We start from the raw sequence: 268,941 nt of genomic DNA, 5'->3' as shown, positions 1-268,941 counted from the left end.
TTGCCATATCAGCTCCATTAGGAGTAGCAATTGTCTTTCTGTTGAAAGTAGCAAGATTAAAGTTCACATAAAACTAGTAATCCACTTCCCGTACTCTTAATTTTAAATGTTGGGCTCCTAGAAATTTTCTTTTCAGAGTTCAATAACAAAACATGTATACTTTCTTGATCCCTTAATCCTTTTCAGTTTACCCTTGCAAACATCAATATATTCTTCTGCAAAACCCTCGTAATAAGCATATCATATCTTGCGACTATCAACTCACAATTACAGGAACTAAATTCCTATCCTGACTGCACTAATCTTCTGACAGGAATTGAATTCACTGCAAATTTTGGTACATATCGCGCAGTCTCTATCACCATTTCCGTGCTATTTCTTCTCTAAAAAAAAAAAAAAAAAAAAAAAAAAAAAAAAAAAAGAGAAAAAGCCCGGCTACTATGTGTTTTCGGCATCACATCACCTAGTCCTACCATCAACATCGTCCCATTAGAGTTTCTACTGATCGGTCTTCGTGAGTCTCAGATGCTAAACAACTACGAAGTATTTAGTACTGATATCCAACAAGTATCCCGAATCCAAAAACCACTTCTGTGGTTGTCCAAATGCATTTCTTAAATAATGGCTCACAAACTGAGTAAAACTGCAAGCCCTTATATTGTATCCCTTGTTGACCGCTCAAAATACATCATCAAACTTCTAACAAAATAGGTCTAATTAGAATTTACTAAGTTAAGAATTCCTCTGTGAGGTAGTGATGTACTTCCCTAATTGTTTTTTCCGGTGGGATTTGTAGTTCGTCATTTTCTTCTTTAGTACCAAAACATCCACTCTTCAAAATTTTAGCCAATTAAATTGGTTAACATCCACACCCTTCGTGCTCACACGCTCTGCGTATGGAAACTGGGCTCGTGAGATAACAAATGGTGTGGATGTTAACCAATTTAATTACCATTATGGTGTGGATACCATTATGCTAATGAACACACCATTTTTAAGTCAGCGAAAATGGAAGAGATCACTGAAAATTGCTGAATATATCATAATAATTTATACAGAGTACACTACAACATGCCGTTTCCTTCTGCTCTTACACAAATAGAGCACCTCAATCATCAATTTTCTTTCTTTCTCAAAGATAGTAGCTTCATCTTGGTAGCATGAAATGCATTTGTGAAAATTTGTTGTATGAATCCATGCCTAGGTTTCTCTATAGAAGTAATCAACCATTCATAGTCAGACAATGCTGATTCAGATAATGGCTCCAAGAATTCGCATTTATGTAAGATGTCAGGCGGTGGAATTCCAGATATCAGGTTTGTGGTCAGCTTTGGGGCACCCTTGGGAAGGACTTCCGAAGGTACATTTTCTAAAGCAGATGGCAATGCACCAGGAAAAACCCCTTGCTTAAATGGAAGCTCTCGAGCAGGTTGTAGGCAGAAGTCTAGCCACTGATGAATTAGTGGAGATGGCCCTCTGATTCGCCCGCCAAGTTTTTCCATTGGTGGGCATTTAGTTGTAGCTGGCACAGCCTATATCGTTGATTTGTACAAAAAAGTATTATCAGAAGAATACACACAGGCAACTTATTCCGTGTCAGAGTTGCAACATAATCACACTATGGTCAAAATCTTAGCACTGACTCATTGGAATAAAAGATGACTTATAATAGAAATGAAGTCAAAAGAGCAGTATGAGGATACATAAATCTGCTTCATGCTCAAGCTAATTTATAAGTAATAGTATCACTATCCCCAAGTAATCTTCTTGTTAACCATTTGGGAGGTCTGAAAAGTATTCTTATTAAGCATTAAGTAAAGTTACACAATTAGCAAGCTTAAGAATAAATGCCATAAATCTAATAGGGAGCTTAGTTCACGATAGGCAAACCATCACATTTCATATAGATATTAAAAGTTAGGATACTGTTCTAACATAATTTTTGCAGAAACATACCCACAGATCTGCCCATAAACTGGCTCCTGATGTTGGAGCAATAACTGCAACATTAGACATTCGCTTGGCAGCAGGAAGGATGTCACTACTCCATCCTACAGCTACCCAAGCATCACCCACACTGAATGCCTTCAGATAGTTTCCACTGTCAAATAACAAGACCTACATAAAAAAATGATGCAGCATGGAAAATGTCAGTGATACTATCAAACAAGAAACACCATTCTTCAGTAACACAGCAAAAGGAAAAACGAAGCTACTCCCTTCTCCTGGAAATAATAATATTCATGCATACCACACGATGGCCAGCAAAATAGCTGTCATATTTCCTGACGTTGTGATTGTTTGTAATTGGTTTTTACCATTATTCCCTTACCAAGATTCAGCAATTGGAAGAGTACGAGAAATTGAGAATGGTCTGACTGTTAACAACAAAGGGTCTTCCGTTTATGATGGGTCAGGGGAATGTGACTATTAGTTCCAGGTGAGGGAATATGTTCCAAGATGCTTAAAAGCAGCAGATCACAAGCCAATTATAGGAGAAATCAATACAACTTCGTTTGAAAGAAGGATAGGTGAAACACAATCTTAAGGGTTGGAGTTTATAAAAAAAAGGCCTCAAGATACCTTTAACATACTGTACCAATATCCTAATGCCTATAATCAGTATTCCACCTAGGATAAAGTTGGTGTAAATCCAGAAATGTAAGCAGCATTGTACCCTTGTTTTAAAATTGTAAGGATGTCCTTTCAGTATTCCCCATGAATGCAAAGATGCTGATTTTGTTACACCCTTGACTTTAAAGCCAAACTAAAAGGCCAAATACTTCACAGCAAATAAGAAGTAAAGGACAAATTAACAATAATATAAAACTTGGTCCATATTTCATCTGCAACCTTACCCGTTGAATAGTTACCAGTAAAGGATCTTGAATGGGTTTAGATTGAAAATCTGCAACCTTACCCGTGAAATTGCAAAGAGTATTTATCTATTGACAGCAGCTCCTAATTCCCCCAAAAATTCCAATTTCATCCAACATGATCTCTTAATAGTAAACTGCCCTAGTCTAAAGAAAACAATGTTTAAAATTTTAAACAAGGGTGAATTACTAAACAAATTGGACAATATTTTATTTAATATTTCTTTAGTACAGAACTCATGATGCCCAAGAATGCCATCTTTATCTAATTATCCATTTGTATCTTTTTCCACACGTAATACATAGACTATATATTGGCTCTCCAGTAACAAGAATAGGTACATCATTCATTCAGCATTACCCACCGATCCAAGCATTCACTTTCTTTTAATACCTGTTTTGCAAGTAGAGCAAGATTCTGCTGTACAGCACTTGTCCCACCAGGAATCTCTTTCCTGATGTCACTAGTATTGTAAGATGCTCCCATATACTTCAACACAGCTCCTATAACCTCTCTAGGTGAATCCACCATAGATATCTTTCCGGCAAGCTCGGGACGCCATAAATCTTTCCAATCCTGCAACAGTACTCATTGTAAAATAGCTATAGCACTGAAAGCTGAGAGTACTAGCAAAAAAAAGGGGAGGTGGGCAAAGAGGAGAATTGAGAACTTTCAGTTTGAAATGCTCCAAGTGACAAATAGCAAGTATCGACGGACAGTAGTGAGAACATATGCATGAGAGAGTGGCAGAGCATGCTTATGACATGTTTTGCATGCTTATTTTCTTGTACTTAGAGAATGTTAAAGTTCAAGGTGGAACCTGAATTATTATGCTACAAGCATGCCATTTTAATGCTGATAGTCAATATTGTCCCGCTATCATATATAATTAGTGTTCCTGGAATTTTAGTAATAAAAAAGCGTGTTACGACTCATTAGTAGGTAAATTGTTTCCTAATCAATGTCTTGGCTTAAAATCAACACAGCTTACAGACTTCAACTACTACAGAAATCCATGATAGAAAGATGCAGATGTAGTATTATCCACGCTTTTTTAGGAATTTTGGGGATTCCCGGACTTGATGTCGAAAAGTCTTGATATACTATAGGATACATCTAGGGGGTAATAAAACGATGTTTGGATCCATACATGACCATTAAGATACATCTCGGTATCTTATAATGTTGTTTAGAAACATATATTACCATAATATGTTGTCATAAATGTGTGTGGTAGGCTTGAGTTTTTGAAATCGGTACAATTTGTGAACGGGTAAATTTATCGTTTAAAGACATATTGGAAGGTTGTACGCATCCAAATGGACTCCTAGTGGGGCATTAGAAACCATGGTACACTTCTCGGCAATTTTTATTTTTGAGAGAAAAAATTCAAAATTTCCAAAATTGAAGGCTATTATCCACGCTTTTTGAGAAATTTTAGAAATTTCGAGACCTGTATCGAAAAGTGTTAAGATACTAAGGGATACATCTCGTGGGTCTTTTAATGTTGTTTGGATCCACATATGACCATTAAATAATGTCAGAAAAGTCTTGTGTAGGCTTGAGTTTATGAAATCGGTTTAAGTTGTGAACGGGTAAATTGACCGTTTAAAAATTTATTGGATGGTAGTATCCACCCAAATGGACTCTTTGAGGGTATTGATAACCGAGGTAAGTATCTCGTCAAATTTTATTTTCGGGTCAAAAAAGTCAAAAATTGAAGGCTATTATCCAAGCTTTTTGAGTAATTTCGGAGGTTTCGGACCTGTTGTGGAAAAGTCATGATATGTTATGGGATACATCTCGATATCATATAATGCTATATGGAACCATATATGACCATAATATGTTGTCATAAATGTGTGTGGTAGGCTTGAGTTTTTTAAATCGGAGCAATTTGTGAACGGGTAAATTTACCGTTTAAAGGCTTGGAAGGTTGTACCCAACCAAATGGACTCCCAGAGGGTATTAAGAACCATGGTAAACTTCTTGGCAATTTTTACTTTCGGGCGAAAAAAGTCAAAATTTCAAAAATTGAAAGCTTTATCTATGCTTTTTGAGGAATTTTGGGGATTTCCGAACCTGATGTCGAAAAGTATTGAGAAACTAAGGGATACATCTCGGGGGTCTTATAATGTTGTTCGGATCCATATATGACCATTAAATAATGTCATAAAAGTCTTGTGTAGGCTTGATTTTATAAAATCGGTTTAAGTTGTAAAAGGGTAAATTGACCGTTTAAATGCTTATTGGACGGTAGTATCCACCTGAAATGGACTCTTTGATAGTATTAATAACCGTGGTAAGCATCTCGTCAAATTTTATTTTCGGGTCAAAAAAGTCAAAATTTTCAAAAATTGAAGGCTATTATCCACGCTTTTTGAGTAATTTCGGGGGTTTCGAGATCTGTTGTGGAAAAGTCATGATATGTTATGGGATACATATCGGTATCATATAATGTTGTTTAGAACCATATATGACCATAATATATTGTCATAAATGCGTGTGGTAGGCTTGAAATTTTGAAATCGGTGCAGTTTGTGAATGGGTAAATTTATCGTTTAAAGGCATATTGGATGGTTGTACCCATCCAAATGGACTCCTAAAGGGTATTAGGAACCATGGTAAATGTCTCGGCAATTTTTATTTTCGGGCGAAAAAATTCAAAATTTCCAAAATTGAAGGCTATTATCCACGCTTTTTGAGGAATTTTGAAAATTTCGGGACCTGTATCAAAAAGTGTTGAGATACTAAGGGATACATCTTGGGGGTCTTTTGATGTTGTTTGGATCCATATATGACCATTAAATAATGTCATCAAAGTCTTGTTTAGACTTGACTTTATGAAATTAGTTTAAGTTGTAAACGGGTAAATTGACCGTTTAAATGCTTATATGATGGTAGCATCCACCCAAATGGATTCTTTGAGGGTATTAATAACCGTGGTAAGCTTCTCGTGAAATTTTATTTTCGGGTCAAAAAAGTCAAAAAATTTCAAAAATTGAAAGCTATTATTCACGCTTTTTGAGTAATTTTGGGAGTTTCGGGACCTGGTGTGGAAAAGCCATGATATGTTATGGGATACATCTCGATAACATATAATGCTGTTTGGAGGCATATATGACCATAATATATTGTCATAAATGTGTGTGGTAGGCTTGAGTTTTTGAAATCAGTGCAATTTGTGAACGGGTAAATTTACCGTTTAAAGGCATATTGGAAGAATGTACCCATCCAAATGGACTCCTAGAGGGTATTATGAACCATGGTAAACTTCTCGGCAATTTTTATTTTCGGGCGAAAAAAGTCAAAATTTTCAATAATCGAAGGCTATTATCTATACTTTTTTAAGGAATTTTGGGGATTTACGCGCCTGATGTCAAAAAGTCTTGAGATACTAAGAGATACATATTGGAGGTCTTATAATGTTGTTTGGATCCATATATGACCATTAAATAATGTCATCAAAGTCTTGTTTAGACTTGACTTTATGAAATTAGTTTAAGTTGTAAACGGGTAAATTGACCGTTTAAATGCTTATATGATGGTAGCATCCACCCAAATGGATTCTTTGAGGGTATTAATAACCGTGGTAAGCATCTCATGAAATTTTATTTTCGGGTCAAAAAAGTCAAAAATTTCAAAAATTAAAGGCTATTATTCACGCTTTTTGAGTAATTTTGGGAGTTTCGCGACCTGGTGTGGAAAAGCCATGATATGTTATGGGATACATCTCGATAACATATAATGCTGTTTGGAACCATATAAGACCATAATATGTTGTCATAAATGTGTGTGGTAGGCTTGAGTTTTTGAAATCGGTGCAATTTGTAAACGGTATCGTTTAAAGACATATTGGAAGGTTTTACCCATCCAAATGGACTCCTAGAGCGTATTAGGAACCATAGTAAACTTTTCGATAATTTTTATTTTCGGGCGAAAAAGTCAAAATTTCAAAAATTGAAGGCTATTATCTATGCTTTTTGAGAAATTTTGGGGATTTCCGGACCTGATGTCGAAAAGTATTGAGATACTAAGGGATACATCTCGAGGGTCTTTTAATGTTGTTAGGATCCATATATGACCATTAAATAATGTCATAAAAGTGTTGTGTAGGATTGAGTTTATGAAATCAGTTTAAGTTGTGAACGGGTAAATTGACTGTTTAAATGCTTATTGGATGGTAGTATCCACCCAAATGGACTCTTTAAGGGTATCAATAACCGTGGTAAGCATCTCGTCAAATTTTATTTTCGGGTCAAAAAAGTCAAAATTTTCAAAAATTGAAGGCTATCATCCACGCTTTTTGAGAAATTTTGGGGGTTTCGGGTCGTGCGGTGGAAAAGTCAGGATATGTTATGGGATATATCTCGGTATCATATAATGCTGTTTGGAACCATATAAGACCATAATATGGTGTCATAAATGTGTGTGGTAGGTTTGAGTTTTTGAAATCGGTGCAATTTTTGAACGGGTAAATTTATCGTTTTAAGGCATATTGGATGGTTGTACCCATCCAAATGGATTCTTAGAGGGTATTAGGAACCATGGTAAACTTCTCGGCAACTTTTATTTTAGGCGAAAAAAGTCAAACTTTCCAAAATTAAAGGCTATTATCCACGCTTTTTGAGGAATTTTGGAAATTTCGGGACCTTTATCGAAAAGTGTTGAGATATACAAGGGGATACATCTTCGGGGTCTTATAATGTTGTTTGGATCCATATATGACCATCAAACAATGTCATAAAAGTCTTGTTTAGGCTTGAGTTTATGAAATCGGTTTAAGTTGTGAACGGGTAAATTGACTGTTTAAATGCTTATTGGATGGTAGTATCCACCCAAATAGACTCTTAGAGGGTATTAATAACCGTGGTAAGCATTTCGTCGAATTTATTTTCGGGTAAAAAAAAGTCAAAAATTTCAAAAATTGAAGGCTATTATCCACGCTTTTTTAGTAATTTTGGGGGTTTCGGGACCCGTTGTGGAAAAGTAATGATATGTTATGGGATACATCTCGATATCATATAATGCTGTGTGGAACCATATATGACCATAATATGTTGTCATAAATGTGTATGGTAGGCTTGAGTCTTTGAATTCGGTGCAATTTGTGAATGGGTAAATTTACCGTTTAAAGGCATATTGAAAGGTTGTACCCATCCAAATGGATTCCTAGAGGGTAATAGGAACCATGGTAAACTTCTCGACAATTTTTATTTTCGGGCAAAAAAGTCAAAATTTCCAAAATTGAAGGCTATTATCCACGCTTTTTGAGGAATTTTGGAAATTTCGGGACCTGTATCGAAAAGTGTTGAGATACTAAGGGATACATATTGGGGGTCTTATAATGTTATTTGGATCCATATATAACCATCAAATAATGTCATAAAAGTCTTGTGTAGGCTTGAGTTTATGAAATCGGTTTATGTTGTGAACGGGTAAATTGACCGTTTAAATACTTATTGGATGGTAGTAACCACCCAAATGGACTCTTTGAGGGAATTAATAACCGTGGTAAGCATGTCGTCAAATTTTATTTTCGGGTCAAAAAAGTCAAAAATTGAAGGCTATTATCCACGCTTTTTGAGTAATGACTTGGTGTGAAAAAGTCATGATATGTTATGGGATACATCTCGGTATCATATAATGCTATTTGGAACCATGTATTACCATAATATGTTGTCATAAATGTGTGTGGTAGGCTTGACTTTTTGAAATCGGTGCAATTTGTGAAAGGGTAAATTTACCTTTTAAAGGCATATTGAAAGGTTGTACCCATCCAAATGGACTCCTAGAGGGTATTAGGAACCATGGTAAATTTCTTGGCAATTTTTATTTTCGGGCGAAAAAAGTCAAAATTTCCAAAATTGAAGGCTATTATCTATGATTTTTGAGGAATTTTGGGGATTTTCGGACCTGATGTCGAAAAGTCTTGAGATACTAAGGGATACATCTCGGGGGTCTTATAATGTCGCTTGGATCCATATATGACCATTAATTGTTGTCATAAAAGTCTTGTATAGGCTTAAGTTTATGAAGTTGGTGCAAGTTGTGAACGGCTAACTTGACCGGTTAAATGTTTATTGGATGGTAGTACCCATTCAAATGGACTCTTGGAGGGTATTAGGAACCATGGTAAGCATCTCGTCAAATTTATTTTCGAGTCAAATAAGTCAAAAATGTCATAAATTGAACGCTATTATCCACACTTTTTAAGTAATTTAAGGGGTTTCAAGACCCGGTGTCAAAAAGTCATGATACATTATGGGATATATCTCGGTATCATATAATGCTGTTTGGAACCATATATGACCATTATATGTTGTCATAAATGTCTGTGGTAGGCTTGAGTTTACGAAATCAGTGCAATTTGTGAACGGACAAATTTACCGTTTAAAGGCATAATGGATGGTTGCATGCATTAAATGAACTGTTACAGAGTATTAGGTTGTATGGTATACATCTCGGCAATTTTTATTTTAGGGCGAAAAAAAAGTCAAAATTTTCAAAATTGAAGGCTATTATGATTTACCAGTATTTCTTTAAGTAAACATCACCCATCACCCTGTACACCCCACCCACCTCCTTTTCTTTTACAGGGGTGCACAGTATATTTGTTTTCAATTGTCATGATGAAAAACTGAGCAGTTAAATCTTTAAAAACCAACCTCTATTGGAGCAAGTCCAAGCTTGTCAAATTTGCTCTTCTTGTATGCTATTACCATGCTTCCCCATCTATATGGTACTGCCCATATTCTACCTTCAGGATCGATTTTCCCTTTGTTATTCCTACGCAATAAAACCTACAACTATGTAAGTGAATGTAAGCAATGACAACATGAGCAGGCCATATACTCTTATGCCTGCACAAAAATTCATCCCCTGATAAATATTAGTGATGAAATAAATAGCGGGACTTTTCAAAGCAATAATAAGCATGCAATCAGTCATCCTACTGACCAGTACAGAAGGAAGATGCAACTCATGCAATTATCTGGGCAAGATTTTTTCAACAAGATTTCTTGATTAAATAGAATTACCAATCTCAGAAAATATTAAATACATTTCCCCTCGTGAAGAGGGCTTCCTAATGTCTCCCTTTCCCTTACCTTAAAAAATAAATCACAAGTATTAATAAAAACAAAAAATCCAATCCTGTGCAACAAACATCCTGCTAATAAAATAGGAGGAGAAATTTCAGAGGAAAAATTCTTCAGATCAGCCTCAACTCACCTAAGAATCTAACATGTAAACTATCTATATTTATTTTAATTCCTTTTCTGTCCTGCAGCCCATACGGTGGCAAGATGCTATAGTCGGGGTAGTTTAGATTTTAGAATTAGTTTGAACTCTTTCCCCCAAGCATTACTGCTTTGGTGGAAGTTAATTTGCAATTAAATCCTTGCTAATTTTCCTCTCAACAACAAAGGTATCAGTCTACACATTAGTTGGATAGAAGTGATTTATCTCTCTTTACAAATATACCCTAATTTCTTAAAAAGTACTGGTATGATCATGTATAAAATAAACAGTCAAGCAGCACGATGATCTAAAAAATTAACAGTTACCAACAATTAAACAGCAATTCAGAAGAGAATATTTGGAGAAGTGTGTTAATCTCTCTATATATTTGATCTATAATTTCCTCTTTATTCGACTAATATAATACTTGTAAGAGGAACACAATAAGCCTGAAAGAAAAGCGCAAATGTTATGTCATGCTAGTTAAGAAGCCAAAAGTATCTGAAAACTGCCTAACTCAAAGTTTTAAACAATCATCAACTAGAAGAAATGTATGAAAGCAACTTGGATTCTATTTCAAGGTTTCTGGAAAAACAACATAACTAAAGAATTCCTGGTTAAAGCATGCCTCTACCTTCCACTTTGCTGAGAGACCATTAAACCAATCATGTTCCTCTGCCATTTGCATTGGTTCAATTATAGAATTGTTGATCAACAGATCAAGCCAGGAGTCACCTATAGTAATGAGATCAGCTGTGATAGCAGGTTTTGGAGAAGCATCTACTTTGCTTATGGACCTTGAAAGTTCAGAATAAACATCTTCAAGTGTACCACGGAATTGCACACTTAGCTTTAGTCTCTTTCCTTGAGACTGAATGAAATCCTACACATTTAAAATGCATGGTAACCCGTAAGCGATCTATTGTTCCAAATGGTACACAGCAGTTACCCACTGGGTGCGTGGGTTGGGGGAGAGGGGGGTGGGGGTACCAGTGCAGCCAGATTACTAAACAAACCAACAGACCTTGATCCAGGCAGGTGGTACAGAACCTTGTAGAGCAACAACTCTCAAAGGCACAGTCAAAGCATATGTTTTGGATTTCCATTTTTCAAATTCTTCACGCTGCTGATCACTGTCCACATTTTGCACACCTCTTTCTGAAACATTATCTGGATGAAAATATACAAATCCATGTCACCTATTCACACTTTTGAAATAGCCATCTAAAAACCTACAACATCTATGCAGCTGTAGTTTCCTTAAATTCATTATAAAATCTACAGCATATATCTATTTGGTACATCCTTTTTTATCTGGCTCAAAAGTAAGTAGTGCAAGATAAGACATGGAAACTATTATACTTTAAAATAATATGTAAACATGTCAAGGGGCTCAATGCTCAAGGCAGTTTCTATAAGACAACATATAATGAACACATGCATAAAGGATTATTTCTAAATAGAAATTTAACATATGCTAGTAGAGTAAGTGCAAGTTTGCAACATCAGCAATTAGAAGTTTGAGGTGTATATAATTATAATTGCATATATTACTTATTCTATTCTCTCAATGGAAAAACAAAATAAGAAAATCATCCAATTGATCTTCTATATGTTTAGGCGGCCACTAGTTACATTAATAACTATGCAAATCAAAATTCAAAGGATAACACCAAGAATTAAAAAACACCTTCAGCAATGATTTCCTCTTGAACTGGTGGGCATGTAGCAGGATCAACAGCAGCAAGGGCATTAGATGCCTTACTAGAAAATGAAAAGGTAAAGATGCCAAGAGTGACGAATATCAACGACGAGGTAGAAGCCTTAACAAATGCTCGAGGCAATTCGAACCACAGGCATTCTTTGGAAGAGGTAGAAACTGACAAACTCACATCCAATTGCCGATTTGATGAAGCATTTATCCTAGAAAAGCTAAGGCTCTTGTGAGGAAACACAAGAGTAGACCGACGGCAAGCGAATGCAGGATATAGGCAATTCAGTGGTGGCTTTACTAAGTTCATTGTTGAACCCACAGGTAATAGCTTTTCAATGCAGCCATTATTTGAGAATAAAGCCATCAAAAACTTCAATTCTCATACAGGATTTGCAATGCACACTTTAATCCAATATTCCAAATACAAGATTTCACAATAACCTCTGCAATAATATAAAACATTAATCAATTAAAGACCCAGAAAAAATACAAGTTCAAGTTCACTTCTTTTTTTTTTTTTTTTTTTTTTTCTATGAACCCAGAAATCACTATTTCGTTTAATCTTCCAACTCAATTCAATGCAATTTACAACTATCTCTTTTATTTTCGGTAACAATATACAATTCATTCTCATGATTTCACAGTTTTATGAACTACTAATTTGAAGCATAAAAATTAAAGAAGTGGAATTTAATCTAAATTCATAATTATTCCATCTTTATGGCTATAAAATTAAATACCCAAGAAAAGAAAATGAGGAAAAATCAACGTATTACCTTCAACTCTACTAAAATAAAAGAGTTAACAATGGAGCTTCCACTAGTAGTTTGTTGCTGAAATCCTTCAACTTGGGTTAAATTTTGAAGGGCAAGAGAAATTATTTCAATTGATCGAACGATTTGTTAAGATATTGGAGATGATACTGATAATACAGCACAACCCACTCACTGAATCAGTGAATCACTGATACTGAGCAAATGGTGCAAAAAGCTTCCTCGGTGGTCACATAATAAATTGATAATTGTTTTACCTTCAAAAAAAAAAAAAAAAAAAAAATACTCCCTCAGTTACATATTAGTCGCAACAATGGGTATTATTTTGTGAGAAATAAAATATTCCTAGGGAGTAAAAAAAATAGATTGATAAATAACAAGGAAGCCCCATTTTATTATAGAGATAGATAAATTATTACAAAAATCGAGTACAGAGTACTCCATAATATTTTCGTAAATAAATCAATAACTTATCATTTCCATAACATTTGACATTTTTAGCTAACTAGTATGTCATTTTCGTAGAACTTCACTTAATTTTTTTTTCTTTGTATATCTATGTGATTAAATTGAAATGTAATGCTCATGATATATGAGTGATTATGTTATTGAAACTACAAATTTGCAAATAGTCCTATATTTATTTTTAAGATGTCCACAAAAAAATTCTACAACTTATTAGGGTAGTTCTAAACAATTTTTGACATTATATAAGGGTCAAATATGGTTTCAAACGGCATTACACGACCCTAAGATGTATCCACTAGGGCCTCGAGACTTTTCGCCACCGAGCCCCGTAACCTACGAAATTCCTCAAAAAGCATGGATAATAGCCTTCAATTTTGGAATTTTTTTAACCTTTTTTCACCCGGAAATAAAAATTGCCGAGATGTTTACCATATTCCCTAACACCCTCCGGGAGTCCAATTGGGTGGGTGGAACCATTCGTTATGCCTTAAAACGGTCAATTAACTCGTTCGCAACTTGCACCAATTTCGTGAGCTCGAGTCTATCACGGACATTTATGACAATATATAATGGTCATATATGGTTCCAAACGACGTTATATGACCCTAAGATGTAACCCCTAGAGCCTTAAGACTTTTCGCTACTGGGTCGCGTAACATCCGAAATTCCTCAAAAAGTGTGGATAATAGCCTTTAATTTTGGAATTTTTTTACTTTTTTTTGCTCGAAAATATAAATTATCGAGATGTTTACCATGGTCTCTAACATCCTCCGGGAGTCCAATTGGGTGGGTGGAACAATCCAATATGCCTCAAAACAGTCAATTTACCTGTTCGCAACTTGCACCAATTTTGTGAGATCAAGCCTACCAAGGACATTTATGACAACATATAATGGTCATATATGGTTCCAAACAGCATTATATGACCCAAAGATGTATCCCCTAGGGCCTCAAGACTTTTCGCCACCGGGCCTCGTAACATCCGAAATTCCTCAAAAAGCGTGGATAATAGTCTTCAATTTTGGAAAATTTTTGACCTTTTTTCTCCCAAAAATAAAAATTGCCGAGATGTTAACCATGGTCCCTAACACTCTCCGGGAGTCCAATTGGGTGGGTGGAACCATCCAATATACCTTAAAACGGTCAATTTACCCGTTCGCAACTTGCACCAATTTCGTGAGCTCAAGCCTATCACGGACATATATGACAACATATAATAGTCATATATTGTTCCAAATGGCATTATATGACCCTAAGATGTATCCCTTAGGGCCTCAAGACTTTTCGCCACCGGGTCTCGTAACCTTCGAAATCTCTCAAAAAGCGTGGATAATAGCTTTCAATTTTGGATTTTTTTGACCTTTTTTGGCCCAGAAATAAAAACTGCCGAGATGTCAAACATAGTCCCTAACACCCTCCGGGAGTCCAATTGGGTGGGTGGAACCATCCAATATGCCTTAAAACGGTAAATTTCCCCGCTCGCAACTTGTACCAATATCGTGAGATCAAGCCTACCACAGACATTTATGACAACATATAATGGTCATATATGGTTCCAAACGGCATTATATGACCCTAAGATGTATCCCCTAAGGACTCGAGACTTTTCGCAACCGGGCCCCGTAACCTCCTAAATTACTCAAAAAGCGTGGATAATAGCTTTCAACTTTGAATTTTTTTGATCTTTTTTCGCCCAAAATAAAAATTACCGAGATGATACTATGGTCCCTAACACCCTCCGGGAGTCTAACTGGGTGGGTGGAACCATCTAATTTGCTTTGAAACGGTCAATTTACCCGTTCACAACTTGCACCAATTTCGTGAGCTCAAGCCTACCACGGACATTTATGACATTATATAATGGTCAAATATATGGTTCCAAACGATATTATATGACCCTATGATGAATCCCCTAGGGCCTCAAGACTTTTCGCCACTTGACCCCGTAACCTCAAAAAAATTTCAAAAAACATGGATAAAATAGCTTTCAAATTTGGAATTTTTTGATCTTTTTTCTCCCGAAAATAAAAATTGCCGAGATGTTTACCGTGGTACCGAACACTCTCCAGGAGTCCAATTGGGTGGGTGGACATCTTAAAAATAAATATAAGACTATTTTAGGGTAGTTCTACAACAAATGAGCCCTTATTTTTACTTAATACGTAATTTTTTAGAAGTTATGAAGTTACTTTAGATAATTTTTGTTGAGCTAATATCTAATCATGGACTCATTGTTAATTTTGAAATATCATAGTCTTTGTATGACATACGGAGTACTTTGTAATTCATACGAACCCAAGCCCGAAGAATATAGTACTCCATGTCAACTTGTGAAACACAAGAAAAGGGACAATGACTTAGAGATTAGCAAGTATAAAATCATTGCAATTTTGTAAGATTAGATACATCTAAGTTTTAGGCAAATCTTTCAAATGTTGGCCCATAATTTATAATAATATACCATTGATGTATACTATACATCATTCCATTTACTTGTTTATTGGTACATAGACTACGTGCTACAGCTACACAATGTTTTGACAACACCAAAACTTAAAACCCATGATTTTGTACAGTTTCTCTACTGAATATTGTGATCCCTTCTAGTGAATATTGTATGAAAAACAATAAGCTGTAAAGCTTATTTTATAGCAAAAATTAAGTAGTAACTGGAAACTATTGCTGCAAAAGGTTTGCCCATGATACGTTGCCTTCTGAAACTTCAACCAACCTTTGTACATAAGGGGAAGGAAACCATCCTGTCTTACCATTGCATTCGCCTTTGGACCAGCCACCAGGAATCACCTGAATAGAGGCAAACAAAGCACCACACCAAAATCAAGTTGATAACCATTACAGTAATATGCATGACTGCATGCACTGATGCACGAAGTGACTGAAATTAAACCTCCAGCAATTGAAGAACATACCTGCTGAACCACAACAATATCACCAGCTAGTAGACTCAACTCCCATTCAGCTTGAGCATCGAATGGGTGTAACACCTGTGAAATAGATAAGATTAAACAAGGAAGACGTCAAAGAAAAAAAGAAGCTTAGGGAAGACACGGCCTAAAATGGACATATATGGTTTTTGACAGCAGAATATATAAACTAGTAAGTTGAACTTTGAACCTTCTGACATTTTCTTTACTGAAACCCAATTAAAAATTCCAAGTAAAGACTAAATTTGGTGGAGATGTCAAATTTAAATAAAAAGTGAGGATAGTTGTGAAATTCTCAGCTGAATTTTTAAAATTTCACTCCAAATGAAAAGTAGCTTAGGAAACTATACTGTATTGTTCTGCAGAGGATGCGTGAGAACCACTGATAATAGTTGTAGAGAATATCAAGTGTTAACGCTTGAGTTTCTCTTTCTTCTGCATAACTACATCTATATTGCGGAGAAACATTCTTGGGGGTTGTTGGGAAAAGTTATATCGACAAGTTTAGCAATTTTACTGTGTTAACGCTGTCAGTTTCTCTTTCTTCTGCGTAGATCCATATTGCGGAGTAACATGGGGATGTTGGGAAGAGCCATACTGACAAGTTTAGCAATCTTACTTTTGCAACATAGCATGCACCATCTTCTTGTTCTATGTAATGCTCCTTTCTTGAATTTTAATGGCTATGTCCGGCCTCTGTGTAGCATCTTCTGGCAGTGATGACTCACACAATTGTTCCAGTTGAATCATCTAAAATACCAGAATAATTTACAACAAAGATCAAGACACATCTTTAACTAGCATGTAGCATCATGCATCAAATTCACACGATAAACAGAGGTAAAAGCAAATTCAGAATATGTATGCAAGTTAACAACCATCAGTGTCACAATGAAAAAAAAATTCCAGGATCATTTTACCCTCAACAGTACAAAGCAAATGAATGCAAAAGAAAGAGATAAATTACATACCTCAGGAATTTTCCAACATAGCAAGAACATCGTGATGGTAAGATCTTTCAGCATTCAGCTGCAAGTTACTACACCCAAATACATTACCACAATCATTTATGAAGAAATTTAGAAATTCAGAAATTTCTGACAGGCTAAACATACAAGTCTTACTAGACTACAGGAGTCCTTTTATGCTTTCTGATGGAAGTCAATCAGAATCTTTAGCTGATGATAGGTGCAGGATCATAATTAGGGGGTCAAATCTGTCACAAATTAACACTTGACCTAAGCCTTAATTCTTAAAATATAACCTAATATACACTCATAGCCTCAGAAGCATTCTGATGACATGTTATATCTATCAGTAAAATGCAGAGGCATCCTCCCAGCAGCTACAGAAATACAAAAATCCAAGTCTGCATGTGCAAGTGTGGCTTCTTTCAATGCAACTTTGCCCATAGCAAGAAACAACTCCATATATGAAGTAAATACAACCTTCTGTGGAAACAAAGATCAGGAAAAGCAAAATGCACAAGAGATTCATATGGAGTAAACAAGAAAATTATAGATATCCCCCACTAAAATTACGAGGGATCATGATGAAATATGGAACTAATATTATCATGCCTATAAAAAGTAAAGAGGCACAAAACAGGTCTGTTACAGCAGTGATTCTCGTATGCAAAATTAAAATTACAACTTGTATCTAAAAGAAAGAGAGGTCTTACCTGCAGCAGATTCAGTGTTATCATCATTTTTCACGGATTTCTCCTTATCTGAATACTCAGGTTTCTGCTCATCCTTCTTTAGACTGCAAACCAAGTCTGTCTAACAGCAATAAAATAGTGGTACCTTATACATTTCCCCTAACCATCACATCTCTTTTAGCTTTGTTCAAAGATGAATTTCAAGAGAGAATGATGAGGCCTTATGTTCAAAGTTTTACTCAATTCCCCCATACCAAAGTACTTGAGCTTATAAAATATCAGTAAAGTAGAATACTTGCATATTCTAAAACAACATTATGATTCTAATTTGTAATGCAGAGAAACTGGGAGGAACAGCAAAAGCATTGAGTAGACTGGTACAGAGCATGACTGAAACATAATCAGTTATTACTCAAAAGAATTGTCCAAATGCCTAAATTTATAGACCGTATGTTCTTGATCATGATTGTCGTGTTGAACATCGCATCAACAGGCTACAACATACAAGCAATCATGAAATTTTAAATTGCTACTGAAAATGAAACAAGGGAGCATGGAAAAAGGTAAGATTATCATAACTCAATAAGTAAAAAGGCCCAGCTCAAGGCCATAAGAGAACCCATTCAGCGAGCAAAATCTTAACTGCAACTCGTTCCGCTGGAATACATTCAAACACTACAAAATTAACAAGCTTAAGAAAACTAGAGAAGAAAACAATACAGAGTAACAACCAATTCTAAGGTCTATTTCCATTCAAAACTGAATTATTTTATTCTTGATCAGCATCTTTATCCTTCTTTTTCTTCTTTTCCTTCTTCTCCTTCTTTTTCTCACTTCGACTTCCATCCTCTGTATCAGCAGCAGCATCACCATTTTCCACGTCCTTGCTCTTCTTCTTCTTTTTCTTCTTCTCGGATTTCTCCTCATCAGTTGACTCTGCCTTTTCTTCTTTATCCTTCTTTTTCTTTTCCTTCTTAGACTTGGACTTCTCTACATCAGGAGTAACAGGTTCATCTGCCTCCTTCTTCTTCTTTTTCTTCTCTTTGACTTCCACAACTTCCTCTTCCTGAACTTTAATCTTCTTGACATCACCAGCGGGACTAGCATCAACCTCCTCCAATTTCCTCTTTGACTTCTTCTCCTTCTTCTCTTCTACTACCACATCTTCTGCTTTCGCTGGTTCAGCTGCAGCAGCAATGCTAGCAATCACGGAATCTCCACCAGTAGGAAGCACCACATTCCTCGCCCACTCAGCAGGAGTCTGCTCATTTGGCTTACCATGCTTGTCCAGCTTACCCTCTGCAATCAGCTTCTTTTTCATCGAAGCCCTCGGCCCAAGCCCCCATTTCCTGGGATAGGTATCCCTATCCATAATCACCCTCTTAATCTTGGCAACAATCCCATGATCACAAGTAGCCATGACAGCAGTAGTCATCTCTGCAATCCCCAAAGCAATAGCTTCTCCCTTAGTAGTCATCAAAACAACCTCCTCCCCAACCTCAACATCATTCTCAAACCTAAGCAACCCCGGAATCATCAACTTGGCACCATAACAAATTGCATTGACAGCCGAATCCTTGACAACAAGCCTCTTGTAGCTAGTCAAAACAACCTCCAACGGCATAATGACCCGCCTCAAATAACTCTCATCCCTGTAATTATCATACATCCATTGCGCATCCATGACATCGTGCATCGTAACCATATTATTCTTCTCCCCCAAAATACCGGACCGCACCCTCCTAAGCTCCTGCATATGTCCTCCCACACCCAACAACAACCCCAAATGAACACAGAGTGTCCTGACATAAGTACCAGCCTCACAACTAATCCAGAAAACAACCAAATGCCTATCGGCATCGTACTCAAGAAGCTTACTTTCATAAATAGTCCTAATCCTAAGCTGCCTTTTAACAGCAGAAATCAAAGGAGGGCGCTGAAATACGGCGCCCGTTAAGGTTTCCAAAGCTCTAGCAACTTTAGCAACATCAGGAACAGCAGAATGTAATCTAGCAACACAAACATACTCTTTTCCAGCACCCTGTTGAGATTTAACTAAACGGGTTGCTCTTTCAATACAAACAATCAAATTCCCAGTAACCTTAGGATCTAAAGTACCAGAATGACCAGTTTTTTCTACCCTTAAAATACGCTTAATCCAAGCAACAACTTCATGAGAAGAAGGATTAGCAGGCTTATCGAGATTAAGTATACCATACCTTATGTATTCGGCAAGAGGTCGCTTCAATGGAGAATACCCAGATGAAAGAGGGGTGTAATGCCCAGTTCTAACATTCAATCTGTCGTAATTTTTCAGGAGAATTGGCCACTGAGAAGTGTCGATTGATGGGGTGAAACTTTGGGGTTTGATTAAGAAATCAGTGTCGTTTTGGGGTTCTGAGTCTGTCGTTTTGGGGGTGTCAATGGCGCTCTTGCTCTTCTTCTTCTTCTTGTCTGAGCGAGAGATTTCGACGTCCGCCATTGATGAGGTTTAGAGGAAAGAGAAGGGTTTCGACTTTGGAGGAGAGCGTAGGGTTTTGCTAGGGTTTGGAATGAAGATGACGGAAATGAACATCGACTTACTTTTATTTTATGTCATTTTTAAGCGGGCCGACCCAAACCCGTAAAATTTGCCCGTCAAAAAACAACTAAAATTAGGTGATACTTCGGCCCTGTTCTTTTGAGTTTCTGGGCAGAGCAGAGCAGATTGAAGCAGAGCGAACGGGGCCTTCCTCCGTTTTTTTAGTTGACACCGTTTGACTATTATAGTATTTTTAAACTACACTCTGAGTAACTTTTGGGATTTATAGCTACGATAATAAATAGTCAAATGAGATATTCAATGAATTGTCAATTAGAGATATTAATCGTTAAAAAAGTGTGTTGCCAAGCGTGATAATAGAATGGTGTCAACTAAATAGAAATGGAGGTAGTATACTTGTCCTAGACTTGCCTAAAATTAAATGACTTTGGGTCGAGTCCGACTCGACTCGTGGCCCAAGTTTTATGTCAATGCACACCTAAAATTGGTTCGGGTTAATAGGGCGAGCTCATGTGTTATCAGGTTTGGTTTTATCCCTAATATAACTCTTAAAATATCAATAATATTAATAGTGTGAATTTCCGTGCATTCCTAATCTCTAGTGCTTTCGAAGACAATTATACCCTTGCTCTAATCCCTACCTCCAAGTCTCGTACAAGTATGGAGTGCAAAGGTTTGATCTTCAACTTCAATCCAAGTCTCGTGAAAGCTTTATTCAAAGCTAAGTATTGCAATATCAATTGATTAGGGAGATGGGAGAAGCAATTGCACCAAATCCCAGTTCCAAAGTAATTGTTGTTTATAAAAGACCCTATTTTCCCCCTCCAAGTTAAGAAATTTGATTACCTGAGCTTTGATAAAAACCTAGAAAATCAATTGATTTTAAGGGTTCACTACTTTTATTTTTAGAATTTTAATAGTAATTGGGAAGGTGATTTGTATATATATGAATTTAATGTTTATCATCAAATATACGATCAAAGTATCAGCGTAAATTGCAAATGTTTCTACTTGGAAATTTGCGAAGCTATCAAAAATCACTGCTCATGTTAAGCTTGAAGAAGTGGAGTTTGAGTCATGCCAATTATGTAAAAGTTATGTTATTTTATCTAATTCTATGATTTACAAATCTTTATTACAGAGTATAATGGAATTATGGTAAATGCCTTATGGTTGTGCTACACAATGTTTAGGTAACACCAAATCTTAAAATCCATGAATTTGTACAATTTCTCTAGTGAATATTGTGATCCCTTCTATAAAAGATAGTGAATATAATATTGTATGAAAAACAATAAGCTATACAAGTTATTTTACAGCAAAAATTAAGTGGTAACTAGAAACTATTGCTGCTAAAGGTTTGCCCAGGATACATTGCCTTCTGAAACTTCATCCAACCTTTGAACGTAAGGCGAAGGAAACCATCCTGTCTTACCATTGCATTCGCCTTTGGACCAGCCACCAGGAATCACCTGAATAAAGGCAAACAAAGCACCACACAAAAATCAAGTTGTTAATCATTACAGTAATATGCATGATTGCATGTGCAAAGTGACTGATATTTAACCACTAGCAATTGAAGAACATACCTGCAGCACCACAACAATATCACCAACTAGTAGACTCAACTCCCCTTCAGCTTGAGCATCAAATGGGTGTACAACCTGTGTAATAGATAAGATCAGACGAAGAAGACATCAAAGAAAAAAACAAGCTTAGGGAAGACGCAGCCTAAAATGAACATATATAGTTTTTGACAGCAGAATATATAATCTGGTAAGTTAAACATTGAACTTTCTCACATTGTTTTTACTGAAACCCAATTAAGAATTCCAAATGGAGACTAAATTTGTTGAAGATGTCAAATTTTAACAAATAGTGAGGATAATTGTGAATTCTTAGCTGAATTCCTTAAATTTGACCCCTAATGAAAAGTTACTTAGGAAGCTGCACTGCATTGTTCTGCAGAGGATATGTTAAAACCATTGATAATAGTTGCAGAGAATTTTTTGTGTCCACGCTGTCAATTTCTCTTTCTTCTGCATAGATCCATATTGCGGAGTAACATTTGTTAGGGGGGTGGGGATGTTGGGAAGAGCCATACTGACAAGTTTAGCAATCTTACTTTTGCAACATAGCATGCACCATCTTCTTGTTCTATGTAATGCTCCTTGCTTCCAATTGAATGGCTCTGTGAAGCATCTTCTGGCAGTGATGACTCGCACAATTGTTCTAGTTGAATCATCTAAAATACAAGAATCGTTTACAACAAAGATCAAGACACGTCTTTTACTAGCATGTGGCTTCATGCTTTCAGAATCACACAATAAAAGGGGATAAAAGCAGATGCAGAAGAAATATGCAAGGTAACAAGCAATCAGTGTCACAATAAACAAGAGAAATTTCCAAAAACATTTTACACTCAACAGTACTTAGAAACTGAATGCAAAAGAAAAGAGATATATTACATACCTCAGGAAGAACCTTTTCCAACATAGCAAGAACATTACGATGGTAGGATCTTTCAGCATTCAGCTGCAATATACAACACCCAAATACATTCCCACAATCATTTATGAAAAAATTTAGAAAGATGCAAAATCAGGAAAGAAACAGTAAATTCAATAAATGAATCTCCCTCATGACTGGTGGGCTAATAACCATTTCAATTCACCCAAAGAAACTAGAGAATCTTCTGAATCCCAAAAAAAAAAAGAAGAAAAGAAACTTTTAGAGTGCCTTGAAAGTTAAATCTAGGCCTGGGAATCCAATTTCTGAGTGCCTCTAACTTCTTTAGTGGAAAGTTTCCACTGGAAACATCCCATGATGTACAAGAAAGAATAAGCAAAAAGGGTGAAGAGTTATTCTGTTCCATTTTACATTCTTGATAAATTTCTGAAGGCTGAACATACAAGTCTTACTAGACTATAAGAGTCCTTTAATGCTGTCTGATGGATGTAATTAAAATCTTTAGCTGATGATAGGTGCATGACCATAATCAATTGACCAAGTCTTAATTCCAAATATTTAACCTTGTATACAGTTATACACTAATAGCCTCAAAATCATTCTGATCATGTTATATTTATCAGTAGAATGCAGAGGCATTAGTTATGCTCCCAGCAGCTGCTGAAATGCAAAATCCAAGCACATCTGCACGTGCTAATGTGGCTTCTTTCTGAGACAATCTCTTAAAACATGATCCAGAATCATTCAAATTTCAATGTTATTTAACTTTCTCATAGATGTAATTTATCTCTATCTACTTCCAATAAATAATTCGGCATTTAACTGTTATTCTTAATCTCCATGCTCAAACCCAATGTGTAAAACATTTAAGGATGGAGGGAATATCTTGGAAATGTTTTTTAAATATTGAGGAATGAAGAGAGTGCCATGTAAGCCTGTAAGGTCTGTGTAATTAATTTGAATACTTGTGCATAAAACTATACTCAATTATTATAAACAATGTTTAAAGTTGACAAAGATACAGGAGTTCAGAGTTCCAATATGCAGCTATAAACAGTTGATGGGGAATAGAAAGACTATACCATAACAACAAGCTGATGGAAAGTCATCTTTTGCTGATGTTCCTCGACTGACAGCATTGCAGATGTTGCTTCCTTTCCAAGTGCCATCAATCTAGATTTAAGATAATCCAACTTTTCCTCTGCATTCTCAAGTTTGATGAAGTTTTCCTCAGATTTTGCTCCCTCGGTAGGCTTTGACCTCAGTCTTAGTACATCAGCTGCCTACTGAGAAGCCATATAAGATTCAGAATGTACGTTGACTACTGGCAATAATATCATTAAAGAAAAGGTAGCAGCTACTTAATCAACTTTCAATCAACTAATGATGGTTTATTAACTAAGATAAAAATTACAACCTGAGCTTCCACTTCCTGCCATAACTTGTCATATTGACGTACAAGAAGCCGAGCATCCTCAAGCTCAGCACTTCTTACCAGTGCTTGCAATGAATTACAGACCTAGATAATAAAAAAGAAACAGAACCTTCAAATTTCAAATCCAGAAAAGATCAATCAGAAAAATATCTCCATTGCACTTCATTACATTAGAAAACCAACTCAAATATGTGAACTTTTTACCCTGCACTCTAGATAAACATATAGGGACAGAAGGAAGGGTTACATAACATGTTTTGTACAATGGAAATCTACGCAGCTATGCCTATATACCTTTTCATTAAATATTCCTAGCATGGTTTCCTTCTCTTCTACCATTGAACTGTGAGAGGTACCAACACGCGCTGCACCTTCTGCCAAAGGGGATGTGCTACAATGGCTTTCTGATCCATATCTGCAACAGTCTTGAGCAAATTTTCTCTCTGCATTAGAAATAATACCGTCTTAAACCTTGCACATAGACACAATAACAATCGTGGAGCTATAAGTAAGCCCACCTATTTCAATTTGCTTTGAAGTAACTGATGTAATCCCTTCTATGCCATGCACTAAGCTCTTCTCAAAATGCTAACCACAAAACAAAATCATGAGCAACATCATAAAAAATGTTAAATTACTTTTGCTGATGAAAATAGAAATGAACATGTAGGAAAATTTTCCAGCACAGATTCCAAAGGGTTCGTAATTAGAAGGCAGATCATTTCACCATTCACCACGAGGGCAAGAGGCCAATATAATGTACCTTGGCTGCTCGCGTAGATGCGTATAGCTTGTGCAGTTGGTCACGGCATGCAATCTCTGCTTCTTCTACTACAAAAGCTTCGGTACCAGAGTGCCCGAACTGTCTAAAAAGAGCCTGTAGATGATGCCATTAATCCTCAATCTTTGTCAAATGATTGTTCATGTATGTATATACTCCAACAATAATTGAGTTCACAGTATAAGTCATATTATAATAGTTTTCAGCTTAAAATTAATCTTATAATTTTATTTGTGTATATACATCCATAAGATTATCATTTTATTAGTTCTTCATACAATAAAATAAATTCATGGTCTAAATTCGTTAAATGTGTTCTATTACTTGACTAGGAATGCGTACTAACTCCATTGCAAACCAATTTGCCTGCCACAAAAATAGCATCACCTTTTCAACTTGTGTCATCAAAGAGACATGAAAACACCTTATTACCAGCTTTTTTGGTATCCTCTTTGCAATTCCTTTTCCCTTCTAAAAACCACACATTTTAACAGATAAATCCTATTAATTTTAAGAAACATATCAATTGTACGATGGTTCCTTCCAACTGTAATACTACCTTAAATTCGAAAACTAAAGTGTGTCACCAACTTTAGTTGGTAAAAACCGGGGTCGAATCCCGTCTACATAACATGTCCTTTCTTATTTGTTTAAAAGAAAATTAGTAGGCATATTATTGTAAATCAGAATTTGCTAAAGAACATGCTCATTCAAACAAATTCCGAGCAACCACGAGTATCCCATCTTGCCACGAGGTGGCTACTGTGTTACATAACATGTCCTTATTAGCTAGTTATACACCAAATTAAGTGCAAAAGCTAAAAGCTTGACACCCATATATAGTAAGCCGTATCACACTATTTAAATACATCATCCAATAAGATTCTTCTATCCAGATCATAAGTAGTTATTGATCATGATTGCAAATACATAAACAATAATATAAAGTAAAAACAGTTAAATAGCAAATAATTTGTTGAAATAAAGATCAAATCTTTGAGAAAAATTACCTGTTGTTGCTTAGATACTTGATCTTTGAGCTTGTTAGCTTGCCTTTTAATGGCTTCCATCCAATCTCTCCCTAAAAAAAACACCCTTTTGATTTATACTCTTTCAATTTCAAGTATAAATCATTGAAGGTGGAAATAAATTTATAGCATAAGACTTATTTCCTTAAAAATTAGAAAAAGGTTTGAACTTGAATAAGACATTTGTTTATAAAATTGGGATTGCGGTTGAAAAAAGTGAGGAATTATTATTGGGAGTGGAGTGGTATTGGAATTTATTATTGAGAATATTATTGGTCAGAAAAAATTAAAATAAAGGTGATGAATAAAAGAAAAAGAAAATAAAAGGAATTAAATTCTCGAATGTTGGAGCTATTATTGGATCAGGTGTCCAACTAGTGTAGACTGTAAAGGAGCTTATTCTTCTGAGAAGTTGAGAAGCATCTCAGGCAACCTCTATGCAACAAGACTCACAATAGGTCGGGGTGCTTCCTAGTTCCTAATCCTAACTTCCTATAAATAACCTTCATTTTTTTGGACAAATTTGTCCTTTTGAATCCGGTTAGAAACCGGGCTGTCGAGTCGGGGTGTTGGTTAAAACAATTCATTAATTAAAATTCTCCAGTCTTTATATAATTGATTAATTGTCACATATAGCAAACGACATTATATAACCCTGAACTGTATCCTCTACTATTCCAAAAGTTTTTGACAACAGGTCACAAAACCTTGCAAATTGGTCCGAAAGTATTTTATGGCCTTTGACAATTTATGATTTTTTCGAACTTGAAGATGAAGCAGGTTGGTGTTTCCCATAGACCCCATGAGACCTTGGGAGTCCATTTTGAGTAGTTAGGATCGTCTCCTAGCCTTGAATTGTCAATATAATTGTTTAAGTACACGATACCCTTAATTACCTCATGTGACCGACTATTGGTCATATATTGTTCCAAATAATATCATGTTACCCAGAGATTGTATCACCTACAATCACGAAATTTTTCAATGCTAGATCTTGAAACCTTCGAAATTGCTCTAAAAGCGTGAATTAACGTTTAATTTTAGATACTCCGTGATTTTTAGCAATTATCAACTTTATTAGGAATAGCAAAGGAAAAATGACAAGGTGCTTCCTATGGGCTATGAACCCCATGACACCCCATAAGTCTATTTAAATGGTTGAAACTAAATCTTTTTGCCCTTAAAATATCGATTTAGATGTTTACGCACCCTTAATTGACTTAATACCACCATGAGCCTTTATGTGACCGATCAATTATCACACATGGTTTCAAACAACATTAATGACCCCGAGATCCTATCATCTCAAAAGTTTTCGACTTCAGTCGTCAAAATCTTCGAAATTCATCTAAAACCAAGAATTATCAAGAGCATGATTAGACATTAACCTAATTAACTAAAATTCTCCTTGGATCCTCTTAATGGTCAACACACAAATGTTGACCATTTCTCTCCACTTTCTCAGTCACATAATCACAATACAATTATCATGAACTAAGTAGCCGTTGAGTTAACCTCCTTTTCTCACTCCCACCACTTCCCACTCCTCCCACATTTTCCTCACACACAAGTTTTCTCTCTATCTCTCTCCTCATTTCAAGTTTCTCTCTCTAAAAATGGCTGATTTCTCCTTTCTATCAGACACAGATGAATCTGCAGCTGAACAAATTTTAGCAGAAGCAATGGATCACTGTGTTCTTCAACAAGTTGCCGCCATTAATTGTTCTTCTTTCTCTCACTCTGTTCTTCCTTCTAACCTTGAATCTCGTTTTCAAAGACTCAAAACCTTCCCTTCTTCTTCTGCTCCTTCTTCCAATCCCTCGAAATCTGTGCCAAAACCCCAACTCGGTCCTAACTCAGCCAACGAATTGAAGAACTCAGTGACCGAATTGAAGGATGAAAAACCCTTTTCTGATGATTCTGTAAAAACCCCAGAAAAGGAAAAGAAATCTCATAGAAAATCTGGTTCTGGGTATTTATCTTCTTCTGGGCCATCGAATTCTTCATCTGGGTACTTGAATTCTCCCAATTACAGGGGAAAACAGAGTGTTAAAAAGGGTAAAGATGGAAACTTTTCATCTGGGTCATCAAATTCCCGGTTGAAAACTTCAACAAAATCTGTGAAAATGGGTTGTTTTTGGTGTTCTCCAAAACAGGTTTCTTCTCCGAAACGGGTTTCGAGGAAGAAGAGTGATGGTGGTGGTAGTACCAGAAATGGGGCATTTGAGTTGGGAGATGATTGGGGAAAACATGATGAAATATTGAGTGATTTGAGGTCATTTTCGGTGAAAAAGCAGAAGAATTTGATGAAGATTGCAAAGAAAGAAGAAGAGAAGATTAATAAAGAAGCAGAAAAGATAGTTAAATGGGCTAAACAAACTTCTGCAAGGTTGGATTTTTCCATCAATGATGATCTTAGTGATGATGACAGTGACTATAGTTTTGGGCATCATTGATGTGAGCTTCTCTGTTTGTTTTTATAGTCGGGTACGTGGCAGGCAAATGCACTAAATCAAATCAAGTTCCGCCAAAGTTAGTATAATAGACTAGTAGCAATACTTAGTAGTAGTAATACTATGTTTCTATATTTTGTTAATTGTTGCACAGAACAAATAGCTCTATGAATGGTGTATAAATATTACCTTTTAATGTGGAAATTGAGTAACAATATGCTTAATTTGTGTTTTTATATATATTTGGTGTGGTGAAGGGATTGTGCAATGAATACATGTTGCTAATTGCTTTTAGCTTTTAATCTAGGCATATATAAACAATTTGACAATTTTTTTTTTTGAATATCTTTCGACTAGAAATTAGATCATATAATGAGTGCTTGAAAAACTGTAATCCACAATACTAGTAATTTAACCTTGGTCATGCTTATCATGATGATAATCTAATGCTGAGTCTTCCTTTTTTGTCACTCGATTACTTCATGGAGCACTCTTCCCTGTTTTACTTCTCAATTTGCATAAACAAAATGAATGAAAAAGAATAATAATTTCCATTTGAAATGGGGGTAGAATAATTATTTTTGTACATGATTTTAAGAAATAGTGGCAGCTTCTAATTGAAGTGCAAGGAAACACTAACTCAGCCTTTCAAGTTTCAAACAATACAAAGCATGGAATAACATGATTTGATGATATGGGCATACTGTCATCAGAACTTAAGCACCTTAGTGCGATATTCACCAAGTGCCCAAATCGGGAAGATATTTCTGTATGCAGCATAAGTAATCATGCAATTCCTATTGAAAACACCCATGATCTCCTGTATGATATGAAAAAATACAAAATTGTCGAAATTAGGAACAATTCAAATGAAGTATGGGGAGGTCCTAGATATATATGCAGTCTTATACTTAAATAGTAAAAAATTAATGGAGAGGCTGTGCCCCAAAGAAGTAAGACAAATCCAAATGTTAAAGAAGATTCGGCTTGGACATGAATGACATGCAAAATATTACCTGCTGCGGAAAATCTCCATTTGGCATTTGAGAATTTATTAAAACTTTAGCTGCTCGATGCAATGGCACTGGATCTCTCTCAGCCTGCAACAAGTTGCAGCTTAAAGTGAAAAGGAAAATCCTTAGATCTTATCTTACAAGAAGACAACATAAATAAACGGTACATGAAAGTCCAGATGAAACAGCAGTGCAGCCTTGACCACTAAAAAATCGTTGCAGTTCATTAATATGATCACTCCTGATCTCAGTTTCATATATTCAAGAGAAATTAGTAGATTTAGTACTACTACGAGTTTGATGTATATTCTTTCATGAATTGAGCTCAAAGAAGTTTACAAGTTTTAACTTATTTTTGTATAAATTATAGTCAAATCCGTAGGAAACATGGAAGCCTGAAAAACAAAACCAGCAACCTCGTGCAAGTAAAATGAAGATGGTTGTAATGTAAAGGAAGACTATTTTCATGGGGCCTAGGTAGAACATGGGGGAGGGGGTTTACTTCAATAACTGCTTTGTGCAAAAATTAAATTAATAATAAGTAGGGAAAAAATAGTTCAAAAAAGCAAATTTCAGGTCAAAGTAAAGGAAGCCTATAGAAGCAGAAAAATCAGTCAGCGATATTCTTGGGGATGGAGTATTCATCTGTGAATATAAATGTTACTAAGGCAAAGTATACCTGCCCAGCACTAATTAGAGCCAGCATTGCCCATCCTGTATTCACTACATGAGCTTTGTCGCCCTCGATATTTGTATATACCTGGGAAAAATGAAAACAGGAAAAAGAGGTGAACACTGAGCATTGCTGCAATGTGAAGAAGAGAGCAGGAAAAATGCTACAATGTGGATTAAGCAAAGATACAACAATTTTTGTAACAGAAAATGATCAACATGCATTGTTCATCATCCATTTCAGATATTAGATTGAATCATAGCCTTTCAACCACATTTATAGAGAAAGAATCCAAAGCACTTTCATGTGGTATCACAACATGTAGACATATTTGAAAATTCTTAAATCTTATCAAATCTGTGCCATTATCTCTCTGAATTTAGCGAGAGAAATGCAGAACAGCAAATTTTTATGGAACATTTGACTAGATATTACAGATATCCTGTGTGTTGAATTTCTGGATGCCATTTGCCATTGAACTTATGTTCTCTACGCTACTTTGAGCCTAACCTTGTTCTGACATGACAAATAGCTCTCTCCCCAGCCACCTGAAGAAAGCTGTTTAGATAACAAATAATCACAGGCTTTACGAATGCTGGGGCAATTGTCATATTTCTTTCCAGCTGCGATCAATCCTAGGACCCCAAACCATGTTCCATATGTAAAGCAGACTGCCCAGGAGCCATACCTACAAAAACCTCCCAATGTAAATATTTTAGATTTATAGTGAAACAGCAGAAAGCATTTAGCAGTGGTATATTCAAGGTTCGATCATCCAGTATGATCTTAGCTAACAGAGGTTAGAGAGGCTAGATAGACAGCATCAGTAAGTAGTGATAAATAAGAGATTAAAGGAACATGAAACAAACCATGAACCGTCTGCTGCTTGTATCTTTTCGATAAACCTAACAGCTTTTTTGATGCAATTATCAATCTCTTCTCTTCTATGACCAGGATACAATCTTTTGAATGAAACTAGGGCTTGAATAGCAGCTGAAGTACACTCAACATAACTACAAATAAATCACAGTCAGACTCAAATCCTTATGATAGAAAATAAAATCACAAGCTCTTGAGTAAAAGAAAACCTCATCACTTACGGATAATCAATGACGATGTCACCAAAGGTTTCAGCTGGATTTAGTAACTGAAACAGAGAAAGTGCATAGCATATAAGATTATTGGACACGAATTCAATTCAGAACTTAAAACATGTAGCAATTTAACATAAAGTAAACGACACCTACAAACCCACAGCAATTCATACCACATCATTTCAAACCAAATATTATAAGTGTTACAGGCAAGCTGGCCTTTGGTTTTCAGGCATCAGCCATCTATCAAATAACAGAAGCAAAACCATATCTAGGAATTAGTATGCAGACATCCCTGGAGGACTGCATGGATCACAATGCTGAAGACAGAGTCCAGACAGCTGGTGGTAACCTAATAAAAGTGGATGTGGACTTCTATAAGCAATGAAAGAATTGACAAAAATGGACTAGCACATATCAACTTATGGATATTTCCTCCGGATATGTTTGGTGAATCACTGAATCCCAAATAAAAAATAATCTTAATGTAGCACATGTATTTCATCTCAGTGTTAGAAGACTTGGTTCAAGGATTGAGGTATGCAAGTTACAAGTATCAAGTCAAAGAGATATTCTCCAGAAAGTCATACAGAATGCTCAGTTCGAAAAGATAACTAGGATTCATCTGACCTTAATCAATCTAAGGGCTCTATCAAACCTCTTTCTGTTAGATCTGCTGGGTAGATGCAACCAAATTATTGTTGCAGACACGGCTAACCAATTACATCTACTCTGTGGATTTCTACATTTTCTTAGACCTGGCTACTTTTACATTCCTGATCATTTGAAGATTTAGATTTATATCTATTGTTGACTATGGTATCTACAATTTAGGGAAAGCTACAAAGGAAGAGAAGAGAACCAATTACAGAACAGGAAAGATGAAAAGAAGTGAAAGAAAGGGATAAAGAAGAATAGAAAGCTTTGACAAAGGCTTGCAGATGCTGTAGCAGAAAAAGACAGCTGAGACAGAGTTGGAGGTTGCAATAATCAGTACTATAATAAAAAAAATAAAAAAATAAAAAATAAAAAGATATGATTACATTACTATAATTACATAAATGTCCAATGTAAGCATTAAAAATGGAATCCAATATGGAGCTTGCGCCTATAATGAAGACACAAATATAAAACTAAGCTGAAATACTAAATGACTAAGCACCTAAAATGGGCACAAGCATTTAAAAAAGAAAGTAAATCACCAACTACTAGATCATTCAAAACTAAAGAAAAAGACATATTTCCTATCTAGATTCTAGCTTCTATTCGTCCTACTGTGAATCAACAGGAGTTAGAACACATGTCTTTTACCAAAAAGCTAATCACAAAAAACAAATCAATAGCACAAACATAAAGGAGACAATACCTCTAACCAAGGGTAGGATCGTGTAAGTTCATACGTTGCAAACCCACCATCCTCATTCTGTTATCAAGAAAATAGAATTTTATCATCATGACCAAAACCTGATATCCATAGATGAAACTCAGTATTGAATTAAAAAAAATAATAATAAAAAATAAAAAATCAAACAAAGAATTGACAATGATAGCAATGTTTTAGGATAAACTTTAAGACAACAAAAGGTATTCAGAAAAGAAGTAAAATACTAAGCCTGCCCAAGGGGGCATCATTCCTTGAAAGGGAATAGTGTTTGTTGGTTAAAGAGGCTCCAGAAAATCCATTTATAAACACTACCAGCCTACCAGGCTTCATTTGTGCCTATCTCAAGAGCTCTTACCTATACGTAACAACCAATGTTCATCATACATGTTGTAGATGGCCCAAAATGTTATCAAAGGGCTAACAACATTTATTCTCTCATCATCAAACTTAAATGCCAATGCAAAATTAATTTCAGCACTTAAGAGAGTTAGTTCTTTGAATGGATTCTTGGTTTCAGCTTGCTGGCAAAGAATTCTAGCATGATGTTATATTGGAAGTTCAGAAAAATAGAAATGGCGGAGAAGAGACCTTGAAGAAAGTTGATATTTGGTTGTAATTCTACGCGATTAAATAGAAATTGCAAACCAGCAGTTAAAGTTTCCGTGGATCATATGCAGAAAAAGACCCTCCCCCCCAGCAAGGCGACTACCTCAATATATACCTTTAATAACAACCACCTCTCATACTCTGACATCAACAGTATGCCAAAATCCAAAGGACTATGATGAGATAGGAGCTCAAGGGAGTATCTTCAAAATATGCTCTATAACCTAATATATTTTATATAATATACTTTTCTATAAATGTGAACACAGTACAATATAATATAGGAAAAAAACATAATTAGTGCACAGTTAATGTTTAAGAAGATAGCCAAGTGATATAACCAAAGTTTACTCAATCGAAAACCCACCAGAAGACCCAAGCACCATTCTCCAAGATGATTTTAACAAAATTTTAAAGAGGAAGGTAAAGCAACGAGCCTTTGCATTTAAGACTTTTGGAGCAGCAGGAGATTAATTACCTGTAATGAAAGAGTTACGTTTACAGCATCATAAAGACGCTTCACTTCTAATGGCTCACCAACTATATCTGAAGGATATTTTGATAATAAAAGAGCAGCCTAAAAGGTGGAAAGGTTAGACTCTGAAATACACATTCAAAATAAAATTAATTCTAGCTCAAATATTACTTTCAATCCTTCTGCTGTACAATCTGAAATTGGCCATCCGTGATCCGCAGTAGAGAAAGGCCAAGCCCCTTTAGAGATATGGCGATACCAATAACTAAGATCCCCAGGACAATCTTCCCTAACCTTTAATCGAGAAGAAATTATTAAATGAAGAGAAATACAAATATTGATCAAGGTTCATAGGAAATTATAAGGAAAAAAAAAAAAAAAAAGCATAGTGAAAGAGGTACCTGTGAGTCTTTTATAAAATTATGTGCTTTTTTAAGAGTTAAACCATATTCTTCTCCAAGATTTGTTGCTAAAATGGCTTGAACAATAAAAGCCGTATCCCATAGCTGGCTACCATTGTAACCCTGCATTATACAAACAGGAAGTCCTGTGAAAAGGCAGATTATGCGATAACTAAGGTTGACCTGAAAGATAAGTGATATGAAAAGAAAAATGCAAAAACAAATGAATGACCTGCATCTTCATGCCATCCTCTGCAACCCAAAGAAAATCAGGAATCCGAGGAAGATGTAGCTTGAAAGCCTCTGAATTTGGATCTTCTACCCAACAACAAAGCATATTTAACACCTGCAAGACATTGTAAATTATTTAGGAGGAAGATGTGTGGAAGGTGTGATTATTCAAATATGCGTTCTAGTTTCTGTAACAACATATATTCAAAGGAAAACAACCAAAAATGTGATATCCATTTGATTTGTTGCCTTAAGTGAGATAAATTTAAATAAAGACCGATAACAATCCTCTTCCACAAATATCAATTAACAAAGCATTTAAAAAATGAACAAAAGGAGTATGTGATAGGTAAAACTGAGTTTGATCAACACAGCAAATGAAATGCAAGATATGTGTGATGGATCACGTTAAGGGTCATGATGCAGCAATCGAAGCACAAGGACAGCAGCAGCAAGAAAGGAGCAAACTTGAAGAGACTTGAGCCAACACAAGCAACAAAGAGCAAGAGACAAAATCAATTAAGAAGAAGAGAAGGAAAGAAAGCAACCTTATTTCCATGATGTTGATTTATGTTTTTCTAATTTAGCTAAGTTTCACATGTCAAGCCTTAAGGTCATCTTTGACCATCTTAGTATAAGTAGTATGAGTAGTGTTAGTAGAAAGGCATCCAGAAAATTGTAAGGCAAACACAAGAGAGTTGCAACCTCAAGTTGCTTGGAGACTTGTAACCTCAAGTTACTACCATTATCGCTTGTTACCGTTCCTCTATTATCAATTAATCAAGAATTAAGCCTTCCTTCTATTAAATTATTACAATTAATTATCAATCTCCGGTGACCGGGTCAGTCCATAACAATATGTAATACCACATAATCATATGACATATGACATATCACCTATCATTTATATAATTATATCCAAGAAACACTAGGAGAAAAAAGTCTGAAGGATACTCTATAAACCCTAGCATTGGGAAATTCGGTCATTGTATTCAGGACATGAATGTATATAAAAATAAAAAATAAAAAAAGGCCAAGGAAATCCCATAAAATGCACCTCCCACTCATCTTAGTTGAAGAACCTCTTTATGACTGGACCATATGAAATGGTCAAATGGGCTTTCCTCCAAAGGTAGATGAACGAGGTCACAACAACTAAGGATGGAGGAATTACAGCCACGACCAAAGTAAATCACAGGTGACAACCTGGTCGTTAAAAATACGTCGGTTCTACTCTGGCCATACAGTCAATAAAGTAGCTATTATTGCATTTCTCCAAACCAATCTCTTTACCTTTTCCCCACCAAACCCCACAAAATGAGAATTTAATCTTTCTGGGAGATAAACAGGATCCCAACAGCTATTACATTAGTATTGTATAATAGTATTAGGCACTGTTCCATTTAATTTAAAGATTATAAACAAGACTTTAGGAATCTTGACCTACCTAGTCCTTGCCTAAGTATGAATCTCAGCAGCTGTTGTAGTTGTAACAACTTTTTCTCCAGACTTATGCTTGGCTCAAAAACATAGATCATACAGGCTGCTAACATACATAGATAACCACTCCAGGTTTGATTTGTAGACAATCAACATGTATAACATAGATCATACAGGATGCTATCTAGCCTATTTAGCTAAGCAACACAGGAAGAAAGGTATTTTCCGTAATTGTTGGTTCTGTTTTAAATGTTGCAGACTAGTAACTTTATATCAGTTTACTATTATCCTTCCAGGCTTATAAATAAAAACAGCTGAAAAGGATAGCGAAGTTCCCAGTCAAACCTTATTTACAGGCCCAATGCATATATAGCGAGTGTTCTCATCTTCATAGTGTACGTGCTCCATGACAGTGGAAAGTGCCTTTTCTCTCAACTTTTTTCCTGGCCATCGCATCAAAATAGGTTCCGCAACCTTGTGAAGGGATGCCCAAAGTATATCCTGTACTAAGGGGTGGGGATAGTACAGATCTTCCTGCAGATAAAATCAAAAGATTTTGAGTTAGGATGCTAACATATAACTACCCGAAGGAACAAAGTGCACATACAGTAGAAAGAGCCAATCCATGCATACAATTCTTCATTAACTCTAAGCAAGAAAAAAAAAAGTCTATTCATAAGCCCTCAATGAATGCAATTAGACAATGATTAACTGTGCTATTTCATTTCTTTCCCTTTTATTTTCTTATATTGTTTTCACTTTTCTTAGCAGAAATTCAAATAAATCTTTCCAAGCTCCCCCCCCCCCCACCCCAACTCCCCAAACATATAAGAAAGGAATGCATAACACTTGTTAAATTTTCTAAAGACGGAACATTAAAAAAAAAAAAAAAAAAAATTACATGCTACAATCAACATTGTCTATGACACGCCACTCTTTCAATTCCAAATATTTAATAGATTCTACCCTTACTTTACATTTTATTTGGTTGCATGTGTATTTCAATACAAAATTGTTACAACAAATCTCCGGCACATTTTTGAGGTAAATAATTCCACTGGCCTCGGCTAGGTCCTTTTATTCTCTAGTCCCGTTCAATAATTTGCACTAGCAAACTGTTTACACAATATAAGGCTTTATGTTCCATATGTTGTGCTCTGATAGCACATAAAATTTATCAACAATTCATTACCTTAGCACATTCATTACGGGCATGATCCCAATCTACTTCATGATATGGAATATTGAACAGCTCTCTTCGCAATGACAAAACTGTTGGTGTTATAGGACCCACAAATCTCTTTCCATATAAGTATGACATAGGCAAATAAACCATGCGACAGTGACACCACATTCTTCCTGCAGAATCAAGAGAAAATACCAATGATCAATATCTCAATGACTCAAAATAATATCACCATATATTGTTGACTCCATGTAAATATGTATGCTAATTGCTAAAACAAATTGATCCTAGAAGTAAGCAAACATAATCAACGGGAACTAAAAATACCTACTTACAAAAATGAAATCCAGATAATTTTAATTAAAAATACGAAAATTTCACTCATCCAGATTCCAGAGATTAATAAAAGAAAATTATGGAAGATTCACTCATATCTTAATAGACAGTAAGAACCTGGATGAAGGGGAAGAATATATGGTAGAAGCCATAACTCTGGAGGCATTGGGTTATTTCCAGCCCAATCGAAGACCCCAAGTACCTGTTATTAGTCAAGATCAATTAAGTTATAAAAAATGTAAAGAGTTGAAATTACAGTTCAAAAAAGAGAGAAGTTATAAAAACTGAACTGAAAGCCACATTTTCCCCCATGATGTGATTGCAGTAGCACTTCCATGTTCCAAAATCCATTTGCGTCCCCTCTCCATTGCACCATCACCATCATCAGCTCCTTCACCAAGCAACCTTAAGGTAACATACGTCAAAACAGTACCAAACATGGTACTGTGACCTTCAATGTGCAATCCCCACCCACCATCTTGGTTCTGCAGCCAATTTACCAACAAAACTAGGCATTAGACTACGAAAATTATGTACGTTGTACACTTATACAGACTAAGGCTCTGTTTTGTCTGAACTTATATCATATGAACTAAACTTATATCTGAATCAATTTTCAATGCAATAGAACTTATACAGTATGTGAGTATTGTCACTATAGTAAAACTTAGTTAGTCTGAACTTATCATAATTTATTTCAGCCTACCTTGTCTGAGAAAAGACAAAATAAGTTGAAATAAACAAAAGACTGTAATACCTTTATTTTATTAAGAAAAATGGTGGTTATACAACCCCCCCCCCCCCCCCCCCTCTTTGAAATATAATGGAAAAGGTAAATTTGGTGATATTCATACTGACACCCATATCAAAATAGACAACAAAAAACTTATAGCCACCCCTAGTCCCAGACTATGTTTTTTTTTTTTTTTTTTTTTTTTTTTTTTTTTTTTTTTTTTTTTTTTTTTTTCCTTTTTAAATTGACAACCAAGCCTTTTTTCAGTTAAGCTTACCATTCAATTAAAAAATGACTCAAAGTCCCACAAAGCAATAGTTGCAGTAGTTTCCTCACCTGATGGTTGTAGAGGTAACGACGTATTTCCTTTTGGTGCTCTTCTGATAAGACTGCATTTAGTGCTCCGGTAACTGACAAAGTAATTACCTGATACATTAAATCAAAATGAGCATTCAATTTGAGTCAGATTGCAGAAGTTCTGCACCATGTTAATTAGCATCCACCAAACCATACAACATGATACCACTAGCTCTAATAGACGTCACTCTAATTTAATCTCGATAAACAAAAAAGGAAAAACAGTGTTCTTACCAAACCAGGCATCAGAAACATAGGACCACCATAATCACCAGGCCAGTGCCCATCATGCACCTGAAGAGTGGAATAAGAGTTGAGGGCCCTTCTCAGAGTGGTGACGACAACTTCCTCTGTAATTTCATCTTCATCTTTAACTTTGACTTGAGGTAAGACGGTATTAATTGGATTTTCCTGGGTCAACTACAAATCATAACAGAAACAGAACGAGATGCAAATAAGATACACAGACCATTGAGCTATAATATATGGTTAGAGGAGAAAAAAGAATGTCATTCTCACTATTTCTTAGCACATCCAAAGTTGAATTGTTAATATTTACAACAGTACTAAATTGCACACAACAGTTAATTATGATTGGATTCATTTACTACTTGGAAAAAGAAGGAAAAGAAATAACAATTGGTTTTAAATTTTAAAGAAGCTCAAACTCAATCCCAGAATGTACTTTTCAGTTTTCACAACTTCTAACAAGGTTACATTACATCCAGAGCTTCGAATAAGGCACTGAACAACGGAGTCACTGACCATAAATGAAGCGAACGTATAAGATTTAAAATGTTGGTCTATGTGAAGGAACTTGTGCTGGAATTTACAAGTGCTCCAACTAAGGCTCATTCGACTAGCACTGAACGCGAAAGACTTGCACTCAAAGAGTTAAAAAAAAATATTAAAAAAAAAAAAAAAATAGAAAAAGAGGAAGCCACAAGTTGTAGAAAACTATGTTCATCTGGTTCAAAATGGCATACAAGTGAAAATTTGCACTTTAAGTCGCCAGACAGATGTATCAATATGTATATAAAAACACATAACAAGATTTTCCATTGCTTAGGATGGTTCTGTTCATCTGTTGTTTGATTTCAAGCAAGAAAGAAAACAGGCACCATAAAAGCAAAAGGGAAAGAAAGGGAGGGGGATGGTTTTAATTAGCTCCTGAACTTGTACAAGTACCTGCATTCGCATAAGTAAATCTGAACTGTGCTTTTGTTCAAAACGGTTCTTCCAGTAGTTTTCACGAGCATCCTCAACCTCTTTAATTTGTTCAGGAGTTCCAAGATTTGGGTCGAACTCCCAAACTTGCCTGCCAACATGATTGTTTGTAGTCCTTAGCCAAGGGCTACCCCCTTCTGCTATCTTCAACTTCCACATTTCTACTACAAAAGTAAATTCAATCAGCACATAAGACATGAATCAAGGGCATTTTTCATCAACAACAGCAACAAAGCCTTAGTCCCAAAATAATTTGGGGTCGGCTAATCAAGAGCATTTTTCATAATAATAAAAAATTCTTATACTTGATGAGCTAAACTAATGCAGCCACCTCTCAGATAAAACTCCAACAGTTAGTTGCAAATGCAAACACATTATCGGAGAAGCGAAACCATCAAGTTGAACACAATTCACCTCACTTCCCCCTAAAAGAAAATTCCTAGTTCAAATTTCCCCAAACCTAGAAATCACTTATATCAACAAGTTCCAATTTTTTCCAGGTTCTTACAATGTAGATAAAACCAACATCGAACTATAGAAAAACAACACAATAAATTTACAATTTCAGATGCAATTTGAGTGCATAATCACCCCCAAATTTCGAGATTCTCAGGTAAAAATCGAAACGATGTAATGTAGAAATCATACCCAAATTTAAATTTTGTGCAAACTTTAGTCAAGCTTAAAATTTGCTCCTACTTGATTTTAGCTTAATAACATGATAGTCAATGGGTAAGACAGGGAGATTACAGTATAACACTATGACCTGTATATAAGCTGGAAATGCCTGGAAATGAGTCAATGTTTGCAAAAATTTGACCATCAATTTCTCAAAAAATCAAATTATGAATTCAAATGCAGGCAAATTAAGCAAGACTCTTTCTACAAAAACAATCATAGCTAATTAATTCATATAAATAATGATTGATACAAAGTTTCCAGTTGGATTATCAAATTACCCATAAAAATTATAGCTTTAAACACTAAGAAATTACTGCAAACAACATTGATAAAATTCAATAAAAACCCAGAAAAATTGGATCGAAAATACTTGAAATTTCAGTGTTTGACATTGAATTAGTGTGTATAATATGAACATACCTCGGTGAAAACGTCAGGATCTCAGAAGGGTGTGTGTAGTCAATGAGTCGTGAAGTGATGAAGTGTCTGTGATTCTGAAATCAAGGTAATGTCAGTTAATATATGAATAATATGATGATGATAATTTAACAGAGTTTTTTTTTTTTTTGAGAATTTAAAATTAAAATTAGGATTAATTTTAAATCTCAAAATGGGTCTAATTAGGCAGAAGATTTTGTTGTGTTTTCACTGTTTTGTGGTCCAAATGGAGTCACTTTAACTTAGAAGGGCCCTTTCATTGATACCCTTAATTGTTATTAAGGGTCTGTTCTCATACGATTATTTTCAGTTCAGTTTAGCTCTAATAAGTTCAATTCACTTTAGTTCAACTCCTAATTTCCTTCTCTCATATAATGTTCACTTCAGTTCAGTTAAGTCCAGTTCGACTCTAATAAGTTCAGTTCAGTTCAGTCTAATTCAGCTCGGTTTAGTCAACGAGAACAGGCCCTAAGATACACTTTAAGAAGAAACGAGGTTTTCGTGGACTTTGATTTATCGGGGTGAACTGGTGAAGCAAGTCAAGCCTTGCATGTTGCATCAATAACTGTAGTCGAGATCAAGCCTCAACGACCCTTAATCAAGTATCCAAGTCAATTAGTAAATTACGTCAAAATCAAAGTGGAGATTCAAGTAATTTTTTTTCATTGAATATATAAGGATTCTAAATAAGATTACCAATTAAAACATAAACTATAAAGATTATAGATGTATAGAGTATTATATTGAAATGAGTTAAATCTTATTATTGATTAATTTAACAAATTATGTAACGACTAAAAAAAAAGGCAACATATTCAAAAGAAATTAGCTCAAAGCAGATAGGATCAAACGAAGTCGATATGTTGTATACTTATTGTCTATAGTTGCTTATAAATTCAACAATTCACATAAAACATAAGTTTAGTGAATATATTGTCAATTGACCATTGCTCCTTTGCTTCTTGACCTTCTTCCCTTGGCTATTATAAGGATACTAATCAGAAAATTCAGAATACATATTGTTAAGATGATTGAGTATAATCATCTATTATTATCCAACAAAATTTCTATCTTATTAAAATGCCATATTCAAACGTGCTCTTGTTATTAGCTGGAGGGTCAATGTGTCATTTTCTCTTATTCAATTCTTATAATATACGGAGTATATATTCATGATCTAAATTTGATACTGTTGACTCTTAATTGTATGTGATGCTCATCAACTAATTCTTGGAAAATTTGTCAGTATTTTTCCCAATAAAATGTTGCTTCATGAATCATGAATCATTTGACAAATGGAAGGTGCCACATTACAACAACGTGCTGCCACACTACTGCACTAGTACGAGTAATATTAATGACTTCTTTATACCTGTTTCAAAAAAAAAAAAAATGACTTCTTTATACCTTGACTCTCTACTACTCCGTACATCTACCACAATGGTACAAATGAACAACCTAGAGGAGGTGATCATGAGCTGGGACGAGCTAGGTTTGGGTCGATCTAAAAAAACAACCCACTTAGTCGGACCGGCCGGGCTAAGATTTGTGCTTAATAGACGCATTTTGGGTTTGGATTTTGCGGGCTTTTTCGGGTTGAATAAATTTTCAAAATAATATTTGCCAAGGCCCGTAAAAATTTAAATTTTTTGGGTCGAGCCAAGTCTGGCTTGACTTTGGGTTGGATTTCTGCCCAAAGCCCACAAAAAATTCTGGTCGGGCTCTGCCACAATCATGCTAATTAAAGGTAATACGTAGCTCGTAGAGCATGTTCTCTTCAGCTTATTTTCGTTCAGTTCAGTTCAGTTTCAACAAGTTCAGTTCAGTTCAGTTCTTATCTTAATTTCCTTCTCTCATAAAATGTTCAGTTCAGTTCAACTCCAATAAGTTCAGTTCAGTTAAGCTCATTTCAGCTCAGTTCAATTAATCAGAACAGACCCGTAGAATAAAAGGGAGAAATAGATAAGATTCAAATTAAGAAATACTAGTATTTAGAGTTGATGTTAATACAGATCAAATTAGGGATAGACAAAAGAGACGAAGCAATGGTGACATGAGGAAAAGAGAAAGTTAGAGTAATTATATTCCCTTATTTTATTAATTGGTTAAAAGTTTAATAGGCATCTAAGATATTTACTGTGCGAGTAGTGTCTAATAGCGAAAGTACCAATGATAAAAAAGTATAACTATTCTTAATTAATTTATTAGTTTTTGTGTTTGAATTTAGATTTCACATTGTTAGTGCAGATCACATTATCATCATCATAACTATTTTGTCAATGGATTGAAGAAGCGTAACTTTGTTTGAGAATGATAATAATATGAATATGTGACCAGTAGACGACATAAATTATTTAAGCCTTTAATATGTCACCACAATAACATGATAATATAGTTGTTTGACTTCAATGTAAAAAAATAAATAAATAAATAAAGAAAAAATTAATTTTAGTCATAAAATATATAATGGACCATCGATGAAGACTATTATACGTGTACTTTGTAGTTGGTTTATGTTTTTAAGGTGCTATTTAAAACCTGGAATAATTTACCGTGTACAATTTACCCTTTGCGGGTCTCTTTAACCCAAAAGATATATAAAGAGGCAAATTAAGTACTCTACAACATTTAAATTTAACTAGTAACTACTAACAAAGTTGAGAACGAATAGTGAGCTGAGACCTAAAAAGCCACCAACCAAGGTTGACGCTTTAGAAGTTATAGCTTATGGGTGCTTAATTAAGGAAAAATAGTGGAGTAGGAACCACGATTTTATACACTCCTCAAGCGTCACTAATCAATAATGATCTTATCCTCTAAAAATATCTCAACAAAACTGACGCAAATTGTTGTCTCTTTCTTTTTTATTCCTTTATTCTTCTTTGCAATGTCCTAATTGGATGACTAATCTTATATAAAATAAAGTGTATGATTATGAAGGTCTATGTTATTGCTTAATTGATATAGAAGTAGAGAGTTAGAGACTACCTCAACGGCTCAACGGCACTTCATGGGGTATCTTAATGGTCAAATTTTAAGCACCCGTTCTGTGCAATAACTGTTAGATTTCAGCTCATGTTTTTGGTTGTGCATCGATATAATGATAGGTGTTAATTTTAAAATGGTTGAGTTTTGGTAGTACATAGATATAATAGTGATATCTTATATTAGTTATATAGTTGTAATAGTGTATTTGATGTAGTGGTAAACCATTGGTTTTTTACGTGCTATGGCTCTATTAAAATTGATAGATAAACGTATGTAGTAACTCAATTAAGTTACTAAGTATGAACATAAATCTAGCTATTTATCAATCTCCTAATTAACAATGCTAACATTATCAAACATGCAAGTGATGATATTATGTGTTCATCTTTTTATAAAAATAAAAACAAAACTATAGCATTGTATTTGTCTTCCCTATAAACCTCTAGTTTGTCAAGCTAGGCATTGATCTTTAATATAATATCCAATTATTGACCTTTGATTAATCTATACGGACAAGTACAAAACCCTAGTCATACATCAAGGTTTGAAAAACATGACAATTAACTTCAATAATTCAAGTATTATAATAAATTGACCTAAATTTACACATCATCTTATCATTCATCATAATATTAATTAGTTAGTAATTAATCTTCACTAATAGAGTTATAAACCATCATCACTATATTATGATGTTTGTGCCAAAGAAACAAGAATATATAGATAAGCACACATTAATATCTTTTACATAATTATCCATACACTATACAAAATTTACATCATAAAATTAGAAAGATAATCTTATTCAACTCTTTCATTGGTGGTTGATCAAAACCACTCTAGTTGAGTAGGTAACTTTACTTTGGACATTACCTTATAAAAAAACCATAATCCCTACAAAAACAACTTTTGGCATCATTTGCATGAAGATAAATTAAAGTATCAAATATATCTTGACATTGTATCATATAATATATTGCTTACAACATAAAAATAAAAACTTAGCAAAATTAGTAGAGTTGTTGGAGTAGTTGTAGAAATTATATCAAATCATCTTTCATTTTTTAATAAAATCATTCAAACAACTATAACATAAAGTTCATATATATATGCTCCATTTAAACCTAACCAAATTACACTCCCTTGTTAATTCATTAAATTCTCTCATATAACTTTTTTTTGTTCATTTATTAAGAATTTTTTCTTAATGACAAAGGAAGTAAAAAGTGTAACAAAGGCAGAAAAACCATGGAGACCTATAACAACAAAATGTTGTTCAGTAGAGGACTCAGTGATCCTAGGGATAAATTTCGGTAGGAAGTCCGGAACATCGGAGCTTATGTCAAAGAACATTGCACCGTTGCCTTCGTTTCGAAGGCTGGCGTATTCAGGCCACCTGAGCAACCTGAGCAGCTGCTCGTCGCAGCGGATAAATGAGGACTTGGCACAGTCGTTTGGGCCGGACTTGGTAGATTTTCAGCTGAGTGAGTTGAAGGCTATAACTCAGAATTTTTGTAGGAGTTATTTACTTGGGGCAGGTGGGTTTGGAAAGGTGCATAAAGGGTATGTTGATGAGAATTTTAAGAGTGGGTTGAAAGCTCAAGCTGTTGCTGTTAAACATTTGGATATTGAAGGGTTACAAGGACATAGAGAATGGCTTGTAAGTTTTTATTTTGTTTATCATGTTTTCTTTGACATTAATTAATGTTTGATAGGTCAATCTTGTTGACTTTTTTTAAAATCACTGGGCTCATTTTTAAATTTTCACAAGATTGTTCTATTGAAAAACGTCATGTCATATTGTATGTTGTTAAGTAAAACGTATAACTGATATTTCCTTACTTTATTACTATGCATAGTGAGGTAAGATTTCCAAATAAAGGAGGAGGAGGAGATAAATTAATATAACGGACAAATGATTTTAGTAAAGTGGGTAATACGACGAATACTGATTTATCTATTGATAATTGCAATTAATTTACTATCATATACTTATACTATTATCACTTCACATGTATGTAGGAGCTAATGATGATTGTTTAACAAAACACCTTAATCATGAATTTTGACTCTTATGATTAAGGTCTCTTGTATATCAATTACAGTATATCAATTCATTTGGTACATTGTGTAATTTAAAATAATTAAAGGCACTACTCCATTGTGGCTAGTTACCTAAAAATCATTAGTGGTTGAGTTTGTTCATTAATAATTGAAGAATTATATTATTTGACTAAATTATATTCGTGGGACAGTCTGAGGTGATATTCTTGGGGCAGCTAAGGCACAAAAATCTGGTAAAGTTGATTGGTTATTGCTGTGAAGATGAAGAACGTCTCCTTGTCTATGAATTTATGCCAAAAGGCAGCCTAGAAAATCATCTCTTCAAGAGTAAGCCTATAAATTAGTATTTTTTTTTTTTTTGACAATTATAAATTAATATTGTTACGCTATTTTTCTACAAGACAGTCTTACACAAATGTATCAAAGTACACTAACACGTTGTTGTCCTTTATAATTAAAGTCATCCCGATCTTGCAATAAACTTTTATATATGCAAGTTTCACTTAGAGTCGCGGTTGTTGTACATTGGCAGGGCTTTCCTTATCAATGCCATGGGGTACAAGGCTAAAGATAGCAATAGGAGCAGCCAAAGGCCTTGCTTTCTTGCATGGAGCAGAGACACCAGTCATATACCGTGACTTTAAGACCTCCAATATTTTGCTTGATTCTGTACATCTCTTCTCATCCCTTAAACCCTTTTTTTTTCTGTTACAATATCTAATTTTTATAGCTAGATTTATAAATAATGATCAACTTAAAGAAAAAAAAAATGTGTAAAAACTCATAAATTTGTTCTGTTTTTGGGTTTAGGATTTCACTGCTAAATTGTCTGATTTTGGGCTGGCTAAGATGGGCCCTGAAGGATCCGATACCCATGTTACTACTCGGGTTATGGGTACTTATGGTTATGCTGCTCCGGAGTATGTTTCAACGGGTAACGTTACACTATTCATATACTAACTTTTTTTTAGCTTAAAAAAATCTGAAAATTGTATGTGCAAGTGTGCAACATAACAAATACTATGAATTTTTAAATGTTCTTGACTTTTTAATTTTCTATGTGTGTTACATACAGGACACTTAACAACTAAGAGCGATGTCTATAGTTTTGGGGTGGTCTTACTCGAACTACTTACAGGAAGGCGATCAATGGAAAAATCGAGGCCAAAAGGAGAGCAACACTTAGTTGATTGGACGATGCCATATTTATCTAGCAGCAGGAAGCTAAGGTACATAATAGACCCAAGGCTAGGAGGGCAATACTCGGTGAAGGGATCAAAGGACATGGCTCGATTGGCTCTACAATGTGTGAGTCTAAACCCGAAGGACAGGCCAAAGATGCCCATGGTTGTACAAACACTTGAAGGGTTGCAAAATCACAAGGATATGGCTATTGCTTGTGGATTATGGCCACCACCAAATACAAAAACAAGTCGAGTTAATGGAAATTCTGCCAAAGGCAGGGGTTATTGTAAACCCTCACCTGTTGCACCAATTAAGAAAACATGATTTGCTAGTTGGTAAAATAAAATTATATGAAGTATATTATTATTAGTGAAAAGGGGGTGTACCCAAGTTATGATATATTATGTTGCTATCATATATAGATAATTAGGTGTGATAATAATATGTTAGATTATGCTTAAATAGTTGTTAGTATAAGTTGTATAGGATATATGTGGTCCTACTTAGCAAAGTAAGCAAAACAACTTTTAATAGAAACTTTTTTTAATGTGAGCAAGATTCAATTAGAGCACTTTTTTTTCTTTTTTTTTTACAAAAAAAAAATGTATATATTAGTCTATATGAATGAACAAATAAAACACCCCTGGTAAATCCAGCTAACTTAGTGTAGTTGGTTAAGGATACAACTTGAATTGCCCATTGAGGTGATAGGTGAGTAACTTGGATGATACAAGTTGGACTCTAGTCTAAAATCATTTGAAACCTAGGAACAAAACTTTCAACTAATGAAATTTATAGAGCAGGTAGTTTGAATGATATTCCGTATCGATTATAGATATTGATACTAATTTTTCTTAACAACCTCTCTTTTCTTTGTACACGTATTATATCCTTGAGTACTTTTGCAAACAATATTGATCGGACTAACACAATTTTCTAGTTGATAATAATATATTGAATGTGTGTCCAAATTAGGGTACACCTACGTCACTAAATTGAAAAAATATCCTTAAAAGCTAGGCCATAAGTCCATGGCATAACAAACACACAAGTACATGACATAACACATACATAAGTACATAACCATTACCTCTATTCTTTGGGCTCATGTTGTCAAAATGGAAAACAATAGTCAGCAAAATGGAAAGTTATAGCTCGAAGTAGACACTTGTTTTAGTTGTTTATGAATGAACAAATTGTTTTGGTAAAGTTGGACGACAAAGAGCTTATTGTATTACATCACATTAATGTAATAAGAAATAACAATAGAGGGTTTGTTCACATTATATATATTGTTGTTTTGACTGTAACTACTACCCCAAATTCAAGTTATATATCCTTACATGTAATTCATGCATTTTAAATATAAGGAAGGCATCTAGCGTTATGGTGCACTTGAATCAACATTTATCAAAAGCCATAAGCAATGCTAAGAGCTAATTTTATGATTTGTCTCATGAACATCCATAAATAATAGAAGTATAAAGAACAAAGCTTTAGTTAAATCAAAATTTCGAATCCAACATACTATATATGTAATTGACACTGTTAGATACACATAGAATCCGAATTAAATTCTTCTCATCTTTATATAACCAAATGGCTTGTATCAGCCTATTAGGTAAGTCTGTTCAACTACGATAATTCTCCAAAAATCCAAACTAAGCGACCATATAAATAGAACGATTTCCTTTCATAAAAATACCATGTTATTGACACTGCAAGTTACATCACACAAGTTATAAAACTGAATACATGTGATGCTTTCAATAAATAATGCTAGCTAGTACAGAATTCAAGACTAGTAGTTCACTTAAGAAATAAGGCGCTATTCTTTTTCAATAAGAAGGCAGCTATTAATTTCCGAATTTTATTTGCATCTAGAATATATATTAATGAGTAAAAATACTGAAACATTTTGACCAAAACTTAGGAAAATGAATAACAAAATTAGCATTGCTTGTTAAAATGGAAAAGTTGGGCAAATCTCCACAACAAAAGCGTGAGAAAGGCACTATCTCACGTTGAAAGTCCAACACTCTCCCTAACAAAGAGGCACACTTGCCTTTGTGCGTGCTTACCGCCTAATTCATCATATACTTCTTTAATTCATTTTAGCCTAAGTTTTTATTCATTCATATGCCCAAAAAAACCCATTTATTTTTTCTAACTATGGCATCAAATATGAATAACAAGGGTAAAAAATCTCATGCTTCATCAAATTCTAATTTCAAACTTTGTATCACACTTTTTTTTGTTGTTATTTTTACTATTCCTGCCCTTTTTCTCCTCCAAAACAACCCTTCTTCCTTGTGCTTTCCACCTTTCTCCACCACTAATACAACCAACTCGTGGGCCGGGGACTTGCGAGCCGCCACCTTTGCTTGGAACCACCTTGCCTTGGCAGAGCATGGGCCTCGGCCACTTAAGATCGCGGTCTTTTCAAGGAAGTGGCCAGTGGGGGCTGCACCAGGAGGGATGGAACGTCATGCATTTACACTTCATAGTGCCTTGGCCAACCGAGGCCATAAGATCCATGTCTTTACATCCCCTTATGATAAAGGGATCATGCCTAGCCCAACCTCGTCATCCCCGGCCTACCCGATGATACATTGCCATGAGGGCGAGCCAGGGAAGTGGCGGTATAACAAGGCGTGGGAGCAGTTTACTGAGGAGAATGACAAGGAGGCCTTCGACGTAGTACACACAGAAAGCGTGGCACTCCCTCATTGGCTAGCGCGACAGCTAAACAACTTAGTGGTTACTTGGCATGGCATAGCCCTTGAAAGCTTACAATCAAGCATCTTCCAAGACTTGGCTAGGCAACCTGGTGAGCCTATGTCCCCTGGTTTTAACCAGAGTATTCAAGGTACTGTCCCTAAAGTACTTAATGAAATTAGATTTTTTCACAATTATAAACATCATGTTGCTATTAGTGATAGTTGTGGTGAGATGCTAAGAGATGTGTACCAAATACCATCTAGAAGGGTACATGTTATTGTCAATGGTGTTAATGAAGGTGACTTTAGGGAAGAAATTAAACTAGGCCGAGATTTTCGGTCCAAAATTGCTTTGCCTAAAAATGCTACCTTAGTCATTGGTGTGGCAGGGAGATTAGTGAAGGACAAAGGGCATCCCTTGGTTCATAGGGCATTCGCTAAGTTTGTGAAGAACCATCCAAATGTGTACCTTATCGTAGCAGGGTCAGGTCCATGGGAGAATCGATATAGGGAATTGGGACCTCAGGTACTAGTCTTGGGTTCCATGAAGCCATCTGAGCTAGGAGCTTTTTATAACGCCATTGATATTTTTTTGAACCCAACCTTGAGACCCCAAGGACTCGATCTCACACTTATGGAGGCGATGATGAGTGGAACCCCTGTGATGGCTTCAAGATTTCCGAGTATCAAGGGGACCATTGTGGTGGAAGAGGAGTTCGGGTTCTTGTTTGCTCCAAATGTGGAATCGTTGGTGGAGACATTGGAGGAAGTGGCTGCAGAAGGTCCGAAAAGGCTAGCTCAAAGAGGAAAGGCTTGCAAGGACTATGCACATACGATGTTCACTGCACACAAAATGGCCTTAGCATATGAAAGACTTTTTCTTTGTGTTAAAAATGAAACATTTTGCATATATCCTTGAAAGTATAAGAGTAATCATTTTCTTATTTCATTTTTGGCATAAGTTTTCTCCCAAGCCGAGTATACATAAATACATAATTCATTCAAGTACTTGTTTTACCAAAGTTACTTATTTTAGAAATTAAAGAGCAGAATTACTGTAATGCAGATCAGGCACTGCTAATGGCATTTCAGATCTATTGTACCAATATTTGATGCAGGTTAAAATTGGAAAAACAGAGGTTTTTTTTTCTCACATTTCTGCACAAATTTTCCATCAGATCTTTAGAGTATATATGACTGCCCAAAGTCCAAATTTGCAGGTGCTAACTCTTGTTCATAACACATCTCAGCAGACACAATACTAGTACAGTTATTCAAAAGTCGTAAACACAGATGAAAATTGAAGATATTAACATAAAAGTTTCATATTAGAGTAAGTAAGTAGACTTACAAATCGAACAAACAAAATTTTAGAGCCAAACTTGTTCAGAAGAGATCCAAGAACAGTCAACCATGCTGTACAATGATTACTTCAAAGATCAAAGTGATGGCTCTCCACATGTTAACCCCTTTCAGCATTACTCAATGTGTTTACATTTCCTTCTAGCAGACTTGCAGTCTTGCAAATTTGTCGTATATCAGGAACATGAATTTTAATGCTAATAAGTACAGATTAGAATCTCAATATGTATCATTTCCATCATATGGAGTAGGGGGGAAATAAATATATTTTTTCTGTACAAAAGTGAGCGGAGAGTTGCAGACAAACCCTCAACCTCCTCTTAATCTAGTTGAGAAGAAATTCTATCACGTTCAAACCGGTCATAGGCATGCCTAGTTCTCAAGAACAAGAGCACACACGAAAAGAGTCCAAAAACCGAGAGGCATCCCCACCAAAAGAAGGTCCAAAAATAGCAGTGTCTTCCCATACAAATCAAGGTATCAGTAACCATTGAGATCCCTTGTGACGAGTTTACAGCGTTGGAATCATACACTACAGCAGCTAGTAAACCATAAACCAGGGAACCGATTGGGATGTTGGTGATCAGGATATTGTGGTTGACCCCTACACTAGAAGGGCCGAATAGCTCAGATGTTATGGAAACGGCTGCAGCAAATATGAAGCCAGAGCTAAGTCCAATTAGTGATGTTCCTGCTTGGAGTGCCAGGGCACTTCCAGATCCTGTAAGCAAGAAGAAAGCAATGGGGGTCGGTGTAAGTGCGATTGCTAGCCAACCTGTTCTTGCGAAGTAGAACTTCCTGTTCAAAAACAAAAATAATGCAATAAGTTGTGCATCCCACTAAATCACAGTAGTACATGATAGATAGATAGATCATAGATGGGACTAATCAAAATTAATCAATTATATGCTTTAAGTTGGGACCAATTAATTGATACTTAAATTGCAGCCTGATAGATTAGATATGTCATTTAGAAAGATCAGTTACTCACGCACGAATGTAATCAGGAGTGGCTGATAGTAAGCGACCAAAGAAGGAGAAGGATGAATAGAGAGTTATAAGAGTTGTAGTGCTCGAACTCTGCCCAAGTGACTGAGCAATCTGTCCTAGATTATTACTGTAAACCAACCCAATTGTACCTCCACAAAAATAAGCAATATAGTAGAGCCAGAAATCCACCCTGCGAACAAGTACAGAAGCAGGATGCTCTTCCCCAAGAATTAGCAACCGATCCTTCCTGATCACTGGCCCACAGCAAACCTCACTCTTGACTGCAGTAGGCTCAATGAAGCTATAAGTAGATTCATCTCCTTTTTCTTTCCAGTCCCCAAGCAAAGACATAGTATCAGTAATATAGCTACCCCCTCGTATGGACATTTCCCTATGGAGCTCCAGATCATCATCTTCAACAAGAATGAAACCCGAGCCATCAATTTGGAAATGTGAATGAATCTCTTTGAACCACTCTCGAGCATATACAATACCGGGAATGCATAGGGGGAGGATAAGCAGGAAAATTGCCCCACCAAAGAGAATACGTGCATATGACATAACATTCGTAGATGAGGAAAGGAAGAGGAGGTAAAGGCCAGTCAAGACTGCTAAGATGTTAAGGAAAAAGAATATAAGAGAATCCCTTTGAATAGCTTCAGAAGGGAGAGGATCAAGTTCAGGTTGCCTTAGAATTGGGATTAAGGCAGCAAGGGAAGTTATGAGGGGAATGAGGGCATTCAGTAAGAGGTACAGGGAATGTGACGATGGATCAATTGAATTAGCTGCTAGGGTGTATAGTGCAGCACTTACACCATTGAAGCCGACTGTCAGGGAGAGTGCAAGTGATCGGTTTGCTGGGAAGTTTTTAATGCAGAGAACAAAACACACTGTGTTAAACCAGCAGATGCTACACCCAGCTAATAGGCATAGGAAAAATACCTGTCAAATAAAACCAACATTATTTATAAACATGATGTACAAACTTTCATGTTCCTAGCAAGTTGAAAGAAGTTTTGAGTCCTTAACGACAGTAAAAAGATAATGTATAATCTCACTACTAATTGCCAGAAAAGCTTTTTAAGGCAAATTATGGTCACAGGGTTGTAAAGATTCTTATTTAGTTGGTCTACCTGAACCTAACACAACCTCTGGCACTTGAAGTCTTGAAGGTAAAACAGCCTAAAGTTCTCGCTCATTCTTGTTATCATGTATTCACATTTCACATTATGCTATATATGGAGCTTATTGCAGCTAACAGATTTGGTGGCAACTTACAATCATAGAACTACTGTCTTTTGTCTATTCATTATCAGATTGATCATAAGAGCTTCTTGTATAAAATAGATGCAGTTTAATTATCAAAATATGTTATGATTTTTCTTAGAAGAGGTCGGTAAAATCCTCCTAGGACAATTTGGACCATTATGGGGCAGAAGAGAAGGGGAGAAAATTCTTCACAGAAGCATGTAGAATCCAATCCTTACTTCTTGTGGCTAGAAGGTGATGAGGGAGTCACTATCTTGCCCCCACTCAATTCTTTTTATCACTAGATATTTTCAGTTATTTCTCATCAATTATTCAGTTATTTAAGTTTCTTCTATTGCAGGCTATTGGATACCACCAGAAAAACTATGAACATAAAGGGAAAAAAAACACTACCACCATATTGCTTTTATTTTAGAAAAGTGAAAAGATGGGGGGATACTCCTTTCTAAAATTAGTAGAAAAAGGTAAAGGTGGCAAATGTCTAATGAGTTGTTTGGAACCGGGTTTGATTTATGTCAATACGGTTTAAGTCATATCCAAGTGATGAATTGGGGCGTTATTACCTTTTTTATCATTAATATTTGATTTCAGTCATCAAAATTGAGTTATCTTATTTAGGGTACGTCGATTCTGGGCCATGTCAATCTTATCGAGTCTTTAAGAAAAGTGCAATAGTAAAGTAAAACTTTGAGGCTATAAAAAAAGTGCTAAAGAGACTTTAATTTTAGCACATCAACTGATTGGGTAAATGATGAAGTATCCCTTAGCATCCAGAAATTCCTAGTGATAAATAAAGCATGGACCTTTTTGATAAATAAAGAATGGACCTTTTTACACAAGGTGGGGTTAAATTAGTGGTTGCTTGTGTACGATTGTAATAAATTATGTGGTACAAGCATACCACACGGGCAGCCAAGTAGCCAACCATCTGTGCTTATAGCCTTATAGGGGGAAAAAAAAACTTGTGATTTAATGAATGTCAACAATTTTTTCAATTTTGTGTACATATTTGTTACACATTTGACTAGTATAAAGGAATTCCATGTAAAAGAGATAGTAACCAGAAAGGACCTTAAGGCTTGTGAAACTCTATTAAGTCTTATTCTGATGTGTTAACATCATCATGTAGGTACAAAATCACAATATGTTAGTATGAAATTAGGCTAATTCAATTCGCTAACGTCACCAATCCGCTTTCTACCAAACACGACAAAATTTAACTTAGATGTATGTATGTATTCCTTTTGAAACCCAGAAGTGTAATTGAAGGTACCAATCTCTTAGTTAGAAGTATAGAACCAGTAAAGGAGAACTTTTTCTTTTTCTTTACAACCATTTTCTATTATTTTGGGTGATAAACAAAGCAAAGCCTTCACCAAACTTCAGCTTATTTGATTTAGATAAATTGGAAAAGAGTAATGAAATTATAAACAATTAAGTTCCCACCAAAAACTATTAGGTGATCTTAACCTCCACATTATTTTTAATTCCGAATTTCTAATTAACTATAAACTATTAACGACATCTTCAATTCAATTTTAATTTGTATATCCTTGTTATGATTTACCCCCGTGTCTTAGTGCATTAGCACGTACATACACTAGTTATTGATTAAATACTTAACCATTTACTCCTACCTTTGTAATCCTAAACCAAGCAATTCAATAATCTCAATTTTAACGGTTCTACTTAGCAAATATTGACCATTGGCCATTTGCAATATACGGGTAGCCTTACTAAATTTTATCAGTTTCCTCGTTTCCAAAAACAATTATTGATTACTGAATAAATAACTAACACCACCTATTTATTATTGATTGAATACTTAACAATTACTCCCACAGATCAGTAGGCCATTCTAAAAAACACCCAACAAAAACCATGTCGATTGATTAAATAAATAATACTCTGTATCATTTAAGCTATTTAAAAACATACAAAAGTGTTAACGATTCTAATAGAGAATTGATCCGTACACCATATGCGTCAGTGTGTACACGCAAAACTTTTCAATCAGGCATAACATCATTGACATTGACAGAAGTACTAACAAAAAAGAAATAAGAAAGAGAGAACGTACCACAAAATAAGGGGGAGAAAAAATGCCACGAAGAACAAGCCATTGAAGACCATAACCAAGAAAACCCATGAAAGCAGCAATAAACATAACAACCCACAAAGGCAAATACATCAAAGCTAACCCAGATGACCATCCAAACGCTTTTCCTAAATCCGACGCAACCGCCAAATAATTCAGCTGAACTTGTGAAATTCCGAGAATAACCTTCATTTCCGATGAATACGCTGAGAAATCAAAGTTTGTACCAGTGAATGCCTGCAACCATATTGTAGCTACTAGAATTGCCCACTTTCGAGATTGTCCTGCCATTGATATGTTCAGGAATAATTTCGCATAACAAAAAAGGCGCTGTTTTCGGGTTCGAAACCAGGATTGCTTGTTAGCCTTCAATGGTGGTGGGTTGTTCTTAATGGGGGAATACTTGTAGTATGATGATGTAGGGGAGTCTTTAATATTGCGAGGTCTCATTTTTTTTGGGTTATATATATAAAGGAAATAAATTTGGTAGTTTTTTTTTTTTTTTTGGGTATTTTTGGGATTTTGATTTTTTGGTGGGCTCAATTTGGTGTCACTTTCATTGGATCATCTTCTTCAATGAGATGAATTGATTGACATGTGATAGTGAGGAGAGAGAGAGAAAATAATAAAGGAAGGTACTAGTATTCTGGAAAATGGAATAGAAGGAAATGTACAATTGTACATACATGGTTGCACATTCAACTTTGAGCATAAAATAGCTCAAATTTGAAGTATGACATGTTAAGACCAATTTATACAATTATTTTGTGAGAATTTGAGGATATAATAAAATATGGTTGGTAGAGGAGTATAAAATACTAGTATGAAACAATGATGTGAATTGGTGAATGTAGAAATTTATTAGTTCTTATATAATGTTAGTTATTGAGTATTCTAGGTGAAATCTTATTAGATCCAATTTGATATGGTATTTACTAGTTTTGTACTTCGTATTTTTTATTATATTCACGTTAGATTTATAACTTAACTGTGTAAATGTCGTATCACGTTAGATTTATAACTTAACTGTGTAAATGTCGTATCACTTTTGATTTAAGACTTAGTTGTGTTGAATATAATGTTACATAAGTCTGATCATTTTATTATAAATGTCGTATCACTCTTGATTTAAAATTTAACTGTGTTGCTAATAATGTTTTATAAGTCTCATCATCAATACTCAATAACAACAAAAACTATGATTTTTTTTTTCTTTTGAAAATACAAAAACTATGAAGAACTCGGAATTTATTTTTAGCTTTTTTTTTTGACATATTTTTCATTGCAATGTTGTATACGTATTAATATACGTATTACAAATAATATAAAACATATTTAAAATAACGAATTTAAAAAGATTTAATATTACTGGGTACCGTTCAAGTGTTACACTTTCTTAATTTAATCATCCGTTTTTTGTAACGATATGCAATGTTTAGTTTACTTATTACTCCATCTGTATTTTTATAAGTGATTTGTTATTTCTGAGCACGCATGGTAATACAATACTTTGACCATTACAATTCTAATTAGTAATAAGTAAACTATAACAATTAAAAATTACGAAGTAATAAAGTATTTATCTAGGCGATTCTAACATGCACTATGTAAATCACTAACATTAGTTAAATGGATTAGGTAAATATATAGTGTAAAAAAGTCAAAACATTTCACTTTAAAAATACGTAATGAGTATTTACTTGTTTCAAGTCAGATTAGAAAAAATAAAAATTGGATATAGGGTCTATTCACATTTACTGAACTTAGCTGAACTGAACTGATTGAAACTAAATTGAACTGATTGGAGCTGAACTGAACTGAGCTGAAATGAATATTTTATGAGAGAAGGAAATTAGGAGCTAAACTGAACTGAACTGATTGGAGCTGAGCTAAACTGAACTGAATTGATTCGAGCTGAACTGAACTGAATTGATTCGAGCTGAACTGAAATTAAGCTGAAGTGAACAGGCCCATACTTAATTGTTCTAAATGCAGATTTTTATCGCTTAACATTCTTAATTTCTTAGTGAAAAAAATTGCGTAAATTACGTATTTGTAAATATAGTAATATACACATAAATACAAATCTAATAAGATCCAAATTTAGTTTAGCTAAAGGTCATACTCTAAGGTACGTAGGAGAACCTTTATGCTATGATGCTATGTTTATATCTTTCTTTTATGACACGAGGTATGAAGATGAGTAACTCCTCGAGTTTCACGAGATATACGAGCCAAGGAGCCGTGAGTATTAGTATTACAGTAGTACGAGATATAGCAATTAGCAAGAATCATTATTTTTGGCTTTAAGTAAGCTCTAATGTATGTAATGCAAATTATATACTTCGTATTTTGAATACGAAGTATTACCAAATAATAAATGTTGCTTTGCTGATGATTATATATTAGCTCAATCCCGGTACTAAGTTGATAGTTGAAATCTTACGATTAATTTTACACTCAATCTAAATATCAGTTGGACTCGTAATATCTAAATCAATTGGCTATGACAAACACGTAATAATAGTTTTCCTGCATTGATTTATTACAAACTGATCAAATCATAAAGTACTACTTGTATTTGTATATTACGAAGTATATGATAAGGACCGTCATCAACCATAGAAAAGATTATAATTATAAATTCATAGTCACATACGAAGTACTAATTTTTAATTAATCACTTTGTTAATTGTATTCTCAATTAGAGTTGGTGATGTCTTATTGGGGCCAATGGAATTAAGATGCAAACAAGTTGGCCCAGCCCATTGAAGTATAAATGCTTTAAAGACTTTTCTTGAAGTTAGTTGGTGACTTCCAAATTTGCTTTGTTAAAAAAAAACTGTTAGCACTTCACATGTTGGATGAGTAAGGATGATCTCAATTCATTTGATAAGATTAAAGGAAATTGGAAGCATTATTGTTAAACAATTACCTAGTAATCTAGTATTAGTAAAGTGTTAGTTATTCTTCAAAGAAAAAAAAATAGAGTAAAGTGTTAGTTAAATTCCTGATATACTGCATAGTGTAGCAATTAGCTTAGCAAGTGTAAACCCTTTCAATCCATGGAGGAAGGCAGGGAGGGTAACAAAAATCCTCTACAAGCCTTACTTGATATTTTCGAGTTAATTAGGTATCTTAACGTGTAGCCATGACAATAGGTAATCTTTTCTGAACTCCAATTAATAAAAAAAATTAGAAAAATGACAATTATAATGTTCATAGTAAGAAAAATTTACTAGTAATTCTGGTAGAGCACATGATCCACCATTATTATTATTATTGTTATTATTATTATTATTATTTTAAGTTACAACTCTTGTTCATTTGAATTTATACATCCAAAACGAACTATAAAGATGACTAGCAAGTAAAATTTCTTGAGTACAAGAAAAGATTGAAGCCCCATAATTTGCTTTTTTTCTAGTTTGCTTATTGGGATTTTTGAGGGTGAAAATTGTTTGAATTCAATAATCCCAAATTCAATAATTCATACAATTATGTATCTCTCCACATTTATGACTATTGAGTACTTCAAATTAATCTAGACTCTATGCTTACAATTCTCCTAGGTTTGAAAAAATTGCAAGCTAGAGCATAAGGTGATTTTATAAGGCGTTTCTTATGAAATTTAGATCATACACTCGAGAGCATGATATGCATTATGCTTACAAAAGACTAAACAATTTTAACTAAAAGAACCATGACATTATTTTGAACAAATTGTGTATTCAAGATCAAGATGTGCATCATACACTCGGATGTAAGATCAAATTTGCTCATCTCGAACACTCATTAATTTAGTAATTACTTGGCAATTATATACCCTTCAAAGTAAAAAGGTTCAATAACAGAGTTTACCATACTTGCTAGTTGCTACCTTTTATCTCCAGAAGAGCAAAATTAGCCCAGTCGCCCACCAACTCCTCTGAATTGAGTAACCCCATTTTTATAATTCGAAGAAAATCAGTCGATAAAATCAAAACTGATGTTGAAGACCCTTTCTTTGATTCCTCGTTTACCCTTGTCCTCCTCTCGAAGGTCCATTTCTCTTCATGTTCTTTTTGATTTGATTAATGTATACTCTTTTTGTGCTGTTATCGTTTCTGGGTTTTCATTGATTTTGATTTTTGATGTTAAATCGTAATGGGTTTTGCTAATTTTCTGTTTTTTTTTTCCATGACATTGAAAGTTTGGATTTTTTTTGTTAATTTTATGTTTATATAAGTTTTAATTTCTTCAATTGGGATATCTGGTGAAATTGGCCTGACTTTAAATTGATTGAATCAGTATTATGAAAAGAGGAAGTATGGAAAAGAAAAAGAATAAGAAAGTCATGAATTTAGTTAAACCATTACAAAAATGAGCTTGACAAGTGTTGCATACTGTTGAATTGCTGAAATTATTGATTCTTTCTTTTTCTTGTGTTTTTATCGATTTGATGGCTAATGCAATACATTCAATAGGATGATTAGGTTTATGCTTTTTTCAGAAAGTTCTACTGTTCTAGTGTAATGTGCTGCATTTGAAAGGATGATTAGATTGGCCCTTTTATAGTAGGTTCTAACCAATTTTCTTCCCTAATCAAATAACTTGAATTGATGAGTCTAAATTGTTGTTGAACTCAGATGTCTAATTCAATTGTTTCACTTATACGCCTCAAATTGATCGTTGATGTAGTAGTTTAGCAGTAGATGCAATGTAACTGCTGTCGTTGATATTCATTCAACACCCTATTATATATCTGAAATCATTTCATGTAATTGATTTTCATTCAGATTTCCTAATTTTGCCACAATGTCTGTGGAAGCGGTACCATTGTGTCCTAAATTTGTTCCTGTGGAGCAAAGTAAAATCACTTCGATCAGCAGCTCTGAAGGTATGTTTGTGCTTTACATTATCCTAGCAATCAAGTCTGCCAGTTCAAGATATGGGGCATAATTCATTAATCCTGTAAAGAGTACATGTAAATCAGTATTTCATAAGTGTAACAAGTTTTTGATGACATGTATTTTCTGAACTAAAAATATGTTAAGCACTTAACTGAAAACCTGACACGTGATATAGATTTGAATTTTGTGTAACCCAAATGGGCCCAATGGGAAGCCTAATTAGTTTCATCTCCTAGCCATGCTTTGTGATTAGCAGTTTAACTTCCCTCATCTTGATTGCATGTAAGAGAAAGTCTCTAATTCCTGAATGTTATCATCCTCAAAAGATAATCTATCGTTGTTTTCTTCCATGGGAATTTTTTTTTCCCAAAGTTAACAAGAAATGAATTATGTCATTTTATGATATTTTGATGAAATAATGGGCTATCTATTTTAGCCTTCCTATATAGGATAATAATTGTATAATGTTGTATACCATGCACTTTTTTTTTTTCCCTACCTTTTGACTCTGGATCCCTAACCGCTGATCATGTTGGTCACTACCATTGAACTTTTACGTAAACCATGTCAAGGCAAATTACTGTTACTATTGCCCCACCTTCTTATATACGGGAGGCCATTTTTTTGTGCATTTTTCAAGAAATTGCAATTATTATATCATCCTATTTTTAGTCTAAGTATTATGTGACTTACAGCTGACTGGCATGCCTTTTTTGTATTGCAGCATACAAATTCAGTATTGTATCATATAATATTTTGGCACAGGTATGTGATGTTCTTTAGTTAGTGACAAATACAGAGTTGAAGAAATTCCTTATATTTGTGTTTATCAATTTTGAGCTATGTTACTTGGACTCTTCATTTCACCATAAGTATTTGTATTGGATCTTCGATACTTTGACACGATAAATCAGATACCAGGACGTGCACTCCTGTTGGTCATGATTACCCAGTCTGAGTAACGTAGCTTCTGAGTGAAAGTTTTCTATTCTGCTTACTGCTTATGTTTGTAGCTGGTCATGAGTTAGAGGTTACATCAAGGATAACTTAAAATCACTGCATATGTTATGTTTTGCTATAGTAACCTTGCATTTTGTTATCGGAGAACCTCTCCAACATCAACCTTAACGAAATCCCATTGTCTGTAAGCAGGCTTTCCTCTAAAGGAGGTTGGGCAAAATGGATGTATGCAGCCTGCAATAACCGAAAGGTTGTTTTTACTAGAACTTCAAATTAGATTGTAATAATTGTTTACTGCTTTGTCTTGAATAAGGTGTAGATAATATAAGTTGATGGTGAACTTTTTTTTGAAAGAATGTTGATGGAGAACTTGTACTGCAGAAATCTGACTATAATTCAAGAAATACTTATCCATATTGAGCTACTGGTGCATCAATTAGAAATTGTGAACTTCTCACCCTCCTCCCATGGGATTATGAGGATAGGAATTATGAAAAATTTCAACTTACAATTTTCTTCTATTGCCCACACAAAATCTTAGGATCAATAAGTTATTATTCTTCTTGATACATTTACAGCTTCCTGTAAATTTTGTTTATATAATTCTTGTATATACTTCAACTACAACTAATTATATTATTTTTAAATGTCTGTTTGCCTACTACTTTCACTACATTCTTCCAAAATGTTTTACATTTGTTTGTGTCCCCCCTTCCTCCCTCTGAACTGGAAATTGAGAGTTGAAAGAACAGTCTCACTGCTGAGTCTCTTGTCCGGTTGGCCCTGCTGTGATTCTAGGTACTGGTAGTGGTAGTCAATTGTTTGTCAACCTATATGATTGGTTAAAATGTCATTAGCTGATGTCTATTTTAAATCTTACTAACTTGCTTACCCTCTTGTAAGAGAGGACAGTATGGTATTAGAATTTCTCTTCAAATTTCATGGTTTAATTTCATATCCATTTTGTAGGTATTTGTGAAGAGTTCCTATTTTCCACACTCCCCAAAACCTTGCCTCAGGTAATTTATTTTTTAAAACTATGGTTATTTATTTGGTGTTTGATCCTGCATCTGTTGTTAAATAATATGCATCCATGCTGTTATACATGGCCAATTTTGTCAATATATGTGAATTTTTTCTCAAGTATCTATTTGTTTTTGTGCATTAATTTTTGTTTCCTATGATTAATGGGTATAGTGAGCTGTGTGGCAGATAATATACATTAATACAGCATTAGAAAGTTGAAGGAGTTGTGCTATTATATCCCTTGATGTCACCATTAACCTTAGGTGTTGATTCATGATGCTCAACTGCATTATGTCAAACATGCTGGCTTTATTTAACGTGTATCTTATTGTTTTCTCATGAACTTTGTTTCAAGGAGGGTTTTTGTTTGTACTCTTTTATGTATATCTATAGTTTTTTTTTTTTTAATTTTTAAAGTTCTAGTTCTGAATGATTTGCTTAAGCATGTGACAATAAAATCTCCTTCTATGATCTACTTGAGAGTTATAAAATTAAGAATGTGGCAGTACTGAGTTTGAGTCTGATTGTTCTAGGGTTATCCATGGTAGATGGATCTAACATAAGGGCTGGATATAACTTTAGGGCTGCATGGTGTAAAGATAGAAAGAAGTCAGTTGACTAAAAGCTATGGTTTTATTGAGAAATAGATGATGATGGATGAGAATCAGGAGGAGTGATAACTTGCATAAATGCATAATAGTAACTGCTAATTTTAACTAAACTAATTTCTCACACTTCTATCCAAGTCCAAGCAGTAACTTTTAAGTTTTAACCGAAGGTTGGTCTTGTGTTTTTGCAGATGGAAGGCTCGTTCCAAAGCTGTTTTAACTGTTCTAGGAGATTTTGATGCCGACTTTCTCTGCTTACAGGTCCTTTAGCTTCTCTGTGACAACAGTGGTTCATGTTTTATCACTTATATCTAATGCTGTCAAAAGCTGCTATGTGTATCCCAACTTATTTTTTTCTTTCTCCAATTGTTAACATTGGTATTGTTCTGGCTAAATCAGGAGTTAGATGAGTATGATAGCTTTTATAGAGGCAATATGGAACGACTTGGATACTCAAGCATCTATATCCAAAGGAGTGGCCAAAAGCGTGACGGTTGTGGAATCTTTTATAAGCAGACCAGGTACATGGTGCTGTCTGAATCCTATATTTTTCCCTAGTCTTTGATAATCAAGCTATTATCGTATCTTATTTTCTGCTATGTACAAAATTTTAGTTTGTAAGTTGCATGTCCATTTGTCCAGTGTCAGCCATATGAAGCATTATTAATGCTACTAAGTAGTACCCAATGTTGTGGTAAATGTGTTAAAAAAAATTTTGAGAGCGCTAGTTAAAAACTTATAGGTGTGTACAAGTCACCTTGTTTTTATGAAAATCCAATGTTGGAATCACTTGAGCTTGTTGTTGCATGAACGAGTTTTTAAACAAGTACTTGGTACTTTTTTTTGTGAGGGGAAAATTACAGAATTAGTAGAAAACACTTCGTCCGATTTTATGTAGTTTGGTTGTTGGTAGATGTGATGTCACGACCGTATTTTTTGGCAAATGATGTCATGATATTATGAATATAAATCTTGAGATTGTTTCTTGTAGTTCATGACTTATATACTCTGCAGATACCTAGCTACTGGTGGGTTTTGGATAGAAAGGATGAATATGTTCTTACCCTAAATTTTGTGCAAAAAACTCTGCCTTTGTCATAGCCTATGTTTAAAGATCTTTCTTAGTGTTGCAGCTTTTCTATTATACCTACTTCACGTCTCTTTTTTTGGTAGCCCTGTATATTATTTCTTTATCTTAGCTTTTGGCGTGCTCCAGTGCAGAGTTGGTCTTACAAGAAAATATTGAATATAATGATCTAGTGAAATCTATTGACGGTGAAACAAATAGTAGAGTGACGGATAGTGCTGTGTCAGTTGCTGGAGGAAATGCAAATGCTGAAGAAACCCAAGGTTATTACGTAGTATTATTTTTCGTTTCCTCTCTAATTATGATATCCTCTCTTGATATTCTAATTACTTTCCAATTTTTGTAAATCCCATTCTTATCATTTCTTCTAAACTCCACTGTATCACCTTGATCCATAACCCCAATTTTCATCTGAGATCCCTCTTGCTGTTCTGGACCTAAATGGCTGTTAAAAGTGATTTATTGCCCAAATGTTCTTGCGGCTATATTACTCCGTATTTAATGTAAGATGTGGAATCTTCTACGGAGTATTAATTTCTCGGCTGTAATTTTCATTAGGTTCTCTGTTTCTAACATCCACCCACATCAAATGTGATCATTACTTGACTCATGATTTTTTTTAAACCTTCCATTTAAATGCGTGTTTTGTGAATTTTCAGGTTCAACTGAGAAAGGTGCTGAAAAAGACCGTGGAGACCCTAATGATCCTCGTGTCAGACTAAAACGCGATTGTGTTGGAATTATGGCTGCATTTAAACTAAAGAATCATTCTCAGCATCTTATTATTATTGCAAATACACATTTGTATTGGTATGTTGACTCATTCAGTCTCTGATTTTTTGATATACTTTGGCTCGTATGTATCTACTCTGACTAGCATTCTTACCTCCAAGAAAAAAAAAATTCCTCTGATATTATTGAATGGCTGTCATCTATTCCAGGGATCCAAAATGGGCTGATGTTAAGCTAGCTCAAGCTAAATATCTACTGTCTCGTTTAGATCAGTTCAAAACTCTAGCTTCAGAAAAATTTGGATGTATTCCTTCTGTTATTGTGACTGGCGACTTCAACTCTACCCCAGGAGATCAGGTAGGATTTGTCAACTTTTCTACTTTTTGCATTTTAAAATTTTTCAAAAAATTTTGTGTATTCCTTCTGCTATCAGTTTACCTAACAGTTAGGAGTTCTGCCACTGCTGCTTATTGGGTTAAAACCTGAATGTATATCCCCTTTTGTCTGCCAGGTGTACAATTACCTAATTTCCGGCAGCTCTTCCTCAGAGTCTACGGTTGAATGTCCTGATGAATTGCCCATTCCATTGAGCAGTGTCTACGCCTGCACAAGAGGAGAACCGGCATTCACCAACTGCACCCCTGGCTTTACAGGTACTTTGGATTACATTTTCTTTTCGCCTTCCGGTTGCATACAACCTGTGAGCTTCTTAGAACTTCCTGATGAAGACTCTCCCTCTGTGGCTGGTGGGCTCCCAAACTATCAGCATCCCAGCGATCACCTTCCCATTGGTGCAGAATTTCAAGTCCATACACAATAACACTACCTGTTCTTTGCTTCTAGATTCCTTTTCATTTTCTCATGATTAAATTGTGTTCAATTTTTTTTTCTTCTCCAAACCATAATGCTAGACTACAGTAATTGATTTTTTTGACAATATATATGAGGTTGCCGTGAGTACAACACAGACAAATTTTTGCACTATAAACATGGTTGTTAGTTCTAGACAAAGAAGAATTGATGAATTCTCTTTGGCCAGTTTAGTCCAATGCATCTAGTCATTGTTGGGATGGACTGAAATGTTAACCAGATTTTCAGTTTAGGCCTGCCCAAAGCATGTTTAATGTTAAGAAAACCGGCCCAAAATTTCTGCGCGAACTTAGGTTGTTATTCGGGCCAAGATAAGCCAGACCATTCTTGATTCTTGATGAGCTCGAGTGTGGATTGCTAAATACCCTCTTCCAAAAAAAAAAAAAAAAAGACAGAGAACAGGGATTAGTGGTTGACAAAATAAATGCAGCATGAATAAAATTGATGTACAGCTGGGTGGGAAATGAACAGAACAAGGGTCAAATCTAAGGCGGCGTAGATTTGTGCTGATATTCATGTTTTGCAGAGTGTCGGTACTAAGTACTAACGCGTTACTGTTGTAAACAATGTCACATACTATCATTACTTCATGCCATGTGCCTAAATCCACCCCCACCTTCTGCCCCTGTTTCTTCATTCATGTCCAATGGAACCTCTCATGTTGGTTTATCCAAAACTCGGTCGGTCTGATAGATCAACGGTTCAGAATACATGACGGAAAAACAGGAGTTTTGCTTTCAGAATAGGATTTTACTATAAAATTGAGAGATGGGGCAAAGTTATGGGGAATATTTTTAATTTGTTTGGTCATAATGAGTTCAAACACGTTATTTAGTATGGCAAGCCTAAATAAAGTTATGGGGAATATTTTTAATTTGTTTGGTCTCATTTCTTGTTTGAACTACACTATAAACATGGTAGTTAGTTCTAGACAAAGAAAAATTGATGAATTCTCTTTGGCCAATTTAATCTAATGCATCAAGTCGGTCTTGCATTTGGGTCGAACATTCATCCCCCAACCCGCAATACTTGATAAAACAGGCTTTTCTAGTCATTGTTGGGATGGACTGAAATGTCAACCAAATTTTCAGTTTTGGCCTGCCTAAAGCATATTTAATTTTCAAAAACGCGCCCAAAATTTCTGCGCGAACCCAGGTTGTTATTTAGGCCAAAAAAAGCATCTAAACAACTCTTGATTCTTGATCAGCTCTAGTGAATGTTAATAATTTGATACACTGTACACTACATAATCATACGAGTAATAATAATTGAAAAAAAAAAACAGAGAGCAAGGATTAGTGGTTGACAAAATAAATGCAGCATGAATAAAATTGATGTACAGCTGGGGTGGGAAATGAACAGAACAAGGGTCAAGTCTAAGGCGGCGTAGATTTGCGTTGATATTCATGTTTGCAGAGTGTCGGTACTAAGTACTAACGCGTTACTGTTGTAAACAATGTCACATACTATCATTACTTCATGCCATGTGCCTAAATCCACCCCCACCTTCTGCCCCTGTTTCTTCATTCATGTCCAATGGAACCTCTCATGTTGGTTTATCCAAAACTCGGTCGGTCTGATAGATCAACGGTTCAGAATACATGACGGAAAAACAGGAGTTTTGCTTTCAGAATAGGATTTTACTATAAAATTGAGAGATGGGGCAAAGTTATGGGGAATATTTTTAATTTGTTTGGTCATAATGAGTTCAAACACGTTATTTAGTATGGCAAGCCTAAATAAAGTTATGGGGAATATTTTTAATTTGTTTGGTCTCATTTCTTGTTTGAACTACACTATAAACATGGTAGTTAGTTCTAGACAAAGAAAAATTGATGAATTCTCTTTGGCCAATTTAATCTAATGCATCAAGTCGGTCTTGCATTTGGGTCGAACATTCATCCCCCAACCCGCAATACTTGATAAAACAGGCTTTTCTAGTCATTGTTGGGATGGACTGAAATGTCAACCAAATTTTCAGTTTTGGCCTGCCTAAAGCATATTTAATTTTCAAAAACGCGCCCAAAATTTCTGCGCGAACCCAGGTTGTTATTTAGGCCAAAAAAAGCATCTAAACAACTCTTGATTCTTGATCAGCTCTAGTGAATGTTAATAATTTGATACACTGTACACTACATAATCATACGAGTAATAATAATTGAAAAAAAAAAACAGAGAGCAAGGATTAGTGGTTGACAAAATAAATGCAGCATGAATAAAATTGATGTACAGCTGGGGTGGGAAATGAACAGAACAAGGGTCAAGTCTAAGGCGGCGTAGATTTGCGTTGATATTCATGTTTGCAGAGTGTCGGTACTAAGTACTAACGCGTTACTGTTGTAAACAATGTCACATACTATCATTACTTCATGCCATGTGCCTAAATCCACCCCCACCTTCTGCCCCTGTTTCTTCATTCATGTCCAATGGAACCTCTCATGTTGGTTTATCCAAAACTCGGTCGGTCTGATAGATCAACGGTTCAGAATACATGACGGAAAAACAGGAGTTTTGCTTTCAGAATAGGATTTTACTATAAAATTGAGAGATGGGGCAAAGTTATGGGGAATATTTTTAATTTGTTTGGTCATAATGAGTTCAAACACGTTATTTAGTATGGCAAGCCTAAATAAAGTTATGGGGAATATTTTTAATTTGTTTGGTCTCATTTCTTGTTTGAACTACACTATAAACATGGTAGTTAGTTCTAGACAAAGAAAAATTGATGAATTCTCTTTGGCCAATTTAATCTAATGCATCAAGTCGGTCTTGCATTTGGGTCGAACATTCATCCCCCAACCCGCAATACTTGATAAAACAGGCTTTTCTAGTCATTGTTGGGATGGACTGAAATGTCAACCAAATTTTCAGTTTTGGCCTGCCTAAAGCATATTTAATTTTCAAAAACGCGCCCAAAATTTCTGCGCGAACCCAGGTTGTTATTTAGGCCAAAAAAAGCATCTAAACAACTCTTGATTCTTGATCAGCTCTAGTGAATGTTAATAATTTGATACACTGTACACTACATAATCATACGAGTAATAATAATTGAAAAAAAAAAACAGAGAGCAAGGATTAGTGGTTGACAAAATAAATGCAGCATGAATAAAATTGATGTACAGCTGGGGTGGGAAATGAACAGAACAAGGGTCAAGTCTAAGGCGGCGTAGATTTGCGTTGATATTCATGTTTGCAGAGTGTCGGTACTAAGTACTAACGCGTTACTGTTGTAAACAATGTCACATACTATCATTACTTCATGCCATGTGCCTAAATCCACCCCCACCTTCTGCCCCTGTTTCTTCATTCATGTCCAATGGAACCTCTCATGTTGGTTTATCCAAAACTCGGTCGGTCTGATAGATCAACGGTTCAGAATACATGACGGAAAAACAGGAGTTTTGCTTTCAGAATAGGATTTTACTATAAAATTGAGAGATGGGGCAAAGTTATGGGGAATATTTTTAATTTGTTTGGTCATAATGAGTTCAAACACGTTATTTAGTATGGCAAGCCTAAATAAAGTTATGGGGAATATTTTTAATTTGTTTGGTCTCATTTCTTGTTTGAACTACACTATAAACATGGTAGTTAGTTCTAGACAAAGAAAAATTGATGAATTCTCTTTGGCCAATTTAATCTAATGCATCAAGTCGGTCTTGCATTTGGGTCGAACATTCATCCCCCAACCCGCAATACTTGATAAAACAGGCTTTTCTAGTCATTGTTGGGATGGACTGAAATGTCAACCAAATTTTCAGTTTTGGCCTGCCTAAAGCATATTTAATTTTCAAAAACGCGCCCAAAATTTCTGCGCGAACCCAGGTTGTTATTTAGGCCAAAAAAAGCATCTAAACAACTCTTGATTCTTGATCAGCTCTAGTGAATGTTAATAATTTGATACACTGTACACTACATAATCATACGAGTAATAATAATTGAAAAAAAAAAACAGAGAGCAAGGATTAGTGGTTGACAAAATAAATGCAGCATGAATAAAATTGATGTACAGCTGGGGTGGGAAATGAACAGAACAAGGGTCAAGTCTAAGGCGGCGTAGATTTGCGTTGATATTCATGTTTGCAGAGTGTCGGTACTAAGTACTAACGCGTTACTGTTGTAAACAATGTCACATACTATCATTACTTCATGCCATGTGCCTAAATCCACCCCCACCTTCTGCCCCTGTTTCTTCATTCATGTCCAATGGAACCTCTCATGTTGGTTTATCCAAAACTCGGTCGGTCTGATAGATCAACGGTTCAGAATACATGACGGAAAATCAGGAGTATTTGCTTTCGGAATAGGGTTCTTGTTCTATAATTGAGAGACGGGGGCAAAGTTATAGATAATATTTTTAATGAATTTGGTCATTATGAGTTCAAAGACGTTATCTATTATGACAAGCCTCTAATGACTAGAAATAATCAATCAACGGCTCCAACTTAGTTTAAAGAGCTTATTGAACTTGATATATCCATGGATATAATTTTGATTGAATGTAAGAAAACCACGCAAGTGATTTTCTTACATAGTTACATGTGACTGTGCTGGTTTGTCATATATGGCACGACACTAGTTTTTTTCAATACTTGCATTAATTTGACTTGTATATATATGTCAAATGTCAAAGTATAATTATCAACATCATTATATCCGTATTGATATAATAATTTATTTGATATTATAGTTTAGAAAATTAAATTATGAGCTAATCCATAATAGCTATGAGCTAGTGATTGAGGGCCTAATAAAGGTTGATAGCAAATTAGAAAATAGACGAAAGTGATCCAATACAATGTCCACCTATGTGGTTGTTTTCTTAGCTATCTTTGTCAAAATTGCCATGTACGTAGAGAAAAGAGATATGAACAACCAAAATTTAATAAAAGTGGATGTGATTTGTTTCTAGGAGTACCACATACACTTTTAATTGTTAGATTGGATGCTTTACTTAATGCTTTTAGCTTTCATCCGTGATTATTTAACCTTAGTTTAAGGTTTAATACTTTAATCCCTCTTTTGTATACGCGTGTTCACAGTTGAAAGTATCACGGCTGAATTTGATAATGAAACAAACTTTTAGCACATATAATTATAGTATTTTTTTTTTCATAGATAAATTAGATTTTTTTTTTTTAGCTTAAGATTTGTTACAAATCTAGTTTAACAATTAGGCACAGTAGAACTATTATGCATGGAATGCCTAATTTTTTCTTGACAAAGTTAAGAAATGCCTAACTTTTTAGATCAAACACTTTCCTAACAAAAAAGGACCACAATAAACCGTAAATACTTTGTCAAATTATTCACGATAAGTCACATTAAATGCTACTAGATTTAAGACATATGAAGCATGTGTACTTAAGTTTTAAGTACGCAATTAAAGTTCTTACGAGCCTAATGTCAGATTATAGACAGAGAAGGAACCTCAGGATTTTATACCTATTAATTTCAACATTAAGTAAAATATAATTTTAATTTGATCCATTAATTGTTACTCCGTAATAGTTTCAAACGGTAAAATTAAGTTTGACCAATAACATTCATGAGAGTTTGTTCATGTACGTAAAATCAAGTAAATATAACAAAGTTATAAAATTTATAGACATTTTAACCAACATTCATAAAAGTTGATTTCTTTTACATCTTAGTTTAAGTAATAGTTAGCCCTACAAAGAGATATAGCCAATACATCCTTCTTAAACATCCCAATGAAGTAAATGCAAACAAATGTCAACCAATACAGTATAAAACCAATTTGAAAACACTGTATATATAAGTAACATTTTATTTATTTGTAACACACTTCTAAGTCAGAGAAAAAGCTAATAAATATTTGACTTTTTCCCATAAAAAAACAGATTATGTAATTTTACATCTTTGATTCTTGTCTTCTCAGCTAAAAACCAATAGCTATTAGCTACTTTAACTTTATGCAAAGAAAAGAACTTCTCTATTTTCTTTTTTCTTTTTTTGTATTATTCTAGGCAACTTCCTTTTATAGTGAGCACTACAAGTTCCTTTAAGCTCCAATGGCTTCATTAAGCAAACCTCATTTCAGGTACTTTTTCTACCTTTATTTTAGACTAATTATTTTAGCTAATTTAGTAGTTTTCTTCTCAAATATTTATTTTTTAATATTAGTAAGCTTGAATTTCCTTTGAAATAGATTCTGCATAGATTTCATTTTGGTTTAAATTTTGATTGGAAATATTAACAAGTTTTGTGTTTTTGTTGTGAAAACAGGATGTGTTATTCACTATGGTTTCAGTTTCTAGTTTGTGTTCTAATGTTGTTGGGAGTGAATGGTTTTCAAGTTCCAATAACTTTTGTTCAAGATGCTGTTGCAAAAGGAGGTGGTAAGTCTTAAGTGAATTTTACTGTTTTTTGTTCTAGCTTTACTAAACTCGTTATGTCGTAGTTACTGACTTACTGTTACAGTAACATTGTCGATGTGGTGTTACTTTAAGATGATCGGCTAATGAATATTTACCATTGGCTCTTTTTTTATACAAATCTTCCCTCTCGATATTAAGAGAAATGTATGAGCCCGCGAGGGTGACATTGTAAGGTGGTGTTATTGTAATAAGAAAGATTTATTGAACATAAAGCTAGGTAGTAAAAAAAAAAAAGTGATTTTATGCAGTTTGCTTGGATGGGAGTCCACCAGCTTACCATTTTGACAAGGGATTTGGAGCTGGTGTTGATAACTGGTTGATTCATATGGAGGTGTGTAGCCTTTTTTAATTTATATGGTAATTATTTATTTACATTTGTAAAAAAGAAAAAAAAAACCATTCTATATACAATATCACTGTTTTAGCACGCATAGTGTACTAGAGGTCTAGATGCACGCATAGTGTACTAGAGTTCTAGATGCACGCAACCTTATTACTACAAGATCTTTTAATTACTACTAGTAAGACGTACTAGCATCGTGCTATATGGAGCACACCAAGATGATGATGAGACAGATTAAAAGGATAATTACTTATGCAAAATCATGATTTTGAAGGGTTAGATGTACGCAACCTTAATGTATGTCTCATACCATTAGCTGCAACAAGGCCACTAATTCATTTTAATTGTAACAAAGTGCTATAATGCATGACACAATGTATGTAATAAGATGTTTGGTGTAGTATATGTAATTTCTCTTGGTTTGGCTAGGGAGGAGCATGGTGCAACAATGCAACGACTTGCCTAGAGCGTACCAAAACTCGTCTAGGCTCGTCGAAGTTAATGACAAAACAATATACTTTCTCCGGGATACTAAGCAATCAGGCAAAGTACAGTCCTGGTACTAATGTTCACTTCCTTTTAACATTCATATAGATTGTAGTGTAATTTTCTTGATACCACTTCTATTATGGTTAATATTACTTCTAAGACGGGTTGTTTTTGATTGCTAGACTTCTATAATTGGAATCGAGTTAAGATTAGATACTGTGATGGATCATCTTACACCGGAGATGTTGAAGCTGTTGATCCAGTATGTAAATTCTGAAAATTCAACTATATCATTGTCCAAACTTACCTATGATGTATATTTCAGATTTTGTAACAAATTCATTTGTACTCTTTCGATGTTATAATGAGCAGAAGACTAAAGTTTACTACAGAGGAGCAAGACTTTTGAGGGCAATTTTGGATGAGTTATTAGCTATGGGAATGAAGAATGCTAAAAATGTATGATATTTCCAATGATTTTGACATTGTGCATTATAAGATTTATAACTACTAATACTCTAAGAAACCTTAAAAATTTGCTAATTGCAGGCAATTTTTGGTGGCTGCTCTGCTGGTGGACTGGGTGCTATACTGCAATGTGATAACTTCCGAGCTTTGCTACCTTCCGGTGCCAAAGTGAAATGTTTCTCTGATGCCGGTTTCTTCATTAACGCGTAGGATTCTTGAAATCTCCTTAACCATTTCACATCTGTTTTCTGAAATTCTTTTCTGAAAACTGACTACTGAAATTGGTCATTTTTTACAGCAAGGATATCTCTGGAGCATCACATATTCAAGAAGTATTTGCTGATGTTGTCACTACTCATGTAATATTCTCTCCATCCTAAAGTTTGTTAAACAGATTAATCTTGATTTTTTTTAAAAAAATTCTTAAACCTTTTGATAGAATCTTATTGTTTGTGTTTTTATGTTAGGGATCTGCGAAAAACTTGCCTACATCCTGCACCTCTAAATTTGATCCTAAACTCGTAAGCATAATTGATTTTTTCTTAAGCAAGGTATTAGCTTTAGTACTTCTGATAAAAGAACTTGAGTATCAACCATTTTGCGTGCAGTGCTTCTTCCCTGAGTATGCTGCAAGGGGGATCCAAACACCGCTGTTTTTACTAAATGCAGCTTATGATTCATGGCAGGTTTGCTCATATATACTTTGTAAATTTAAGTACTCGTCTGTATTCTAATTGTGAAAGATACACTTGGGAGACATAAAAATCAAAAATCGTAAATCGTAAATGTTGCACGAAATCTATATGATGTGATCATCTTAGAAAGTCACTTTGATATGTACTATAATTGTGAACTTTTTTGCTGAGCTGATATTTAAACAAGGACATGTGCTGTAAAGTAGAAATCAAAAGCATCATATACACCTTCTTAGAAAATGACTGATGAATTGATTTTATTGTGGAATTTTAAATCTGTATGAAAATAAATTCTCCAAACCATGTGTTCGAAGGATTCCTAATGTAGAAAGATAGGCGAAAGTAGCAACTACAAGTACAACGTCCATATGCATTGCCTTAGAAAAAACGTCGTAATAAATAAGTTTCATGAAGAGTAAATTTATGAGTACATATAAGAGCTAGTAAAGCTCAGTTCACACCAAAACAAGTTTGAACAAGGGACTTAAGACAATCATGATTTATAAGGTGAAAAAGGAAGCCTAAGTCATTGAATTCATGATGATTTTACTGCTGCAGATAAAGAATACGTTGGCACCAGGTGTTGCTGATCGTCATGGGACATGGCGCGACTGCAAGGCTGATATACTCAAGTGTTCAGACAGTCAGCTTCAAACAATGCATGGTAAGTAACTCAGATATATACATATATATACTCGATAAAAATTAAAACAAACTCGAATGTTAAAAACCAAGAGATGTAGAGAAAGATATAAGCAGATTAAACTGAATAATGATGGACTATTGATTATTTTATAGATGGACACAATTATAAGCTTGAACTTTGTACAATGTTTCAGGCTTTAGGCAAAACTTCCTAGCCGCGTTATCATCCCTCGGAAACTCACCCTCTAGGGGGTGGTATATCAACTCTTGTTACAGCCATTGCCAATCAGGAACCCAAGAGACATGGCTAAGGAATGATTCTCCCTTGTTAGATGGCACGGTATGATGAGACTCAAACTCCCCTGTTTCTATATAATCTCATAGTCTAAAACTAACTAATAGTCACCTATATTACCTTAGATAGTCAAAAAAAATTCAATAAAAAATTATGGTTTATTGGTTTATATGATCATTTTTCCGAAAGCTAGGTTCTTGTATAAGAAAAGATAAGAAGAAATAGACATAACACAACTATTATACATGGTATATTATGTTAGTAATTGATAATGTATCCTGATTTTACTAGAAGTTAGGATAATAAAACAACTAATTTTAGACAAAAGTATGTAATTCTCATTTAATAATACTTCACAAAATAGGTCATCATAATAATTTTCTCAACCTTATTTATGTTACATTCTTGCAGACTATTGCAAAAGCAGTAGGTGACTGGTTCTATGATCGGAAATCATTTCAGAAGATCGATTGCCCCTACCCTTGTGACAAAACTTGTCACAACCGTGTGTTCGAATAATATACATAGAACCATCTCTTCTATTGGATGCAAGATACACCTCCATGGATCAAAAAATTATACAAAACACAAAATACTTCGTATATCATCAAAATTATGTATGCATAAACATATCCTATATATGTATCGAGCCGGTCATATATAGTTTTTGGCAAGGAAGGCAACTAAGCTGTACAATAAGTGAAAGTGTCTTGTAATTGTATACGTAAGTTATCATTCATCATGTACCACTATACATTTGATCTATTTGGATTTATGATATGAAAAAATGGATTTAATTGAATTTTATGCTGAAGATCATATTGATTGGAGGCTTTGGAGCCTACTCAATTTAATTGTGGAAGGATTGGCATTACAACGGATTCAATTATAAATAAAAAAAATTTGTAGAGTTAAAAGAAACAAAGGTGGTACAAGTTATCTAGTCGAAATTGAATTCATCAAGCTAATTCCTAATTAAACTTTTAAGAGTGATTTGTGAATGCCACTTTTTTTTATAGAAATTTTGTGAAAGACACTTGTTAAAAAGGTATTTAGTAAATCAAATATATAATAATCTAAAGTCCCAATAATCATTATGTGACAAAAATAGCTTTATGGTGCTTTCATGAAGTTGTATTAGGCAATTCAACGGAAAGGATTGTATCAAAAGTCCTCTTTTTTTTATTTTTTCTTTTGAAGATGTTTAATGCTATATAAACAAGGCACATGGTACTTTGAAAGGAGATATGATGTAGATGTATCCCAAACTTGAGTATCCAATTAGTTCACTACTAGTATATCTTCAACATTAATGCTTGAATGTTCTTATGATTTGACATACACTTGCTAAGTAAGTAGTGATGGTGATAGTGATTGTAATGGTGTGGTGTGTAATTAGACATATTTGATCAATTTGAATATTAAGTAAAGCAAGTAGCAAGGGTAGTAATGACTAGTGATTAGTTTTTTGTCATTATTTTTTTATTTGAATATTGACATTATCGACCTTAATGTCATCTTTACAAAGTTGTAACGGTTATTATATTTGATGTAACTATTTCCTGCTATTTCTCCTATATTTATCTTACCAATGTATCTAGTCACAATTTGTATTTAGTTAATGTTTCTTGAGATATAGTGCTTCCCCATACACGATAAATATCCAATATGTACAGATCGATGGTCAAATTTAAACTCAATTTAAACTTAAATCTTCCTTTAAACTTGCCTATCTCAAATGACTATAGCTAGAGATAACTAATTTCGAATGAAGTTAGTGTTTCAATATGCTTCAATAATACTCCTGTTAAATTTAATTGTACTTTATAATTTACAAGTGATTTTGGCCATAAAATGCAGTGGTTGAAACTGCAACTTGAACTGACTTAATTTAGTTAGGATTTTTAGTTAAAATGTCACTACTAAGATATGATATGAAAAAGGGCCCCACCTAAGGATTGGCCCATAAAACATAGGTTGGTCATATAAAACTTGGTGAACCAACTGGCAGATATCATATTTTCTTTCCAATATGCCCATATATCACGCATTTATTGGTGCTTCGCTTCCATGCATGTTTTGTTAATTTTGTTGGGTGCTATAATGTCAAAAGGCATAATCACCATTTAACAAATTGAAAATTCATAATTATCGATCTAATACTATTTGATCCAAATTACAATGAAAATACAAAATAGAAAAACTCTCTAAAAACTCTCTAAAAACTCTCTAATGGCTGCCTCGCAACCTGCTCCAAACCCCCCTGAATTAGCTGATCAATTGGTCAGATCCAATAAGAAACCTAAAAGGAAAATTACTCATGAAATTTTTGGCAGAGATTCTGAGATTTCTGGTCAATCAATGGAGAGTGAGAATGGTCCTAATGGCCAAATTGAGTCTTCCCCTGCTGTTAATGTGAATGTGCGAAGCCAGATTAATGCTCCCATTGGCTTTGCAACGAATCAAAAATCCTTTAGGGACTTGCTTCGTGACACGCAATTGGCTAATCAGAATGGATCCCAATTTGAATTGGAGGATGAGGATGATGTGTCTGATGATGATGAACCTCCGGAGGGCGTGGCTGACAGTGAAAAATGCCCTATTATTCTCCTCACTAAAGAGGAGAAACGAGCAATGAGGAAACCATGGAGAAATACCCTGATTATCAGAATGTTTGATGGCAGTTTGGGATACATGGGCTTAATGAAGAGACTGAAAAAAAAAATGGCAGCTGAAAGGGGATTTGAATCTGACTGATATTGGTTGCAAGTATTTTATTGCTCGTTTCTCGAATGTGGATGATTATAATTATGTTTTAACCCAGGGTCCCTGGTTAATTGATGACAAGTATCTTACTATCAGGAAGTGGACTCCAAACTTCATCCCTGAAGAAGCTTCAATTAATGTTCTGACTGTTTGGGTGAGGATCCCGAACCTATCAGTGGAGTACTTCGACAAGGAGTTCTTAAAGAAAATTGGGACAAAAATTGGAAGAGTGGTTTGTGTTGATCGTTCAACTGCTTATGCAGAGAGGGGTCAGTTCACGAGATTAAGTGTAGAAATTGATCTGTCAAAGCCCCTGTTAGCAAAATTCTGGTTAAAGGGGAAGGTCTGGAGAATACAGTATGAGGGCATCAAAATGGTATGCTATAAATGTGGGAAAATGGGGCATTTTGAAGACCATTGTGCTTCAATGCAACAAAGTGATTTGATGATGGTAGATGGCATTAACAAACATTTGGATGGAGTGATGCTTGAAAAGCCAGCTTCTGTTGTTAGACCTGAAGAATTAGATGCTTTTGGGGATTGGATGCTGGTGAAAAAACCGGGCCGGAGGAAAGCTCCGAGGCCGGAAAAAGCTGTACAACCTGTAGGGAAGGGTAATGCTGGAAATTCGAAGGATCAAAGTCAACGGAGCAAAACTGTGGCAAGCGAATTTCAAGGAAAATTTGGTGGGGGATCTAGATATGAAGCGTTAAATCAGCAAGAGAATGAAGAGAATAATCTGAATGAGGATTCTGATGCTACAAAAGTGCAAGAAGTTGATATCACTAAGGATACTAATGAGCTTACTCCGCAAGTGCATGCTTATCCTAACAAAAGTCAAGATATGCATATGGCAACTGTTAATTTAGGAGATAATTCGCAGAATCCCCTAGATAATATTCAAGGAAATTTATCCTTTGATTGGGGTAAAAAGATTGCTCAGAATATTTCCCAAAATAAGGAAAATAATTTATTTAACAAAAATAAAAATAAAAAAGATGCTCCCAGAATCCAAAAACAACGAGAGACTGTGAACACCCCCCTTTTTCCAATTACCAACCTCGAAGCAAATACCAAAGCCACAAAACAGAGTTTTAATCTTGATAAAGAGAACCAACAGCCTACAATAAACGATCACACAACGCAGAAGAAACAAGAGGTAGTTCAAGGAGAAATAATAGTGGAGGACGAGGATGCAGAACCAAATGCAGCAGTTCTTACTGCCACCAATGCCGAATGTGATCAAGCTTGCAGTGCCACCAGAGAAGACTCTATGTGTTGGGCAACCGATGGAGATGCCTTACATGGGAATAGCAAACCCCCTGATCCATGTGATGGAGGTCAACATCGAGTCTTGGAGGGAGCCAATTCCGGAGCCAATGGAATTGGTAGTAACCTTGAAAGTTCCTATTGAATTGAACAGAATTCTCAATTTAATCCGAGCAGCTTATGTAAGTTCACTTCCTCAAATTCCTGTTTCTATGGATGATAGTATTCCGAACTTAGCTCCGAATTGTCCCCCCATTACTTGTATGGTATGGAACGTACAGGGGGCGGGAAGTAGAGAATTTATTTATGCTTTAAAAGAAGTTGTGAAAACAAATAATCCTAATGTTCTAGCTTTAGTTGAGACACATATGGGTGGTCAACAGGCTATTAAAATAGCAAATATCTTGGGTTACTCTGGTCATACTAGGGTCGATGCTGAGGGCTTTAGTGGTGGTATTTGGATTTATTGGAGACAAGAATTGGTGACTGTGGAGCCAATTGTTAAACATAGGCAGTATATTACTATGGATATTAAGAGAGTGGGAGAAACTCCCTGGTACTTTACAGCGGTTTATGCCAGTCCGGATCCCACTAAAAGAGCTGAACTTTGGCAACACCTTAAAGATTTTGCTGCTAGCAATAATAAACCATGGTTGTTAGTAGGGGATTTCAATGAAACTCGTTTTTCCTGGGAGAGGAGTTCGAGTAGTCATGAGACATCTAGACGTTCTGCTTTATTTAATGAATGGGTTCAAGAATTGGATTTGCTGGAGGTGGAATTTAGTGGCCCTTCTCATACATGGGCGAGAGGTAATACTGTACAAACTCGAACAAGTGCTAGGCTTGATCGTGCTCTTTGCAATGGTGAATGGAGTCTAAGGTTTGCAAATGCAGCATCTCGAAATCTCCCTGCTATTAGATCAGACCATTGTCCTGTTTTTGTTTCACCGAATGGTTTTGCTCCAATTTCGAGTGTAAATAAAACGTTTAAGTTCCAAGCAGCTTGGTTAACTCATGAGAAATTTAGAGAATTTATTGAAGAAAAATGGGATAAAGAAGCACCACTTGTTCCTCACCTTAAACGACTATCTGATGAGTTGCAAGATTGGAACAAAACGGTTTTTCACAATATTTTCAGAAAAAAGAGAGTGCTTCAAGCTCGAATTGCAGGGGTTCAGAAGAGTTTGTCCCAGCAAAAGTCTAGAGATTTGATTAAATTGGAGTCAAAATTGAGAAGGGAACTTGATGAAGTTCTGGAACAAGAAGAAATGTTATGGTATCAAAAGTCAAGAATTGATTGGATTCGGGAAGGTGATAAAAACACTACATTTTTTCACCTCAGTACTATTGCTCGACGTTGGAGGAACAAAGTTAATGCCATTAAAAAAAATCTGGATGATGAATGGATACATGAGACTGACCGTGTTCAAGGGGTTATTGTGGACTATTTTCAGAATTTGTTCAAGGCTGATGGTGAGCTTGAGGAAGGGGTGCTGCCTACTGATATTTTCCCCGAATTTACCACAAGAGATTGGACGAGTCTGTCTCGCCCCTTCACCAGGTGTGAGGTTGACAAAGCAATGGGGGAGATGGGAGCTCTAAAGGCTCCTGGGCCCGATGGATTCCAAGTTATTTTCTTTCAAAAGCATTGGGACTTGGTTGCAAAAAATGTGTATGATGTTGTGCTAAAGGCTTTGTCGGGTAAAGGACTTCCAGAAAATTTGAATGATACTTTTATAGTCCTTATACCCAAAGTGGATGCTCCGGAGTTAGCTTCTCAATTTCGACCTATAAGTCTATGCAATGTCGTCTACAAATTAATTACAAAGACTATTGTTAACCGTATTAAACCGATGATGCCTCACCTTACTTCTAGTACTCAGACCAGTTTTGTTCCAGGAAGACAAATTACAGATAATATTGTAATTGTTCAAGAAGTATTACAGACTATGAAAAATAAGCAAGGTGTTAATGGTATGATGGCTATTAAAATAGATTTTGAGAAGGCTTATGATAGACTTCGTTGGGAATTCATACATGATACTCTTCTCGAAATCAAGTTCCCTCATGTAATTATTGAAGTTATCATGGAGTGTATTACTACTTCATCTATGAAGGTTCTTTGGAATGGTGAGCCTACTCAAGCTTTCAAACCAGGAAGAGGAATTCGTCAGGGTGATCCCATTTCACCCTATTTATTTGTTTTGTGTATGGAGCGCCTAAACCAGGTTATTGAAGAATCTATCATCAATAATCACTGGAAACCTATCAGAGCTAGTAGGAATGGTCCTAAACTCTCGAATCTTTGCTTTGCGGATGACTTAATACTCTTTGCAGAAGCTTCGCTGGAGCAAGCTGAAATTATTCAAAGGTGTCTAGCAAGATTTTGTGCGGCTTCTGGCTCAAAGGTGAGTAATGCAAAATCAAGAATTTATTTCTCACCAAATATGGCAGCAGCATCAAAATATGATATTGCAAGTGCTTTGCAAATGGAGATTACAGATGATCTCGGAAACTATTTAGGCATGCCTACAATCACGAGTAGAGTTACTAGAGACACGTTTGCCTACTTATGTGAGAAAGTTGATAGACGTTTATCGGGTTGGAAATCTAAATATCTTTCACTTGCGGGGAGAATTACTTTAGCAAAGTCTTCTATCTCTACTATAAGTTCCTATGCTATGCAATCGGCAAAAATCCCAAGGAGTATTTGTGATGATATTGACAAAAAAGTGAGACGTTTCATATGGGGTGGTAATGAGGATCAACGTAAGATTCATCTAATTTCGTGGGAAACTCTACAATTGAATAAAAATCAAGGTGGTTTAGGAATGAGGTCATCGAGGGACTTGAATGCTGCTTTCCTTACAAAACTTGGTTGGAGAGTGCTAACGGAACCTCATTCTTTGTGGTCAAGTGTGTTAAGGGCTAAGTATTGCAAGGGTAGGTGTGATATTGATATGTTTGAAGCAAAGAGTAATATGTCGAATGTGTGGCGTGGTATAACGGATAATGTGAAGATTCTAGGACTAGGAGCTCGTGTGGCTGTTGGGCATGGGAATCGAACTTTGTTTTGGGATCATAAGTGGGCATGTGATAGTGATCTTAGAAGTCTTGCTATAGCTCCTATACCACAAGAAATAGAGGGGGCTACAGTAGAGGAACTTTGGGACAAAGATACAGGTTGGAGGTGGGAGGTATTTGGGGATTTATTACCTGGGCAAACCCTTCAAGAAATAGCTGCCCATCAGGTTCGAGAAGACCCTTCGATGGGTGATTTGCTTTACTGGGGAGGTAGTGCAAAAGGCAGGTTCACTATTAAATCTGCCTTGCAAATAATTAAAGGGGAGGAGTTAGTTCCAAGTGATGGAAGTTGGGAGCTTGTTTGGAATGTTCGAGTGCAACAAAGAATTAAAGTTTTGTTATGGCTCGTTTTGCATGATAGACTCATGACTAATGAGAATCGTTTTAAGAGAAGCTTAACTAATGATCCTAAGTGTAAAGCTTGCCCCGACCATGATGAGACTATGCTTCACATGTTGAGGGACTGCAAAGTGGCAAGAGAGATTTGGAAACAAGTTGGAGGTCCTGCTAATTCCCCTCAATTCCGAGCTGGCTCTTTGAAGCAATGGATTGTGCGGAATATCAAAGTTCAAGAAAGAAGTGACCTTTCACCAGAAATATGGCCGACCTACTTTGCTTTAGTCATATGGTGGACTTGGAGATGGAGGAACAATGTTGCCCATGATCGAGGTAATGAAAATCCCATTGATATAAAGGCTTTTTTGTTAGCCAAGTTTGAAGAGACGTGGAGAGCTGTTGGGGATTTTGATGGGTCTTCGAATGAAAGGTCGAGGCATAGGGTTGAAACGTATGTTCGATGGTTGGCTCCCCCTATTGGATGGTTGGTTCTTAACACAGACGGAGCAGCTAAAGGAGCCCCGGGTCAGGCTGGTGGAGGAGGTTTGATTCGAGATGCCACGGGTAAGCTAGCTTATGCCTTCTCTTTGAATTTGGGTATTTGTAATGCTTTTAAAGCTGAAGCTAGGGCCTTAGAGTATGGTTTGGAGCTGGCAGCAAGGCTTCATCCTGCGAACCTTCAAGTGCAACTAGATAGTCAAGCTTTGGTGTTAGCTTTACAAGGCAATCAGACGTACTTTGGGGAAGCAGTCCATATTATCTCGAAATGTAAGCAGATGCTAGATGATGATAAATGGCAAGTACAGGTTCATCACATTTACAGGGAAGCAAATAGAGCTGCAGATTGGTTAGCCAATCAAGGAGTCAATCAGAACAACCCCACGGAGTTGATTCAAGTCCCCCCTTTAGCTTTAGGGAGAATTTTACATGATGATGTAGTAGGTGTGGCTATGCCACGTTTTATTCCCCCGTAGTTTTAGTTTCTCGTTTTTCGTTTTTTTTTTTTGGGGGCTTTGCCCCTCGTGAGCACCAAAAAAAAAAAAAAAAAAAAAAAAAAAAAAAAAAAAAAAACTATTTGATCCACTTTGTTGTATTGTTGTTTATCTTGCTTATATTGTGGGATTATAAACAAACCCTATACCTTTTGATTTGACAAGAATAACTAATTATAGCTATAATTGTTGGTGGGAAACACCAAGAATCTCTTAATGATAAGTCAATTATTATCTTAATCTTTGTAAGGATTAAAAAAATCTATCCCGAAAAATGAGATATCTTATATGAATTTGAAAATTGAATTGGATAATAGATTTTCTCACCTCGTTAATATGTGTTGTCGTCTTGGCAAGATTTAGCTATTGATACAAGAAAGGGAATTAATCCATTACTTCTAATCCAATTGATAATTTTCTCTTAAACAAATCAACTATCGGTGTATCAAATAAGAAAAAAAAAATTTATTTCAAATGATGTATCTCATAACTTACACGTATGGATTGCTCCAACATTCTTTTTGTGTACTTATTGATTTCAAATCTACATAAATCTAAATTTGCTAATAGCTACTGATCTGATACGATCTTTGTCACTAAACTAAGTACTACTTAATTATTAGTTACTGTAACGGAGGTAGGAAGAGCAGCCTATACCACAACCATAGTAAAAGGAAAAGAATAAATAAAAAAAAAAAATCCATTAGTTAGGCACATGTGTGTAGAGATATGTCAAAAGCTTACCCGATCGGCCCAACCTAATCTGATTCGAAAAAAACCCAGTTCACATTTCGACTAGTATATACACAATAATTATAACTTTAAAATAAACCTAAATTGACCCGACCTCACTTAATTGTTTGACGGGGGCTAATATTCCCTTCCCATTGAAGAAGGAATAAATGTCTATAACATAGGGTTAAGCACTTTTGCACCAAAATTCAAACCCAAAGTATACTCATGTAATCGTCTTACGTTTCAACCTTACAAAGGAAAAATAAAGAAAAAGTGTTGCACTGATTCCATTTCTAATACAATGTCTCTTTCTTATTTTGGTACACCATCTTTCTCTTTCTCTCTCTTTCTCTTTCTCTTTCTCTCTCCTATTGGAATTGGCTTATTGCCTAAGCTTCCGCCGCTTCCAACTTCATTATATATACTTAACTTTTTTCATTCTTATTTACCCTTTTGGTAATCACAATTATTATTTTTGTAATTATTTTTCCTCTGTTTTTTTTATTTTTTTTCAATATTCAAGGTATATTTATCATTACTATATACTAATCATCTATATACTGTCATATCTTCTGTCTTTTACCATAAAGTTTCAATCTTTCCTTTGTTGTTATTAGTATATTTGTAGTTTTTTTGTGGGAAATTTCTGGGTTTTATAATGTTGGATTTTGGAAGATATTGGGTTTAGGTAAATTACAGAATTGGTAAAGAATATTGAGTTCATGTGAAAACAACCAAATTCTTTAAAATGGGTTTGTTTGTTCTGTTTTGGGGTTCAGTGATGAATGTTTTGATTTGCCATATTCTTAATTCCTTTCCTTTGTTGATGGGAATGGGCTAGGTACATTTTAGCCTATTTTACTGGTAGACTCGAGGCCGAATCAGCCCAACTATAGCGGGTTTGGGTAGAATTTCTGGTCAGAGATAGGCCCAGCCTAGCCGACCAGTTGGCCCTTCGACGAGCTTTTATTTTTAAGAAAGTTCGACTTGACCCATGATCACCTCTATTTTTTTATTGGTACTAGCTATTCAAGTTATATGTCATTATGTTAGTTACTGACAGTGTGGAAATCAAGGAATTTTCATACCACATTGATTTTGTCAGTGCTACTGTAGCAAGTTATATCCCTTTTTCTGGGAATAGTCTACTTTTTAAAAAATTTATTTTATTTTATAATTATATTAATCTGGCAATGTCTATTTTTTAATGTGCAGAATGACCTTCAGAACAATCCAACAATGGATGAAGCTTCTAATGTTCATGGGTGTCTTACTAAAAACAGAAAGTTTATATGTTGGAATTACAAAAGTCAGAAGTGCAGTGGCTAAAGGAGCTGGTGAGTAACTGAGTAGCATGGTACAAGTTGTGTTACATGTTACGTGCCACACCCTTTGTTCGGAATTAATTGTCATACTTTCCGAGTATAATTTGAGTATATTTATTGGAGGCAGTGTAATTTGTTAAATTTTGATTAGGTTTATATATCTGACCTCCTCAAATGCTGCACTAACAAGTTTAATATTAGGTGGCTATTATTATTTCTTCTTGTTATGGTTGTACAATCTAATTTATGTGTTAAATGTAATGTTATGCAGTTTGTTTAGATGGTAGTGCCCCTGCATACCACCTAGATAGAGGACATGGATCTGGGGTTAATAATTGGTTGGTTCATGTTGAGGTTAGTCCTACTATATATTAATGAGTTTTCCTGATAACATTTTTAGCAATTTCCATGAATTCAACTCTAGAAAACACATTTTAATGAGGTTATATTATGCTGTTCTAGGCTTAGTAAATAATATTGAGATAAAAAAAATGTGTGTTGTTAAAACAAGAACACCTTGTTTTAATAGGATGGATTTGTTTGCATGATTTATCAGCTTTGTATTTGCTTATTCAGGGAGGAGGTTGGTGTAACAATATCACAACATGCCTCGAACGAAAATACTCTCATTTGGGTTCATCCTGGAAAATGGAAAAGCAGCTTGCATTTTCTGGAATTTTGGGCAATAATCCAATGCTTAATCCAGGTTTCACCAATTCTCATGTAATGAATTATAGTCTTTAATTTTGTTCAAAGCTTGAACTTACTCTCAAAAATTGTTTATTTTTCAGATTTTTATAATTGGAACAGAGTTAAAATTAGATACTGTGATGGTGCCTCATTTACAGGAAACGTCGAAGCTGTCAATTCTGTAAGTTTATTACCTAACATATCATTGGTTAATGCTTTCATTTCTACATGAATTTGTTGATGAATTCCCTTTCTAATGTCTTTTGGTTGTAGATTACTAAGCTTCACTTTCGCGGAGCTAGAATTTGGCATGCTGTCATTGAGGATTTATTACTGAAGGGAATGAAAAATGCTAAAAATGTATGTCTCTAATCTCTATGTATGGTTAAGCTTAAGTGTTTTCCTTGCTACTTTTGCGTTACATACACGTATTTGTCATGACTGCTGAAAAAAGTTGCTGCATTAGGCTATTCTTTCTGGGTGTTCAGCTGGTGGATTGACTTCCATTTTACATTGTGATAGCTTTCGAGCTCATCTCCCTGTGAGTGCTAGGGTAAAGTGCCTCTCAGATGCTGGCTATTTTATCAATGTGTAAGCAAACACTGCCTTTACAGAAACTGTTTTTTCTTTTCATGTCCTGCCTTCTAGTTGTTTTCGCTGACACCCTCCATGTTTGATGTAACAGAAAAGATGTCTCTGGAGCATCACATATCGCTTCATATTTTGATCAGATAGTCAAATTACATGTACACTACTATTTTCTTACTTTATTAAAAATGCATCCTCTCAATGTTAATAGCTGTGCATTATTTCCGCCTTTTCTTCTGAGTTCTGACCTTCTACATATATGAGCAGGGTTCAGCAAGGACTTTGCCTGCATCTTGCACCAGGACTTTAAGACCTGATTTGGTAAGTTCAGGTTTTTGGTTACCTCTAGTCTTCAAGCCATGATTTCTTCGCTTCTTCAGTCTTTTTTGATGCATGGAATTGATGTTTCAGTGCTTCTTCCCACAATACATGGCAAAAAAGATCAAGACACCACTCTTTATACTAAATGCAGCATATGATAGATGGCAGGTTAGTTGATATATTTCTCTCTAATCTAGAACTCATAACTGCCTGGAAAAAAAAATCTTAACTGTTGTGATATGATCAATCTTATACCTGCCTGTTCTCTTTGAATATCGCAAACTTTTACATGCAGTATGATCATAGCCTCGTTTGGTAATAAGAAGTTAAGAAATAGAATCATCTCGTTTCACTTGTATGGTAGTAAAAATTCCGACCTTGACTGATTGAAGTGGTTCTATTGTGTTCAGATCAAGAACATTTTGGCACCCGTTGTAGCCGATCCTCAAGGCTTCTGGTCCGACTGCAAGATTGACATAAAGAATTGCTCAACCAATCAGCTTACTGTCATGCAAGGTTCACAGAACTCAACAATATTGCTCTTCCTTAAATTGAATCATATATTACACCTGTACAATCTTGTGACATTATTGCTTGTTACCTCAGATTTTAGGTCCGAGTTCTTAACTGCTCTGAGTAAACTGGGAAAGTCACCATCTAGAGGATTGTTCATAAATTCGTGCTACGCCCACTGCCAGACAGAATTGCAGGAAACATGGTTTAGTCACGACTCCCCTGCTTTGCACAAAACGGTATAAACTCAGTGGTTTATTTTTTCTTAATCCAAATGTTATTTGCTAACATAATGAAGAACTACAAAACAGGGAACTGAGTTAGTCTTATGTAAATTATGCTTTGCAGAGAATAGCAAAGGCAGTTGCAGACTGGTTTTACGACAGGAGACGGCTTCAGATGATTGACTGTCCATACCCTTGTGATCATAGTTGCCATGATCGGATTTTTGAGCCAGATGAACCACATCATCACCATCATCATCAACAACAACAACAAAAAGTATAGTTATTTCTACCCAGCTAAAACACATTCATATTATTTCTTAGGTGGTAAGAATTTGATCAATATATATAGGAATTTTATTTCTTCTATTGAAGGAAAAGTATAATATAGGTACAAAGAAAACAGATTTTTGAACACAATTCATTGTTTGCCAAGAAATTTTTGGCATGTTTTTTCTTTCTTTAATGAAAATATGTAATAATAATTCATTATACATTTATATACAATATATACACTCATTTTACAAAAGCTTAATAATACAAGAACAATCATTTCTGTATGAATTTTGATGGTCAAGAACAATCTTTATTATTTATATGCTCCCTTTATCTAATTTTTATAGTCCCTTACTCTTTGAATAATAAAGGATGCCATATTGCCATGATTTCACAACTTACAATTTGTAATAGATTACATTAGAAAGTATATAGTAGAAAAAATAATACCGAATACATTCATAAAGCTTTACAATATAACACGACAAACTTTTTTGCGCGTTCTAAACCAATACAGAGTATATGTGACCATTATCCTAGACAAAAGATCAGAGTATTTTACATGCATGCTAGATTAAGTTGGTACACTAATTAAGCTTTGATTTGAAGCTTGACATCACATACACATGCACAGGGCGAAGGTGAAAAACGATGGAGATATATGTTGCTCGAGAAACTACTTCTTGCTCTATGTTTATTTGGTTATGTAACCATTTTTTAGATAGAAGTTTTTATTAGGCTTTGTAAATGATATGGCTTACATGCAATGTACTAGTGATACCGTTTTTGCTGATAATATTACTTTCTTTATTTATTTATTTTGAAAACATTAATTCATTTTTTTTAGTTGTATGTCATCCAATAGTTATAACAATATAATCAGGCCATTTACACAAAAAAGTTGCACAACAACAAGATTACTTGCAATTTTCAACACCAATTAAGTTGTGAATTTAAATTCTTACCACTAGATCATGTCTTGCTCGATATACTACTTGAGTAATCGAGGAGTGAATTCATACACAATAGCAGCAAAAATAAACCGGTGTTTCTATTCTATTTCCATTGACAGACACTGATAGAACCAAAAACAGATTTCAAATATATAGTTGCAGTAGTAGTAGTTTTTGTTTGTTGGGATAGGAAAAATTAGCTAAACAAGGATGTAATGTTTGGCTCTGATCTCGCCATCAAAGGTAAAGCACTTGCCACCCACAAGAGTGACGAGCACCTCTTCAGGAGAAGTACGCTGGACTCTGAATAGAATGAACTGAAGATTGGTCTTCAGTGGTTGATTGCCCTCCTTGTAAGTACAGGAGTTGGCCAAGCACATAACATTATTGCCCAAATGAAGCATGTTAAGGAATTCAGCAATGCAATAAGCGGCAGGAAAATACTCAGAGTACACGACCTTCAACCAAGTTTTGGTGGTCAGATCATAGGCAGAAAGGCAATCAGGTTTTTTCTGCGTATGAGAATAAATAACATCGTCGAGCAAGGTGGTGGCCTGATACCAGGGCCAGAAATCATGTGCGAGACATTCCCAAGTAGCAGTAGCAGTAGCAGGATAAAAAGCAAAGAGTGCAGAAATACACTTGACACGCATAACAAGTCTACGATTCTTTTCATCAGGAAGTATAGGATCAGACACGTCTAGGTAGTCAACAGCACGCTGTTGAGGATAATGTCTTTCAGAGGATGGTAGGAAACGCAAGTCCTTCCACTCTCCAACTTGAGGATCAAACATATGTACAAGGAGACCTATACCTGAATGTGTAAAGATATATATTCTACCCTCAAGCACAGCACAATACGGAGCAAAGCGAGGATTCTGCACACAAGGAGCAGCTTGAAATCTAGTAGACTCTATAACCAAACCGCCTTTACGAGCAACAGCATTAGCATCAGTATCAGAGTCAACATCAGGGTCTGCATCAGCTGTTAGTATATTACCATCCTGTGGTATGATCAACTCGGCACAGGATGCGCCCAAGTGAATATGGTGATCACCAACAATAAACTCAGGAATAATCCCACTTTCTAAAGACTGGCCGCCAATAACATAGATCATGGATCCTGACAAAACAGTGTAAGCACCGGCTGCGCCTTGATTCAACAAAACGGCAACAGGGGTTTTTGTTATTCTCTCAGTTTCCAAATCCAATACATAAAATTCTGATTTCCTTTCTACCAACGCAAGATGGGCTAAAATAAGCTGTTGTTTATGCTCCTTAGAATCATTACAACAATTTTCTTCCATGATGAATAATTCGTGAGTTCCTTTTTTTTTTTTTTTTTTTTTTTTTTTAATGGTAATGAAACACCACAGTTTCAATCCACCAACAAACACCAAAATAAATAAGTAAAATTGATTAGATTTAAATATGAATGCGCATGTACAAATTGATAATTGATTAAATGTAACCTTAAATGTTGAGTGCGCTTCAATGGAGAACTGAGAGAGAGAGGGGAGCAAAAGGAGGAGGCACTAGGCAAGTAGGCAGGGCTTGTTCATCCGATTTTTTTTTGTTCTTTATTGACAGAGCAATTTAATGGGCTGGAGGCTTGGTGCCCCAACAATAGAAGTCCTACCTTGCCCTAGTTATAAATGGGTCAGATCCATCCAATAAATGAATTGGCAAAGGCCAACGTCCAATTATGAGTCTCGTGGCCTCGTGGGGTGGGCCATGCTTTTTAACGATTTAAATATAAAATAGGAAAAAATGTCATCTATATCTATAGTTCTATACTTTTTTTTGACAAGAAGAGAAAGGATATCATTAATGATTAATGAAAGATAGCCAAACGGCACTTACAAACAATTCCGAGGAAATCTAAAATTCCAATACAAATACAATTCACCTTAGAACAAGTTACATCGCAGATTTGATCAACGATCGCCTTTATAAAAATCTTCATCTGAAGCAATACAATCTGTGAGTTAGCACTAATTCGGCTTGAGATCCACATATGAATAGTTGTTTGGGAAAAACTATAACCAATAAACTAAGAAAGACACATGTCCCCATCCATTCTACTACGTATAACACTCCTCTAACCATAGTGCCACATGTCATCTTACACTATTAATTTTTTATTACACCATTTTTTTAAATTCTTTCATTAAACTTATACTTCGTCTCGTCATCTTCTTCTCTCCCCTTTAATTCAACCTTTTCCTATTCTCTCTTTAATTTTAGCACTTTCACCTTCTGTTTAAGCCTCTTTTTTCGATTAAAGTTCTAAAATTTTAATTTCTTTAATCATGTTTCCGATTACATATACCCTAAAATGACTTACTAATATTTCCTCACTTATCTCTCAATACAATTTTATATGAATAACCCGTGCATTGCACGGGCCAGAGGCTAGTTAATATTTAAAAACTATAACCAAGAAACCAAAAAAACTAAGAAACTAAAAAATAAAGACACATGCCCCCATCCATTCTATTACACTTCTCTAACCTTAGTGCCACATGTCATCTTACACTATTAATTTTTTATTGCACCATTTTTTTTAATTCTTTCATTAAACTTATACTTCATCTTTCATACACATTTCATCTCTCCCCCTTTAATTCAACTTTTTCCTATTCTCTTTTTAATTTTAGCCCTTCCACCTTCTATTTAAGCCTCTTTTTCGATTGAAGTTCCAAAATTTTAATATCTTTAATCATGTTTCCGATTACATATTATACCCTATAATGACTTATTGATATTTCCTCACTTATCTCACAATACAATTTTATATGAATAACTCGTGCACGAGCCAGAAGGCTAGTTAATAAATAATAATACAACCTTTAGACCTTTTTTTTTTTAATAACACAACCTTTTGATTATTTTGTAATAATATAACTTTTAGGGTTGTTGATTTAAAACAAACATAACGGGATGCAACCAGATTAACAAGTTAATACTGCCACGTGTCACTATATGATTGGCGTAAATAATTTTTTATACATTCTCTCTCCTTTCCCTAACACCACCACCGCTACACCCTCTCTCCATCCCTACCACCACTATACCACTTCGTACCATCATCACCACCAGAAACGGCCCATCCCCTTCCCGACCACTACTGCCAACCCCCACCACCATGTCGAAACTCCCACATAACCCACCAACCAGCCTCGATTCAACCCCCATAGCCCCATTCCACTTTTCCTTACCATCGCAGCTAACCAAGACCACCAAAAATTCCCACAAACCCCACCATTCCACCAATGAGTCGCTACCACCAGTAGCCACCTCACGAACCGTTGCCACCCACCACCAAAAACTCCCAAATGACACACCTCACGAACCCAGTAGCTGCTCCTACTCCCTGTCCTCGCACACGCATCAGATCATCAATTCCCCAATTGCGCACCAAATCACAGCCAAGACCACCAATTACCATCGGTCCGCCATCCAGTCGGCAATTCGCCACCAATTTTAAACATTTTCACCCTCCACAATTGATTTTGTTGAGATTTGTGATTGATGGTGATGGCGGGCATGATGTGTGAAGAAGTATTCAGGATCGTGAAGGAGATCGAGTAGGGCTGGGGATGGTGCCAGTGGTCGGAGGTTAGAATTGGGCGAGTAAGTAGGCTTGGGGGGGAGGAGGTGGGCTTGTCACAGGCGGCTAGTGGGGGAGGGGGGTTTTAATTTATTTTTTTTGGTAAGGAAAATTAGTTCAGAAAAACCTTTTGATGTAAACTTTTTGTTCAAAAAAATCTTTTAATTTTTTTTTTGGCTAAGAGAAACTTGTTTTAATTTTTTTTGCTCATGACAATCAAGTGAGACTCACCGACGTCAACTCGCGTTTTTCCGGCGCTAGCCACTCTTTTTCTCACATGTGCGTGTCACGTGCCTCCTATTTTTCTAATCACACCCCTCTTCCTAATTCCACTCTATTTTCCTTCCAATTAAATAACAAAGTACAACACTAACGACAAAGTAACAAATATTACACTAACTGGGTAACCCCTATAATACTAACCGAGTAACCTTATGATGGTTGGCTACACACATATAAAATTAGTACCATTTTCTCAAAAAAAAAAAAAAAAAAAAGTACCAAAGTCTATATTAAAAATGAAAATTTTAGTTTTTCTTAAAGGATGGTACATATACACTTACATGCCTCATATTATTATTTTTAAAAAACCTATATAGGACGTGTGACCTATCCTATGGTCTAAGCCCTATCTTTTGAACAAATCTAGTGTTTTCTAACCACTTTGGATTGCATGTAAATGTGATAAATAGATTTGGATATCCATACCACCTGCATGTATATAGACATGGTATTCTAAAAATTTTGCATCATATATCTAGCATTATCAGCAAATGAAGAAGATAAGACAATCCGTAATCTTGTAGATTAGGGATCAATGTCTCCTCTCAAAACTGCATCAGCAAAATTCTTATACAATTCTGACCTCAATTGTTTTTGATGTGTTCGAATGTAGTTAAATATATCAGCCTCAATCATAATGTAGACATTAGCCAAAATCTGCTCAAGTAACTCTCTTGACATCAATAATAATATTCTATCATACTCAATTTCTGCCTTTTGTTGTAAGAACTACAACCTTTATTATTTCTACCCTATAACCATCATTGTCCTCAAAAGTATAATTAGTTAACATCCTTTGACCTAGTTTTTTTTTAAAACTAAATTGTAATATAAAGTTGACTAATATATGTTGAATAGAAGTTTTTATTAGCTATAAAGATTATTACTCCCTCTGTCCTTTTATTAGAGTATCATCTCTCTTTACTATGTGAGTAATAAATGTTAGAAATTGGATTATTATAAAAAGAGTAAAAGACGGAGGGAGTATATAATTATAAATATTTTCTTAATTCATTAAAATTCGAAACTAGGCCTTTGGCTAAGGCCATTACCGCCGCTCTCCTCCTGGTCATAGTCGCTCGGGTCCAACAGAACGGAAAGCCCTACCACCGACCGTACCCAATTCCCATCGCCATTCTTTGATTCCGGCCACCAATTCTGATTCCGACCACTCATCTCTTTAATATTTCCCAGCCCACCCATCAAATTTTTTGGAGGATGGCTAAAAAGAAAAAGAGAGGTGGATAATCAGGTGCCTCAAAAAAAAATGGTGGACAATCAGGTTTGTCCACTCTTGATACAATATTTAATATTTATTTATTTATATAATTCTTTTTAAGTGTATCGATAAAGATATCAAATGTGAGTGAATAAGTTTAAAGGGTAGTTGAACGTTTTTCACAAGTTGATTGATTTTTCGAATATTATTGCAACAAACCTTTTTCTCTGTAATAAATTTAAATGGTGGTAATAATTTGGATTGTGGGTGAGTAATGAGTTGTCAATTCAATGTATGAATCCTTGTTTGGTTGCAAAAGATTAGGGGAAATCAAATACTGTCTAATTAAGTTATTTTATTGGCATTAGAGATGATAATTAAGGAATCAACACTTTTTGACAAGTTGGAATTCCAACTAAACATGATAATTTCTTAACTTTCTTATAGTTGTCTTTGTTTTCTACTCCCTTTTGATTTTATTTTACTTTCTATTATAACAACTTTGTACGTTTACAAACATATAATTTTGACCTTTAATATCCGAAATGTACATCTGTAAAAGTTAAAGAAGGGTTTATAAACTAACAAGTGAAAGGATTTGAGAATCTAACAAAATCTCACATGTCATGTTTTTTCTTTTGTTTCAGGTGCAAAAGAGTCTCATGTAGTAAATTAAATTAATAAGTTATAATTCTACTTTTATATAAGACAAGCACTAAATGAAATTATACACATCACATAAATAAAATCACACCTAAATTTATGGGCAGACTATTTTTGTAAAATAAATATTTAAAAGATGAATTATTTAATATGAGAAAAGTGATATAAAATTATTATTGATTTATCAATATTAATTATTATATGTATCAATAATGTCCAATATAATATACATGGTTTCATGTAATTTGTTAATTTTTAATTATAGATAAATTACAAATGTAATTTGTTAAATTATCTATAATTATTATCAATACAACTAGTCAGTCATTCTTTGAGAAAGGGTTTCACCGGCTTTCTCTATTTCTATTCTCAGTTGCTTTCAACTTTTGGACACTGACTCGCGTTTTCCACCCAGCTTCAATATTTGTTGGAGTGCCTTTAACTTACCAGCTCCAACAAACCAACATGAAACATATCAGCACTAAGAATTGACAAAGATCCATAGAATTGGTTTGTTGGCGCCATCCTAGAATGAAAGAAAGAGGAGCGTGAATGCCAAACTATTTTGGGAAAATGGAATTGGCGATCCATAACATTTTAAATGAGTAGTAATTTCATATAGTTATATGTATATATAATACATTTGGAGTCATGGAGAAATAAAATTACACTAAGCTCCATATTTAATTGAAGTACGTGTTGGTTCAAAATGCTTTCAGCTAAAGCACGAAGAAGCAAAAGCCTTCGAGATGGAAATACAAGGTATTGAAAAGCACTTCATAGATACGTTGACTCACCGGTGTGTCCAATTAATAGGACATTCACGCTGCGTTTGGATTTGTATATTATGAAAAAAAAAATTATAATTTCCAGTTAGTTTCACCTTGTTTTGTCTCTCACATTTAATTAAACAAATATGTGAATCAACGTCTTACATTGTAATATCCACTATTATTCTATGTCACCAAATCGGCTCACTACTCTAGTTTAAATACAATAAATTTGTGTTCAACGGTAAGTAAACTTATACTAGTACAACCTAAATTATCAACTTGTTTAAAAATACGCTTAGGGCATCTTCACATTTACTGAACATTTAATAGATTTGAACACGAAATACCTAATTCTATAATTAATTATCTTACCACCAAGATATGTGATTTTTGTATGCAATCTTTTGAATACAAAAATTAATATGTAGCAAATAATAATATGAATAACAAATTTAATTACAAGAAATTGAATCATAAAATTACTACGAACGAATGTTAATCATCAGTTTATGTAATAATTCGGGGCATCGCCCTAACCCAAAATCTAGTTGATAAATAAAAGTATCCCCAATTGAAAAAATAGGTTGACAAGAGTGAAAAGAGAAGTATTGCAAGTATAAAAATAGCGAAAGTTTAATCTATTTAGCTGTTAATGATGAAATTGTTAGCTATTGATTGAGCCCGAACAATAATTTACTTCCAAAATTCAACAAGTTTTTAATAAGTTAAAGTGAAATTTCACGCACCCCTTAATAATTAACAGAATGAATTTGAAAAATAAAAGCATAGTACTCAAGTAAACAATTTACTTATCTCAATTAAATTATTTCTCAATTAAATTCCTTGCTCATATGAGATTAGTAGATCATTAACAAAAATGAATAGACGATTACTTAATTGGTTGTTGACTGTGCATTATATTTGCTACTAAAATTGTGAATGTAGTAATTTGAAAGCAAGTTAATCGGTCAAGCTTTAATTATAAAAAAAATAAATAAAAAAAGTCCGAGAAATGACGTTAAACTTTAAATATATGCATATGATTTGGAACTTATTTCTTTTATACTCAAGTCATAATCTATGGCCGGCTAGATAATCACACATTTGATTTACAAATCAACTATAAGAATTCCCTTAAAATCTCACCCTAACTCTTCTTTTTTTATAATTTAGGCTCGATAATAAACAACTTTTCATCTTATTATCTTGAATTTATGCATGTTATTATAATCCTTAAACTATGCCAATGAATACCATCTACTGCTATATATCACATTTACATACAAATCAGATCAAGCTAGACATATTAACGTTTGAGCCATATGGCCTATTTTAAAACCCAAAATTGCTACCTTACTATTCTTTCTCTACCAATAATTTCCTTACAGTTGACGACGTCTAAAGCTGAAATTAACAATCATACAACTAATGTAGCTCGTCATCCAATGGACCCATTACCGGTCCTAGAGATAAACTAGGTTCGAGCTATACTCACCTCCTATGCGCCTAATAAGTCCTTTTCTCTTCACTCAGTGGTCCTAGAGGAGCCCCTTAAGTCTTACGTACTTAATTGGAGGCAAGGTGATCTTTTCAGTGGCGGATGCAAGCCATATTGGTGGGGTGACTGGGTCCCTTGACCCTACTTGAGCTTGAGAAAAAAGAATTCTTGCTTATAAATTAATTTTTTTACTGTAAAAATTACTTGTATTTATATCAAATGACTCCATTAAAATATATTAAATGTATTTTGACCCCGTTAAATATTTTTTCTGGATCTGCCTCTGGATCTTTTGCCCCCTAAAAAGGCCTTTGTTGTTGCACGTTTTGATGGTGGGACATTCCTCATACATGCTCGTTGTGGACCTGGTCAGGTTATTAAGACTAACCCAATATCTAGATATCCTGTTCCAACTTTAAAGGAGATGTTAGCTTCCTTGACTGCACCATCAGCTAGTGCTCGATTTAACAAGAGCATCATTGACTGTGGGGTTGACTTTAAGGACTTGGTTTGTGCACCCATGATGTTGATGGAGATATATGTTGCCTAAGAAAGTAAGAAACTACTACTATAGCTCTATGTTTATTTGGCTAGGTAACCATTTTTAGATTGAAGTTTTTTTATTAGGCTTTGTAAATGTATAACTCACCTACAAATATGCAATATACTAGTGATTTTTTTTTTTTAGTTGTAGGTCATCCAATAACTATATGACCTTATATATAATCCGGCCATTTAACCCAAAAAAAAAAAAGTTGCACAACAACAAGAATACATGCAATTTTCAACAAGTCTTTCACTCCCATTTACTCCCATTGTCTCCAACCTCATTAGTCATTACCTTACAAAAACTACTCCCATTTTACTCGTTGCCATTTTACTACTGTTCTCATCTTCTGTTGAATCTAAAGCTCTGGAATCGTTGATATCGGTATATGATGAAATTGTCGAAGCTAATGCGTGGCTAATGGCGGTAGTAAACTAGTAATGTTTGGCTTGTTGAAGTTTTTGTGTGTGTAGGGTTTACAAATTGTTGTGCAACTATCATTGTTACGGTTTGCACAAGCATTTGGTTGTTTTAGATTAATTTTATCTCTTATTCACAAACCAAAATAATTAATTAAATTACTGTTTTCTAACAATTTGTAAAATTAGCCCAAAACTTAACTCAGATGCCACAACATACTAATGACCAAAGAGTTATAGAGCACATAATGTCAAGTACGTTGGAATACCTATAGGCTTTAGAGAGCACATCCTGCCTAATAACATTGAAAAAATGAAAAATTAGCTAAACAAGGATGTAATGTTTGGCTCTGATCTCGCCGTCAAAGGTAAAGCACTTGCCATCAACAAGAGTAACGAGCACCTCTTCAGGAGAAGTACGTTGGACTCTGAATAGAATGAACTGAAGATTGGTCTTCAGTGGTTGATTGCCCTCCTTGTAAGTACAGGAGTTGGCCAAGCACATAACATTATTGCCCAAATGAAGCATGTTAAGGAATTCAGCAATGCAATAAGCGGCAGGAAAATACTCAGAGTACACAACCTTCAACCAAGTTTTGGTGGTCAGATCATAGGCAGAAAGGCAATCAGGTTTTCTCTGCGTGTGAAAATAAATAACATCGTCGAGCAAGGTGGTGGCCTGATACCAAGGCCAGAAATCATGTGCGAGACATTCCCAAGTAGCAGTAGCAGTAGCAGGATAAAAAGCAAAGAGGGCAGAAATACACCTGACACGCATAACAAGTCTACGATTCTTTTCATCAGGAAGTATAGGATCAGACACGTCTAGGTAGTCAACAGCACACTGTTGAGGGTAATGTCTTTCAGAGGATGGTAGGAAAGGCAAGTCCTTCCACTCTCCAACTTGAGGATCAAACATATATACAAGGGGACCTATACCTGCATCTGTAAAGGAATAAATTCTACCCTCGAGCACAGCACAATATGGAGCAAAGATAGGATTCTGCATACAAGGAGCAGCTTGAAATCTAGTAGACTCTAAAACCAAACCGCCTTTACGAGCAACAGCATTAGCATTAGCATCAGTATCAGGATGAACAGCAGGGTCTGGATCAGTTGTTTGTATATTACCATCCTGGGGTATGAGCAACTCGGCACAGGATGCGCCCAAGTGAATATGGTGATCACCAACAATAAGCTTAGGAATGATCATACTCTCTGAATTTTCGCCGCCAATAACATAGATCTTGGATCCTGATAAAACAGTGTAAGCACCGGCTAAGCCTTGATTCAACAAAACGGCAACAGGGGTTTTTGTTATCCTCTCAGTTTCCAAATCCAATACATAAAATTCTGATTTCCTTCCTAAAACCCCAAGATGGGCTAAAATAAGCTGTTGTTTCTGCTCCTTAGAATCACAACAATATTCTTCCATGATAAATAATTCGAGGGCTCCTGCTGTTATAGTAATGAAACAACACAGTTTGAATCAGAACTACAGTCACCAACAAACACTAAAATAAATAAATAAAATTGATTAGATGTAATGAAATACACAAGAACAAATTGATATGTGAGCCCAGGTCTAAATTCAAAGGGATATGTAATTCAATCATCAAATTTCTAGCAACATAATCGCTGGTTATGATATTTCATAATCTTAACATCTAATTCAGATTCCTACACTGAGTCACTGACAATTGAATTAAATCAAATTAGATGAAAGATGAACCCTAGATTATGAAATTGAATTGATGATTACTGAAAGAAACAACGATTTACCTCAGAAGCTGCTGAGAACCAATAATTTGTTATGGAGAACGTCAAAGCGATGAAGAGTGCGCTTCAATGGAAAACTGAGAGAAAGAGATGGAGGGGAGGAAGGTTAAGAATTGCAGAAAACTCCGTATAGTATCATCATATATATAAGAAAAACATTACATTCTGTATATATACCCCTCCTAATTTGAACCCTAAATTGACAATACTGAAAATTAAATCAATGATAGTTTGATTAAACCCTAGATTATGAAAGAATCTAACCATTGATTTTTTAATCTATGGTTGAGAGTGGTGATCCGTGTGTGTTTGTGTGTTGTACATTCATCTACAAAAATATTATTCCCTCAATTCTTTAGTATTTTTTTGCCCCATTTGATCGGGATCAGTGCCCAAGACACGTATTAAAACATCTACTAGACTACTAGTATATCTTTATTTTCATACACGTAAAAATTATAAAAACGTTAGATTAATGAAATGTATAAATAGATAAATTTTAAAAAGATCACTATTGAAGTAATGAGTCTATAACTTTGTACTAATACATATGAATAACGATGATACGAATATTTAACTATGAGATGGTTAGATGCCATGTGTTAATAATGTGTACATATGATCGATTGAACTAATCAATATTACCTTGTTAATCAATCATTAGTGTTTTCTTTCATTATACAAATCAAAGCACTTTGTAATATCTTCATAATTTCATGAAAATATATAATGATAAACGAGTCATAATTATCAGTCTTGTTAACTAGTCAAGTATCGAATTACCAAATTGCAAACTTCCATTTCACAAGAACTCATCAAATCATGATTATGATACTATGCGTAGTATAAAAATGATTAAATAAGAAGCATATAATAACCTAATTGTAAAACAATAATACATTAATACACTAACTCTTATAATCTACTTCGTAATAAACTAGTAAAATCAGTATGATTAAACTTGAAATAGAACATAATATGTATTTATAAAATCAATGAGAATTTGTTTATAATATGATGCCTAAATATGAAATGATTCGCGACTTTATATAAAACTTGTGAACACAAAAGGTTAGCAAGTACTATCAAATTTCAAACCAAAACCATTTAACTGCCCGAATCCAAACAACTCGATCAACAATTTATTTTTTGAAACCGAAAACCGACCCGAACCGTAATTTAGTAAACTTGAAATGGAACCGATATGAATAACGTTAAAGTGGTTAAACAATCGAAGAACCGAACCAGTTATAAACTGAACCGAAAAAGAACCGAACCAGTTAAAAACTGAACCGAAAAAGAACCGAACCAGTTATAAACTGAACCAAAAAAGAACCAAACTGTTTCTAACCCGAAACCGTTTCCAACCCGAAACTGTTTGAACCGGGATAAAAACGTTTACACCGCACCGTTAACAAACCGCAACCCGCCTGCACCGAACCGTTTACTACTCGGACTGTTTACAACCCGAACCGAATTAAAACCGCTTAAGAATAAACCGAAATCGAATCGAACCGATAACTATTTAAACCGAACCAAAACCAACCCGTGAGACAATTAAACCGATTCCAAAGCGACCCGATTAAATACCGAACCGATTTCAAACCGAACCGAAACCGAACTGTCAAACCGTTTTGACAATGCTACATAGTATTTATAGGAAATAGAAGGTTTTAAAAATTTTAGTGAATAATTGTTTTTTTAGAAGCTCGGGGTGCCCTATGTTTTAGTAGTTATATATACTAGCTAGATAGATTTTCTATCAGAAGTTTAATCCATTTAACTAATAGTATAATATTATTTCGTATATATTAGTACTATGAATCTTTTATTGCTATTATAAACTATAAAGCCAATATAGTTAGTTTCCATATTAAAAAAGCTGTAAATGAAAGAAATATGAAAAATGGATAGGAGGAAAGTATATATATTCATATAAGTTTAGATATTTAATTATGTAATAAACTATATTTCAATTAACCTTTGACAAAAATGATGATATAACTACATAAATAGAGAGAGTGTATTTTTTAAATTTTTTGATATGTAAATATGTAATTAAGCAAATCATATCAGCTTCTATGATATGTAATTGGGAAAGCAAATCATATCATCTTCTTTGATATGTAAATTGTTAAATATCTTGTAGATATATATTTTTTTTTCTTTGGTGAGAATATCTTGTAGATATTTTAGGAATGTATATCTATATTATTATTAAAACTCCAAGACAAGGAGTGTCATTTTGCCATTTGTTCTTTCTTTTTTGTTATTTTGCCACATCACTTTAAATTTTTGCCACGTTACTTTTGCTATTGTAGTTAAATATGCTTGATTTAATTTACACCTTAGAATAATGATCAATTGAAATATTGATTTCAACTTTAAAGAAAGAGAAGATGTTACTTGCAAACCAATAGACTAGCCATTATTAGTAATTAGTTTTGTCATAATTGAATAATTAAAATGTTTTTAAATTGTTTTGACCCATTTAATTTGTAAAATATGTAACCAATATGTATTCAATATATTTATCCCTATAAATTAACTATCCAAGGAAATGATACACTAAACATTCTAAACCTCTTGGAGAAACATTTTATTACTGGGTCAGTATTGTGTTAGGTGAGTATTTGTTTACTCTACCTTACATGGCATGCAATGCATATATTTTGCATACTTAACTCATATTTTTTACACATTTAATAAATCACCCTAAATTAATTATGGCCTGATGATGGTGCAATATGTAGGATATGCTATAAGTAGCATTTTGGTTTGATGATTGTGTAATATGCAGGATTTGCTATATATTAATACGAGATTCCATTGGTTGATTTTCTTTATATATAATTCACTCAAAAGTTAGTGCGTGTAATTTTTTTTATTATTCACTATTTATGCTCAAGGGTTGAATATTGATTTGATGATTCATTTGTGCATCCAATTTGAAAATGATATTACATCTTTTTTTTTTAAAAAAAAAAAAACGATATAATCATATAATGCATGTAATTATTTGTCATGTAATTAAATATGAAGAATAGAAACAAGCCCGGGGCATTGCCCGGGTCACTAACTATTTGTATTGTATATCTTAAAGTCAAAGGCTATAATTAGTTCCTTAGAATTAGGCTAGCCTAATTCTAAGGAACTAATTAGAGCCATTTGACTTTAAGATATACATTACAAGTAATCTGATTTCGGCTATAAATGTAAATATGTAATGCTGGTTGAATTGATTTTTGTACTCGCTAACATATTTGCAATTTATTTTTACTTTAGCAATGGCATCAAGTGGTAAAGCTCCATGCACCATTTTTTCCATAATCTTCATTTTTACTCACTTGGTCGTCATCGCAAATTGTAAGTTATACTTAAAATGCAACTATTTTTCTGTTTATGTAGTTTATTATACATTCACATCATTTCGGTGATCGATTTTGTAGTATACATATGTATTATGTGTAAAATTCACTATAATTTACATATGAGAATTATGTGAAAAATTACTATAATTTACATACGAGTATTATGTGAAAATTTTGCCTTTGAATAATTATTGTTTACGATAATAAATTTATGCAGGTGATGTTTATATTAGTGAAAAGTACGAGGGATTGAAGGCGACAACAGAACTAAATAAGAAAACATCGATTGAGGGCACAAAAGTTTCAAATGGTTGTTACAGGGCGTCTTGTGGCTTAGTTGGTTCTGGAAGATTATGTTATTGTTGTACTCCTTTTCAATGTTGGAAAGATGGTTGCAAAGGGTGCTGAAATTTGCAGTTATGAATGCTGCGATGTTACTTTATTAAATTTCTTACTATGTGTTCAAAGATAACAAAAATCTTATGTGAACAAAAAAAAAAAAAAAAAAAAAAAAAAAAAAAAAAAAATTACTAGTATTTGTAGTTCCAAAACTTCCAATAATGGCAAAAGTGGCAATCATGTTAAAATAAATGTCAATATTAAGTTCTGTATAATTCATTGTCATATTATTCTCAATTTTTTGTCATGAATTCCTATTTTATACAATTATCAAGAGTATATTTAATGCTTATATTTAACCCTAAGGGCTATATATAACATTACCCTAATGTCAAGGAAAATGTTATACATAGTCCTAAGGGTTATATATAAGCATTAAAAATACTCTAGAAAATTGTTAAAATTTCGAAAATCATGACAAAAAGACGCTGATTTGCGAGTGTTTTTTTTCATGAATTCCTATTTTATACAATTATCAAGAGTATATTTAATGCTTATATTTAACCCTAAGGGCTACCGGCTATATATATATATACATATATATATATATATATATATATATATATATATATATATATATATATATATATATATATATATATATATATATATATATATATATATATACATATACATACATATATATATATATATATTATATGTACACACATATACATATATATACATATACATAAAAAAATTAAAAAAATTATATATATATAATTAAAAAAATTAAAAAAAAGAGTTGAAATGGGAGACTTTCTTCTTGATAGTATGAATTCACTCATCTTAGGGCCTGTTCATATTTATTGAGCTGAACTGAAATGAACTAATTGGAGTCAAATTGAATTGAACTGAATTGATTGGAGCTGAAATGAATATTTTACGAGAGAGGGAAATTAAGAGCTGAATTGAACTGAATTGATTGAAGCTGAACTGAACTGAAATTAAGTAAATCTAAATAGGCCCTTAAAGTGACAATTATGTTAAAATGTCAATATTAAGGGCATGTTCATATTTACTGAAATGAGCTGAATTGAACTAACTCCGTATCAACTATCAAGTAATAAGATACCGATGTGAGCGATGTCTCAGCTCTACTAAGTAATAAGTATTGCTTCGTATGTGTGAGTCTGAGGAAATACTGGACCCTTCACTTGCTTTTAGAACCAGAGGGAAATCAGATCTTTATTTTTTGACTGATAATCGTTGGTGGCCGTTAACTACTAGAGAAAGCGATTAAAATTTTATTTACAAAAATAATTCCCTAACCTTATATAATATAATTACTTAAAATAAAAAGTTGACATATCTTTAACATAAATATATATATGGCTATAAAAAAATTTCTTAACAAAATTTTGCTCACTAACATCTTTTAATATCTAGCATGTCTTTTGTAATCCTTTATTTTGCTCTAAATTTGTCAACTATATTTTTAGATTTTTTTTTGTTTATAAAAACTAGTTATATAGATAGTTTAATAATTATTATTGAAGATTACCGTGCATGGCACGGAAACTAATAACCTGGTAAATTAATTATTTTTATAACCATTATTATAATGATAAGTACGTAATTTTACGTTATTTTGCTGACATTAGTTAGATATTTGAGGGTGACGTTTAGCTTTTTTTCACTTTTTTTTTGTTGGAAAAAACTTAAAGTACATTAATGAATCTTTTTACCCTATGAATTTATTGAATTTTATTATATGAAATAAATGATTAGGAAATTAAGGGTCTGTTCACATTTACTTAATTTCAGTTCAGTTCAGTTCAGCTCCAATCAGTTTAGTTCAGTTCAGTTAAGCTCCAATCAGTTCAGTTCAGCTCTTAATTTTCCTCTCTCATAAAATATTCATTTCAGTTTAGTTAAGTTCAGTTTAGTTAAGTTCAGCTAATTAGGTATTCTAACATGTAGCAATGATAATAGGTAATTTTTTCTTAACTCCGACTAATAAGAAAAACTAGGAAAATGACAATCATAATTTCATAGTAAGAAAAATTTATTAGTAATTCTAATAGAGCACATGACCCACCATTATCTTATTTTTTTTTTAAAAAAAAAAAAGTTACAACTCTTGTTTATTTGAATGCTTACATCCAAAACGGACTATAAAGAAGACTAGCAAGTAAAATTGCTTATGTACAAGAAAAGATTAAAGCCCCATAATTTGCTTTTTTTCTAGTTTGCTTATTGGGACTTTTGAGGGTGAAAATTGTTTGAATTCAATAAATCCCAAATTCAAAAATTCATACAATTATGTATCTCTCCACACTTATGACTATTAAGTACTTCAAATTAACCTAGACTCTATGCTTATAATTCTCCTAGGTTTGAAAATTTTGCAAGCTAGAGCATAAGGTGATTTTATAAGGCGTTTCTTATGAAATTTAGATCATACACTCGAGAGCATGATGTGCATTATGCTTTCAAAAGACTAAATAATTTTAACTAAAAGAACTATGACACTATTTTGAACAAATTGTGTATTCAAGATCAAGATGTGCATCATAAACTCGCATGTAGGATCAAAATTGCTCATCCGGAACACTCATTAATTTAATTGCTTGGCAATTATATACCCTTCAAAGTAAAAAGGTTCAATAACAGAGTTTACCATACTTGCTAGTTGCTACCTTTTATCTCCAGAAGAGCAAAATTAGCCCAGTCGCCCACCAACTCCTCTGAATTGAATAACCCCATTTTTATAATTCGAAGAAAATCAATCGATAAAATCAAAACTGATGTTGAAGACCCTTTCTTTGATTCCTCGTTTACACTTGTCCTCCTCTCGAAGGTCCATTTCTCTTTCTCTCTTTCTTTCAGATTATTGGCATTCTTCATGTTCTTTTGATTTGATTAATGTATACTCTTTTTCTGCTGTTATCGTTTCTGGGTTTTCATTGATTTTGATTTTTGATGTTAAATCTTAATGGGTTTTGCTAATTTTCTGTTTTTTTTTTTTTTTTTTTTTTTTCATGACATTGAAAGTTTGGATTTTTTTTTTTTGTTTTGTTAAATTTATGTTTATATAAGTTTTAGTTTCTTCAATTGGGATATCTGGTGAAATTGGCCTGACTTTAAATTGATTGAATCAGTATTATGAAAAGAGGAAGTATGGAAAAGAAAAAGAAATTGAAAGACATGAATTTAATAACCACTACAAAAATGAGCTTGACAAGTGTTACCTACTGTTGAATTGCTGAAATTATTGCTTGTGTTTTTATCGATTTGATGGCTAATGCAATACATTCAATAGGATGATTAGGTTTATGCTTTTTTCAGAAAGTTCTACTGTTCTAGTGTAATGTGCTGCATTTGAAACTTGAAAGGATGATTAGATTGGCCCTTTTATAGTAGGTTCTAACCAATTTTCTTCCCTAATCAAATAACTTGAATTGATGAGTCTAAATTGTTGTTGAACTCAGATGTCTAATTCAATTGTTTCACTTATACGCCTCAAATTGATCGTTGATGCAGTAGTTTAGCAGTAGATGTAATGTAACTGCTGTTGTTGATATTCGTTCAACACCCTATTATATATCTGAAATCATTCCATGTAATTGATTTTCATTCAGATTTCCTAATTTTGCCACAATGTCTGGGGAAGTGGTACCAATGTGTCCTAAATTTGTTCCTGTGGAGCAAAGTAAAATCACTTCGATCAGCAGTTCCGAAGGTATGTTTGTGCTTTATATTATCCTAGCAATCAAGTCTGCCAGTTCAAGATAGGGTCATAATTCATAAATTCTGTATAGAGTGTAAATCAGTATTCCATAAGTGTGACAAGTTTTTGATGACATGGATATTCTGAACTGATAATATGTTAAGCACTTACTGAAAATCTGACACGTAATATAAATTTGAATTTTGTGTGACCGAAATGGACCCAGTGGGGAGCCTGATTAGTTTCATCTCCTAGCCATGCTTTGTGATTAGCAGTTTAACTTCCCTCATCTTGATTGCTTGTTAGTGACAGTCTCCAATTCTTGAATGATATTATTGGTGTCATCCTCAGAAGATAGTTGTTTTCTTTCATGGGATTTTTTTTTCCTGAAGTAAGTTAACAGGAAATAAATTCTGGCATTTTATGATATTTTGATGAAATTATGGGCTATCTATTAGCCTTCCTATATGGGTTAATAATTTTACAGTATCGTATGCCATGCATTTTTTTTGGGTGCTTTCTGCCTTTTGACTTTAGATTCCTTACCGCTGATCATGTTGGTCACTATCACCGGAACATTATGTGAACATGTCAACATGTCAAGGCAAATTACTCTTACTATTGCTCCACCTTCTTACATACGGGAAACCCTTTTTTAATATTTTGTGTGAATTTATCAAGAAATTGCAATCATAATACCATCCTATTTTTTAGTCTAAGTATCTTATGTTAATTACGGCTGACTGGCATGCCTTTTTTGTATTGCAGCATACAAATTCAGTGTTGTATCATATAATATTTTGGCACAGGTACGTGACGTGCTTTAGTTATTGACAAATACCGAGTTGAAGAAATTCCTTATCTTTGTGTTTATTAATCCCGAGTTATGTTACTCAGACTCCTCATTTCACCTTAAGTACTTATATTGGATCTTTGACACTTTGACATGGTGAATCGGACACTGGGACGTACACTCCTATTGGTCATGAACTCATGATTACTCAGTCTGAGTAACATAGCTTCTGAGTGAAAGTTTGCCATTTTGCTTACTGCTTATGTAGTTATGTTTGTAGCTGGTCATGAGCTAGAAGTTATGTTTTGCCATAGTAACCTTGCATTTTATTAACGGAGAACCTCTCCAATGTCAACCTTAACGTAATCCCAATGTCTGTAAGCAGGCTTTCCTCTAAAGGAGGTTGGGCAAAATGGATGTATGCAGCCTGCGATAACCGAAAGGTTGTTTTTACTAGAACTTCAATCTAAATTGTAGTAATTGTTTACTGCTTTGTATTGAATAAGGCATAGATTTAAGTTGATGGAGAACTTGTACTACAGAAATCTGACTAAAATTCAATAAATACTTATCCAAAATGAGCTACTGGTGCATCAGTAAGAAACTGTGAACTTCTCACCCTACTACTTTCACTACATTCTTCAAAAATGTTTTACATTTGTTTGTGCCCCCCCCCCCCCCCCCCCCCCCCCTCTGAACTGGGAATTGAGAGTTGAAAGAACAGTCTCACTGCTGTGTCTCTTATCCCTGCAGTAATTCCTGGTACTGGTAGTCAGTTGTTTGTCAACCTATATGATTGGTTGGAATGTCATTAGGTGATGTCAATTTTAAAATTTCACTAACTTGCTTACCCTCTTATGGTTTTCATGGTGTGATTTTATATTTGATTCCGTTTTGTAGGTATTTGTGAAGAGTTCCTATTTTCCACACTCCCCAAAACCTTGCCTCAGGTAATTTAACCATCTGAATTATATTTATTTATGTGTTTGATCCTGCATCTGTTGGTAAATAATATGCATCCATGCTGTTGTACATGGCCAATTTTGTCAATATATGTGAATTTTTTTCTCAAGTATCTATTTGTATTTGTGCATTAATTTTGTTTCCTATGATTAATGGGGCATAATGAGCTGTGTGGCAGAGGAAATACATTAATACAGCATTAGAAAGTGGAAGGAGTTGTGCTATTATATCCCTTGATGTCACCATTAACCTTAGGTGCTGATTCATGAAGCTCAACTGTATTATGTCAAACATGCTGGTTTTATATAACATGTTTCTTATCGTTTTCTCATGAACTTCCTTTCAAGGAGGGTGTTTGTTTGTACTCTTTTATGTATATCTATAGTTTTTAATTTTTGAAGTTCTAATTCTGAATGATTTGCTTAGCATTTGACAATAACATCTCCTTCTATGATCTACATTGCGAGTTATAAAATTAAGAATGTGGCAGGACTGAATATGAGACTGTTTGTTATGGGGTTATCCATGGTAGATGGATCTAACATAAGGGCTGGATATAACTTTAGGGCTGCATGGTGTAAAGATAGAGAGAAGTCAAATGACTAAAAGCTATGGTTATATTGAGAAATAGATGATGATTGATGAGAATCAAAAGGAGAGATAACTAGCATGTTGCATTGTAGTAAGTGCTAATTTTAACAAAACTAATTTCTCACACTTCTATCCAAGTTTCAAGCAGTAAATTTTAACTGAAGGTTGGTCTTGTGTATTTGCAGATGGAAGGCTCGTTCAAAAGCTGTTTTAACTGTTCTAGGAGATTTTAATGCCGACTTTCTCTGCTTACAGGTCCTTTAGCTTCTCTGTGACAACAATAGTTCGTGTTTTATCTCTTATATAATGCTGTTAAAAGCTGGAATGTATTTTTTTTAAATTTTTTTTTTTTTTTCAATTGTTATTGTTCTGGCCATATTAGGAGTTAGATGAGTATGATAGCTTTTATAGAGGCAATATGGAACAACTTGGATACTCAAGCATCTATATTCAAAGGAGTGGCCAAAAGTGTGACGGTTGTGGAATCTTTTATAAGCTGACCAGGTACATGGTGCTGTCTGAATCCTATGTTTTTTTCATAATCTAGCCATTATCATATCTGATTTACTTGTTAATTTTTTGCGAAGCTCAATATTGATCTTTGTTATAGTGATGATTTTGCTAGTTGTGGATCACATTTACACAATATTTTTCCTTTTGTTGGACCTATTTTTCTACTGGCACAAACTATGGTGCGTATATTTGACAGCATAAATTGAGTATTCCAAATTCTATTCCTCTTTCCATATAATTATATTATATACTCTGCAGACACCTAATTATTGGTGGGTTTTGGATAGAAAAGATGAATATGTTCTTACCCTAAACTTTGTGCAAAAAACTCTGCCTTTGTCATAGTCTGTGTTTTAAGATCTTTCTTAGTGTTGCAGCTTTTTTGATGTACCTACTTCACATCTCATTTTTTGGTAGTCTATTTTGTGTATTATATATATATTTTTTTCTCTTAGCTTTTGGCGTGCTCCAGTGCAGAGTTGGTCTTACAAGAAAATATTGAATATAATGATCTAGTGAAAACTATTGACGGTGAAACAAATAGTAGAGTGATGGATAGTGCTGTGTCAGTTGCTGAGGGAAATGCAAGTGCTGAAGAAGACCAAGGTTATTATTATCTTTTGTTTCCTCTCTAATTATGATATCCTAATCACTTTCCAATTTTTGTATATCCCATACTTATCAATTTATCATTTCTTCTAAACTCCCCTGTATTCCTCTAATCTTTCTTGATCCATGCATAACCAACCCCACCATTCATCTGAGATCCCTCTTGCTGTCCTGGACCTAAATGGCTGTTAAAGTGATTTCTCGCCCTAATGTTCTTGCGGCTATCTTACTCTGTATTTAATGTAAGTGAATGAGGGAGAAATTAAGATGTGAAATTTTCTACGGAGTATCAGTTTCTTAGCTGTGATTTTCATTAGGTTCTCTCTTTCTTTCTTCTTTTTTGGCAGGGTTTCTCTCTTTCTAATATCCAATTATCCACCCACATCAAATATGTGATATTACTTCACTCATTGTGTTTTATTTATTTATTTATTTATTTATTTTCTAAATGCGTGTTTTGTGGATTTTTAGGTTCGACAGAGAAATGTGCTGAAAAAGACCGTGGAGACCCTAATGATCCTTGTGTCAGACTAAAACGCGACTGTGTTGGAATTATGGCTGCATTTAGACTAAAGAATCATTCTCAGCATCTTATTATTATCGCAAATACACATTTATATTGGTATGTTGACTCATTTTTCAGTCTCTGATTATTTGATTTACTGTCTCGTATGTATCTACTTTGACTAGCATACTTACCTCCAAGAGAAAGAAATTTCTCTGATATTTTTGAATGGCTGTATTTCAGGGATCCAAAATGGGCTGATGTTAAGCTAGCTCAAGCTAAATATCTACTGTCGCGTTTAGATGAATTCAAAACTCTAGTTTCAGAAAAACTTGAATGTATTCCTTCTGTTATTGTGACTGGCGACTTCAACTCTACCCCAGGAGATCAGGTAGAATTTGTCAACTTTTCTACTTTTTGCATTTTTAATTTTTTCAGAATATTTTGTATGTATTCCTTGTGCTATCAGTTTACCTAACAGTTAGGAGCTCTGCCACTGCTGCTTATTGGGTTAAAACCTGAATGTTTATTTGTCTGCCAGGTGTACAATTACCTAATTTCCGGCAGCTCTTCCTCGGAGTCTACGGTTGAATGTCCTGATGAATTGCCCATTCCATTGAGCAGTGTCTATGCCTGCACAAGAGGAGAACCGGCATTCACCAACTGCACCCCTGGCTTTACAGGTACTTTGGATTACATTTTCTTTTCGCCTTCCGGTTGCATACAACCTGTGAGCTTCTTAGAACTTCCTGATGAAGACTCTCCCTCTGTGGCTGGTGGGCTCCCAAACTATCAGCACCCCAGTGATCACCTTCCCATTGGTGCAGAATTTCAAGTCCATACACAATAACACTACCTGTTCTTTTTGCTTCTAGATTCCTTTTCATTATCTCATGATTAAATTGTGTTCACTTTTTTTTTTTTTTTTCTCCAAACCATAATGCTAGACTACAGTAATTGATTTTGACAATAAATACAAGGTTGCCTGAATTACAACACACACAAATTTTTGCACTCTTTATAATTGTCTCATTTCTTGTTTGAACTACACTATAAACATGGTAGTTAGTTCTAGACAAAGAAAAATTGATGAATTCTCTTTGGCCAATTTAATCTAATGCATCAAGTCGGTCTTGCATTTGGGTCGAACATTCATCCCCCAACCCGCAATACTTGATAAAACAGGCTTTTCTAGTCATTGTTGGGATGGACTGAAATGTCAACCAAATTTTCAGTTTTGGCCTGCCTAAAGCATATTTAATTTTCAAAAACGCGCCCAAAATTTCTGCGCGAACCCAGGTTGTTATTTAGGCCAAAAAAAGCATCTAAACAACTCTTGATTCTTGATCAGCTCTAGTGAATGTTAATAATTTGATACACTGTACACTACATAATCATACGAGTAATAATAATTGAAAAAAAAAAACAGAGAGCAAGGATTAGTGGTTGACAAAATAAATGCAGCATGAATAAAATTGATGTACAGCTGGGGTGGGAAATGAACAGAACAAGGGTCAAGTCTAAGGCGGCGTAGATTTGCGTTGATATTCATGTTTGCAGAGTGTCGGTACTAAGTACTAACGCGTTACTGTTGTAAACAATGTCACATACTATCATTACTTCATGCCATGTGCCTAAATCCACCCCCACCTTCTGCCCCTGTTTCTTCATTCATGTCCAATGGAACCTCTCATGTTGGTTTATCCAAAACTCGGTCGGTCTGATAGATCAACGGTTCAGAATACATGACGGAAAAACAGGAGTTTTGCTTTCAGAATAGGATTTTACTATAAAATTGAGAGATGGGGCAAAGTTATGGGGAATATTTTTAATTTGTTTGGTCATAATGAGTTCAAACACGTTATTTAGTATGGCAAGCCTCTAACGACTCTAGAAATGATCAATCAATGGATCCAACTCAGTTTGAAAAGTTCATTGAACCTAATACTCCCTCCATCCCTTAGGCCCTTTTTGGTTGAAGGGATTTGGCTGAAAAAGAAAAGAAAAAAAAAAGGTTTTAATATGTTTCCATGTTTGGTTTGATGAATGACATGAAAATTTAAAGGAAAGGAAGGGAAGTGAAAGGAAAGACTCTTTACAAATTTTCAGCTTTCCTTTCCTTCCAAATTTGAATGAAATCGACTTGAAAGAGAAAATAAAAGCATACTTCCTTTCTCTTCCCTTCATTACATTTTATTTACCAAACATTGGACATAAAATCTCCTTCTTTCCCTTCTCTTCCTTTTTTTTCCCCTCATTTCCTTTCTCTTCTTTTCCTTTACTGACAATGAACCAAACAAAGCCTTAATACAAAGCATCTTTCTAACATTTATTACTCACGTAATAAAGAAAAAAATGTTTTTAATTTAAGGATGGAGAGAGTATATCCAAGGATATAATTTTGATTGAATGTTAAAAAACCACGCAAGTATTTTCTTACATAGTTACATGTGATTGTGCTGGTTTGTCATATATGGTACAACACTAGTTTTATTTCAATACCTGCATTAATTTGACTTGTATATATGTCAAATGTCTATGCATAATTATTAACATCATTATATTATATCCGTATCGATATTATAATTTATTTGATATTATAGTTTAGAAAATTAAATTACGAGCTACTTGGTAATAGCTATGAGCTTGTGATTGAGTCCCTAATAAAGGTTGACAGCAAATTAGAAAATACACGAAAGTGATCCAATACAATGTCCACCTATGTGGTTGTTTTCTTAGCTATCTTTGTCAAAATTGCCATGTACGTAGAGAAAGAGAGATCAACAACCAAAATTGAATAAAAGTGGATGTGATTTGTTTTTAGGAGTACCACATACACTTTTAATTTTTAGATTGGATGCTTTACTTAAAGCTTTTAGTTTTCATCCGTGATTACTTAACCTTAGTTTAAGGTTTAATCCCTCTTTTATGTACGTGTGCTCATAGTTGGAATATCACGGGCAAAATTCATAATTAAATAAACTTTTAGCACATACATTTATCGTAATATTTTTAATTTCAATATTTCATAAATAAATTACTCCCTCCGTCCCCAAATGATAGTCCCTTATGGGCAAAAATCACGGGAATTAAGAAACTTAAATAAAAGTAGTAAAATTACATTGAAAATATAAATTTACATTGGGTATGTAAAATAGTAGAGAGAGAAAGTAATAAAAGTACATTGAAAAACAAAATTTACATGGGAAAGTTAAATTTGCACAAATATTGTTGTAATTGGAGGAAATTTTGATAAAAAATTGATATTAATGGTACTTAAAAAAAGCAAATGGGACTACCAATTTGGGACTAAAAATAGGCCATAAGGGACTATCATTTAGGGACGGATGAAGTAGATTTTTTAAGTTTGACTACAAATTTAGCTAACAATTAGGCACAGTAGAAATATTATACGTGGAATGCCTAATTTTTTCTTGACAAAGCTAAGAATGCCTAACTTTTTAGATCAACACATTCCCCAAAAAAAAAAAAAAAAAAAAAAAAAAAAAAAAAAAAAAAAAAAAATAGGGACCACACTAAACCATAAATACTTTGTCAAATTATTCACGATAAGTCACATTAAATGCTACTCGTACTAAATTTAAGACATATGAAGCATGTGTACTTAAGTTTTAAGTGGGCAATTAAAGTTCTTACGAGCCTAATTGAGTGAGGTGTAGAGTTAAATTAGAGACAGAGAGGGAGCCTCAGGATTTTATACATATTAATTTCACCATTGAGGAAAATACATAGTATAATCTATATCTATATCTATATCTATCTATACTTAGTATTTAAAAACACAAACCACAAATTTTTCATATGACACATGGCATCACAATTCACAAGTCACTCATCAACCCCATATGCCACATGTCACCTCCCTTAATTATGTATGTTTAAGTCTTTATGCATTCTACAATTTGCAAATTCAAGTAAGAAAATGAAGTGTTTCATTTCCACCATCATAAAATAATGTTCAATTAATTAGTACACATTACATAAACATATGAATTATTATAAAAATTGTCTTTTCATCTCCTAGACTATAATTTAAACTAATACTTCCTCCGTTTTCTTTTAGATGCAATACACACTTTTTCACGGTATTTAAGAAATGTTGGGTTCACATGATATAATACACTTTAAAATGGGATGAGTGGTTGTTAGGAGTGTAGTTTAGTGGGCCATGTGCTTTAGATAAGGGAAATAGTACGTATAATTTTTCCCTAAAGTAACTTTCCTTTTATAGTGTGTTGCAAGTATTGTGACATTTCCTTTTTAGGGAAGTGTTGCAAGTAAAAGAAAACGGAGGAAGTATGTCATTTCATATCCCACATTCTTCATGTATATATATATTTAACTCAATTCTTTCATGTTCTTTCACAGTTCTACCCTCACTTTTTTTTTTTTTTTTTTTTTTTTTCTTTTTAAGTTTTTGAAAAGAAACAATTACTTTGTATAAAAGCATACCTACATATGAATATAATTATCCCAGGTAATAACCCGTGCATTGAACGGGCCAAAAGGCTAGTTTTAAGGAAAATGCTATACATAGCCCTTAGGGCTACATCTAAGCATTAAATTTACACTTGAAAATCGTAAAAAGTTAAGAAATCATGAAAATATAAACACTAATTACACTGATTTACGCGTGTTTTTGTCATGCATTCCTAATTTTATTCAATTTCCAAGAGTATATTAAATGCTTATCTATAGCCTTTAGGGCTACATATAGTTTAATTTGATCCATTTATTGTTATTAGTTTCAAGCGGTAAAATTAAGTTTGACCAATAAGATTCAAGAGAGTTTGTTCATGTACATAAAATCAAGTGAATATAACAAAGTCATAAAATTTATAGACATTTTAACCAACATTCATAAATATTGATTTCTATATTTTGTACATCTTCAAATTGATAGGGTAACCACTAATCTTAGTTTAAGTAATAGTCAGCCCTACAAAGAGATATAGCCAATACATCCTTCTTAAACATCTCAATGAAGTAAATGCAAACAAATGTCAACCAATACAGTATAAAACCAATTTGATTTGAAAACACTGTATATATAAGTAACATTTTATTTCTTTGTAACACACTTCTAAGTCAGAGAAAAAGCTAATAAATATTTGACTTTTTCCCATAAAAAAACAGATTATGTAATTTTACATCTTTGATTCTTGTCTTCTCAGCTAAAAACCAATAGCTATTAGCTACTTTAACTTTATGCAAAGAAAAGAACTTCTCTATTTTCTTTTTTCTTTTTTTGTATTATTCTAGGCAACTTCCTTTTATAGTGAGCACTACAAGTTCCTTTAAGCTCCAATGGCTTCATTAAGCAAACCTCATTTCAGGTACTTTTTCTACCTTTATTTTAGACTAATTATTTTAGCTAATTTTGTAATTTTCTTCTCAAAAATTTATTTTTTAATATTAGTAAGCTTGAATTTCCTTTGAAATAGATTCTGCATAGATTTCCTTTTGGTTTACATTTTAATTGGAAATTTTAATGAGTTTTGTGTTTTTGTTGTGAAAACAGGATGTGTTATTCACTATGGTTTCAGTTTTTAGTTTGTGTTCTAATGTTGTTGGGAGTGAATGGTTTTCAAGTTCCAATAACTTTTGTTCAAGATGCTGTTGCAAAAGGAGGTGGTAAGTAATAAGTGAATTTACTGTCTTTTGTTCTAGCTTTATTAAACTCCTAAAGTCATAGTTACCGACTTACTGTTACAGTAACATCGTTGATGTGGTGTTACTTTAAGATGATCGGCTAATGAAGATTTACCATTGGATTTTTTTTCGAAATCTTTCCTCTCGAATTTATAGGAATGTGTGAGCCCCCGAGGGTGACATTGTAAGGTGGTGTTATCGTAATAGAAAGATTTTTTGAGCATAAAGCTAAATATTTAAGAAAGTTGTAATTTTATGCAGTTTGCTTGGATGGGAGTCCACCAGCTTACCATTTTGACAAGGGATTTGGATCTGGTGTTGATAACTGGTTGATTCATATGGAGGTGTGTACCCTTTTATTAATCTATATGGTAATTATTTATTTACATATATAAAAAAGAAAAAACAAAAACCATTTTTATATACAATATCACTGTTTTAGCATGCATAGTGTATTAGAGGTTTAGATGCACGCAACCTTATTACTACAAAACCTTTTAATTACTAGTAGCAAGATGTACTAGCATCTTGCTATATGGAGCACAACAAGATGATGATGAGACAGATTAAAAGGATAATTACTTATGCAAAATCATGATTTTGAAGGGTTAGATGTACGCAACCTTAATGTATGTCTTATACCATTAGCTGCAACAAGGCCACTAATTCATTTTAATTGTAACAAAGTGCTATAATACATGACACAATGTATGTAATAAGATGTTTGGTGTAGTATATGTAATTTCTCTTGGTTTGGCTAGGGAGGAGCATGGTGCAACAATGCAACGACTTGCCTAGAGCGTACCAAAACTCGTCTAGGCTCGTCGAAGTTAATGACAAAACAATATACTTTCTCCGGGATACTAAGCAATCAGGCAAAGTACAGTCCTGGTACTAATGTTCACTTCCTTTTAACATTCATATTGTTTGTAGTGTAATTTTCTTGATACCACTTCTATTATGGTTAATAATAATTCTAAGACGCGTTGTTTTGATTGCTAGACTTCTATAATTGGAATCGAGTTAAGATTAGATACTGTGATGGATCATCTTACACCGGAGATGTTGAAGCTGTTGATCCAGTATGTAAATTCTGAAAATTCAACTATATCATTGTTCAAGCTTATTTATGATGTATATTTCGAATTTTGTAACAAATTCATTTGTAATGTTAAAATGAGCAGAAGGCTAAAGTTTACTACAGAGGAGCAAGACTTTTGAGGGCAATTTTGGATGAGTTATTAGCTACGGGAATGAAGAATGCTAAAAATGTATGATTTTTCCAATGATTTTGACATTGTGCATTATAAGATTTATAACTACTAATACTCTAAGAAACTTTAAAAATTTGCTAATTGCAGGCAATTTTTGGTGGCTGCTCTGCTGGTGGACTGGGTGCTATACTGCAATGTGATAACTTCCGAGCTTTGCTACCTTCCGGTGCCAAAGTGAAATGTTTCTCTGATGCCGGTTTCTTCATTAACGCGTAGGATTCTTGAAATCTCCTTAACCATTTCACATCTGTTTTCTGAAATTCTTTTCTGAAAACTGACTACTGAAATTGGTCATTTTTTACAGCAAGGATATCTCTGGAGCATCACATATTCAAGAAGTATTTGCTGATGTTGTTACTACTCATGTAATATTCTCTCCATCCTAAAGTTTGTTAAACAGATTTATCTTGATTTTTTTAAAAAAAATTCTTAAACCTTTTGATAGAATCTTATTGTTTGTGTTTTTATGTTAGGGATCTGCGAAAAACTTGCCTACATCCTGCACCTCTAAATTTGATCCTAAACTCGTAAGCATAATTGATTTTTTCTTAAGCAAGGTATTAGCTTTAGTACTTCTGATAAAAGAACTTGAGTGTCAACCATTTTGCGTGCAGTGCTTCTTCCCTGAGTATGCTGCAAGGGGGATCCAAACACCGCTGTTTTTACTAAATGCAGCTTATGATTCATGGCAGGTTTGCTCATATATACTTTGTAAATTTAAGTACTCGTCTGTATTCTATTTGTGAAAGATACACTTGGGAGACATAAAAATCGTAAATGTTGCACGAAATCTATATGATGAGATCATCTTAGAAAGTCACTTTGATATGTACTATAATTGTGAACTTTTTTGCTGAGCTAATAATTAAACAAGGACGTGTGCTGTAAAGTAGAAATCAAAAACATCATATACACCTTCTTAGAAAATGACTGATGAATTGATTTTATTGTGGAATTCTAAATCTGTATGAAAATAAATTCTCCAAACCATGTGTTCGAAGGATTCCTAATGTAGAAAGATAGGCGAAAGTAGCAACTACAAGTACAACGTCCATATGCATTGCCTTAGAAAAAACGTCGTAATAAATAAGTTTCATGAAGAGTAAATTTATGAGTACATATAAGAGCTAGTAAAGCTCAGTTCACACCAAAACAAGTTTGAACAAGGGACTTAAGACAATCATGATTTATAAGGAGAAAAAGGAAGCCTAAGTCATTGAATTCATGATGATTTTACTGCTGCAGATAAAGAATACGTTGGCACCAGGTGTTGCTGATCGTCATGGGACATGGCGCGACTGCAAGGCTGATATACTCAAGTGTTCAGACAGTCAGCTTCAAACAATGCATGGTAAGTAACTCAGATATATACATATCGATAAAAATTAAAACAAACTCGAATGTTAAAAACCAAGAGATGTAGAGAAAGAAATAAGCAGATTAAACTGAATAATGATGGACTATTGATTATTTTATAGATGGGCACAATTATAAACTTGAACTTTGTACAATGTTTCAGGGTTTAGGCAAAACTTCCTAGCGGCGTTATCATCCCTCGGCAACTCGCCCTCTAGGGGGTGGTATATCAACTCTTGCTACAGCCATTGCCAATCAGGAACCCAAGAGACATGGCTAAGGAATGATTCTCCCTTGTTAGATGGCACGGTATGATCGATGAGACTCAGACTCCCCTGTTTCTAATAATCTCATAGTCTAAAACTAACTAATAGTCACTTATATTATTTTAGGATGGTCAAAAAAATTTCAATAAAAAACTATGGTTTATTGGTTTATATGATCACTTTTCTAAAAGCTAGGTTCTTGTATAAGAAAAGATAAGAAGAAATAGACATAACACACTATTATAAATGGTACATTATGTTAGTAATTGATAATGTATTCTGATTTTACTAGAAGTTAGGATAATAAAACGACTAATTTTAGACAAAAGTACGTAATTCTCATTTAATAATACTTCACAAAATAGGTCATCATAAAATTTTTCTCAACCTTATTTATGTTACATTCTTGCAGACTATTGCAAAAGCAGTAGGTGACTGGTTCTATGATCGGAAACCATTTCAGAAGATCGATTGCCCCTACCCTTGTGACAAAACTTGTCACAACCGTGTGTTCGAATAATATACATAGAATCATCTCTTCTATTGGATACAAGATACACCTCCATGGATCAAAAAATTATACAAAACACAATATACTTCGTATATCATCAAAATTAAGATAAACATATCCTATATATGTATCGAGCCGGTCATATATAGTTTTAGGCAAGGAAGGCAACTAAGCTGTACAATAAGTGAAAGTGTCTTGTAATTGTATACTTAAGTTATCATTCATCATGTACCACTATACATTTGATCTATTTGGATTTATATTATATGAAAAAATGGATTTAATTGAATTTTATGCTGAAGATCATATTGATTGGAGCCTACTCAATTTAATTGTGGAAGGATTGGCATTACAACGGATTCAATTATAAATAAAAAAAATTTGTACAGAGTTAAAGGTGGTACAAGTTATCTAGTCGAAATAGAATTGATCAAGCTAATTCCTAATTAAACTTTAAGAGTGATTTGTGAATGCCACTTTTTTTAGAAATTTTGTGAAAGACACTTGTTTAAAAGGTATATAGTAAATCAAATATATATAATAATCTAAAGTCCCAATAATCATTAGGTGACAAAAATAGCTTTATGGTGCTTTCATCAGGTTGTATTAGGCAATTCAATGGAAAGGATTGTATCAAAAGTCCTTTTTTTTTTCTTCTTTTGAAGATGTTTAATGCTATATAAACAAGGCACATGGTACTTTGAAAGGAGATATGATGTAGATGTATCCCAAACTTAGCTTGAGTATCCAATTAGTTCACTACTTGCATATCTTCAACATTAATGCTTGAATGTTCATATGATTTGACATACACTTGCTGAGTAAATAGTGATGGTGATAGTGATTGTAATGGTGTGGTGTGTAATTAGACATATTTGATCAATTTGAATATTAAGTAAAGCAAGTAGCAAGGGTAGTAATGACTAGTGATTAGTTTTTTGTCATTATTTTTTTATTTGAATATTGACATTATCAACCTTAATGTCATCTTTACAAAGTTGTAACGGTTATTATATTTGATGTAACTATTTCCTGCTATTTCTCCTATATTTATCTTACCAATGTATCTAGTCACAATTTGTATTTAGTTAATGTTTCTTGAGATATAGTGCTTCCCCATACACGATAAATATCCAATATGTACAGATCGATGGTCAAATTTAAATCTTCCTTTAAACTTAAATCTTCCTTTAAACTTGCCTATCTCAAATGACTATAGCTAGAGATAACTAATTTCGAATGAAGTTAGTGTTTCAATATGCTTCAATAGTACTCCTGTTAAATTTAATTGTACTTTATAATTTACAAGTGATTTTGGCCATAAAATGCAGTGGTTGAAACTGCAACTTGAACTGACTTAATTTAGTTAGGATTTTAGTTAAAATGTCACTAGTAAGATATGATATGAAAAAGGGCCCCACCTAAGGACTGGCCCATAAAACATAGGTTGGTCATATAAAACTTGGTGAACCAACTGGCAGATATCATATTTTCTTTCCAATATGCCCATATATCACGCATTTATTGGTGCTTCGCTTCCATGCATGTTTTGTTAATTTTGTTGGGTGCTATAATGTCAAAAGGCATAATCACCATTTAACAAATTGAAAATTCATAATTATCGATCTAATACTATTTGATCCACTTTGTTGTATTGTTGTTTATCTTGCTTATATTGTGGGATTATAAACAAACACTATACCTTTTGAGTTTGACCAGAATAACTAATTATAGCTATAATTGTTGGTGGAAAACACCAAGAATCTCTCAGTGATAAGTCAATTATTATCTTAATCTTTGTAAAGATTAAAAAAAATATATCCCGAAAAATGAGATATCTTATCTGAATTTGAAAATTGAATTGGATAATAGATTTTCTCACCTCGTTAATATGTGTTGTCGTCTTGGCAAGATTTAACCATTAAAAAAAAAGGGAATTAATCCATTACTTCTAATCCAATTGATAATTTTCTCTTATACAAATCAACTATCGGTGTATTAAATAAGAAAAATAAAATATTATTTCAAGTGATGTATCTCATAACTTACACGTATGGATTGCTCCAACATTCTTTTTGTGTACTCATTGATTTCGAATCTACATAAATCTAACTTTGCTAATAGCTACTGATCTGATACGATCTTTGTCACTAAACTAAGTACTACTTAATCTTGTCAAAAAAAAAAAAGTACTACTTAATTATTAGTTATAGAATATACGCTAATGTATAAAATAAGAGCAGCTTATAGTCTTATACCACAACCATAGTAAAAGGAAAAGAATAAAAAAAAAAAATCCATTAGTTAGGCACATGTGTAGAGATATGTCAAAAGCTTACCTGATCCACCCGACCTAATATGATTCGAAAAAAACCCAGTTCACATTTCGACTAGTATATACACAATAATTATAACTTTAAAATAAACCTAAATTGACCCGACCTCACTTAATTGTTTGACGGGGGCTAATATTCCCTTCCCATTGAAGAAGGAATAAATGTCTATAACATAGGGTTAAGCACTTTTGCACCAAAATTCAAACCCAAAGTATACTCATGTAATCGTCTTACGTTTCAACCTTACAAAGGAAAAATAAAGAAAAAGTGTTGCACTGATTCCATTTCTAATACAATGTCTCTTTCTTATTTTGGTACACCATCTTTCTCTTTCTCTCTCTTTCTCTTTCTCTCTCCTATTGGAATTGGCTTATTGCCTAAGCTTCCGCCGCTTCCAACTTCATTATATATACTTAACTTTTTTCATTCTTATTTACCCTTTTGGTAATCACAATTATTATTTTTGTAATTATTTTTCCTCTGTTTTTTTTATTTTTTTTCAATATTCAAGGTATATTTATCATTACTATATACTAATCATCTATATACTGTCATATCTTCTGTCTTTTACCATAAAGTTTCAATCTTTCCTTTGTTGTTATTAGTATATTTGTAGTTTTTTTGTGGGAAATTTCTGGGTTTTATAATGTTGGATTTTGGAAGATATTGGGTTTAGGTAAATTACAGAATTGGTAAAGAATATTGAGTTCATGTGAAAACAACCAAATTCTTTAAAATGGGTTTGTTGGTTCTGTTTTGTGGTTCAGTGATGAATGTTTTGATTTGTCTTCTTCTTAATTTCTTTACTTTGTCGATGGGTATGGGTTATGTACATTTTAGCCTATTTTAGTGGTAGACTCGAGGCCGAATCAACCCAACTATAGCGGGTTTGGGTAGATTTTCTGGTCGGAGATAGGCCCAGCCTAGCCGACCAGTTAGCCCTTTGACGAGCTTTTGTTTTTAAGAAAGTTCGACTTGACCCATGATCACCTCTATTTTTTTTATTGTTACTAGCTATTCAAGTTATATGTCATTATGTTAGTTACTGACAGTGTGGAAATCAAGGAATTTTCATACCACATTGATTTTGTCAGTGCTACTGTAGCAAGTTATATCCCTTTTTCTGGGAATAGCCTACTTTTTAAAAATTTATTTTATTTTATAATTATATTAATCTGGCAATGTCTATTTTTTAATGTGCAGAATGACCTTCAGAACAATCCAACAATGGATGAAGCTTCTAATGTTCATGGGTGTCTTACTAAAAACAGAAAGTTTATATGTTGGAATTACAAAAGTCAGAAGTGCAGTGGCTAAAGGAGCTGGTGAGTAACTGAGTAGCATGGTACAAGTTGTGTTACATGTTACGTGCCACACCCTATTGGAATGTTTTGATTTGTCTTCTTCATAATTTCTTTACTTTGTCGATGGGAATGGGTTATGTACATTTTAGGCTATTTTATTGGTAGACTCGTGGCCGAATCAGCCCAGCTATAGCGGGTTTGGGTACAAATTCTGGTTCGGAGATTGTCCCAACCTAGCTGACCACTTGGCCCCTTGACGAGCTTTTTTTTAAGAAAGTCCGACTTGACCCATGATCACCTCTGTCATTTTGTTACTATGTATTCAAGTTATATGTCATGATGTTAGTTACTGACAGTGTGGAAATTAAGGAATTTCAATGCCACATTGATTATGTGAAATATTGATTTTGTCAGTGCTACTGTTGCAAGTCATATCCCTTAGTATTCCCTTTTCTGGGAGAAGCCTTTTTTTTTTAAAAAAAAAAAAATTATTTTATTTTATAGTTATATTAATCTGGCAATGTCTATTTTTAATTGTGCAGAATGACCTTCAGAACAATCCAACAATGGATGAAGCTTTTAATATTCATGGGTGTATTTCTGAAAACAGAAAGCTTATATGTTGGAATTACAAAAGTCAGAAGTGCAGTGGCTAAAGGAGCTGGTGAGTAGCATGGTACAAGTTGTGTACTTGTGTTAGTACGTGTTACGTGTCACACCCTTTGTTCGGAATTAATTGTCATACTCTCTTAAGTATAATTTGATTACATTCATTGGAGGCAGACAAATTGTTAAATGCTGCATTAACAAGTTTAATATTAGGTGGCTATTATTATTCCTTGTTGTTATGGTTGTACAATCTAATTTATTTGTTAAATGTAATGTTATGCAGTTTGTTTAGATGGTAGTGCCCCTGCATACCACCTAGATAGAGGACATGGATCTGGGGTTAATAATTGGTTGGTTCATGTTGAGGTTAGTCCTACTATATATTAATGAGTTTTCCTGATAACATGTTTAGCATTTTCAATGAATTCAACTCTAGAAAACACATTTTAATGAGGTTATATTATGATTTTCTAGGCTTAGTAAATAATATTGAGATAAAATGTGTGTTGTTAAAACAAGAACACCTTGTTTTTATAGGATGGATTTGTTTGCATGATTTATCAGCTTTGTATTTGCTTATTCAGGGAGGAGGTTGGTGTAACAATATCACAACATGCCTCGAACGAAAGTACTCTCATTTGGGTTCATCCTGGAAAATGGAAAAGCAGCTTGCATTTTCTGGAATTTTGGGCAATAATCCAATGCTTAATCTAGGTTTCACCAATTCTCATGTAATGAATTATAGTCTATAATTTTGTTCAAAGCTTGAACTTACTCAAAAATTGTTTATTTTTCAGATTTTTATAATTGGAACAGAGTTAAAATTCGATACTGTGATGGTGCCTCATTTACAGGAGACGTCGAAGCTGTCAATTCTGTAAATTTATAACCTAACATATCTATGGTTAATGCTTTCATTTCTACATGAATTTGTTGATGAATTCCCTTTCTAATTTCTTTTGGTTGTAGATTACTAAGCTTCACTTTCGCGGAGCTAGAATCTGGCATGCTGTCATTGAGGATTTATTATTGAAGGGAATGAAAAATGCTAAAAATGTACGTCTTTATGTATGGTTAAGCTTAAGTGTTTTCCCTGCTTCATTTGCGTTACATACACCTGTTTGTCGTGACTGCTGAAAAAGGTTGCTGCATTAGGCTATTCTTTCTGGGTGTTCAGCTGGTGGATTGACTTCCATTTTACATTGTGATAGCTTTCGAGCTCATCTCCCTGTCAGTGCTAGGGTAAAGTGTCTCTCAGATGCTGGCTATTTTATCAATGTGTAAGCAATAACTGCCTTTACAAAAGCTGTTTTTCTCTTCATGTCCTGCATTCTGGTTGTTTTCGCTGACACCCTCCGTGTTTGATGTAACAGAAAAGATGTCTCTGGAGCATCACACATCGCTTCATATTTTGATCAAATAGTCAAATTACATGTACACTACTACTTTCTTACTTTATTAAGAATTTACCTTCTCAATGTTAGCTGTGCATTATTTCAGCCTTTTATTCTGAGTTCTGACTGTCTACATATATAAGCAGGGTTCAGCTAGGACTTTGCCTGCATCTTGCACCAGGACTTTAAGACCTGATTTGGTAAGTTCAGGTTTTTGGTTACCTCTAGTCTTCAAGCCATGATTGCTTCGCTTCTTCAGTCTTTTTTGATGCATGGAATTGATGTTTCAGTGCTTCTTCCCACAATACATGGCGAAAAAGATCAAGACTCCACTCTTTATACTAAATGCAGCATATGATAGATGGCAGGTTAGTTGATACTTGTATCTTTCTCTAATCTAGAACTCAAAACTGCCTAAAAAAAATGTCTTAACTGTTGTGAACTTGTGATATCAATCTTGTACTTGCCTGTCCTCTTTGATTATCGCAAACTTTAACCTTTTTACATGCCGTATGATCATAGCCTCATTTGGTAATTAGAAGTTAAGAAATAGAATCATCTGGTTTCACTTGTATAATAGTAAAAATTCCGACCTTGACTGATTGAAGTGGCTCTATTGTGTTCAGATAAAGAACATTTTGGCACCCGTTGTAGCTGATCCTCAAGGCTTCTGGTCTGACTGCAAGATTGACATAAAGAATTGCTCAACCAATCAGCTTACTGTCATGCAAGGTTCACATAATTCAACAATACTGAACTTCCTTTGATTGAATCATCTATTACCCCAGTACAATCTTGTGACATTATTACTTTTTTCATCAGATTTCAGGTCCGAGTTCTTAACTGCTCTGAGTAAACTGGGAAAGTCACCATCTAGAGGATTGTTCATAAATTCTTGTTACGCCCACTGCCAGACAGAATTGCAGGAAACATGGTTTAGTCATGACTCCCCTGCTTTGCACAAAACGGTATAAACTCAGTGGTTTATTCTTTTGTTAATCCAACTGTTATTTCCTACATAATGAAGAACTACAAAACAGGGAACTGAAATTAGTCTTATGTCAATTATGCTTTGCAGAGAATAGCAAAAGCAGTTGCAGACTGGTTTTACGACAGGAGACGGCTTCAGATGATAGACTGTCCATACCCTTGTGATCATAGTTGCCATGATCGGATTTTTGAGCCAGACGAACCACATCATCACCATCATCATCAACAACAACAACAAAAAGTATAGTTATTTCTACCCAGCTATAACACATTCATATTATTTCCTACTAGGTGGTAAGAATTGGATCAATATATAGGAAATTCATTTCTTCAATTGAAGGAAAAGTATAATATAGGCACAAAGAAAATATATTTTTAAACACAATTCATTGTTTGCCAAGAAATTTTGTGGCATTTTTTTTCTTTATTAATGAAAATATGTAATAATCATTCATTATACATTTTTATACTATTTATACACCCATTTTACAGAAGCTTAATAATACAAGAACAATCATTTCTGTGTGAATTTTGATGGTCAAGGACAATCTTTTTTTATTTATATATACTCCCTAACTCTTTGAATAATAAAGGATGCCATGATTTACAAATTACCATTTGTAATAGATTACTTTAGAAAGCATATAATAGAAAAAATAATACCGAATACATTTATATAAAGCCTTACAACATAACGCGACAAACTAACCAATATAAAGTACATGTGACCATTATCCTAGACGAAAGATCAGAGTATTTTACATCCATGGTAGATTATGTTGGTACACTATTTAAGCTTTGATTTGAAGCTTGACATCACATAAACATGCACAGGGTGAAGGTGAAAATTGATGGAGATATATGTTGCTCGAGAAACTACTACTTGTTCTATGTTTATATGGCTATGTAACCATTTTTTAGATGGAAGTTTCTATTTGGGTTTGTAAATGATACGGCTAGTGATACCGTTTTTGCTGATAATATAATTTCATTTTTTTAGTTGTATTATAACATTATAATCCGACCACTGAACAAAAAAAAGGTTGTAGAACAACAAGATTACATGCAATTATCAACAACAATTTTAAAACTGAGTGCACTATTATTAATTTTTGTCAAACTACTGCAGTTTAGACTTCTCAGTACACAAGGAAAGTCATGGTATCTTACTGGGATTACCTGACTTACATAATTCCGTCTTGTACTAGACAGTAATTTTAGACTACTTGAGTAATCGAGGAGTAAATACACAAAAGCAACACTGAATAAGCCGGTGTTTCAATTCTGTTTCCATTGACAGATGCTGATAGAACCAAAAACAGATATCAATATATAGTAGTAGTTGTTTGGTGGTATAGAAAAAACAGCTAAAGAAGGATGTAATGTTTGGCTATGATTTCGCCATCAAAGGTAAAGCACTTGCCACCAACGAGAGTAACGAGCACCTCTTCAGGAGAAGTACGCTGGACTCTGAATAGAATGAACTGAAGATTGGTCTTGAGTGGTTGATTGTCCTCTTTACAAGTACAGGAGTTAGCCAAGCACAAAACATTGTTGCCCAAATGAAGCATGTTAAGGAATTCAGCAATGCAATAGGGGGCAGGAAAATTCTCAGAGTACGCGACCTTCAACCAAGTTTTGCTGGACAGATCATAGGCAGAAAGGCAATCAGGTTTTTTCTGCATATGAAAATAAATAACATCGTCGAGCAAGGTGGTGGCCTGAGGCCAGGGGCAGAAATCATGTGCGAGACATTCCCAAGTAGCAGTAGCAGGATAAAAGGCAAAGAGTGCAGAAATACACTTGACATGCATAATAAGCCTATGATTCTTTTCATCAGGAATGATAGGATCAGACACGTCTAGGTAGTCAACAGCACGCTGAAGAAGGTAATGTCTAACAGAGGATGGTAGGAAAGGCAAGTCGTCCTTCCACTCTCCAACTCGAGGATCAAACACCTGTACAAGAAGCCCTACTCCTGATTCAGTAAAGGTATAAATTTTACCCTCAAGCACAGCACAACATGGAGCAAAGCGAGGATGCAGCAAAGGAGGAGCAGCTTGAAACCTAGTAGACTCTAAAAACAATCCGCCTTTACGAGCAACAGCATCAGCATCAGCATCAGCATCAGCATCAGCATCAATGTTAGTGTCTGGATCAGTTGTTTGTATATTACCATCCTGGGGTATGAACAACTCGGCACAGGATGCGCCCAAGTGAATATGGTGATCACCAACAATAAACTCAGGAATGATCCTACTCTCTAAAGACTGGCCACCAAGAACAAAGATCAAGGATCCTAACAAAACAGTGTAAGCACCGGCTGCACCTTGATTCAACAAAACAGCAACAGGGGTTTTTGTTACTCTCTGTTACCAAATCCAATACATAAAATTCTGATTTCCTTTCTACCACCACAAGATGGGCTAAAATAAGCTGTTGTTTCTGCTCCTTAGAATCATTACAACAATTTTCTTTCATGATGAATAATTCGAGCGCTCCTGCTGTTATAGTAATGAAACACCACAGTTTGAATCAGAATTCCAGTCACCAACAAACATCGTAATAAATAAATAAAATTGATTAGATATAATGAAATACACAAGAGCAAATTGATAATTGATTAAAAGTAACCTTAGCCCAGGTCTAAATTCATAGGGATATGTGATTCCATTATCAAAATTCTAGCAACATAATCGCTGGTTATGATCTTTCATAATCTTAATATCTAATTCAGATTCCTACGATTAAATTAAATTAGATGAAAGATAAACCCTAGATTGTGAAATTGATGTTGAGATATCATCTGAACCTTGCTTAATCTCAGTAATAGCCTGCTCTAAAGCAAAAAGAACAGTTCCAGAAGAAGCTCCATACCTCTCCTCAAGATTCTGCCAAATTTCCCTAGCTGAATTAAAATAGAGAACACTCCTAGAAGTACACCTAAAATCCACGAAATTATCATACATTCATACTATTACACCTTCTATTGTTTTTGAGATTTTAACAATTGAAAAATAAGAAATCAACAGAAAAACTACGCAAGAAACTCAGGAGACCTTAAATTGAAGCGCAAAGAATAGCAGCAACACGATGAACAAAAGAATCTGAGATTAAGAACAAAGAACTAACCAAAAAACTGGAGAAACCAGAAATCGAGCAACGAAGAACTTTGAGCGAACAATCGAACAACGAACAAACGCAAACGAAGCGCAACAATTAGAAACAAACGATCGAAAACTTGATCGGCTCTGATACCATGTTAAGATCTTCGACCTCGAGCTTAAGATCCAACAATGGCGGAAAAACAGAGAAGAATTAAGAACTTTCTAGAGAGAGAAAATGAGGAAGAATTAGGGTTTTTTTATTAGAGTAATGAAGAAAGAGGGTGTTTGTTTATGAGGGAGGATAAAAGGGGTGGGACAAAATTAAAAAATAGCCTAAATATATAGGGTCATGGGGATTATAAGGGAGTTAGGGATAGGGATTAAATCACCCACTTATATCCCATATAAGGGGGAAGGGATTAAAATGGGTTTTAAAAGACTAAATTACCCTTAATGAAATTGAAAAAGTAAAGAGAAGGGTAGAAGTTAGAAAGGGTATTTTTAAAAATTTATTATATATCCCTAATTTCTTTATCCTTGTCCCACCTATCAATCCTCTATCTTTATCCTCCATTCTTATCCCTCTTACTTCTAACCAAAAGCCACGTAAGAGATTACAGAAGAGTATTTATACAAGAATTAATTAGCTATAACAACTAAAGGAATCTAGTAATAAATGAAGTAACAGAAAGTTGAGCTGGCAAACTTCATAACTAACTCTCATAATCAAATATTGGTAGCTGCTAACGTGGAGCTCTGGATGGCTGAAAATGATATCCCGGCGCTATTTTTCTAATCACATGTGCGTGTCACGTGCCCCCTATTTTTCTAATCACACCCCTCTTCCTAATTCCACTCTATTTTCTTTCCAATTAAATAACAAATTACAACACTAACAAAGTAACAACTATAACACTAACTAGGTAACCCCTATAATACTAACCGAATAACCCTATGATGGTTGGCTATACACATATAAAATTAGTACCAAAGTCTATATTTAAAATGAAAATTAAAGTTTTTCTTGTAGGGTGGTACATATACACTTACATGCCTCATATTATAATATTTTAAATACCTACATAGGATGTGTGACCTATCATATGGTCTAAGCCCTATATTTTGAACAATTCTAGTGTTTTCTGATCACTTTGGGTTTCATGTAAATGTGATAAATAGATCTGGATATCTGATATGTCTATTTTATATAGTATTTTACCCCCGTCCCTTGGTCATAATTAGTAGTGTTTTTTGCTCTTTAGAGCCACTTTTATTACTAATATGTGTTTTCTAGTGTTTTCGTAGTTTTGGTTGAGTTTTGTAGGGAATTGCACCTTTGGAGCATTTTCCCGGGATTTTATGGAGCAACTACGAGCATTGGAGGAGCACGACCATCTTTCTTAGCCCAAGATCGGTTAGAGTAATCAAGCCGGTGAATAAGAGCTCGACTTGTGTGAATACGAGGCATTTGGACCGAATGACTTAAGCCCCAAAGAGGATATTTGGTTTGGGCCAAGTTACGAGCCCAAACGAGGAGTCCAAGCGGCCCAAGGGTGTCCGCCCGATGGCGCGCCCGATCGGGCAAAGAAGACTTATATCGCATTAGCCCTTCGCCCGATCAAAAAGGCGCGCCCGATCGGGCGGTGCCTCGCCCGATCGGGCGCGTGTTTCTGGAGGACGTTTTAAGCGTCGTTTAATTTGTTTTAACTTAGGATTTTCTAGCTTAGTATAAATACGCTTATGTTAAGCGAATTGAGGGGGCTATTCTTTTCTCCCTCCCCTTAACTTTTACTCTCTTTCTCTCTCCTCTTAAACTTTTAGTATTAGTTTCTCTCTCTACAACTCTTGTTCCCTTTAACTTTGGTAACGATTTCTTTTCCCTTAATCTCTGTTATTTATTTCTTTCACTATGACTTGTTTAATTGCTTTGTTTAGTTTAGTTTTAATTATGTGTGATTAGTTTTCTTTCTAGGGTTTGTGGAGATCCATAAATAATATGAAGGGGTAATTTATTATTGTTAATCGTCAATGCTTGATATTAATTTCCTATTGATTGATTTAATGCTATGCGGTTAGATTTGGCCAGATTTAATTCGTATGAGTTTAGCAATATTAATTCGAGATTCGAGAGATGAGAATTAATGTTTAGGCTTAGTTTCAATAGGCAGGTTAATTTATAAATGGTTAAGTCGAGATTCGAGAGATGAGATTTAATACCGATAGATTAATTATGTGATTGTAATACGTAGCGAAAGCCCTTTATGATCTGGTTAATTGATGCATTGATGATTGACTGTTATGATTATTGATATTGCATGATAATTTCTTATTGAATTGTTTTAATTCTTTACAATTATATTATGAATCGAGCAGATGTGATTTGATTGTAAATGTTTAGCAATATTGAATTGATGAATCGAGCAGATGTTAATTTGATATTAAAGGCTATTTTCAATAGGAACTTAGATCTAGTAAATTGCGAGAGCCTGTTAGATCTATGTTGATTAATAAATTGCGAGAGCCTGTTAATCATGTTATTTGTGCAATGTTGATTATTGATTGTTATACTTTATCCCGGAATATTAATTATTGGTGAACCTGTGACCCTAGGCCTTCTTATTATTGATTTTCTCCCTAAACTTAATCTCCGTAGTATAATTTCATATTAAACACAACAATTTGGTTACCTTAATAATTTAGATTATATTAATTAATTAGGAGTAGAAAGACCAGTTTCCCTGTGGATTCGACCCTACTTCCCTATCTACTTTAGTTAGAGGATTTAAGTAATACTTTTGATTAGGTGATACGGCTTTAGCCTGTCAATATCCATACCACCTACATGTATATAGACATGATATCCTAAAAATTTGCATCATTTATTTAGCACTATGACGAAGATAAGACAATCCGTAATCATGTAGATTAGGGATTGTTAAATAATTTTGAGAATTTAGACAAATTACAAGTTAATAATTAATTTACACTTTTTTTTTTTTTGTGGGAATAATAATTAATTTACTTAGGCAATAGTGTTGTCAAATAAATTAAATAAGATTATCAAAGCAAATAATTAGAGTAATCTATACGTATATATTAAAAAGCGTTCCTAATAAGGTTTATGTGCCACGTGGCACCCTCGCCATATCATCTTTTAACTATGAACATATTCTAATAAAAATGTCTATTATGAGATTCGAACTTAGAACCACAAAAATATGTATTAGATGTTTTACCATCTCATCCATACAGTAATCATGTTTTCAATAATCGACTCATAAATATATAAGTATATGGATTGGATGAAGATCTAAACATTTAATAACTGCAATTCTTTAAAAAAAATAAAAAATCGATCCTATTATTTGCTAATCATGATCATCGAGATAATACATACAAGCAAGAAAAATTAACTATCATTATAAATTTTAGTTATTTATTAATTATGTCTTTATTTTCATCATTTTATAAATTATATACAAAGGACATGTCTATATAATTTTTCACAAGAACATGTTTGTATAATTAGTCCATAGTTGTTTCATAAATAATTTATTCAAAGATTTAATGGGAAACTATTATAATTTATAAACAAATATTGAATAAATAAATAAATAAGAAAAAAATGAACCTATCTATTCATTACAAGTGTTAAAAAAAATAACCCAGAGCATTGCTCGGGTTACACACTAGTTAACCTTGGTAAAAAGGTTGAAAGAAGAACCTTGGTTTAAATGGAAAAAGCTCAATTAATAGGAAGCAAAAAGGGCTGGAATTCTGCCCGATCGGGCGCGAGAGGATCGTGAAAAGAGAATTAAAAGCTGATTTTACCATGCAGATATGGAAGTCAGAGACCGTGAAAATGTTGAGCTGTCACCCCATTACTAGCTTTGTAAGATTCGGTGACAGCTTCCTTTTATATAGTCACCTATTTTTTCAAACCTTTTTACACGTAATCCATTGTAATGATACTAGCTTTAGGTAGATTTAAGTGGGTCTTGTTTACCTATGTTGTTTATGGCGGTTTCTTTGAATTATGATAGTTTTCAATTAAAAAAAAAGTCTTATGTATAATCATAACATGTTGTGCTGCTTCTTGTTCATGAGAATATGTTATCTTTTTGTATTCTGATTCTAATTCTTTTAATGAGAACTATTGTTATTTTGATAAAACTCATGTTATTTTGATGTTAACTCTTTGTTACTTCAAATTATATATATGTTATTTTTAAATACATGTATGTTATTTCGTCCTTTTTCTCATTCATCTTTCTCCCGCACTCACTCTCTCTTCCTCTTAACTACTCCAACAAAATCATACACTTTCTCTCTCCTTTATTTCAATTTTTTGGGTTTTGAAGGAATAACCTCACTCTCACTCTCACTCTCTCTCTCTCTATTCCTCTCACTACTCCAACTCTAAATCAAACACACTTTCTCTCTCCTCTTTTCTTCTTCTAATCTTTTTAAGAGAGATCCTCGCTGAATTGAGGATATATGTTAAATTAAAAAGATTATTCAATAAAATATATGTTACAATAAAATATTTTCCAAAATTTCAAATAAGAACAAGAAAAACATACCGAAATATTTTCTTGAAATCAGATTTGATAAAATTCCACCATTCACCTATAACCTTCTTACTTTCTTCATCACTCAAACTGGAATCTTGATCTTTACTCCGTTTATCACGTAATAAAGTAAAATAAGCTTCCACAATTTGGACTGATTCAACCACAAAAAATGTAGAGTAGCTTGAGCTGACATCGCCAATAGTAAAAGTAGCCATATCAACCACACTTATAATATTAGTGCTATTTAACCCAAAAAATACCAATTTCTCCCAATTTTCCTTATGAAATGCAGTGCAATCCACTAAAGAAATTGGTAACTTCCCACCAATACCCAATTTAAACCCTGAGTATACATAATGAAGGGGCATCTCATGTATCAAATATTCCGACGAAATGATGATCTGCACATTAATATTTACTATGTTAAAAAAATTTATCAAAAGAAATAAGAATGAAAAAGTGAAAATGCGATGGAAAGTTTCAAATACACTTAAAATTTGGAATTCTAATTCCATATAAACTACCTGCTTTTCCATCAAATTGGAAAAGACAAATACGGATCAACTTCAACACTTTGACGCATCTCATTCTTTTGTTCTTCCACTTCTTCTTTGTTTTCTGATGCATCACTGATAACACTGATAAGAGTAAAAAAAGTTGGTAAAAAACTACTAAAACAATCATCAAATTATTATTTTTTGAATTAAATAAAGATGTAAAGTAAGGTGACCTGCGTGCATGCCTTCTGGACAAGATCTTGTGATAGTTTGACAGCCTCTTGACAACACTCGGATCCAAATACATCTCGTGTAAATGTAAAAAATTATTACATTAAATTGTTTATGAATTAACAAATTACGTAAAATATTTTTACGAATTAATAATTTACTTGAAATTATTTATGTATTAACCCTCTATTATTAAACTTTCATTTATCAGAATACTTTGACATAATATTTAGTAATATTACTTGTATGTTAGAAAATTTTACAAAAATTGATATCTTTTGGTCTGAATAATATTAATATTTTAAATGTGGTTGATAAAGTTATTTTAACCACTAAAGAGTTCTATATTTGTACATGTGTGAGGGTCATATGAGATTATTACCTTTAATGGATTTCAATGGCACCCTCATGCAAATGACATGTCGTGACTCCAATGAAAAGGGTGTTGTTTTCACCCTTTTATGGATAAAGAAATGAAGTATTTCTGAACTATGAACCATTATTTCTAGTGTTATGCAATTTTCATTAGTTTCATTTTAATAGCTTGATGATTTAAATAAGACTAATTCAACCATCTGACAACATCAATATCTTCTTATTAGCTTAGGCACATATTTGACATCCTTGTTGAATTTCACAGTATTGCTATTTTTCTCGATATATCATAATATAAAACGTCAAGTGTCGCTATCTCGTGATCTGGCTAAAAGTTTAGCTTTATATATTAGTTATATGATATGATGATTCGTTGTTCGCGGGGTTTTTTCATATTAATTTTGTTATTTGCTTTGATTTAATAGCAAATATATAGGCTTCAAATTTATCTAGTTTACTTTCTTATCCTATTTATTCCTTTCTACCCAAATCTACTTTATACCTACAATAATGGCAAAGTTCATTTCCCATTTCACACATAATTATCCTACAATTTTCCACTCAGGTGGTTCTTTTCAACTTCTCAGTAGAATTTTTTTTTTTTTTTTTGAAGCAAATTCAGTAGAACTTTTCAATTCAAGCCATTTAATTAGTTAAGTTTTAGTTCAATTTAGATCATTTAATTTCAGCTTAATTTTGTTCAGTTTTCTTTAGTTTTAGTTCAGTTTAGATCATTTTAGTTTAATATTGTTTAGTTTTATTATTATTATTATTATTATTATTATTATTTTTAATAAAATCAAATAGCTTATTATTACTATTATTAATTTTAAATAATATGTAATTTATAATGTGAAAGCAAGTTGGTCAAGCTTTATTCAAAAAAAAAAAGGTCCTAGAAATGACGTTAAACGTTAAATATATGCATGTATGATTTGGAACTTAGTTCTTTTATACTCAAGTGATAATCAATGGCCGCTAGATTATAATCACACATTTGATTTACCTATCAACTATGATAATTCCCTTAAAGCCTCACCCTAACTCTTCTTTTTTACTTCGTACGGAGTATAATTTAGGCACAATAATCAACAATTTTTCATCTTATTATGTTGAATCTATGCATTTTATAATCCTTAAACTATGCCCATGAATACCTTCTGCTACTATATATATACATACAAATCAAATCAACCGTCAACACTTTTTTCTCTTGCTATACATATTAACGTTTGAGCCATATGGCCTCTTTAAAAACACAAAATTGCTACCTTATGATTCTTTCTCTACTAATAATTTCTTTACTTTTAACCATTTCTAAAGCCGAAGTTAACAATCATACAACTAATGTAGCTCGTCATCCAATGGACCCATTAACGGTCCATGAGATAAACCGGGTACGAGTTATACTCTCCTCTTATGCGGCTAATAAGTCCTTTTCTCTTCACTCTGTGGTTCTAGAGGAGCCTCTTAAGTCTTACGTACTTAATTGGAAGCAAGGTGATCCTTTGTCCCCTAGAAAGGCCTCCGTTGTTGCACATTTTGATGATGGGCCATTCTTCATGCTTGTCGTGGACCTAAAGTTGGGTCGGGTTGATCAGGTTAAGACTAACCCAATGTCAGGGTATCCTGTTCCAACTTTAGAGATGTTAGCTGCCTTGACTGCACCATTTACTAGTGCTCGGTTTAACAAGAGCATCATTGCCCGCGGGGTTGACTTTAAGGACTTGGTTTGTGCACCTTTGTCTCCAGGTATGAATTCTTTTACATCTAATGTGCTTACGTATTTCCCTAAAATAAAAAGATTATGCTTACTTATTATTACTTTCGAAAAACTTTGTATACATAATATATTAGATTAATCTAACAACATACTACGGAGTCATCTTCTCATGCAAAAGATTTAACTAGACTTTTGACATTTACTATTTGTGTATATATACGTACTCTTACCATTTTTTATTCTATGACTGGAGTCATAGTCGTACAGTAGAGCAACACGAATCCAGGACCCAGTCATATTTCATCTATGTTATTATCTTCATAAGTTATTTTCGATCTCGAATTGCAATGTTGTTTGACTAAATTTACAATAACTTCATAGGTGATGACATTACCATATGTTAAAAAAAAGGCAACTTAAAATACGGAGTACTTTTGTTACTTTTTTTTTTTTTTTTTTTTTTTTTTTTTTTGACTTGTGACAAGAAATTATTAAACTGCAATATATATTTGATTTGAATGTTATTTTTAAATCACATGTTACACATAGAATAAGGTTCTCTTGTATTGTACACCGCATGTCAGTATCATTAGTAAGCAAAAAACAAAAACAAACAATTTTTCAAAATAAGAAAAATAAAATAACCCACATTGACTTTTTCTATCGCTTTCATTGATCCAGTTAAATTGACTTTGACTTATATTCAAAAAATAAATTGACTTTGACTTATACATACTCCATAGTTTGTTTCAAAAAAAATAAAAATATAACAAAATACATGCTCCATAGTAGGTTTTTTAATCAAAGCCAAACACTTGCACTATTACATCTACACCATTACTTCTAGTTGGCTAAATTTAAAAATAAAAAAGTGCGTAGAAGTTTTGAGAAAAGGCTATCCCTAACTTTAATGTATTTTTCGGTGTAGGGTGGTACGGAAAAAATGAGGATAATAAGAGGATAATAAAGATACAATGCTTCTCTACGGAAAACACGGTTAACTTTTACATGAGGCCAATTGAAGGATTAACCGTAGTTGTTAATTTGGACACTAACCAAGTGATTGAGATTATGGACCATGAAAAACACATTCCAATTCCCAAGGGTATTAACTCTGATTATCGTTTTTCAACACAAAGTAACTCAAATAAAATTAATAAACCCATCAACCCAATATCCATTGAGCAGCCCAAAGGCCCAAGCTTCACGGTCCAAAATGACCATTTGATCAAATGGGCAAATTGGGAATTTCACCTCAAACCCGACCCAAGAGCCGGGTTGGTCATTTCCCAAGCCAAGTTTCTAGATCCGGATAGTGGTGAGCTAAGAAGTGTGTTATACAAAGGAATGGTCTCGGAGCTATTTGTACCGTATATGGATCCAACCGAGTCATGGTATTTTAAGACGTATTTGGATGCGGGCGAATATGGGCTAGGTTTGACAGCAGTGTCACTTGACCCGTATAATGATTGCCCTAAAAATGCACATTATATGGATGGAGTGTTTGTTGCTGATGGGAATCCATATATCCAATCAAACATAATTTGTGTTTTTGAGAGTTATGGTGGTGATGTTGCATGGCGTCACACCGAGGGTAATTTTGTCGAAAATAAGGTAATATTATTGCAAGAATTAGACTATTTCGACCATTATTAATCGTAACTTTAGACATATTTTACTACTACGATTTAATAAAAATAAGAATATAATCGTGACACTTGTGTCGTTATAGTTAGAACGCATACAACACGTGTGTATTGCGACGATTTCCTGTATACAACTAATTGTATTGGATTGTAGGTACGTGAGGTGAGACCGAAAGTGAAGTTGGTGGCTAGAATGGTATCAACGATTGGTAATTACGATTACATCATAGATTGGATATTCCAGTCTGATGGGCTAATTAGGACCGAGGTTAGTTTTTTACTTCTTATGAATGTCTCATAAATTGTGTATTTGTCATCATATCTTACGAGTATAAGATAAGCATAAGAGGCCTTGACATTACAACTTTAATATTTAGGTGTAGCAAATTCAAACAAAATTCCAATATGACCAATTCAAAAACTCAATTATATAATAACACATAAGTTTTTTGACTATATCTATATAAAACAAGGTATGATGTGTGTATGCATTTTTGTTTATGTATGTATGACTATTTATTATATTGTTGATGGGTTACTTATTATACTTAATTAAATGAGATTTTGGTATGACATTTGTAAAGACAGACGCTTGTCATTTGTAACAGATTGGATTGAGTGGTATTGCAATTGTGAAAGGAACAAAATATAAGAACATGAAGGAGATGCCTAAAGAAGAAGACCTTTATGGCACATTAGTCACTGAAAATGCCATTGGAGTCATACATGATCACTACGTTGCATTTTATCTTGACTTGGATGTGGATGGTTCGGATAACTCATTTGTTAAGGTGGATCTCCGAAGACAAGAAACTTCACCTGAAAAATCACCTAGAAAAAGTTACATAAAAGTTACAAAAAATGTTGTTAAGACTGAGAAAGATGCGCAAATCAAACTTAGTTTATATGAGCCATCAGAGTTTCATTTTGTCAACCCAAATAAGAAGACACAAGTTGGAAATCCGGTTGGGTATAAATTAGTTCCGGGTGCTAATGCAGCAAGCTTGCTTGATTTGGAGGATCCGCCTCAAAAGAGAGCAGCATTCACCAATAACCAAATATGGGTCACCCCATATAACCAAAGCGAGTTGTGGGCTGGTGGGTTGTTTGTTTGGCAAAGCCATGGCGATGACACTCTTGCAACATGGTCTAATAGGTATGTAATCAATAACATCTACGAAGTATATAACATAACTTATATACTTCCTCCGTTAATGGTTATTTGCAACAAAGGGGTATTATTTATGAGATATAAAATATTCCTTTGTTGCAAATAACCATTAACGGAGGAAGTAGTTATATTCATTCGGTTCCTAATTACTTTGCAAATATTATTCAAGTTTTGCAGGGACAGACCTATAGAAAATAAGGATATCGTACTTTGGTACGTCTTAGGCTTCCATCACATACCATGTCAAGAGGATTTTCCTGTCATGCCAACAGTGACTTCAGGTTTTGATTTAAAACCTGTTAACTTTTTCAGCAAAAATCCAATACTAGCAACTCCACCAAATTTCGAGAATGATCTAACTGTTTGCCAAGCTACTTAGCAAATCAAGCTTAATAAAGAAAGATCAAATAAAGAGAGATCATTAATGTATAATATACTAATATGATTGTGGTTATTAAGGTTTTGAATTAAAGTTGTAATTTGTGACATTGTTTCGCCTATGGGTGATTGATTATAAATAAACAGTTTCTCGATATTATTGTTTTTTGTAATTAAAAGTTTTTTAATATGATTGTGGTTATTATTTTATTGAGGTTTTGACTAAAGTTGTGTTTTGTTACATTTACATTGTTTCCCCAATGGATGATCGAAGGTTTTTTTACCTGTAGGCACCCTCCTCAAAGAACTATTTTCATTGTGGAAGAATACAAATTCTCAAATGCTAAATTTTTTCAGTCTAAAATAGCATACACTAGAGAAAACAACCATAAACAAATTCTCTCATGCATGGTCATGATTCAACAGCCAAACAATACAGGATAAAAATCTCAAATCCTAAATTGTTTCACCCTAAAAGAGCATACACTACAATGCCTAAATCAAATATTATAGCAGCATGAGGAGAGAGCTGCACAGTGCTTACTTGTTCCTTCGAACAAATAGCTCGTGATCAAGTGAGATGTGAAATTGCTACTTCTTTTGTCATGTCCAAGGAATGATTTTTAACATTACAAGTGTTTAGAGAAGGCCAACAAACCATATTTGTGGAAGGAAGGAGAGCGTAGCATCTTCACTTTGGCAACCCTGTTTCTGGATTAAGAAGAGCCTGACTTTCATCTGATAGCACAATAGGGCCTTGTCCAGGTCTTGTACATATAAAGTAACTAACATCTCCAGCATACTTCTGGTTGGAGTTGGAATCCTTGATTTCGGGAGGCGATTGCAGGGACTTCACATGTTCCATATTTTTAATCCCAGCATCTTGAAGAATAGACTTATCACCAAGAACATAGCTACAGAACACACAAATGAGGTAATTAGTGAAATTGATAAGCTATACCCGCCGCCCACCCAATTCCCACAAGAATAAAATGGCGGTTGATTTACAACATAGTCAATCTAGTTTGTATATTACCTATTAAGATCAGCATCGGCACCAGGGGGGAAGTAATAAAGCATCCGTTGCAAAAGCAGAGAAGCAGTCTTTCTGTCACGTGCAATTAGGACAGCATTTGGTCCTGCATCAAAAGTATATGCCACCTGCCAAATTTCTAGAGATTAAAACATCGTAGATAAAGACAAACCGATATGAATTTTCTTATCAAAACAGCTATCAATGAAATTATTACACAACAGCATCACAAGAAAATAAGAAATATGCAAATCGATCAGATCACTTAGTTCTAAGGCAGACAAACTATCAACTGAGCAGTTTAGCCTTTACGGGCAATCCTACATAGATATTCTAGAAACATCTTGACGCAAAAAAAGCCAAAGCCAAGCTAAGGTAAAGAGATAAAGGCTACAGGCCCTAGCTCTCTACATCAATTCTTAGCATTCCTAAGTGGCAACCAACAAGTCAATGCAGTTAAAATTACACAAACTAAACACATTCATCGGACTGCGTTAAATAACAGAGCTTAAATCTACAATTATATTTCAAGCATATTTCATGTATTTATAACCCAATTCCTATTGAATTCCATAGTGAAGAAACTAAAGATAGCAAGGGTAAAATTTTTGCAAGGCTTCTTTAGTGGCTCAATGATCCCAAAGATCACACAAACTACAATAATAGATAACATTCATGTGAGACATTTAGTTTTCTGATCACATTTGTGTGTAACTTTTATAATATAGAGAGGAGTAATGTCAAAGCTAAGGGTTGGATGCAGATATACAGTCAAAACTGACAAAATGGCTATTTAAGTTACAACCTACGAAGTAAAACATAAGATTATCCAGTTTGACATTTGTGAAGGCACAAAGACAATTTTCCAATTTCTATCTATCCTTTCAGATCAGCAACATAATATTTTCCTAAACTTGGCAGAACTTAGCTGAACATTGCTTAGCCAATGATAATGTATCAGTTGGAGGACAGTCAGGTCCCTCCATATCAGCTTTCCCCAAAAAACATTTGAAGAAGTTTGTTATCAGTGAAAAACAAGCATACCAAGAATTCTGTTTTGATGCTTACAAAAAAAAAAAAAAAAAAACTGTTTTAATTCATTCCCTGTTGCCACAGTTTCCATTTTTCTTACTACCTCCGTTTCATGTTTTTTACAACTTTGAGCATTATTTGTGAGATATAAAATATTGCAAAGTTGCAAAAAACGTGAAACGTGAAACGAAGGTAGTAATTATTATGAAGCTATTTACCCTTTTGACTTTTGTACCAAATTTCCATCCACTAGACTAATAACACATCTTCCATTATACTTAAAGTGTTCGAATTTGTTCACAGAAAAATAAGGAATCAGTGAATTGCCAAGACTATATGATAACAGCATAAAGTTTAGGTTTTAAAATTCCTCCGCATAATCCATATCAAGTGATTAAGTCTTCTTGGTATTCCAAGACAGAGACAACGCATAGCACATATTTTGTAATCCTTATGGATAATAAATGTAGTTATCCTCCAACATATATCAACAATTTCAGTTTTTAAACATCACAAAAATAAAATTTGAAAACTTGCACAAGTATGCCCAATTTCTAGTGCATATCCAATTTATCAGGTAGGTATATAAGAATGCGGCTTGAAGACAAACCTGAGGTGTTGTTTCAGCACGATTCCACTTCTCCACAATGCTAATAATCCTGAATTCAAATAATTTTGTGACAACATGTTCAGATTGATAAATAGTAAGCTTTACATACTACTAATTGAAAGGCCAAGCAACAGAGAACTTACTTATGAGATGTGTCATTCATGTAAAATATAGGAGGAGTTGTGTCCAGGCAGGTAGCATGAAATTGGTTGCTATCAGCACAAGCAAGACGAGCAAAAGAGGGAAAATCTTTATTTTTGATGGCTTCCTCCATCTGAATCATGCGCTTTGGTACTATTTCCTACAATAATTGTAGTACAAAGGTGTCAAATGACACATGAATACATATGATAATCAACCATAAAAAGTAACTAATTAGTGGTAAACAACAATCATTTCTAACGGTAGTGAGGAAGGAGAAAGGGGTAAACACGAAAATGAGAGACTTGGAAAGTATATCTTGACACTAGTGATAACACCACCAAACAGGGTGGTACCCACCATTGGCAGGGAAATATAAGACACTAAGAAATTTTGGATAACCTTTCCCCTAACTAAGAAAAATAAGCAGTTTACAAGCAACAGAAGCCTCAGCACCAGTAACTAGAGGATGAAGGGAGCTGAAGCATTTTGGTAGCATGGCAGACATCTAGATACTTCTATAACATTATTCATTCTGATGATGCAATGTTGTTAATTGAAAGCTTTATAACTTACTGTTAAAAAAGTTCATTGACCACTGAATTCTTGGATTTCTGGAATTTTCATCATTATATTATGGTTTCTTCTTATTGCCAACATTCTACTGTGTGCACTAGGAGAAGTAAGGTGATAATATGGGTGTTACTAGCATTTATTATCATCCATGTCCGTTCAGGAGGCCACAAAAGAGACTAGCAGCGATGAGGAGCCCACATACAGGATGGGGTCCATACGACGCCTGAGTGCTATGAGAATGATAGCACCTCAAGAAGAACCAGAAATCCGATACCTTTCGGCAATGCGAGTGATGGAGCCTGAGAAGAAGGCAACATCGAAGAAACAAGCTCGCACCAGAAAAACATTTCCCCGATTGCATGACATTTATATAATATAATGAATGTTTACCGTTCCCACGCAAATATGGTGAGTTGGTGACTGAAATGAAGAAGTCAAGTACCTGTGCCCTGTGCTTCAGCAGCAAGCTTGTCTCAACACTCTCACGCATTCCAGACGTACTGCTGGTCTCTTTTTGCCGAGAGCTTACCTATATTGTATATGTTCAGGTTTATTCCATAAAATGTGAGAGCAATAAACTAAAATATTGGAAAAGAAGAATTTGCATATATCAATATCAAAAGTTTCAACCCCAGTCAGAGAAGACTACATACAAGCAGCAGATATTAACAGAGAATGTAGGCTGATTATAAAATAACAGAGAAAAGCTGATTATAAAATAACCAAAATAATGTCCACAGATTCAATTAGAGAGAAATGGATCCAGAACAGTAGCTCTAATTAGCACTTTTCAGGAACAAGCATGATTATAGTAATGAACACTCAAAAAATACATACCACAGCAATCAAAATGACAAGATCATCCCAGTGCTTCTCATCGGAGACTTGAACTGCAAAACTGTCGCTTCCATCGTCATTCTACATGTAAAATCCACACCAACACTATTAAATCAAATGAAAGTAAAAAAAAATTCTCTTAAAAGAAGACAGAAGTAAACAATCCTCTAGTTTCAAAATGGTTTTCCAACTTACACTTCACGGCTGTCTCAATTTTTACTGCTGAAAAGGCCAAAGCTAATTAAAACTCATAGTCAGTTTGTAACTTAACAGTCCAGCCAAGTGTGACAAATAATATATAGTGACATAGCCCCTCCATTTTACAGTAAGATTTTACACTAGCATCTTTCTAATTGACAGTCTAGACACTCTAGAGATCCATTATCTGCTCAACTAAAGATAATTATTTCAGTGGTTCCCACTTTTCTTTCAAGTATGTAACTCAGACTTAGGTGCTCAAGTAACATAGATTTTGACTTATGGAAAAGATAGATAGGATAATAAAAGGAATAGTATAAACCTTCATTAAAAACATTTCTGTGTATTTCTAAAATATCCAAGCATGACATTTAAGGTAGGCTAGCAGAAAAGACAGAACTGATTAGAACAAGAGCTTACGTTTCCCATGATCCACTTGACAAAACCACCATGTAAACTGCGACAAGCACTGCCAGAACCTTGTCTGTAAAACATATAATTTCAAATCAACAATTTAAGCACTAATTAAAATATTTTGTTGCACATTCATAAAAAAAATACTCTGTAGAATATCATAGCTGTCTTAGATGTACATGCAATGTAGCACCTCATAAAAGATTTAATACCTTGCTATGGCAGAAAGCTGTGTTTGATCTTCCTTTAAATTCATTAGTTTTGCTAGAGAAAAAACTGCAAACATATACATAGCTGACATTTAGTACAATTAAATTCTTAGAAGTCTATTGATCTATTTAAATAAACACAATTACAAATTTCTAAAAGTAAGTAATAGCTGTGAGGGGAAACATTCAATAAACATGCATGGAAATGAGCTTAAGGTAGAATTGAATCAAATAATTCCTCCCTCCCTATCGTATCAAGATTATTTCTAAGAAACTTGCATAAATGTATCATATCTATCCTTCACTTTTAAACCTTCACGTGGTCATTACTTGGAGCCCTTAATAAAGGTAACCTTAAAAGGAATGAGAATTGGACAATTAAAGAGTGGGAAGGGGAGACTGAAAATGCAATAAGCCAATAAGTAATATCTGCCACCTTGCTCTAATACCCTTGCAACTAGCCTCTTTTCTAATTTTATGAATGGCAAATTGGGCTTTTTGTGCTAATCATATAGACATTGTTTCCAAACCCCATCCCAATCCCATAAAGCAAATATGGGAAAAGCCCACTCAATATGATTTGGACTCCCATTCCAAACCCCATATCTACTCACACAGACCCCTCCTTCCCCCCCTCCCCCCCTGTGATAAGGAAAGTTAACTTCACCAACAAAATCTACAAAAAAAACAGGCCAAACTAGAATTGTCACATACTCGTATCATTTATGACTGTAGGGAGCACAGAAGATGAACTCTAAACCAGACAGATTATCATAAAGTAGAAATGATCAAGAAACATCAGAAATTACCAAGGCAAGCCAAACCAGCAGCTGAAGAAGCGAGCCCAGCAGCGGTGGGGAAGTTATTGTATGAAGCAATATGCACATGTAAATTTTCCCAATCCTTCTTCGCTATTTTAATGCCTTTCTCCTCCTCTTCAACATCATTAGCACGTTTACGAATTTCTCTCAGACAATTTTGGAATCTATCACCAGCTAGGGAAATCTCCTACACTAACCCAAAAAGAAGACCAACACAACAAAAATTGAGCTTCTTTTTCTAAAATGAATGTAACTATTACATTAAATTATGCAACTTGCGATCAAAAAAATCAATCTCTATGCAATTACTATTTACCAAACATTATACACTCATATTTGCAACCCCATCAAATCATACAATTTTCAAATGATAATTTGAACTAAAAAAAAAAAAATTAAGGCATTAAAAAAACGGCTCTGATCACTCTAATACCTATCCTAATTCAAAAAATTTGGTACATTTGAAACAAATTAAAATTTCTGCAATCATTTGAATCATACAAATTTCAACTGCAAAACTAACCAACTATAAATATCACTATCAATTACTATTCAATCAACTAACAAATTTTCAAATGATTACACACATTAATTCCAAATAGCTCAAATTTACAACAAAAACTTGCCAATTAATACTCAAATCATACAGATTTCATATGCAACATTTGCCAGCTATCAATTTTTTGCAAGTTTCAATTTTTCTTCAACTAACACAAAAAATTGCAAAAAATTTACACACATTAGTACCAAAAAGCTCAAATTTCCAAACAATAACAATAAAAATCATAGCAATACCTTGCCATTGAGCCACATACGATCTTGACTAAATGCAGGAGAAACAGCAACAGTAGTAGTAGTGCAAAGATGATTAGGATCAAGAGTAACACTCAAACTATCATTAATCGGCAAAATTAGGGTTTCATCTCTCTTTCCCCAGTACTTAATCACTGCAATATTCGTCGGCGTTTGCGCCGTCACTAACCTCACCCAACTCTTCTCAGCCGCCATTGTTGAAGATCTCTGAGAAAATTAATCAATTTCTGAGAAAATTAATCGATCGATGAAATTGAGAAGAAGAAGAAGAAGAGAGAGAAAATGATGAGATCTCTGGTTTTTTGAGGAGAGAGAAAGTGAAGATTAGTGTGGTGAATTGACATGGTTTACTCGTTGTTTTCTACTCTGTATTTATAGTCTATGCTGCCCGACCTCGTGGAAAATGAGGACGTTGAGTTGGGAAAATGTGTATAAAAATGTACTCCAATTATTTTGATTTTTTTAGCAAGAAAATATGTGTATTTTTTTTTATGAAAATTGGAAGATTTGGTGCTTGGATCAACTCGTTTCCCTCGAGGGGTATATACTTACCTAAGATTGCATTTGATATGATGATATATTGATATATATGTAAGTATGTTTGATTTGTATTTAGCCAACCTAGATTGAATTTAATTAGGGTTATTTTGATATGATTTGATTTGATTTTTGTTTGGGGTGACTAGTAATTACTACAACTAGTCAAATACGATTGGCTTGTTACATAGACTAGATTGAGTAATCAAATAGTCAAATCGAGTAATTACATTTTTAAATTTTTTACTTAACGGTTTGTCTAACGTGTGTTCATGGACACATGTTAAGTTATAAAAAAAATGATTTTAATAGCCTAAAAGACGATCTATGAGTTACTCTTTATTTTGTACAATTGTTATTTAGGAATGAAGGAATTAAATCCTTATATTATTGATAGTCTTTTTAAACACAACATAGGCTTTAGTTAGGTATTTTTATTTTTTTTTTAAACAAGGAGAAACTAGTTACAAAAATTAAAGGACGATAAACTATGAATGGGCCCTATGAACTCTTTATCGATAAACCTTGTGGATGATACACCATAGGTAGGAATTTATCAGAGATAATATCGGAAAATATATGTGTGATATATTTTCCATATGGATCTTATCAGGAGAATAAATATTTAGGTTTATTATATGTTAAGATATTATTTAAGTATATCTTTTAGGAAGATTGTTTCCTATCTTATGTTCTTAGGTTTTGTATAAATACTCTACCTATGAATAATAATCAAGTCATTCTATTCTCTCTTCTCCTTAATTTGTCAGAATTGCTAAGGAGTCTTATTAGATCAACAATTCATTTGTGACTTATGTCCGGCTCTTCAACGCAACATAGTTTTCAATACTTAGGGCATGTTCTCATTGACTGAACTCGGCTGAACTGAACTTATTAGAGCTGAACTGAACTGAATATTTTATAAGAGAAGGAAATTATGAGCTGAACTGAACTGAATATTTTATAAGAGAAGGAAATTATGAGCTGAACTGAACTTATTAGAGCTGAACTGAACTGAAAATAAACGTATTAGAACAGGCCCTTAATCTTCTTCTTGTTGATTTGTAGACTTTTGTCATGAGATCTTATTGTTGATGTAACACCTTATTTGCTCGAGTTGGGTAATATTTTGTACATGATTTGCATCCCCAATTTATTTGCCTAATGTCATGTAACTCATGTTCATCGAGGTGATGACTCCAAATAAGCATTATTTTCACAACAAATTAGATTAAAAAATGTCATTAACGACTATATCATCATACTCCGTATAATGTTGGCCTCAAATAATATTGATTTGCTTGCCGTATTATATAGTACTAATCACTTATTAAAATAAATCAAATAAATATTAGTACCAACCAGGCATGTGAACACAACTAATCAAGGTGGATTTTATAGGATCTGGCAAACTCAGCATCTGACAAAAAGACTAATTAAAAAACCAATTACTTTCAGAAAAAGAGTATTCTATGAAGATGTAGGGATTATATTCAACTTGCAGCAAAAATCATGCCTTATTGTAATGTTGAATTACTATAATCAACCCCAATTAAAATAGAAGGGGAAATTCAAGAAAAAAAAAAAAAAGCAATCAATGAATAAATACATCTATATGTAGCAAAGTGCTTTTATTAAACTATGTGTAGGGAAAAAATTAAGCCCATATTGCCAAGAGGGCCATGATTCCGGCACCAAGAAGCAAGGTTACATTCGCGCCAAAGAAGAGTCTAGTGTTGGTCTGCACCTTTGAGTTCATGAAATCTTGAGCTAGAAGATCAACAAGAGCCATGTAAATCAATATTCCACCAGCGACTGAGTTTAGCAATCCCTGCACGACTAAAGCTGTTGGACTGCTATCATCGTAAACATTTGTAATTCCGATACCAATTGCTACTCCCACAGGGGTTGTGAGGGAGAAAAATAAAGCCATGCACAATGTAGATCCAGATTTGAAAGCTGCCTGCAAACCATAGAAGGTATGTGGTCTTTGGATTAGCTTCTTGCCAGGGTTACTAAGTTTGTTTTGACAGGATAAGCAAATAACAAAGGACAGTAACACTTAAATTTACAGAATATCCTTTTTTTTAAGTGTTTACAGTATGACAGTAATGAAAAAATCCAAGACTTTACAAATGTTTTATACAAATAGATTAGCTCATTTAGGTTTGGTAGATTCTGTTTAACAAAAAATATAATGGAAGGAGATTCCCTCTAAAAGCAAACAACAGATATAATACGAGTATGAGTACAAGATGCATACTTTAATTTTGAGAGGCTATTCCTACATTCAGAGAAAGTGATTTTATGTTATTGTTGTGGAATCTGATTCTAGGCATGCATTAGCTCGGATGAAAGGCACCGAGGCTTGCTAAATGCTAATAGAGCACACGATTCTCCAATACAGATTGAAAGGCTAGCAAGTCGATTGTTACAAATTACAGCACAGAGCACTAGTCCTTCATGCTCATCAAACCAGCAGACAAACTCAGAGGCAGAGAGGTCATTTCTGACAATTAAACCTATTAAAAATTCTTTTAGCAATAGCTCAACTTTTTGATAACCATCATGTAAGGATATTTGTGTCACAACTTTTCTTCAGGGATCATTTAATTGTCACAAATTTGATTTCCGATTTCTAACATGACAGTTCAGCCTATCCAACTGTTGTCTGAAGGAACAAAAATTTAGAGACGAAGAAATTGTAAACTTCTTCATACCTGTGCAATGCATCCACCAAGTCCAATGCCTTCGAAAAACTGATGGAAACACAATGCTACGATGAGAGGCTTGATCGTGTCAAGGCTCTGAGATGTACCTAGTGATATGCCAATGATGATTGAGTGAACTACAATTCCCATCTCCAGTACCTGAATATATATCAGCAACAAGAATACGTATCATCTTCATTGAAGCTACTCAAGAACTCGATAATACAGAGAAGTTTAGCTAGTTTCCCTCCCCGAAACGTACATAACAAAGCACCATCAGACATTAGGCATCAGTGTATCACATCATTAAATGTGCTCTATAAGACAAAACTTATTTGCTAATTTATCTTCAATATTTGGTCATATGCAAGAAACTGTCTGAAAAATTACATTTGATTAACTGCAGGGCATTAATGAAGTAAAATTCTGTCAAATTATGAGTAATATTACCAAGAAATTGTACTTAATGTAATTTTCTTGACAAATTGGTTTGTCATTTGGGGACCATAAAGCACCAAGGTTACCCCCCCCTTCCACTTTAGGCCTTATCCCTCCCTGCTGAAAACCATGGTCCACTCTAACCTATTCGAGTATTATGCGATATATACAGATGATGCAGACGAAATTTGACCTGATCTTATCGCACAATTGCAAAAACAACTTGACAGCTGCTAGTTAAAGGCTAAAAGCTACCAACTTTATCAATTGTACTAAATACAAAGCACATCATAGCATTATAAGTACTAATATAGTAATATCCTAGCTAGATTGAAAATCAATGGAACAGTTGAAAAAGTTACCTGTGAAGTAATCTTATATTTGATACGATCAAAGTCAGTCAAACCATCCAAGTTAGCTTCCAATGGACCAGGACCATGAGCATGACCATGTGTAGCATGAGTGTGAAGATGAACATGACCAGCATGCTCCTCACTAGTCTCCTCCACACCAACCCCAGCAGCCGAACCCGAATGCTCACCGAAGTGGGCCCTACGATAATGCCCCGTGGCGATAGCATCAATCATCAATGAACCAAGCGCCCCAACCATAGCCGCAAGGCCAGTGAAGGGGAACTTACCCCAAGGGGTGTCCTTAAGGGTCGGACTGTTAAGGTCTTCAAAGGCATCAGGTAATATATGAATAAAACCCGTGGACAAAATTACCCCTGCCGCGAATGACTTGATCAAGAAGAACAATTTACTCTCCGGGTGTAAAATGGGAAAATTCTTCCCTACTATAGGAAATGTAACACCTATAGCACTTGCTATTAAAATGGATAAAATCGCCGCGATTTTATACTTTAATAAGATGTCTATACCAAGGTTTTGTGTTACATGCTCACAATTACATGTAGTGTTTTCTAAAGAAGAAGTAAGAAATTGATTAAATGGAAAGGAAATATAGCAGCATAATGCTTCAGACAACATGTTTTTCTATTGTATTTGGTGGTTAAGGTGGAGTAAACGAGGAATCCTAAATTTAGATTTGAAATGGGTCTGAAATCAGCCAAAATATAGGAAATAGTGTGCACAGGATGTCGTCATTATTGTACTACATAATTCCAAAACCATCATTTCCAGAGATGATCAATTGGGCCCTATATAATTACTAGTTAGAGTAATATTGATAATCTAATCTTAATTTCTAATGCATTATTTTCAACTAGTGAAAATGATAATATTATTATTATAATTTATTAGCCGTCACATATTAATCTATGCTTGTACGTATGTATTCTGAATTTGAAAGTTGATTGACTTATAAAGGACGTAACTATGAAGTAGTGGATGTATAATGAATATAAAATTTTTAATACCAAAAAGATTGAGATCAGAGTGGTGTTTTTTCTATCACTTAAGGTATCCAATAGCCCAAAAATCAATTATTGAAAGAGTAATAACCCCAAATAACATGATTGTGAAAATAATTTAAAAGGTGTTTGATTTTAAATATTCAAGAAAATGCTTTTTACCAGAATCAATTTTATTAAAGTGAGAGTGGACAAGAAAACTTTCTGGATTGTGAAAAGGAGAGGATTGAAATTGAAATTCAATTAAACAAGCAAAACACTAATTAAGATTAAGATATCCAATAAAAATATCAATAATTGAACAAAAACAAAAATCAAACAGATATTAATCTATCAGAAAAACATGAAGAGAAAGTAAGAACAATTTACCTAAATCCAAACGACAGAATTAATCTTGATGCTAAATAAGAAGAAACCTTGAATATTAAAATGAATGTGGATTAAAAAAGACTAGCAAATGCAAACATATTAATGGGGGTTTATTTTGTAGAGTAGATTAGAATTGGAAAAGGCTAGATTATTTCATCTACTCAGTATGTGATTTTGGCAATTTGGCCCCAAATACATGAACTTGGTACAATTTTGGATTCATCTATTTTTAAGATTTTCTCTCTCCAAAGTCAACGATTTAGGCTCATAGATCATGAATCGTGATGACCCATTGACCCGTATACTATTGCAGTATTAACAATTGAATTTGCGGTGCCATCAAATACATTGGGTGTGGTTTATGCATGGTTTATAAATTACTCCGTACTTACTACTCATCAAGTTGTCATATTAAAAATCGGCCAAAATTGGTCATAACCGAACTTAATTTTAAGTATCCATAAAAGAGGAAGCCCCAGTTTATCATTACGATAAACAAAATTATTTATTTAGCGACATTTGTGTTAATAAATCAACAAACATAATATTTTTTAAATAAATCAACATTTGTGGGACACACATTTATTAAAAAGTTGTTGATTTATTTGCGAAAATGTCATTAGTTAAGTTTTTTTTTTTTGAACTTGTTTTTTTCTCTTGCGAAAATTAGAATGGTATACTACATATATGAAAACCAAAATTCTAATAAAGTATTACTCTGTATTAATTAATTGTACATTTCAATGAAATCAAAGAATTTTTTTGCATAATCTAGGAGAATATAATCTAGCTAGGATGAATCCATTTTATTCCCCATAATTTAAATGGGTGGGGACTCGAGAGAGGCTAACTTTACAATTTACAAACTTAAGGAATTGGCAAACCAAAGTGTGTCATCCTTGTGTTGATAGTACTGCTGTTGCTACTACTGGCGAAATTTGTTAATCTCTCACTAGTCGAGCCTCTACGCCACGAACACGAAGATAGCCTAAAGGACTCGTGGGCTAGGGGCAATGGCCTCTCTGGTAGCTTTGGTATGTCTATGTCCCCTTCCAACATCTTAAGGGCTTGTGCTATGGTAGGCCTAAACGCGACCATAACATGAGCACAAAGTAGACCAACACGTACATATCTATCCATTATGCCCTTTGGGCCTTCATTCCTTATGGATTCGTCGAAAGTAGCCTCAACATTTTGGGACTTAACCAAACTCCAAACCAAATCTGTGATTAGTGGTGTTGAGGTGTTTGATGTATCTAAGACCTTTTTACCCGTCATTGTCTCTAAAATCACAATTCCAAAGCTATAAACATCACTCTTTTCGGTCAATTGCCCATATAAAGCATACTCCGGGGGTAAATATCCATATGTGCCCGCGACCCTAGTGGTAAGATGAGATTGCCCTTCAACACTCTGCTTAGCCAACCCAAAATCAGCCACCCTTGCCCTCATCTCCGAGTCTAGAAGTATATTGGTAGTCTTGATGTCACGGTGATAAACCGCCGGCTTCACACCATAGTGCAAGTATGCAAGTCCCCTAGCAACATCAAGGATTATGTTCTTCCTTTGAGGCCATGTTAACTTCTTTTGATGGTCAAACAAATGATCACTAAGGCTACCATTTGGCATGTAGTCATACACAAGGTACCGCCTTTTCCCCTTTAAATTATCACTTGCTACACAACATCCTCTTAGAGGTAAAAGATTTCGATGCCTAATTTTGCTTATAATATCAACCTCATTGCAAAACTCTTCATCCCTCATGGAATCCAAATCATCCGTGATTTGTTTCACCGCGATTGTAGACCCACTTGCAAACGTCCCCTTGTAAACAACCCCATAACCGCCTTGACCAATGAAATTTTTTCGTGAAAATCCATCTGTAGCGCGTTCTAACTCTGTTACATGATACCATATCGTACCTACATTAGGTGAAACTTGACCCCTAACACTAGTAACAAACTTATCATGTACCGCGCTTTCTTTTCTCCTTTTATCCCAAACTCTACACAAACATATCAATCCTATAACCATCAAAACACCAACTAAACCCCCCAAAAACCCGAAAACAAACCTATATATAATGTTTTTATTGAGTTGCCCTGAAGATTGACCGACTATATTGTAATGCCCTGGAGCCAAGGGAAGGCCTAGGATACAATTTGCTGACCCAAAATCTGCTGGTCCAAGCTGATTAACAATCCCAGCAGCATAAAATATGGTGAAGTAAAAGCACTTAGTTGAGTTTGGTGCTAAACTTACCAATTGAGCATTCATCTTCATACCAGCATCAAAGCAAGAGTTACATTGTGTTAATCTCCTCATATCACCCTGGCAAGACGTGTTCAACTCTGTTGTAAGGCCGGCTTTCTGATTCCACTCGTCGATAGTCCTTATCCCAGCACAATCTGATGGGTGGTTTAGCAGCAATTCATTTGAGTTGTTCAAGCATGTGGAGACTAATGAGGCATTCATCCTCGAAATCGTGGCTAGTTTGGAATGAAAGACATATAGGCAAGAGGAGGCTAATTCAGGAGTTGGTAGATAAAAATTTGAGGAGGCTTTAAGGTATGTGGCTAATCCCATGCCTAATAAGCTCCTAAGTGTTTGGCAACAAGATCTTGATTCGGCGTTTTCGCCGCATTCTTGGGTGTCCCATGGGAATGTATTGACATAAGTGAAGTCTATTGGACATGATACATTGTTGTTGCTTGAATTTGCTAAGGAGAAGAAGAAGATAAAGAGAAGAGATGAAAAACACAGCAAAAAGTTTGACATTTTTCCTTAGTTTAACTTTCCTTGCTACTTAGGCAAATGTTTTGTTAAGTAGCAAATTTAAAGAGTTATGATGTTTTTGTAAAGTAGTTGTTCGATCAAAAGCAGGAGTATCAAATTAGGTAGGCTGAATAAAGTTGAAGTCAAACATCAAAATTTGTGAGCTTACTGGACTAATATAGTAGTAGTATACCAATTGCCCACATGTAGTTAAGTTAGATTATTATATGTAGTAGTAATAAGCACTTTTTTTTAACAACTTTTGTCAAAAAATATTCTGTAGTTTCATATCTAACTAAAATATTGTGAATGGGTGGAAAATATATACTCCATACTTTCTATGAAGTATTATTTTTGTTATAGTGTCAAGTTTATGTCAATAGCATATACATCATTAAAAGTGATACAGAGTTTTCAAATAACTTTTTCTGCGTATATTATGATAAAAAAAATGTCAATCATTGTTTATAGTGTTAAAAAAAACGAGTTTAATTAAAAGCTAAGGTGGAATAATTGATAAAGTATGGTTTAGAATAAATCAATAAAACTATAAGATGATGTTCTAACCTGGCTCTGATACCATTTTGTAACACCCCCGATTTATTAGCTAATAGTAAACAATAAATAAAGGAAAAATAAACAACCTTTGAATAATACTGCAGAAGCATGACCTAAATCGGAGGTATTACTGCCACACTCGACAACCTGTCAAGTGTTAAGGCTTACAAAATCCCAATAATTACAACCCAATAAATCTAAGTGAGCTATTTGTACAACTTTATAAACTCGTTATAACAAACTAATCGAAACACTTGAGCTCCTTTAGCTACGATCACTTGATCAACCTGTTTAAACAATCTTTTCTGCTCACCATTAAGGACAAATTCCAAAATAGATCGTCGCAGGGCCACCATAAGAAAAAGACATGGCCGCAAACACAAGTAGCACAACAAAATAGCACACACACGTCAGCAAAAAACTGAGTAATCACCACATATCAGAATACAGAGTATAGCAAAATAATCAACATTACTAGCTCAATTAAACAATGTAGTTCAAACTACATTACACATTGTACTCTGAGAAAAGTAACCATTGATCAACTCAACCTCGAATAATAATACGAACCTTTACACAATCATCAACTCATATAACCCATAAGTGTGCCATGCTCATAGTTCTATACCTAGCCTTGGACATGGGTAATTCGAATAAAACCAACAAGTATAAAAACTTGAATACTCTCAATAACCAGAAAAATACCTTGAACCAGACCACATGCATACGGGTCAATTCCCACTGTAGGGGACCATAGAAAAAAAATAATTAATAAAGATTGTACCCCATTCTTAACTCATGATCATTATCTCCTTACCAACATGTCAAGGACTAAGGTCTATAACGCCGAGCCTCAAACCAAGAATAAAATATAATAATTCTCAACCTTTTGATCTCATACTTGATCAAATAATCTTTCACATGATAATAAATAATATCTCAATATTGGCACAAGTTCCCAATTCATATGACGACATATTCGGTTCATAAAATATCTCAACTCTTATATGGCTAATACTAGTACCCAAAATAAATTAATTAATTTTCAATTCAAAATAATACTCTGCAATAACAACCCTAAAACCTTGAAACAATACTCCCTATAGAAACAACATTAAAAACCCTAGAAAAATAACACAATCAATCAATATCACAAAATAATACGGCAATTAGAATCATTTTATACCACACACTAATCATGTATATATATATTATGATCATATATAATTCACAAATTATAAAATATACACATAACAATACGAAGTACAATTAATACTAACAATTTATAATCAAACAATAAAAAAAATTAATTACGGCAATGTGATTACCTTTCTTATTGATACCCACACATAGGGACATATTAATAGCCGAAAAAAAGAGAACTTACAACTCCAAAATTCAAGGGGCAAGCACTGACGACAAACATTGTGGATATCAATGATGATCAAATTAATATAAATTAAATCATATGATAAGGGTACTGACAAAAATGCATAATATGGCTAGCAAAATATCAAGTGATGAATTGGATTTGATGGTGAGGAAAAATGCGTAGGAATAGAGAAAAGGAACAAAGAAAAAGAAAAGAAAGTTAGGAGAGTTTAATAAAAGCTGCGAGTTTCACCCAATATATTTAGGGTTTAAATTAGTTAATATAGATTAGATAAGAATCCTATCTATATACTATACTAAAAGACAAGCGCCTCAATGTGAGACTGACAAATGTCTCATTATGATTTGCTGTCTTTTATTAATTTTTAGAATAGTATCATAAAATATGTTAGTATATGTAAAATAATAATAGCTACATAGGAATAAAAAATCTTAGTGTATTTAATATCAAAATAACATATGTATGTATGGTAATTCATATTCTCCCTAGAATATTATGTTTATAATGAAAGAAGATAATTTGGTAAATATTAACAAGCCTATCAAAGTCATTATATACATTGTAAACTACGTATGGAAAACTATAAAGTAGGCCTAATTTCCTACAATTAAGGGAAGACAAGTATACACTAAGCAAAACTATGCCAAAAATGATGCATACATAAAATAGTTTCTGATTATAACATAGATAGTATTTAATGAAATTTATATGAAAAATATTCTCATTCTATAACCATTAAATTTTCATATTTTCTTATTCTTGTAATGCTCATATTCAAAATATAAATAATTTAATATGTAATTTTATGAGTTTTATAACATTCATACATAGTTATTGTATAAGAATACATGTCCGTAAAAAATGCATTACATACATGATTGGTTAGTTGATAAATTATGTCTTTTATTCTTATTATTTTAATAAATACTTTTTTAATCATATAAAATTTATCAATAACCATATCTATATATTTGTGTTGTATATTTAATCATCAGTTGTGATTAATTATATAAAATGCATTACATACATGATTGGTTAGTTGATAAATTATGTCTTTTATTCTTATTATTTTAATAAATACTTTTTTAATCATATAAAATTTATCAATAACCATATCTATATATTTGTGTTGTATATTTAATCATCAGTTGTTGATTAATTATATGGATGTTATGTAATAGTTTTTGACACAATGCTTAGGCAGTGCTTAGCTTAGATAACTGTAAAATATGGCGGTGAATAAGATATAAGGTTATTATTGTGTTTGTAGATAGTGAATGCGACGGGTAAAACATGTTTTTGATTATATAGATACTTAACATATGGTATGACAAGTAAATTTTAGTTTTTCTTCTACTGTTCTTCTATAGTCATGTGCGGATTGTATGACAAGTAAATTTAGTTTTCCCTCTACTTCTCTTACTTAGTTATGTGGAGCAAAATAATTAACTTAATTTTCAATTATAATAAATAACATTATAAAAAATAGTAGGGAATAAAATAAAAGAATTGCAAATGACATAAAATACTATTCAAATCATATCTTTCTTTAATTTATTTACGTATCAGCTATTATTGCAACTGATGAACAAAATTTTAATAATCATTTGTTAGAGAAAATAAGTACTTTATTACTAATTGAATTATCTTAATTAGGATTTTTTTCCTACGGGATCAACCATGTTTCTGTAAGAAAAAGATAATGATTTGATTTATAAACCGTGCAATGCACGGGCACTATGCTAGTTAAAATTAAAAATAGGGTTTTAAACCTTTCCGAACTCTAAAATAAAAATATGAGATTAGAAAAGTTATTTAATAAATAAAATAAACTATATATAAAATCATAAAATATTCGGGTATTACAAAAGTATAACAATTACTAAACTACCCGTTTTATACATGCAATAGTACATACTAGATAATTTCAACTTAATATTGCACCAATTGATATCTATAATTATATATACCTCAAAACTTAAAATTTCAAAATTTTGAGCATATTGGAAAACTTTAAGGTTATGAGTAATGACCCTACTAGCCGCTTTTTAGATAGTGGATTCTCTATAACTTTTATTGTTACAAAAATCAATTGGATTAATATGTCAGTGGTGGTCGTTAATAGTAATACCGTGATAACTAAGAAGTATAGGTAGGGGTGGTCTGATTCGCACGGAAATCGGAATGAAATGAACAAAGGAAAAGATAAAAAATGGAATGAAAATCAATAAATTTTGGGGTGTTGTTTGTTTTGAGTAACAAAAAGGAATGGAATGAATGAAAGGCCACTAGTCCAACCATCACACCACCACCACATTGCTTCACTTCCCACCATTTCTAGCCAACATCCAGCGGCACAACCACTCCACCACTCATCATACCTCCTCCACAACTCCCCGCCCTTCGCCACGCCTTCCCCGCCGTCCACCATATATAATAGTATAAGAAGATTAAAAAGGAAAAGATACCTATTGAGCATTACAGAGTAATAACTATTATTGAATAACCCATGTATTGATAATTGATGTACCAATACCACTATAAACAATATAATCAATATATTCAATCTTACAATAACCATTATAAAGAATTTGATTGTGCTTGACACTTTTTTTTTTAAAGGGAGATTATGCTTGACGATGTAATATGTACATTTTAATTTAACAAGAGACGTGTACAAAAACGAGTAAATTGATCGTTTTAAAGCAAATTAGATGGTTCCATCCACCCAATTGGACTCCCAGAGCGTATTAAGTACAATGGTAAACATCTCGGCAATTTTTATTCCCGGGCGAAAAAAGGTCAAAAAATTCCAAAATTGAATCCACGCTTTTTGAGAAATTTTTAAGGTTACAGGGCCCGGTGGAGAAAAGTCTTGAGACCTTAGGGGATACATCTTATGGTCATATAATGCCGTTTGGAACCATATATGGCCATTATATGTTGTCATAAATGTCCGTGGTAGGTTTGAGTTCACGAAATCGGTGCAAGTTTGGAACGGATAAACTGATCGTTTTAAGGCGAATTGATTGGTTCCACCCACCCAATTGGACTCCTGGAGGGTATTAGGGAGCATGGTAAACATCTCAACAATTTTTATTTGCGGGCGAAAAAAGGTCAAAAAATTCCAAAATTAAAGGTTATTATCCACGCTTTTTGAGGAATTTTTTAGGTTAGGGGGCACGGTGGCGAAAAGTCTTAAGAACCTAGAGGATACATCTTAGGGTCATATAATGACCTTTGGAACCATATATGACCATTGTATGTTATCATAAATGTCCGTGATAGACTTGAGTTCACGAAATCGATGCAAGTTTAGAACGGGTAAATTGACCGTTTTAAGGCAAATTGGATGGTTCCACCCTTCCAATTGGACTCCTGAAGGGTATTAGGGACCATGGTAAACATCACGGGAATTTTTACTTCCGGGCGAAAAAGGTCAAAAAATTCCAAAATTGAAGGCTATTATCCATGCTTTTTGAGGAATTTTTGAAGTTACGAGGCCAGTGGCGAAAAGTCTTGAGACCCTAGGGGATACATCGATCTTAGGGTCATATAATGACGTTTGGAATCATATATGATCATTATATGCTGTCATAAATGTTCGTGGTAGACTCCAGTTCACGAAATCGTTGCAAGTTTGGAACGGGTAAATTGACCGTTTTGAGGCAAATTGGACGGTTTTACCTACCCAATTAGACTCTCGGAGAGTATTAGGGACCATGATAACATCTCGTCAATTTTTATTTCTAGGCGAAAAAAGGTCAAAAATTCCAAAATTGAAGACTATTATCCACGCTTTTTGAGAAATTTTCGAGGTTATGGGCCTGGTGGCGAAAAGTCTTGAGACCGTAGGAGATACATCTTAAGGTCATATAATGACGTTTGGAACCATATATGACCATTATATGGTTTCATAAATGTCCGTGGTAGGATTCAGTTCACGAAATCGATACAAGTTTGGAACGGGTAACTTGACCGTTTTAAGGCAAATTGGATGGTTCCACCCACCCAATTGGACTCCCGGAGGGTATTTGGGACCATGGTAAACATCTCAGTAATTTTTATTTATGGGCGAAAAAAGGTCAAAAAGTTCCAAAATTGAAGGCTATTATCCACGCTTTTTGAGGAATTTTTGAGGTTACGGGGCCCGGTGGCGAAAAGTCTTGTGACCGTAGAGGATACATCTTAGGGTCATATAATGCCGTTTGGAACCATCTAAGTCCATTTTTGTTTTCATAAATGTCCGTGGTAGGCTTGAGTTCACGAAATTGGTTCAAATTTAGAACGGGCAAATTGATCGTTTTAAGGCAAATTGGATGGTTCCACCCACCCAAATGAACTCTTGGAGGGTATTAGGGACCATGGTAAACATCTCGACAATTTTTGTTTCCGGGTGAAAAAAGGTCAAAAAATTCCAAAATTGAAGGCTATTATCCACGCTTTTTGAGGAATTTTTGAGGTTACGGGCCCGGTGGCGAAAAGTCTTGAGACCGTAGGGGACACATCTTAGAGTCATATAATGACGTTTGGAACCATATATGACCATTATATATTGTCATAAATGTCCATGGTAGGCTTCGATTCACGAAATCGGTGCAAGTTTGAAACTTGTAAATTGACCGCTTTAAGGCAAATTTGATGGTTTCACCTGCCCGATTGGACTCCCTGAGGGTATTAAGGACCATGGTATATATCTCGGCAATTTTTATTTTCGGGTGAATAAAGTTCAAAAAATTCCAAAATTGAAGGCATATCCATGCTTTTTGAGGAATTTTTGAGGTTACGGGGCTCGGTGACGAAAAGTCTTGAGACAGTAGGGGATACATCTTAGGGTCATATAATGCCGTTTGGAAGCATATATGTCCATTATATGTTGTCATAAATGTCCATGGTAGGTTTGAGTTCACGAAATTGGTGCAAGTTTGGAACAGGTAAATTGATTATTTAAAGGCATATTGGATGGTTGCATGTTTGCACTCATCCAAATAAAGTCCCGGGGTGTATTAGGGTCTATGGTAAGCGTCTCGGCATTAATTTTTATTTGCGGGTCAAAATAATTGGAAAATTGTCCAAAATTGAAGGCTATAATACACGATTTCGGACCAATTTTTGTTTTTTGTTTTTTTTTTTTAAATATGAATTGAATGTGTTGGATGACTCCTCGGGTCATATAAGGAGGTTTGAAACCATAAAACACCTATATAGATGTCCATGAAGTACTAAGAATGAGTTTTGACTCTATTTTAAAATTCATGAAATATAGTGATGTTATATAAGTGTAATATGTGATGTGATGTGACTTTAGTGATGTCATATATTTATAATGATGCCATATAAGTGTATTAATGTGATGTGAGTCATGTGACTTGACTATAATGATGTCATATATTTATAATGATGTCATATAAGTGTATTGAAGTGATGTGACTTGGCTATAATGATGTCATATTATGTATAATTATGCTATATAAGTGATGTAATATGGGTAAAATAGTGATGTGATGTAACCATAATAGTGATGTGATTTGACAATTATACCGGAAATAAACACAATATATGATATGATGATTGATTTGACAATAGTGACTATTCATTGTTACTATTCACATGTGTGTGTTGATGTGACAATAGTGATTATTGACTATTCATTGTTACTTTTCACAAGTGTGTTGATTGATACTCCGTATGATTTTTCTACTTTTAGTTATCTAATCAATTACATCAATTACATTATACTAAAGGCGAACCTGGAGAGACACTTGACAATATAACGTAAAGAGTTTTCCCTCCAAAAATAACTTACTAAAAAAGACCTTTTTATTATGTTTGTATCTAAATTTTGACTTTTGATTTGTACAAAATCTAAAAAAACTTCTTTAAATATCACATTGCCCATTGTAACTTCTTAACATATTTAATTATTTTCTTTCACATATATATCATAATTTTTTTTTGAAACAATATATTTCATATTCTTTTTTTTTTTTTTAAAGAAATACATTTCATACAGTTTAATACTGAGTTATACTTTTTTGATAAAATTTATTGTCATTATAATTATTTGAAAATTGTGCATTGACGGGGTTTAGGGCTTGTTCTCATTGACTGAACTCAGCTGAACTGAACTGAAATGAACTCAGCTGAACTGAACTGAACTCAGCTGAACTGAATATTTTATAAAAGAAGGAAATTAGGAGCTGAACTGAACTGAACTGAATATTTTATAAGAGAAGGAAATTAGGATCTAAACTGAACTGAACTGAATTGAGCTGAACAGAATTGAACTGAACTGAATTTCGTAAGAGCACACACATTGGAGAGGATATATCATCCTCCCTCCACTCTATCTCCTCCAAAGCAGTATCCTCTTTGATGTAAAAATGTAAGAGAGGATACTACTTTCAAGAGGAATGCAATATATCCTCTATGGAGAGAGGATATTAAATGTTTGGAAGAGGATATGTTAGTGGACCCAAACTCATTTTTTTAATATTTTTTTTGCCTTTGTGTTCACTGATGAATGGGTTTTTGTAGAAAAGACAAAAACAAAGCTAGCAACTTGATACAAGGGGCCCATTGAATGCATGCAGTAAAACTCAATAGCTATTTTTTAACCAAAACCAACGGCTATGTTTGTATTTGAATCCAACATTTTGGTGATTAGTTGCATAATGTATTTAAGGTTTTTCGTTATTGTAGTACGTAATTAATGTAGAACCGTGATATTAAAATGTGCACGTGTTTGTGTTTATCTGTTATTTACCGCAAGTTTTAACTTTATAAAATAAGTAATTTAAGGTTACAACTCGATTTATTTTAACAATAGTAACTAAAAAAATAAGGAAAAATTGCCCAGAATAATCCCACATTTGCCTCATCCGCCCAAAATAATCCCACCTTTCGATTATTTTTACAATAATCCGACCTTTGATATCTATCCGCTAAAAATGGTCCCAAGTGACCAGTAACTTGTTAAATAGGTAAATTTAATTTATTTTTTGTTTAAAGCATACATGTCACCTCACGATTTGTCTAAATTTTTTAATTAAAAAAAAGATTAATTTTCAAAAAAAATAAAAAATAACGGCAGCCCCCAGCCACGCACCCCCTCCTCTAACCCTGCCGATTTGAAGCCCCGGCCACCGCCGCTGAATTGCAGCCCCGACCACCGTCTATTTCAATCCCCATACAACGCTGAAGCCCTAGCCACCAACGATGAATTGCAGCCCCATCCATCGTAATGTCGTCGCTATTGATGAAGGTGGTTGCTTTGAAAAGGGTGACCGAAATCGAAGCATGGGAAGGTGAGGAAGGGGGAATTCAAGGCGGGGGAAGGGGAGGGAGGCCAGGATCGGGACGGGGGAAGGGGAGGGAGGCCGGAATCAGGTGTAATCCCCCGTATTTTTAAATATTTTATAAATGAAAATTTATTTTATTTATAATGTTTATTTGTTATTTTTCATAATTTAATTTCAAAAGTTTCAAATTATTAATATGGGTCGAAAATTATTTGAACAAATTATTTTATGCACCTTTATTCTACAATTTATGTCCAATCACACAAGCCTAACCCATTTATTTACTTAACCGACCCATTATTTTTATGAGGTCCAATCTTTCTTTTTACCCTACAATAATTCTCTCCTATAAATACCCCATGAATCTCCAAAAATTTCCCACACAAAAAGGTTAGTCTTATTTTCATCCTCTTTTGTTTCATTATTTTGCTTGATGTTAATTTAATTGTTTTGGGTTTTGATTTTAGTATAAAGATTATATTTTTAGTATCAAATTATATTTTAATGGTATAAAGATTATAAATTTCAGATTATATTTATGTTATAAATTTCATATTTTATGAATTATAAACCTAGGGTTTCAATTTATTGAAAATCATGATTTTAGGGTTTTTATGAACAATTGATTTAGGGTTTTTATAGTAATGATGTTTTGAAATTTTGGTGATTATAAATACTGATTAGTTTAACTTAATTCCAGATTATTTTGAACACATAGATTCGTGTTTTAATTTTTAGATTTCCGTTCGTTAATATTAATCCCGTTTTAATCCCGATCAGGTTCTAAACTCATCCGATTTTGATGAAAAAGTAGTGTTTTCCATGTGGAAACAACGTTTTAAGAATAACTCACTACCTTTGGTAGTGAGCACCACCCTCTCGTGGCCAAATTCAGCCTCTAAATATGATTTTCGGGCAGTTTTTGATTTTAACGAAGTTTTTTTTTTAAAAATATTATCCTTGAGTTTGATTAATAAAATTAATTATGTTTAAAGTTAATTAAGCATAAATATATGTTTTTATTGAAGCTTTAAGTGTTGGAAATAGTTTCTAAGTACTACTTTTGATGTTTTATAAAGAGGGTTTAATCACCCATTAAAAAGGGAAATTATTTTTAGGGGTTTTTATATAATTTTCAGATTTTTATTAGACTTTGAACTTGCTGTAATTTCATGTATAAGAGTGTATTTTAAGGTTTTTATGAAGAAAAATTAAAAGAACTATATATAAGCCTTTAATTTTAACAAAAGGGAAGGTGTTAAAGTGTTGTTTGGTTTGGATTTTGAAGGTTTTAAAGTAAGTTATTATTGCTGTAAATTTGATTGATTGGGTATTGATTGAGATGTTATTATTTGGCTTAGGAGAGGAGTTTATTGAAGGTGATTTCTAGTTAGTAAAGTGGCATACCAATTCGTTTGCTCAAGGTACGTACAAGTTACAAAACCTTTCTTTTAGGTGCATGTTTAAGGACGACTGATTGAGAACTTAGTATCATGTATAGGGATGACTGAGTTAAATTGTTTGGTTATACATTGTGAATTTCGTATGACGTGCACTATTTAATATTGCAAGTATTATTTGTGCTCTAATTATGCAAGGTGCGCTTAGAGGCAAAGGTATATGATTGGTGTAATGATTAATTTATTACTCATTCATGATTATGCAAGCAGGATGAGTAAAGGAAGTATTTAAGTCTTCTAAGACGAGGTTGAGGTTTTGGGGTGCCTTATGCACTCAAGGTGTTTATACACCGAGGTAGTAAAGGAATAAATAAATGTTGAATAAATGTTGCTTGCCACTAATAAATCAAGAATTGAAATTGAAAAGTTGTTTTACTTGATTGAATTGATATTGGATTGATTGTATTGTTATGCATATGAGTCATCACCAAGTCTAAACCTGTAAATCACGTAAAGTGCAAGATGGATGAGCAATAAAACTCTGGATTGGTGCACTTCTGGAGTAATGACAATCAGGGGTTGGGGTACATGGGGTATTAGCCGTGTACTTTTCTCGAGGCCGTCTGATCTACGAGTCTCTTATTTCAAATATTTTTCAAAACTAGGAGTTAGGTGAGATCTTATACTAACTACGGTCACGGAGTCGCGCCCGTGGTCGTTGGATGTTTATTGATGTTTCCGAAAGGAGGCATGGGGTTTTTCTTTTATTGATGTTCCAAATGGAACATGGGTTGGACAACCTTGTCTATTGCGTAATCCAATGAATAAAAATAATGATTTACCTATTATTAATTAATGGAGTCTTAGTAATATAAATAGTTGAGTCGTGTGTTGAGTCTATAATTTAATGATGCATGATGATTGATTATTAGTAGCAGGTTATGGATTTCTTAATTTATCTTGCAGCTTGTATGTACTCAGCTTTGCTGATTGCGTGCTTTGTGTGTCTTTCTTTGGTCATGGCCTTCGCCTTTCAATGACCCTGTGACGATCCAATTTTTACACTTGTAATATTGGGGAGCAGAATACCACAGGTTCTTACACATGCAGCATTCATCAGGGTTGTGGAATCTTGAGTAGAGAGTTGGTTGTTTGCATTTTATTTCTATTGCAAGTTTGCATTTATTTTAATTCGATTTTATTCGACACTATTCCTTTTGGGTTTGAATTTATTTGAACACTGAATTTAATCACTTACTACTTTTATTGGGTTTTGAATAAGGGCCTTAATGGTTCCAAGTTGTATGACTTAATTTGGTTTCATTCGTTGGTTTTGAAACTTATTTATAACTGATTTAGTTTTTCCGCTGCTATTTTCTGATAAAGCCTTAACGTTTGAACACGTGGCGGTAGCACGCCAGTAATTCTCTTGAATATTGTTCAGGGTCCTCACAGGTTTAAAGTGAGAATTATTGGGGTGTTACATCGGGACGAAGAAGGGGTTTTCGAGGGTGGGGTGATTTTAGTGGTTTTTCGTGGGGGGAGGAGGGGGTTGGTGGTTCGGGGGAGGGGGTGGTCTTGGTCGCGGCGACCACGCCGGCGCTGGAGAGTGGTCTGGGTGGACGAATTCACAGGGCACGGGAGTCAGGCGGTGGGAAGGTGGTTCGGGCTGGTGGCCGGATTTTAGACTTTTTTTTTTTTTTTTATTTTTCTTAAAAATATTTAACTTTTTTGTAAACAAAAATTAATTTAATTTATTTTTATTTTTTTGACCAATCACAGTCCAACACGTGGCATATAACCTGCTATAACAAGTAGCATGACCGGTTGGGACCATTTTTAGCGGATTGATATCAAAGGTCGGATTATTAAAAAATAATCAAAAGGTGGGATTATTTTGGGCGGATGAGACAAAGGTGAGATTATTCTGGGCAATTTTTCCAAAAAATAATTAATTAGGCTAATTTAATTTTTAATCATAAATTATCATTGTTCCAAAAATAAAATGTGTAGTAAAAAAAAAGATAATATATGGTGGGATATATAAAGTAGGAGTGAGGAAGGAAGAGAGGATCTTCTTTGATGTGTGGAAAAATAAAGAAATAAAAAGAGGAAGAGGATGGAGGAGGAATTTTAAAGGGAGGAAAGTTAGGCATTTGTAAATGCATAACATTGATTAAAATATTTTTAAAAGAGGAGAGAGATAGGAAGAGAGAGGTTTGTAGGTGGACCCTACTTATTTTTTGGTCGGATTGTATCACGTGATGGGGGACCACATGTTGATTATTCCACTGAAAGTTTATGTGGTACCATTGAATCCTCAGTGGCACTATTTATGCATAAATTTTGTACAACTGAATGCATATATAATACCATTATGTGCATATATAGTATCACTGTGTATTTAGTGGTATCATTTGATTATCCAATGATATCTGAATATGTATTCGTTTGTATATATGTATAATTACATGAATACCCTTTGTTATGCATTTGAAATGCCTAACTTTCCTCCATTTTTAGTTTTTCCAGGATAGAGATAATGGCAAATGATGTGGAAGAAAGAGAATATGATGTGCCAAAAGGAGAAAAGGAGAGAGAGTAGAAGAGAGGATATAAGTTTCCTTTCCAATAATCTTGTTCTAAGAGAACATGCCCTGAATCTAGTTCATTTAAAAATACGAGTATAAATAGAAACTAGTTTATGTCCCGTGCAATGCACGGTTTTTAATTACTTAACATATCTATAAATTATAATGTTAATTTAACAATAATTTAATGTTTTGACTGGTATAATATTTTATAGCATACTTTGACGGTATAATGTTTTATACAAATTTAATTGATTTTTTTTTTTTTTTGTGACAACTAATAATCAAGGTTTTTTATTTTTATTTTATATTTATATATTGAATTGTAGTGTTAATTTTTATAAATAAATCAACAATTCTCACAAAAATTATAAGTAATAAATCAACAAATATATAATAAAAGGTAATGTAACTATCCCGGTTGGAGCAAAAAAATCTTTCAAAGGAAATATATGATGTAGAATGATATGAACTGTGGAGTACCGGAGTTTTACATTATTCCAATATTTCTTATATTACCTTATATTTAGTATATGTTTGTTTGATATAGAAAAATACCTATTATAAAATATTATATGTCAAAATATTTTCATTGAATGCATATAGAATATACTTTATATATAGTTGCCAAATTGAAAGTTAAATATTATATGATATTGTAAAATAATGTTCATAAATATTTGTTACAAAAAAAGAAAGTAAAAGTGGCGGGAAATTTTTTAATTAAAACATGACAAGTGTCATGTCAGATTCGCCTTTACTATTATGTTATTGATTGATTGATGATTGATTGATTGATTGGCCTATAATTTTGTTTTTCCCAGTATTCTTTTCCTGCTCTTTCTTCACCACATTCTTAACGCCGTCATCGGAAAACATGCGGAAACTCCGGCTAGCTGTCTCCCTCACTCGTCTTTCTCTCTCTTCACTACAATTCCATCCAAAAATGGCGTCTTTCACATCCACCAGATTCCTTCCTTCTAGAACCCTCTGCAATCTTCTGGAATCACCACTTCCATCATCATCTTCTTCTTCTTCACTGCGTTTCTATGCTGCTTCACTCTGCAATTCTAGAACTTTCTCTACCAATGTTGTCGACGAATCTCAAGTTCCCGCTCCCATAGATTATAGGTATTCACTCTCAATTTTCCCTCAGTATGTTGTAATTTTTAGAATTTAGGGTTTTTTGGGCCAATTTTAGTTAATTAGTCAGGGTTTTTTTGAGGCCAAATTTAGTTAACTAATTTGGAACTGTAAAAAATTGAATTGGGGATTAATTTTGGCTTTTGAGTGAATTAGGAAGTTGCTGATTTAGAATTTTGATTTGAGTTAGTTTAAATTTGAAACCCTTTTTCTTGTTGAAATTGAAAATAAGTATATAATTCTTTGTTGTATAATTGGTGTGCTGCTGTTTGAAGGCTTGTTTTTTAGAGATTATTTGCTTGCTTTTATTGTTGAAGAAAGAATGTTTGTTTAATTAGCTGAATAAGCAGCTTCAGAACAATGCAAATTTCTAATTGCTAGTTTCTGATGCTGTTTGTGATACTAGTGTATATCGATACGATTGTGATAATAATTGATGTGAAAACAGTTCTGTGCTTCAGGAAGACGAGTTTCATCGGCTAGCGGACTCCACCATACATCATCTGCTCGAGAAACTCGAGGTAATTATATGCCAATTGGTATTAGCTAAAATCTTCCTAAAATGGATTTCATGCCAATTGTTATTTAAGATATTAAGACATTACAATGTTGTATGGCAAGTGGGAGTGTAAGTTCAATAGGGATGGCAATATGCGAATATGGTTCATATTGTATTTTGCTAACTAGAATGTGAGAGGGGGGGGGGGGGGGGGGGTGGATGTCTTTATTATGTTATTGACATCATTACTGTATTGTAGTCTAGACTCTAAAGTAAGATGAGCAATAGGGGTTAAAATTACAAAAAAGTAAATTTTTTATAGTATGGAGTGCTCAAGTTGAAGCTACATACTATGCGTGATTTCCTATAATTCTACAGGTATGTACACTATAAGTCTGAGCAATGTATTGCGTGCAAGTGTGTAACTGTGTGCAACACTATATGATTTTATATGGGTTTTGATTTCTTTTACATAGTACTTTGTATTTGTTATAGCAGTCATGATGCTTTAGGAGTTGCCAGTGACTTTTTGTCAATTTGAGTTGCTATTAGCATTTGGCAATTTGGTGTTTATGAGAATAAATGATTTATGTTCAGTTTGGTATGCAAATTTGGAAGCAATTGACAAACTCATTGAATGCAAAGTAGAGAGGGGATTGAAAAAGAAGAATTTAATGGGAAAGAGGTAAGATTGAATGAGAGTTTGAGAACAAAAAGAACATATGTATGAATGTAGAGGAAATGCATTAGGGGAAAAGGAGTGTTGAAGACTTGAAAGTGACAGAGTTAGGGGGATAGTTAAGCTAACCTAATTGATGTGTGTGTGGTCTGATCCTAGTGTCAAAGACTCGAAGGATGTAATTTTTAATGGCATTGTATGCAATGTTTGGGTCTTGGAGTCCATTCTGAAACTCAAAAGGTTTTTGAAGCTCATACAAACTAAAAGAATATTGAAGTAAATTAAAAAAAAAAAATGTACGGTTGGGGAACTACTTAATTTTGTCAAGTGTGTTATAGTTGTGGCTTTATTGATTGTTACTATGAGATATTTTTCAGATTAAGGTCTTTTTATCAAATCTTTACATGCAACTCTTGCCAAAAGTTATTCATGAGGGCCCACAGCTCCACATTATTACCTCCTCCCGTCTTTTTTTTTTTTTTTTTTAAAAAAAAAAATTTGGAAGTCCAACAATTAGGAGTTAGTTACTTCTGCTTGACTAGAAGTCTTGAGTAAATCCCACATAATGAGTTTATCAATTTTAGACGGAATATATCACTTGAGGACTTGAGGCTAAATAAAAATGTGGTGGTGGGCAGGGATTTGTTTCTATGATGTTGTTATGACTTTTGAGGCATGACATTTTGAGATTAGTGGAGAAATATGGACTTTACTAATTGCTGTTTGGGACCTTTAAGACAAGGTATGTTTAATTTAGAGGAGCATGTGGAGTTTCTTTGGAGCTATGGTTTTCTGACATTTATGTTGAATAGGTGGCTAGAAATTCTATATTTTCAGAGATTTAGTGAATATTCTATTTTTACATTGAACTATTGCTTCCTCAGCTTTTGTGGCGTTTCTGATTTCTTTTTTTTTTTTTTTTTTTTTAAAACATTGGTGGTTTAGACATGGGGTGAAACTTAAAAGCATATCAACATTGGTGGTTTACATTAAGCTGTTGCTTCCTCAGCTTTGTGGCATTTCTGATTATTTTTTTTTAAACATTGGTGGTTTAGAGTTTAGACATGGGGTGAAACTTAAAAGCATATCAACATATTTCGATTTGGTAGCACTGATTGATTTCTTCCTTTAAAAATGGAAAAGTGAATGTCGATAATATTAATACATAGCAAAATATCTCTAACTTGGGTTAGATATGAAAAGGCCTTTGACCCCGTTGGTTCTTTAGTGCGCTGGTATCTGGATTATTGTCTCTATAAGACTGTTGTTTATCAGAAGTGGTAGCCTCTTATCATTTATTTCTTGATAAGAGCATTAGCTGTACTTTGCTTCATGTTGCCCAACCATTAGAGTGGAGTTTTTTGCCCTTATTTTTTATTATACAATATCTTGTTTTAGCATCCTAATCATCTATATTGGCATTTGGCCCTATATTTTACTGGACATTTTAGAATCATCAGTGTAGTAGGGCTAATGGCCATTCTGTTGAAGTTCAGATTCAATTTGTTTGGGATTTCTTTGACTCAAATATTGATATTCGGCAAACATGTTTTAATTGTATGGTGTACATCTTCACCAATCTCAACGCCCTCTTGAACAACCAACTTGGAAAATTGGTTGATTTTTTTGGAAGTTGCTCTCCACAAGCTATAATTCTACTGTATGTTTATTAAGATGTTCATATAAATTGATATCTACATACTTTGTCTCTGTTATGTTGAGATCCAATGGATTGTCCTCAAATGTTATTCATAGTTGGAGCTTTGCATTGGCATATCTTTCAAATTCAAGCCATTTGGCAATTACTACCTCTGTCTCATATTATTTGTAACGATTAGACATTTTCAACTTACACTTTATGTCAAATCGTTGCACATAATATGAAACGCATGTAGTATTAAATGACCACGCGGGACTCCCTACATGTTCACTTTAATTTTGGAATTTTTTTTCGAAATTAGTTCAAAAGCGTGGATCTAGCTTTCAGTATTAGGATATTTTCGACTTTTTCGGATCCGTAAAGGAAAGAGGCCAGGGTGTTTCCCGTGGACCCCATGATATCCCGAGAGTCAATTTGGATGGTTGTTATTTTCCGGCTTGCCTTCAAACTATCAATTTAGCTATTTATGTATATGCAATGCCTCCCTCATTTAATCAAGGCTACCATTGGCCTTTATGTGATCTACTTATGACCGTATATGGGTCCAAACAACTCTGTATGACCTTAAGATGCATCCCCTACCATCCCTTGAGTTTTCAAAACTAAGTCCCGAAATCTCCAAATTGGTCCAATTTCATGTATTATAGCCTTCATATTTAGCCTCCAGACAACATTTTTGGATTAATAAGATTATGCCACTAGGTGCTTCTTGGGTTTCCAAAGGGCCTCAAAAGACTTACTTGGTGCCCGAAACCATCTTCTTCATGCCTTGGCCAATCCTCTGTTGTCATGTCTTAAGATGCCCCTTGCCTTAGCTTTGTTACCTACTTACCTTGGCTTTTCCATTGCCTTGCTTTGGCCCTAACGTGAGCCAAAACACTACCCTCAATTGCCAAAATAGGTCCCCATGCCCCATGCCTTTCATGGGCGTGCAGACGGTGCAGTCACTTGGGCAGGAGCGCCCAGCCCTCGTGACTAGGCATGCCTTGGTTTGGGCAGCACAGCAGCGTCTATGCCTTGGCTGGCAGCGGCAGCAGCATCAGCACCTTAAGGGCCTGGGCATGCTCATGGGCAGCGGCAGCCACATCAGCATCCCACATGGCTACACTTAGGCATTTTGCCTTGGCCCTCATTCATACTTTCTGTTTGGTATTCTAGCAAAAGGATGAATTGTAGTTAATGTAATTGATCATATATTCGGTTAATGTTAGTTAATGTATGATTTTCTCTGTTGACTGTAAATTCTCCTGACATTGTCTTTGTTGTCTAACTGTAACTCCTGTCTACACTTTTGAATAGGGTCTTCTTATGATCTCCCTTTTTTTTTTCCTTCTTTCTTTTTTTTAATTAATTTCATGATCTGTTGGGAGGATATTTGGAGAGGGGAACACCCATCTACTTTGTGCTATCAATGTTTGGATTCTTCATTTAAAATGGCAACATCGTAGATGAGCTCACTTTGCTTTTTGAGGGTGTCAGTGTGTCACATCAACTACCGGAGCTAGAGGATTCTAGAATGTGATGGGGGATACAACAAGTGCCTATTCTTGCAAATCTTTTTTGGTCTGCTTATTCCCGGTCCATAGATTCATTGGAAATTAAAAGTTTCTCTTAAGGTGAGAGCATTTGTGTGGACCTTTGTGCTGGGGAGAATGATGGCATTTCACTGGATATGTGCATGCTGTGTTGTCCCAAGGTTGAGATGTGCTCACACATTTTCCTACATTGTGAGATGGCTACTAATGTTTGGCAGAGGCTTTTTGCTTTGCATGGGAATACCAGAATCTCACAGACTGTTTTGGAATCTTTTTTTGGTCTGGTTTGTGGGATTTGGAATGGCAAAGGAGAAATATATTGTGGTAAAATGCTTTTGTGGAGATTTTGTGGTGTTAGTGGTTAGAATGGAATGTTCGAATTTTTTAGGGAACTGCTATAGGTGTTGATTGGCTGTAGGATAGGATAGGTTTTGTGTGGGCTAAGACAGCAGAAGAATGTAAGGGTTACTCAGGGAAATTTAATGGAACTAGGCTGATACATAATCTGTTTTCTGCTGCTGTGAGTGCAATTTTTCCTCCGGTCTTGCACTTACTGGAATACTGCTACTTGCTCATATATTAAATATATGTTTTCCTGTAATGCTTTTATTTATTCAAAAAAAGAATGCCAGGGCCTGTGTTGTGTGTGCACCCTGTGATGCTTATATGTTTGGGTTTCCATTGATTGGTTTTTACTTTTTAGATTATATATTTAAGTCTTTGGTGTATCTAGATTATTGACATGGCCTTCATGCTTGGCAGGAATATGGTGATACTGTTGATATTGATGGGTTTGACGTAGATTATGGGGTAAGAATTGTTTTGCTCCTATAAAATTTGTTTTACACAATAGTATCATACCCATATGGAGTGTGATGGTAAAAGAAATCTTAATTGCAGAATGAAGTTCTCACCATGAAACTTGGGGATCTGGGCACTTACGTGGTGAATAAACAGACGCCAAACAGACAGATCTGGTTGTCTTCTCCAGTAAGGTAATTAGGAGCTTACTATTCTTGCTTACATTTACTCACTGTTTTTTATTACTAGGTATGATAAAAAGCTACACGCATATCGTGAATACAACTATCTTAATTAATTTTACACCAGTAGAATTAGCTGACATAAAATATTGTGCTGGTATTATAAAGTGGCTTTTGATTGACATTATAATTTTGCGCAATTTTTATATTGAAACTTAACTATTGGATGATTAAATTTGGAAATGGAGTGAGTAATTTCTTAGTCTATACCCAAGTACAATTGGCTAATTGAGATTAAATGTTGTGTTTTTCTGAAAGTCCGATTTAAATTATTGCCCTTTTTCCATGGTAGTTTGTCTTTTTTTTTTTTTGTTTGTTCTTTTTTCTCTGGGTTCCGCATCATACGGCTAAGTAGGTGATTTTGTACTCGAATTGCTTAAACAGGATGGGCTCTTACTGCAGTTCATGATTCACTTCAACAATTTCGTTTTGTTGTCTGCAACCCTCTTAGTTTTTTTGTCAACGCTTTTAAGAATGCTTGTCCAAATTCACCTTCTAGACCCATCTAGTCAAGATGGATAGGTTACATGTGCTTCCTCTTTTATTTTAGTTGACACGTTTTAACTTTTGACACGATTAAAAATCAGCCCATTTTCTTTGAATACCCCCTATGAGTTTTTTTTTTTTTAAATGCCTCTGCCTCCTGCCTATGTAGATGCGAAGTAAGTTATTCCCCTAGAAAATTACTAGCTAGAATGATTGCCCTTTAAAGCTTGTCAGTTGCCCTGGAGATGGACCCAATCATGTGTGTATAGTCTCTCAACTGATAAAATCTGGTATATGAAGATTACACGAAAATGAATTGTTAAGGACCACCAGAACCATCTAGAATGACCATCAGAACCATATAGAATTATTAATGAGCATTCTCACTGATTCCTGTGATGAGAATTGTTTTGGGAGGGGCGGAAGGGGAGGGGAATGCAAATCAGACGGGAAAGGATAATCCAAACAATTGAATTTTTAAACCCCCTTACCCACTACAAAACAGAATTGGTAAAGGGTATCTATATAGGAAATTGCTGCAGCACCTCTAAGTTCTCTCATCTCATCAGTCATTAGTATTCTGTATGGCTCTAATACGTTTGACCAAGAAATTTACATGAATATTTGAGTATAGACTTACAGCTTCAGTAGCTCTTTGATTATTATTATCATGGGTTTGGGGCTTTGGGCAGATCAGGCAATGAAAGTCCTATATAGTCCTCAACTTTTAAAGTAAACAGAGGTTATTATTATTTTCTATCCACATAAATGCATCTTTGTCGTCATTCTTCAATGCAAGCAGCTTTTTGCTCACATATCTCCATAGTTATTTATGTGTATTTTGTTGCTTGATGACTGATGCTTATGTCTGTAGATGTCATACGACACACTAAGTATTAGTGTGCCATGGGAAAGCAGTTCCCCATACTTCCAATTATTCTCTGCACTTGTTTGTGCTGCGGGAATGAGTGATATCCTCTCTTACACTATTTGATCAGTCCTGTCCTTGCTGCATCATGTGTTATAACTGTTATTAATGTCACTCCCACTGCATGAAATAAAATTCACAAAAACCATGCAGCAATGTCCCAAAAATGTTGCCCCACTCCCAAAAATGCTTATAGAAGATGATTGGATTTCCCACAATATCCTCACTAAAGGTTTACAACTATCAGATACGGAGTAGTTTTTTTTTTTTTTTTTTTTTTTTTGTGTGTGTGGATAAAGTAGCTTAGTTATTATATATATATATTTTTTTTATTCGGAGTCTAGTATCCATACATATCTATGTCCATAAATTTCCTTTTTCTTCCTACTATTCGTTCTAACTTCTTAAAACACCCAAGCTTTATAATCTTCCCTAAATGACCTTTTGGATATAATGTTTCAGTGGTCCTTCAAGATTTGACTGGGATCCCAGCTCTCAAGCCTGGGTTTATCGTCGAAATAAAGCAAATTTGCTGGGAATTTTAGAGGTTGAGCTGAAGCAGCTGTGTGGTGAATCTGTCAACCTCTCTTAATCTTTTATTCATATACTTGTGTTTTTTCTGTGGAAGGGAATACCTTCTTTACCTGAGGAACTCTATTATGCAACTAGGTATACCTAGAGATCGGTATACCCCCTAGGGTATAATTTTTTTTTACTACGTATTTGTTTATTTAGCTCATATGGAGATTTTCAATAATGAATTAAAAAAATTATGCAATAGGTATGTTTAGAATATCTGTACCCGGGTACATGTTAGAAATTTTACCCCACTTTTATTTTGACATAGTTATTGAGTTATTTTTTTCTACAGCTGAGTAATTATTAACAAGTTTAAGTTCAGGTTATTTGGCATATTCTTTCATCTTACATTATTTTTTAAAAAGCTTCACAGAAGGAAACAAAAACTTTTAATTTACATGGTCCTTTCTTCCTCCTAAATTCCTGTGCATTATTTATTTACTACCTCCGTCTCCTTTTGGTAGTCCCTTATGGGCAAATTTTAGTCCCAAAATGTTCACCCCATTTGCTTTTTCCAACAACCATTAATATTAATTTTTTACTAAAATTCCCTCCAATTTGCAACAATACTTGTGCAAAGTTATATTTCCCATGTAAATTTTGTTTTTCCATGTACTTTTATTACTTTCTTTTTCTACTTTTTTGCATACCCAATGTCAATTTACTTTTTCAATGTACTTTAACTATTCTTATTTGTGTTTATTAATTCCCGTGAAAAATGCCCATAAGGGACTATCAAAAGGGGACGGAGGGAGTATTAATTTTTGGATAAAACTAATGTGCACTTGCCAAATTTTAATGAAAATCTGCAACTAGCCACTCTCTTGTAATGATTCTATGCCTTAAAATTTTAAAATTAATAATTTGTTTTGAATTTCTTGGCATAAACGAAGTCAGAAATGAGAAATCCAATGTTTTTTGTATTACATAATTTACGATTTTATACTACGTTTGGCCACGAAATTCTTTGTAGTCCTGCCAATTGGAAGAAAATGAGACATATTTTAATTGTGGTTACTAAAAACTTAAAATGCACAAAACAAATACTGATTTTCTTACTTTCAACAATTACAAAATAGGAAATACTGTTTTGGGATCAAACTAAATTAGCATACGTGTTTAAATTGGTTCGTGTTACTTGTAATTCTTTGGTAATTATATCACCTAAGATTAACATAAGATTATTTCATTAGACTAGAATCCATCTATTGGATTAACACTTCATGACGTCCCACATCGCTACAAAGGAATCTTTTGGACTCCAAATATTTTCTCCCTACTTTATCTTCAATCATAGAATACGAACAATGGATTATATTTTCATTTTATTTTTCATTTATTTTTTGTATTATTATAATGTCGTTATTTTGAATCTTAGTGGTATCCTATTATACTACGGCAACAATAAAAACAACCTTAGATTTTTGCTTAAACATGTGTCCTTCCTTACTAGTGTTACTACTCCTATATATCAGTCTTACTACACTCTTTTCACCCACTTCACTTTCTCTTCTTACTCATATAACACCTTTAAACAATGGAAGGAAAAAAGTTTCTACGTTTGCTTTCACTTCTACTTGTAACTTTCATTCTTTTTATCTTCATATTCGTTAGAAATTCCGACCTTCCTTCGTCTAAGAACTTCCATTATGTTAACAAGGCAGCGGCTGAACTCGAGCTTCAGCCGCCACCACGTAAGCTAACTCGCCATGCCCATGTGTTGGACATGGCACGACATCCCCTGGACCCACTTACGGTCCAGGAGATGAACCGTGTCCGGTCCATTGTCATCTCACACGCGCTCTTTAAGGCAGCTAAGTGCTACGCACTTCATTCAGTTGTCTTAGAGGAGCCGCCAAAGCCACTTGTCATGAGATGGAAGGAAGGGGAACCACTTCCTCCTAGGAAGGCTTCTGTTATAGCACGTGTGGATGGGGGTACACACATGATGACTGTTGACTTGAGTTTGGGTCGAGTTAAGTTGGTTGATGTTGGTGAAGTGTCTGGCTACCCGACTATGACTATTGAAGATATGAATACGGCGACGTTTACACCGTTAGGGAGTAAGGAGTTTAATCAGACGGTGGTGGCGCGCGGGGTTGATCTGAAGGACTTGGCTTGCTTGCCCATTTCTACTGGTATTGTCCTCCTTAACTCTTAATAGACTCATAATAGTTTTCAATTTTCTTTAACAGTTTTTAGTACAGTAAGTCAAACTTCATAAAATAGAATATCTATGAGTTATTATGCATACATTTCAATATAATAATAGGATCTAATTGTAGGTTAACTAAAATCCATATCTTATTCCTTATGTATGTACAAGCAAATTACAAAAACAATCATACTTTAGATGAAAGGGAATACATTTAACTAATTAATGACAAAGTACATATAAAATGGGATTAAAGTTGCTCTGTACACTCTCTATGACTCCTTATGTATCTAAAATGATGCGCAGCTATAAAAAGGTTACAATATGTTTGAGACGTGCTATTAGAGGTTACTCACTTACTCTGTATACGTGATTATTGATTCTAGAGAGAGCGAGTATATGATAAAGTGGTCATGATATCTGGGGACTAGATAGACATCGAATTGCAACATGTACAACTTTCATAAAAGGGACATCGGAATGATTTTAATCTTTCTTCTGATAAAATTATAATAATGATTTGCAGGATGGTATGGTAAGAAAGAAGAAAAGAGGAGGTTGATTAAGATACAATGCTATTCCATGGAAGACACTACTAATTTCTATATGAGGCCCTTAGAAGGGCTTACTGTAATTGTTGATATGGACTCTAATCAAGTGTTGGAAATTTCTGATAATGGAAGGGACATACCCATTCCTCAAGCAGCCAACACAGAGTACCGCTTTTCGGCCCAAAAGAACATACACCATAAAATCAAGCCCATCAACCCAATATCCATTGAGCAGCCCAAAGGCCCAAGCTTCACTGTAGATAATGGACACATGATCAAGTGGGCTAATTGGGAATTTCACCTTAAACCCGACCCGAGAGCCGGGGTGATTGTATCCCGGGCCATGTTTCGAGACCCGGATACAGGGGAATTAAGAAATGTCATGTACAAAGGGATGACTTCAGAGTTGTTTGTTCCTTACATGGATCCAAGTGATGCATGGTATTTTAAGACGTATATGGATGCGGGTGAATATGGGTTTGGGTTAACGGCGATGCCTCTTGACCCACTCAATGATTGTCCAAGAAATGCATATTATATGGATGGTGTGTTTGCTGCTGGTGATGGAAGGCCATATGTAAGATCAAATATGGTATGTGTGTTTGAGAGTTATGCTGGTGATATTGGGTGGCGCCATTCTGAAAGTCCGATTACAGGCATGGAGGTAACTTTCCTGTCAAATACAAAAACTAAGGCTATGTGTTTTGCTATACATTTCAAGTACCTTAAATTATAAAATGCATATTGTTATGTACTCAATGTAAGTAAATCTTTATACCCTGTAGCCTGAAACTTAAATGATCACATTATTTTCTTACTGTCATCTGTTCACATGATTTCATGCAGATCCGTGAAGCAAGGCCAAAAGTGACCTTAGTTGTTCGAATGGCAGCATCAGTAGCAAACTATGATTATATTGTGGACTGGGAATTTCAAAATGATGGACTTATTAATATTAAGGTTTGTTTCCTGCATCTTACAGCATCCCTGCTTACTTTCTGTTCAGACAGTTATCACATTAGTAGTTTAACTTACACAGCAATTTTCGGAGCATATACTAAGCTACTCAAGATTGGGTTGAAGTGATCAATATGATACATTGTTTATTGCAGGTAGGATTAAGTGGCATATTGATGGTGAAAGGTACACCATACACGAACTTGGATCAAGTCTCGAATCAAGAAGGCCTCTATGGGACCTTATTATCTGAAAATGTCATTGGTGTTATCCATGACCATTACATCACATTCTATCTTGACATGGATGTTGATGGTACGGATAATTCGTTTGTAAAAGTGAACTTACAGAGGCAACAAACCTCCCCTGAGGAGTCTCCTAGGAAGAGCTACTTGAAAGCCACAAGGAGTATTGCCAAGACTGAGAAAGATGCGCAAATCAAGCTCAAGCTTTACGACCCATCTGAATTTCATGTGGTTAATCCAAGTAAAAAGACCCGAGTAGGGAACCCTGTTGGGTATAAAGTAGTCCCTGCTGGCACCGCGGCTAGCCTACTTGATCTTGATGATCCACCCCAAAGGAGAGGAGCATTTACCAACAACCAAATATGGGTCACTCCATATAATAGAAGCGAGGAGTGGGCTGGTGGGTTGTTTGTTTACCAAAGCCATGGCGAGGATACCCTTGCTACCTGGTCTGAAAGGTAATAATCTGTTAGCATTTGTGTTTCCTCAGTACTTGAAAAATTGATAAAAAATTGGAGTAAATGTGCAAGATTATATGATTTACTATTTTTGAGATGTTTAAAAAGGATGGCATCTTGATTTGCAGGGATAGAGAAATAGAGAACAAGGATATTGTGGTGTGGTACACCTTAGGGTTCCATCACATACCATGCCAAGAGGACTTCCCAATCATGCCAACAGTCTCATCAAGCTTTTCTTTGAAGCCTGTCAATTTTTTTGAAAGAAATCCAATCCTTGGAATTCCTCCAAACTTCGAAAAGGATCTCCCAGTTTGTCAAGCAACTTCTTCAAATTCTTGAAATACCATTATTCCTGAGCATGTATGTTATATGTTGTATAATCGTGCAACATGTAGAATAAGCTTCCCTGTTAGTCTTTTGGTATGTTTATCTATTACTTTTGGTTCTAACATTGAGCTAAAAATCTCAATGTGCAAGTTTCAGAAACAAGTTTATAATCTTTACATCAGATTGAAAATTGCATTACTAGTGCTCAATTTCCAGACACAAATGATTAAATGAACCTCAAACTGCCGGTGTTTCAGTAGATACTCGAAAAAGAGAGGCCAAAATCTTTAAGATGCTTGTCAGTAATCTGACGCTGTAGTTTTTGAACAATACAAGAAGCCACTGGAAGAACACACTAAATATATGATATGTTTTCTTATGCTGCTAAAGAAAATATTGGTAAATAAACAGCCCTGCAGACAGGATTTTGTAGGTTGTTGATTCTGAATATTGTGGTATATAAAAAAGGTCACATGAAAATCTAAGTTAAACTTCTATCATCCTAGTTACTCGTACTCTGATACTTGTAATTTTGGTCCAAAATGTATTGCTATATATCTGACTCGAGTTCTTAAGCAGTAGACAAGATTTTTACAGAGAAAATATATGGTGAGGAAGAGTATACACTCATTTAATGTCAAAAAGAATCCAAATTTATCATCATATAACAAGATTCACTCATACATTATTAGTTGTTGGCTTTAAGTGCAATAAACATCAATCATCAATCACGATCACGAGATTTAAAAATATCTGCTGCCTCTGATTACAATATCAGGCAGTAAAAAAATAATGTCTGGACAGCAGGAAAAACACAAATAAACTAAAAAACCAGATTCAAATAGCAGGGCAAGCAAATGCAAATGAATAGGAAAGACAGTGACATACAAAATAATTTAGTTCTCGTAAACGGTTGGCTGAGAAGCCACGCATTTAGTTCTGAAAGAAACATTCAGATTTCAATGCCTTCTCACTGTATCTGAGCCATTGAGTTCTGCTAACATTGTATGTATATGAAAGAGTCTTGAGTAAGCACGCCAGTCTCATATAAACTAATTCAGTAAAATTAAAAATGATTCAGCCTGATTAAAAAGCGAGTAATCTTTTCTATAAAAATAAATAAATACAATATAACAATCAAATCACTGTAAAACTGTCTGTCATTGAGACTCAGGCTTGATTCAAGCGAAAAAAGTAACTATAATACAACCATCACATTACCCACAGAAACATTCATTATTGTATAAGAATTTCTTTTTAGCTATGCATTGTAGTTTCTTCATAATGCTAATCTTTGAAAGAATAAAGCTCCAAGCTAGAGAGTCTGGGGCTTGGGACAGCAAGCAATGGTTTCGCTTTTTTCACAACAAGGCCAAATCTTTCAGATGTATCAACATCCACTGAACCATTAGGTAACTTCCACTGAAAAGCATGCAGCAGCGAAGCCAGTACAAGCATTGCTGTCCTTTCTGCAAGTGATATGCCAGGACACATTCGCCTTCCAGACCCAAATGGAAGATACTGAAATTGGTTGCCCAAGTAGTCCATTTTCTCAGCAGCAGACCCACTTAAAAACCGCTCAGGTTTAAACAGTAATGGATCTTTCCAAGTATGGGGATCCCTCTGAATACAGTATACATGTAGGAAGACGCGCACACCCTTTGGTATGCTATACCCTCCTATAGTAGAAGGCTCGCTTGCACAATGAGGAACGAGGAGAGGGAGAGGTGGGTGCAAACGAAGAGACTCTTTCACAACTGCATTTAGATACTTCAACTTAGGAAAATGAACCTCTTCAACTGTACAATTTAATCCCACAATCTCAGCCAATTCTTCTTGGATTTTCCTCATTACATGTGCATGTTGCAACACCTCAGCCATAGTCCACTCAACCATAGCAGCAGTTGTATCAGTACCCCCAATCAGAGTGTCCTACAAAATAATGTAAAGATAAATAAAAATAAACAGAAAATTTGAAAGAAAATAACATAGAAGAAGTTGGAGATGGTACATACCATAAGCATGGCCTTAACTTGAGGCAAAGTTAGTGATGTTGCAGGATCTTCAAATTTGGTAAGCTGCAATAGGTGCCCCAGAAAATCCTTCTGCATATTAGTTTCTCCAACATTATGATGATTTATGGCTGAATCAAACATATCTTCACAGCGACTAGCTATCATCTTCATTCTGCGCTCTATTCCCTGTAAATCAAACCTAGCAAGCAAAGGAAACAGGTCTGAAATATTTGGTGCCACTAAGAGTTCTAGTAGTACATTCGTGAGAGCTCGAAATTCAGCATTACTAGCAATACCCTCACCCTTTGTCAGTGTATCTCCCCATATCATGCTCATTACTGAATTGACAATGGTTACATAAGTTAATTCACCTACATCAACTTGCTGACCGGCCTTATTATAAGTTTCATACATCATTTTCTGCACATGCTGCTTCCTGAGATAAAAACTCGCATTAAGGTGAGCATTACTCATCATCTCTCCAACAAAAATCTTCCTCATCTTTCTCCATTCACGTCCATAATCGGAGAATCCAATATCCATTGTCCCAAAGTATATACTCCTTGCAGCAACACTGGGATCTCCGCGATTAGCAAAGATGACATCTTTGTCCCTTACCACCTCTTTTATTAGAGAAGGTGAGGTGATCACAATGCAGTCTTTCATTCCAAGCTGGACATTGAAGATAGGACCAAATTTACTGGCTAACTTTTTGAAGCTATGGTGGAGGTTCGAGTCCAGGAAAGGCAGATATCCGACTAAAGGCAAGCCACGCGGTCCAGGAGGCAGAGGAAGTTTTTTCTTACTCTGCCTCTTGATGGAGAAAATAAACCAAGAAACAAAGAACAAAGGGATTATGATGGTGAAGATATATCGCGAAGTTTCATTGGTTCTACAGCTAGAATTCAACCAAGATGGCCACAGACTGGTTTCTGCTTTCGGCATAGTATGTGAAAAAGGAGATATTTGTAGAAAGGAATTAAGGTGCTGGAATGAAACTCCTTAATAAGCTAAACGCTAAAGGTATATATGGGAGTGTGAATTTTTTCCTGAAGAAATTATAACTACACATGAAATGATAGAATTATAGAAATAACTGACTAATTTGCAGCAGGAAGTCTCAACAAATTAAGTACTCATGTAATTGTCATTGAAAGCTCTAGAAATGGTCCACCAACATATCATATGTGGTGGGTAATGCTTGAAGATACTATAAGTTGCTGAGAAATGATATAAAGCTGGATATTCTATATTCTCAACACATAAGTAGTTTTGGATTTACTGCTGGATGAGGCTCGTATAGGCACTAGCCTAAGGAAAAATCGTTACCAGAGATTATTGGATGGATTATATGATCTGATCTCAACCTGAAAACAAAATAATACATGAATAAGTATGAATACTATAATTTTTTTAGTTTTTTTTTTTTTTCCTTTCAAGTATGCTTAACTAATCAAAATCAGGCCTCAATGTGTTCCATCCTATGAAAGTAAGCAAAGAATTACTTTCTTTATAGACAGGACTGCATTAGATAAATAAAAATACAGCAGAAAACGTTGTAGTTTAACAGACGCTCAAGATTAGATCACAAATAACAGTTCTTTTTCTACCTTGACTGGAGAGTTATAATATACTCTTACACTTGTCAAAATTGCAAAGGAATCAAGAGAAAAATATGTGATAAACTTGTAAAACCGTTTGCTATTGAGACATGCTAAATGATGTACAAACTTTTTAAAATCACATTACCGACCAATTTATTCATTATTGCATGAGAATTCTACTTATCTATATCTTATAGTTTCTTTAAGAAGCTAATATTCGACTGAATAAAGATCCAAGGTAGAGAGTCTAGGACTTGGAACAGCAAGCAAAGGCTTTGCTTTTTTCACGACGATTCCAAATCTTTCAGATGTATCAACCTCCACTGAGCCATTAGGTAACTTCCACTGGAAAGCATGAAGCAGTGAAGCCAATACTAGCATTGCTGTCCTCTCTGCAAGTGAAACGCCAGCACACATTCTCCTTCCAGACCCAAATGGAAGATACTGAAAATAGTTGCCCAAGTAGTCCATTTTCTCAGCAGCAGACCCACTTAAAAATCGCTCAGGTTTAAACAGCAATGGATCTTCCCAAAAATTTGGATCCCTCTGAATACAGTATACATGTAGGAAGACGCGCACACCCTTTGGTATGCTATACCCTCCTATAGTAGAAGGCTCACTTGGACTATGAGGAACGAGGAGAGCGAGAGGTGGGTGTAAGCGAAGTGTCTCTTTCACAACTGCATTTAGATACTTCAACTTGGGCAAGTGAACCTCTTCAACTGTACTATTTAATCCCACAATCTCAGTCAATTTATCTTGGACTTTCCTCATTACTTCTACATGTTGCAACACCTCTGCCATAGCCCACTCAACCATAGAAGCGGTTGTATCAGTTCCCCCAATCAGAGTGTCCTACAAAATATACATATATAAACATACAAAACAGGACGAGAAAATTTGAAAAAAATAAATAGCTTGAGATGGTACATACCATAAGCATGGCCTTAACTTGAGGCAGGGTTAGTGATGTTGTAGGATGATCAAATTTGGTTAGCTGCAAGAGGTGCCCCAGGAAATCCTTCTGCTTATTAGTATCTTCATTATTGTGATGATTTATGGCCGAATCAAATATAGTTTCACAGTAACTAGAGATCATCTTCATTCTACGCTCTATTCCCTGTAAATCAAACCTAGCAAGGAAAGGAAACATGTCTGAAATCTTTGGTGCCCCCATGTGTTCCATTAGTTCAGTTATGAGAGCTCGAAACTCAGCATTAACCTCGCCCCCTTTCAGTGTATCGCCCCACATCATGCTCATCATTGAGTTGACAATGGTCAAAAAAATTAATTCACCAACATCAACAACATGACCAGCCTTCCTATAACTTTCATACATCATTTTCTTCACATGCCGCTCCCTAAAATAAGAACTAGCATTGAGCTGCGTATTATTCATCATCTCACTGACAAAAAGCTTCCTCATCTTTCGCCACTCAATTGGAGAAGGCAATATCATCAGTTCCGAGCATAAAACTCTTGACAGCAACAGTGGGATCTCCCCTATTAGCAAAAATGACATCATGATCCCTTACCACCTCTTTTACAAGAGAAGGTGAAGTGATCACAATGCAGTCTTTCATTCCAAGCTGGACTTTGAAGATAGGACCATATATACTGGCTAAGTTTATAAAGCTCTGGTGGAGATTCGAGTCCAGGAAAGGTAGATATCCGACTAAAGGCAAGCCACGCGGTCCAGGAGGCAGAGGAAATTTCTTCTTATTTTGCCTTTTGATGAAGAAAATGAACCAAATAATAAAGAACAAAGGGATTATGATGGTTAACATATTTTGAAATGTTTCATCGGTCTCATTGCTAGTATTCCACCAAGATGACCACAGACTAGATTCTGCCTGCGACATGTTAGTATGTAAAAATGAAGCAATAGAAATTCATAGATAAACTTCGTAAACTAAATGTATATATGGGAGTGTGCTTTGTACTCAGGACCTCAAAAATCAATCCCTGAAGAATGCTTTGTAATCAGGACCTCAAAAATTCTTGAAATGATACACGACAAAGAAGAGACTGCTGCAGCCAGCAGAAATATTAGTCAATGAAAGCTCTAATGCTTGAAGATATTATGCCATCTAATCTAGGATTGCAACATATAAGTTCTGGATTTACAGCCGTAGCATAAGGTTCACACAGACTCTAGCAGTCTAGCCTAAAGGAAAGATCATTACCAAATTTGCTGCAAACATTGTTATTAAGGGTACGTTTCTTTTTCTGTGAAAAGGAAGCTGACATTTTAAAGAAAAAGAGCAAAAATTTTCACAGAAACTAGTAGATTGTGGTGGGAAGAAAACCACTCTTGAAACAGCCACAAAAAAACAAACTTCATCTAGGAACATCCTAATCATGGAGGAGGGTAATGACAAAAAGATAACGTAACAGAGTAAACAAGCCGCAACAAATAGATTTTTTTTTTTTTTTTTTGGGGGGGGGGGGGGGGGGGGGAGGAATATATGGGTTGCAAGAATGCCTTTTCTTATAAGGCAAACAGAAAGCAGAATTAAGCCTCATCTTGCAAGATACTAATCATACATCTTTGCTAAGTCAGTTCATTTAGTACCACAAGATCAAATCTCTTTCTAGCTTAGATTGCCCTTATTACAGCTTGAAAGGCTCGTAGGTCTCATACAATAAAAAAAAATTGAGATAACACTGTCAAACAAAAAAAAAATCAATCACCAGACCCATCAGATAAGTAATGGTGTTCAGATACGTTCTCTAAAGATTGCCAAACAGGATTAATATGGTTAACAAAGGCAGATAATCACACAATAAAAGATATGTAGTGAGGTGAGTTATCAAACCTGTAAAGCAGTACCTTTTTTCCCTTAAGTCTGAGTCATCACTTTCTATTGACTGAGTTATTAACAGAGAAACAGCTGAAACTTGAGATTGTCAGCCGAAGTGGATGGGGTTTTTATTTCATATATATCTTCTGAGGATTAAAATATGTGATAATCCTGATTCAAGCAAGATAAGTAACTACATTATAATCATCAAATTACATGATGGAATTAATATTACTGCGTCATCTAGCTTTAAAGGCTTTGGATAAGTAACTATATTATAATCATCAAATTACATGATGGAATCAACATCATTGTGTAAAAACTAGGTTTATAGGCTTTGGAAAATGCTAATGATTGTATGAATAAAGCTCCAAGCTGGAAAGCCTGAGATCTGGCACAGCAATCAAAGGTTCTGATTTTTTCACAACAAGTCCAAATTTCTCAGAGAAATCAACCTCTGTTGTGTCAGTTGGTAACTTCCATTCAAAAGCATGCATCAGTGAAGCTAACACATGCACTGACATCCTCTCTGCAAGTGGAATACCAGGACATATTCTCCTGCCAGACCCGAATGGAAGAAACTGAAAGTGACTGCCCAAGTAGTCTACACTTGCAGAAGATGTGCTTAAAAAACGTTCTGGTTGGAACAGCAACGGATCTTCCCAAAGCTTTGGGTCTCTCTGAATAGCATATACATTTAGGAATATGCGAGCACCCTTTGGTACCATATATCCCCCTACGCTAGTATCTTTGCTCGGACAATGGGGAATGAGCAGAGGAGAAGATGGGTGCATGCGAAGTGTTTTCTTCACAACTGCATTTAGATACTTCAACTTTGGTAAATGCACCTCTTCAACTGTATTATTCAATCCCACAACCTCAGTTAATTCTTCTTGGACTTTCCTCACTACTCGTGGATGCTGCAGCATCTCTGCCATAGCCCATTCAACCATAGCAGCTGTTGTATCTGTTCCCCCAATCACAATGTCCTTAAAAATGTAACAATGAAATTTAAATAAGTACAGTGTTAACAAGGACGAGAAAATTGAAAGATTATACATAGTTGGTAATGACATATACCATGAGTATGGCCTTAACTTGTGGCAAGGTTAGTGATGTCGCAGGGTCGTGAAGTTTGGTAAGCTGCAAGAGGTGCCCCAGAAAATCCTTCTGCATATTTGTATTTCCAGTACTGTGAAAATTTATGGCTGAATCAAAGATATCTTCAAGGCGGTGAGAGATCATTTTCTTCTACGCTCTACCCCCTGTATATCAAACCATGCCAGCAAAGGAAAAAAGTCCGAGATATTTAGTGCCCCTAAGAGTTCCACATCTTCATCTATGACAGCTCGAAATTCAGCATTAAGCACGGAACCATCCTCTCCATTCAGTGTATCCCCCCAGATCATGCTCATAACTGAGCTGAGAAGGGTAAAAAAAGCTAATTCGCCTATATCAACCAGCTCACCAGCTCTACTATAAGTATCATAGATCAACTTTTTCACCTGCTGCTTCCTGAGATGATAACTAGCATCAAGACTATCACGACTCATCATTTGACTGACGAAAATCTTCCTCATCTTTCTCCATTCAAATCCATAATATGAGAACCCAATATCCATTGTCCCAAACAAAACACTCCTTGCAGCAACAGTGGGATCTCCTCGATTAGCAAAAATGACATCCTGGTCCCTGACCACCTCTTTTACTATAGATGGGGAGGTCACCACGATACATTCTTTAGTTCCAAGCTTGACTTTGAATATTGGACCATACAAACTGGCCAAATGATTAAAGCTGTGGAGGAGATTGGAGCCCAGAAAAGGGAGATATCCAACAAAAGGTAAGCCATAAGGTCCAGGAGGTAGAGGAGGCTTCTTCTTGTTTCGCTTCTTGGCATTGAAAACTAACCAAAATATAATCAACAAGGGGACTAGGATGGTCAAGATATTTCGGGAAGTTTCATCAGCTTTATTGCTGGTGCTCCACCACCATGACCACATACTGGTTGCTTCCTTTGACATGTTAGTATGTGGAAATGAAGGTATTGAATTGCATAGGTAGGCCTCGTCAAGCTAAAGGAATATATGGCCGTACTGGACTATGTGACTGAATAGTGTTCGGAAACCTCAGAAAAAATAATGAAGCAATTCCGAAATGAAGCAAATGACAGAATGCTCATCCTCTAGCAATGCAGAAAGGCTTAACAAAATATGTCCTTTCACTGCAAGATCTACAAAGGGTCCACCTAAATCTCATATGTGGTGCTCAGAACCTCAAAATTTCCTGAAGATATTATAGCTACACATGATAAATATGAGACAGATAACTGAATAACTTGCAGCAGGAAGTCTCAACAAGACAAGTAATTGTCATTGACAGCTTTAGAAAAGGACAACATTTTACATGTGGTGGTTAATGCTTGAAGATATGAAGAAAGGGACAGCATTTCATTTGATTTTGAGAAATGATATAATGCATATATTCTAGGCTTGCAATACATAAGAAGTTCTGGATTAAAGGCCGCACGAGGCTCGTACAGACACTAGCCTAAGGAAAAGTCATAACCAAACATTATTGGGTAGATTAAATGATCCAATCTCAAACAAAAAACAAAATAAAACATGAAAAGTACAAATTATGAACTTATACCTCTTTCTTCAACCCATGATTAGCATGTACTGAAAAAGGAATTTGCAGCTTGAAGTTAACAATCTGCTCATTTCTACTGTTCTAGAACGGAAGGAGTTGCTATGTTGCAAATGAAAGAATTGAACATGATCAGAAACGATGATAAATTCTACTGTAAGTGCAGTTGCTGAGATAGTATATAGAGAAAGCATATTTGATAGTCACAGCAATAATAATTCACTGAAGCTAGCACAAAGTGCTCTTGTTTGAGCCAAGTGATCAAATCTGACAAGAAGTGTCTTTGATCCTATGAGTAATAGTCACCATGTTTAATTGGTTGTGTTGAAACTAAAGATTTTTTCTGGCAGCATATATATCTGACAATTGAAAGATCTGAAAATTCTGATTCATAAGATAACCAACTACATTAAGACATCAAATTACATGATTAAATTACACATTATCATCTTCTCTTGGTTATCTATTATACATCAATGCCAACTAATTAGCCGGAGTAACAAATTAATAAGGAAATTTGTTGCAAAGATGTGTATTAACAACTGTACATTTCTTATATTGTGACAAAGTATGAAATGGAATCTGACTTTATTTATTGAAAAAGAACAAAATTTCAGACAGCAAATGGTGGATTGTGGTGGGAAGAAAACCCTCCTTGATAGGAAAACAGCTACAAAAAACAAATTTCATCTATGAAGATCCAAGTAATGGAGGGCAATGACAAAAATGATAATGTAACAGAGTAAACAAGGGGCAACTAATAGATTTTTGCAGGGAAAATATGTGGGAAGCAAGAATACCTTCTTATAAGGCAAATGGAAAGCAGCATCTTACATTCTTTTCAGGCAAATGGAAAGCAAAATTTAACATCTTGTACATCACTAGTCATATATCTTTGTTACATCCGTTGGCTCGAAATACAGATAATACCATTTAGGACCACAAGATCACATCTCTTTCTAGGTTGCCCTGATTACAGCTTGACAGGCTCATGCAACTAAAAGAATCTAAGATAACAGTCGACCAAAAACAACTCAGCCACCAGACCAAACAGATAACTAGATAAGTGAGGGAGAACAAACACGTTTTACAATAGATTTATGAACAGAACTAATATGATTAACAAAGGCAGGTAAATCACACAATACTTTATATAATTGGCTAAGACGCCACCACACTTTTAACGTTAAAAGAGATATGCGGCAAGCAAGATGAGTTATCAAACCTGATACAGGTGCCTTGTTCCGCTGTATCTGAATTTTTAACCACTGCTCTGTATAGAGAGAGAAGATTTGTCTTCTCTGCTAGAAAAAATACAGCAAGAAATGAAAGATAAGAGCACTTTGATTCAAGAAAGAAATTATAGTACTTGATTGATAGTACTTGATTGATTACATATTTTTGCAATAAATTCTTCTAGCTGATCACAATCTCTCTTTTAGTCTCTTTATTATTCTTAAAGTACAGATAGCCAGGCCCTGTAGTATTCAAATATTATTTATTATTGTTCGAATAGAGACCTAAGTTGGAGAGTCTAGGACTCGGCACAGCAATCAAAGGTTTTGATTTTTTCACAACAATTCCAAATTTCTCTGATAAATCAACCTCCACTGTGCCATTTGGTAACTTCCACTGGAAAGCATGCAGCATTGAAGCCAAAACAAGCATTGATGTCCTCTCTGCAAGTGGAATTCCGGGACACATTCTCCTTCCCGACCCAAATGGAAGATACTGAAAATGGTTGCCCAAGTAGTCCATTTTCTCCGCAGAAGACCCACTTAAAAACCGCTCAGCCTTAAACAGTAATGGATCTTCCCAATTAAGGGGATCCCTCTGAATAGAGTATAAGTTGAGGAAGACACGAGCACCCTTTGGTATGTGATACCCTCCTATAGTAGAAGGCTCACTTGGACAATGAGGAACGAGGAGAGGGAGAGGTGGGTGCAAACGAAGTGTCTCCTTTGCAACTGCATTCAGATACTTTAACTCAGGCAAATGAACCTCTTCAACTGTTTTATTTAATCCCACAATTTCAGTTAGTTCTTCTTGGACTTTCCTCAGTACTTCTGGGTGTCGCAATATCTCCGCCATAGCCCACTCAACCATAGCAACTGTTGTATCTGTTCCCCCAACCACAACATCCTAAAAGATACCAATTTGCAGATAAATATAGAGTAAAATAATAAACTTATATTATGTGCACACACAAGCTACAACATCCTAATTTATACCAAGTGTAGTTTGTGAATAGTGCAAAAGTGTATCAACTAAAATGACTAGAGGAAGTATATAATTGAAAAATCAGCAAAAAAAAAAAAAAAAATAATAATAATAATGAATAAAAAGGGAATATTACACTTACAAGGAGCATGGCCTTAACTTGAGGCAAGGTTAGTGATGTTGCATGATCCTCAAATTTGGTAAGCTGCATGAGATGCCCTAGGAAATCCTTCCGCTGAATACTTTCTCCAGCATAGTGATGATTAATGGCTTTATCATAAATCTCTTCATTCCGTTTTGAGATTATCCTCATTTTGCGCTCTATTCCCTGCAAATCAAACCTAGCAAGCAAAGGGAAAAAATCTGAAATATTTGGTGCCCCTAGAAGTTCTAGCTGTTCATTTACGACAGCTCGAAATTCAGAGTCAATGACAGACCCCTCATCCCCTTTCAATGTATCCCCCCATACCATGCTCATAACAGAACCAATAAGAGTTAAGAATGCTAGGTCACCTATATCAACCAATTGACCAGCTTTTTCATAGGTTTCATTTATCATTTTCTTCACATGCTGCTTCCTTAGATAATAACTGGCATCAAGACGAGCATTACTAAGCATCTCAGTGGCAAATATTCTTCTCATCTTTCTCCATTCAACACCATAATCGGAGAAGGCAATATCTAATGTCCCAAACAAAAGACTCTTAGCAGCAATAAGGGGTGCTCGGTTAGCAAACACGACATCATGGTCCCTAACCACCTCCTTGACTAGAGACGGTGAGGAGACCACAATGCATTCATTACTTCCAAGCCGGAATCTGAATATTGGACCATATAAACTGGCTAACTTATGAAAGCAATGATGGAGATTGGAATCCAGAAAAGGGAGGTATCCAACTAGAGGCAGGCCACGCGGTCCAGGAGGCAATGGAGGATTCTCCTTGTTTTGCTTCCTGACAGCGAAAATGAACCAGAAAATAATGAACAAGGGAGCAAGGGTGGTCAAGATGTTTCGCAAAGTTTCGCCTTCCTTATTGCTAGAACTCCACCACCATGACCATCCACTGGTTGCTTCAGGCAACAACATGCTAGTTTTTGTGAGAAGATGAAGAGAAAAGATTGAAGTGTTTAGGCCTTACTGATGAGTTAATGGTGACAGTGCATGTATAGTTGACAATAAATAGGCGGCAAAATAATACAATCTCAGTTAATTATTTGCAACTTTTGAGCATTATTTGTGAGGTATAAAATATTCAAAAGTTGCAAATAATATGAACGGAAGTAGCATCACAGATACATGGTACTGATGCAATAGGTAGAAATTAGTCAAATAACAAATAAGGTGCAGATGATATATCCAGTATCAAGACAAATGTTAAAATATCATCCACTGTAAGCTCAACAAGGGACCACCTACGTTTCATATGTGGTGGTGAATGATTGAATTATGTTCAGGTATGAAAAAATAACATTAAGCTGATAATTACTTTCTTTCTTGCTCAATTACAATGATTGCAAATAAAATTAAACACTAATTCTAGCATCAAAATTAAAAGTAAATGTATAGTGCTGATTCGCTACAAAGTAAATGATAATATCACTTGCTTTCAAGAAACAGATTTAGAGACATGGATAAAATTTGATTATATACTTAATATTTGGTACTTGAATATAAAGGCAGTCAAATTTCTAACATGCCAAGGTAAAGTTTCTTTCTTTTTTTTTTTTTTTTTTTTTGGACAAAAGCTATAGAATCTTGATGTGAGTATTCAAAAACGCTTATAATAGCTCATAATAACTGCCTTACAAAAATTGTCATAATGGAAAAGGCAAACATCTTGTATAGTCATAGGGGGAAAATAATTTATACTTCGTATAAGCTAATGAAACACAATGTTGTATGTTATATATAGGAATGCAATGTTAAAAGCTTATAAACACGAAATAATATGCATTAAGAATATTTTTTATTGTGTGCATCAACAATTACATGATTAAAATATAACCTGAAATGCAAAGCAACATACAGAAGAGCAGAAAAATGCATAGATCTTACTCATTCATACAGAGATGGACTAGATATTCTACACTCAGGGATTGCTATGAGAGGCTATCTCAGGGACATGACGATCCCAAATTTCTCCTGAATATTCGGTTGTTCTCCCTCGGGCAGTTTCCAGTTAAAAGAATGTAGCAGTGAGGCCAGTGAAAACAGCACCATCTTCTCAGCCATTCCTATCCCGGCGCAAATCCTTCTGCCTGAGCTAAAAGGTAAGAAATTGAAGTCATCATTTCCACGGAAGTCAACTTTAGCACTTAAGAACCTTTCTGGGTCAAATTTTGATGGGTCAGTCCATATTGTAGGGTCTCGATGTATAGCCCATACATTGATGAAAACTCGGGAACCCTTGGGGATCGTATAGCCTCCAACAGTGCAGGACTCACTCGGGGAATGAGGAACTAGCAAGGGAAGTACAGGGTGCAAACGGAGTACTTCTTTCATGACAGCTTGCAGGTAAGGTAGTTTATAGATGTGATTCTCTTCCACCATGCTGTCTGTTCCAACCACTGTGTCCAGCTCTTGCTGGATCTTTTTCAGCACCTCTGGTTTGTTCATTATTTCTGCCATTGCAAGTTCGACTGTGTTTGAAGTTGTGTCAGTTCCTCCCACCACCATATCCTGCTCATAAAAATACATTTTAATAAATATATAAACAGAATGAAATGTATTATAATAACGGTGGAACAATAAAGAATAGACACTGGAGATGAGCAAGACTCTAAACAGGGAAGGACATATATTTCCACCACAATTACTTGTCTTCAAATCGCAATTACGGAAACTTTGTTGGTTATAAAATACAGTAGCCTACAACTTTCAGAGTCAGACAACCATAATCAGGTTAAACTTCACTAATACATAAGAAGCTTAAGATAACTGAGGCCTACACAAGCTTCAGATTAAGTTCAGTCTAATTCATGTAGCCAAACCAAAGTTCAATCAGTATGGTCCTACTAAGAGTGTCAATCACAAGGCAAAATCATATCTTGAGGCATTATTATGCAAATTATAAGTTAAGATTTTCAATTGTAACTAAGAGTATTAAAGTACAGTAAAGAAGCATACCATGAGCAAAGATTTAAGATGGGTCATGGAAAATGACACCTTATCATTGCCTTCACCTTCATAATCATCCTTTAATTGCAACAAAACCTCAAGAAAATCCTTTTCTTTCTTCTTCCCTTCATCTCCCTCCCTATTATTTCTCAGCCGTTGATCAATAACCTTCTCAAAAATTTCATCCAACCACTTAGCACACTTGATCATACTTTTCTCTATACCCTGCAAATCGAACCATGCCAAACTCGGAAAAAAGTCTGATATATTAGGTGCACCCAACAACCTTACAAGCTCGGTCACCGCCACTCGAAACTCCAACTCAATCTTTTCTCTCTCTTCAACCCCCATGGCACCTCCCCACAACATCCCTGTCACCACCCTGATCACCACCAAGAACATCTCCTCTCCCAGATTAACTACCGTCTTTGTCCCTGCTTTCTCCGACAATCTCCGGATCATTTGCCGGGTTTCCTGCCGACGGATGCCATACAGAGCATCAAGTGTAGAAGCACCAAGCATCTCTCTCACAGTGACTTTACGGAGCAGCCGCCACGTGGGGCCGTAGGGGGACCAAACAATGTTGTGGCCGCCATACGTGTCCAATTTCCCTGCAATGGGTACATCACGGTTGGAAAAGATGACGTCATGATCTTTAAGCACCTCCTTAGCTAGAGCAGGAGAAGAGATGACAACACCAAGCTTGGTCCCAAGGCGGAGAGAGAATATTGGGCCGTGGGTTTGGGCCAAGGAGGCGAAGTAAGTGTGGAGTTCAGGGTCTAGTGAGAGGAGGTTCCCTAGTATGGGAAGGCCCAGTGGGCCTGGTGGGAGTGGTGGTTGGTGGTGGTTCTGGTTCTGTTTTCTGGTGAGGAGGAATATGGCCAAAAACACAGTGAGGAAGGTTAGTAGTGGAATTACCCAGGTTTCTGAAATCATGGTCACTTTTTTTGAGACAACCTCTAAAATGGTTGGATAAACAATAAAAACAGCAGCTAATCAATCTGAAAAAGTAAATATATCTCTGTCCACTGTTTGGAAGAAAAATAGGTGAAAGTGGAAGTGAGTAATAATGTGTAAAAATTGTGGGACAAAAAGTCAAGCAATTTGGACCTCAGACAAAATTGCAGAAAATTAAAAACAAACAAAAAATTTTGATAAGCATAGGTAACGAATATTTGGTGCCCGTTGATTTTGAACTAACCTCTAAATCTGCTGTCAAATTATTCATAATAGCCTTAGGTCAACTAATGGTCACATAGAATGAGAAACCACCTCTTTGTTACTGTAGAGGTATGTATAATTTATTTATAAAATGCGTTGCAAATATATGTAAACTTGGTCACCCTTGTTGGCTCTATCCCATCTTAAGTTGGAGTCAAATGTACAAGAAGTGGTAGAAGTCGAAATTTATGCATTAGCGATTTTTTTAATCTCTGTAAGTTCATCAGAGAAAAAGAAAGAAAAAAAAGACTTGAAATTACCTCCCAAGGAGTTCAAATAGTCCTAGCCAGGTAAACAGCAAATATATAATTGCTGAAACGCCCACCAACAGCAAGTTCCATATACGTATGTGGTAGTGGCTGCTTCACATGTCACATCTTCCGCATCCGAAATCATGAACCAAGCATGGAATTGAATGCAGGAAGGGAAGTCAATAGCCATTGCTTCCATCATCTGGTTCTTCACACAACTGATCATAGCCCTTTCAACTGCACTACTGCTGTTTGCAGACAATACTACTTGGTCAATTGCTGTTAACTCTAGAATCCTGAATTCCTGATAAATAAACACACAATGTAAGCCTAGGTAAAACAAGTTCTTCAAACTGTAAGCCTTGCCTTCATGAAGAAAAAGACAGCATTGCTTCTTAGGAAGCATATCAGCAATGGATGAATACAACCACGGTTCCAATTCAGAGCTTATTAGACACACAATCAAAGATTTGTAGCCTTACCTCCTGATATACAAAGATCATGATTTTCATTAAGGCATTAAATTTGCACCTTTTCAGGCAATATTTACTTGATCATCTGAGTAAAGTTAAATTCTATAGCAAAGTTGCTTCTTAATTCTTGCTACTTAAGTAATCTGAGTCAAATTTACAGTCATACAGACCAAATAAAATAAAATAGAAACAATTTTCACATGCCACGCTATTATCCATTGAGACATCATCAATACAGCAAGTGAAAGAAGATTAACCTGTAAGAAATATTAAGCATTAAAGTTTATCTACATAACAACTAACATCTTCTGCCACCATGACCACATACTAGTTGCTTCAGGCAACATACTAGTTTTTCTAAAAAGATTATGTAAAAAGATTGAAGTTGTATAATTGACAATAAATAGACGGCAAAATAATATCACAGATACATGGTGCTGATGTGACAGTTACTCAAAAAGCAAATAGAGTTAAGTTCAACAAGGGTCCACCACCGTCTCTATGTGGTGGTGAATGATTGAATTATGTTCAGGTATGAAACTCTTAAATCACATAAATCTAATAGTTTCTTTCTTTCTCATTTACCATAATTTGCAAATAGAATTAAACACTAACTCTATCATCAAAATTAAAGTATATGTATCCCTGAAAGATATGCCTGGCTTTCAAGTAACAGATTTAGAGATAATTCATGGATGAGATCTAATTATATACTTAATATTTGGTACTTGTAAATAAAGGTGGTCAAATTTCTAAAATGGCAAGGTAAAGCCGTTTCTTTTTCTTTTTTTTTTTTTTAAACAAAAGCTATAGAATCTTGATGTGAGTATTAGTCATTCATTCATTGTAACAAAAACACATGGAAAAGACAATCTTGGATAGTCATAGAGAAAATAATTTGGGGAAGCTAGAGAAACACAAATACACAATGCTGTAATGTATAGGAATGCAATGTAAAAAGTTTATAAAACTATTCCTCTGATGTACACGAAAAGTTTATGTATTAACAACATATTTTATTGTGTACCAACAATTATATGATGAGAAAATAGCCTGAAATTCAAAGCAACATACAGAAGAGAAGAATAATGCATAGAGCTTACTTATTCATACAGAGATGGACTAGATAACCTACACTCAGGGATTGCTATGAGAGGCTTCCTTAGGGTCATGACGATCCCAAATTTCTCCTGAATATTCATTTGTTCTCCCTCAGGCAGTTTCCAGTTAAAACAATGTAGCAGTGAGGCCAGTGAAAATAGCACCATCTTCTCAGCCATTCCTATTCCGACGCAAATCCTTCTCCCTGAGCTAAAGGGTAAGAAGGTGAAGTCATTTCCACGGAAGTCAATCTTAGCTCTTAAGAACCTTTCCGGGTCAAAATTTGATGGGTCAGTCCATATTGTAGGGTCTCGATGGATAGCCCATACATTGATGAAGACTCGGGAACCCTTGGGGATGGTATAGCCTCCAACAATGCAGGACTCACTTGGGCAATGAGGAACTAGCAGGGGAACTACAGGGTGCAAACGGAGTGCTTCTTTCATGACAGCTTGCAGGTAAGGTAGTTTGTAGATGTGATGCTCCTCCACCATGCTGTCTCTTCCAACCACTGTGTCCAGCTCTTCCTGGATCTTTTTCAGCACCTCTGGTTTGTTCATTATTTCTGCCATTGCAAGTTCGACTGTGTTTGAAGTTGTGTCAGTTCCTCCCACCACCATATCCTGCCCATAGGAGCATATTATAATAAATAAGCAACACGACATGTGATGTAGTATAACAGCAGAACAAAGAAGAATAGATACTGGAGAAAAGCAAGACTCTAAACAACCACTTGTCTTGAGATCACAACTACAGAAACCTTGCAGTATTACAAAGTACAGTAGCCTACGACATCAGAGTCAGACAACCATAATCAGGTTAAACTTCACTAGTACCCAAATTTATTTCGATGATCACTGAGGCCTACTCAAGCTTCAGATTAAGTTCAGTCTTCTGTAGCCTAACCAAAGTTCGATCAGTGTGATCCTACTAAGGGTGTCAATCACAAGGCAAAATCATATCTTGAGGCGTTAATATGCAGAATTATCAGTTAAGACATTCAATTGATATTAGACTCCACATATGGGTGCTATTCTAGCAGATTTTCTTATATGGTTCCATCAATTCACTAGTAAGTTCTATCTTATAACATAAAAGTATCTTTAACGCATTATTGACTAGCTTGTCGCCACAAGTACACTTACAAATTATAATCCATCTTGAAATTTTCCTAACACGACATACTTTTTGTTGATGTAACACAATTGACATGTAGTACAACATCCTGAATTATAAAGCCATATCAGAGTATATAGTAAAGTAAAGAAGCATACCATGAACAAAGCTTTAAGATGGGTCATGGAAAATGACACCTTATCATTGCCTTCACCCTCACAATCATCCTTCAATTGCAACAAAACCTCCAGAAAATCCATCTCTTTCTTTCTCCCCTCATCTCCCTCCCTATTATTTCTCAGCCGTTGATCAATCACCTTCTCATAAATTTCATCCAACCACTTAGCACACTTCCTCATACTTTTCTCCACACCCTGCAAATCAAACCGTGCCAAACTCGGAAAAAAGTCTGATATATTCGGTGCACCCAACAACCTTACAAGCTCGGTCACCGCTACTCGAAACTCCGACTCAATCTTTTCTCTCTCTTCAACCTCCATGGCCCCTCCCCACAACATCCCCGTCACCACCCTCATCACCACCAAGAAAACCTCCTCTCCCAAATTAACCGCCATTTTAGTCCCTGCTTTCTCCGACAACCCCCGGATCATCTGCCAGGTTTCCTGCCGACGGATGCCATACAGAGCATCAAGTGTAGAAGCACCAAGCATCTCTCTCACAGAGACTTTACGCAGCAGCCGCCATGTGGGGCCATAGGGAGACCACACAACGTTGTGGCCGCCATACGTGGCCACTTTTCCAGCAATGGGTACGTCACGGTTGGAAAATATGACGTCATGATCTTTAAGAACCTCCTTAGCTAGAGCAGGAGAGGAGATGACAACACCGAGCTTCGTCCCAAGCCGGAGAGAGAATATTGGGCCATAGGTTTGGGCCAAGGAGGTGAAGTAAGTGTGGAGTTCTGGGTCTAGTGAGAGGAGGTTCCCTAGTATGGGAAGGCCCAGTGGCCCTGGTGGGAGTGGTGGTTGTTGGTGGTTCTGCTTTTTGGTGAAGAGGAATATGGCCAACAACACAGTGAGGAGGGTCAGTAGTGGAATTACCCAGGTTTCTGAAATCATGGTGACTTTTTACTTTCGTTTCCCTGTTTTTTTTTTTTTTTTTTTTTTTTTTTTTTTTTTTTTTTTTTGAGACGGCCTCTAAAATGGTTGTATTAAATAATACAGTACAATTAAAACACAACAGCTAATCAGTCTGAAAAAAATCAAAATATTACTCCGTCCACTTGTTTTATGTAGATTTTTGTTTCAAAAAAAAAATAAATGGGAGTAAAAATATAGATGGAAGTGGAAGTGAGTAAAAATGTGTAATTATTGTGGAAGCGCATTTGAAAAATAGATTAAACCAGTAGTGGGTACATAAAAAAATAAATAAATAAAAAATAGTGGGTACATTAATGGGTACATAAAAAAACAGAGATTATTAAATAAAATAGATTTTCTAGTGCACATCTCATTAAGTGCAGTAGCAGGCTGACAGCCAAATCTGTGCCTGACGTCTTAAGAATTGATTGGATGAATTTCATGCCTTTGTCAAAAAGTCAAGCAAATTGGACCTCAAACAAAATTGCAAAATATTAAAAACAAACAAAAAATTTAGATACACAATCAAGCATAGATAACGAATATTTGGTGCCTGTTCATTCTGGACTAACATCTAAATCTGCTGTCAAATTTTTCAGTAGTAGCCTTAGGTCAATTAATGGTCACATAGAAACCACCTCTATGTACTGTAGAAGTGTAGAGTGCAGAGGTATGTATAATTTATTTATAAGACTAGTTGCAATTATACGTAAACTTGGTCACCCTTGTTGGCTCTATCTCATATTAAGTTGGATTATGGTCACAAGAAGTGATATTACTGATATAAGTCAAAACTTATGCTTCAACAATTTTTTGAATTGCTTTTTCATTAAGGGTTTGGTTATAATGATTCTCAGTGAGTTCATCAGAGAAAAAAGAGAGAAAAAAAAAAAAAAAAAAAAACTTGAAATTACCTCCCAAGGAGTTCAACTGGTCCCAGCCAGGTAAACGGCACATATATAATTGCTGAAACGCCCACCAACAGCAAGTTCCATATAGTGTATGTGGTAGTGGTAGTGGTAGTGGCTGCTTCACATCTTCCGCATCCGAAATCATGAACCATGCATGGAATTAAATGCAGGAAAGGAAGTCAATAGGCATTGCTTCCATCATCTGGTTCTTCACACAACTGATCATAGCCCTTTGTACTGCACTACTGCTGTTTGCAGACAATACTACTAGGTCAATTGATGTTAACTCTAGAATCCTGATAAATAAAAACACACAATGTTCATCAACAGGCTTAAAACCTTTAGCAAATACTTTGTACTGTATCTCACAAGCTGCCCCTGGACTTTGATACAACTTCACATCTGATTTTGCACATAAATTTAAACTTGAAAAATCATAATAACAAACACAAAAACAAAAACAAAAACAAAAAAGAATCGGACAGTAACATGCTTGCATCAACAAAATTAAGAAATTCATGAACATAGGTAAAACAAGCTCTTCAAAATGTAAGCCCTGCATTCATGAAGAAAAAGACAGCATTGCTTCTTAGCAAGCATATCAGCAATGGATGAAAACAACCATGGTTCCAATTCAGAGCTTATTAGACACACAATCAAATATTTGTAGCCTTACCTCCTGATATACAAAGAGAATGATTTTCATTAAGGCATTAAATTTGCACCTTTTCATGCAATATTTACTTGATCATCTGAGTAAATTTAAATTCTATAGCAAAGTTGCTTCTTAATCCTTGCTACTTAACTAATCTTAGTGAAATTTAAAGTCATACAGACCAAATAAAATAAAATAGAAACAATTTTCACATGCCACATTATAATCCATTGAGACATCATCAATAAAGCAAGTGAAAGAAGATTTACCTGTAAAAAATATTTTGCATTAAAGCTTGTCTACATAACAACTAATATCTTCTGCCATCTCTTTGGTAGTGAACCCATTCCCAAGAGTTCTTTTGCTTTATTTTGTGGGTGAAGAAGGAAAACCTTTAAATCAACAAACTTGGGCAGCATGCAAAAACTCACACATGCACAAAAGACTTATACTAGTATAATATTATATATTTCCATCATAATTACTTTCTTCTCATGATTAGTCGCTGATTATTAATTCAGTTCATTCACAAAGTTCATACATATATCAAAACTATCTCCATGAGATCAACATGAGAATTACATATATATATCAGTCTGCCATTAGGTCCACAACCAATTGCTAGTTTAAAACACTGGCAACATTAAAGTAGTCATGCCATCACAGCTATATTACTTCAAGCTGCATTACCTAAGTTTACCGGCTAAAAATGGAATTCTTCCTGGCAATTAAAATGAGGAACTAATTCTTCTCCCAATCAATTAAATCCCAGAATGCTAACTAATTCTCTTGTACACTTCTGTAATATCCCAGTCAACTATATCCATCGCCTTGTTGACGTACTCAATATTAGGCATGTCCCCATCTACCATCCTTAATAATTTAACAAGTGGTTCAGAGTCATGCACAACTTCATGAGCTGCTAGCCTGCTACTCAAAAATCTCTCAGAATTTACCAATGACTTAATAGCCTGGACATCAAAGACTCTACTATGGACAGACTGACAGATGAAAACCAATCTGCATGCAAAAACATATGCTTCAAATTGTCCTCCTAAGAGAATGGAACCGGGTCACTAATCTAGTAATCTTTTGTCTCACCAATATCCTGCCACTTGTAAACTATTTCATCGCAGAAAGAATCCAGAATTCATAATTTATGAAAGTTGTAATACTCTGCACTCCTGTACTATTTTAACCCAACCAGGGCTTACTGATATACTCTCGACTTTTTTCATAAAAGAGAAGTATACTTTGCTATCAAAAGACTCCTTGCATAGGCAAAACTAGTATCACACTTTCACTATTTGTACTAAAAAAAAAAAAAACCAAAAAAACCAAACATTGGCGGAATTAGGTTGCAAGAAGGTTATTAAGTTATGATATGCATAGATAGCAAATGTTTAGTTTTGTGAACAGCAGAAGCTGAACTAACCTCTTATTAGCTGTCAGATACTCCATAGTAGCTTGTTACAGAGATTGGCAAAGAAGATGCAGAAACATCCCCTTTGGTAAATTTAAAAGTTGATAAAAATGATAAAACTACAATATTGTAAATAGTAATAAATCATTCCTCTTATTTAGTCAAAATGTTATGCAATCACCAAATGCTTTTTTGTATATAAAATTATATGATAAGTCACAAATCTCCTGAAACTCAAAACAACTGACAGGACTGTATAATGCATAGAGCTTACTTATTCATATAGAGATGGACTAAATAACCTTAGCTTAGGGATCACCATGAGAGGCTTACTCTTGCTCAAGACGATCCCGAACTTAGCCTGAAGATTTAATTGTTCTCCCTCCGACAATTTCCAATCAAAGGAATGTAGCAGAGAGGCTAGTGAAAACAGGACCATCTTCTCAGCCATTCCTCTTCCCGCACAAATCCTTCTGCCTGAGCTAAAGGGAAAGTAATTGTAGGCATTCCCATTAAAGCCAAACTTAGCATTCACAAACCTTTCCGGGTCAAAATTTAATGGGTCAGGCCATAGTGAAGGATCTCGATGGATAGCCCATACATTGATGAAGACTCGGGAACCCTTGGGGGTGGTATAGCCAACAACAACGCAAGACTCACTCGGAGAATGAGGAACTAATAGGGGTAGTACAGGGTTCAAACGAAGTGCTTCTTTCATGACAGCTTCTAGGTAAGGTAGTTTGTAGATGTGATGCTCCTCAACTATGCTGTCTCTGCCAACTACTGTGTCCAGCTCATGCTGAATTTTTTTCAGCACCTCCGGTTTGTTCATTATTTCTGACATTGCAAGTTCAACTGTGTTTGAAGTTGTGTCTGTTCCTCCCACCACTATATCCTTCTCATAAGAACAGCTTAAATTTAGCATAAATAAATGAAAAGTGATAATTGTTTAATGGTAACAATGAGAAATAGATATTGGAGATAAGCAAGAATCCAAACAAGGAGATACCTACAACATTCAGAGCCAGACAACCACAATCCCATACCACTTTTTAAATACTTAATTTTCCAGAGATTTGTTAAGGAACTAAGATCACTGAGACAGTGAGACTAACTCAAGCTTCAAATTAAGGGAAGTCTAATTTCTGTAGCTTAACCGATCAGTGTAACCTTAATTATGGTGTCAGTCACAAGATGAAATCACAGCTAGAGGCATATAATTTGCATTTGAGTGCATGTTATAACAGATTTCCTAACATGTTTCCAACAATTTATCAGTAAGTTTTCATTCTTATCACAAAATCAATAACATTATTGACTTACCAAAAAACCACTAATAAATAATATAATAAAATTTCTTTAATTCTTCCTAGTACTACATACTTTTTGTTGATGTAAGGCAATTGACTGCTAAAATATTTACAAAATATAAAGCCACCAAGAAGTATAGAGCAGCTTAAAGTATGAAGCCATATAGATAAGGGTATAGAACAGTTAAGAAGCATACCATGAGCAAAGCTTTAACATGAGTCATGGAAAATGACACCTTATCATTACCTTCACCTTCGTAATTATCCCTCATTTGCAACAAAACCTCCAGAAAATCCTGCCCTTCCTTCCTCCCCTCAGCTCCCTCCATATTAATTCTCATACGTTTATCAATCACCTTCTCAAAAATTCTATCCAGCCACTTAGCACATTTCCCCATCCTCCTCTCCACACCCTGCAAATCGAACCTCCCCAAACCCGGAAAAAAGTCTGATATATTCAGTGCACCCAACAACCCTGTCCATCACAGCCGCTCGAAACTCCAACTCAATATTTTCTCTCTCTTCAGCCCCCATGGAGGCATGGACCCTCCCCACAACATACCCGTCACCACCCTCATCACCACCAAGAACACCTCCTCCCCAATATTGACAGACATAGTTGTCCCCACTTTCCCCGTAAATCCCCGGATCATCTGCCGGATTTCCTGTCGACGGATTCCATGCATGGCATCAAGTGCAGAGGCACCGAGCATCTCTCTCACACAAACCTTCCGCAGCAGCCACCATGCAGGGCCATAGGGGGACCACATGATGTTTTTTCCTCTAAAAGATTACGAATGTTTGGTGCTTGATTTAATTTGGACTGATTAGGTTGCAGGAAGGTTATTGACTTTTCATATTGATGGATAACGAACTCAGCTCACCTTTTAACAGCTGTCAGGTACATTGGTGTGCTAGACGTAGTAGGTCACTTAAGGGTCATGTAGATACATCTTCTTTGAAATTATACAGGTAAGGGTACGTAAATCTTTCGTACTCGTTGGCCCTATGGCCTCTATCTCATCTTAAGTTGGTTTATGGTCAAGTGCACACTAACAGATATATGTCAAAACTTATGCATCAGCAATTGTATGTATTGACATTCTACTGAGGGTGAACACAAAAAATTGAATTTTTAATAATGCACCGTAACAAAGAAGCTTGGAGAGGAAAAAAAAAAGTATTGGGAAGTATGAAGCTTACATCAACAGTTTTAATAGCTCCATAAATCTCCAAGGTAGAACAACCTCTTAATATGTAAGCCTTCGATCCTTGAAGAAAAGGACATCCCAGCTTCTTTATAAGCATTGAAGCAAGGTCAATAAAATCCATAGAACCTTTCCTGAGCAACATATTTGTGAAGTCAAAGATTTGTAGCCTTGCCTCCTGGAATATGAAGAGCCTTTAAATTTGCAGCTTCAGAGACACATTTATATTTGGAGAAGAACTGAAGATCCGAAGAATTCTTTTGCCTCATTCTGTGGGTGAAAAAGATGAATTATATTACATCAAACCACTTGGGCAGCGACCTGCACAAAATCAAATACTCACAAAAGAAAACATATTATACTTCGTATAAAATATTAAAATAACAATCAGCCTAGTGATAAATCTTTCCAGCATTTAAACTTGATTCACAGTATGAGTAAGACAATAAAGATACAAATGTTGATAGCAAGAGTACCTTGGACAAACCTGTCTTTAATAATCCATTCATCCCTAAATTTCACTAAACAGTCACAGATTTGACCTTTTGTTCTTTCCAGATGTGAAGCTCAATGATTCTCATAACTTGGAGCTCTATAATCTACCCCACAATCAATAATTGATTTGCGCTCACCATTTCCTAATAAAACAAAGATTTAGGTCATTTGGAAAAACTAAAAGAAATTAAATTGGTGGAGAAGGAATGCTGCAACCTTTTAGTCAGCAATTTAGGATCATGCAACATTTTCTTATGCGCATCATTCTGTAGGTGAAGTCTAATGGACAAAAAATTGTGGCAATAATTGAGACCTACCAGTGCTACCATGCATCTGACTAGAGTCTGGAGGTAGCATTTGAATGAGAACCATCACTAGCAGATGAGCTACTCTGCTGCATAATGGGCATAGACTACTTCATCTACTATGCTATTCACAGAAATTTCTGATTCTTTAGGGAGTATTATGTTAAATCATGCCCTAGCATCATCAGATACATATTTACCGATTTACCGGGGGACTACATCCTTTGTTTTTATCTTAATCAGAAGAAGCTTTATTCAGTAGATTCCTACACTGAACTATCATTGCCTGTAAATTCCCTAACCTTCTGGTTTGTAACAGTTTCACAAGAACAAAAAAAAGGTTCCCAAAAAGCATCCTTCCGCACCAGAACCTTTCATGCTTATCTTATAACAAAAATGAGAATTGAAGTAAGATATACATTGAAAATTGGAATGCTCTAAACTGAGACAACAAAATCTGAAATTTGACCTAATGAAGAGATTTGATATCATAAAACAAATCATAGGAAAGGATTAACAAGAACATGCTACATTTGATAGTAGAAAAAGGGCAGTTTCATAGCTCCAATATTTTCACATCTCAAATACACCAAATTAATATGTAGTTATATGATCTGTCACTAGAATTCAAAGTTAAGATCGCTACAAAAAACTTGTCCAATCAAAACAAAGGGGCCTTCAATAGCTGTTTTGAAACATAACCCTTCTTGTATCTTCTATATTATAATTACACCAGCTTGTGGTAGATAGGTCTCAAGACTCTCAAACTCCATTCATACTTGTCTATGTACTGCTCTAAACCATCTTTAAGTGTACGAGGATTGATTGGATAGTACTAACAAAACCCCTTTGAAGCCTAAATGAGATTAACAAGACTCTAATAGCCATGAAGTAAGTAAACAACCCACAATCCTATTTGAATGAATTTTAACAACATAAGAACAATAACATAACACAAAAGGACAAAACAAGCATACACTCCATGTTTTCAAAATAACAAGACATTTAGCTTTCAAGGACAAACCTTCTCAACTTTGACAATTACATTCAATCGGTATATCATCATAAAAACAACAAAAATGAATGAAGAAAAGGATCTTACACGGGAAATAGAATCTTTGGTGGTACTACGGCTTTGAAAATGTTGTATTCCAACTATCAAATTCCCAACTTAAGACAAATTAAGCAGCTTATATGTCTCATGGTCCAAAAGTAGAACTTCCCAACAAATTATACTTCTTATAATTTTGTCAATCTAACAGTTTTCCACTCATTGATAACTACAAACTCTTACTATTTTATTATACATCCTACAATGCATGCCAATTAAATAGACCGCGAAATGTGGATGTCAACTAGCGTAGTTCATTAAACACCGAGATCAAATCGCATTACATCAGTTAACATTTATGACTCTCTATACCAAATAAAATTGAGCGCGCAACACAATTTTTTAGTTTTAAAAAAGCAAAATCATACAATTGTCAATTTTCACAAATATTACCTCAAAATAAAAAATAAAAAAATAAAAAATAAAAAACCTTACTTTCTAAAGGTTTTGACATATACAATAAATTACAATTGTCAATTTTCACAAAAATACCTCAGAATTCATAAACATAATAGGACGAATTTCAACCAGTAACCAAAATCAATTCCGAAAATCGAAACGAAAATGCAGCTTATACATGAATTAACCCGAATAATCCACAACTAATTGAAAAACCTAGTCACAAAATGAGGAGAAAAGAGGAAGAAGATTACATGTCGGAGATCGCCGGAGAATCAGGATTTCGCGGTGGTTTGACTTGTCGGAAAATTTTGGTCGGCGATTTGCAAAAGTCAGACAACCCAAGAAATAATAAATTATTGTAGTGTAAAGGGCAATAATTACAAATCTTACCCCTTTTTTTTTTTTTAAGGTAATTACAAAAATTACTTTTCCAAAAAAAATGGGAATTATAATATATAAAATTTTATGTGGTTATTAAACAGAAAGGGGTGGTGGCGCAGTTGGCTAGCGCGTAGGTCTCATAGCTATGTTGAGTGATCCTGAGGTCGAGAGTTCGAGCCTCTCTCACCCCAATCCTTTTTTTAATAGGCCAAACAAGCTCGATGAAGCATGTTAACATCAATTCATTCATTTTTTTAAGCATGTTGGTTCGAGTTTGATTTGAACTTAAGCTTAGCTCGATAAAACATGTTCCAATAGTAATCACTACTGCACATTTTTAACATGGCTATGCACAATTTGTTTTATTTTCACCAAACTTGAACTTTTTTAATAGGCCAAACGAGCTCAATGAAGCATATTAACATCAATTCATTCTTTTTTTTAAAGCATGTTGGTTCGAGTTCGAGTAGAACTTAAACTTAGCTCGATAAAACATGTTCCAATAGTAAGCACTACTGCACATTTCTAACATGGCTACGCACAATTTGTTTTAATTTCACCAAACTTGAACTGAATTCTAACATGGTTGTATACAATTTGTTTTAGTTTTACCGAACTTAAGCTATGTCAATGAAGCATGTTGTTTGAGTTTGAGTACGTAGAAGTTAAGCTTAGCTTGATAAAAACATGTTTCAATAGTAAACACATAAGCATATTCTAATACTAATGTTACTTGGATAGTCGTGGTTAATATTCTCATGTATATGTCATTTAATTGATATTTAAGTATAAAAATAAAGGATAGATATATAACACATGTAATAAATTTAAATATGTACGTTGTACCCTCTTAATTTTGTCTCATAATACTCTAAAGTCTGCACTTATTTAGTTGTTTCAAAGTATATATTACTCAGTAATATATATACAGATATACTCATTTGTCTAATCAATGCATGACCTCACCATTATTGTATACGTTGTACAATCTTAATTTTGTCTCGTAATACTCTTAAGACCGCACTTATTTAGTTGTTTCAAAGTATATATTACTCCGTAATATATATACTCATTTGTCTAATCAATGCATGACCTCACCATTGTTACAACTAACCAAAAAAATCACTTATCACTTAAACTCTCGACAAAGTTAAGTGTAAACATTTATATAGAATGGATGGAGTATTACTTTTTCTTAAATTAACAAACATTATTTAAATTGGATTGTTTGATATTCAAACTATCTTTTTTAAACTTGGGTTCATCAACTACCAAACAAGTTAAAGCTTGAACTGTTTAAACCGATTTCAAACAATTCACAACAAGTCACTCTATTCATGTCCATCCTTATGTTATATATATGTAGCATGTACATTGATACACATCTAGTTAGTTACTAAGATCGATATTACATTTTCAAAAAATTTCTTATACATTAACTAGACAATGACGTATAAATAGTGTCAAAAATCAGCACACGGGAGACGTACATAAGTACATAATCTGCCGCCAGACACGGCAATGCCTTTTTGCTATTTGACTTAAAACCCACCACGAACTAATTGCATACTAAAATGGCATATAGCTTTACATTTTTGGTTGTCAAAACACGTAGCTAGTTGTATGAGTTGTAGCACAGATGGCCAAATTCTAAGGCCATGAAAATAGGATAGAAACTAATTAAAGGGCCACAAAAACATGATTATGAAAAATATAGAAACTAATAATAATGGCAAGTACTTTAGTTAAGCACTTTGCAATAATCTTCCTTCCTGGCACAATGGCATTCTGGCACTTTGCAAACTCTCTTTAATTTAGCTTTGTAGGTACTAGATAGTGTGTATGTATGTTATTGTTATTGTGTACGTTATTTACGTGTTAGTTTCTCCATAACATTATAAAAATTATGCTATCATTGCTGTTTACTTTGGCACCCAAACTCTTCTTGTTTACTAAGTGGGGATTGGGGATCATTAACCTACCAACCCTCATTCTGTGGGCCTGTCTTGTGGAGATTTCTCATACATCCTCCTAAGTGTGTAAGTGGATAGATTGGTCCACTTTTAGTATATACAAGATTTAACATACTCCTGTTTTCTTCAACTTAATTTTAGTTCAGTTCAATTTAGTTCAGCTCCTAATTTTTCTGTCTCATAAAATATTCAATTCAGCTCTATTCAGTTTAGTTCAGTTTAGTTCAGTTCAGCTCTATTCAGTTCAGTTCAGTTCAGCTCTATTCAGTTCAGTTCAGTTTAGTACACCTCCAAAGTTCAGTTCAGTTCAGCTCAGTTCAATTCAGTAAATCAGAATAGGCCGGCCTTCAATCTGTTCGATAAAGTTCTTCAATTCCTAATTACTCTAAATACAAAAAAAAAAAAAAAAAAAAAAAAAAAAAAAAAAAAATCATTTTTTTAAATTGGCATATATATTGTAGCCTTTGACTAAAATAAATTTTATGATTTATAATTATGATAAAATATAATTATGTAAATGAGATCATGTTAGAAACATCTTAATATTTTTTTGAACATCAATTGTTGTCATAGGCTAGGGCTAGGGTCATGCCTAACCAACGAATGCTCCATCAACCAAAGAACAATTACATTCAACTCAATGCCATCGTTGACCTATAATTTTTTTTTTAATCAATCGAAAGGCCAAATCCTAGTACAAAAAACTAATTAAATGAAGTATTATTCAAATTATTAGATTAAATAGTGTCCGATCTCCACACCTATAAATGCATAATATGTATGCATTTATGGTCTCTCGTCTAATTCTATATTAGATACAAATAATACTCCGTATTTCATATAAAATACTTCGTATAGAGGGAAAAAAGGAAGAATGAGGTCGATGGGAGTTAGAAATGAGGATGGAAGACACTTTATTAATTACCTTTTATGATATCATGATTCATGAATGTATATTATATATTATGGGGCTGTGCCCCTTAGCATAAAAACAATGAATGAAATTTCATGTTGTTTCTTCTTTGGAATGTAATGGGGACCTTATAATTTGGGTACGTATGGGGCGGTCCAACGTCTCCAATTCGACTGACATATGTTTTATTTTTGCAACAAGTAATATAAATATAAAGTAGAAGATGATAAAAAGTAGAACAATTCGAAAAAAAAAAAAAAAAAAAAATTGAAAGATGAAATAATGATTCAATATTCCACTAACACCAAACGAACAGTATCTCATCTTCAATTCTTATTACTTTTGTAGGAAAGCCAGGTCATTTCTCCACAAACTAACCTAGCTGCATTGCAAGGGTTTGTATAGTAGGACCATTTTTCTTGGCATGCTTTCATGGGTTTTGACTTCAATTGTTTTGTTCTCAATTACTTCGTTAGTCTAAGTCTCTAACATTAGGGAGTGCATCACCCTTCATTCCACTCTTGTTGTCTTGTAACGTTAATGTGTTAAGTGGCAGTCAAGTTGAGGTAGTGAAGGTTTGTTGCTCAATTTAGGGCCTGTTCTTAGCTTTAGCTTAAGTTTAGTTCAGTTCAATTCAGTTCCTAATTTCCTCTTATAAAATATTTAGTTCAGTTTAGCTCAGTCCAGTAAATCAGAATAGGCCTAGTGCACTTTTTAAGTTTATAGAGTCTTGGCTATCATACATACCCGGCCCCCACACTCGTCTCAATTATATAATTTATTATTTGAGGCTAGGTTTTAAAATGTTCTTCCTAATCCTAGTAAATTTAGTATAGGAGTACACCAATTCACACTCATAATTAAGGATAAACTTTTAAACTATCTTAGTGATAATACGTACAAGTACTCGTATAAGCCAGCTTTAATATTGTGATTATTGAAAAATAAAAAACATTGTGCTATTGAATAGGATGGAATCTTTTTTGCAATAATTAAATCGAGAACATAAGATGTACTATTCTATAAGAAAGGGCAATTAACTATATATGTGTGATAAGTTGCTTTTAGATCGATATGGCAAATTTGCAAATAGTAAGAACATGCTAAAGTTATTAATCACGTTTTTAGCTTAATTTGTGTGTATACTCAATTATTTTTCCAGGCCACTCCCATACTGATAAGCAAAGAAATTTTTTAACGTCATCAATACATAGTTACTATTTGTAGCAAATTAGGATTCTCATGAAACAACAATAAGCATCATTAATAATATTTTTATATCATTAATAATATAATAATGGATTAATGTAGTACTTAATTATGTAATGATTGCTCCTTAACATTCATCAGCCTCTTATCATGCTTAGGTAAGATAAATAGTAGTATTGGTTAAGCTTGTAGGTGAATAATTGTACGTACTAGCTCATTAGCAACTATAGTTATGTGGTCATGATGATGCAACCAATTGCGAAAGTTGGTAGTTATAAAATTCCATAAAAGAGGAGGAAATAAAGATTTAACTTAAAATTATACTTTGTTTTGATCATTAGTTTGAAAAAATTAGTGAGACGTATCTTATTGTATGTGATATGATGTGTACTTGCTACATTGAGTGGATCCGAATTGATACACTATCTTTGTAAAAAAAATTGGTTACTTAAAGTTTTAATTTCATATGTTGCACATCTTATCTTGATGTAGACTTAGGTGAGTGTACGTAGAATGTAATTCTACCTTTATATAGTTAGTATATGTACCAAGTCGACAATTTCATTACTAACTTCGCCTTCTCACGATCCAGTGCAAAAGCAGAGTATATATATGTCATCATGGTGTAGGTTGGGTGTTATGTAACGTTCTATTAACATTAAACTGTCATCTATTACGTAATGAACCTATGAGACTGAAACCTCTGACAAGTTAATCGTGTATATGCAACACAAATTAAAGTTTATAGGTTAACATAAACAAACACAAGAATTCCTATTTAGATTTTTCTCTTCTTTAATACGAAGTATTATGGTTCGACTTTCTCACGCTATGACTGTACAGATATGATAATATGCGTATATATTGGTCCGTGTTATTTTGTGTAATCTATTGACAGGAGTCTCATCAACTCTACCGTCCGTGATTAACAAATGCCAAAAGCTAAATCTACCTGATAATTTGAGGCCATAGAATATATTTTTGATGTACTACGTGACAGTTTATTATGATTATACACCCCCACTTGTCGGAAACGAGTACTTACTCTTATACAACAAATATACCCGTAATAATTCCTTGATTCGCCAAAAGGTAACGCAAATTTTGTTCATATAATAATATGGGGTAGGCCTTGAAATGAAAACTGACCAACGTTAATTATGTGTGACAAAATAAATTAAATAAATTGAAGTTACAGCTTTAATTCCTATAATTGTCTTGTTATACTATATAGTTCTTTATCATGCTATGATTATGTCACTAAGTACAAAACTATAGGTGATTAATTAAGTTGAAAAGAATATGACTTTGGTGCTTATATTTCGTTGCTTAAAGCGCAATTTATGAGCATTATATTTTTTTGGTGACGATGAAAAAGTATGCAAAAGTCCTTATCCTTTATAATTGAGTGGTATAATTATTAGTAGTAGAATAATTCAATGCACAATACCTTTCCCAAACAACTAAACTAGATCGATAGAAGCCTTTATGTCACGAAATTCATCTTTTCTGAGTTGTACAATTACTTACATAAAATGTATAAACAAAAATTCAAATAATTTGTAGAAAAATAAAAAGAGAGATGTGTAGAATGATATTAGAATTTTCACGAGTTATGCTCAAATTGAATATTTGATGACTAATTTAATACACTCAGCTCTTCAATGTTTTTTAATACACATGTCTTACGCAAAGTACAATTATTTAATCACGAATATAATAAAATTCCAATATATCTTTATTCTTTATACCCGTGTTTCATATATATATACATATGAAATAAACTTTCACATCAATGTCTTTCTTAGTATGCATTTGAAGGACAATATTCTACATACATCACAACTCACTAAGAATATACGATAGTACTAAAGCTCCAATTGAAAAACCTTCAACTTTATCTGGCAATTTAATTTTCTTGGTCCACTATTTTAAAAAAAATCTTGCTTATCATGTGGTCATTCCACAAATAACAAAATCTTGAATATACATCAGCAATAGATGACACATGTAACACAAGGTGACCAAAGCCTCTAATAATCAATACATTCTCCCAAAAAATTAAGTATTCATTTCGAGTTAAATGTAACATTTGACTTTTTAAAATCAAATTATTTAAATTTTTTAACCTAATTTTTTAATTTTATGCAACATTGACCATTACTCGGTGTTAAAATGACATGAATATCGTCAAGTTAGTTAGAAACTTTATAATTTGTATATACATCGTGCTGTATATATTATAGTAGATGTTACACTTAATTTGAGACAGAGGTCGAGTAATTATTCATCTATATGGAGCAACCACAAAAAAAAAAGTAATAAGCACGAGAAAAGAAGGTATTGATCAGCCAATGAAAATGCTGGAAATATGTAATGGAGCATAGAAGTATATACTCTCTAGAGTTAACTAGGTAGTGCTAGAGGTGTCAAACCCGAACCGATCCGAAAAAAACTATCCGTTTCGAACTGTAATCGATCCGATTTGATCCGAGAAATTCAAGACCCAAACCCGATCTGTAACCGAACTGAACTCAACCCGAATCCGAACTTGACCCGATCTGAACTTAACCCGGCACCGATTTGATCCGACCTGAACTCAACCCGAATCCGATTCGACCCGACTTGAACTCAAACCGATCCGATTTGACCCGACCCGAGCTCAATCCGATCTGAAATTGACCCGAAAAATAACCGATCTTATCCGATCTGTTTTGACCCGAACTGATATTAACCCGACCCGATTTTAACTCGATTTGATTTTTACCCGATCCGAACTTAACCAGACCATAATTAATTATTGACCTTTTTATTGTAGTTCTTATAACTATATATTTACTAATTATTAATAAGTTAACTTTTTTACTACAAAGAAATAATCCCGAGTCATAAGTTTACTTCATGTACCATCAATTATATAAATTAACTTTCTAAGCTTTAATAAATGCCACAAGATCTTAAGCGGGAATTTATTTGATTCGCTGGTAAAGCTCTAGTTAAATGCCGCCTAAATTCTATTGTCATTTTTAATCAATTTCCTCCCATTCGGCTATATTTTATGAACTAATAATTCTTTTCTCAACACCTATAACCAATTATATCAATATAAATCACATTACTACTAGTCTGACGCAACCTATAAGAAACAATTATGAAAGCAAAATAAATAAACTTTTAATGAATATATCAAGCGCTTACATTTTCATTATAATAATTAAATATATTACATATACATAATCCAATGATTCAAACTTAGGTATTTTTTTCAGTAGTTTCATTTTCATATACAAAATACGTTGCATATAATATCACTGCAACGTTCCAACTCCAATAATATGTGGTATGGCTTTCTCAAATATAATAAAAGCCTTCCACTTCCAAAAAAAAATCTTGACTTCACAAAATATACAAGGCATGAGATTTTAAACAGCTCCATGCTCATTTAGATGCAAAATCATCACTCGAATCCAAATGACCTGTAAAAGAAAATGAACAAAGTCTTTCAATTTTCTGGTTCATGCAGTCCTAAGTAAAGATTGCAGAGAATGAATTAGATATATAGTTGTGCAAGTTCTAATTGCTTCAATAGTGTTGAGATATCAAAGGGGCTTACCAAAAAGAGGGTCATTAATGCAAAAAGAGCTTCTTACTTTCTTAGTCTTCGTCATCAATCACTTGAGGCACAACCTCCCTAACAACATCCAAATTGGAATCATCTATAGGTTCATCATAACCCTTTATCCAACTTTGAGTTGTTATCAAAACCTCGACATTTTTACTCAACAACCTTGACCTGAACTTAGACAAAATTCTGCCTCCCATACTAAAGGTAGATTCTGAGGCGACAGAAGTAATTGGAATGGCTAAGACATCCCTGGCCATACGAGCAAGAATGGGATACAAAGACGATTGACCTTTCCAATAATCAAGAACATCAAACTTTTGTCCATCAATGACTGGCACAAGAGGGGAATTGAGATATGAATCAATATCAAATTTGACCCCCCTGCTTGCGCCCATACTTGCAACATATCTCTGTTTTTAAAAAAATTAAAAATACAACAAAACAAACACACACACACACAGTCACAAACACGAAACAAATGAAGAACCTCCAGAATAATAAACTTTCAAATGACATAAATAGAATCACCTTTCTAGTGTCAATCTTCTTATAGGGCCGAGAAAGAACACTTGAAGCACATATAGTAGAAGATAAATTACTTTGATCAGAAAACATAGAAGTGGTACTAACACCAGAATACGAGGTATAAAGCTCAGTAAAAGCATAATATGCCTCATCCACCTTTTTAGCACTCTCATCATGATGATACAATGTGTCATACATATCCTTCACAATTTGAGCTTTATAACGCGGATCAAGCATAACAGCGATAGCAAGTATGGAAGTATAGTTTTCCCAATACTTAGAAAATTTATCCAACATAGGAGCAGCCATTTTTTTAATGCAATCATCAGGGTCAGCATGAGCAGAAACCAACAAGCTTTCAATATAAGCAATGTTTTCAAAATACAAATTAGATGTAGGGTACTCAGAACCAGAAAACAGAACTGTAACATCATAAAATACTTCAAGGAAATCACACACATTTTGTATGGTTTGCCATTCAGCAGCAGTTAGACAATATGGCAAACCAGATTCTAAAACACAAAACCTATCAATACCAACTTTAGCTTCCAAACACTTTCTGAGCATCAAATATGTCGAGTTCCACCGAGTTTTCACATCAAGTTTCAGCCTACCAGAAAAACCAGACTTTGAAGACTTACATGCTTCTTCAAATCGAGTAAGTCTTGCATCAGACCAATCAATGTACTTTGCAATCGAGCGCAATTTAACAACACTTTCATCAACTATGTCAAGACCATCCCTTACAATTAAATTCAAAATATGAGCTGCACATCTAACATGAAGAAACTTGCCATCACATGGCAGAGAATGAGATTGTAGCAAATCTTTCCTAAGCTCATCAACCATAACATCATTTGCCGAAGCATTATCAATAGTAATAGAAAAGACTTTCCCTTTAAGATTCCACTCATCAATCAATTTAACAGTAAGATTATAAATATCCTTGCCATTATGTGGAGGAGGGAAATATCTAAAAGACAAGACTTTGGACCGAAGTGTCCAAGTGTCATCAATAAAGTGAGCAGTGAGGACAATATATCCACGAGATGTACAAGCAGACCAAACATCACAAGTAAAGCATATTCGGCCAGGCAAATCAGACAATACATTAGACAATATAGCTTTGTGCGTGTCATACTCACGAATGCAATACTTAAGAATGGTGTTCCTTGTTATATGCTTAACAAGAGGATTTAAATATATATGGAGCTCCCTAAGTTCAGCATGCTCAACAATTTGAAGAGGATACGCATGACAAATTATGGCTTTAGCAAACTTAGCACAATAAACTTTTTGATCAAATTTACTGATAGAGTGAAGTTTTCTAAATTCATTATATTTTTGGCAAGAATTACGGAGATGTTTTGAATGATTAGAAGTACCCTTAACACTTTCTGATCGAAACACTGTTTTCAAGCAATGTTTACAACGACCCAAAATTTTCTCTCCCTCCATGTAAAGGATGAAATGTTGCCACACCCATGATTTTCGCTTTGCATATAAATCAGTGACGGAGTCTGGTACGGTCAAATCTTCCACAACGGGCTGGGGCTCGAGGTCGCTATCAACTGATAAACAAAAAAAATAAATACATAATCAATATACAATTAGAGTAACTGAATAACTAAAAAGAATAATATTGGAGAATCATACCTGAGTCAAGATAATTACCATTCGGATCCATTGCTGAAAAGAACAATGAACATCATTAAATTCGTACTGAACATGCGGACAATGAACACTTAGCAAAAATAGTAAAGGATCCTTGAAACTTCAAATCAGCAAAAATAAACATACAGATTCAAAACAAGGATTAAGACAACAACAAAAATTCGTATAAATTCAAGATTTATTACTTAATGAGTGTATTATTAAACAAAATCATTTTCTGCCCTGGTTATAGAAATTAGTAAACCACACCAATCTTGATTTCCAGCCCATATAACACTTATTAAAGTGCTGGAAATCTGGAATCCAGTTAATAGAGCACAAACCTGATTTCAGGATGGTATGGCAGATGCGCAGAAATAAGCAGAAACCTTGATTCTGAAACAGGTGAGGAACGAGAGTGAATTAAGCGAAAAAGAACTTAAACAGGTTACTTCTAAAGATTAAACAAGGAACAAGATGCAGCAACAGAACGTATTATTTGTATAAATTCGTATAAATTCGTATAAATTCAAAAATTAACAGAAATAAACAACAAAATACATAAACTGGTAAGATCAATTTGTATTATTTCATAAATTAGCAAGAATAATTCGTATATTTGTAAAAAAATTCATAAATCGGGAAATTACCAGTCACATAAACTAGTAAGATTAATTCGCTTAAATTCATAAATTAGCAAAAATAAACAACAAAAATACATAAACTAGAAAGATCAATTCGCATAAATTCATAAATTAGCAAGAATAATTCGTATACTTGTAAAATAACAAGATCTATTCGCATAAATTCATAAATTATCAACAAGAAGCATGAAAAATTATAAAATACCGTATGAGAGTGAGAAGATAGCTGAAAAACTCGAATTCAACAATGGTGGAGTACTTGGATTCAACAATGGAGAATGGATTTTAGGGTTTTTGAGGAGAGAGAAAATTAAGAGAGAGAATTAGAGAAGGGGTGAAACGGCTGAACTAAGGGAAATGAAGAGGGTTTTAGGGTTTTGAAAATATATATGGAAGCCTCTTTTGTGAATTGGGCTGGGCTATTAGACATTCAGAATGTTTTTTCCACTTTTTTTTCTTTTCTTTTTTTAACATTTTACCTTTTATTTTTTTGACATAATTCATTTTATTACTTCATTTTAGTATAATTTTTTTCAGAATACTATTATTATTATCTTCCAAAAATATTATTATTATTATAAATATTATTATTACCAATTAAAAAATCCGTAATTACACTCCCTATTATTTTCACTGGTCCTGTTTGGCAAAAGCAGCGGTAGCGGATAGCTTTTAGCGGTCGAGTAGCGGGTAGATGTTAAGGTAGCGAGTAGCGGTCAATTAGTAGTGGTAGAGGCTAGTTGTCAAATTAGCGGTTGATAGTATAAGTGTTTGGCAAAAGTAGCAGTTGCAATACTAAAATATATCAAAATTCATATAAATATTGTTTAAAAAGTAATAAAAGTTTGTCAAACGCTACCCGCTACTTCTACACGCTACTCGTAGTATTTTTAATGTTTGACAAAAACTACCTAAATGCTACCTCTATCGCTAATTGCTACCTCGCCAAACACTCTCACATTTTTTCTAGGTGTAATAAGTTCAAATAAGTTCAGTTCATGTTTAATAAGTTCTATTAACGGTTACCCAAGTACAAATTAAGACTAAAATAAGTTTTAAGATAATAAGGTCTAGTAAGTTCATATATAAATTCAGGTGAGTTAAGATAAGTCAGGTTTGTGAAAATCAGATGAATAGAACACACCCTTATAGACTTAATTCTTGTATATTATAGATCATTTAATGTTTAGTTTGATAAATCATATGATTCATAATATACTAATTAATATTACTTTAAACTTGTTGGAAATATGTTATATTGATAAAATTGAAATTATTGGTTAAAAGTGCGGAATACAACTGTGCATTATCCTAGAATTATAGGCGTTATACACTTATACCTTATACATCGTACGGTTATATACACACTACTTACATATACAATAATTTATGCTTAAATAAAAAGAATGTACATAGTAACAATTAACTATCAATATGTATAATGTCAAGTTTTTAATATACAAATTGAATTAGTAATAAAGTAATTCTAACAACTCTAACAAATATCTTATACAAATTGAATTAGTAATAAACTAAACTAATAGTACAGAACTCATAGCCTCGTAAGATTATACAATTGATGAAGAGTTGTAAACTTGCAAAGTTGCAATAACCTAAAAAAAATGACATTCTTTTTTGTATATATCACCATATGTAACTATTACTCGTCAATATATCACTAGCTCGGTCTCACTTATATAGGTATGATAAGTCATCGATAATTATTCAATCTCAATTTTCCTCAAAGATAAAAATTACACATAACTTGATTTAATGAGAAAACTAAAACTTCATGTTTCGTAATTAATAATCATATTGACCCAATAATAAGGTAAAAACTCAATAATATCTCTAGTTTAAAAATAACTTTATTTGGATATAAATTTGGTCAACTCGACCAAAATCCAGCCAAACACAAAAAGAAATTGAATCGAAATTGACCATTTAATGAATCAACGGATAAACCTTATCTTAATCAAACCGAACTTGACCGAACCGAAATCATCCGAACCGAAATCAACCCGACCCAAATTCATCCGATCCGAAGTTATCCGGTTAAACCCGTTTTAAACCCGATCCAAATTTATCCGAACCGAAAGTGAACCGATCTGGAGTTGACCCGACCCATATCCGACCCGGACTCGATAGACCATGACCCGAATTTGACCCGACCCGAATTTGATCCGATCCGACCCGATCCGAGTTCAAAGGATAATTTTAATCCGAACATATCCGACCCGAACATATCCGATCCGAACAGACCCGACCCAAACTCCATCCGGTTATCCGAATTGACACCTCTAGGTAGTGCCACTTATAATAAATTTAGATTGGTAATATCCATTGATAGATATATATATGATAATGATAGATCGTACCAAAGTTGGGGTATGTTTTGTTAGTGGCAAACTTAGGTAGTCGGAAAGCTACAATTATTATTCACTCAAATAAAGTTTTTCAGCATATTAAAGTGGCATGACAGACAGTCTAAGGGTTAATTATGAAGATAAACTAGTTTAATTAGACAACCACCAATTAATTTGATTTGCTACTGTATCTTTTTAATAATGCGATGTTGATTTGTTATTTATTTCTTTTCTTCTTTATTTCCACTTCTTTATATTTATTTCTTTATTTATTCATTCATCAATGGTTTTTAGACAATAATTAATATGTAGCCTTTTGCATCATTAATAATTAATGTGTCGTGTAAACACACAAATTCTCTCCCCACATCACCCTCTTCAAATAAAAATAAAAATTTAAAAAAAAAAGAACAAAAACAAATTTTTATTCAAGAGTCAATTTGCCTATACATGCATCCTAAGCTAATAGTCTCTCAATATGAGTTCTATTTGAAAACATGTTCTCAATCAATCAACAAAATAAAATTAGTCGTTAACATGTTATTACGCCTTTCTAAAAGAAAACATACATGAGTAAGTACGTCTCAAATATTAAGGCTATAATGTGTGAATGGTGTAGAGCCCAATATTAAAGGGAACATTATAATCTGATAGAGTATAAAACATATTCTTGGGCCTCAACCATCAGCTTAAGCTTTTGGTTGAATTGGTCCTCTAACATGGTATCGGAGCCAGAGTGTGCGGAAGAAACAAAGAAAGGATCGGATTTTTTAGAAAAAATTAATTTTGTGGAACCCTAAAAAATCTAGGCTCTGATACCATGTTAGAGGACCAACTCAACCAAAAGCTTAAGCTGATAGTTGAGGCCCAGGAATATGTTTTATATAATCCAATTTACTTGAGGGGTGATCTATTATGTGGTAATAGACATTTATGGAAAAAAAATTTACAAAATTTGAAGATAAGATAGTGTTACTAACTTAATATGATAATTACTACGTATGATGTTAAGCTCATTATTGATTCAGATATTTATAACTGGTTATTAAATAGGTTTTGATGATCACACATAAATATATATTGTCTATTATATTGTATCAAGTGTATAAACCATCCCATCCAAAGTAAGACTAGGGTTTCAAATCAATCACAATTCAATAGGTTCCTCAAATTGATAAAGATCCTCTCATATCATTAAATTTATGCATGTATAATTGAGCAACATTATTACAATACATAATATATATTGCAATATAACAATTAAATGAAAAATCAATTTAAAATCAATATTTGTGCTGCTTTATTTACAATACTAAAACAAATAATTCGTATGTAACAACAAATATTATTATCATTATTCATCATGGTAGGTACATAATTTATGTACAAAGGCTTTCCTTTGCACAGGATGACCACGCCAAAGGGGCGCCTCATCAACTTTTTGAACAATAATTTACAGACACAATCAATTAAAAAAAATAACAAATAAAAAAGTGCACTATTTTCAGTTTTTTTTCACTATGATGTACTCGTATCACTTTGGTATCGTATGATATTCTCACATATGGTTGGCTAAAAACAACCACCCGAGAAATGAAAATTAATTAACCTAATTTGGAAACATGCTACTTAATTTTGTAGCATCGTATGCCATACATGCATGTACGTACATACATGTTTTCCCGGTGGTCATCTTGTGCGTGTACATGGCTCGACTTTTGTTTGATTAATTACTCCCGATAATGACCCAGACCATCGCGCTAATTAATTATCATTATTACTTGTTACCCATTTCTAACACATCCAATGTGTTCATAATTTCAATGTCATTGAAGCAATCAAGCCCGAAATCTTGGATACCGAAATCTTGACAATCGAATAGCCACGGACAATTTTCTTCCCATGTAGGCAAGGTAATGGTATTAGCAACATTATTGCTTGACAAACAAGTTTGATCCTCACTATTGTACGAGTAAGGCAACTCCAACGGTGTAACATCGTTGTCATCCCATAAGTAACTCATTAGCGCGTTATCAATGCTAATGCCTTCGATTAAACTCGTAGGGTTAGATTGATCATTAACACTCGAGCTATTCTCTGTCGGAGGGCTATTATTGTTAGTAATGTCCTCCGACATTGAATTAATGACCGACATGCTATTAGCTGAGCCGCTATTGGTTGTCTCTAATGATGATGATTGGGTTTGATTTAAGGACTCAGCCGTGCTAATATCAGAATTATTATTGTTGTTAGAAGATGAAGATGATTGGTTTGGAATAATTTGATTGTTTTGGGATTGATCTTTGTTTAAAGGTTCATGGGTGACAGGGTCAATTCCCATCTTAATAAGTTTCTTCTTGATATGGGTGTTCCAATGATTCTTGATCTCATTATCTGTTCTCCCCGGTAATCTTGCAGCAATTTTGGACCACCTAAAATTTGATCAAAATTATCAGTAATTAGTTTCGTAATTAGCAAAGATGGGTACATAACTTTAATTATACGTCATTGTCATACATACCACATTTTCTCCACGGGGCAAAAGGTTAAAAATAAAGAAATATAAAGGAATATAAAGAGGAAACTATATTCCAAAAAGCTCCGAATTAAAAACCGCCAAAAAATCTCAACAAAGGGATTTGAAAGACAAGCTTTTTAAAAGCATTGTTATTATTTATAGACACCAATCACGTAATTAATTAACATCATTGTAACTTTTGTAAGGCCATTAAGTCATAATTTACGATAAATTTAATCGACAAGAAACTATGTGCTACTCGTAGCTAGTTAATTGTCATGGTCATGCAAAAGTTAGGTGATATTGTTACTTAAAGTTACTTCAATAAAGAATACTTATCTTGTTTACTCCATAGAATATCACCATCACAATATATGCTGACGATGATAAGTTACCTATGTTGATTTTAATTGTCACGTTATTATTTCATGGAGTAGCTACTAGTCAAGATTTAATTCTCAGAGATAATTAATTTACGGAAATCATATTTTTATAGTCAATGAGAAGTAGTAAATTTTAGACTTTTAGCAATTAGTACATGTGGTAACTTCATTAACATTTCGTAAAAATGTCATTATTTTCAAACCATGAACATAATTAACATGGTGTTTTCACGAGTACTCGATTACAATAATACAATCTTTCACGTTCACTTTAACTATGATTCTTTTTATTATAGTATTATCTTAAGAAAAGTTAGACTTAATTACTTCTTTACAATTTGTACATTAAAATTTTGTATAGTTGTTATTTGTAAATCTAATTAGACGGTACACATTATTTAAAATTTATGTTTCAAATACAAGACTTGTGCATGAATATCGAACATAAAAATAATCTTACCTATTTCCAAGTCGAGCATGAAGATCAATAACCAATTGTTCTTCAGCATCACTAAGAAGGCCACGTTTCAAGTCAGGCCGGAGATAGTTAGTCCACCGGAGACGGCAACTTTTACCACAACGGCGAAGACCGGCGAGCTTAGGGACAGCCCTCCAACAACATTGACCATTAGTGAGGATAAAGTTGATAAGCTTTTTATCTTCCTCAGCAGTCCAAGGGCCTTTTTTAACACCTAGTTTGTCACAACAAGGTTGTCTTCCCATAACGCGTATAATAAAACACCACCACTACCACCACGCCTAAGCTAGAGAGTAGAGAATGAAATAATAAAATGAAAGTGTTGTTACGTTGCTCTTTGCTTCTCCTAGAGTTGCAATAATAATAAAAACTTGTAAAAGAGCAAATGAGTAATGAAATGAGGATCACACCAACCTATATATATAAAAAATAAAAGGAAGACTTTGTTAAATTCCTCTTGTAATAAAAGTTGTACCAACATATTTATAAATTTTTATGAGACAAAAGATAAGACCCCACCGAGGTTTACTTGAAAGGTGCTTGGGAACAACAATCTAACTTCTTCTGGTGCTTCAACTTCTTGGTCCCACATCAATAGTGCGAATTGGGGTGACCCAACTATAGACCTAGTTAAGCATGTTTTTTCGCATAAAGAAAAACATTTTTTATTGTTTATTTTTAATACTACGTATTTTGTATAATTAACGATTACTAAAGTCTTATTTTCCGTCTAAATAAGAGTTAGGGTCTGTTCTCTTACGTTAAAATTCAATTCAGTTCAGTTCAGTTCAGCTGAGTTCAGTTCACTTCAGTTCAGTTCAGCTCAGTTCAGTTCAGTTCAGCTCCTAATTTCCTTTTCTTATAAAATATTCATTTCAGTTCAATTAGTTCAGTTCAGCTGAGTTCAGTTCAGTTCAGTTCAGTTCAATTCAGTTCAGTTCAGTTCAGCTGAATTCAGTCAATGAGAACAGACCCTTACACTAATAATTACTTCTTACATGTCTTTAGTTTTAATAAGGGAAATACTTCACTTTAATATTATGTCCTTTATTCGAAATATAATACGTATATAATTTATCTCCCTTTGCTTGTTAAACCCGGTTACATTCATAATTTCTAAAATCATTTTCTCTAGTAAATTCTATTTAGTATTCAAAAAAATAAAAAATGTTTTAAAATATAGCGCCGTATTTGTTGAAATTCTCTTATATGCTACAATTACATATATTATTGGTCGAAAAGTTAATTAATTTATTTAATCACTAGCTATATGCCTATATTAACCCAAAAAAAAAAAAAAAACGCTGACAAAACTTATTATACAACTACTTACAATGAATGTAAAATGTTAAATCAATTATAATCAAGGTCCTTTTTTCTAATTTTGATATGACTAATCAAAGTTATACTATTAATTATTTTAATTACTATACGCTATTAATTCTTTTAATCACTATAATACAATAATTATCAATTAATTAGTTGATTTAATCACTATATTACAATTTAGAGGAAGTATTAATTTAGCATAAAATATCTCTAAAAAATCTTCTAAAAAATGTAAAAAATAATAATTCTTCTCTGTGAATATAAGCATGTACAATCGCATTCCCTCCGAATTTGAAGCTTACTCAATCATAACATCACCCATTTCGTCATCCCTACGTTTTAATTGGCTTTTGTTAAAGAATAGAATGTAAAAAGAGTGGTGCAACTTAACCATGGTTAACGCGTAGACTAGAGACTATGATCAGCATAATCTTTGGAAGATAATCAACTATCACTTTCATGATAGCACCTTATCTTCTTCGACTCTGTTTGGCTAATTGATTGCTCCAAGACCATACTTCTTTTAAGCATGTTATTATATATCCCTTTTTTTTTTCTCTTTGTAAAATTAATATATATGACGAAAACTATAATCGAGTATTAAATATTTGAAACATTATCGATCTAGAGTGAAATCCTATATATTGAGGTTATAAGCTTATAACTCAATCAAATGTTCGTTTAAGTTGATGATTAGAGTCTCATCATTGGTTTTATACTCTATCATGTCTCTTTTTCAGGAGGCCTTCTCAACAAAAAGTTTAAGATGAAGATTAGAGCCACAAAATTGATTTAATACTCTATTAATTATGCGCATTATAGATCATAATAAGTTAGTTTTTGACTCCTCATCGTCTCCTTTAATATGATTTTCTACTTCGATCCATGATTGGCATGATAAATATGAATGTGATGACCTTGTAAGGTACAATGACTAACTTAAAAAAGACATGTTCTCAACTGTATCTCAAGCAAATTCATGATCTTCACACCTTCAAATTTGGTGAATACTTGTATATAGCTATATCATTTGGTACATGTACCTATGTTTCAGGTGAAAATGAAGAAACAAATAGATTTGAATATTTACTGTCTTTATTTTCAATTCATTAAATTAGTTAAATTATTGTAAAATGATTTACACATGGGATTGGGAGCTTTCCAAAATCCAAATAAAGAGGGAACAAGAACAAAAATAAAACACATGAACACAGTACATTAGTACATTACACATGCTCTCAATAATGTAAACTCATGAAACATTTATTTTCTCCTTGTATCATTATCATTAGGTATAACTATAGGATATGTTTGACAAGTGAGACCTAAGAACACCTCCCATGTCAATGAAATCACATCTAGATCAAGAAATTAAATACCAACTAATAACTAATTAGTTAGAGACTAATTCATACCATTTGTAATTATAATTTGGACCATCCAGATGCATATAGCAGCCACAAAATCAAATAATCCTTAAATTCCGAGCTATGGTCAATTTGTACTAAATTATCAAGTATAATGGTGACATTATAACAAATACGGATGAAAATTTTCAAATTTAAGTCTTCGTTGAATCAATTAATTATAAGGTTAACGATATAACCATCGTGAAACAACAGAAGAGTCAAATATCATTTACAAAGGGAGCGAAAATGATATACGATGCATATACAAATTTAAGGGTTAAAATTTAAATTATACGTAGTATTGAATATCAATCACACGTTAAGAACACCAACCAATAATTAATTTAGTTAGTAATTCTTAAATTAATTCTATTCTAGAAATTATATTTTACATCTAAAGTTGGTCCCCAAGTTGCATATTCGTAAATAATGAATTAAAGAGAGCAACCCATTGTTAGTTAGCCATTTTCTTCTTTGACGGCCATGCAATGTACAAGTTTTTCTTATCGTGTATTTTTCGAATTCCTTGTGTAGAAATGTAAAATGCAATACAATAAGCTAAGGTACATATTTGAAAAAAAAAATGTTTATTAAATACCTAATTCTTTAATCCGCTCTCAACTTTTGTGGCAAAAAATGTTGACGAATATATTTATTGATTAATATGCATTGATCGATAAAAAATATAAAACTATCTTATGCTTCTACTTTTATTATGAATTATGAATTACAAGTTCTTAGTTTATGATATCCTACAAGAATCGATCATATCGTATTATTTAAAATTATCCGTTGATTTATTATTAATAAGAATACATTATTGATCAAAACTCAACATCAATATTTCATAATAAAATATTGATATAGATGTAATTGAAAGCCCTCTATATAAACTACACATAGCCTAATATAAACAATTTCAGTTAAAAATCACTCAACAAAAACTTAAATCTATTTCATCTTTTTTAATAGCTAGATAGCACGCACCATAATTTATCCTCAATTTCATGATTTAATTAAATATTGAATCAAGAAATGGCGGTGCAAATAAATAAAAATGAATTATTTCTGTATTTAAATTTGTTAAATGGAATACACTAAGGGTAGATGTCCACTATGAAGTAAGGAGTATAAAGTTTAAGCATTGTTACAAAGCTTCCCCACACGGCCAGACGCAAAAGCGCGCATGCGTGTACATTGGCAAAATTTAAATAACCAATGAAATTGATTTGATAAGATTCACACTTTTATGCTTTGGCCACATATTCATATACTCTTTGTTAGTGTATAAATATTGGGAATTTGGCCCACACTAGCTCTAAAATGTTGACACTTGTTTACATTTTATTTTCTAGATTGTTCTAATGGTTAATTCGGATCCTTTTTGAAATTCGGGTCCATATTTTTATTTTCAATGTCGGGGGCGTTTGATATAGTATGGCATACAATGGCCTTGTTTGGCAATTGGCTGCTGACTGTTGGCTGGTTTGATTGGCTGTTTATATTGGCTTTTTTTGTTTTTTTATTAGTTTGAAAACATGTTTGGTAAAATTGGCTGTTAAATGTTATTAGTAACTTAGGTAGCCAAAAGCTACTCCAAGTAGCTTTTTCATTTTGGCTTAAAAGCCAGCTTTTCAGCTGGCTGAAAAAGCCGTTTACCAAACACAAATTTTGGATGTTTGACCAAATGAAAAAGCCAAAAGTCAATCAAAAAGCCAATGAAAAGCCATTTACCAACATGTTTTGTGTGCGGCTGGTCACATCATGTAACAATTTGTAAAAATACAAAGTAACTCTTAGCACTGATTGAATAATCTTGTCATCCTGACCAAATAATCTCTCAAGTAATCCCTATAACACTATCGAAGTAATCCTTGTAAAACCGGTCAAATAACCCCTATAACACTAACGAAATAACCACATGATTGTTGGCTACACTGTGTAATCAGCTACATATAAATAATTTGTGTACTATTTTAATTTGTATAGCTATTCAAAGAGTTACTCCAAAGTTAGCATGGTTAGCATCTTATCATTTTGGCTTAAATGCCAGCTTTTTAGCTAACTTAAAAACTGACTTGCTAAACATTTTTTGGTTGTTTGGGCACATAAGAAAGCCAAAATCCAACCAAAAATCCATTTGCCAAAATCCCCTGCAACGTGTACATTTCTAAGCTAGTTCTATAAGAAGACATATGTGATATGTAGATTCAAATTAAATGTGGTAATTGTGAATATGGCTTGAATATGCAGTTTTATTCTTATTTTGTTTTGTGTTGTATGATTTCAGGTTGTTCACAAACTATAGTTATATTTCGCGATCAAGATCAAATAATTTTAGTTTTGAACTTTTATATTATGGTACATATAGTACTGTACTATATAGTACTACGCTAATTTCCAAAACATACATTAACTAACTTAAAACTAATAACTCAAAATTGGCAACAAGAAAGAACAAGCTCTTGATTTTATTGGTATAATCATGAAGTTGTTAATATTTAATCAAACTCTCTATCAATGAAGATAAACATTACACTCAATAAGCCAAAACATTAGACAAAATCATTATCTTAATTATATCATAAAAAAACAAAAACAAAAAATGGGAGCAGTTTAAAATCCAAATTAGCAGTAATTGACTTGGATTACTAGTTTAGGCTAAAATTTCAACGTGGAGCCCTCTCCTTTAATTTGATTGTCAATGCCAAACTTGCTAGACATAACTTGCTGTGCTAAGTAAGTCTTTATATCCTAGGTTTGTTTTCAAAGTAACATCTTGTTTTTCCTGCTAATTAATTAATTAATTATTTGATAAAAATTAGAATATTCTAACCAATATTAACAATTAATTAATTGGATGGCAACTGGGATTTTTATACATTAATATTGCACGTATGTTTGACAATCAGCAACATTTAATTTCTTCTTCAAACAACCTAAATATATCCGAATTTTACTAACTTAACTTACAATTAATAATATAATTAAATTACGAACCATGAAATTGAAGCCATTGATGTTTTCTTTTATTGTAATTAACATAAAGTTATGGAAAAATTAATGGATTTAATTAGTGACAGATGTGTGTAAGAGAATGGCTCGCTATCACTGTATTTCTTGCAGCTTGCAAGTTAAGACTATATTTAATATATAATCTTATACAAGTATATTTTGATATGATTTGTATGTATACAAATTGTATACTACAATTTGTTGTAACCCTAATTGGATATCAATTGCTTCATAATTTAAACCATTAGATCACGTTAGAAGCTTACACATGTAATGGTGGCCTGGTAATTTAAAAGTAGAATAAATTTTTTAATATATTAACAATTAACAAAATACTCTAGCTTGGATGGTAACGATAATATATTGTGACAATATAGTGATGGAATTGTGATTAACAATAAGCTTTCCTTTTTATTTAACTTCTTACAAAAAGTGTTATGTAGAGACTAGAAAGCATAATAGAAGTATGACGGATAGGATAGGATAGGATAGAAATATGGGAAGTTGATTTTCCGAAAATTAAAACAGTGTCTCGATATCATAACGATATAACTTAAATGCATAATTACGTCTACTATCTTCCCTGAAAATAACTCGTAATTAAATAGATAAATAAAAAGTACGTAAGTACTTGTATAACCTTGTGACACAAGAATTACAGCATGCTTTCTTTTTAAGGAAAGACAAATGACGCTTAACTTGCCAATTAGTGAGCTTAATTAGATTAAGTAAAATATAATGCATGTCATTATCTTAAAACTATAAGAACACACCTGACATACACCTGCCATGTTCTTATAATGCCCCAACATTATTCGCAATGATTGATAATAAACCACGTCAAACATCTCAGATTTGCAAGAATATAAATACTTTATCTTAATGGAATCATCAATCAACAAAATATACTGCCTCTGTCCACAAATAAATGGTACATTGTCCTAATCTTTCATATAACATATTCGTAATTACAAAGATACTCTATTCATATCTCAATCTTTGTAAAAATATTATGATTAAGCCGATAAAAAATCTCATTATATTCATTCATAGATCGATAGCTAGCTTTTTTTGATCTTTTCGTAAATCCTAAAAATGTATGTATCTACATGACTATTAGATACGGATGAAAGATTATATACTCCGTATAGGCGTATATATTAGTATTTTATTGGAGTAAGAATTATTGAATAGAAGTTCCTTGTACCATAAAATGTGGTCCAAAATTATATATAACCACAATTACAAGAAAAGTATGGTGGCATTGCTTCTAAGATTGAGCATTGTTGGGTAAAACCTCAGCTGTTACATACTACAGTTTCAGTTATAGGTTCAAAATCTAAGCTTACAACTGGGATAACTTAGAGAAAATTTATGTTGTTGTATATTATTTTGTACAAGTTGCTTCTACTTAGGAATTCCACTTATGTAGTCTATACATTTGTTACATTTTACTTTGCATACTGTTCAAGATTACCTTTTTTATGTATTTTTTTTGGTCCTACGTACGATAGTTCCACTCATGATCTTTATGAAGCAATGCAAGAACAAGTATATATGAGAGCATATACTATTACGTTATTTGCATGCATAAATCAGCATGTCACAACATTATCATACAATATTTGTTACTTAGCTTATAAATGATCATCTGATCTTATGTGATCGAATTAAGATTTTGAATAGAGTATATATAATTGATTGACAATATGGGCCGGTCAGTGTTATGTTTAGTGTTAATTTCATAATACAGCCACAGGTAGGGATGGCAACGGGTCGGATCTGGACCGGGACTATCCGGACCCGGATCCAGATCCGTTTTTGTATCTAGGATCCAGCTGATCCGACCCGGATCCGTCGGGTCTGGAAAATGAAGACCCGGATCCAGATCCGACGGGTCCACGGATTCGGGTCCGGATCCGGGTCCAAAATGGGTCCAATATATTTTGCCTAATTTTTTTGCAACAAATGTAATGTTTGGGTCCGTTGGGGGTTATTAATTTCAACCTTAATTAATGTTATACACCTAATCTAAAAGCACAAAGTAACTAACTTATACACTTATATTTTGTAATAAAAATTATAACAACGGAAAAAAGTACGATACTACATATACGAATATACGATGATATATTCAATATGAGCAGCCAAAATTCATCTCTTGAAAGGGCTAATCTTTATCACGACTAACAACATCAACATTTTAAATAAAGAAACAAACAATTTATTTTATTTTAATTATGTAAAATAAAAAACGGGTAAACGGATCTGGATCCGGGTCTGGGGCTAGACCCGGATCCAGATCCGTTTTTGTCAGCAGGACCCGAATCTGACCCGGATCCGTCGGGTCCAAAATTTGAAGACCCAGATCCGTGAAAAACGGATCTGGATCCACGGATCCTGGTCGGGTCCAGATCCATTGCCATCCCTAGCCACAGGTGACCTTGTTTGATAATCAGTTGTTGACTATTAGGTTGACTTATTTGGTCTATTATTGTATTGATAATATCTGACAAGTGTATATTTATACATGGCTAATGACTTTTAGGTGTCTAACTGTGAAACAACCAACAAAAACTTTTGCATACATCCGGTTTACACTAACATTAGTGTACATCGAGCAGTATAAGGGTAACTTTTAGTTAATTTTAGGGTAACTTTTTGCCTTTTTTTAAGTAACTTTAAACACAATATAATTTTTATATAAATAGATAACAAGAAAAGTTTTATAAAGATAATTTAATTACATTCAATCACTAATAATTAACTTTTAGTCATTTAAAATGTGATTCTTTACTAATAAAGCATAGATAATATTTTTTTGTATTGGATTACTTTTATGCATATTGGGGTAACTTTTATTCATTTCAGGGGTAACTTTTAATCACTTTAGACTATCTTTATAATGGATGTACAATAATTATTGTACACCCGATTTTTTTAAAAGTTTAAAAACTAGTGGAGAAAAAAAGATAGCTGCAATAGACATCTTTTCCTTTTGGCTGAAGATTGTTTTCAACCAGTTGAAATAAAGATTTACTCAAAATATGCCCTAGCTTATTTTGTTTGAAATAACAACTAAATTTCAATTTCAATTAGATTACGCAAATTATAAAAAATTTTGGGACTCATTTTTTTCATAGATAGTATTTTATAAATATGAAGCGTGAAAATCACACAGGGGAGTTTGTGAAGCATCAACCTTAACATTAAGCTAATGGTTGAAACCCCGTAATTGGTTGTGATGTTTTTTCTCATGTCCATCCTGTCATAAGTCATAAGTCGCATGACGATAATAACATCTCACTAGCCACCTTGAGATAGAGACCTAATCGAAATGGAGTGCACATACAGGGTGAACCTTGTAGCATGCTAATAATATTTCTTCCCATACCCAACGGCTCAAGATTAGGAACAAAGGGAATGAAAGCGAATTAAAAATGACATATATGTGTCACAAAGGTCAATAAAGATATTAGAAAGTAATTAAGCTAGTGATCTAAGTGATTTGAAAAGATGAGGTAATAAGTTGATATAATTATTGTATGAAAATATGGTTAATTTAATTAATTAAAGTGATGTAGAATGGAGAGGAGGCAGGGATTAATTAATTAATTAAGTGGAAACAAATCACATCTCCCGTTTTAGACATCTGTCAATCATGGGTAAGTCCGTGTCCTTAAGTAGTGATTATCAGGTGAATTAAAGAGCAACTTGCATAATTACTGCTTTTAAACCATTAATTAAAAATCCTAAAAGCGACTTAGGAACTACCATGGTTACAATGTTGTTGACTAATTACAAATAATTAGTGCTAAACTGCCGACAAATTATACTTGAGTGAGCTAATTAAGATAAGGTATTATGGTAGTAGTAGCTAGTTTTAACTTCCATCATTTAAAGATTCATATGTCGGGGTAAATTTTAGTAAATGTTACCTTAGCCATGTTTGGTTTTTTTTTTTTTTTTTTTTTTTTTTTTTTTTTTTTTTTTAAATTTTTTTTTTTTTTTTTTAAATTTTTTTTTACCAATTATTCCAGAAATTACGCAGTGAATATTTGCATTATTATTGAAAGTTAGATTTTTGATAATTAAGGCTCAATAAGTCTCAAGTTTCACATTTCTAAGACAATAATTGATTTAGTCAATATAATAAGTTTTAGAACTGATCAAGACTAATCAAGTTCAATTCTAACTAGGCGTTAAAATAAAAGAAAAATCAGGTAGATAAGTTTAGCTCAAATAAAGTCACTGTAGATGAAATGAACACATCATAACTTAAAATTTATTTATTTATTTTTATCTTCCCACACTCCATGGTATTCGTTATTTTTAAACTAAGTACTCCTTACTATGTAGTATTTTAATACGAGTAATGTTCTTCGAGTTTCATATTTAGTAATTTATGACTATTAGCTTAAAAAATTGATTAGTGTAGTGGCTGTGGTTTTTGAGTTGCCAAGAATCATACTAGTTTTTTTAACAATCATCACATAATTAATCCCTACAAATGAATAGTTTCATTGTAAGGAAAATTTTAGCATGCATTGCGAGTTTGAAACTAGCTTACAAGACAAAGATTATGAGTGAAGTTTCATATAGACTAAACGATTGAATGAGAAGTCTTAGAATTAGCCCCACTTAGAAAATGTAATAATATAGACTTCTTGTGGTAAAGAATGAGTTGATAATTATAACTTGTGGACTTAAAGATCCAACATTTAAACAATTTCAAATAAGTAGTTGGGAACCAAATTGAACACGAGAAAATTAAATGGTAAGTTTTGAGGTATATGTTACAGTAATAGTACGCAAGTTTAAACTTCAAACTGGATTTTTTTAATTTATTTTTATTTATTTTTTATTTTTTAAGAAGTTTAAAGTAGGGTATCATTGGGTTCACGTAGGAAGTAACTTTTCTTAGGAATTCAAATTTTATGGAAATATTTTCCCTTGTCAATATCCTAGGATTGAGCTTATTTGTTTGGTTGACACTATAAGAAATTTCAATCACTATGGAGGGCTTGGTGAGAACCATGTCTTGTAGGAATTTGCATTTCCTTTGGAATTTCTAATTCCTAATACTTTTCTGAATATCATCCTATCAACACAACCCCCCAACCCCCCTTTCCTGAGAAAATAAACTCCAACCAAAGATAATTGTTTACTTTTCTTTGCATTTAAGATGATGCAAAGTGATAAATAAATCCTCTGCAATTTATTTATTTCATTAAGTTTTCTCGTATGCCATACTTGACATAGCACACAAAGTAAATATCATAAGATTCGGAGAAATTTTTTTTTAGGAAATTTTGTTAATAACCACTCCTCGAATCACCCATTGCTGAACTTAACACCCGTTTTTACAAAATTAAAAGATTGCCAATCCCTAAAGTCAAAACCAGTGAATATCACCACCCTTCTCCTATTCCCACTAATTTTACAAAATTTCCTTCTTTTTTAATTACATTCACACTTTGTATTACAGTACATGTTTGACACAATCAAAGAGTAGATTTTAGGGAATTTCCCTTCATAAATTCATACGGATAATTCCTTGGTTTTAAAAAGCGCGCCTCGGGCCCAGGCTCTGGGAAATGGGCTTTAGCTAGTCGAGGCTCAGACACCTACGGAAGGCGCGCGCCTCGTGTGCCTCAAAGCGCCTTGGGTAAGGTGCGCCTTTGCGCCTCGAGGAAAATAACTAAGGGTAAGTTATATTTTGAAGAATGGTGGATGTTTTTTCAAATTCAGACTACCTTAGATATACATATATCATTATTTAATTTATTATGAATCTTTTTAATTGGTATCAAGTACAATCAAAGTAAAATATAATTTGAAATAAATATATAAATACATGCGCATTGCGGCACGCGCCTTCGCCTTGCGCCTAGGCTGCAAGACCATTTGCGCCTTGGTGCGCCTTTTAAAACTAAGGATAATTCTAGAAGCGCCTTTTAAAACTAAGGATAATTCTAGAAAAAAGGGATCTCAAAAATTTTAAGAACATTGGTCATTATCAAAGCAGAATCAAATAAACGAGTTGTTTTCTGAAGAATAATGATGCTTCATCATATTCTATGATAGTAACACTTAAAGAAAGTCGGAAGTTCCTCCGTGGGGGTAAATAGTTAACATTATATTCAGTTGCAAAATACGTACTCTGTAGTCCGTAGTATATTAGGATTCTATGCAAGATAGATTGCATTACTATAATACGAAGTAAAATGGATTGATTCAATTTGATATACACTTCGTTTTTGTTACCTTTTGACTTTCGTGGCTTTTAATTAATGAATTAATGTTATTTTTTTATTCGAGGGGAATAAATTAATTTTAGTTTAATAAAAAAAAAAATTATAAATCCAGATGAAACTCAAATCGAATTTGATAAAGTAACTTCTACTTAAATTAATCCATACAACCAACAAACATAATTAACCATCTGTTTCCCCAAATCTTGCTACTAACATGGAAACAATGAGTTGGTTAACTGGAATGCCCACGCCTGAAGTTCGAATCCTTGTACCAAGAACATGAGCACAGCATGCAGAGTTATTCCCAGCAAAAATAGAACACTTGATGCAATAAAACAATCCAATATTTGAACTCAACTATAACGATGACAGTATGACACCGAAACAACTGCACAACTTTGCCAAGTTTCATAAAACTAATGCTGACAATATGCAATATTAACAGCAACTACCTTTAGATTCGGTCTATAAGATCTGCTCTAAATCAAGATACAAGTTTCAACTTTCATCTAAATCACAGCATGACATACAACTAGCTGCTGTCTAGCAGTATATAATAGTAAAGCCCATCAATGTTGGAACATGCAAAATAAGGGGTCAACTAAAAGGGCAAAAGTGCCGAAGTTAAGTACCTCCACTAAATCTTTAATTTTGCAGGAAGAACCACTCATTTTTTTTGTCACCATGTTTTGTCTCACCAACAGACGTATCTTCGCAATCAACCGGAAAATTTGCCCATCATCTTAGCTATAATGGGGGCCACCTTTGGATTTGCTTGGTGCTTTGCCAGATTTGCTGGGTTCTTCATTACTGTAAGAGTACCAAATCAAAATTAACTTTCAGAAGTTTAATTATGAGCTATTTTCAAATTTAAAGAGTAATTACAGGATGGACATTGCAGACATTCAAAAACTCGATGACCTAAAACAAATGCTCTAGTCAATAGAATCTTTCATTCTTTCGTGCATCAAATTTGATTAAACAATTCATACTTAATAGTAATTATAGAAAGATGAAAAATAAGATTAAACCTGCAGTAAATGTCAATTTTATAACAGGCCAATTTCAAATTCTGAGTAAGCCTTTCAACTTTAACCAGTAACTCAGTCTTAGCCAACAATATCTCTATATATATATATATGGGGAGAGGACCCAAACAATCACAGCATTTAGCATTAGTCAAGATAATTTTCTCAGCCCGCTGTTGTATGAGACAATTCTCTATTCTACATCCAAAAGGCCTACAATATAGTAAGGCCATAACAGCAGATATAGTCAAAACAATTTCAAAAATGCAAGGAAAATAAATTATCTGCTCTCCATTGCAACGATCCACGCCCCACAAATTTAGCAGCTCAATTGAGCCAAATAATGCAATGAAGCCTAATAGAACATTAGGGCAACCTACATAGTACAAAGTATTAACTAACAATGCCTTCTGCATGCAAGGAGAGCACAATCATGAATCAAAAAGCTTTTTAAATTACTCCAATTCTATTTTCTCTTACATTATTGGACTGTATGTTATAACAATTCACTATTTCTCGCTAATTTTAGAAAGTTCATAATAACTAAGCCTTCACAAACCGCTGTGTAACATTAAACGGAAGTTATTTTGAAATGGGAATAGTTAAGACATGTTTCGTGTAGGACACAAGAAAAACTCATCCATTATATTTACAAGACATGAGATGGGTTGAGGCAAAAAACAAAAACAACCCACCCCCTTTTTTCTTTGAAATAAGAATGAGGGGATATGGGGTTTGACGACCTACATTCAGAACCTGAACCCTCCCCACCACCAAATATGGCCACTTTTAGTGAGCAAATCAGCCCACTTAAATCAGATACAAAATCAATATATAAGTTGGATGACTAAAACTAAAATAGGTTATCACAGGCCCAAGGACACCTCTATACAATCTCATGAAGTTTTTACCCAGCAATCAAAGCCAGAAAGGAAAAAATGGAAAGAAACAGAAGTGAAAACTGAAACCTCTAAACCAACAGTTAAGCTCACAACTCACGTTAGATAAATTGAAAAATAAAGTGAACAGAATGGATTTTGCTTGTAATCTGACATGGAGTTTTCCATAAAAACATGCAAGTTAATCCTCGCATTTTTCATAAAGTCTAATAGTGAGTCACATGTGGTAATGAGTAGTATGAAAATTTATAATGAAAAACACAAGTATACAAGTGCACGGGTATTCATGTATAGCTTTGGTCATTCACATTGAGCATTAATACCAAATTGTGTACAAAATTCATTACCATTCCACCAAATTATGACCTTGTACCAAACAAGGTGTCAGGTTGAAACTAGACATAGCATTATTCAATTACAAATTCAAAATTAGTACAATAATCACATCAGGAAGAGCTGAATGGCACTAGTACTCACCATCTTGAAGAGCCGCCATGACCTCTGGATCCTTAAAGGCCGTCATCAACTCAGGGTCCTGACCCAACACATCACAATTACCACATAAGAAATCAAAGTCAGACTTGGAGAAGCAGGAAGCATTAACAGATAAAAAAAATAGTTAAAGTCTTACATTAAAGGTGCGGCTGGCAAATCATCAAATGGAAATACCATAAATTTCAAAACAGCATTTCAACTCACATTTAATATTTTGCTGAAATCAACATTTCCAGGCATTCCACCAGGCATACCCCCACCAGCTCCAGGCATACCTCCACCAGCACCGGGCATAGCTCCACCCGCTCCGGGCATACCGCCAGGGAACCCTCCGGGCATGCCACCAGGGAACCCTCCGGGCATGCCGCCAGGGAACCCTCCAGGCATACCGCCAGGGAACCCACCAGGCATACCGCCAGGGAACCCTCCAGGCATACCGCCAGGGAACCCTCCAGGCATACCGCCAGATCTACTTGAAGATGACTTTTCCTCCTCCTTGGCTTTCTCATATGCAGCCTAAACAGAAAAATCTCCATATCAGTGCACAGGAAGCACAATAACATAATTTCCTATCAAAAGAAATAAAAAAGAAACCTGAGCTTCAGCCTTCCTGCGTTGTCTTTCTCGCTGAGCCCTTCTTTCCTCTCTTTCCTTGCGCAGCCTATCATATTTCCTCCTATGCTCTTCAATCCTGTGTGCATTAGGCTCAACCTGACAGGTCGATATGAGAGGCGTCAGAAACCTAATCCCTTAAACATAAATTGGAATACCAAGAAGAAGCCTACCCACCACCGCTTACCCCCCCCCCCCCCCCCCGCTCTTCCCAAACAAAAAAAAAAAAAAAAAAAAAAAAAAAAGCACAACTTTGTAATTTACAATTCTTAGCATTCTTCCCTTATCAAAGACACTATCTTACATCATGGTTCCTTGAGAACAGAACTTCAAGCCAAATTCTTGAATCAAGTAATCCCGCATCCTACTGGCTCCACCCTCCAACCCCCACCCACATTTAAATCACAAATCACATAAAGAAGGCCTAACCCTCTCCTAACGCCAGCAATATCTTGACAGGTAATACTAGTTCTAGATAGGAAATCAAATATTAATTGTGGTCATAATCTCAATAATGGTAGCATAAGAGCAGTTTAAAACCCCAAATATTACAAAATCATTTGCATTAGCATTTTGGTCACTAAATAGATAATGCTTGTCTATTTTAGGTGAATTGCTATATCCTAGAGCATGCAAAACAGCTACAAACCTGCTAACTGCTAGTTGAACCAACTAACTACACTACTACCAAAAAGGGTACTTGATCTCTATAGCTTGCACTATCATCTCATTCAAATGCAACCAACCAGCAAAGTATGTCGATAGATGATGACACTGTTACCGCTTACCGTTGACCTACTAAACATTTCTGCTTACATGGAAAGAAACCCCTATAATATACTTCATCAATGTAAGATTGTTTAACGTTGGGGTGTCAACCCAATGATAAGAGATGTAAAGGAATATGCAGAATGATAATTCAATATAGGTAAGCACCTTTTTCAGTACTGCGCTTATTTCTTCATCATAGTCGATTGTTGAGGCCACATGCAGATCCTTAGCAGCCTCTGCCCACTGACCAAGCATTGCTCTTGCCATGCCACGAGCTTTGTGCCCTTTTGCAGAATCAGGATTTATCTGGAAAAAGGAATATCAAGAATTAAAAGACTTCCGCAAGCTGCATTATGAAATCCCATGAAAGGATAAAAACTGTACAAACTGAGCATGCAATAGGTTATGCATAGGTTAGGCGTAGACTATCCATTTTAACATATCATATCTAAAGTGGGCAGGTATTTACTCTTCGAATAGTACAACCAGGGTATTACATCTTGGTTGAATCACTGCACCGTGCATTGAATAGATTTTTGAACTAAGCACAACCGTAATATAAGTCCAAGGCAGCAGCAAAGCATACAAATTTGCCCATAAAAGTCGTACAGTGACCATTATTGCAATGGCAACTGCCAACGAGATTCGAACCCTATAACAACTATAAATAAACAGATTTAAGGATTCCAGTACATATATGCAACATATATAGCAATCAATCAGCTATGCAAGAGGAGTTTTCATAAATCATTGTTCAAGCAGTTTAAGTGAAAAAAATTCTCAAGTGTAGTGTTACCTCCAAAGCAGCAGTGGCATCACGTATAGCAGCATTTGGCTTCTTCATCTTCACATACACACTAGCTGTAGAGCAGCAGATGGTACATCAGTAAAACACTAGAATAACAGTCACCCACCGAGCAACCGTCAATAAAAACAACGATATCAAAATATGAAGTACAGCCTGGACAAAGCATGAAGTTTTACCTCTGGTAGCATACATAATAGCCGATGGATTGAGTAATATAGCTGATGTCAAATGCTCAATTGCTTCCTCTTGCTTGCCTAATATCCAAATCAGCACACATAAGGGCCAGCTGAGAAAACACCAACTAAGCATTACAACATAAATGATGTACTTACCTTCTGAAATTGCATCCATTGCCTTCATTTTTTCTTCTTGAGCTACCTCACGATTCTCATCAGTGACTTCAACTGAAGAATCACCCATCTACAAAATATTCCAATACCAAAATGAGTCTATATTTGCAAATATAGGAGAGCATTTAGTTAATCAAAACTCAAAAAATACATATGAAACCACCATCCAAGATCATCACTCATAAGAAAACACAAGCCCCTTAACAATTGTTTACATAAGGCTACTTACCCTACACTTACAACGTCAAAGGCCGAAGCTTTGGCAGAGGCATTCGGGGTAATGATATATTACCTTAATCACTTACCATCTAAAACTTATTCATCAATATTCCAATAACAGAGTACAATAACCAAACCTATTATGTCGATTCTAACCGCATAAAAGCAATTTTTCAGCATTATTGCAGAAAATATCATACTCCATATCAAATAGTTCAACACACATGAATAATCTTACATTTCCAATAGTAAATTAAATCAAATGCTTCAAAAAAAAGTAGCAGATAAAATAAAAAGACCTTCTGAGGAGGATCATTATCAGGTTCGACAATTTCGCCTTCTAACTCAACATCAGATTCAACAATTTCCTCCTCTTCCTCTACTTCTTCAACATGCGGTTTAGCATCCGCAACATCCTCGTCACTCTCATCATCAACAGTGTATTTCTGAAATCCACAAATTCAAACAACATTTACAACAAACACACACAAAATGCACAAATTAACAAGCAAAAATTTAAAAAATCGAAATAAAAACCCTAGGAAAAAAAAATTACCGATTTGTCGGAAGAAGTAGGAAGCTTCGCACCAAGACTGAAACCAAAAAATGCAAAAACGATGAGAAAATCAAGAGGAAAGAGGAAACGAAGAAATTAACCTAAATTTTTTGCAATGGCAGAAATTTATACCCTTCGATGTAGTCGCGGAAGAAGGAGAGAGAAGGATCGTAGAGAATGGAAGGATTGGATTTGCAGAGATCAACGAATTGCTTCAATTGCTGAACTTTTGAATCATCCATTGTTATCTTCTTTGAGCTTTAAATTAAGATCTGCAGAAATTAATTTATCAAACAAAAATTTGGGTTTCTCTGTAAAATGAGAAGAGAGGTTGAAGATGATTTTGATAATTAGGGTTTAAGGGAAATAATGAAATGAAATTGAAACTTTTGTTTTGTTTGATTTGATTGAAACCCCTAAATTGTTTCTAGTAGCTTCTTTTGTTAAACGGATAATTTTCTTTTATTAGGAGTGTCAAGTGTATTAATGCATTTCACCGTCGAAATTATTGGAATTGGAAAATATCAAAATACGGTTATATGACCTATTTTTGCAAGGTGTCGTTCCTTAATGCTCCCAAAGGCAAACCTAAAATTTTTAAGATTGCTCTCTAGTTTTGATTTTGGTCTTTTGTGTATAAAATAGGGGTGCACACACTCCACCTGTATAGAGTTAGAAATGGGATAGGTCGTGTGAGTCTGTATGTTGATTTGTGGGTCTCGTGTTCCAACAAGCTAAGTCATGGTTAGCCTGAAACACGTCATACATTGTGTTATAATAGCAAGCTCTTTTTTACAAGTAGTGTCCATCTATAACTTGTGGCTCAATTTGTGTCTCTCATGTTGTGCCAGACTTATGATAATAAGGTTATACCACGTCAAGACAATTATGTGCTAGCTTGGTTCATGCCCTCTTTTAATCAATCCCTTATACTTCGTTTGACACAATGATAATCTGACTATCTTCGTTCAAAGATTATGCACTTTAATTTCTTACTAGTTACTAAAAATTCAATATTCAATGCATGCATTTATAAGATTGTTCTCCTAGTCAATTTACCATGATTTAATGTCCCTTTTCATCAGGTTAAAAAGTGTTTGTCTTAAGCACATTATGGATTAGCTACATAAACACCAAAAAAGTTGACGCAAATTCTAGTATGATCTTGAGTGTAAAAGAATTTTATAGATAAAGGCATGTATCATCACACTTACAATTAGCAATTAGCATAGTATACATACACGTCACAACTCACAACTAATATAGAAAATGGGTGAAGTATGTATGTTTACAAACATTTTCATTTATCTAACTTGATCAGTAAGTCTAAGCTTAGTATACAAAATAAACACACTTTTAATGCCATTTGAAACACTTTTAAGCTGAAGTTGCGTTAGATAGATGACTAGGTAATGCTACTTTAGGAGCAATATTGCTACATGCCTACCATGATTGATTTCTTATTTTGGGTTTTTGCTTGTATTTTGTCCAATTTCTTCATATGTGTGACATGATCCGTTGCAGGTAGGTCTCCAAATATTACAATATAGAATTGACCATATTACAGCCATTTTAACTGTTGGTGCCTAGTACTCCAAGTAGCTTTAGCCATTTTACACAGGCCGATGGCGCATGGCGGTACTGTACTGACTTATGCTGTGAAAGACCGAGATTAGATAATTAGTTTGCTGTCAAGGAGCTTGTACCCTCCAATTTTATCCATCCTATTTTCAATTTGAATAGGGAGTTTTCTTGAGTTGAACATAGTTTTGGCAGTGATGGGTTAAGAATCTGATTGATGAAATTTCTTTCTGGTCTTTTCAAAGACTACTTATTCTCTATAGTAAAGAAACACTCTGTAAGAAATTAATCAAAACATAAATATAAGGTAATTTTTACCCTTTTTTAATTAATCGTTTTACACTACTCAATTACTCATAACACATTATAAAATTGACATACACTGTCGTCATAAAATAAAGATATACCGTAATACTCGTACAACAGGGGATAAATAAATTCATAAACAGCCGAGTCAAACAATGATCAACCTTTGATTTAACGTGGAGCAAACTGAAATGGTAATGAAAATATACGTGAAAATTGAAGATACATGCAATGACAATCTAATAGAACATGAAGAATGCTCCAACCATGGGTAAGATGGCTACTAATCCAGCTCCTGTAATCCTGCCAGCAGCATTGCCAGGAGGACTGCTTCCTGCAAAGATTTTTCAACCAAAGATGTAAACTTATGTCAGTTCATTCAAATTACAGAAAATTTGTCAAGAAAGTTCAATTACCTGTTTTTTTGTCAATTAGGAAGTAATAGGAACAAATCCAACCCAAATCAGGCTTTGCATGAATTCAAAGTTACAATAATACAGACAGAATTTCCAAATACTGTACAATTTTGCAAGCAGTAAACTCAATTTCAGTACCAAGCATATCAGCAGAAGTAGATCAGACCGACATATCTAGTATGAAATACAAACGTCTACAACTCCCATCAAAATTTCACATTGCATAATAGAATTCCATGAAATACAAACGTCTCTAACTCCCATCAAAATTTCACATTGCATAATAGAATTCCATAAAATACAAACGTCTCCAACTCCCATCTAACTTAGAGAGTTTTCATTCAATTGATTGCAGATTTAGTGCTCTAACACCTTTTGCACTTTATAAAAGTTGGAGGGAAGAGTGAAGCATTAGATTTCCTTTCCTTTTACCTAGTCCATATAATTTTTGGAAATCCACCAACTAATCTCATAGCAAAAGGCAGAACATTGGCCCTCATGCGACAAAGTTTTATCTTAAAGACCTTACCGAGTTGATTTTAAGATGGGAGGAGTAAATACTTTAGTTCCTGACCCTTTCTGCCGTTTCCCTTTTTTCTTGATGGAGGGAAGAGAAGACGAGCATTGCTTATATGACAACTTACTGCTTGTTTAGACCTAAGAATGGTTTTTTCCTTTTTCTCCCATACAAAGTGATCAATTTTTTTTAGTAAGTTCTCTTCAAAATGCTAGATTCGGAAAGATAAGAGTTAAGAAGAGAAAACCAGGATAGCACGCATGTAATGATGTAATCATGAAAAGAGACCAGCAAAAGAGCGTGAACTAAGGTGCTAGTGTCACATTAATGGACATAGGTAATAGATGGAGGGGTTAGCTGTGCTAGGCGAGGAGGGGCTGGTATGGTGGATTCGCAAAGATTGAGTCATCAAGAGATACAAAGATGGAAGTGCCAGTAAATGAATAATAGTCGAGGTATGTATACGGGACATGACCATCACAGCTGGCTGTTTGAGAAACATCTAAATACAGAGATCCAGAGACGTTTAATGCTAGTCAAGATAGTTAGCCAGGACTTGGAATGTCCCAAATTAATTCAAACCTAACACTAATGCATTCAATTAACATATCCTTGTTTGATGACACATCAATTGGCATCATGAAGGTAATAGATGGAACAATATTTTTTTGTCCAATACTCTTAAGAAACAACACACCAAACTTCAACGATACTTACAAAATGCATGGCATGTTTTCAGCATAACAAATGGAGGTTGCTAAGGATTTTCAAGATACTTAGGTGGATTAGAATCAAAATGAGACTACAAACCTCGACAATCACAAGCTACTACTCTGTATGATAGGAGAAATTTGGACAGAGTTTTGATATGGCTTTGATATTTCAAAAGCTAAACTTTATTCTTTCAACACCTCTATGTGGAAGAACAATTTTCTGTGTTCCAAGAATGCAAATTTGATCACCCATTAATAAGTATCAAACGGGGATGTGTCTACAAAGTTTGAAGTCTACGATTAAAATAAAAATAAACTTCGTAGCATGTTCATACCCTATGAACACCTGTGCTTATACTAGTACTAGTTATAAGTTCTAAGCAATGATAATAATTGAGTCAAAATAGCAAGCAAGACACCCATATCTAGGTCGACATTTTTATGAGTCCGAGTAACATAGGTCTATGGTACCGGTAACTAGTACTCGTATGTGTTGTTGTGCTGACAATTCTTCACAAGAAACAAATGCTCAAGGTATCCAAAGAATTATGTTCCATCACATTAGTTACCCACTTACCCTCCTCCCCTCATATTTACAACAACCAACTAATCAACCACCACCAACATTTAATCTGTGTCCAAAGTAGGAGTGTAGGACATAACAAATATGGACATGGCATTCAAGCAAAGTACGGACTACACGTTATTTTCAAGTACAGCACAACTAGCAACATTGAAAATGACTAAAAAAAGTAAATCAATTATTCAAATTCTAAGGCTTTAAACCAAATGACAAAGAAGAAAAGTATGTTACCTGAAGGAGTTGAAGTTGAAGGTGGGGAATTTGCTAAACCTGGCCAAGGGGGAATAATTATACATAGAAGAAAGTATTAGAACAATAACACCAAAGTATACTACATATATAGAAAGTAAATAGCCACTATTGACAATATTAAGTTAGAAAGTATTAAAACATCCATTACACTAATCGACACGTGATTCATCATACATTCTAAAATTACTTATGAAATGTCAGGTTGCATATAAGAGATAAACACATACGAAGTAACTTGGAAGGGTAGTCCTCTTTTTTTTTTTTTTTCGATTTCATTAATTGGTGGTCACATGGAGTCAAGTACAATTCAACCAAGTTGAAATTGGTTGAATTATTTCAAATACACTGGTAGGGTAATATTATTGAGCTTAACATTTTCATTTTTTGTTCGCGGTATTATACACTTGTATTATTACCAAGTACCAATCTACTACACTTGTATTATTAACAACTACTAGTCTACTATGACATACAAATTGAAAAAGATTTCACAACAAGAGACTAGCAGTCTTCTTGTTGAACTTTCTTTATGCAACTTCTTAACTTTTTTTTTTTTTTTCCACCTAGTTGAATCATCAAAATGCATGTGAAAACAAAACAGTATTTCCTTTTAGACGATTTTTTTTTTTTTTTTGGGTCTTAGTTTGACTTTTCAATCAACAATATCAAGGAGATTTAATTCAATAATTTTCAATAGAATAATCAAGCTCATAAAGAACACAATTGATCAAGCAACAAATAGTCAATCACTCAATTCCAATGAAAAACATGTAATTTTTTTTAAAAAAAATTCCCAAACAAATAAGTTCATAATAAATAAACCAATCAAACAACCCAAATGAATCAAAATAATGATAATTAAGAAAAATAAATAAGATAAAAGGACAGACCTTTGCAAATATCAGGAGATTTGCCAGTATCAATATGACAAAGCTTAGGAAGATTCATAGCTTGAGTAATATTAATATTAAAAGCTTGAACTAAAGCCGGATTATTGTATATATTGCATAAGCATTGCTTTTCATTGGTCACTGCTTCTTTAAGTGGGTTACAGCAGCTCGGCGGCGGCGTAGTGGTGGAGTTCAAGTAGCTTACGCACGCCGTTAGCTTCGACGCGCATGATGGTGTTTCACCTGAGCTCTGACCCGCTGCTAGCTCTGCCACTAGCGCTAGCGCCAATAATACAGCAATGATTTTGATCATGGTTAAAGAAAGTAAGAAAGATGGTTTTCTTGTGTATTGGGAAATTTTCTTGTGATTGTTCTGAACTTTTGAAGGTTGGAATGTGGTTTTATGGGTTTGGAAATGAAGGGGCAGGTGAAAGTGGGGCCTTTATAGAAGATGACTAGTATGAATGAGTGTGAACATTTGTATAGTCATTGAAAATTGGTGGTAAAAAAATTCTCTTCAATCCCACCACGTCTAGCAGTCCAGCGCTTAATATTCTACTCCCTCCGTTTTTTTCTTTTTTATATGGATCACTTTGACAATTGCATTATTATATTATACATCATTAGATTCGTCATAATGTCTAGTTTCATTATATAATTTTGTTACAATTTTTACTAGTATACAATTAAAAATATTTATGGTCAAAATAGTGTGTCGGCAATGTGTCGGTCAAACTAATGCATTAAAAAAAAAAAAGACGCAGAGGAGTACTTTTAAAGAGGGGTGAATGAAATTCAATATGTTGGTTGATGAAAATTGATCCCAACATCTCTTATAACCGGAAGGTAGCTCTAACTACTTGAGCTATTCCCCGCTTTCATGAAATTCAATAGTGACTCTTATTTCATTTTGACTCCGATATCATGTTAACAGACTAAGTCAATTAAAAAGTATACATTAGAGTGAGGTACAGGCTAACAAAAAAGCATATAAAAATTCTGTTGAAAAGTTGTAAGAGTGTTGAATGGGGTTGACTTTGTTAATTGCTTCGTAGCATAAAAACATTCTCTTGAAAAGTTTCAAGATATTGGACTTACCTTGCTCAATATCTTATCGTAAACATTCTAACTATTTGTTGATCAAGGATAATAAACAATCCAATTTCAGCCTTCTAATTAGCTAGAGTGGTTGACGCTGTAGCTTGGATGGTTTGATTTTATTTAGATGATTCTAATTGTCTTGTACCAACTAAGAACAAGAATTAAACATGCTAACACAACTCCTCTAAATAAGGTAGAGCTATAGAGGAATAAGTACACTTCTTTGAGTGCCAGGAGAAGTCACGGACTCACGGCTATAGCCCGGCTTCACCAAAGAGTAGTTGGTAGAGATTTCAGCTTATCTATACCAACTGCGATTCTTTCAGCTTAAGTAATGTTCCAAACCATGAGCATGGTTTTAAGAGACTACACTGTTATAACAATTTACAATTTTATCAAGGTCAATGAATCAATGACAGGATTAGACAATACCAGGTATAACATCAAATTGTGATGGAAGAAAGCACATAAAAATTAATTAGATACTCAGGAAAATGTTCAAATACTGAATGGCCTCATCAGGATTGATGTCTTCCACAATAATGATATGATGATTATGATCATCATGGAATAATTCCAGATTACACAAGTTAATTAAAGATATCAAAAGAGCAGAAAAGCACATACTAAAACATTGTATATGCCCCAAACATAAGTAAGATAGAAACTATTCCAACCGAACCAGCCCCTGTGATCTTAGGGGCAGCATTGCCAGGAGGACTGCTTGTAGACGCGCTTCCTGCAAAGATTGATCAGATGATTACAGAGCTTAGTTCAGTACATCCAAATTACATGGGTTTCATGCAAATTAATGTGTTAAGAGGTTGGTCATGCTACCAAATAAAATTAACATCAAAACCCATCAACATAATCTTACCACATGACCACATGGAAAAGAAATCACCCCTTTGTTCCCTTTAGGGAGAAAAAGAGTGTGTGTGTGTGGAGGGGGGGGGGGGGGGGTATTTGGAACCATCAAAGAGCATTTTACATGTTCAACTCTACACTATATGTGGGAATGGCCCTGAAAGGCCTGAATCAATTCCACATCTGTTCTTTCGATGTTATTACAAAGCTCAGATAATGTAGCAGATCAAGCGATGGCTTGGACTGAATGCAGACCACTAACTTCAGCAGTGTTCAGATGGACTACTTTAGGAGAAAATGAGCCATGCAAACTATTTCAGATATAGGTATAGTGCTTTTGATATTAGTGGTTATTAACAGGTTGTGTTTCTGCTAGTTTTTGTTAGCCTTGGGGAAGGGGGTATTGCCCTCCCCTTGGTCTTGACTAGGTTGTAACTGGTCAGCTAATCAGATTGTTCAGAAAAATAGAAAATTTCTCAAACTATTATCCCTCTTCATTCTTTTCAAATGCATTCGAGGAAAAAACAAGAATACCATGCAACAGAGATGAGTAAACGGGGGTTAAAGAGGGCAGTGTGGGATATTGGTGACAAAAGGTGATAGTGGTGGGAGAAAGGGCTGGGCTAGTAAGCCATCTTGCCAATCGCAACTGGCTGATTATAATGAAAGTCATCTTAGGGAGTAGTATCACCTTTAATCGCAAACTCCTGACTACTAACAGTCTAAGTCAACTTTAATATCATTAGCCTTTCTTCATAACACCAATGAATCAATTGGCATCATAAAAGGTACTTAGGATAGACCGACAGACAGCAATCTTGTATAATTTTGCTTAAGAAGTAGCTCAACAATTTTCAAAAACGCTTAAAATAAGGAGAAGCTAAGGTTCCTTTACCTAAGCTAAGGTGCTAGAAAAGGTTTCCAAGTGGTGCAATTAGTCACTTGCAAACAAAGTACTACAAGCACAAGACGGGGCGGTCTCTAGAGGCCAATTGTACCAAAGTTATATACAACAAATCCAGCTAAACTAGCTAAACTTATGTCGACGCCTCAATCAAAACTTTAACTAAATCAAGATATCGAAACAAACCACTTGATCAAGTGAACTCATGATAGTGACTCCACCCCACCCACTCCACAACAACCAAAAAAACCACCATCCCCATTTATTTTTTCTTCCCAATTTGTCACAGACACAATGTATCAATCCAAAAAAGCACTCAATTTTGCAACTAGTATTATTGTCATTTGTCACACACAATGTAAAAAACCAAAAATAGAAAGTAAGAAAAATCAAACTTGAAAAGGCCATTCCAAAAATGGAAACTTTTTTTTTTTACCTGGAGGAGTTGGGGTTGATCCAGCGGCAGGTGAAGAAGATGAAGCTGGGGCTTGGGCTAAATCTGAACAAAAGGGTACAAAAATCAATAAATAATTAATCACACATTCATAAGTATTCAAAATAATTCAACAATACGAGTAATTGGACTATAGGATTGCAAATCAACAATATATAAAATCAATCAAAACCCAATAATAACATATAGAATCAAAAACATCGAAATTTACAGAACAATTTTGATACAAAATTGAATAACTCGATTGCAAATTAAACAGTAATTTCACACTAATATTACTTAAATTATCATATGCAAACAAAGAAATGATATTTTTACAAAATCAAAACTTTAAAACCAAAATCAAGGGAAAAATTGAAAAAATAACAAACCTTTGCAAAAGGTGGAGGGATCTTTGACAGTATTAATATGACAAAGAGTGATGAGATTAAGAGCTTGAGTAACATTAATATGAAAAGCTTGAATTAAAGCAGGATTATTATAAATATTGCAAAGACATTTTTTTTCATTAGTGACGGCTTCTTTGAGTGGAGTACAACAGCTTGTATCCGGCGTTTTGGTGGCGTTTAAATAAGAGAAACACGGCGCTAGCTTTGTTGCGCACGAGGGTATTCCGTCCGACCCTTGCGCCGCCGTGGAAGCTACTAGCGCCGCCAGAACCACCACCACCACCGCCGACAATTTACCCATTTCTAAAGAATGTTTTTTTTTATTGGAATGATTTTATTCACGGAGTCACGGGGGTTTAACTATTTAAGTGTAGTTTAGGACTTAAGGTTAGGTTTTATAGAGTTTTTGTTTAGAGGATTTTATTGGAACTTATCTTACATTAGGTTTTGACTCAAGTCTATCTTGAAATGTGTATCTATCCATTTACAGAGTAATGTATTTTGCATTTTTGTGTTACGTTTGGCAATTTTTTTTATATGTGGCTGGCCATGTCGTGTAGTCGGGTTACTCGAGTTAGTCGGACACTCGGTCAAGGGTTATTTGAGGGTTCGGTCAGGAGTACTCAAGGGGTTACTGGTCAGGAGTTACTCGAGGGGTTACTCGGCCAGAGGTAATTCAAGTAACCCTTGTCACACGGTGTGACCAACCATACAAGAAAATCCCCTTTACGTTTCCCCTTTACATTTTGTTAAAAAGATATGGATTAATTTTAAAGATTGAAATTTAATCACATTTGTTATTGACCTAAGTCTATCCTAAAATGATTTGATGTGTAAATCACATAAATGTATTATATCAATCAATCAATCAATCAATCAAAGCCTTAATCCCAAAAGTGGGGTCGGCTAACATGAACCAAATTTGATTATTCCGTGTAGTCATCAACATAAATCTTTCTCCTCCATCCCTTACGATCCAAAACTTCATCCTCACGTAAATCCATGCACTTCATATCCTTCCTCACTCCTTCCAACCAAGTCATCTTTGGTCTCCCTCTTCCTCGTTTAATCCCTCCAGGGTCCCACTCTTCCACTCTTCGCACCGGTGCACCCTCGGGTCTCCGTCTTACATGTCCAAACCAACGCAGACGATTTTCCCTTAATTTATCTACAATGCCCGCCACACCTACTTTCTTGCGAATAACCTCATTTCTGATTCTATCTCTTAAAGTGTTTCCACACATCCACCTTAACATGCGCATTTCCGTAACCTCCATCTTTTTAATATGCTCTTTCTTAGAAGCCCAACATTCTGTACCATAGAGCAACACTGGTCTTATGGCAGTCCTGTAGAATTTTCCCTTCAACTTTAAGGGAATGCTGCGGTCGCATAGCACTCCCGTGGCCGCTCTCCATTTAAGCCACCCTGACTTAATCCTGTGGGTCACGTCTTGATCAATGTCACCATTCTTCTGGATGATCGACCCTAGGTACTTAAAACATTCACTCATGGTCAAATCCTTTCCATCCAAACTCACCACTTCATTGCTTGTCCCCCTCTGAGTGCCAAAACGACATACCAAATATTCAGTCTTACTCCGACTTAGCTTAAACCCTCTAGATTCCAACCTTTGCCTCCATTGCTCCAACTTGACATTAACCCCATCCTTAGTCTCATCCACCAAAACGATATCATCTGCGAACAGCATACACCATGGAACCTCATCTTGAATTGGTCTAGTTAATTCGTCTAGAACCGTTGCAAAAAGAAAAGGGCTTAATGCAGACCCTTGATGCAATCCGATTGTAATAGGGAAATCTTTTGTCAACCCTCCGCATGTCCTCACATTTGTTGACACATCCCGATACATATCCTTAACTAGGTCTACATACCTTCGTGGGATACCTTTCTTCAACATTGCCCACCAAAGTATCTCTCTTGGCACCTTGTCATATGCCTTCTCTAAATCAATAAAGACCATATGAAGATCTTTCTTCTTTACCCTATAAAACTCCATCATTTGTCTTATCAAATGGATTGCCTCCATAGTAGATCTCCCAGGCATAAAACCAAATTGGTTATTTGAAATGCTTGTGCATGCCCTCAACCTTTGTTCAATCACCCTTTCCCACAACTTCATAGTATGGCTCATAAGCTTAATTCCTCGATAGTTAGAACAATCTTGAGCGTCTCCTTTGTTTTTATAAACCGGGACCAAGGTGCTCTTCCTCCAATCTTGTGGGATCCTTGTAGCCGTCCATATCTTGTTGAAAAGGTTTGTTAACCAATCAATACCAATCTTACCCAAACACCTCCACACCTCTATCGGTACCCCATCAGGGCCAACCGCCTTCTTAGGTTTCATCTTCCTCAGTGCAATCTCCACCTCTACTCTCCTAATCCTTCGCACATACTCCATGTTGATTTCTTCATCACTCATAGAGGTATCTCCTATCACAACTCCATTACTTCCATTAAATAATTCATCGAAGTACCCCTTCCACCTGTCCTTGATGCCCTCCTCTTGCACTAGGACCATTTGGTTCTTATCTTTGACACACTTCACCATGCCAATATCCTTCCTTGCCTCTTGTCTTCTCTTTGCCATCTTATAAATGATCCTTTCTCCCTCCTTGGAATCAAGCTTTTCATAAACCTCCTGATATGCCTTTTCTTTTGCTTGGCGAACAGCTGCCTTTGCCTTACTCTTAGCCTCCTTATACGCTGCAAAGGTTTCATCACTCCTACATTTTCCTAAGGCTTGATAGCATTCCCTTTTTTGCTTAATTACTGCTTTCACCTCTTCATTCCACCACGAAGTATCTCTCTGTACCGAAGTTCTTCCCCTTACTTCCCCTAAGACCTCTTTGGCCACTCTTAGGAAACAGTTCTTCATTCGTAACCAGGTCATGTCCGGATCCACCTCTCCATCCCAATCCGCTTCTTCAATTACCTTTTCTGTAAAAACCTTAGCTTTTGCATCCCTTAGGGTCCACCATCTTATCCTTGGTTCTTCTTGTCTAACTTTTTTCTTCGCCTTCTCTTTCAGACGAATAGTCATTACCAATAGCCGGTGTTGGGTGACCACACTCTCCCCTGGGATAACCTTACAGTTTATGCAACTTTGTCTATCTATGCTCCTTGTGAGCAGGAAGTCTATTTGAGTTGCATTTGCTCCATTCCGAAAAGTTATCAAGTGTGAATCCCTCTTCTTAAACCAAGTATTAGCCAAAATTAAATCATATGATTGGGCAAAATCCATAATAGCTTCACCACCGGCGTCCCTCTGCCCATACCCAAAGCCTCCATGGACACTCTCATAGCCATCTCGGCTCGCCCCAACGTGCCCATTTAGATCCCCTCCAATATATAACTTCTCTGAGTGGTGGACACCCTGCACCACCTCGTCTAGGTCCTCCCAAAATTGTCGTTTCTCTTCTGCATCTAAACCCACTTGGGGAGCATAAGCACTGATAACATTCACAATCTCCTTGCCACATAGCAACTTCAGCCTTATCAACCTATCGTTCTTCCGATAGACCTCGATCACCTCTTTTGCCAACCTCTCATCGAGAACCACACCAACTCCGTTCCTAGCTCCACCATTCCTTGTTCTGTGGCTCGTTTCTTGCCCAACATACCATACCTTATACCCCAAAACCAAGCCTCGAGCTCCTTCTCCTGTCCATCTTGTCTCTTGGAGGCACATGATGTTCACGCGTCGTCTTTTCATTACTTCTACCAATTCTGCTGATTTTCCCGTAAGAGACCCCACATTCCAAGAACCAATCCGCAAACTAAATTCTTTTCTCCCACGCTCCCTCCTGATCCCAACTCCAAGTCCTTGATTATTTAACACCACAATTGGGCAATATGGCGCGTCGCTTCTGGGCGACGACCTAGCAACCCTTACATACTTATCACTGCACCCGGGTCTGGGAAGTGCAGCGCGTCGCTCAGTAGGGAACGCCCCAATGGCACGCCCTTGCTCATTTGACACCACACTCGGGCAATGTGGCGCGTCGCTTCTGGGCGACGACCTAGCAACCCTTGCATACTTATCACTACACCCGGGTCTAGGAAGTGCAGCGCGTCGCTGAGTAGGGAACGCCCCCACGAAAATATCTGTTTGGCTCATGTCATGGGATGTGACGAAGTTTTATACTGGCTGTCACTGGCCTACCGTAACCCTCCTCCTTTATCCAGGCTTGGGACTGGCAGCGGGAAACCCACTGGCGGAGTTACATAAATGTATTATATGAAGTATTTATTTATTTATTTATTTATATTTAAACTGTGTTTCACCTTTTTATTAAAAAAAGTTATGGAGTAATTTTGAAGATTGAGCTTTAACCACATATTGTTATTAACTCAAGTCTATCTCAAAATGACTAAATGAATAGATTACGTGGTTAAAATGACAATTAAAAAGCTTTGATCTCTTGTTATCATGAATTTGGGAAGAACCGCCAATTAATTAGTAACAACGAACTAACAAATGTCTAGCCGATGAGTAGAGTTTAGCTTGAGTATACTTGTTAGCAAGTCTTAAAGATTTAAAATATTTAAAACAAGTATAATCAAGCTAGACTTCTTGAATCTAATTTTTATAATCTTGATAGAATTTATAGTGTGAAACGTAGATGGTTAGAGTTATCGACATACTCCCATGTAAGTGATTTGATTTATAGCGACACATATTGTAATGAAGACATGGAGAGTAGGGCCAATTTGAGTTAGCACATGGTGCAAAATTATTATAACTTGTAACAAGATGTGAAAATGAAGATCACAGCAGGAACATGAATATGTCTTCTCTGTATAATTCATTTGTCCCTCAATTCACAATCAGTAGATTACATACACAAACATGATGTAACTTGAGATTAGTAGTTTTAGTGCAAATTCAAATTAACTGGGACAAACTAACATATATATGCATCTTAGTATCTTAGGGAGAATTTATTACTTTTTAAATGCTACTTGAGTAAATTTGGCAAAGGTCAAGTTGGCACGCGGGCAACTCGTGGACTTCATTTATTGAAATTTGGCATAGGGTGAACCGGATGGAGCATCAAATTTTTTTTATAAAGAACAAATGGAGAAATTATGCAATTATTTCCCTTTTATTGGGTGAATACATCAATACTGGAAAGAGATTGAAGAACGATCAAAAGGACCCAGGTCCATAGGCTCTCAATAGAACATCAAAGTTTCACAAAAGCAAGAAAAAGCCCAATCATTTGATCCAGTTCAAGCAATGTTATTGACCCAGCTCACTTTCCTTAGTCCATACTTACAATATTTTTAATGCCAATCAATTTCATGTAATTTTGTACTTCTTAATGTTAGATAATATATTAGTATTATCTTGTTAATATTCTGTAAAGATATATCCTTGTGTAATTTAGGTAATCTCATAATTAGGTTGTAAACCCTATATTATTGAATGAATGAGAATGCCTCCGGTAAGGAGAATTACACTATTCTACATGGTATCAGATTCCTCCTAGGGTTTTTTTTTCCTCTCTATTCTCTCAAACCCTACACGATCCTAGGCCTTGCCGTCACTATTCTCCTCCGGTCAGCCGTCAACCTCCATGGCTGGTGACGACGCAACCCATCCTCCCCCTCCTCCTCCTCCCCCTCATCCTCCACACAACCCTAACACTCCCCCGGCCTTTGCTGTTCCAAACATCAAAAACCTATTAAGTGTAACTCTTGATCAGGAAGAAGCACAATATGCTACATGGGCAGAACTCTTTCAAATTCACTCTTGTGCGTATAACTTTCAAGACCATATTGACTCTGAGGTATCTCGACCGACGGGGATTGATGACGCAACATGGAAGAGGCTTGATGCAATTGTGAAGAATTGGATCTACGGAACCATTTCTAAGGACCTTGTTCAAACAATCATGAAACCGGGTGCCACGGCTCTAGAACTATGGACCCGTCTCGAGGAGATTTTTCATGATAATAAGCATACTAAGGCTGTGTATCTAGAAGAGCAATTTTCCAACACGAAGCTTGAACATTACACTAACATGAGTGATTATTGTAGGCAAATTAAGCTTCTTGCGGATCAACTAGCCAACGTTGATTGCCCGGTTTCCGATCAAAAGATGGTTATGCAATTAATTGCCGGACTCACCGAGGGTGAGTATGATACTGTTGCTGCCATAGTTTCACAAGCCGAGCCAACTCCGAGCTTCAACAAGGTGCGATCCATGTTCTTATTGGAGGAGACTAGGAAGAACAAACAAAAGGAGCAAGGTCAAGCCTTTATGGCCCAAACCTCGCAGGCCGTTGGTCATTAATGGCACTGGTGAATTTTTTAAAAACTGGATGGTATTTGGTGAATTCTGAAAAATCCGATGGCATTTGGTGAATTTTTAAATTGCTCAGTGGCATTTGGTGAAATAGCCGAATAAATAAAATATTAATGTATATAGCTAGTCTGATCTTATGGCTTAGCTTATTAGTGGCTTATACCAATTAAGTCTGCGCAAATAATGTCTTGAAGATTATAGAAAAATTTATCGCAAGAATTCTTGAATATTTCTGTAAATCACGCATGTACTCAACATCACCTCATATGGTGGTAGTAATAAAATAAAACATCATTATTGTTATTTTCTCAACAATATACGAGCAGTAGTACCTAAAAAGTTGGCAAGGATATTCGCTAGAATATTATTCCCTTAGTCCCTTTAATATTGTGCGGCCATTGAATAAAAAATTTTGGTCAAAATTTAAAAATCTATTACCATAATATAATGTTAATATTTAGCTTTTTATATTTTTATATGTATGAATAGAAAAATAAAAATGATAAAATCGTTTAAAAGTAAGACAAATTTTGGAGACCATGAAAAGTCAAATAAGCAAAATATTAGGGATGGAGGGAGTAATATATACTATGAAAAGTACAATGCATACGTATTACTAATTGATTAATTGCTTTTAAAATATGACCTTCAGATATATATATACTTCGACACTTCGTATATACCAAGCAAAACTTGGTGAAGTTGGTGAGGAACTCACCTTGTGACTTTGAAGTTACAAGTTCAAGCCTAATCAATTACATTTGCTTGGGAGTAAGGGTATTCACTTACCTGCCCTACTCTCAAGCACCAAATGTAGGTCTCATGTTATATTGGGTTAATTGTACTAATATAAGTTTTAAAAATACAAACAAGTGGTACTTTTAAGGCAAAATTACTCACAGTGACACAAGCTTTGTGGTGTTTTACAATTATTTACAATTATATAATTGACACAACTTGTATCAGTTGTTAGATTGACACTAAGTTGCTAGAAAAAAGACATAAATGACATCGAATAATCAATTTACTTAATTATCTTTAAACCATCATAAAAGCATAAAAATCCTTTTCAACATTCATTTATTTGCAAATAGTTCTTACTATGATGGTAAAAAAGATTGTATAGATGACCGATGTAAAGTAAATTTAAGTATTTAACGCCTTGTTTTATGTCTACTTAATTCTTTTTTGTAAGCAAGTTGGTGTCAATTCAACAATTGATATAAGTTCGTGTCAATTATTTGCAACACACTTTAAAATGGTTTCAATGAATGTAATGTTTTTTGGCTCAATTTTATCTCATATTGGTACAATACTTTACCATAATGATGAGATAAAATAGTATCAATGGGCATTTATTATTGTCATCATTTACGAGAGTAATTATTGGCTTTAACTTTCTTTGTTGTGACTGGTAATAGATATGAGAAAAAATATTAGGGATTGAGAATTTATATCTTTTTAAACATTACATGAGTACATTTAGCATTGCATAGGTCGAGTTGGCACGCTAGCAACTGTATTCATGATTTTACGGACATCATTTTTGAAATATGGCCTAACTTCATGACAATGGGTTGTACATAAATGTTTTTTTTTAAAAAAAATTGCCGAAGTGACCTGACTAGTTGGAGATTAAACATAGAAAATAACAAAAAGTAGAAATAATCAAGCGGTCTGTTTGCACAACATGACCTGCTTAGTTGGAGATGAAATAATGTAGGCTAAGTATGGACCCAATTAATGCATGGAAGTTCAAACTAATAATCACACTTACTAGTTTTGATTTTTCCTTCACGCATTTTAAAAATAGTGGATCGGTTTACCATGTGGATTTGCATAACTTAACTCTTGCTTTTTAGGTTATATAATCAAAACTGCAAAATGTTCTTAGGGTATATTAGTACCATTGTACTACTTATTGCCTCGTTAATATACTTGGTATATACAGTTTAAAGATTACTATATTATCGCATCATCTAATGATTCAATCTAATTGCTTGTTGGTATATTGCTTGCATGATATTTTATGTGATTGAGGTAATAATGGATGTAAGAGAACTTTATTTTAGAAAGGCTCATTTTTGTTACAACTTCCCATAAAAGAAAAAAGAGAAAAGAAAAAAAAAACATTAAAAAAATCACAACAAATAGCATTTTTAAATTAATAAAGTACTCAAATTACAAAGAGCATCATGGAGCAATTATGCAATTTTTTCTCCTTTATTGGGTGAGCAGAAATAACAAAAGAAGAAACAAGCCCAAACATTTGATCCAGTCCAAGCAATGTTATTGACCCAGCTGACATTCCTTAATCCATACCTACAAATTTTTTAATGCCAATCAATTTCATGTACAATCATAACATTAATCTAAATAAGTCCCCTTACAAAAACAATGAAAGATATATAATTTCAAAAAAAAAGAAAAAGAAAAAAAAGGAAAATATATTTAGTGAAAACTTACAAAACTGAAGGTCGAATAAAACCAAATTGTACAATTAATTTTTTACCAGGATCATATATAAATCTCTAAATAATTAGTTTATATTAAGATGAAATGAAAATCAAAATTATGTAAAAAGACATAATTTCAAACCTGAAGTTGGAGCTGTAGCTGGAGACATTGATGGAGCCGGAGCCGGAGCCAGAGCCAACGCTGTTGTTAGAAAAACAATATCACGTCAGGAACCATTGCATGTTTCGTTTCATAACAAATTAGTTGTCACGTTATTTCAACTTTCAATAATCAATTGTCACATTATTTCAACTTTCAACCATGACTATATAGTACGTACGTATGTACTAGTAGATTAATTTGGAGGAAGTTACCTTCGCATTGAGCAAGTATATCAAATTGGATGTCACAACGTTGTGGTAGAGTAAGTGCCTCAGTAACATTAAGACTCAAAGTCTGGATTATCTCAATGCTGCTAAAGATGGTACAAAGGCAAGAAAGATCATTTTTAACCACCATCTCTAGGGGTTGGCAACATGCGGCGGGTGGTACAGCGGTTGTCGAGTTAACGAACGGGCCACAAGGATCAAGCTCCGTAACACAATCTGGTACGTCAACTCCATCTTGTGCTTGTGCTGCTAGCGGTGTTGACACCAATAGCACCACCATCAAAGCAGCCAAGCACACCACTTTGCTCATTTTGTTTTCTTAATTACTTTGTAAATTATACCTTGACAATAATATACGAAGTACGAATTTAATGATTTTACTTGTTTGTTAAATTTTTATACTCATTCTGATTTCTATTTATAGACTTATATTTTGGGTATGTATGTAAGTAGCTTTTTAAATATAAAAAGTAATTTTGTTAATTACTACGTATTTATTTGACTAGTAGTGCAAGATGATGAATGAAATTTCCGTTTACATTTGAGCTTAATGTTGTTTTTGCAAATATATGATTGACCATTTCTTTTTTTCATTTTTTTTTCAAATAATGAAAATGCAACATGTAAGTGCTTTATTATTTTTTGAAAGAATCTCCTTTGAGAGTTAACATCTAGCTAGTTGACCTTTTCGATCAGTATTGTAAAATCTTATATTTTTAAGTATGTAATTCTTTTCGTAGCAAGTTGTTTTTGGTTGAATGGTTGAACGAATGAATTTCATTCAACATAATTATAAGTATAGTTATCCATTATTCTCTATTATATTGTAAATGCTAGGATGAGAATAATTTTAATTCTTATATATACAACTAAAGATGGGCACGGGCCGTGCCGGCACGCGGGCGGCACGGGCCCGGCACGACTCCGGCACGGCCCGGCACGGGCACGGTGGCCGGCACGGCACGGCACGGCGGCACGCCGGCGTGCCGTGGGCCGTGCCGTGAACAAATTTTTTGGGACCGGCACGGGCACGGCCCGTGGCACGGCGGGCGGCACGGTGGCCGGCACGTGGGCCGGCACGCCGGCACGACCCGCCGGCACGGCACGTGGCACGGCCCGGCACGGCCAGGCACGGCCCGGCACGGCCAGGCACGGCACGGCACGGCACGGCCCGTGCCGTTGGAATATGGCCGTTTATGGCCGTTTTCCAACAGCTATAAACGGCCATATTTTCCACCCCATTTCCCACCCAAATCCCCTATAAATACCTCATATTTTCCTCCAAAATTTTCACAATTCATCAACTCATCTCTTCTCTCTTATTCTCTAATTTTCTTACTCCCAAATTCTCAATTCTCAAATTCCTAAAAAACATACAATCTTCCTCTCTTTTGTGAAAAGAAAAAAAAAATTCCTACTCTCTTATAAATTTTACATTTTTACTATTATTACTTGTACTAGTCTACTACCAAAAAAAAAAAAAAAAAAAAAATTGTTATATTTACATTCGGGAAATTAAAAATTCGGGAAATTATAAATTTGGGAAAGCATTGAAGCGTCATTGTAAGATCTAACTCAACTTTATTTTAATTTGTTATTGTTATTGTTATTGTTATTGTTACTATTATTAATTTATTATCATTATTACTATTATTATTATTATTATTATTATTATTATTATTATTATTATTATTATTATTATTATTATTATTATTATTGGAACTACTTAATTATATAAAAACTACTTTCTATTTTAATTGTGGGTTATTTGGATTGTTGAAATCTGTCTAAGGCGGGATTTGGGCTCTGGACAACGTCGCTCCTAACCTCTCCTACCTGGGATCTCATTGATCCAAGTAATCTACTATTATTATAATTATTTTTGAAAATTTAATTTATATAAAAACTACTTACTAATTAATTCTCATTGATCTCATTGTTGTTAATTGTTACTTTGTTATTGTTAGTTGTGTTATTATTATTAATTAATCATGGCATCAAACCCGAACGTTTCCTCCTCCTCTAGAAAAGCCAAGTCAACACGTAGGGAATCACCAAACCCAAACACTTCAATGTCTATGCCCCCCCCTAACATGCCCTTTCCCTCTCCTAACATGCCCTTTCCAAACACTTCCACCCCTTTCTTTCATCCCCAAAACACGGGAGGGCAAGAACAAATGGATGATATGGCTCCTTGGACCCAATTTCAACAAACCCAATTTCAACAATATGAATTTCCTTTTCCTCCTCCTCCTCCTTCCCAAGGTAGCCAAACACAAGCTTGCGGGTCGAGTGAACCATCCACCCATAATCCTAACATATTAGAGTGGTGTACCGAAGAGGATTTTGCTCAAACCAAAAGAAAGAGTGGATGTTGGGTACATTATCAATTAAGTAAAGATGGAAAAAAATGCAAGTGTCGGACTTGTGGTAAAATTTTCTCGGCCGATACCAAGGGAGGGACGGGACACCTTACTAGGCATACAAAAAAATGTGGTGGACCATCTAGTGATCCAACCCAACCTAAAATTTCTCAATTCCATCCACAAGGTTTCATTTACAATTACGAGAGAGATAGGGATGAACTTGGGAGAATGCTTGTACATGCAGAACAACCTTTTCTTTTCGCCGAAAATGATGCCTTCAACAACTATATTAACCGAGCACTACAACCAAAACACAAAAAAATGTCCCGAAAAACCGTTCGATCTGCTGCCATGAAGACTTATCTAGAGTACAAATTGAAATTAGTAAATGAATTAGCTAATCTTCCTTGTAGAGTTTCTTTAACCGCCGATGCATGGGATGGTGGGTACGGACTTCACTATTTATGTGTTACTTGTCATTGGTTAGATAATGAGTGGATGTTACAAAAACGCATCATTCATTTCAAAATGCTTGAATACCCTCATACCGGTCTTAACATTTCACATCATTTAATGGAAGCTATTGATGCATATAGTCTTAGGGATAAAATCATGTCTATGACTTTCGATAACGCAACTTCTATGACATATAGTGCGAATTTGGTTAAACCCCAATTAACCGATTTAGTATTAGATGGAGAAGCACTTCATGTTAGATGCATTTGTCATGTTCTTAACTTGTGTGTGAAGGATGGAACACAAGCAATTGGTCCATTTTATCACAAAATACGGAGTGCTATTTGCACTATTAATAGCTCTAACATGAGATATCAAGAATGGAAAGGTTTTTGCAGGCAACAACGGATTAAAACCATAAAAATAGCACCGGATTGTCCAACTAGGTGGAACTCCACCTATGAAATGTTGAGTCGGGCAATCGAGTACAAGGTTCATTTAACACTTTTTTATAATATGAAATATCCACAAAATGCTTTACTTGAAGATGATTGGGCTAATTGTGAAAAATATATGCAGTTTTTACAATTACTATATGGTATGACACATTGTTTTTCTTCTGTATATAATCCTTGTGCTCATTCTTTTCTTAGCAATGCATGTTTACTTGCACAACTTTTTGCGGAACACCGATCAGAACATGTTTATCGTGGATATCTTCCATCCATGGAGGATAAATGGCGTAAATATTACACCGATATTCCTAAGATTTATATTTTTGCTTCCATTTTAGATCCTAGACAAAAATATGATGGCACCTTTTTATTAATTGATATTTATTATAGTAACATGAATTTTGAAGATGATGTTGAAACTTTTAAGAATAAGGTGACGGATGAGTTTTTTAATTTATATAATGTTTATGAAAGTAAATATGGAACCGTGTCTCGATTTGCCCCTTCTCAAACATCCAAAAATGTAAGTAAACGGGCCAAAGGTTTATTTGCACAAGCTGCTAACTTGATGTCTAAGTATTCAGGTACAGAATCATCATCATCTAGGAGAACTCAAAGCGATGTTTCGGAGTTGCAAATGTACTTAAGTTACGACTTCATGAAAGGCATGGACGATGAAGAGAAGTTTGGCCTCGACATCCTCGATTGGTGGAAATCACAAGCCGTGAAACATCCAATTTTGTCGGCAATGGCTCGTGATATTTTTGCTATCCAAGTCTCCTCCGTTGCTTCCGAAAGAGCTTTTAGTGCGTCGGGAAGAGTTCTAGACGATAGAAGAACAAGACTAAAACCCGAAACACTTGAAATGTGTGTTTGCTTCAAGGATTGGTTGGATGCCGAAACTCGTTCTCAAGATCGTACTTATGCACAAAACGACGACGATGAAGGAACGTCGACTTCTTTTAGTTCTCAATCCACTCAATTGGCGGATGAACTTGAACCTCTAGGAGACGAAGACGAAGATGAAGACGAAGGCGAAGACGAAGGCGAAGACGAAGACGACCAATAATAATTACATGATTACATATTTACATTATACACTATTGTATTCTTTTTGTATTATCGAACTTCGTATTCCGTATAATAAATGAAGTTATTCAATATTCATACACTGTTGTACGATTTTTAATTATCATTACTTATTTTGTAATTTTGTATTATTGAATTATCGTACATTCGTACGGTCGTACCGGCTACCGTCATATAATAAAATAAGTTATTCTTCAATTTTTTGTGTTTTCGGATTATCGCACTAGTATTTTTTTTTTTTATTATATGCATTTTTGTTTTTAATTCGTTTTTTTTTAACATTTATTTTTTTTTTTTAAAAAAAAAAAATAAAAAATAAATTAAGGTCGGCACGGTTTGGCCCGCGGCCCGGCACGGCACGGCCCGCTAGGCACGTGGGCCGTGCCGTGCCGTGGGCTGGGGTGTGCCAATTTCAGGCACGGCACGGCACGGCCCGCCGCGGAGCCGGCACGGCACGGCACGGCACGGCCGCCACCCCGGCACGGCCAGGCACGGCCCGCGGCGGCACGGGCACGGCCCGTGCCCATGTTTATATACAACTATTAAATATAACCAAAGGTGATAGTTAGGATCTAGGATCTGTTGTCTTATTTTGTAAAGGCTAGGATGAGAATATTTTAAATTCTTATAAAAATATTTAATATACAAAGTCTGCGCAATTAATATCTTCAAGAAATATTAAAAAATTGATAGCGAGAGCCAATAGTGAGGCTATATATATGAAGTTTCCTTGAATATTTCTGTTATCACGCATGTACTCATCATCAGTTCATCACCTTCATATGGTGGCAGTAAAAAATAATACAACATTGTTATTATTTTCAATATTAGATTAGTGGTAGCTAATAAGTTGGCTAGGATATTCCCTTGACTATTACGAAATACAATGTGTACATAGCATACTACTAGTACTAAATCAATTACTTTTAAAATATAACCTTAATATACACTTCCTCAGTTTTTTTTAGTTGACACCGTTTGACTTTTACACTATTCACACAACACACTTGACTCACTTTTATGGTTTATAGATACGATAAAACATATTCATGCGGGATCTTGTTTGAATCGTTTCAATGTATATATATTTTATTAATATCCACTTTTTATAATTTTACAATGTTGATAATTAGAGATATTGATCGTTAAAAACATGCATAGGCAAACGTGATAATAGAAAGGTGTCAATTAAAAAAATCAGAGGAAGTACTTCTTACACAACTATACAAGTTGTTTATTTATTTATTTATTTTATGGTTATATCTCTAATTGATCTCCATTCGGCGAAAAAGCTAGGTATTCAACTCAATGATGTTATAGATCTAAGACTTTGGACAACAAATTTGGTGTCTATGTTATGATGAGAAATAATGAAGGTGCATGATATTGTGACTGGTAAGGAAATAAAAAATGAGAGTGAAAATATTGTTAATTTGAAAATTAGTTGTACTATTTTGGGGATAATAATGCTTTGATATCTTGTAATTCAGCTAGATTCGAACCCAGAACCTCCTACACATAAAGGTAATATATTTATCATCTCAACCAACTTTATTTATGTTTTAAATTTCACATACAATATTGTATATTATTTCTTTCACTTATTAATTTAAGTAAATTAGAGGTAATGTTAATTCATTTATTTTTCACAAGATTAGAATATAAATACATATGAGGGAAAAAAAAAGTAACACCGAGGCAATTAAAAAAGTACACAAACTATCAATCCGGGTCTTAGGGCATCGCCCGGGACACACACTAGTTACATATGAAATGTATTACAGTCTTTACGGAGTAAATTTACTTATTCGAAAAAAAAACATTTTATTTCTTACTCTGAGCATAAAATTAAAAGAGCGTATAAGGTCATTTTAATGACTATAATCCAATTATATACAGTATCTAAGAGAACAAAAGGTTAATAATTTAACTGATATGCTAAGTTATGAATTATTGTAGATTTATAGAACTAGTATGAGGGCTATTGTAAGAACAATAATGTGATAGTAATATAAATTTCAAACAAAGTGTCGTGAAATTCGAAAATGAATTATAGCCACCAATCCAATACAACCTCAAATGTTACCAATCAAAGAGATTAAATTCATCAATCCAATAAAACAATCTAAAAAACAATAAATCATTATACTCCGTTTTTTCATACTATGTATGGACGCGGATATATAATATATAGTTACAATAATAAGAGTGACATTAATCAAGATATACATGTGTGTCCCAGTTGGGTATGTAAACGTTCCTAATAGAACATTAATCCTGCCACCAGCAACATCAAGCTAGAAATTGGTCCTGTCCATGTAACGCTGTTTGCACCACTTTTTCCTGCAAGATTAATTTAGATGAATTTGAATAATAAGTTGATTCAATTTACTTTGATATATTATATTAAAACTATGTGGCAACTAACACGTACGAGGTGAAAAGTATGGGCCTGTTCTCTTCAGATTATTTTTAGTTCAATTCAGATCTTAATTTCCCTCTCTCATAAAATATTCAGTTCAGTTCAGTTCAGTTCAGTCAATCAGAACATACCCTATGTCTATAATAATTCAACTTGTTACTAATTTGTTA

The 268,941-nt window shown here is 34.4% G+C and overlaps 29 protein-coding genes, 1 non-coding gene and 4 pseudogenes across 43 annotated transcripts; 13 read left to right on the top strand and 21 right to left on the bottom strand.

Annotated features, from left to right (window-relative positions):
- Positions 1–1,010: 1,010 nt before the first annotated feature.
- LOC145599505 (uncharacterized) lies at positions 1,011–12,818 on the bottom strand. The gene is made up of 8 exons (XM_081655872.1): positions 12,610–12,818; positions 11,810–12,276; positions 11,144–11,289; positions 10,754–11,002; positions 9,546–9,680; positions 3,271–3,453; positions 1,957–2,118; positions 1,011–1,532 (listed from the first exon to the last, which is right to left on the bottom strand). Exons 2-8 carry the CDS (start codon positions 12,195–12,197, stop codon positions 1,116–1,118), a joined length of 1,680 nt encoding a protein of 559 aa, XP_081511998.1. The 5' UTR covers positions 12,198–12,276; positions 12,610–12,818; the 3' UTR covers positions 1,011–1,115.
- Positions 12,819–18,233: 5,415 nt separating this feature from the next.
- Positions 18,234–20,225, bottom strand: LOC145598663 (H/ACA ribonucleoprotein complex subunit 4-like). Its single transcript, XM_081655046.1, has one exon. It carries the CDS (start codon positions 20,159–20,161, stop codon positions 18,449–18,451), a length of 1,713 nt encoding a protein of 570 aa, XP_081511172.1. The 5' UTR covers positions 20,162–20,225; the 3' UTR covers positions 18,234–18,448.
- A 1,225-nt stretch (positions 20,226–21,450) lies between these two features.
- On the bottom strand, positions 21,451–26,387 carry LOC145598381 (SH3 domain-containing protein 1-like). Of its 2 annotated transcripts, none has more exons than XM_081654725.1 (10): positions 25,917–26,387; positions 24,889–25,002; positions 24,644–24,713; positions 24,420–24,568; positions 24,108–24,209; positions 23,773–23,973; positions 22,694–22,756; positions 22,347–22,466; positions 21,811–21,885; positions 21,451–21,693 (listed from the first exon to the last, which is right to left on the bottom strand). In XM_081654725.1, exons 1-10 carry the CDS (start codon positions 25,974–25,976, stop codon positions 21,574–21,576), a joined length of 1,074 nt encoding a protein of 357 aa, XP_081510851.1. In that variant the 5' UTR covers positions 25,977–26,387; the 3' UTR covers positions 21,451–21,573. The 2 variants fall into 2 exon arrangements, with proteins under 2 accessions (XP_081510851.1, XP_081510852.1); XM_081654726.1 differs by having other exon boundaries at positions 24,420–24,550.
- A 1,142-nt stretch (positions 26,388–27,529) lies between these two features.
- Positions 27,530–75,668, top strand: LOC145598855 (pectin acetylesterase 8-like). Of its 2 annotated transcripts, none has more exons than XM_081655251.1 (13): positions 27,530–27,534; positions 71,763–71,875; positions 72,163–72,245; positions 72,687–72,816; positions 72,929–73,008; positions 73,119–73,205; positions 73,296–73,420; positions 73,513–73,573; positions 73,682–73,735; positions 73,823–73,900; positions 74,468–74,573; positions 74,749–74,894; positions 75,261–75,668. In XM_081655251.1, the coding sequence occupies exons 2-13, from the start codon at positions 71,764–71,766 to the stop codon at positions 75,366–75,368; spliced, it is 1,170 nt and encodes a 389-aa protein (XP_081511377.1). In that variant the 5' UTR covers positions 27,530–27,534; position 71,763; the 3' UTR covers positions 75,369–75,668. The 2 variants fall into 2 exon arrangements, with proteins under 2 accessions (XP_081511377.1, XP_081511376.1); XM_081655250.1 differs by lacking the exon at positions 27,530–27,534 and adding an exon at positions 71,319–71,577.
- On the top strand, positions 27,542–28,582 carry LOC145598856 (uncharacterized). The gene has a single exon (XM_081655252.1). It carries the CDS (start codon positions 27,551–27,553, stop codon positions 28,388–28,390), a length of 840 nt encoding a protein of 279 aa, XP_081511378.1. The 5' UTR covers positions 27,542–27,550; the 3' UTR covers positions 28,391–28,582.
- Positions 28,920–40,793, bottom strand: LOC145598098 (cycloartenol synthase 2-like). 2 transcript variants are annotated; one of them, XM_081654403.1, is made up of 19 exons: positions 40,645–40,793; positions 39,505–39,707; positions 38,551–38,736; positions 38,296–38,385; positions 37,517–37,711; positions 37,344–37,428; positions 36,897–37,063; positions 36,050–36,238; positions 34,266–34,379; positions 34,034–34,156; positions 33,804–33,926; positions 33,636–33,734; positions 32,534–32,590; positions 31,174–31,220; positions 30,943–31,086; positions 30,584–30,761; positions 30,080–30,160; positions 29,404–29,487; positions 28,920–29,207 (listed from the first exon to the last, which is right to left on the bottom strand). In XM_081654403.1, the coding sequence occupies exons 2-19, from the start codon at positions 39,700–39,702 to the stop codon at positions 29,097–29,099; spliced, it is 2,271 nt and encodes a 756-aa protein (XP_081510529.1). In that variant the 5' UTR covers positions 39,703–39,707; positions 40,645–40,793; the 3' UTR covers positions 28,920–29,096. The 2 variants fall into 2 exon arrangements, with proteins under 2 accessions (XP_081510529.1, XP_081510530.1); XM_081654404.1 differs by having other exon boundaries at positions 39,505–39,704.
- Positions 44,851–47,386, top strand: LOC145598652 (putative serine/threonine-protein kinase PBL15). The gene is made up of 5 exons (XM_081655035.1): positions 44,851–45,310; positions 45,906–46,041; positions 46,247–46,383; positions 46,525–46,648; positions 46,790–47,386. The coding sequence occupies exons 1-5, from the start codon at positions 44,858–44,860 to the stop codon at positions 47,221–47,223; spliced, it is 1,284 nt and encodes a 427-aa protein (XP_081511161.1). The 5' UTR covers positions 44,851–44,857; the 3' UTR covers positions 47,224–47,386.
- Positions 49,084–50,538, top strand: LOC145597536 (uncharacterized). Its single transcript, XM_081653727.1, has one exon. It carries the CDS (start codon positions 49,084–49,086, stop codon positions 50,536–50,538), a length of 1,455 nt encoding a protein of 484 aa, XP_081509853.1.
- LOC145597535 (protein NUCLEAR FUSION DEFECTIVE 4-like) lies at positions 50,328–55,824 on the bottom strand. 2 transcript variants are annotated; one of them, XR_014103371.1, is made up of 4 exons: positions 55,321–55,824; positions 51,973–52,913; positions 50,971–51,779; positions 50,328–50,461 (listed from the first exon to the last, which is right to left on the bottom strand). XR_014103371.1 is itself a non-coding variant. In XM_081653726.1 (3 exons), the coding sequence occupies exons 1-3, from the start codon at positions 55,786–55,788 to the stop codon at positions 51,302–51,304; spliced, it is 1,887 nt and encodes a 628-aa protein (XP_081509852.1). In that variant the 5' UTR covers positions 55,789–55,824; the 3' UTR covers positions 50,943–51,301. The 2 variants fall into 2 exon arrangements, 1 of the variants encoding a protein (XP_081509852.1); XM_081653726.1 differs by lacking the exon at positions 50,328–50,461 and having other exon boundaries at positions 50,943–51,779.
- LOC145597749 (carbon catabolite repressor protein 4 homolog 4-like) lies at positions 59,225–65,600 on the top strand. Of its 2 annotated transcripts, none has more exons than XM_081653991.1 (10): positions 59,225–59,379; positions 60,117–60,217; positions 60,955–60,995; positions 62,160–62,209; positions 63,016–63,085; positions 63,224–63,345; positions 64,041–64,174; positions 64,571–64,721; positions 64,853–65,000; positions 65,155–65,600. In XM_081653991.1, exons 1-10 carry the CDS (start codon positions 59,327–59,329, stop codon positions 65,461–65,463), a joined length of 1,179 nt encoding a protein of 392 aa, XP_081510117.1. In that variant the 5' UTR covers positions 59,225–59,326; the 3' UTR covers positions 65,464–65,600. The 2 variants fall into 2 exon arrangements, with proteins under 2 accessions (XP_081510117.1, XP_081510118.1); XM_081653992.1 differs by lacking the exon at positions 59,225–59,379 and adding an exon at positions 61,383–61,440 and having other exon boundaries at positions 60,144–60,217.
- Positions 75,669–84,065: 8,397 nt separating the features above from the next.
- LOC145598644 (pectin acetylesterase 8-like) lies at positions 84,066–88,761 on the top strand. Of its 2 annotated transcripts, none has more exons than XM_081655027.1 (14): positions 84,066–84,351; positions 85,247–85,368; positions 85,628–85,710; positions 85,933–86,062; positions 86,148–86,227; positions 86,320–86,406; positions 86,513–86,637; positions 86,732–86,792; positions 86,902–86,955; positions 87,046–87,123; positions 87,366–87,471; positions 87,562–87,707; positions 87,817–87,969; positions 88,603–88,761. In XM_081655027.1, exons 2-14 carry the CDS (start codon positions 85,248–85,250, stop codon positions 88,687–88,689), a joined length of 1,311 nt encoding a protein of 436 aa, XP_081511153.1. In that variant the 5' UTR covers positions 84,066–84,351; position 85,247; the 3' UTR covers positions 88,690–88,761. The 2 variants fall into 2 exon arrangements, with proteins under 2 accessions (XP_081511153.1, XP_081511152.1); XM_081655026.1 differs by lacking the exon at positions 84,066–84,351 and adding an exon at positions 84,433–84,554.
- A 9,324-nt stretch (positions 88,762–98,085) lies between these two features.
- On the bottom strand, positions 98,086–99,844 carry LOC145599030 (uncharacterized). 2 transcript variants are annotated; one of them, XM_081655443.1, is made up of 2 exons: positions 99,718–99,844; positions 98,086–99,393 (listed from the first exon to the last, which is right to left on the bottom strand). In XM_081655443.1, the coding sequence occupies exon 2, from the start codon at positions 99,368–99,370 to the stop codon at positions 98,261–98,263; it is 1,110 nt and encodes a 369-aa protein (XP_081511569.1). In that variant the 5' UTR covers positions 99,371–99,393; positions 99,718–99,844; the 3' UTR covers positions 98,086–98,260. The 2 variants fall into 2 exon arrangements, with proteins under 2 accessions (XP_081511569.1, XP_081511570.1); XM_081655444.1 differs by having other exon boundaries at positions 98,086–99,390; positions 99,718–99,841.
- A 6,273-nt stretch (positions 99,845–106,117) lies between these two features.
- Positions 106,118–112,126, top strand: LOC145597710 (carbon catabolite repressor protein 4 homolog 4-like). Its single transcript, XM_081653946.1, has 10 exons — positions 106,118–106,287; positions 107,069–107,169; positions 107,926–107,966; positions 108,851–108,900; positions 109,690–109,759; positions 109,887–110,008; positions 110,490–110,623; positions 111,098–111,248; positions 111,375–111,522; positions 111,673–112,126. Exons 1-10 carry the CDS (start codon positions 106,235–106,237, stop codon positions 111,979–111,981), a joined length of 1,179 nt encoding a protein of 392 aa, XP_081510072.1. The 5' UTR covers positions 106,118–106,234; the 3' UTR covers positions 111,982–112,126.
- A 4,088-nt stretch (positions 112,127–116,214) lies between these two features.
- Positions 116,215–120,517, top strand: LOC145599494 (pectin acetylesterase 8-like). Its single transcript, XM_081655864.1, has 13 exons — positions 116,215–116,488; positions 116,674–116,786; positions 117,066–117,148; positions 117,566–117,695; positions 117,807–117,886; positions 117,989–118,075; positions 118,166–118,290; positions 118,383–118,443; positions 118,552–118,605; positions 118,693–118,770; positions 119,324–119,429; positions 119,598–119,743; positions 120,113–120,517. Exons 1-13 carry the CDS (start codon positions 116,460–116,462, stop codon positions 120,218–120,220), a joined length of 1,200 nt encoding a protein of 399 aa, XP_081511990.1. The 5' UTR covers positions 116,215–116,459; the 3' UTR covers positions 120,221–120,517.
- Positions 120,518–122,574: 2,057 nt separating this feature from the next.
- LOC145598563 (pectin acetylesterase 8-like) lies at positions 122,575–127,348 on the top strand. Of its 3 annotated transcripts, none has more exons than XM_081654938.1 (13): positions 122,575–122,861; positions 123,751–123,872; positions 124,744–124,826; positions 125,045–125,174; positions 125,258–125,337; positions 125,430–125,516; positions 125,616–125,740; positions 125,834–125,894; positions 126,001–126,054; positions 126,145–126,222; positions 126,481–126,586; positions 126,677–126,822; positions 126,933–127,348. In XM_081654938.1, the coding sequence occupies exons 2-13, from the start codon at positions 123,752–123,754 to the stop codon at positions 127,089–127,091; spliced, it is 1,230 nt and encodes a 409-aa protein (XP_081511064.1). In that variant the 5' UTR covers positions 122,575–122,861; position 123,751; the 3' UTR covers positions 127,092–127,348. The 3 variants fall into 3 exon arrangements, with proteins under 3 accessions (XP_081511064.1, XP_081511063.1, XP_081511062.1); XM_081654937.1 differs by having other exon boundaries at positions 122,575–123,058; XM_081654936.1 differs by lacking the exon at positions 122,575–122,861 and adding an exon at positions 124,394–124,515 and having other exon boundaries at positions 123,761–123,872.
- Positions 127,349–136,869: 9,521 nt separating this feature from the next.
- LOC145599080 (amine oxidase [copper-containing] gamma 1-like) lies at positions 136,870–140,547 on the top strand. Its single transcript, XM_081655489.1, has 5 exons — positions 136,870–137,380; positions 138,280–138,965; positions 139,152–139,265; positions 139,606–140,153; positions 140,346–140,547. The coding sequence occupies exons 1-5, from the start codon at positions 136,870–136,872 to the stop codon at positions 140,545–140,547; spliced, it is 2,061 nt and encodes a 686-aa protein (XP_081511615.1).
- Positions 140,548–140,937: 390 nt separating this feature from the next.
- On the bottom strand, positions 140,938–147,620 carry LOC145597453 (diphosphomevalonate decarboxylase MVD2, peroxisomal-like). Its single transcript, XM_081653628.1, has 10 exons — positions 147,213–147,620; positions 146,406–146,604; positions 145,600–145,663; positions 145,394–145,457; positions 144,776–144,856; positions 144,381–144,467; positions 143,365–143,522; positions 143,222–143,270; positions 141,583–141,707; positions 140,938–141,460 (listed from the first exon to the last, which is right to left on the bottom strand). The coding sequence occupies exons 1-10, from the start codon at positions 147,423–147,425 to the stop codon at positions 141,238–141,240; spliced, it is 1,263 nt and encodes a 420-aa protein (XP_081509754.1). The 5' UTR covers positions 147,426–147,620; the 3' UTR covers positions 140,938–141,237.
- Positions 147,621–149,239: 1,619 nt separating this feature from the next.
- Positions 149,240–152,292, bottom strand: LOC145598141 (zinc transporter 1-like). The gene is made up of 3 exons (XM_081654451.1): positions 151,279–152,292; positions 150,488–150,637; positions 149,240–149,730 (listed from the first exon to the last, which is right to left on the bottom strand). The coding sequence occupies exons 1-3, from the start codon at positions 151,903–151,905 to the stop codon at positions 149,425–149,427; spliced, it is 1,083 nt and encodes a 360-aa protein (XP_081510577.1). The 5' UTR covers positions 151,906–152,292; the 3' UTR covers positions 149,240–149,424.
- A 1,232-nt stretch (positions 152,293–153,524) lies between these two features.
- On the bottom strand, positions 153,525–155,435 carry LOC145599079 (putative receptor-like protein kinase At1g11050 pseudogene; annotated as a pseudogene).
- Positions 155,436–169,494: 14,059 nt separating this feature from the next.
- Positions 169,495–177,506, top strand: LOC145596583 (frataxin, mitochondrial-like). Its single transcript, XM_081652770.1, has 5 exons — positions 169,495–169,806; positions 170,267–170,339; positions 174,954–175,001; positions 175,092–175,186; positions 177,111–177,506. Exons 1-5 carry the CDS (start codon positions 169,553–169,555, stop codon positions 177,238–177,240), a joined length of 600 nt encoding a protein of 199 aa, XP_081508896.1. The 5' UTR covers positions 169,495–169,552; the 3' UTR covers positions 177,241–177,506.
- Positions 177,507–177,648: 142 nt separating this feature from the next.
- Positions 177,649–182,104, top strand: LOC145596582 (amine oxidase [copper-containing] gamma 2-like). The gene is made up of 5 exons (XM_081652769.1): positions 177,649–179,365; positions 179,909–180,597; positions 180,780–180,893; positions 181,046–181,593; positions 181,722–182,104. Exons 1-5 carry the CDS (start codon positions 178,765–178,767, stop codon positions 181,933–181,935), a joined length of 2,166 nt encoding a protein of 721 aa, XP_081508895.1. The 5' UTR covers positions 177,649–178,764; the 3' UTR covers positions 181,936–182,104.
- Positions 182,105–183,009: 905 nt separating this feature from the next.
- Positions 183,010–185,079, bottom strand: LOC145598764 (cytochrome P450 71AU50-like). The gene is made up of 2 exons (XM_081655155.1): positions 183,939–185,079; positions 183,010–183,855 (listed from the first exon to the last, which is right to left on the bottom strand). Exons 1-2 carry the CDS (start codon positions 184,881–184,883, stop codon positions 183,211–183,213), a joined length of 1,590 nt encoding a protein of 529 aa, XP_081511281.1. The 5' UTR covers positions 184,884–185,079; the 3' UTR covers positions 183,010–183,210.
- A 299-nt stretch (positions 185,080–185,378) lies between these two features.
- LOC145598766 (cytochrome P450 71AU50-like) lies at positions 185,379–187,894 on the bottom strand (annotated as a pseudogene). The gene is made up of 2 exons (XR_014103610.1): positions 186,477–187,894; positions 185,379–186,397 (listed from the first exon to the last, which is right to left on the bottom strand). The product of XR_014103610.1 is annotated as a cytochrome P450 71AU50-like (transcript).
- Positions 187,895–188,449: 555 nt separating this feature from the next.
- Positions 188,450–190,372, bottom strand: LOC145598765 (labd-13Z-ene-9,15,16-triol synthase, chloroplastic-like; annotated as a pseudogene). The gene is made up of 2 exons (XR_014103609.1): positions 189,427–190,372; positions 188,450–189,335 (listed from the first exon to the last, which is right to left on the bottom strand). The product of XR_014103609.1 is annotated as a labd-13Z-ene-9,15,16-triol synthase, chloroplastic-like (transcript).
- Positions 190,373–192,486: 2,114 nt separating this feature from the next.
- Positions 192,487–194,549, bottom strand: LOC145598763 (cytochrome P450 71AU50-like). Its single transcript, XM_081655154.1, has 2 exons — positions 193,358–194,549; positions 192,487–193,137 (listed from the first exon to the last, which is right to left on the bottom strand). The coding sequence occupies exons 1-2, from the start codon at positions 194,300–194,302 to the stop codon at positions 192,490–192,492; spliced, it is 1,593 nt and encodes a 530-aa protein (XP_081511280.1). The 5' UTR covers positions 194,303–194,549; the 3' UTR covers positions 192,487–192,489.
- A 550-nt stretch (positions 194,550–195,099) lies between these two features.
- On the bottom strand, positions 195,100–197,802 carry LOC145598769 (flavonoid 3'-monooxygenase CYP75B137-like). The gene is made up of 2 exons (XM_081655157.1): positions 196,343–197,802; positions 195,100–195,895 (listed from the first exon to the last, which is right to left on the bottom strand). The coding sequence occupies exons 1-2, from the start codon at positions 197,267–197,269 to the stop codon at positions 195,326–195,328; spliced, it is 1,497 nt and encodes a 498-aa protein (XP_081511283.1). The 5' UTR covers positions 197,270–197,802; the 3' UTR covers positions 195,100–195,325.
- Positions 196,806–201,720, bottom strand: LOC145598767 (flavonoid 3'-monooxygenase CYP75B137-like). 3 transcript variants are annotated; one of them, XR_014103611.1, is made up of 4 exons: positions 200,654–201,720; positions 199,382–200,002; positions 197,815–198,109; positions 196,806–196,944 (listed from the first exon to the last, which is right to left on the bottom strand). XR_014103611.1 is itself a non-coding variant. In XM_081655156.1 (2 exons), exons 1-2 carry the CDS (start codon positions 201,572–201,574, stop codon positions 199,382–199,384), a joined length of 1,542 nt encoding a protein of 513 aa, XP_081511282.1. In that variant the 5' UTR covers positions 201,575–201,720; the 3' UTR covers positions 199,220–199,381. The 3 variants fall into 3 exon arrangements, 1 of the variants encoding a protein (XP_081511282.1); XR_014103612.1 differs by having other exon boundaries at positions 199,414–200,002; XM_081655156.1 differs by lacking the exons at positions 196,806–196,944; positions 197,815–198,109 and having other exon boundaries at positions 199,220–200,002.
- On the bottom strand, positions 201,579–207,247 carry LOC145599078 (flavonoid 3',5'-hydroxylase CYP75B138-like; annotated as a pseudogene).
- Positions 207,248–209,900: 2,653 nt separating this feature from the next.
- TRNAM-CAU (transfer RNA methionine (anticodon CAU)) lies at positions 209,901–209,987 on the top strand. Its single transcript is given in 2 exon segments — positions 209,901–209,938; positions 209,952–209,987. It is a non-coding gene; the product is annotated as a tRNA-Met (tRNA).
- A 14,251-nt stretch (positions 209,988–224,238) lies between these two features.
- On the bottom strand, positions 224,239–226,525 carry LOC145598038 (MYB-like transcription factor ODO1). Its single transcript, XM_081654326.1, has 2 exons — positions 226,066–226,525; positions 224,239–225,136 (listed from the first exon to the last, which is right to left on the bottom strand). The coding sequence occupies exons 1-2, from the start codon at positions 226,326–226,328 to the stop codon at positions 224,482–224,484; spliced, it is 918 nt and encodes a 305-aa protein (XP_081510452.1). The 5' UTR covers positions 226,329–226,525; the 3' UTR covers positions 224,239–224,481.
- An 11,896-nt stretch (positions 226,526–238,421) lies between these two features.
- Positions 238,422–244,286, bottom strand: LOC145597821 (FAM10 family protein At4g22670-like). Its single transcript, XM_081654068.1, has 11 exons — positions 243,964–244,286; positions 243,832–243,868; positions 243,575–243,721; positions 243,039–243,126; positions 242,883–242,960; positions 242,695–242,759; positions 242,064–242,204; positions 241,110–241,226; positions 240,720–241,031; positions 240,498–240,555; positions 238,422–238,903 (listed from the first exon to the last, which is right to left on the bottom strand). The coding sequence occupies exons 1-11, from the start codon at positions 244,071–244,073 to the stop codon at positions 238,812–238,814; spliced, it is 1,245 nt and encodes a 414-aa protein (XP_081510194.1). The 5' UTR covers positions 244,074–244,286; the 3' UTR covers positions 238,422–238,811.
- A 1,406-nt stretch (positions 244,287–245,692) lies between these two features.
- On the bottom strand, positions 245,693–249,514 carry LOC145597980 (non-specific lipid transfer protein GPI-anchored 7-like). Its single transcript, XM_081654260.1, has 3 exons — positions 249,090–249,514; positions 248,179–248,217; positions 245,693–246,052 (listed from the first exon to the last, which is right to left on the bottom strand). Exons 1-3 carry the CDS (start codon positions 249,400–249,402, stop codon positions 245,958–245,960), a joined length of 447 nt encoding a protein of 148 aa, XP_081510386.1. The 5' UTR covers positions 249,403–249,514; the 3' UTR covers positions 245,693–245,957.
- Positions 249,515–250,656: 1,142 nt separating this feature from the next.
- On the bottom strand, positions 250,657–253,220 carry LOC145599157 (non-specific lipid transfer protein GPI-anchored 9-like). Its single transcript, XM_081655568.1, has 3 exons — positions 252,787–253,220; positions 252,398–252,460; positions 250,657–250,929 (listed from the first exon to the last, which is right to left on the bottom strand). The coding sequence occupies exons 1-3, from the start codon at positions 253,103–253,105 to the stop codon at positions 250,817–250,819; spliced, it is 495 nt and encodes a 164-aa protein (XP_081511694.1). The 5' UTR covers positions 253,106–253,220; the 3' UTR covers positions 250,657–250,816.
- An 8,228-nt stretch (positions 253,221–261,448) lies between these two features.
- Positions 261,449–262,293, bottom strand: LOC145599077 (non-specific lipid transfer protein GPI-anchored 3-like). The gene is made up of 3 exons (XM_081655488.1): positions 261,969–262,293; positions 261,736–261,795; positions 261,449–261,459 (listed from the first exon to the last, which is right to left on the bottom strand). Exons 1-3 carry the CDS (start codon positions 262,291–262,293, stop codon positions 261,449–261,451), a joined length of 396 nt encoding a protein of 131 aa, XP_081511614.1.
- Positions 262,294–268,941: the final 6,648 nt, after the last annotated feature.

The sequence above is a fragment of the Chenopodium album genome, chromosome 20, assembly GCF_948465745.1.
Source record: "Chenopodium album chromosome 20, dcCheAlbu1.1, whole genome shotgun sequence".
Classification (NCBI taxonomy): Eukaryota; Viridiplantae; Streptophyta; class Magnoliopsida; order Caryophyllales; family Amaranthaceae; genus Chenopodium; species Chenopodium album.
The sequence above is the reverse complement of the archived record's forward strand: the minus strand, read 5'-3'. Positions and strand labels throughout refer to the sequence as shown.

Coding starts and splice junctions, on each gene's coding strand:
- LOC145597821 (XM_081654068.1), bottom strand. CDS start 244,073: ATGGATGATTCAAAAGTTCAGCAATTGAAGCAATTCGTTGATCTCTGC. Junction 241,032..241,109: donor GCAGGAAGGCTGAAGCTCAG/GTTTCTTTTTTA, acceptor TTTTCTGTTTAG/GCTGCATATGAGAAAGCCAA. Junction 240,556..240,719: donor ATTTCAGCAAAATATTAAAT/GTGAGTTGAAAT, acceptor GTGTTGGGTCAG/GACCCTGAGTTGATGACGGC.
- LOC145598856 (XM_081655252.1), top strand. CDS start 27,551: ATGGCTGATTTCTCCTTTCTATCAGACACAGATGAATCTGCAGCTGAA.
- LOC145598141 (XM_081654451.1), bottom strand. CDS start 151,905: ATGTTGTCTGAAGCATTATGCTGCTATATTTCCTTTCCATTTAATCAA. Junction 150,638..151,278: donor AATATAAGATTACTTCACAG/GTAACTTTTTCA, acceptor ATATATATTCAG/GTACTGGAGATGGGAATTGT. Junction 149,731..150,487: donor TTGGTGGATGCATTGCACAG/GTATGAAGAAGT, acceptor TATGGTTTGCAG/GCAGCTTTCAAATCTGGATC.
- LOC145598769 (XM_081655157.1), bottom strand. CDS start 197,269: ATGATTTCAGAAACCTGGGTAATTCCACTACTAACCTTCCTCACTGTG. Junction 195,896..196,342: donor ATCTTAAATCTTTGCTCATG/GTATGCTTCTTT, acceptor TTTTATGAGCAG/GATATGGTGGTGGGAGGAAC.
- LOC145598763 (XM_081655154.1), bottom strand. CDS start 194,302: ATGTTGTTGCCTGAAGCAACCAGTGGATGGTCATGGTGGTGGAGTTCT. Junction 193,138..193,357: donor AAGTTAAGGCCATGCTCCTT/GTAAGTGTAATA, acceptor GGTATCTTTTAG/GATGTTGTGGTTGGGGGAAC.
- LOC145598663 (XM_081655046.1), bottom strand. CDS start 20,161: ATGGCGGACGTCGAAATCTCTCGCTCAGACAAGAAGAAGAAGAAGAGC.
- LOC145599080 (XM_081655489.1), top strand. CDS start 136,870: ATGGCCTCTTTAAAAACACAAAATTGCTACCTTATGATTCTTTCTCTA. Junction 139,266..139,605: donor ATGGGCTAATTAGGACCGAG/GTTAGTTTTTTA, acceptor CATTTGTAACAG/ATTGGATTGAGTGGTATTGC. Junction 140,154..140,345: donor CTTGCAACATGGTCTAATAG/GTATGTAATCAA, acceptor CAAGTTTTGCAG/GGACAGACCTATAGAAAATA.
- LOC145597453 (XM_081653628.1), bottom strand. CDS start 147,425: ATGGCGGCTGAGAAGAGTTGGGTGAGGTTAGTGACGGCGCAAACGCCG. Junction 146,605..147,212: donor GTATGTGGCTCAATGGCAAG/GTATTGCTATGA, acceptor GGGTTAGTGTAG/GAGATTTCCCTAGCTGGTGA. Junction 144,857..145,393: donor TCAAGTGGATCATGGGAAAC/GTAAGCTCTTGT, acceptor TTTTACATGTAG/AATGACGATGGAAGCGACAG.
- LOC145597710 (XM_081653946.1), top strand. CDS start 106,235: ATGTTGAAGACCCTTTCTTTGATTCCTCGTTTACACTTGTCCTCCTCT. Junction 106,288..107,068: donor CACTTGTCCTCCTCTCGAAG/GTCCATTTCTCT, acceptor ATTTTCATTCAG/ATTTCCTAATTTTGCCACAA. Junction 107,170..107,925: donor TTCGATCAGCAGTTCCGAAG/GTATGTTTGTGC, acceptor TTTGTATTGCAG/CATACAAATTCAGTGTTGTA.
- LOC145599077 (XM_081655488.1), bottom strand. CDS start 262,293: ATGAGCAAAGTGGTGTGCTTGGCTGCTTTGATGGTGGTGCTATTGGTG. Junction 261,796..261,968: donor TATACTTGCTCAATGCGAAG/GTAACTTCCTCC, acceptor TTCTAACAACAG/CGTTGGCTCTGGCTCCGGCT.
- LOC145597535 (XM_081653726.1), bottom strand. CDS start 55,788: ATGAGACCTCGCAATATTAAAGACTCCCCTACATCATCATACTACAAG. Junction 52,914..55,320: donor TTTCTCCCCCTTATTTTGTG/GTACGTTCTCTC, acceptor TTTATTTGACAG/GTATTTTTCCTATGCCTATT. Junction 51,780..51,972: donor ACTCCTGATTACATTCGTGC/GTGAGTAACTGA, acceptor GTTTTTGAACAG/GAAGTTCTACTTCGCAAGAA.
- LOC145598644 (XM_081655027.1), top strand. CDS start 85,248: ATGACCTTCAGAACAATCCAACAATGGATGAAGCTTCTAATGTTCATG. Junction 85,711..85,932: donor ATTGGTTGGTTCATGTTGAG/GTTAGTCCTACT, acceptor TTGCTTATTCAG/GGAGGAGGTTGGTGTAACAA. Junction 86,638..86,731: donor GCTGGCTATTTTATCAATGT/GTAAGCAAACAC, acceptor TTGATGTAACAG/AAAAGATGTCTCTGGAGCAT.
- LOC145598764 (XM_081655155.1), bottom strand. CDS start 184,883: ATGCCGAAAGCAGAAACCAGTCTGTGGCCATCTTGGTTGAATTCTAGC. Junction 183,856..183,938: donor AAGTTAAGGCCATGCTTATG/GTATGTACCATC, acceptor ATTATTTTGTAG/GACACTCTGATTGGGGGTAC.
- LOC145599494 (XM_081655864.1), top strand. CDS start 116,460: ATGGCTTCATTAAGCAAACCTCATTTCAG. Junction 117,696..117,806: donor TCAGGCAAAGTACAGTCCTG/GTACTAATGTTC, acceptor TTTGATTGCTAG/ACTTCTATAATTGGAATCGA. Junction 118,076..118,165: donor GAATGAAGAATGCTAAAAAT/GTATGATTTTTC, acceptor TGCTAATTGCAG/GCAATTTTTGGTGGCTGCTC.
- LOC145599505 (XM_081655872.1), bottom strand. CDS start 12,197: ATGGCTTTATTCTCAAATAATGGCTGCATTGAAAAGCTATTACCTGTG. Junction 3,454..9,545: donor TTGGACTTGCTCCAATAGAG/GTTGGTTTTTAA, acceptor GTACTGTTGCAG/GATTGGAAAGATTTATGGCG. Junction 2,119..3,270: donor TTGCTCTACTTGCAAAACAG/GTATTAAAAGAA, acceptor TTTTTTATGTAG/GTCTTGTTATTTGACAGTGG.
- LOC145596583 (XM_081652770.1), top strand. CDS start 169,553: ATGCGGAAACTCCGGCTAGCTGTCTCCCTCACTCGTCTTTCTCTCTCT. Junction 175,002..175,091: donor GGTTTGACGTAGATTATGGG/GTAAGAATTGTT, acceptor TCTTAATTGCAG/AATGAAGTTCTCACCATGAA. Junction 175,187..177,110: donor TGGTTGTCTTCTCCAGTAAG/GTAATTAGGAGC, acceptor ATAATGTTTCAG/TGGTCCTTCAAGATTTGACT.
- LOC145597536 (XM_081653727.1), top strand. CDS start 49,084: ATGAATAACAAGGGTAAAAAATCTCATGCTTCATCAAATTCTAATTTC.
- LOC145598038 (XM_081654326.1), bottom strand. CDS start 226,328: ATGGGAAGACAACCTTGTTGTGACAAACTAGGTGTTAAAAAAGGCCCT. Junction 225,137..226,065: donor CATGCTCGACTTGGAAATAG/GTAAGATTATTT, acceptor ATCAAATTTTAG/GTGGTCCAAAATTGCTGCAA.
- LOC145598767 (XM_081655156.1), bottom strand. CDS start 201,574: ATGATTTCAGAAACCTGGGTAATTCCACTACTGACCCTCCTCACTGTG. Junction 200,003..200,653: donor ATCTTAAAGCTTTGTTCATG/GTATGCTTCTTT, acceptor TCCTATGGGCAG/GATATGGTGGTGGGAGGAAC.
- LOC145598563 (XM_081654938.1), top strand. CDS start 123,752: ATGACCTTCAGAACAATCCAACAATGGATGAAGCTTCTAATGTTCATG. Junction 125,741..125,833: donor GCTGGCTATTTTATCAATGT/GTAAGCAATAAC, acceptor TTGATGTAACAG/AAAAGATGTCTCTGGAGCAT. Junction 126,823..126,932: donor CCCCTGCTTTGCACAAAACG/GTATAAACTCAG, acceptor TATGCTTTGCAG/AGAATAGCAAAAGCAGTTGC.
- LOC145598098 (XM_081654403.1), bottom strand. CDS start 39,702: ATGTGGAAGTTGAAGATAGCAGAAGGGGGTAGCCCTTGGCTAAGGACT. Junction 37,064..37,343: donor TATTCTTCCCCTTCATCCAG/GTTCTTACTGTC, acceptor TTGATTCTGCAG/GAAGAATGTGGTGTCACTGT. Junction 33,735..33,803: donor GTACAGCAGAAGGATTGAAA/GTAATATTTGAG, acceptor TCCACCTTTTAG/GCTGCTCTTTTATTATCAAA.
- LOC145599030 (XM_081655443.1), bottom strand. CDS start 99,370: ATGGAAGAATATTGTTGTGATTCTAAGGAGCAGAAACAACAGCTTATT.
- LOC145598381 (XM_081654725.1), bottom strand. CDS start 25,976: ATGGAAGCCATTAAAAGGCAAGCTAACAAGCTCAAAGATCAAGTATCT. Junction 24,714..24,888: donor CATCTACGCGAGCAGCCAAG/GTACATTATATT, acceptor TTTTGTGGTTAG/CATTTTGAGAAGAGCTTAGT. Junction 22,467..22,693: donor TGGAAAAGGTTCTTCCTGAG/GTATGTAATATA, acceptor CTTGTATTTTAG/ATGATTCAACTAGAACAATT.
- LOC145598855 (XM_081655250.1), top strand. CDS start 71,549: ATGGCTTCATTAAGCAAACCTCATTTCAG. Junction 71,876..72,162: donor TGCTGTTGCAAAAGGAGGTG/GTAAGTCTTAAG, acceptor GATTTTATGCAG/TTTGCTTGGATGGGAGTCCA. Junction 74,895..75,260: donor CTCCCTTGTTAGATGGCACG/GTATGATGAGAC, acceptor ACATTCTTGCAG/ACTATTGCAAAAGCAGTAGG.
- LOC145597980 (XM_081654260.1), bottom strand. CDS start 249,402: ATGATCAAAATCATTGCTGTATTATTGGCGCTAGCGCTAGTGGCAGAG. Junction 248,218..249,089: donor ATCTCCTGATATTTGCAAAG/GTCTGTCCTTTT, acceptor CCCCTTGGCCAG/GTTTAGCAAATTCCCCACCT. Junction 246,053..248,178: donor TTCAACTTCAACTCCTTCAG/GTAACATACTTT, acceptor AAATCTTTGCAG/GAAGCAGTCCTCCTGGCAAT.
- LOC145598652 (XM_081655035.1), top strand. CDS start 44,858: ATGACAAAGGAAGTAAAAAGTGTAACAAAGGCAGAAAAACCATGGAGA. Junction 46,042..46,246: donor AGAAAATCATCTCTTCAAGA/GTAAGCCTATAA, acceptor GTACATTGGCAG/GGCTTTCCTTATCAATGCCA. Junction 46,649..46,789: donor TCCGGAGTATGTTTCAACGG/GTAACGTTACAC, acceptor TGTTACATACAG/GACACTTAACAACTAAGAGC.
- LOC145597749 (XM_081653991.1), top strand. CDS start 59,327: ATGTTGAAGACCCTTTCTTTGATTCCTCGTTTACCCTTGTCCTCCTCT. Junction 60,218..60,954: donor TTCGATCAGCAGCTCTGAAG/GTATGTTTGTGC, acceptor TTTGTATTGCAG/CATACAAATTCAGTATTGTA. Junction 64,722..64,852: donor GCAAATACACATTTGTATTG/GTATGTTGACTC, acceptor CATCTATTCCAG/GGATCCAAAATGGGCTGATG.
- LOC145599157 (XM_081655568.1), bottom strand. CDS start 253,105: ATGGGTAAATTGTCGGCGGTGGTGGTGGTGGTTCTGGCGGCGCTAGTA. Junction 252,461..252,786: donor TCCCTCCACCTTTTGCAAAG/GTTTGTTATTTT, acceptor CCTTTTGTTCAG/ATTTAGCCCAAGCCCCAGCT. Junction 250,930..252,397: donor ATCAACCCCAACTCCTCCAG/GTAAAAAAAAAA, acceptor CAATCTTTGCAG/GAAGCGCGTCTACAAGCAGT.
- LOC145596582 (XM_081652769.1), top strand. CDS start 178,765: ATGGAAGGAAAAAAGTTTCTACGTTTGCTTTCACTTCTACTTGTAACT. Junction 179,366..179,908: donor TTGCTTGCCCATTTCTACTG/GTATTGTCCTCC, acceptor AATGATTTGCAG/GATGGTATGGTAAGAAAGAA. Junction 180,598..180,779: donor GTCCGATTACAGGCATGGAG/GTAACTTTCCTG, acceptor GATTTCATGCAG/ATCCGTGAAGCAAGGCCAAA.